General features: G+C 33.1%; 2 protein-coding genes across 6 annotated transcripts; one reads left to right on the top strand and one right to left on the bottom strand.

Moving 5' to 3' along the window:
* Positions 1-13623: 13623 nt before the first annotated feature.
* On the top strand, positions 13624-48860 carry LOC124353057 (myb-like protein X). Of its 2 annotated transcripts, XM_046802867.1 has the most exons (6): positions 13624-13786; positions 29288-33486; positions 39012-39069; positions 39570-39652; positions 42514-42562; positions 48691-48860. In XM_046802867.1, exons 2-6 carry the CDS (start codon positions 29332-29334, stop codon positions 48843-48845), a joined length of 4500 nt encoding a protein of 1499 aa, XP_046658823.1. In that variant the 5' UTR covers positions 13624-13786; positions 29288-29331; the 3' UTR covers positions 48846-48860. The 2 variants fall into 2 exon arrangements, with proteins under 2 accessions (XP_046658823.1, XP_046658824.1); XM_046802868.1 differs by lacking the exons at positions 39570-39652; positions 42514-42562; positions 48691-48860 and adding an exon at positions 39394-39467.
* An 18685-nt stretch (positions 48861-67545) lies between these two features.
* On the bottom strand, positions 67546-236730 carry LOC124353056 (tachykinins). Of its 4 annotated transcripts, none has more exons than XM_046802863.1 (3): positions 236635-236728; positions 79778-80471; positions 67546-68657 (listed from the first exon to the last, which is right to left on the bottom strand). In XM_046802863.1, exons 2-3 carry the CDS (start codon positions 80469-80471, stop codon positions 68602-68604), a joined length of 750 nt encoding a protein of 249 aa, XP_046658819.1. In that variant the 5' UTR covers positions 236635-236728; the 3' UTR covers positions 67546-68601. The 4 variants fall into 4 exon arrangements, with proteins under 4 accessions (XP_046658819.1, XP_046658820.1, XP_046658822.1 ...); XM_046802864.1 differs by lacking the exon at positions 67546-68657 and adding an exon at positions 68748-68923 and having other exon boundaries at positions 236635-236730; XM_046802866.1 differs by lacking the exon at positions 67546-68657 and adding an exon at positions 69660-69727 and having other exon boundaries at positions 236635-236729.
* Between the last annotated feature and the right edge of the window lie 45886 nt (positions 236731-282616).

Below are 282616 nucleotides of genomic sequence, written 5' to 3'. Positions count from 1 at the left end.
CTCTGCCTTCAAAAGTTGAAATGAATTAGAAGATAAACTAACAGTGACAATTGAATTCATATCGCAAACATGTCTAGGTACTTCTATGAACCCAAAGTTAGCTGTTGCGTATACTCCAATATAAAATTAATATAAATATAAACCACAATACTTACCTGTTTATGAAACAAGCTGATTTGTTCTGTATCATGAAATTTCCTTAACTCCATGTTCAAAAGTTTGAAATGCTCTTTGGGGTGACCATAAACTTCTTAAGGAAAACTTTCATCAGGAAAAAGTAAAAATTCTGAGTACCATCTTGAATTAGAAGATAAACTAACAGTGACAAAGAACTGCTCAAGGACATTGCAGCTGAAAACAGTTCTAACTTGAAACTGATCATCTGGTAATTTACACAGGACAGTAATCACGTGGTCAAAAATACAATAATGGAGCAAATTGAATCTGAAAAACTAATTTTTTGAAGCAAATAAATGATCTCCCATCTTGTACCTCAAATAAAATAAAATTCTTTATTAACATGAATACTGAGTTCAGTAATGGTATCATTAAAGTCTTCTAAAAATTCTTTTAGTGTATAAAAAGACTGATGTAGCAGCCAGGTCTGAAGTAATGTCTTGGACATCTTATCTTCTCTGCATATCTTCAGGTCTTCTGGGAGTTGATTGTATAGTTTATTTCTCATGTAGGTAGGTTTCTAGAGGTGGTGTATAGGCAAGGCATAGTTATAAGTGTTTCTAGTGTAATAGCTGTAATTGCCACCTAAGCGGTCAGGTTTCTGAGGTATTGTGAAGCAGGTGGCCTCGCAGATGTAAAGTGAAACAAATCACAAGATTCCAAGTTCTCCAAAGGCTTAACGGCATGAGACTAAGGGAGTCAGCCCTGGTAGTATACTAACTGTCTTTTTTTAGGACTAGAATATGTTTCTTGCTGAAGAGTTGGCCCATACTAATAATCTATACCTCAGATGAGTTTAAAAAAGAGAGAAATGTGCTGTTCTAAGTGTCAAACTAATAACCTTGATTTTATAATGAGACAATATTATATGTTAACAAGAATTATGAAAACCCTTGAAGATATGAAAGTAAAAAAAAATAATGAAACGTGATAAACAAAATGTCACTGAGCTGTAAACCACACGATAGAACCTAGAGACTTTCTTAAAGGCACCCAAGCCAATCCTAACTACTGTCAGTTCATATAAAAAGAAAAATTATTTTCAAATAAAACTAAACCATTAGTCCAACTCATCCCTAAGTCGACTGCGAGAGCCAGCCAAACTCCCACTAAAACCTGTACCATGAGCCAACCAGGAAAGCCAGCCAAACCTATCATCTACACCCGTACCATCTACAATTGAACCTGGACAGTACATCTTGATACAGACAGAAAAATACCAGTCTAATTATTTTCTTATACAACACCAAAATAATAAACAGCCAAATAAAAACTACATCACAACCACAATCATTGCCTGTCAGGATGTTAACTGGTTATTAAATAATTTTGAAAAAATGGCACATTATTTAAATAATGAAAACTCTGATTTATTTATAGCTGAAGAACCAGGCCTCTGCGAGGAAAATCTAAAAGAACATTAGGATAGTAAATTGTTCCTTAGTTGGGGGTTTTTGTAGACAGCAACACCTAAAGAGAGATGTAGCCACGTTTTCTAAAAAAAGTATGAAAAATTACACCCGGTTGGTAAAAATCAGCAGTTCAGACGCTGAACTTGTATGTGAGTCCGCATTATATGAAATAAAAGAAAAAAAAAGAATCATTCCTTGTACTATGAGTCTACTGACCAACCAATCCAAACCTTGATGCTGCACTATCTCTGAAATATGTTCAGTGATGGGCTATGTATGGAGAAACTGATAGTGATAATGGGAGAAATATAGAAATCCTACAAGAAAATAATGACGATAAAAAAAAATTATAAGTTATTAACATACAAGACTTATACATATATTACAAGATTCTGGTTTTCAGCAACAATAATGACTTAAACTGACAAATTAATAGATTGGATATATTCTAATCTGCAGCAAAATAAAATTACCACAAATGTAGTCCAGATAGGCCTTTCAGTTAATATGTCACAAAGTGTCATAATAGCGTTAAATACCTAAACATTAACAATCTAAAACTGAAAGTAAAAAAGGAATTTTTAATAAGCGCAATACAACAGCTTAAACAACTTCTTAGGAATAAAGACTGTTTAGGAATTCAGACAATTTAAGTTGTTGACTCAACATATAATACATTCCACAATATTTTTAAAACACTTTTTAACACACACACACACACACACACACACACACACACACACGCACGCACACGCACACACACACACACACACACACACACACACACACATATATATATATATATATTCCCTGTCCCTACACCATTTGAAACAAAAAATGTAAAGAATTGTAGTACTATACTTCTGGGATGACGAAAGCGAGCTACTCAGTATAACATCCGTATAAGCTAATTAGATGTATTTGTGCACTGGGTTGATGGAAGACAAAGTAGAAGCAGCAAATAAGAGAAAGATATGACCTAAAACTTAAAAAACTTCGTACAGCAAAAATTCTGAGGTTGACAATAAATCAAAAGCATTGTGACAGGTCATAGATCAAGCAAGTAAGGAAACAAGTGTAAAAGAAATTGAAATGATTCAAGTGAATGGAAAACGATATAGCAATTAGCTTCAACAGCTATTTTGCCAGTTCTGTGAAAAGAGCATTGACTAATAATAACCAACCAAATAACACTGGCCAAAGTATTTATATCCAAGAATAAAAGGAATTGCATGAACTCTCTCTGTATACTGCTACTATTGAAGAAATCCTAAAAGCCATAGTTTCCCTTAGACCTTAGACATGAAATTTCAGACAAAGCAAAGAGCTTCAAAGGAGATTACAGTTATAACATTAAGGAGATTAACATCCATAATTTATAACTCATTTCAACAAGGTATTTTTTCATCAAAACTAAAACTGCAAAAGCCTGCCCAAAGTTTAAAAATGGATCTACTACAGAAACAAGCAGCTACCACCCAATTTCTCTCCTACCTACATTTTCAAAAATTATAGAAGAGATGGTCTTAAATAGATACACCTAGAAAAACAAGCTGCAAAATAACAACATGGCTTTTGAAAGGCAGGTCAACAGCTACAGCCATTATACAACTAATTAAAAATATAATAGACAAACTTAAAGAAGGCTGGATGGTAACAAGCCTGCATTTTAGTAAAGCTTTTGATTGCTTAGATAATAACTCCCTACACAAAACTTAAATGCTCTAAGAATCACTGGAACTGCATTAGTCTCGTTCGACAACTATTTAAATAATAGACAGCAGTTAGTGGAAGTTGGATGATTGTCTCATAAAACTCTGAGGAAAGCACAATCAACTCTAACGCCAGTACAGAGAGGTGTACCCTAAGGATCAGTGTTGGGTCCTGTTCTATTCTTGTTCCTAAGGAATTACCTACCAGTTCAACTTATAGATATCTGTACTACTGTCATACTTGCAGATGAGACTTTCATAACAGTATTACAAAAATAAAATGAGCGGATTGACAACAAAGCCTATATTTCTTTAATATGGCTAAATAAAATGACTTTAAGTTCAATGAGGTGGAAACTCTGTAGATGGTTTAAGGACCCAGGAAAAGGAAATTGACACTCGACTACCTGATCTGGAGAGAGAAGAAAACACCAAGTACCTTTGAGTTACGATAGATGAGAACCTTATATGGCGACATCATATTGACCGGCTGTGTAAAAAGCTCATGAATTCATGTCAAAAGACTAACAAAAGAAACAAGTGGGATTACAACAGTAAAAATTTACGTATTTTTTTAATCCAATCTGAGATATGGGTTGGCAATATAGGGTGGAGCAAAGCTGGAGAGAGTTTTTATCCAACAGAAAAGAGCGATTAGGTGCCTTGCAAGACTGAACTACTTGCACAGTCTTGTAAAGAACATTTAAAAACTAAAAATGTAATAGGACTAAATAAGGCAGGCACAGGGATTTATACCAACCTAACACCAGGTATGCAACCAATTTTTTACTGCCATCTCATTATTTAAGTTCTTATGAAAAAAACCCAGCTGTAAAAGAGCTATGTTTTATTATTATGTTTCCCAACTACACCCATAAAGAAAATGGACAGCTCTTAAGTAGAAAACTGGCATCATAGCCTGAAGACAGACTTTTCTACAGAGCTAAAGAATTTTTGAAGGAGCTCTTGACTAAAGGAAACATGAAGAATAATTTACAAATACTGATTATTACACTTTTACTGTAACATAAACACATAATGCAGCTATGGTGGAAAGGGTTGATTCAATGTGAATGTTTAGTTCCGCTCCAGTTCAGCTCCAGATCACCTTCCTCTTACATGTAGAATCTGAAATCTCAGACGACTAGTCTGAGTGTCTCTGATGTGAAACAATGTATGGTGTTTCCTTTTGAGCTTCTTTGGTCTTCGTCATCGACTGTTTTTGGATTCCTTCAGAAGAACACGAGCAGATTTCAAGAGTCAAGTCTGCAATATTATCAGATTTCAGATGCTGCATGTAAGAGGAAGGTGAAGTGGAGCTGAACTCAATACATGCGTAAACACATATTTTGATTTTTGTTATATCTCATGAATATTTACAATAATGAATCTGAATCGGAATCAGAATGTTAAGTAGTTTACCATACTTTTTACTTTTTTACTATTTGCCATACTTTTAATTGCTGTGATTCCAAAAATGATAGTTAACCCCTTCAGTGTATCACAAGTAACTGGTTACTTGTGCCAATATGCGTTGTAAAATATGAGTAATCCATATTCATCCATTCATCCATCGTATGTGCATTTTCATCCTTCTTTGATGTATGGTTTGATTAAAATGAGTATTGTATTTCTAGAAATCCAATTTTTTAAAATCTTATTTTATCACAAATAACAGGGTTATTTGCACCGCATTGCTTTAATAACTGTGGTAATAGGGTACTCATTCAACATTTCCCCACCAGGAGCAATTAACCACTGCTACTTGCACTTGTATGTATTGTAGTTCCATTGTATGTGAATGCATTTGTTATTCTATCAAAATACATTGTTAGATGTATGTTGAGTGATGAATCACACTATATTTATGTGTGTAATGAGTAACCAGTTACTTGTTTTATGCTGCGATTCTCATACACTTCTTTTGACTTACTGTATTGGTCAAACCCAAAGACCCTCAGAGTGCTATACGATTTTCAGCTACTAAGATATTTTGCACAGACATATATTGTGTAACAAATTAAAGATTATTTGAACCGCTCAGATATGATGATACAAAACAGACACTGGTTACTCGTTGGGCACCCAAATATTATTCATAGAATTCCAATAATGCAGTGAGCGAGATAAATTAAAGTGTGTGTGTGAGATAAGTGAAAGTGTGTGAGCGAGATAAGTGAAAGTGTGTGTGTGGACAATGCATTGGAGTCAAAAAGCCTGGCCGGTAAGGATCACATTTGTTTGGCCACTGCGTCTCTTCAACCATTTCTGTAATTTTTAAATTATTTGTATATTAAATAGAAATATGTAATTAGAAATATATAGTTTTAACAACTCATCCACTATGCAATTAGAAAAGAATAATATGTCATGGATGTACATAAGGGAGCCCCCAGCCCGCCTTGATTTTTGAAAGACCAACATTAAAATTGTATCCAGTAGTTTGTTTTAAGCTAGGACACATATTTATGAGATATTAAAACAAAAAAATTTCCCTAGGGAAGATTCCTGTGCCCCTACTTTCAGAGGACATTTTATATCTCCTGATTTAGGAATCACCCCTCTGAAATAATTTTCTATGTATGTCACACTGATTAGGGGCGCACCAAGGGGGGGGACGAATGGGAGCTGTCCCTGTCCCCTAAGAACATTTCATTTCTAAATAATCTATCGCCTAATCGTCTATTTTCAACTAAAAATAATATTTATGCTAGAACTTTGATATCAACCATCATCAAATGTATTAATTTGAACTTTATAACTTCTTTAATTTACAAAATATGCATGTCCATTTTATTGCATATACTACTTCCCAGGCATTGTATATATTATCAAGTTTCCATGAAAACAGATAGAGTAGTGTCTCCTGCCAAAGAACTACCTAGACTGGTCCCTATGGTACTCTGGTGCTAATTCAATGAAGCAAGAAAATAAAGTTGTTCAAGATCTTGAAGAGTGTCGTAACGATCAGGAAATTATGCTTAGTTTTCAGTTGTGTTTGTTTCATTTCCTAGGAGAGCCCATTAACTTTGCAATAAGGAAATCCCAAACGAATTCTGACCGGATGAAAAAATCTGCTCTAGGCTTCTGTAGCTTTAATTCTAATTTTGGAATAAGGAGATCATACAAAACACAAGATCTCTTAGGAGTTGTTTCAAAAAGGACCTGAAGAATAACTTAAATTCTGCAGGCTGTTAATTCCTGTTGACACAATGAAGCTATACTTGTTGATCATGGAATGCATATAATTATTACAAGACAGATTTACGAAAATTATTCTCAAGCCACGGGCTTCAATAAATTTGCAAGATGTATGTTGGTTATTAAATATGTAAAATGGGAATGGGGTTCCTCAAATTTGAAGGACATCACTTTTTATTTATAATTATGTCATTCAGTTCACACCATTAACAAACTTCAGCTAATGCTTCCAGAAGACATAAACAGTCCTGATCGTCATTAATATTATCTTAAAAAGTTTTCATAACCTCCACTAAACGAAGTAAGTTGGCTCTATTTGAAGGGAAAAATTATTTTTGTAAATGTTAAAAATATAAGGCCCTAAGTGCAGTCCTTGTGATACGCCAGACAAAGATATAAACTCAGATCACAACCATTTAAAATTGGACACTCATATTCCTGTTATACGCGTAACTTTGGGACCTCAAACTGGAATCCATTAAATCCGTAACTTTTCAGCTTAGGTAACAAGATTTGATGAATTAGTCTATTGAAGCCTTTGGAAAAATCAGAGTTTACAACATCCAGTTGAAGACACCTTTCTAAAGTCCTAAGGATGAACTCTTGAAACCACAAAGTTCATTGATATAGACCTTCCATATATAAATCAGTGCTGTTTAATGATTATTATACTTTTCTAAAGATATAGAGAGTATAGCCAACTCCCTATATTTTGTAGTTTTGTAGTTTCATTGCCGTTAGTAGTTAGTTCCTGTTGGAACTAAGGACTAACTACTAAGTAACAACTAATTTTTATACTGTTCTCCATTTTCTAAAAAAGCACACTGCAGGGGTGCACCGGGTGAAAAACAGGACTTTTCCCCAAAGAGCATTTTATTTCAAAATAATCTAACGCCTTACAGTCATTAAAACTATAAATTCAAACTTTATAACTATTGTAATTTACGAAATACACCGGACTACACATATAATAATTTAATTTCGTTCAAAACTCTTAAGTGTTTTAACTTTAAAATTACACAACGACAAAAGTGAGGTTAGTTCTTGCTATTTCTGGTGGTTTCTATCTGTAACCGGTACTTTCAGCAACCGATGCAAAATGTATTCGTACTGATTAAGAATCATGCGTTATAGAGTATTACTCCTAAAATGGTACAGGTACATGTTCCAGTTTCTGTTACAGTTAAACGAGTCTGAGTACTTGTACAGGAAACGGCGGTAACCGCGCCGTGTCAAGTATCTATATCGTAAAACTACATGTAACAGTAACGTGTACCAGGTACTTTCGGTTTGCGGTAATTTGTACTCTCGGTACAACTTTCTGTACTCAATCTTCCTGAAGGTTATTACACGAAACGGCACACTCCATTGTCAGTGAATGGCGCTCCCCATACGTCTCCCTCTACAGCTAAGTGGTTGATCCTTGTCATGAATGATAGAGTCTGAAACGTGTGTTACCATCATAACTTTTAGGACTATTTCCGGTTCAGTAGTATATCTAACTTGAACGCCAACTAGCGACCACAAAAATTAGGACGAAACAACTTTAAATTGCATACATTTAAAACATGTTACCAGCCTGCATTTACTAATTCATTTCTTAAGGAAAGTAACAAAACAAATATATCTACAAATGTAAAGTTCTTTAAATGAATTTACACGCTAAACTTGAATAAGTCTTTTTACTTCGGAGCTGGAATGGCAAAGATAATCAATAACGGTTTCTAGATCCATGGAGTTCAAAATACCAGCTTCTAGGTGCATTAACTGTACGGTAAAGCTCTTTCGTTCGTTAAAGAAGACCTTCTCAGTCTGATTTTGATACGTTTCAATTTATAAAATGCTCGTTCGCAAGAGATTTGGCTTAATGGAGTGGTTAGAAGAAATGTATGTACTTTTGAACATTCTTGTAAACCGTACATGTTATATTATAATATAATTGTATATACACACTTGATACAACTGTTGCATGATGCCAACGCTTTGCACTGGATCTAGTGATTTTCATCACCATAATATCTTTTTGATCAACGTTATCATCATTATGGTCATCGATTTTCTCGTCAGAAACATCCTTATAGTCAGTTGGTGTTTATACTTGCATTTTAAATCTGCGGTCTTATATTGATGAACGATATAAGTTCCATTTCTTCTTTCAGATTTTCTTCATCAACGTTCAAAAGTAATTTTTCTACTTTCTTCAACGCTTTAGGAGGAAGGGATTTTATTAGCGCAGTATGTACTGCACAAAATGGCTTCCCATAGTTTGAACAGCTCTATTCACAATTACGAAGAAAATCTTTATTTTTATTCTTCGAGAGAATTCCTAACACTGTAATCTTCTGTCAGTTCTCCTGCTATTTTATATACTTCCTTCTTTTTTCTCTGATATGTCATTAGTTTCATTGATCTTTGCGTTTACTTTAAGACACACCAAAATAAAGCGGTGAAATCCAGAATTGTTTTGAAATTCAGGTACTTTGTTACGTATTGGGAGTTTGCTATCCATTTGTGCAGTCACACCATTATACTGGCCGCTCGTGTTAGATGCGCCATCAAAAGGATTTGTGACGCAATCACTCAAAGGTATTTCAAGATTTTCTAGAGAGAGTGTAAAATAATGCCTCCCTTCTAGTAGAAACCACAAATTTAATGAAATAGTAGTCTCTCGCTATTATTATTATTATCGCTATATATAAATATTACTTTATGTCCTGTAATATTTGGCAATTTTAACCATACGCTCCGTCGTAGAATGATCCAGATTTAATTACATTAATTAAAATTATTGTTTTGTTTACTCAAGACGGTATTAATTATGTTATATGATAGTACACTGACTGTAAAGTTTGTCGGTTTCGGAATAGGAGAGCACCACAAATTTCCAGGCTGGAGGGAGCACAGGGATGTGTCCCGGCGGTCCAGTACGGACCTGGCATGGACGCTAAAGGAGATGATAGATATAACCATGGTGACGGAAGGGAAGGTTATTCGGATACATGGTGGACATGTGCCTGACGAGTCTTCCCTCTCTGATTGTGTTCACATCTGCCTTAAAATCAAAGACCTAGAACTTGTAAAAGTTCAGCATAGGAATCCGAGGAAACAGACTGGGTGTCGTACAAGGAACCCTAAGGGTACAACTGGAGTCCGATGGTACTAACCGGTAACAAATTTTCAATATAGTACAGCTGGGCCAATCTGCTGACAGTCTGACTTCTAAGATTGTGGGTTCATTTGATATCGTTCTATAATTAACAGGAGGAGATCCAAAGTAACCTGGTGAAAGGCCCATGCTGGGCTGTCGAGACACCGGGCCATACCCCGGTGCGCCCTCCAGCCTGGAAATTTGTGGCGCCCTCCTGTTTCGAAACTGACAAATTTCACAGACCGAATAACAACATTGAGCAGTTAACGTGACTTCAATTATGCGTCATTAACAGCATAATTAACACCGCCTTAAATGAACAAAACTATAATCTAAATTATTATAATTCAATCTGGACCATTCTAAGACAATGTTTATCGTCGATATTGTCGCGCAGCGAGTGTTACGACTTTAGGCTACTACTGAATGGAGGCCAACTATGAGTATGAAGAGGTCTCAGACGAGAAAATCGTTGACCACAGTCATGATAATGATCGTGGAGAAGATGGTAATAAAGATCGCGAGATCCAGTGCAAAAGCGTCGTCATCATGCAAAAGTTATATCAAGTGTGCGTATAAAAGTGCATTAAAAGGTAACATTTACTGTTTACAACACCAAGACCTTGCAAAAGTATAATTTCTTGTAAGAATCTCATTGAGTGAATCCTCTTGCGAGCGAGCATTTTGTAAATTGAAACTTACCAAAACCAAGAAAGTAAGTGAAAAGATATAAGGGGTGGAGGTTAACGGTCACGTCTGCTTGTTAACAATATATATTTTAAAATTCATTAAAGTACGATTAAATTTAAAATTTCTTTTGCCTGTAGTCTGAGTCAATTATCCATATGAAAACAATTCTAATTGTGTAGTAAAAATGGAAAAGGTTGTAAGTGCCAGAAACTAAAATTTTCAGTATTCAATAAAATATGTCTAAAACATTGAATATTTACTAATAAAATATTTTTTATATTTATAAAAATATAAAATCAATAGGAATAACATATAATACAATTTCTGCTATAAATATATAAGCGGAAACCAAAAAAATATGGAAAAAGATATAAGAGCAATCGGTTTTTTTGTGGAAAAGGATGTATGTGCCTTTCTTTATTTAATAAATGATGTAAGTGAAGGGTTAGTTTAAAAAAAAGGATGTAAGTCCAGTATTGTTTAGAAGCGTTTAATGTACACCATAACATCAAAATATGTTACAAGGATACATGATAATACGTACAAAAGATAAAACACTTTTAGTCATAGTCTTGACTTTCTGAAAAAAGTTACATAATATACGTAATATTATTAATATTATTAACTCTAGGACTTTGTACATTAAAATACCTTACTTTTAATACAACTAGTAGTCCTTGTCTTCAATGTCTGCATCCACCTCCATGACACCATCAGGAACGGTGTCTGCTGCCAGAAGATCTCTATAAAACTGCTTGTCTTCTGCCTTTTCTATGTAGTCTATCATTCCTATCAGATCGTTCTTCTTTTCTTGTGAGATTTTTGATTTAAACTGGATTTTTGGCAAGTCCTTTAAGTCGGGAAGATTGCCAAGGTCGGCCTTTTTCTTTAAGACGTCAACTTTGTTCCATGTTACCATACCATCATCTTGAAGTGCTAAAACTGACGCTACCTTCACTGTGCTTGGATTCTTATGAGAAACTCGGAAGTGGGAAATTTTGCTGATAGCTAGATCTTTTGTGTTAATGAACTGATTTGCAAGACCTTTAAAATCTGTAAAGTCTTCTGTCTTCATAGAAACAACTGTGAAGGGGGATTTAAATTTTGCACTTGCAACTACATCTTCCAGGTCTTTAGGAACCATTGCTTTTGCATTTTTGCGGCGTTTTTCAATAATGCCAAAGTCTCTGTCACAGTTCATATAACTGTGCCCACTTACAAGATACTTCAAGTTAATAGAGCGATAAAACCCTTTGTGAACTAGGTAAATAATTGCCATTAAGAGCATCCTGTTTTTATTTTGAGCACCACAGTTGTCGCACCATATTACAAGTCTTCTCCGAGAAAAATGGCCTTGAACAGTAGCAACTTTAAACAGACAAGAAGCTATTTCATTGGCTCCCCGACCTCCGATGCCCTCATGCCACATACACATAAACGCTGAGTCATTATCCCCCACATGTATTCCTAGATTATAGCAAGAAAGTTGTCTGCAGTAAAACATGGTGCTATGGGTAAGCATGGGCACGAACATCACCTGTTGCAAGTCCATACATAATGTTGTAGCGGTACCAGTTGGAAGTTGGGACAAAGTAATATCCTCTTTCATGCAGACATGGGCCTTTTCAGCTTTTCGATGGTGAATTTCTTGTTTAGTTTTAACTTCCCGTTTTGCCCTTTCATTGGTCGTTGATGAAATCTGCACTTTAAAAAGATCACATTTTTTGCAAGTATCAGCTGCAAGAGCCTTGAACTTGAGTTTTGGGAAATTTTTTTTTAATACTTCTGTATAAAAACTATAGTTGACTGGACTTGTAGGGTATTGGGTTTTAAATGCCATAAACATTCTGTGTTTGTTCAGGTCTGGGGACAAAAACTCATTGCTTGATACTTTTCGGCAATAATGGCTTTCGTATCTTGGGAAAGAATTTATATGACACCTAACCAGATTACGGTCATTTTCTGTATACTTCACCTTGTGTTCATTTGATCCAGGGGTTTTCCCTCTTTTGTCTTCGAAAATCAAGCATCCTGTTTTTTTTTTTTAGTTTGTAAACCAATCAACTTCCTTTCAGAAATAGCAAAAATTTCTTTAAAGTTTTTTTTGCAAATTTGTATGTTTTTGCCAGAACCATCAGGAATGTTGTATGCAAACGAGCAGGTGCGTCTACTCTCACTGGGATCATCGTAATTCCCGTGTCTTCTACGGGCAATAGGTAGCATCTGCATGTGGTTGAGTAAATATGTTCCCTGGCTTTTTTCGTCAACTTTGTAGAATTCCATAAACAATATCAGTTTTTGTTCGTTACTCAAGTTTTTGCATTGGTACTTACATGAACAGCTTCGTTCAGGAGGTGGGGGATTTTTTGCGGGGATAGTCTTTCCTTTACAAGTAACATAACTGTCTCCTTTTTCCCGAGCCCTTCGTCTTCTCTCCACTAGAACTTTCTTACGAACAGGAGGTGCTTCCATTTTTAGTAAGATAGAACACTGCACTAATAAATACTTCAACGCCTGTTACACGCAACACACTTAAATAAAATAATCACTACGTAAAACAACACAAAACGTAAAAGCGGCGAGCATGCGTAGCGTCACTGCCCGCCCGGCAACAGCAAATAACTACGGAATAGACAAGGAACATACATCATGGCGGGTGGACTTACATCGTTCTCCACTTCAACCCCGCACGGCTCTTACACGGTGCTGACATCTTCCGACTGCTCTACAAACTAGGGGCAATTTTTCTGGCACTTACTACCTTGTCTATCTTATTACGCTTGGCTTTTACTTCGCTTTTCACCGAAAAAGTCATTTTTTTTATTTTTGGCACTTACAACCTTTTCCATTTTTACTACACAATTAACTTAGAAAGATTTTTTTCCCATTTATTCCATTTTGAATATTGAAATGAAGGAAGCTATTAAAACATTGAAGTGTAAGATATTATCGAGGAAATAGTTATAATAATAAATAATATTCCACTTAATATATGTTTAGCTGCTTTCTTTGGTGGATGAATAATTGTAGTAACTTAAGACGCTGACACATAGATTCATGCACATCTAATACACACATGGAGTCCGCTATTTTTTCTCCCAGTGAACTCGAAATTAGTACCCCTAAAAACGCCCTTGCTATGTTTTTCGTTCCTCTCTCCAATCACGACGTTCTTCCGCCATCACGTTACATGTTATAAAAATTCATATAAGCCAATACGGATTACTGCCTTCTAGATTAGTTGCAACTTAGAAGCTTTCCGGCATATTCTTCTTTATCTTTTCTCCACTGCTCCACTCTCATCATCATACTTTACCTAATCCGCGTGTTTGCGTCAAACCCGTCATAGCTACAGATTTAGGGAATTAGTGTGCTTAGTTTTTAAAATAATTTTGTCAATATACAAATAAGACTACACAAGATTGATACATATCCCAAAAACCAAGGTAATTAGATACGAGAACATATATTATCCATAAAGTCAGGTTACTTAAGTAAGATCAAAAATACTTCTGAGTAATGATACCGGATAAAACTGGGAGATAAAAAGACAGTATGTAAATTTTAAGTACTAGATTATATTGATCGTTTAATATGATGAACGTTGAAATGAGGTATGAATTATTAGTTGAGGCTCTATATGAAAACTTAATGAGCTGTTAAACTGCAGATTTCTATGTATCTTGAGATGTCTGTGTACCCTAGGTTAAATTACAGATTAACTGATACATTTTTTAAGCTTAATATATTTAGTGCATGTATGCATTGTTTATGAAAAGTTTTAACTAATAGGACAACTACAGTCTGAAATATCTTGTTTAGGCCTTTTTGGTAGGCTTAGGTGGAATGTTGGGGTTGACTATGGACTCATGGAATGACCACATTGAAGAACTTCAGTTATGGTTTGTTACTTCAAGGGTAATTCATATATACCCTAGGCCGATATAAAGAATCCTACTTTTGTTTCAGAAGAAATCCATTAGGCTTAGCTTTTTCCTTTTCTTCTTGGAATCAGCAATGTATTGGTAAGTGTGCTATTAGGAAGTGCATTCTTATGCCCTAATATATATTTTATTGTGTAGTCTATACTAAACAAAATTTACCGCTCATTAGCCTATAGTTACCAAGTGTCAATTTTTCCCAATTATCACTCGCTTTTAAGGAAACTCTCACTTTTCCCTAAGAGTTAGACTAGATGTTGGTAATTCAGTCTCAATAGGATGTGTTATAAGGTCATTTTCAAAATTAATCTCATTATCTGCCTAGGTTAGATTGAATGAGTTAAAAATAAGCCCCTTAAATTTGAAGAACAGTTTCACTTAAACCTAGAACTGGCAGCCATTTCATCTTGTAGTGTCGGGCTGTTTTAGAGCTTCGCGCAAGGTTTTTAAAAAAGAATTATTTAAAATAAAAGCAATATAGCCTATATAAAAGTATATATTTTTGTGTTAAGGATGAAAAATAAAATTACACTATATTGTAAAATTGACCATCTAGACCTACAACAATTTTTACTAAAAACTTTTTTAAACCTGAAACTGGCAAACGCCCGATATTGGGCGTATTAGTTGCATCCTAGATGGCAGCGTGGGCGTTTTAATATGTCTTATTTCTCAATATTGCGTACTTAAAACACGATCAAAGAGTATCGGTATTGATACCAATCGAAAGAGGAAGGTTCAATTTATATAAATAATACACTAATAAATAATTTTATTGTTTCGTTACACGTCCATACGTTTTATAATCTCTGAATTGTTTGTTTGCATACTCCTGCGCAGCGATGAGTCAACTGGTTCATTCGGCTATTGTTATTTCGTCAGCTGCATAGTGTTCTGTCTGGTTTATTGTTTGTTTGAGTTCGTTGTAATGATAGTTTTGTATATGACACAATAATAGTAAGTTTTTTGTGCGTGTTTACGTAATGGATCGTAATTTCCGTGATCGTTCAAGTGACATTCGAAAACTAGTTGAACATAAAATAAGCAACGATGAGGATTCCGATTTAGACAAGGATATTTTTTTTTGTTTTAATTATATTACGTGAAAAATGTTCCTTGAACAATGCTGAATAAAAAAATATATAATATGATATAGGTAGGCTACTTTATAGTAAACATGTAATAATAAAATAAATATAGGCTAAGGCTGGTGGGCCTCATGGTGTTTCCGGGGTGCGCAAAAAGCCCTTGAGGCTTAAGTGCATGGCAGTAGGCCGCCCCAAGGGGAAAAAAAAAATGTACAAAGTACTAAAAACACTCCGCCATTGAGAGAAATATGACCGCCAGTTGGAACCCTGGAGGGTTAAATCAAATATAAAATTTACGAAACATATTTCTTAAATTTAGGGGGGACCATACCTAGCAAATGAAGTTATAGTGAGAAATATTTAAAAGTGAGATAGTCTTTCTGTGTCAAATTTTATCTGGTTTCAGAAAAACATAATCAGTATATACACATTTATGAAAGCTTCATAAAGCTATACAACAAAATGCAGTGATGCGCATAAATTCTGAAAATCGGGTGTATATGTAAGACTGGTAAAACAAGTTTTGCTAATACAATTATTGTCCATGAATACATGTTATATTGCATATTTTCTTACTCAGAATGAAATAAACTACAGCACCAATTAAATAATTTCCATAAATTATTTTTTTGTAAAGTAAAAAAGTTACATTTTACCATTATTCAAAACTTTTGCAAAAAATTTTCGGTACTTTGGGATTATACCGACCACACCAGTATGAAGAACACAAAAATAGAAATTTATAGAAACAAACATGATAGAACGAAAAAAACAACTCTTCAATTACAAAATTACAAACTTACAAGCATTTCCAGGTATTGTGATCGGTATTGTTGTCGCTGTTATCTTATCTTTCTCGAGAATCCTGATTACGGCAGGCCGCGCGGCATCACGTGATTTGCACGGTACATAATTACCTTTCCATTACAATTCAATTTATATTTCTGATTAGCCCCTCTAGAATTTGATATTTTACTGATAGGTACTATCTCGAGGGATGTTTTTCTTTCGTCGACATCAGCGCGGGGCAGCACCGAAGGTGCTGCCGAAGCCCGCGCTGATGGCCGGAGGCACTCGCATTTTGGGTGGCGGAATGTGATCAAGAATAAAAACAAGTTTTGAGTGTTTTTTAAATAAAGAGTTTAGTTTGGTAAATGTTTGTTTTTGTTGAATTTTTGTGTTTGGAGAAATGTAGAGGTAAAACACGGAAGTACAACAAAGCGATGCACCAGCTGAACGGGCGGCGAGACTCTGCAATCACGTTATCTACTAGACGCTCGACTTTGACCTCTGTCTGAGGATGGGGAGGGGTTTGCGATAAGACAATTCCTGTTTTATATTGACGAAATATTGTTCTACGCTAATCTAGTAATCAGTAGAAACGAAATGTGAAATAACGATTCATGTCTGGGTGTGGTCGGTATAATCCCAAAGTACCAAATTTTCATTCAGCAAAATATATAATGGGTTTGAAAGCTTGCACTATATCAAAATTTATAAATTTATGGTTTACAAGTAATGGGAAATATGATGTAGTTTTAGAAAAACATAAATATAACTAAATATATGAAAAATACCAAGTTTATAAAATAAAGTGTAATAAAGCGCACCATTCAGGAAAAATGCACATCTACAATAAAATACACAGTGTTACTAAATTAGCTTATCTTTCTTTTAATACCATAAAACTTATCTGTTCCTCTTAAAACTTAGCATTTTTCTTCCCGAATCTAGTGGTGCATGAATTAAATCGGTACGTTGCCGGAGTATATTGTAAAAAGTAATTATACGAGGGAATGTTTGACCAACAGAATTTTGTGGCTTAACACTACAGAAGCGGCAATGACCGACAACATTTTGTGGATTAACAGTTGGAGGGTTAAGACTATCGATAATGTCCGCTTTTCTTCAGATAATGTTCTCCTTGTAGAGAATATTATCAATAGTTTGGTAAAAATGGTATATATTTTTAAATAGCATTACGGTTACTAATTCTGTCTTTATAAGGAAATATTAGAAGGCTGCTACCACAACAGTCAAATCGATAAATCAAATTATCGATTAGAAATACCAACTAGGCTATTGAAAAATAACCATTTTTATTATAGGGCTGCAGTTCATTGAGCGCCCAACACTTGAATGAGCGATAATATTGAATCATTGATATTCAGTAGTAAAGGATTCTCAATATAAGTACTTAAACCAAATTAAGCACTTCTGGTCAGAGGTGGATTTGAAGATATGTCGTCTTGGGGTATCCACAATTTACCTCCTCTGGGTTATCCATAATTTGCTGCCCTCCCCCCCCCCACCAACCATGTAGGCTTACCTTGGTACCGCGGTGGGTTGGCGCGACGTCAGTGGCAGCGAGGAGGCCACGCTAAGCTTGTAATAAAACTCAAGTAGAATAGGTTGAATTGTCAACATTGAATTTACGCTTCTTATAGTTGCAGTTATTGTTTTTACCATAAAAATGAGATGTCAATATTTATCAACTGGCAAATTACTACATGCATGGTACATAGTGGTTGGTACTGCGGATCAGATAGTGGTGGAGGGGGGCAGCAACCTGGCCTGATAGCGCCGACGGGCTCGTCAACTTCAAACGATACCTTAAGTTCCAGACGCCCAGAGCTATTGGCTGACTACTTGCGGGCGTATACTGTCGCATTCCGGAACATACCATATTTCATTAAAGTTAGGACTACGAAATAAATGGAATATATTAAGTGGTACTTTCGGATTATACTGACTACACCCAGACATGAATCGTTCTTGGACATTTTGCTTTTACTGATTACTAGATTAGCGTAGAACAATATTTCATCTTCATGTTTACTCATGGAAGAGTAAACAAAATCTTGATTTGTGCTGACAGTCATGGAAGAGACTTGTCATGGCATGTGAATGCAAAAATAAATAATCATAACAAGAAGGAAATGGTTAACAATGAGAAATTTATGTCAGTAGGTTTTGTAAATCCAGGTGGTCGAACTTCAGATGTTTTGAAAGAAAGGAATGTTAAAGAAGAATTTACTAACAAGGAAGATTTACTAGTGATTGTGTCCGGGACAAATGACATTGCTGGAAATGAAGGAGGAGACGCACTGGCAAAAATTAAAGAGACACTTGACAAGTTTAGTGACAACGCATAATTTTAGTAGACTTACCTACTAGGTATGATTTGGTTGACTGGTCGTGTGTGAATTTAGCGACCAAAAAAATAAACGAAGAGCTCAAAGGACTAAGTGAGGCATACAATAATGTAACCATGGTGGAAGCAAGTAAGGCAGAGAGACATTTACATACATCTCATGGTATGCATCTGAATCCAAAAGGAAAGACATGGTTGGCAGAGAAGATTTGTGAGGCAGCTGGGATTGGCTCCATTCAACTCGAGCACTTGCCTTCTTCTAACCTCAGAACACCAGTAGACTCCACTATCAATTTGGGAAACGACAAGTCGACACAAGAGGACCCCCCACCATTGGTGCTGCAGCCTTCAATAACAAAGTCTTAAGTATATTTCACCTTAATTTACAATCAATTAGGAATAAATTATTTTCTTTAGACTTAGTGTTAGATAAGTTAAGCTGTAATGTTTTATGTATTAATGAGCATTGGCTATGCCAAGATGAAAGCCTGCTCTACATTCCGGCTGGGTTCACTTTAGCTGCTTATTGTTACTTATTGTAGAAAACCACCACTCACCAAAGGTGGCTGTTGTATCTTTGTGAAAAATGGATTAGATTATAGGATTATTAATGTACAGAACTTTTGTGTAGAAAAAGAGTTTGAAGTATCAGCTATCTACTTGCAGAGTGTTCAAACTGTTATTGTAAGCATTTACCGAACTCCAGACTCAGATGTTGCTATGTTCATTTACCTTTTTGATATTTTTCTTAAATTTTTAGTACATAAATATGTTGGGACAATAATCATAGCAGGGGATTTTAACATAAACATAAAAAAGAATACAACTAAAAGTGAAACTTTTCTAAACCTTCTACGATCATATAATCTGTATTGCCTAAATAAAGAAAACACAAGAAAAAATGCCTGCTTAGATAACATCATAACTAATGAGTTGCCAAATAGAACTAATTGTGAAGTCTTTCAAGCTCATCTATCAGACCATTCTAGTGTTATTGCTACATTTAATAATAAAACCTTGTTAACCAAAGAAAAAGAAGTTATGTATCGTAGTATTAGGAATGTAAAACCATGTGCAATTGCTGTATTTAAAAATCATCTTGAATTATTGGATTGGTTAGAGCTAAGTTCTTTTAGTAATGTAGATGAAGCGTTTAGTTATTTTATAAAAATAGTATCAGATACTTATAATTATTGTTGTAATGTTAGAGAAATTAAGTCTACATCCTTAAAAAGAGAACAAAAAGTCAAATGGTTTACTCCTGAACTTAAAAAATCAAGAGAGATGTTGTTGTTGTATGATAGGTTTCAGAAATGCAATAGTGATTTAGAGAAAAATAGGTTTAAGAATGACTAATGGTGGCAAAAAGATCATATAGATTTAAAATAAAGCAGGCAAAAATAGCAGCAAACAATAACTACATTGAAAAGTCTAATAACAAGTGTAAAGCAGCATGGAACATTATTAAAGCTGAAACTTGTCAAAATGGTAAAGGAGGTGAAACAAATAATATTGAATCAAAACAACTTAATGAGTATTTTACCAATGCTGCTTATCTTTTGAATAATAATGTCATAAATGATGAGACCAGAGCTTTAAATTTTTTAAATCAGTACCTTATATCTAGTCATAATAACATATCTTGTAATTTTAGATGGTGCAACATTACAGAATATGATGTCTTAAAATGTGTAAAAGAGTTGAGTTCTTCTTCTTGTACATATATGGATTTTCCAATAAGATCTTAAAGGAAGTAATTCTATTTATATTGAAACCCTTAGTATACTTATACAATATTATGCTTCAGCAAGGTATTTTTCCAAGAGTTTTGAAAGTTGTTAGTCACCCCGATCTATAAGAAGGGTGACAAGTCTAATCCTGCTAGTTATCGTCCTATATCATTGGTTCCAATTTTTAGCAAGGTATTTGAGTACTGCATTAAGAATCAATTATATTTTTATATGTTAAACAAGGGGTACATTTGTAAAGAACAGTTTGGTTTTATACCTAGCCGTAATACAATTCAAGCTGTGGAGTCAGTGGTTTTGAATGTTTTAGATGGCTTTGAAAATAAAATGATTTGTTCAGCTACTTTGATAGATTTATCTAAAGCTTTTGATTGTATTCCACATAAATTACTCTTAAAAAACTAGAAGGTTACGGTGTAAAAGGTGAGGAATTGAAGCTCTTTTCATCATATCTCAATGGTAGAAAACAAATGGTAGTATAAGGTAGAGACAAATCAGATCTTAAAAATGTTACAATAGGGGTACCACAAGGTTCAGTGTTAGGGCCTTTTCTGTTTGTAGTGGCTGTGAATGACTTTGCACACAATATACCATGTTTTCCTGTACTATATGCTGATGACACCACCCTAGTGAGTAGCAATGAAAAAATAGACCAGTTATTGATAAATCGTAGGAGGCTGCTAGATGATGCAAATGAATGGTTCAGATCTAATTCTCTAGTTGTAAACCGTGATAAAACAGAGAATATATGTTTCTCTCTTGATAATAATAATTATGATGATTTAAATTTTAACCCTGTAAAACTTTTAGGAATATATTTGGATAGTAAGCTAAGCTGGGATGTACATGTGCAAATGATGTGTAAAAAATTGGCAAGAGTCATCTACTTACTTAGAAAATTAAGATTCTGTGTTAGCATGGATATGCTCATGACAGCCTATTATGCCTTCTTTAATTCACTTTTAATGTATGGAATTTTGTTATGGGGAAATAGTAGCGCTGCTCAAAAAGCTTTTATATGGCAAAAAAAGGCGCTAAGAGTTATTAAAGGTTTACCTGACAGAACTTCTTGCAAGCCCCTTTTCAAAGAATTGCAAATTATGACTCTGCCAAGTATGTATATATATTCATGTTTATTAAAATGTAAAGAAAATTTAGAAACATATCAGCTCAGACAAAATATCAGCTCTTGGTCATTGTCGGTCACGTTACTCGAGTCTAATTGATATCAAGCCGAATATGAGGCCTAACCTTTTCTCCACACCTTCCTAAACGCTGTGTCCACCACAAAAGGAAGAAAACATGGTTACGTATTTAATGATTCATGTTTTGCAATGTGCAGGAAAATGTCACTTTTTCAAAAAGGCATGTCGAGATACCACATGTGCCGAACTACAGGATACCGGATTATTGGAATTTTTTTGTACCTGTAAAGTAATTCGGTTCATAATTTTGATTTGTTATTGTTCGCTATTTTAGATAATTAGAAATATTGATGATTTGTCTGTCATGGTGGCTGCTTATCATACTGCAGCCAAGAATGCTATTGGATATATATAGCCTATCTGTATTAGTATATTTCAGATATTTCCATTAACCTTATACATTTGTTTTATTGTCGTCTAAATAGTTGATTATTATTATTATTTATGGATTAGTGAGTTTTCAGTTTTTAACACCATCTATTACACATCTAAATTAAATTGCGTACTATATAATGTTATTTTGAAAAGTCGCTAGCAAAGTTCTGATGTTCTTCTTGTGATATTTTGCAGATTGGTTTGTGAATGTAAATATTGTTTATTTTTCTGGTAGATTTCACTGGTAATAATTTGGAATTTTTTGTTTAATGTTGCCTATTTCAGTTTGGCTTATACAGTTATCTATCATTTTATTGGTGAATTCTTTAGTTTATTAGAAGCTACTAGAAAGTAATCTATTGTTTTTAGTTTAAACAATGGTTTTGTATTGAGGATATGAGGATCGTGTTCCAGTGAATAATCCTTACATTTTTAACTCATTCAAGAATAAAAACATTATTAACTCTCCTTCAATTCACATCCCGCAAAGTCCTGAACACGGACCACTTTCCCTACAAAGAAAAACGGAAGTAGAGATACCAAGTAGGCGAGTTTTTGCTGCAAGCTAAGAACGTTAGGCCTATCGTTGTTTGACTAGTATTGTTAGGTGGAAAAATTGAGGTTAGTTAGCGATATTAAGGAAATATCGTGATTTTATATGAAATAGCCTATTTGTCTTCAAATTTGTATATTCTGTGTTTGTGTATTGTAACACTTCCATGGAGAGGAAAGCCTTTTGGCATTTACTGTATTCAAATTAGGAATTGCTAAAACATGTGTTTGTTGTGTTTTATGTTTGAGAAACCATAACCTGTTAAAAAAATATGTTTTTAGATAATGATATTTGCTTTTAGTTGACATTTTCTATATGCATCTCTGAAATTCAGTTGTCTCTATTTGCTGACGACACTTAGTCAATGTTTCGCAAATCCCAAATTGCTGAAAATTGTTTTTATTATACATTGATTGTGTATGAATAGACATAGATCTTCTTCATTGTGTAGATAACGTTAATTCTCTATACTAACTGTATAGACTTCAATTTCTTTAATATAGAAATATATTACAAAGTGCATGTTTTTTTTATTTTTTAATTTTATTATTTGAGATGAAAGGAGGTGCCAGAAAGATAAATAACCAAAAAGTAAGAAAATAATATTATCCATCAGTCCTTAACCTGTCTACTATTTGTGATCTACCAACCTAAATTCCTTTTATTATGGAAATGTTAACGTTTTTGATGAAATTTGATGATAACAAATATTTGAACCCAAAAAAACTATTACAAATTTTGAATTGAAGCTAAAAGTAATCTTCTGTCCTTCAATGTACTATTTGCTATTACGTGATATTGGTTCTCCTACTGACCAGTAACTGAGTTTGGGATCCTTTACGTTCACTTACTGTAATAGCCAGCAACACCAGCTTATAAGGTAGGCCTAGTTAGGATCAGCCGCAGAATTTCGAGAAGGCTCTAAAATATACCTATATTTCTAAGTATCATACTGAAGGAAATTTTCATTTTGTATTATATACAATAAAAAGCTTAGATTAAATGCTACTACACTATTAAACAATTTTCAAGAATAAGAAATAAGATATTAATAAATAAGTTCTAGATTTTGGTTAAACCAGTGTTAGATAATTGCAAGAACTGGAGAGCAGTGTTGGTTATTTAAACTTCAATTATTAAGAATTCTACTATAAACATTGCTGAGACATCATATTGACTCCTTCAACAACCTACGATAAAGCTGTTGCAAATACTTGTGACAGTATCGTGGGTAAAATTGCTTATCTTTGTTCACATTATGTGACAGAAGTTGTACAAATTCTCTTGTAATTTTACTTGCTAGTGTAAACTCACCTTAATATTGTTGCAAATCTGCAGACGCTCAGCCGGTTGAATCCCCCTTCCCCCACACCACGCACATCAGTTTTCGTCGTCAGCGGCATTAACTTTATAACAGCTGGTGGAAATTCCATCAGTTCCCCGATAAAACTTTTTCTGAATGATTAACCTGCATGTGATTGGTCGGACAATTCCAACTGTTCAAACCTATGGTCCAATGTGTATGTGGAGCCTGACGTCATGTTTCGTAGTCCATGACCACAATCTAATAAACACACTATGACTTAAACCAGAGCCTTTTGTGTGTTTATTTACTTTGTAGATTTGTTGCCATGATGGAGTGATTCTATTCTTGCATTATCTTAAGGCATATAAGGTAAATTATGTAGCAGATAACTTTTTGATAAAAATAAGTATTTCTGGAAAAATAAAAAATATTTGGATTATAGCCTACGAGACATTATAATGTCACTGGAATTTTTACTAGGGATGAATCGATTCTGATACCAACAGAAGCGCTTAAAATATTCTTCACAAATTATCAACAAAACAATGCCGCTCACCTGACTTCAAAAGATGGTTCTAGTCATAAGAAATATCTGTTCAAAATGTAAAAAGAAATGTTGTAATAAAATTCAATCACCTACGTGTATGTGAGAATACTTGGTTCACCCAGGTACCTCTTAAAAAAAAAAAAATAGGACAAGTATTATGTGGAGGCATTTTGTCTATATTTACTAATGTTATTAGGCTGTCTAGGTAGATACATACATACCTACGTATTATGAAAATAAAGAGTCAGTGTTAACATTTACAAGCGCACATATGATCTGAGCTTGAATTTAGGTACTATCTTTAGGTATGTTTTTATTTTTATGCCAGAAGTGTGGGTTGGTGCCGCCACCTAAGCAGCACAGTGTAGTTGCGGGATTTCCGATCGTTACTTTCCCAACTTCAGATCACATCCCAGATCGTCCAACTTTTCTGATGTCATCACGATGGACAGTCTGGCACAGAAAGAAGCTGCTGAGAAGAAATGTGATTTAGCATACTTCCTCAGAAGGACAAATGGTAATAATACAAGAATTCCTGGATGGTGCGTTAAAGTTATCACTGAATTTGGAAGAACTACGAGGCCCTAAAATAAAACCGCGAGATACGTGGACCTTTTCCGAAAGGCAAGGACTCTATGCAACACTGCCGGAACCTTTAGGGAATGGGGCAGCCAGCTTTGAAGAACGAAGAACGATTCGAATCTGTCCATAGAATATCTTCAGGACGTCCCAACTGTGAGCTGGTTCAAAGAGAATGGCCATTTGCAAAATCAGGAAACAATTTCTAAGAGCTTATCTTTGAAATATACCCTAGAAAAATGTTAAAATTGTTTTGTTAGTATAGTTTCACCATTGCCAGTTCTAAAGTTTAAAATATAAACAAAGAAAAATAAAATTTAAAAAATATATTTTTGGAATTTTTTCTGAAGTTTCTTGTAAAATATGGAAGATAAAAAGGAGGACAATTTGGATATCATGGTTATGGATAACGATATGTGAATGATTCAATTCACTCCACAAAATAAACAACAATCATGTGAATGTTACAACTCAACTCTGCCGAAGCTGTTAAACAACACATCTACTGGCATGTCATGACAACCTTATTGTGGGACAGGAAAGGTCAACCGTATGTTGGTTGACTATGCCTCCTGGAACACTAAATTTTGATACTTATTGAAACACAGTGTCTAAACTCAAGTGGGGGATGATATATAGGATCGAAGATTGATTGTAGATGTTACTTCGTTGTGATTACATATGGCCCCTACATCTCATGTCAAACTCAGAAACTGCTGACAGAATTTGGCTGGACTGACACCTCACTCTGCGTAAAGTCTAGATATAGCCCTGTGATTTCTTATTTATACTTAAATTGACGGAACACTTGGTTGTCGTACATGACTGACAATGGTAAAAGAAGAGATTAGTTGATTCCTGAAAGTATTTTGTACATGGAAATAAAGAAATTTGGGCACCGTCTGCAAAAATGCTTGGATAGAAATGGCGATAAAGTAGAAAAGTAGTGTTAAGTTTTATGCTATCAAAACAAGGTATTGTGTTCAGGAAATGAATAGAAATGCTTATTTTTTAAATACTTGAAAACTTTATTTTATGATTCCCTTTCGTAGGTACAAAAAGCTTAGGTTTTAAATTACAGCAGCTGCCATATAGGGTTTTCTTTTTTACACAGTAAAATTCTGTAATTGATTGCACTTAAAAGTAATTATTTATATTGGTGTTGCTAAAAACCAACGATAAAGATTAAAGAATAACCAGTATTTTAAGTATTAATATTCAAATTCCAATATTACTAATTAAAACATTTCATTTAATATATTTAAACTACAGCACAATATTTACATTTGAACATGTTAATATAAGTTATATTATAAATTAAATAATTTCGAACACAGTAAATTTAATATAATTCGGCACTTTTGGGACTTGTAATAAGCATGCCGAATTACAAAATGTTCTCTATTACAGGAAGGATGTTGAAAAAATGTTATTCTTTTAAAAGCTTACAAAGTACATATAATTTACATTTTGTACTTATGTTTAAATACGATATACTGAACATACATATATAGTATATAGATATCTTTAAAAAAATGTAAAGTGGAACGAGAGGATTGGCCCAAGCCTTTGTGTTTTTTGTTAGTAGAGTGTATCTTAAACTTGCAAATATCAGTTTGATTTTTGGTCTCTCTCTCTCTCTCTCTCTTCGTTTTATTATTATTATTAATAATTTCTTATTATTTGTAATTTCATATTTTCTACATTCAAATAAATTGCTGCGTTAAAAAACCATGGGGTTATCCAGAGGCAAATCGCATTAAACTTATTCTAGTTTGTCACCAGGTTTACTTTTTCTCACTTTGTGCATTATCGTAAGTTTTAACTTATGCCATGGGTTTCTGCTTTAATTCCTCCAGGCCAAAGCGATAGTAAAGAGTGTAACTTTAATAGAAAACTATCCATGGAAGTTATTCACTTAGATATCTGATGCCAATAAATTCTGTACCAAGTAGCATTGTACATTGTGATTTTAAGTTCTCTATCACCACTTATCCATGGATTTAAGAATAGATGTCACATTTGGATACCAGAGAATAATTTACTCCTGAAGAACAACTCATGATCTATTCACTTATTGTTAGGCTAATATAGGTAACATGTAAAGATTTCGTATATTTCAGGACACTCGGATTTTTTGACTTCTCTATCAAAGGTTCTTATGTTTTGTCCCTCAGATTTTCTTGAATCCTATTTTTTTGATCTCCACAAACAAGAATAGATATGGTAGACACTACAAAAAAAAAAAAAAAAAAAAAAATTATCCGCAATATATATTTAACAAGCAGTTAGATTATTTCGTGCAGAGATTCTTAAAACCACTTAATTACTCAACATATATTCACCCTCAATGTTAAAATCTTGTTTTGTTTTTTTCAATAATCATAGGGCCAGTGACAGGTTTACCCTCAGATTGAATAATTGAAAAATAACAGTACAAAATTGAGTCTATTTGATCTAAATATGGTTATTTTTAAAGTTAATATTTCATGTTAAGATTTTGCATAGTGTTTTATTTATTCTATATCTGCCTCAACTTTTCTTTGATTTTTGTATCTTTTATACTTTTGGTGAACCTATATGATATTCTTTCATAATTATTTGTCTGCTTAGACCTTTTTCTGGCAGAGTATATGCTGGGATGTAGGTAGAGCAGGGCAGAAATTTGTGAAACCTTTGTTGCAAACCTTCTATTGTTTGTAATTGAGACTCATATTTTCACTATTTGTGCCACTCAGTCAGTCTTTTGAAAGATAATATAACAGTGTGTTCGGATAGATAGATCTCAAAATACCACCATAGGAGAGACTAATAGACCTTGTTCAGGAGGAAAATATTCCATTAGGCTTAACTCTTTAACACATCACATGTGGCGCGATCACCATTGTAATAGTGTTTGGCAGTTGCGAGTGACCGGAATGCGATGTGTTAAGTTCTGAGTTTTTAATGGTGTTATATGCTGTTGCCAGGATTATTTTGGTGCATACAGAGCTGTTCCACAGTCAGCGCAAATTTAGAACGTTTCTCGCCCACCATGATCAACTTCAGCAACATCTCAGGAGAATTTCCTGATCTGTCATGTCACGTCAGGTTGTGTTAATAAATTGAGTCCACATCCCGATCACCAACATTTTCAGAATAGTTACACTGCTGAATGCCTTACAACAATACATCCGGACAAGTTAAAATTGTTTAAAAATACTTATCATTTTTACAATTAAATCCTGCCATATTGACTAAACCACAGTCAAAATATAAAATTAAAAAAATTAAACTGAAAAAACTAGAAAACGATAAAATTTTATTTTCTAAAGGCTAGATAACATTTCACCATGGGCTTTCATGATAGTTCCTTAGTTGATCTAGTCAGAGTGTAGTAGCAATTAAACAGCACTACTCTGTAGTTTTAGTAGTAAAAATAATCACTACTAGAGTCCAATATGTATCATCTTAAAGCTGTCAGGTGTCGTGTAGTGAAGGAGCTGTTTGGAACGTGATAACACAGCATCAGCATTGTTAGAGTTGATCTCAAAGTTGGATTGCCCGGGCATGGCAGTCAAGCGGTTAAACCACCCCAACTACAGTTGAAGACATTGAAGAATTCACTTAGACTAGGATTGTAAATCTTTTGTCATTGAAATTGCCTGTCAGAATATACTCTCTGTGAGTTGTTCCTTCAGATATTTAATTTTCCATACACTTATAACACTACACCTTGATATGTAGTACAACATTATAAGATCTTCCACATTAGAATTAGAACACTTAGTCCCAGTTTTACTGCCACAATTTCCTTCCCTACCTACTGTGTGCTGCTTCATTTGCGTCCCAGCACACGCCCTGCCTGGCCTGTATTGTTTATGATTTTAAGCTTTTGTGCCAGAGTCATAGTTTTCTTTTGAAGATTAACATTTACATTAGGCTCCATGTCTCTGATAATCTACTAAACAACTTGCTGCAACTCACTAAGACAACAATAAACAACAATTCTTAAACAACTAGTAAACCATTTAAAATTTAAAACTCTCAAAATCACAGTCAATGTAGATGGCTAAAGTAAGCAGACTAATCAAGATGTGTAAGAGAGTAGGACGCGAGCAGTGACTAGACAAACAAAGAAGTAGGCGGAGTCAGTGAATGACGAGTCTGTAGAATGCCGCCCAATTACAACAAAAATGATAGAAGTGTGAAACCAAGCACATAACGATCTCAACAAATCTCTTTGTGTACCAACCTTTTTTATTAAGTCATGCCATTTTATCAAGTGGACTGGGCCATAGATTGCCAGACTAGAGGAAGTTTACTGTACTGTTGATTTCTACACTTTTTCAAAGTTGTAAATGTTATAATTGCCTACAAGGTTACAAGAAAAGAATTTCAGGTAGGAAATTCAGTACTAAATTGTTTTTGGCACATATAAATAAATTTTAATTAACATTTCTTTGTTACAGTTGATGACTTTCGATATTTCCAATTGATGACTTTCAATAAATAAATGGAAAAAGCAAGTACACCTAGAAACCGTTTGACCAGGTCAGCGGCCAAACAGGTAAATACACCTAAGATTGTAGACCAGGATGAAGATCAAAACTTAAATGAAGACGTGAAACAAAATGTGCGAAGAACCAGACGTAAAACTGACACTAAGCGGAAAACCAATGGAGATGCTTCAGTTAGTTCACCCACTCCTGTGGAAAATAAAATGTTAAAAAGTAATGATGAAATTAGTGATGGCAATTCTCTAGATGGTTATGATTCAGAAAATTCAAGTGTTGGTGCAAAACAAAGAAACTCACCTAAATCAACCAACCACAATACACAATCACCAACAATTTCGAGAAAGTCATTAAGGGTTAGACGAAGTATTACTCCAGGACCAGAACTGGAATCTAGTGCTTCTAAAAAAATGAAACGATCAACTAGTGAAGGAAAGTTAGAGACATTATCGACTCCTACAAACAGACGAGGCATTAGAGCTAGAAGTGAAAGTAAAGATTTTAAACTGAAAAGTAGTGAAAGTGATAACCTAAATTCTTTATCTGGGTCGTGTACTAGATATGTTCATAGAAATTCTACATTGAGAGTAATAGATAAAATTGTAGAAGCAAATGAAGGTGAAGATAGCAGTCACGATGATGAACCCCTAAAAAATCTAATTGAAGGTGCAAAATCTCAGAAAATGAGTACTGTTAAAGATAATTCGTTTGAGGAAGTTTCAGAAATAATACAAAATTTTGAATTGAAAGATAGTATTTCCTCTAAAGAAGTTATAAATGAAACACTCAGTGAGAATACAGTCAATAAGACTAAATTTCAGGATAGTATTTCTGAAGAGAAAGAAATAGTTGCGAAAGAGGAAAATAAAGAACAAAATGTGTATCACAAAACTACTTCAAATTCAGTTGACATTATCCCAGATGAACAACTAATTCAAAAACCTACAGTTTTAGACACATCTCAGATCAAAGTTAATGATGGTATTGAAGAAGAGAAGAATTCAGTAGAAGAAAAGTCAAATGTTAATGCTAGTTTTTCAGAAGACACTGTTGAACCCACTGCTCAAAATACTGAAAAATGTTTAGATAAAGCAGTTAGTAGTGTTCAAAAGGAACAAATAGTGCAAGACCATACAGTTTTAGAGACATCTAACATTAAAGTAAAAGGGGACAATAAGGATGAGGAGAACTCAATGGAAGAGACTTTAAGTATTAGTGCCAGTTTTTCTGAAGATTCTGTTGAACCTGAAAAGGCTGAAAAATCATTTAAAACTGGAGATGTGCATCAAGATGTCTGTAAAGAAAAAATGGCCAGCGATATTCCTGATGAGAAATTTGATTCTGATAGTGTTGAAATTGATATTATTGCAATTGATAGTAACTCTCAAGAAGTACCTCCCAATGCTTCCATAGAAACAAAATGTTCTCCCAACAAATCTACAATTTCTGGATCTCTTGAATCTTCAGTGGTCCCTCAGGATGAAAATTGCACCTTATCTGAAAACAATAACATACCTCCAACTAATCAGTCAGAAACTAGCAGCTTGGACATTCAAAATGAAGAAGTGATGTCAGATTCTCAAAAGGTCAATACATCTTCGCGGTTACCTACACCAGTTAAAGATGTGCAGGTAAGAGATCAAAGTACTCCGATGAGCACTTGTCACAAAGATAATGATTATACTATTTGTCAGTTAGACAGTATTGTGCAAGATAAGAAAGAAATAGAAAAGGATGAAGATACAGAAAATGGTGGTGACGTTATTTGCAGTGGGAATTTGGACAAAGAAGAGTCAGTTGAAATTGCAGAAGTTTCTGAAGAATGTGAAAAGGAGCACAATAAAGGAGAAACATTTGAGACGCCTGCAGTTGAATTAGAGCAATATAGTGATTTAGCTGATGCAGTTATTATAGAAGAAAGTGAAGACAGTCCTATAGAAGAAAACCAGGAAGTTTTTGAAGTAGAGGAAATAGAACCAGAATCATGCAATATTGAGATTAAAAATCCTGATACAGTTGATGACATTGATAATAATGAAATTATTATGTCTGACAATCCGAAACAACAAACTCAAAATCTTATGGAAAGCAAGCAGTCCGAATTTGATGAAATAAATGAAGTAGCTGATGAAATTATGGAAGTATTTGAAAGTGAAGATGTAACTGAGGATAAAGAAAACGTAAATGCCTTAAAATTACAAGAACAATATGATTCATCTATTCATGAGAGTTCTATAAAATCAGCCAAAAAAAATGATTATCAACTTGACAGTGATAATGTAAGCAAAAACTGTGATGAAGATGAAGATTATGAAGGCAATGGTAGTCATTCTGAAGATAAACATAAAGAAGAGCAAAATTTTAATGATGATAAAAATCAAGAAGAAGATAAAAATTATGAGCCTTGTAAAGAAGATAATAACTTAGATGAAGATAATTATGATTATGCATCTGGGAGTGACATATTATATAAAGGTATGTCTGAATTTTCTGACGAAGATGGTTATCAGATGGCACATAAAGATGGAAGCCTGTTTAACCCGTTTAATGATAGTAATGAATCTTCTTCTGATCATAGGTCTGGAAGTGGGAAATATGTTTCTTCTATTGAAGAAGAAGAAGAAGAAGAAGAAGAAGTGGGAGAGGAAGAAGAAAATAATGAAAATGAACAAAACCAAGAGGATTTGAATCCTGATAAAAAAGCTGAAAATTGTGAACTGAAAGACGGTACATCACCAAATGTTAAAGATGGAGAAAAACTTTTTGATAATGATAATCCTATTACTTATGATAAAGCTTTAGCCATTCTCAATAAAAACAGAGTGAAAAAAATTGATGATGAGGAATTTTTTGATATGTTTACTCAAGAACTCAACAGAGTGTCTGAAGAATCTGCTTCTGATTCAGATATTGCCATCGTAGATGAGTACATAATGGAACCTGAAGAAACAAGTACCAAACCTAACAAAAAACAGGGAAATGCACAAGGAAATCCTAAACCCATCCAGAGACCCACCAACCCAATGGGAAATCAAAGTGGGCCTCCACCAGGACACTTTTATAATCAGCAGGTTCCACCTCGGCATCACCTTCCAACCATGCAAAGGATGAATGTTCCAAATCCAAACTACCAACATTACAATCAAAGTATGCCTATGCGAGGTCCTGCCATGTACAATCAGTTCCCACCACCTAATCAACCTATGCCAGAACCACGTATGTTCAATCCCCAAGTTGCTCCTGAAGTCAACTATTCCTCAGGGATGTTCAACCAGCATGTAAGCCTTAACACACAGCTGCGCTATCCAAATGCACCACCTCTAAAAGTAAGAAGTGTTAATGTGATGAATAATTTACAACCTTATGATGAAATGAATAGAAAATATATTGAGGAGGTTTCCCGTTTAGATATAAATACCCCCAGGGAATTTGTGGAAAACAACGAAAATGTTCGATGTGCAGCAACCATGACAGAGACTGAAGAGAATTTGGAAAAATCTCCCCCAAGTTCTATCCCTCAAAGCGTTGGTAAAAAAAGTGTCAGCACACCTATTTTGAATCTGTTGGGGCTGGATAAACAGAAGTTAAAGCAGTTGAAAGAAGTATTAGGAATTGATAGAAAATCAGTCTTTCAAAAATCACCAATGAAGCCCAATGTATCGATTAAATCTTCTCTGGAACAGAGAAAAGACAAGTGTGCCAAGAAAAAGAAAAGGAGGAGGAGGGATAAAAAACGTTTACTAATTCAGTCAGATAAAGCTTTAAAGAAATCTCTGGTGAAACAAATCATTGATAGTGATTCAGCCACATACACTGATACAAGATTAAAGAGACCTAGTAATGTACAATCAAGTGATGAAACATCAAGCACTGACCAAGATGTTTACGAATTTACCTCCAGACAAGTAAAAGACAGTTCCTCGAGTTCAAGTGAAAGTACAGTTAACAAAACAGAATCTATGGATAGAAAGATTAATGTACAAGATGGAAGTGTATCAGTAACATTCCCAAAGGCTAACAGAAAATTGAGGCGTAGACCAAAGAAGAGGAGGCGCAACGAAAACTCCAGTGAAACAAGTCCTATAATAATAGTCAAAAGAAATATTTATAAGCCTGTGGTTATTTCAGATACTAAAGTTGGAGCTGGGAGAAAGGTAATATATTTTTGAAATAGTATTTCAGTATGTAGTATAATTAATTATTGTAGTTGTATTGGCATTAGTATTGAATGAAATCATTGTTGGATCTAAAAACAAATACAAAATACCACATTATAAATGTACACAGCAATAAGCTGTGCATATAGATAAATAGTTTTAGTTCTGTAATTAATTTGTGGTAGTAAACATTGGTAAATGGATTGCAGAAACTGGGGAATTTAAAGTCACATTTTTATTACATTAAGGTGTGGTGTATTTGCAATTAAGATGCAATTTTCAAGTTGAATGAATGAATGGAGGTTTATCCCTAAAAAAATATAAAGTAACAATTGAAACATAAAAGCCTATCACGTAAGGTAATTTTTTGTTCAACAATTTCACATATTTTTGTTAAGAAATTGCTCATTACAATGTATTTTTAAGAATACTTTGGATCTTGAGTCATGAACAAAAAATTTTAAAAATGTATTGCATAACATTTTTTCCAAATTCCTTAAATCTCGTAGCCTACTTACTCTTGAATTATGGCTTGAAAAATACTAATTTCTAAAACCATTTGTGGTATTTTTACCTCCTTTTAAAAATGATAAAAAATTGCTTATCTTCACTGTTGGCTGCATATTGCCATAGTGATTACATTTACTAGCACCCCATGTACTAAAAAATTGTATTCCTGATATTAAACTAAAGATTACAAAACTTCACAGAAATTTTGTTTGTTATGTGAAAGTTTTTTATGTGTGTTTTTATGTATGGACATATTTTTTAAAATTAGGACATAATATAAATGTAAATGGAATTAGAAAATCTAACTAATGCATAAAATTAAGACACAAATAGAACTACTTTGTGAAAATTAAATTTAATGGCCCACACACAGCTTGTGTGTAATGCTTTCTACCAAAACAAACAGTTATCTGATTTTGTATAAAAAGTGCTTAACCAAAGTTGTTGGAACCAAGAGGAAAAATAAATTATAATCCTAAAAAATATAGAACATGATGTCATTAAATAGAAAAATTACTCTCGTGTTACAAAAAAACTATAAAAATTACGATACACAAAGCGTTTACCGCATAAGTTAAACACCTATTAACACTCGCAGCAGTAAAAATGTTTAAATGGCAAAGGCTCTTGAAAAATAATAATCTGTTACGTTTCGATGATTTTTGTAATGTTACGCACTTAGCAAATAAATATTACAAGAAATTTATTCTTTACAGATTATTTACAATCATTTACACCCTAAGTTCAACCACAGAATATCAACAACAACCAAACTTTTTCGTTAAGGAATTATTTAAACATTTTATATAGGCCTACTTATTTTTATTAAAATTTGCGAGTCTTGACGGATGAAAATAAACAAACCATACAAGTTGCCAGCTGTTGCTTTGTAAAACATTTTATGTAATGGAAGTTCGCATGTTCTAGTTGAGAACTGGGTATAAACAACACAATAGACATTAAATTATGTAATATGCGATTACAATGTAAAATTGGTGATTGCATAATACGCTAAAATTAAAAACATCGATTCTGCAGTATTACCTATGTGACTGCATTCTTTGTGAGTTTTGGTGTTTCGTTAAATTACAGGATCTGGACTTGTGAGTGTTATTAACCTTGAAATTTGAAAAGCTTGCTTTTCCTCTTTGCCATATACATTGTATCATTGTTGATTAATATTTACTTCTTAAAAAGTTATGTAATATGAAAGTATGTTAATACGCCACATATACGTACAACACTGGTACTTGACAACGGCCTAATGTGCTGCATATGTGGTGGCATGTCACTTCTAGAATTATATAAATAAGTTCCAACGGATATTAGCCTATTCATGTGAACTGTAAAAATTGAAGGGAACCATGTTGCAAAAATCACATGCATGCAAATTTAAACCAACTATCACCAATGTTGTGATATTGGCATGCCAATATTCGTGAAACTCATGGAATATGGAACTAACATTGTTATGGTTGAATTATCGAGGATCAGTTAATAGATATTCAAGTTTTTTGGGGATTTCAATATATGCAAGCTATCGTATCTGTGAATAAATATGGAATATGCTTCTAACAGTTTATGGCTTAACCTTGGAACTAAAAAGTTCTAAGGAGTACTAGCTGTACTAGGAGTACGAATTGTTCAATATGTGTGAGCTAGCACTGAGTTAAGGTCGGGACACATATCCGCACCGTGCCCGACACGTGACTCGGCCGAGTGTCTGTGTGGGCTCGGCTTGGTTACCGTGAGGCCATACATGTCCGTACGCTGTCCGAGCACAACAATCTTACTGTTTAGACAAGAGCATATTTCTTTTGATACTTAACAAATATTCAGAAGATTAAGTATGGGTGAGATGAATGTTAATTTTATTGTTGTAATTTTTATTAATCGCTGTGGTGAATGAAACATTTCAATGCTACAGTTTTTTCTTGCATTAAAATCTTATTGCAAATAAAATATTTTTATTTTAACTTTATTGCAGTGAAAACAATAAAAAATAAAAATGTCGTAGAAACATTCTAAATGTGATCCATACAAAATACCGGAATAAATTTATCAAGTAACTTCAATACATCCAAGATAATTCAAATTTTGCACAAATAAGTATATGCTTATTTTTTAATTAATAAAAACTTTTGATAGATTTACATAATTTGAATTTAGTTGTTTAAAATCACTACACCAATAGTACTACATAGTTTTTAAATTTGTTGTAATTTTAGTACAATAAAAAAATATGACTAGTTTACTCTAAATGTAAAAAATATTAATACTTTTATCAATAAATATGATTTTGTACGCAGAGTGTAAAGTTAGTAGGCTATACTAAATAATTCAATGAAATAGAACGTTTAGACTACTTAAATAGTTTAAAAAAGAAGAATGCAACAGTAACTAACATAAAATTATATTTCAAAACTCTATTCAAATTTATGCTTTTTAACTCCTTATTTTCCATAATCTTCTACACATTCTAATTATACTCTGCATTCCGATATTTTTCACTTGATTGGTCATAACTTTAAATAATAGGATAAATAATAGATAAATAACAGGAAACTTCTTTACTTCTTTGATACGTGTTCTATGTCCGAACTTGCAGGTTGAATACTGCGCTGCAATTCTTTCACTGTATGACGGCCAACACATGTCGGGCGCGGTGCGGGTATGTGTGTCCCGGCCTTTAGCCACACACTTAAATACTGTTCAGAATGAAAGAAAAGATAGAAAAACAATATTGGTCGGACCAAATCATTATGAACAAATGAAAATGTTCCAACTAGTAAACAATCTTTCTTTAAGCTTTCGATCTCTATATAATTATTATAATCGTTTATTATGGATGTGTTAGTCTGTTTTTTTGTATTTGAATACTTTTTCTCTTGATTCTTATATATTTTACGCATATTTTGTATGATATCTTATAGTGCTTTAAGACTATGTACAAATGATAATTAGTTAAATGCAAAATTTTATCAGCTTTTTCAGTGTAGAATCATTTGTTTTTATGAGACAACGAGACAAATAGTGAGCATTTATTTGCTACATCCAAATAAAAATTTGGCTATAATTATTTTAAATGATTTTAAATTTAGTTCATGGCATATATTGAGCTATGCTAGGAAAGACAGCCTTCACTTGCACCAGCATTTTGATAGTTTGATCTAGCAGGATTGTTCAGAAAATATCTTTTGAAATAAAAGAGTTTTCGGAACCCACTTATTACAACATCGTTGGTAACCAAGCTTTTCCACCACCACTTTACGCACCATACTTTATAAAGTTTGTGGAAAATTATCCGGAAATCCCGTAAATATAAACCAACTATTTTCACAAATTTTGTTGTTGAATCAAACTGGTAATTAATCAGGTACAATGTATTGCATTGCATTGCAGTCCCTATCATAAACAATAATATGAAAGTTTAAATAATTTATAATTTTTTCCTTTTTAAAAAACCGAAACACAAAATGCACCCACCTCAGTGTTAGAATTTTCTTTTGCTATGTTCATTATAATTTGTCACAAAAAGCAAAGTAAGCGGGGCATAGTTTGCACAGTTGGATGGTTACTAAGATTTACTGACTGTTGCAGAGAATGATGCAGAGTAAGATTTTTAAGGGCATTGATCGCTGCTTTCCTATTTTTTGAAAAAAGGAAAGGAGCATGTATCCTGTGAGGGTTTTAAACAAACGATTTCATGTTTAGATGTGTTTAATAATATTGCAGTGTACAAAAATGTTTTACAATTAATTGCTCTTAAATTTCATACAGATTAATAAATTTGTAAGCATTATTTAATTATGTTCTATCAAATGAAGTAATAGATTAAATGGTTTCAATGCTTTCATCTAAGTACCTTTAATATAAGAAAACAGGCACAAAAGTAGTGAGAGTAAATTTCCTCCCCTCTTTATATTTATGTATCTACTTTGTTGTGGAAGTTTCTGATTCTAAAAACAGATTAAATATCATATTACATTATTCACTTGTACTTGTAAACTTACAACTAAATTAAATTATGTGATGCATTGCTATTTGTTTACAATGTTATTTTATTAGATATGAAAAGTGTTGGTAGACAGATGCACCCAACCAAAAGCAAGTTTTCAGTAGCAACATTTAAGGATTCAAAAGTCGTATGAAAATGTATGATGAATTTTGTTTTATCTTATTTGCTGTATAAGACGTCTATTGTTGTAAAACACATAAGAATCATATAAGAATCTTGAATTGGAGCTGATTTTCTAGAAATAAAAATCTGGAAATAAGTAAACGGCTCCTGTCTTTTTTTTTAGTTTAATCTGGTTTCCTAGCTAATTTACTTGATTTAAAAAAAAATACTAATCATTAATACTAAATTTTCAATTTTTATTTTGAACCATAATTTAGTATTTAAAAATTCTAGGTATGTGTTAGGTTAGTTATCCACCTGAGGAAGAGATCAGATTGCACTTTTTGAAATGTAGTGTTACTGATGTTTGTATCACTAAACAATTGCAAATGTCTGAAAAATGTCTTGTTACCATCTTACTCCTGTTACATTTACTGTCCTGAGGTATGCATGATGATCTTACATCACATAAGTCTTCAGTATATATTTTTTACTGATAAGTAATTGTTTCAGAAAATAAATTGCCCTCTGAAAGTAAAGGAAAATCTTAAATTTTCTGGTTTACACAGTATCAAAACTTTGTAAATCTAGAAATATTTCAGCCTTGATGTGTTTCTGTTTAACATTGATTGATTGGAGTTAAACTAAGAGTCTCCATCCTAGGCCAAAATATCTCAAGACTTTAATGGTGCTAACAAATTTATTATACATTTTTTGAAACATAAAATTTTGATGTTAGTCATGACAAACTATGGGTGTCAGCTGAAAAGCTAAGTTCCTTGGTAAGTGATAGCCTGGAGTTTAATAAAGTAACACTTTTTTTGTACAGCTTGCACTTCTACTCTACTCTAATTTAAGTAGAGTACATTAATCCAATGCTATTGTTATACAGATGACCCAAAGGAAGAAGGAAACCAAGCAGAAGCCTTCTCTTGTCAAGTCTAACTGTGGTAAGTTTATAAATTTAGGCTTGCAAAGATAATATTGTGTATAATCCAACAAAATAATAAAAAAAATCAAAACATGCTTTTCGTTGGTAATAACATCACTTAAGAGAACTGGACTGATTCTATTATTTTTTTAAATTTAGGTAATAATCAAAATTAGGTGACAACCATACCTTCTCTATCACTTTATTATATGTGAAGCTAGGCATAGAAAATTAGGAATAAAAAAGTATTTCGGGTTAAAGGGACGTTTACTGTGGACGGTTACTCAGAGGATATGTGAAGCTAGGCATAGAGAATGAACAATAAAATTATTTCATGTTAAAGGGACGTTTACTGTGGATGGAGTTACTCAGAGGATATGTGAAGCTAGGCATAGAGAATGAACAATAAAATTATTTCATGTTAAAGGGACGTTTATTGTGGATGGAGTTACTCAGAGGATATGTGAAGCTAGGATAGAGAATTAAGAATAAAAGATTAATGCCCATGACTTGTTACAGGGACGTTTACTGTGGATGGAGTAACTGCCAGCAGTCAGAGCAGTGACTCAGAAGTGGTGTCACAGGAGGAGTCTCCGTCTGTGGTAAGTGTGCATATCAAGCATTAAGTAAATTAGTTTAATTGTATCTCATTTTGCTGGCATTCACAGATTCAGTACACATCCATATATCTAAGCTATATGAAATAATTGATATACAGTTGGACAATGTAACAAATAATGTATGTGGTAAATGCGTTTACATGGATTAAGTTTTTACCCATCTATGAGGTTTTGGGGAAAGATTCTCGAGTAAGTAAAACATTTTTTTCAACACTTTAAATGGAACAAAACAGCTGATGCCTCTCAACTGACAATACTGTTTGTTGCATTTGATTGCGAGAAATACCACTGGATTTGTATTAAAAATTAAAAATATTCTGTATCTTGCAACTTTATTATAAAAATGAAAAATGAAAATGAATTTTTCATGAAAATGAAAAATTTATTATAATTATACTGATTTTTATTTTTTACTGAAAAAAATTTCATCAGCTGCCATTTAGTTAACCCTTTTAGTGCCAGAGATAAAAACAAATCCATGTTGAATAGTGCTTAGTTATTTTTTGTGTGTGACTATGAGAAAAGTGCCAGAGGGTTTTGGATGAAAACACAAGGTTTAAAAACATTTATCTAAAATTTATTTTTTATCATAAATAGCTCCTTTTTATTTCTTTTCAAAATTTCAATACTTTAATGATAAAAACCGTTTAAAAACAATGCAAAATCATGTGTAACATTACTAAAACGAAACTCAAAACATAAACATATTCTTACTAAGGCAATTTTCAAACTCTACAACACCGTCTTCATGGACACTCGGATGTATAACCGCACAAACATCTTGTAAAAGTTTTCTTATGTAACACGTCACTTTAAAAAAATTGTATTATCTAAAATAACTTAGAAGTATTTTAAATTAATAAAAATGCTCAATTACAAAATATACAAAAACGCTCTACTATTCGTCACGATACCGTGATTGTGATCCAACTGGGAAAGTATTGTATTTTAGTTCATTGTTTACAACAGCAGTACAAAGTAGAAATAATAGTTGAAAATGTTATTGTAATTCATGTATTGGCTTTTGGTTTAAGATCAGGCAGATCATCTCGGAGCAAGACTCTCGGCACTCAAGCGTGTTTTTTTACATTGTCTTGTAGCGAGATCCCTTGCACTGAAAGGGTTAATGTAAAAGAAAATCTATTTTTGTTTTTTTTTCCTCGTATTAGTTATTACCTATGTGTAAAGTTTTGTATTTGTACCTTAACTAGTTCTAGAGCTAATAATTTTTTATAAAAAAATACATTATTGTGGGTAGTGGCCAAACAACACATTTCTCAACTATGTTCACAGAACATGTTTTGTTTGAAATCATAAGTACTATCAGGTACAGAAGTACATGAAGCCCATATATATCTTAAAATGAAAATTAAGAATATATATATATATATTTTATTTATTTATAATTTTATGGCCTACATTGGACCACTTTAGTCACTTTATATTTTCTAGTCTTTCTTCTTTTATCCACCCAATATTTCTTCATCCTTTCCGAGTGTAATTTCCTTTCCTCCTCCGGAACCACTCTTCCTATTCGTTGTTTGTTTCTTTTCAGCTGTAGTGTAGAGTGTTTGTCATTCAATATCTTCAATGTGTTTGTCTTGTGTTTTAAATCCTCTACTGTAATTTGTAACTCTCTCATATCTTCCTTTAATTCTGTGATCCATTTAATGTCACTTTTACTATACCACAGTTTTTCTACTATTTTCCTGCTAATTCTATTTTCAGGTGTTCTTAACAAATGCCCCAGGAATGATATTCGTTTCTTTTTAATTATACTTGTAATGGGTTCTATATTTTTGTAGACTGTTTCATTGGAAGCTAGTCTCCAAACTCCGTCTACTTGATAGTTTTTGTTTAAGCAAGTTCTGACTATTCTTCTCTCCATCTTAAGAACCTTATCTATTGCAATAGTATTTGTTGTTTTAAATATTGTTTCACTTGCGTATGTAATTTGTGGCAGAGCAACTGTTTTGTAGTGTCTTAATTTTGTATTTATTGAAAGACATTTTTTATTATACGTATTCTTAGTAGCATGTTTAATCTTAGTTAGTTTGTCTATTTTATTTTGCCAAGATGGTTTTTCATTCAGGTTATAAGTGATTACTTCTCCTAAGTATTTAAATTTCTGCACAATTTTTATATTGTGGTTGTCCAACCTTATTTTATTTGCAAGTGGAGGCTGTGTTAATAAAACTTCTGTTTTTTCAAACGATATCTTTAAACCAATTTTCTGAGCTATATCTTGTAAAGATTTAATTTGCTGTTTTGTTTCCTGAATGTCATTGGCCAAAAGAGCTAAGTCATCAGCAAACGCCAGACAGTTCAGATTAATGTTGTCCCTTTGATATCCAATCTTTATGTTTTTTTGGTTATTTCTTTCCCATTCCCTCATGACGTACTCTAATGCACAGTTAAAAAGAAGCGGTGATAAAAGAATATATATATTCTTAATTTTCATTTTCTGTGTTGATGTTTTATTTTTATAATGTTCTTATAGCCCTATTTATATTTTTGTAATTTCATGAAGACGGCTTAAGCCGAAATATAGAAACTGTTAATACATTTGAAGATTTCTTATTGAAGATTAATATATATATATATATATATTATATATATATATATATATATATATACATACACATATGTGTGTGTGTGTGTGTGTGTATGTAACTGCTGTTTAATGAAATCATGAAGTAACACAAATACTTTTTTTGTGTAAAATTATGACTTTTCAAGTCATTAAAGGAAAACAGTTTTTTTTCTTCTAAATCTAACTACCATTACTTTAAAAATTAAACTTGAAAACTCAATTCTAACGAATTGTTTTTGTTTGTTTTCAGAATTACTATCTTCAAGAATTGGACAGAATAAGGCAAGATGTGAAGTCAGGTACTGTATTATAATGTAAACACTCAAATTCTTTTTTGGTATTTATTCTTTAAGTTAATTGACGGGGAGCATATGGTGTTTTGAAACAAAATGTGTTAATGAATATATACTACAATTTTGTTTGAAGATAAATAAAAAAATCAATTATTTTATGATTGAAAAACTTATATTTGATTTACAAGCATGGAAAATCTATATCCAAATTAAATTTATTTTATTTTGAATTATATTGAAATATTATTTTAAGACACTATGTCAGCTGATAAAATGAGAGTTCACAAAATTCAATCAAATAGCAACCTCTTACATTAACCCTTATAACGTCAGTATATCTTTTCACGACTTCCAGCAAACGGCACAATATTAAAAAAAAAAATTTTAATGTGTAAAGTTCATTTTTATTTTTACTTTCTATAATTATGGTAAGTATAAAAAAGTAAAAATTTTAAAATTATCTTGTACGTACATATATTTATGGGACATTAAATTGTAGATATAAATAAAGTCAAAATAAAAGGCACACAAAATTTTATTAGCTAAACTATAAACATTACCAGACAATTATATAAATTACACTTGTGATAAATATAAAAAAGAAATGCATGATTGTAAATATACAATTAACCTTGGTGTTCTTTTATATAAACAGAAAACACGACGAAGGAAACCGACTCAGCGATGGTTAGACACGCACTACCTGAAGCCAAACTGCAAACAAAAGCGCGCACGCTGTACGGCGTCTGTGCCGTGTGGCGGGGAGAGTGTCTAGACACCGCGTCTATTGTTTCAAACAATGTAACGCGACAGCTATATTTTGATGCTTGACATAGGTCAATAACCCACACACATGGTTGACGCATACCGTTAGTGACATTGATCGGATTTAAAAGGAACTTAAATTTGCTATAGACGCAGTTTTGTGTCGATGCGCCATACCGCGTCTTTGCCGTTTGGAGATAGTTTGTCTATGCGCCATACGGCGTCTGTGACGTTATAAGGGTTAAGATGCAACAGATAAGTGATATCTGAACGTAAGCATAACTTTGAAAAATACTTCAAATGTAACAATTACTAAATCTTTTTGTAATGATGAAGAATATGTGCTAGTATTTTCACCTTAATGATCACAGGATATCTTCATCTGTTATTGTTAGGGATCTGGTATCTTCAGCAGAAAAATCCTACTATTATAACACAAAATAATAAGCCTCCCATCTAAATTACCCTTGGATCAAAATGTATAGATACCCCGAGTTACGAAGTTAAACCACAAACTGACTAAGTAGGGATAAAATAGTGGAAGTTAAATTAAAAATTTATCTTGTTTATTTCTCTGTTTGGACATACAAGGTATGGCTATTAAATAACGGGACTGACGCTGCAGTGGAACGAGTGCGCATGCGCCAACCAACAATGACCAACAGCTGTGTAGTTTGAGACTTCCTCTTCAGAATGCAGTTGGTATCGTTTCTGTAAACAACATCGTTGTGTCATAACCTTCGTTTATGTAAGTGTTGTTATTTTGTTTTGCCGGAAAAATGGTTAGCGCAATAATAGAGCAACGAATTGTTATTAAATTTCACGTTGAACTTGGAAAAAACCGCTACCGAAACCTATAATTTACTAAAAGAAGTGTATGTCAGTGAATGTTTATCGCGGACTCGTGTTTTTGAATGGTTTAAGCGTTTTCAAGGTGGTCGACAAGACATGGAAGATGATTCGCGGCCAGGTCGTCCTTCAACATCAAAAATGGAAGACAATGTCGAAAAAGTTGCTAATTTGATTCGGTCTAACCGACGATTAAGCATTCGTGCAGTTGCTGAATCTGTAGGCATTGATAAAGAATGTGTACGGCAAATTTTACATGACAATTTGAACATGCGAAAAGTGTGTGCAAAAATGGTACCAAAAATTCTTACGATTGATCAACAAGCAGCTCGTAAAAATGTTTGTACTGACACTTTGAATGCCATTGAAAATGACCTAAAATTTATTGGAAAGAATAATAACATGTGATGAATCGTGGTTTTTTACTTATGATCCGGAAACGAAGTGCCAATCCATGCATTGGAAGACCTCAACTTCACCGAGAGCCAAAAAAGCAAGAATGAGCAAGTCAAAATTTAAAGCAATGATGATTGTTTTTTTCGACATTCGTGGGATTGTGTACCTTCACTGGGTTCCTGAAGGTCAAACAATAATCAACATTACTATCTTGAGGTACTTAATAAACTACGTAAAAGAGTAAGAAAAAAACGACCCGAAATGTGGAAGGACAAATCATGGATTTTGCACCAAGACAATGCGCCAGCTCATTCCGCGTTATCTGTCAAGCGGTTCCTAACCAAGTACAGCATCCCAGTGTTAGAACATCCACCTTACTCGCCAGACCTAGCACCATGCGACTTTTATCTTTTCCCTAAGGTGAAATCTGCATTGAAAGGTACGAGATTTGAATCCGTAGAAGCTGTTCAAGAAAAAGCGGCAAGACTCCTTAACCCATTGCGGATCACTGATGAGCTGGGCTCGTCACGCAGCGGCTGGGCCTAACGGCACGATGACGAGCTCAGGTCGCAAAAGCGGTCTGCTTATAAGTTTCCCTCTCAATAGTTCTTTTGATGTCTAATAGATTGGGCGATGGTCTTCACTTGTCAACGAAGAGTGTTTAACAACGGTCTACGTTTAGAGTTTTCAAAAGTTTTATAAATATTCTACAGATCGCAGTTGTATATCGAAGTTGAAAAATCATTCATATGAGTTTACTCCCTGCTTGTAGCGCTTCTGATTGTTGTTCTCCTCAGCTGTTATTATAATAGTAACTATTATCGCATTTTATGGTGTAATTTCCGTGTCATAATATGTGCTGATCGAAATGGAAAACTTACGATCGTCTGAACTCGATCGATATTTATTAGAGAGTGTTAGTGAGAGTAGTGGCCTAGACAGTGACAATGAAGATGTAGTGCGTTTATGTCCACGCCGGTGTGCGAATGAAGCAAGTGACTTTGAGGTTAGTGACACAGAACTAAACGACGAAGATATTGGCGGGTTTAGTCTAGACAATGGCCCGGATGTTGTATTCGCTTCGCCCGAACCGCTTCATTTAGACTATGAATCAGACATCATTCCTGCCACCCCGGAACCTTGCTCACGTGTTGTCATTCCTACATCACGGATACGCCAGCAGGCCCATGTTCCATTTGAACGACTACCATCACAGCTGAATTTTCCATCTACATCACAGGTTACCCTAGATAATGGAAAACTAGCGAAATCTAGGAGCTTGAAAAATAATAAAAGTGTGACAGGTAAACGTAGGCCTATGAAAAGAAAATCAAATTTTTCTTGGAAAACTACACCTAATGAAGTAAAAAATATTCCATTTACAGGAGTTCCGGGTTTAGAAAAAAATATTGCTGAACATTTAGGGGATAACTTTACTGAGCGGGATATATTTAGTGTTGTATGGGGTGATGAGTTTTTGGACATGATTGTACAGGAAACCAACGATTATGCCGAAAAGCTTATAAATGATCCTAAAGTAAAAAACCTAAAATGTGATGAAAATTGGACACCTATTACGAGAGATGAGCTCAAAAGCTATTTGGCTTTATACATAATGATGTCGCAAGTAAAAAAACCAAATATTAGGATGTACTGGTCTAAAAGAAAAATATTAGAGACACCTATTTTTTCTGAGACTATGCCTGTTGCAAGATTTATGGCAATATCTAGATTCCTCCATTTTTATGATGAATCGGTGGAAGATTCCAATGACAAACTGAAAAAGATTAGGCCTGTAATAAGGTATTTTGAGACAAAATTCTTAAAAACTTATCAACCAGAACAAAAATTATCCCTCGATGAAAGTTTGATGAAAATGAGGTTAAGGTTATCGTACATTCAATTCAATCCAAAAAAACGAGCAAGATTTGGCATAAAAGTGTACAAAGTTTGTGAAGTTAGTTCTGGATATTGTTCCGTATTTAAAATTTATATTGGGGAGGATAAAGTATGTGAGGAATTTTTGGCTAGTGAATCAGTCGTCTTAGACCTAATGCAACCATTCATGGGCTTGGGATACACAGTTTATTTAGATAACTGGTATGTTTCACCTATGTTGTTTGTTGAACTACTCAAGAATGACACTCATGCTATCGGCACTGCGCTGAAAACTAGGTTCGATATACCTACAGACTTCAAAGAGGCTAATCTGGATAAAAACGAAGCCATATTCAGATCTGCAAATGGAATCTTAGCCGTTATGTGGAAAGACAATAAAGATGTTATTGTTCTTTCAACACTCCACTTTGATTTGAAGTTTGAAGAAACAAAAAAGAGAAAGAGAAAAAGGGGTGTTGAAGAAGAAGTAAAGAAACCACAGGTTATTACCGACTATAATAACGGTATGTTTGGAGTTGACCGAATGGATCAACGACTTTCTAGTTTTCCTATCATGAGAAGATCAATCAAGGCATACAAGAAAATATTTTTTTATTTGTTTGATCTTGCCATATACAATTCATTCGTTATATACAATAAATTGAAACCACCAAAACCTAAAGAAAAGAGACATTACACAGACTACAGAATAAACTTAGCGGAACAGTTGCTTGAAACCTCTAATCTCCCAGGAAGAACATCCCCTGGACGTATGCCGATAGGATACAACCCACTGCGTTTACAGGCAAAAAATTGGGCTCACTTTCCTATCCAATTGCCAGCAAAACCAAAAAAGCAATTCCCAACAAAAAGGTGTAAAGTTTGCTATGAACGCGGAATCAGATCTGAGACCAGATATCAATGTGACCGTTGTGAAGTGCCATTACATGTTGACAAAGAGTGCTTCAAAATCTTCCACACGAAAGTAAAATACTAAAGTAAAAAACTTCAAGTGTAAATATTTGTAAATAAATAAGACGTATTGCCATTCTTATTTTAGTGAATAGTTATTAGATACATTTGGAATAAACAATTAGTGTTTGGAATATACTTAGCCAGCAACGGTCGCAACGGCAAGCTGCAAAGTGTAAGTTGTTCTTAATTATTGTAAAAATATATTACAATAGTTCATAAACAATATATTGCATTTATTTATTTTGTTTTTAAGAATATAGATGGAGATAATTTTATAAACCGGAATCCAGTTCAACGTAGACATGAAGTGAGTATACAATAGCGCGCGATACGATGTGGCGCACAATTGCTGTTCGTTCGTTCGGCCGCTGACCGTAAATTAATTCGTGCCCGCTGGTGCCCGCGCGCCAAATCAATACGATCCGCAATGGGTTAAAGAGTTGACAGAAGATGACTTTCAGCATTGTTTCCAACAATGGAAAATTCGCATGGAGCGTTGCAGGGATAGAGAAGGGGTGTATATTGAAGGTGATAATAAGTAATTATGTTTAAAATGACAATACATTTTTTTACAATATCAGTCCCGTTATTTAATAGCCATACCTCGTATAGCATAATTGTGAAATTGTAACTAAGGATATAGTCAAATTGACCTTCACTAAACTTTAGTTTGGCATCTGATATCTCAGGCTCATATAATCTGTATTATAACTGACATTAAGTTTTCCTGCTGTTGCCCTGCAGACATAGTTCCTTCTTGGCCTCCCGTTAACTCTGCAAAGTACTTTGTTACACAAGAAGAGAACTAAGGATTGAGGCTGTGCAATTCTCGTGCCGTTGCATTTAGTTGTGTGAGCACCCCCTGTTGTTGCCCTGCAGTCATAGTTCCTTCTTGGCCTCCCGTTAACTCTGCAAAGTACTTTGTAACCAAGTTGTTTCTTTTCCCAAACTTTTGTAATTGCGGTTTTCCCAGGTGTAAACGAGCTAGAAGTAAACTCTACTGTGGATTTGATGTATTTCTTTGTATTAATCACTGGTAACTTGGAACAATTACAAATGTTTCATTTTACCTTGTCAAATCTTTGATTTCAGAAACAAAACTTGTAATAAATATCAAATTTTGGGATTTCCTTAAATTTCTTTGGTACTAATGTGTATGCATTGTATTTAGACCAACTTTACTTTTCAATTTTAATGAAGTAACTGGAATTAAATGAACAAAGTTGTATTTTAAATGTACAAAATAAAAATGTTCTAACACGTTGTTACAGGTAGGAACAAGTTGTCAAACATGTTCAGCCAGCACAGTTTGTCTAAGAATGTAAGGAACGCCAGAGGGAGTGGGCAGGAGAATGTTACCAAAAAACGCAAGGTAAGAAAGAAACTCAGCATTTGTAAGAGATTTGGAATTACGGCGTTAAAGTAAATTAAATGGTATTGTGTGTGTAATATTTCAGTGTAAATGTTATGTTGATAGGATTACCAGTTAAGTAGAAATTTGAACAGTATAAATGTTCTGGATTCAATTTTAGAACCTTGGAAGACAGATTATTATCAACCAGCTTTTACAGTTATTTATTAGATGAGTATGCTCATATATGACACAGTCTCATATACAGGTGATGCAGACCCTATCTGCGATGTATAGCGGCTGAAACGAGAAACCTATCTGCTTTGTTTTAATGAAAACCTTCATATTTTCACCCCAATGAATTCGGGAGACTAACTTTAGCCCAAAATAGCCCTTTTGATGTAGGGGAAATAGGGGTTATAAAAAAAATTCAAATGAAAAAGCAGGTCGAGGCGTACCTTATTTATAGGTCTCTGCCCCAACCATTTTGAAATAATTTTGTCTATTCACTTGTACAGGGTGGTCCAAAATGTCGTAAGTTCTAGGGTTACAGTTTTGTTACTGTTATTTCGTAAAAAATGTTAGCAAATCTAAATTCTTATCTTTGATTACGAAAGAAGTACTCTTTCTAAAAATGTGTTTCAGTAGTCACTTTCCAGCACATTTCCAATTTTTTTAACGTTTAAATTTAGGATATTTCAAATTCGTAAAACTTAAAAAAGTTAAATAGGAGTGTAAGACTTCCTTCCAGTACACATATCAATAGCTCTTTAATAAAATAAAATATCTTTCTTTTTTTAAAGTTAGGCTTTATCTTGGATGATTGAGAATATCTAGTTCTTTTTCAGTCCAGTAATTATGTTATTCAACTAACCTTATTTACAGATGTTGAAATCCGTTTTTTCCCTGAACTGAAGTCTATGCATGTTAAAACCGGAGATCTGGGTGGGTAGTTGACATGTCCACCTTTCCCAATCCATTTTTGATGGATTTATCCGTTGGGGGGGTGGGGGGGGGGGGGGGTGGGGGGGGGGGGGGGTGGGGGGGGGGGGGGGTGGGGGGGGGGGGGGGTGGGGGGGGGGGGGGGTGGGGGGGGGGGGTTGGGGAAAAACGCAGACCTTACTGACCGTGACACACTGTTTATTGACAGGGCACTTGTTAAAAATGATAGGTAGGGATTTACAACCCTCTGTCCGTAGTGGAAAATGAAGGATATCAAGGAGTATTCACATGCTCTTCAGCCACAGTAGTACATACTACCATCAAGAAAAACACTGACAAAAAAACTGATACCTGAAATATGTAACGAAATTTCTACAAAAATGAGATCAATGCTAGATCAAACTGACCATGTAGCAATAACAACGGACATATGGTCCTCTGACTCCAATCAATCCTTCATAACTATTACTTGCCATTTTATACATAGCTGCGAACAGAAATATTTTGTCCTCGACACAAATAAAATTCCAGGGAGTCACACAGGAACAGCAATAGCAGACTTTCTTTGTGAAACATTTTCCAATTGGAATATTTCTGATAAGATAACAGCCATTGTTACTGACAATGGATCCAACATTAAAAATGCTATTACCGAGCATATAAAAAAGACCCACATTCCATGTGTTGAACACACATTAAACTTTTTGTGTAAAACTGATGCAAGTGAACAAAATTGTATTTTTAAGTCAATTAAAAAAAATGTAAATCCATAGTTCACTTATTTCAAGACCAGTAATTTGGCTGCAGAAAAACTTAGAGATTTGCAATCGCAAATGAGTCTACCCCTTATTGAAAGTCAAGCAAGATGTTAGCATTAGATGGAATTCCAGTTTCATCATGATTGAACGTTTGTTGGAAATAAGAGAGCCATTATCAGCAGCAATGTCTTGTATGCCCAAAGCTCCCGAACCACTTGATGCTTCTGAGTGGCAGTCGTTAAATGACTTGTGCACAAGTTCTTCAAGCTCTACACACAACCATGACAGAGGAATTGTCAGGAGAAAATTATCCAACTCTGTGTATGGTTTATCCCATTGCTAAGAAGCATCCAGTATGTATTAAAATCAATTCAAACTGATACAGGTATAGGCTTGTTTTTGAGAACCTCACTAGTAGAAGTTATATCAAGAAGGTTTTCTGGATGGGAAACTACGACAGTTGCATCAAAAAGCAACATTCTTGGATTCCCAGATTTATGAAAACTTCATTTGGCCTCAAAGAAAATGCTGAAAAAGCAGAAAAATTTGTTACAGAGGAAATAGAATTTGGAACAAAAATCCCACAGATTGAATACAGAAATTCCAGTGATTGAAGATAACGATGAAATAAATCAATCTCTTCATGTTAAAAATCTTGATAAGAAAGGGTTTGGCGCGAAAGAAATTGTGGGAATGGGTTGATTGTAGGTCGGAAGAAAAGAAAATGTCTTCTACATCTTCAGTTGTAGCAAGCAGTGCTCTTATAGTTCGGCACTATTTGGAACTACCTTTAGCTGAGAGATCAAAAAGCCCTCTCCTTTTTTGTGAAAAATACAAATCTGTAATTCCAGAAATTTATTATTTATAAAAAAAAAATACTTATGTTTGCCAGCAACTTCTGTTCCTTCTTAGATACTTTTCTCTATTGCTAGACAAGTCACAAATGACAGAAGAGAAACAGACTTGTCCCAAAAAATGTTAATAACATATTGTTTTTACATACAAATATGAAGTAAAATGTAGTAATTAAAACTAGAGGAATAGCGAAAGTGGGTAGTGCACTGTAATTTTTTCTAACTTCAAAGTAATTTTGTAAAATTAACTTATATTACATCAAATACACGTTCCTTGGCATTTTGATAAAACTAGTCTCGTTTTAATTGTTACCTAAGTTACTCTATAACAACATATTATTAGCTGTATAATAGATTGCAAAATAGATTACTTGTTAATGAAACATAAACTAGTCGGTTAACATAGCAAACAGTGAGGTAAATTATGGTCTGCTATGACGGTTGTGATAAGTAAATTAAAATAATATTAACAATAATAATCAAGTTACTAGTTTGATATTTTGAATAAATAAAAGGACTAGTCGTCTACCAAACTAAATGTAATAGTCACCTTTGTAGTTTGTAAACTACAGAGTAAACTAGTAACTTTGCATTATACATCAAAAACCACCGTTACTACTAGTCGATGTATTACTTTACAAATCAACCGACTAGTCGACTACATTAGGCACTATTCGAATAAACAACTAGTCGACTAGTTCGATTACCCCATCACTATGAAAAAGTAAAGGCTCATACATTGTTCTGTAAGTAGTTTGTTTGTGCCAAAAGGTTTGAAGTTTTGAAGTCCAATCAGACTATATTTTTATTAGGCACCATTAGTATTGATGAAAATGATCGTTTCTATCAAAGATGTTTTTATAGTGAAAACAAGCAGTTCAGTATCAGCTCATATTGTTAAATTACGAAAAGAATAGGCTATCTGGTTTACAAAATTTATCTGGAGAAGATACGTGAAATACCTATATGTCATTAGAATTCAATGTAACTTTTCCAAGTCTATGATATATGTGAATCCTCTGAATTGACTATAATGAAAGGGGAAATATTGAAATGTAATAGTCAAATACTCTGGTCCCCAATATTATCCTTTCTCTATTCAATCTAGCATTTTGCTAAAATAATTTTTAGTATTATTAGTCCTCAAAATATACACAGCTGATGAATATCTCTTTAAGAGGACATTTCGTGTTTTGTTCACAGCCACAATGCAAGAGTTTGCGTTTAAAAATAATAATAATAATTTACATTTATTTGCTTCGTGTTATAGTTTTTAAACAGTTGATTCCTTGTTACTTTAAACTCAGAAAACGCGGAGGAATTGTTAGGCTAGGGACACACAGTCCCGGTTACCGGGATGCCGACCACCGGGTTGCCGGTAAACGGTTTGTTGTGTGCTGGCCACACAGTCCCGGCGATAAACACCAAATTGTCTCTCAGTTAACCTTTGAGTGTTGTTCGGAACGAATCATGCTATCCAAAGTGAAGTTAGTTTGTTGTTTAGAGGCTCTAAATGAATTACCAAAACAACGAAATAGGGTACATTGGGTTCATCCATTCAATGTAGATGCTAAAGCTGAAAAATGTTCCATAACGCTGGAATACCGTGGACACATTCTATAAATTTGTCTGTATCAAACATTATCGCAACTTTACACTACCCTCGACAGTAAAACACGATACACAAACCAGCAGCACACCATAACAGCTACACCACTGACACACAGACTTGACTGGAATCGGGACCCGGCGGCCGGCACTGTGTGAGCACGCACGACAGATATCAAGTGTTTTGTATTGCCAACCCGATTTTCACCGGCTGCAGGGCTCCCGGTCGCCGGTAGCATGCTTGCCGGTCTGGACCGGCACGCTTTGTGCCGCACAGCACCGGCATTGTGTGTGCGCTCTTCAACAAACTACATGTTCTCATCAATCCCGGCCGGGATGCCGATCACCGGCATCCCGGTAACCGGGACTGTGTGTCCCTAGCCTTACTAGGATACAGGACAGTAAAAGAATATACAGGTAATTATATTAGCATAACAACGGAATTAATGCTATACTCGTACAGTTTTTTGCTTGTGTATTTTTGTTTATATATATATATATATATATAAAATATTTTTGATCGGGAAACAAGGTAATATCAACTACGGAAAAATATACTAAGACCGGAGTAAATTACAATGGCCATAAATATACACTTCTTGACAGATTTCTTGGTCATGGCAACAAGGCAAACTCAACATTGGCGTCGGAAATATAGTTCACTCGCACCGGCAATGCTCATACACGTGCAAATCCTATAAAATTGCGGCGGTGCCGCGGGTAACTGCTAGTAAATTCAATAAAACCCAAACGTACTACATAAATACGTGATAAAGCCCCCAATACATTTACAGTTTCTTTACTTTTGCTAGTGAAATATCTATACAAAAAAATAAAAATTATGGAGATAAAAATATAAAATGTTAATAGAGTTGTTAGTGCAGGAACTACTTTTGTATAGTTTTGCTTGAGTAATTTTGTTTGTGTAAGCAGTACATATAATAACTTCGCGATCTCTCTTACAGCAGGTTACCAGGAAAACATCAAGCCTTTGGTAGCCAAAGCAGGCTAAACATTTTGTGCAAATATTTAAGGGCGTAATCAGACAATTAAAGAATCAATAATCTGAATAGTACGGAAATAATGTCAACGATTTCACAAAATTGTATGACAAATACACACACAAAAAATCATGTCCAGTCACTTTTCAGAGGAAAGTTCTGCGTGACTAAGGAAAATCCACATCTGACGCAATATATATAGAGAATTGATCAGAAAATTAAAATGATGTCGAAAATTAAAAAGGTTAGTGCCGAAGTGTTAGCGGTAAACAGAGATCAGAGTGAGGTACGTGACAAACGTGGGTGGCGACGTGTGAATTATTTACGCTGTCGTTCTGGATGCTGTTTGCTGTCACTTCTACACTCTCGAAATTTAGAATACACATTCTTGATACTTTTAGCACCTGCGTAGGTATAGCATATCAGTGCGATAAGTATCTTCATTCAAGGAAACATAAAACACATTAATGCCTTTCCTGCGCTCACACCTCTACTAACATTTTATATTGTTATCTGCATCATTTTTATTCTGTTGTCTGGATATTTCACCGATATAAGTAAAAAAAGGCGAGAGGGACAGGACGATGTTACAGGAAAGACTGTATGACAGCTGGCAGCGGGAATGGGAGGTTTCAGCTAAAGGCGCCTGGACAAGAAGGCTCATCCCAGACGTAAGAAGATGGGCAGAACGAAGGCACGGAGAGGTAAATTTCCATTTGACACAGATTCTATCCGGTTATGGATGCTTCCGGTACTATCTTGAAAAGATTGGAAAAAGCGAATCAAGCACCTGTCGTTACACCGCAGAACACACCTTCTTCCACTGTGAGAAGTGGGCAGAAGCACGAACAAACTGCTTTGGTACTACCGGACACCTGATACCTGAGACCCTAATCGTCTGTATGTTGGAGTCTCAAGGCAAGTGGGCTGCAATCAGCAGGATGGCCATTTCCATAATTCGTCAAAAAATGGAAGACGAAACAATGAGGCAGTAAGGTGGTAGCACAAGGCACTCACTTAGCTGAAGAAATGCTATGAAGCGGTTCCGGGCTAGGTGGGCAGGAAGGAAAAGGGTGGGGTTTTAGCGGGTCGGCGATCTTTATAACGTAGTCAACCCCGCATAACCTGGAGTGAAGGCAAGAAGATTAACCTCCAGGGTATCTGGCTGCAGATTCCCCATCCTTGGGCAAAAAAAAAGTAAACAATTGTAATGTATTGGGGGGTTTATTAAGTATTTATTTATTAAGTTTGATTTTATTATATTTACGTAACTCTATGCATTTTTGTGATCTAAAAATACTTCGGACATAGTTATATTTATTTCTTAAAGTAATATTTAGTTTTTTTGTAGGCCAGTAAAAAATCAATCTATATTTTCTCGTTAATACTATATTCATTCACTTGCTATAGTGTTATAAATTTTTGAATTTTATTAATTTTGAGTATATATTTATTCATATTTAAAAGTCATCTTGTTGCAGTCACCTTGCATGATCTGATGATTAATAAATCATTCAAAACATAAGTCGACATTAGACGTAAATCAAAAATTCTTTATTGTTGACGGAAGGTAAGTAATCTACTATCAGAGAATACAAATATTAAATGTTTTTAGTGATTATGGATTCGAATAGTTATATTTCGATTGATGACTTATAAAAAATGCTGCCGATTAAGAAATAAATAATTAGTTTTGGCTTTATTATTTTGAGATAATGGGATGTTGACAATTTCAATTAATAAAGTGAACTTTCAAAATAATGTTAAACGTTTTTTTATGGTGAAACTAATAGATTTTCAAATATAAGATTATAAAAATATGGTATCTTGCAGATGATCCATATTGGATATTGCATTACTTTATTATGGACAAAACTCATCACCCATAACTAAGAATATTACAAGCAATATTACAGGGAGGAGAGTTAGTTTCTGGAAGCATTTTTAGGGTTACGTTTGTTGTTCGTCTAATATTGTTTTATTGAAGAAGATCTTTACAGGTGATGTAAAACTTGGCAATGCGTATGTTATATTTTTTTACTGAACTGTTCTTGAAGACGTCATCAGAAATTAATGTTATAAAAGAAGCGTAACACTTTCGTTTCTTCATTGATATAATATATCTAGTATGTGTGTAAACCATTAAAACACTATACGTTATTTTAAATAACCCCTAATAGCTCTCAATAAATACTCAAACTAGTATATACTGTACATATCCTGGTTCTTTGATTAAAGTTTGTTTTTCGCGATGTAAGGATTGTGAAGGAAACAGGAATTTCCCGAACATTTACCATTGTTCAGTGATAAAATAGTCAGTAACACTACGTTTCGAAATCTGCAATCTGATCTCTTCCTCAGGTGAATGAATAACCGAAAACACTACAATCTAGGTTAAAGTAAACAAACATACGTGTGCTTTGTAAAACGCATTAGGTACGCCATGTTGTGTGTCTATTCCATACACACTAACTCTAAAACACGTTAGTCAGGATCAGAGGAAGAGATCAGATTGCAGATTTCGAAGCGTAGTGTTACTGATTGCGTTGTATCATTGAACGATAGCAAATGTCCAGAAAATGCTAGTTTTTTTCACATCTCCCGTTTATTAATTCCACTAATCTAGCTCTTATGGTCAAATGATATTTGGTTATTATGTACCTATAGTAGCCATTATTAAAATCATTTATCGATTGAGAAGTGAACACCATGATGTGTTCCTGGGGGAATAAATTTTGATTATGAGAAAAGTTTGTATTTTGTAGCGAGTAGTTTTAGCACATAAAAATATACCTTACGTCATTATTTTATTAGTTTAAAAATAATTATCACATTGAAAGTAATTGGGCTATAAAAGTCTTACCCAGGATAAAGACTGAAATGTTTTAGTCTCCTCGAACCTTGTAAGTTTACATAGAAATTGGACGAGATTTCCAGAAGATGTTAAACATGCTGCGCTTCCATTTTTAACGCATTCAAGATCAGGTACCGTAGGGTATGTGTAGGAGCTGAGATGCCATAATATCGTTGCCATAACGCGCAATTTGTTCTGCACTGACAGAAATGGCTTCCCGGGGAATAAAAACCTCTCACACTAAAACAAAATAATTGGCCCGCTCCGCCATAAAGTCTGGGAGAGGTGTTAGCGTCTATCTTTCCACGTGGAGCTTTAAACACCTTTCGTCCTTAACACCGGCCAGCGAGAAGTTGACTTACTTTCCCCTCTATTTTGTTTGAGTTCGAATCGCAATATAAGAAAAAAGTTTAAATAATTTCCTCATTCGTGCTTTTCAATATTGGAAAGAAATAAAATTAATCACCTCTCAGATTGAAATAAATGTCCTGAATTTAAAGTCCTTTAAGATCACTATAAAAATTTAAGCAGAATTTGTTTATAGTAAAAAAGTAAAACTAAGTTCTCTTTTGGTTTAAAGTCTGAGTATCCATTTGTAATATTTCTTAAATTTTAACTACAGTTTGTATCAATATCAAACCATCTGTTAGCTAGCGGTATATCAAACCACGAATAATTTATTATGAGTTGGCTGAGCGTCAGCGAAGCCCGATAGAGTGGCTGGTAAATTTTCATTTCTGTCTATCTGTCTGTCTGTCTGTCTGTCTGTCTGTCTGCACGATATCTCGGGTACAAACTGACCTATACAATTTAAAGTTTGCACGAGGGTTCATTTCTATACAGGGTGTCCCACGAGTAACACGACAAACTTCTCAGGTGGTTTCCTCTCATCAAAATAATGAAAACAGTTCATTTAAACATGCGTACGAAAACGTTTTGTTAGCGAGCTACGGTTAGCGAAAGATTTTGCCCGATTTTCTGGAAAAGGACGGAAATAAGCGAAACTGACGTTTTTATGGATTAAAGATAGTTGTTAAAATTTATTGAATTTTATGTAAAATGAACTGGAAAATTGAATAAAATACGTCGCTGACCTGTAAGACCACCCTTGACATCAGACAAAGTATGCGAAAATCGGTCTTGAAAATCTATTATTTTGATGAGAAGGAACCACCTGAGTAGTTTGTCGAGTTACCCACAGGGATTGTGGGACACCCTGTATACGATTTATCGAGTTCTATGATAGTGCATGTCACTCCATGGTATTTGGCCGAGCGTTATCGACCATTTTAACATTGGTGTTATTTATTTATTTATTTATTTCCAACGGACACACTCCATTTTTACATTCAAGATCCATAATTCAAGATCAATAACTACAACTTAACCTAAACAAAAAAGTTTCCTCAACTAAACATGTGAAAGACTGAAAGGAAATATTATACTCTATTGCAAGGCATGATATATGCTAGAATAAATACGTATATAAATGTTTTAAAACTATAACAATACCATAATGAAAGAACGCAACAATAAATAAACTATAATAATAGAGATAACATAATAACAGAAATAACTTAATAACAGTAATAACAGAAAAAACATAATAAACTATAAAATAATATAACAGGGATATTCAAACAGTGTTTCAAAACAGCAGACAGTAAAATAACAATAGAAAATAGACAAACTATGACATACAATTAACAGAGAAAATGAACAAACATAGACATTAAGTGGAGGCATTTACGTTGGCAGCACTGCACCTTTCACTTTCCGCTTCAATGATCTCACGCCATCATGGAACAGGTCGACAGTTATAGGCAGGTTGTTGCCGGCCCTCTGCAGGCGAGCCACCGTGCTGTTTGCTGCATAGTTTGTGCCATAGTGTTGCCTGATGAAGAGGTCATTGGAACGAGTGCTGGATGGCGTCTTGAAATTGAGGAGTTTGAAGGACGTCCGTCATTGTTATGCAGAGATAACAATGCTGGGAAAGCGAAATCACCAAACTACACTCAACACATAGAATATCATCGCCTAGAAAGATTTTACCTACAGAATATTTTGCATGTTACATGGAAATTAATGAGTTCTACGATAGTGATGGTCCATCCATGGGCAGGCTGAGTGTCAGTGAAGCCTATCACTCAGTAGGCTGACACAATTTCTCTTTGTATGACTGTTAGGGGGGGAGGGGTGCTCTGTAAAAATTTAGTTTTGGTACGATTGTCTGGCTGACCGCATGTTATCTCAAGAACGAAAATACTAAAAATTTTGCATGCTACGTCAGGGAAGACTATGAAGTTGATTAATCCTGCTTTGTATATTATAAGAATTGTCAATTTTAGATTTAAAAAGGGAATAATTGTTATAAACTCGAGCAATGAAACAACATTTAGGACATGTTTATAAATATAAGTAATCGCAAATTAAATTTCAACCTATATCACGGAAAAAAATAAATCTACTGATACTTTCTGGAATTTAATTGGATGTGTTGAAATACCACTATTTATTCACGATGTGGCGGTAATGCTAAAAACACGCTGAGGTATTGATATTTTGGGCAGACTAAAACCACAAGTAACAAGTTTATTGAAGAACATAATGAGTAGGGTTATACAATTTGCAGTAGGGAACTAGTGTTGGGCAGAATTCTATCTAATGTTGATGAAAAACACTGAAGGAAAACAACTCAATAAAGAGCTTTGTGAGGGAGCCCAAAGTGCTCTGAATAAAATAGAGTTTGTTATTTTAAGAAGATAAAAGAAGGCGCGGGACGAGAATAGAAAGAAAATGACACTGCAAATTATTCCATTACCTTAGTCGTTAGTTTAACGCCGCGTAATGTGCATATTAAATTTTGCGCACTTCTGGTGGTTTTTATATTTTGATGAATAAACGCTTACACAGTCATTTTATGATATATTTTGTTGTATTACAATGCCAAAGTATAACTCCTAATAATATTATAAATGCGAAAGTGCCATTTTTGTTTGTTTTCTTTTCATGGGTAAACTACTCACATCGATTGTAGACTACTGAAATTTTACATGGACATTTTTACGGTGCTAGGGATAAATATAGGCCTATTCTTATTTAAAAAATTCCACTGGTCTTTAAAGCAGCGAAAGTCCCATTTTGGTGTCTAAAGTTGTACAATATTAATTGAAGGAACCTGTCAAATGTAATAAATTGTTCTGTGTAAACATTGTTTATGATTTTCAATTTGTTTATATTTATAGTGCGTAGAGTGTCAAAAGAGTAACCATCATCTTCAAGCCGGTTTAGATTTCGGCGATTAAGTATTTACTAATCTACCTTAGAAAATATCCTAAAACATAAGAAGATCAAAATTTGAGTATGAGGACTCCCTTTGAACCAGTCCACAAGAACTATGCTAGATGAAATTTCACTGGTCTGTTCTTTTGAACTTATGCACTACTATCTCCAGCTCTAAATATTCTTAAATAAAAAAAAAAACTCGTATAAAATCCATCTTAGTTATATTATGACAGAAGTAGGCTTCTCTGATCTGTGATATATATTTTCTTGATCGGGAAATAAATCAAAATCAACTACGGAACAAAACATAATAAGAACGAAGTAAATTACAATTACCATAATTATAAACATTTGACGTATTTTCTTGATCGTGGGAAGAAGGCAAAGTTAACATTGGCAGCGGAAATATAATTCATTAATGCACCACGAACCAGAAGTGGTCATAAAGGTAGAGAACCTACGAATTGAGTGTGAAGATGCGGGTAACTGCTAGTTTATAACTATAACTTTAAGTTAACGGTTATAATATAACTTTATTATTAGTTTAGGTAAAATAACTTTATATATTTAGTATATAATGGATAAATGGTGTTTCTATTTCTAGATGTTAGGATTACGCATTATTTTTTAAATGTCATATTAAACCAAATATTTGCCTGCCATTATGAATGTAGGTGAATAGAAGAAGGCTCTTGAAATTCATATTAGTTCAAGATTTTTTTTTATGTACATAAGGTAGTTACAATAAAAGCCGCGCATGTAATAAACAATAAAGGGTAAACATCAATATCAATAATAATTTCCCTGTTTTAACATGATCTCGTGAATTGAACCCTTGAACTAAACAGCATTCCTGTACTGTAATAATTTATGAAGTGAACATTTCATATAGCCTAATTACAATATTTATGACAAAACATTAATAAGATGGCAATGACAATAACAACATCGTTGACTTAAAAAAAATCATTGAGCTAAAATATCTGCTCCAAACATGGGACAGGCTCAACACAATCACTTCAATAGCGTACCAGAGAGAATGTGATTTCCTCCCCTCTCCTAATCAGCTTCCGCTCCCAGGCGGTCCATTTTGGGCATTCACTATTTGTCCTAATATGGACCATCTACGCTTCAATCGCACAGTCGTGGCTTACAGGATCCCATTGAACAATTTAACGCCCAATCAAATCGGCCTGCACATCGTCCTTGGGCATTATTTAGCATTCTGATGTGCTATTTTGAATTTTTCTGCAGTCCGCAGAACCACAATCCCAGAATTTTCTGCACCTTTGCGGTTTAGGTTAGGTTTGCAACCGGTCCATTTTCGGCTCCGGCTCTCAGATTAAATTATGTGATCCGTGCCAAAAAACTTAACCAATGCTGTTTCTAGAGATGCAATAATATTATATTGCACAATATAAATGTATTACACTGTATGACAATATAGTATAGATTGTTACAAACAAAAAGCCACACAATAATAATATAATAATAATAATAACAACAACAACAACAACAATAATAACAATAATAATAATGAAAGAAATACAATGGTATTTTTATTCTGTAAAAATGACTCCATGATTAACGAACTATTTTTGGACCATGCAGATTGACATATATACTAATTAAACATACCTATAATTGACATATATAATAATTAGTACTATTTCACCCAATGTTTCAATTTCAATCTTTTTATTGTCGTAGACATGTATTACATGTATGACAAAAGTCAGTAGTACATTATTAATAAATAACATATAAAAAATACAATATTTGTATGAAAGTCAAGCTGAGTAGGAACTAATTTACATTAAATTAATAAAAGAATACAAATGATTATTAAAATAGAGTTTAGGCTAGGAACTCCCAACCGAATAAAAACAACCCTCTAATAGGTATTCTTTTTAGTTGTTTTTTAAAAAATTGTTTTTTTCAGTTATATTTTTTAAATGACTAGGGAGCTTCCAAAAAAAACCTAGCCCCTGAATTTTGAGGCAGTCCACCCGCCAGAGCCGAGCGATGTTGGGTTTGTCGCAGGTCTACTCGGGCTCGCGTGTTGTGGTCATGTATAGCAGCTCCATCTACTACATTTGCACAATGAAACCTGGCATAGATAATGGTCTCGTAAATATACAAAGATGGAAAGGTCAAAATGTTGTGCTCTTTAATGCATTTCTGCATGAACTTCTGCGAGATATGCCAGCCACAACACGCACAATTCGTTTCTGTAAAACGAAAACCCTTTTTAGTAAGTACTGAGATGCCGAGCCCCAAACAAGAAGTCCATACCGCAACCGTGACTCTACCAAAACCAAAGTATATTATTATTTTTAATAACTGAACATGGCGATATTTTGCAAACTGGGAGGGTCAGGAAGGACGATGAAGACAAAGAGGCACACACAAAGTTTATGTGGGATCGCCAAGTCAAGTCATCGTCCACCTGAAGTCCCAAATATTTTACTGATAATTGGTGTTCTATTTTTTCTTCGTTTATTTCAACACATGGAGGCTGAAGATGATTATTTTTTTTTTAAATTCTGTAAATTGTGTTTTTTTGAAATTAAGATGTAAATTCAGATTATTTAAAAATTGATAGGCCTGTGATAAGACTACGTTACTGTTAATTTCGAGTTCTTCTGTACTGTAATTAGAAAATATGAAGGCAATATCATCAGCGTACATAACGGTATTTTCGTGGTTTATAGTGAGCACTAAATTATTTTATGTAAAGGTTAAACAAAATTGGTCCAAGTACTGATCCTTGGGGGACTCCAAATTTAATCTCAATCAGTTCCGAGCAGTGGTTATTGAGTTTGACAAATTGTTTTCGATCCCTAAGATACGACTCTAGCCACCTCAGTATCTCATTTGCAAAACACTAGGCGTTGCAAACCCTCCATCAGTCTGTCATGACTGACACAGTCGAACGCCTTAGTCAGATCCACCATTACACCAAGTGTCCGCTGTCTTCTCTCCAGTCCCGTGACCACATGGGATATAAAAGTCGCCAATGCCTCACAGTAGAGCGGCCCCTTGACAAAACCGAACTGCTTGTCTGTTAGAATATTATTTGTGAGCAAGTACGGGTGATAATATATTTAAAAAAATAAGTTCAAATACTTTTACTTAGACTTGAAATTTGTGTAATTGGTCGGTAACAGTCAAGAGACGTACTGTCCCCTCCTTTGAATACAGGTATCACTAAACTAGTTTTTAGTAAAGATGGAAAAGTAGCTTGCTGGAAAGAAGAGCTTATTATAACAGACAGGGGTTTACATATTGCATATGAACAAGCCTTCAATAATCTATTGGATATGTTCATCAGCTCCACTTGAATCTTATTTTTTTAACATTTTGATGGCATTTACAAACCTCAGCAGGGCTCACAGGATGTAAGAAGAAGGGATATTCCAATCTCGCCAAGAAATGATCATTATTAAGTGGTGGTTCAGTTGATTTTTCATTTAAATTAGCTCCAATTGATACAAAATGGTTATTCAATATATTACATACTTCCTGTTTATCTGATTCTATTCTGTCGTTGATACGTACAGAAATGTTATTATTTAGCATTGCTACTATTGTACTTTTCCTTTATTAGCTTCCATGCATCCTTGCTTTTATTAGTTGATTGCGATAGTATGTTTTTTTAAATAGTTAGCTTTAGCCTGCTTAATTGTTTTAGAATATACGTTCTTATACATTTTATAATGAGCTTTATTCGCTTCACTGTTATCCAATTTTAAATTTTCATGTAATGTTTTCATTGTTTGACTTGACACTTTAATACCTGTTGTTACCCATCCTTTATCCTGGTTTCTTCGACCTTTGCGTATTTGTTTCTTAGGGCAAGCAAAATCAAGAGCATAATTAATAATACTTATGAAAGAATTAAACTGCTCATCTACTGGCTCGGTAACATCGATAGCGTCCCAAGTCTCCTGACTTAGTATGAAGTTCAGAGTAGTCAAGTTACTGGATGTTAGACAGCGCCTAATACACGGAACCGGTGCGGACTCAGCCTTCAGGAGGTTCATGGATATGGAGACTAGCTGAGCGAAATGGTCAGATAACCCAGTACCCAAGACATCAACACTTACATCTTCGTCGACTATGTCAGTCATGACCCAGTCCAGCAATGATTGGCGACCCAGCAATAGGATCCACTCGAGTTGGGGAGTTAACTAGCTGTCTTAAGTTAGAGGAGGCAAGAAGGTCCTGCATCTCATCTCATCTCATCTGTTGTTAGAGGTAAAGTCATGTATGAGACCAATCCCATTTTCTACGCAAAGAGAAATTGCAGACATCAATCCTTTGAGGTTTTGAGACTAAATCCCTGCTATACTGAGGGATACTCAATATACGAGTTGAATATACGAAGAATAGCAAATTGCAAATCTTCTAAAAAAAGTATTATAGTTGTCCGGTATGCTAAAATTTATAAATTAAAAATTAAATTATTTACAGCTATAAAGCATAAACAAGAAAATGAAGTACTGCTGATGTCTAAAATTATGTTCGATAAGATCCTCGCACAGGCCTATGGTCCATTAAGACAAAGACAATATGACTTAAAAGGGAATCGGCCTTCTATTCTAAAACAAAAAATACATAAAGGAATACCAATAGGGAATGCTGCAGATAGTTCTTTCATAAACATAGCTACAGTGAATATCGATTCTAGTTCATCCCGAGTATCGACTCTATACTCCGCATTTATAAGGGTTATAAATTCTATGAAAAACTATGAATGATAAATGTTTGATCTACTTTGCAAGGAAAATAGTTCAGTGAATGTATTGAATAAACAATCCATGTTATAAGTATATTATTTTATGTATACGAGTATTTTGTACACAAAATCAGCCTATGACAATTGTCCTCTTGGTAACACAAACCTAGATTTTTGAATAACTTCGGAGAATATAACCCTCAGAGCCCAAAGCCAACTTTGTTTAAAAGCGTGCGCGCGCGCGCGCGCGCGCACACACACACACACACACACACACACACACACACACACACACACACACACACACACACGTGTGTAAAAATAGTTTGTTACTAACATTATTTGTATATAAAGTGCTGTTTTTGAGATACTGAGTTCATGTAAATCTTATGAGAATAGATAAAAAGTTCACCTGTCACAAAATGTACCTGATTCTTCCGCATGAACCGAAGGGCTATATTATAATATTAACATCACTCCTGTACACTACTGTAAATTAAAAGTTTCCTCCTTATTACTTTACATTTTCCCTCTAGTTTTCGTTTATATATATATATATATATATATATATATATATATATATATATATATATATATATATATATATATATAAAAACGACTGCACTGACTCGGATTCTAAATGGAACTACCTTTATGCGAAGTGAAGATTTAGATGTTGCAGTCTGGTTTTGATTAATTCATTTTAGTAAATTTAGTATTTATTAAAAATACCCTTTATTTTATCTGGAAATACAGACAATCAAAGTCCTTGAAAACATCCCAGAAAACAGAACACTTAAAAAACCTTGTTGATCACTTAACGATGAACTATAGGAATATAAAGTGGGACTTTTTGGAAAGTTTCTAAGCCAAAAGAGGAGTTGTTTAAAATATAAATTTAAGTTTTGGAAATGATGTATTGAAATTATAACTGCAGGGAAAGGCAATTTTTGAATAATATATGATTTTAGGAATGCTATTGTTGTACGAAAATATAATTAAAGAAAATTTAACATTTTAAACTAAATTATCATTTAAGACAATTTGTTTCTTTTTATAAATTAAATCATGTCATTCCTTTCAGTTAACTTGAATATACATGGTATAGGTATTTCAAATCCTTAAGTCAAGTATTTATGTGGAGCACAAGATGTCTATAAATATCACTTCAAATTCCTACGGTTTTTCGTGGAGTGATAAAATGGTATCGGTATGGTAATTTTACTTCCTTCTGGAAAGGTATCGTCCAAAATAATAGTTTTAAAAATAATTCAAACCGAATACAACTTGCAGCACTTTAACCGATATACCTCCAAGAACTAGAGAGTTTTGTAAGCAATGCCTTCTTGAGAAAATTCATCTCAATCAACCATTGATTTTTGAGGGTCTAAAACAATTCTGTACTAGCTCATTTCTGTTAGTCATAATTTCCTTTCTCACATTCTAAAAAGGGGTCCACAATTTCCCTGTGTTGCTAAAGTTTGCAAAGACTACAGTAAATAAGAGAAGCGAGAAAGGTGCAAACAGATTCGTTCAAAGTTACAAAAAAGCAAGTTATCTCTGTAGAATTTACACAATTTAAAAGACGGGCTTGAGACAACAAAGCGGCTTGAGGAGAGACGCCGGGGCGAGACAGCTGGAGGTATTCAATATTTAACTGTCAACACGACGATGAATTATTGAATGTTCTCGACATCCAACATTTACAGACACTAATTGGGGAAACAATGGACAACACCGGTCTTTTCACCCAAGCGCTTGCCACCCTCCTTGTTGTTGCTCCGCGCTTTAGCTGTACGCTGCGAAGAGCTTGAAACGATTTGCACGTTTCAATTTCTATATTTTTAGGTCCTTGCTCTTTTACATGTCTTAGTTCATTATATTGCTTGTACATATATGCTCATAACTATAATGTGTGTAGATATTGGCTCTGCAATTGGTAATAATGAAATAATGAATTTAGTAGAAGCTACTGAAAATAACGGTTTCTAACAGATTGGTTGTGATAGAATTTTAACTTGAGTTATTGAATCTTAACTAAACTCACAAGTTTGAGCAAACTAACTCATAAATTGAGAAAATTAATAAAAAATAAACTGTATAGATGGATGATTTTTTGATTTACGATTTTTACATTTTTTAAATATTTAACAATGGTTTTATCCGAAGAGAGTTAAGTTGCTTGAGTGAACAGTTAGTAAAATTATATCTATAAAGTATATTAATGGATATCTACAAATTCTATATCTATGGAATCATATTAAAAAATTACTGAAATGAATTATAAGAGTAAATATATTTATGACTACTTCTGCTAATATTTTAAAAGGTATTTTTGTTTTCACTATTCAAAAAGTAAACCTTTTCACTAGTGTTACCAAATGACATAAAACCGCACTGTCTAAAGCATTACACCATTTGTCGTCTTTAAAAACTTCATTTGTGTTTAGTGACCTGTTTACAATAAACTAGTTCATTAAGTAATCATTTGCCTCTGTCATTACATTTTCCGCATTAACAAGAGTTTTTAGAAAAAATCTTAACAGCTTCTAACTAGTTTTATGTCTGGTATATCATGATGATACCAGTGAAATATATTATTGCAGATAAGTTTACATAATAATTTGAAAACAGTTTAATGACACATAGATTATTACGATATCTCTATCATATCATAGCAGAGTCTATGCCTAAAAGTGAAATACCAAAGAGGTTGAAATAAAACAAACTGCCCAGGGTATTGCCTTTTTATTGATATGTTTTAAAACCTTTAATTAATACAGAATAGACACTCTGCACTAGTTGGCCGTGACTTTGTTACAATACATACAGTGTACATACTTGGCTACATTATAACAGTAACAATGACATTTTTACAGCTTTAATCAGGTGAAACACCACAGAAACAAGTAAAAAATCTTTCAAATATATTCAGACACTAATCTTTTTACTTGAACAATAGTAATATATATATATATATATATATCTGTTAGTAAAATATAATATTCTTAATTCTATGGGATGCAAAATATTAAAAAATTGCTACATTTTGAAGTGAAGCCCTTGGTTGTGTTGTCTCTTCTATATATATGTTTCTTTAGAAAAACGAATTTATCCATCTAAAGTGGGAAGGTGTAAAATTGACAGAAAGTTGAAATAGTTAAACTGTGTTAATGCCCTAAATGCATAGCACATGCGTTCAAAATACTATACACAAAAGTCGTTATTTCTAATACTTAATACTACTTTCTTAAAAAAGTAAATGATTTCGTATATGAATAAAAATTAAATAATTTATTTTTATACTTTGAGCTCAATAATAGCCATAAGTATAACAGTAATTAGAAAAATGTACTAGACAGAGAAATACACAAGTGTTAAAAATAATGCATTGATTTAAAAAGGATTCAGAAATGTCTTAAGAGATATCTAAGTTAAAACAAACTCCCCCCTCCCCCTGGGTCGAGCTTGGCGATATAATATTTACAATAGTAGGCAAGTAATGGATAAATAATATACAGCTAGGCAATAAATAAAAACAAACATTTTAACTAAGTTGTTTTATTACATTATTTTCGTTCTAAAACACATTAATGTAGGAACTGCTATGAAATAAATATAACGATGACAACCAAGAAACTGTGTCCAGTGTTTATAGTAAAGATGTATTGACAGTGTGTAGGGTTGTTAAGATAAAACAATCGAATCAATTACAATCGAGTAATAGAAGAGGCAACCACCGCACCGAGGGCTTGTAGATGGTGGGTTGGCGGGAAAAGAGAGTTCTCTCATTGGCTGACAGATTCTGCTGTCTCTGTATCACCCGGGCTGGCAACCGAAATATCTGCAACATAAGGATAACGTCAGTCTACAGAGTACACTTTGTTGTCTTCAGCATGTTGGCGGGAAAAGAGATTTCTCTCATTGGCTGACAGATTCTGCTGTCTCTGTATCACCCGGGCTGGCAACCGAAATATCTGCAACATAAGGATAACGTCAGTCTACAGAGTACACTTTGTTGTCTTCAGCATGTTGGCGGGAAAAGAGATTTCTCTCATTGGCTGACAGATTCTGCTGTCTCTGTATCACCCGGGCTGGCAACCGAAATATCTGCAACATAAGGATAACGTCAGTCTACAGAGTACACTTTGTTGTCTTCAGCAGATTGGCGGGAAAAGAGAGTTCTCTCGTTGGCTGACAGATTCTGCTGTCTCTGTATCACCCGGGCTGGCAACCGAAATATCTGCAACATAAGGATAACGTCAGTCTACAGAGTACACTTTGTTGTCTTCAGCAGATTGGCGGGAAAAGAGAGTTCTCTCATTGGCTGACAGATTCTGCTCGTCTCTGTATCACCCGGGCTGGCAACCGAAATATCTGCAACATAAGGATAACGTCAGTCTACAGAGTACACTTTGTTGTCTTCAGCAGATTGGCGGGAAAAAGAGATTTCTCTCATTGGCTGACAGATTCTGCTGTCTCTGTATCACCCGGCTGGCAACCGAAATGTCTGCAACATAAGGATAACGTCAGTCTACAGAGTACACTTTGTTGTCTTCAGCAGATTGGCGGGAAAAGAGAGTTCTCTCATTGGCTGACAGAATTCTGCTGTCCTCTGTATCACCCGGGCTGGCAACCGAAATATCTGCAACATAAGGATAACGTCAGTCTACAGAGTACACTTTGTTGTCTTCAGCAGATTGGCGGGAAAAAAGAGTTCTCTCATTGGTTGACAAATTCTATCGTCTCTGTATCACCCGGAGTGGCAACCGAAATGTCTGCAACATAAGGATAACGTCAGTCTACAGAGTACACTTTGTTGTCGTTCAGCAGATTGGCGGGAAAAAAGAGTTCTCTCATTGGCTGAGAGATTCTATCTGTCTCTGTATCACCCAGGGCTGGCAACCGAAATATCTGCAACATAAGGATAACGTCAGTCTACAGAGTACACTTTGTTGTCTTCAGCAGATTGGCGGGAAAAGAGAGTTCTCTCATTGGCTGACAGATTCTGCTGTCTCTGTATCACCCGGGCTGGCAACCGAAATGTCTGCAACATAAGGATAACGTCAGTCTACAGAGTACACTTTGTTGTCTTCAGCAGATTGGCGGGAAAAAAGAGTGCTCTCATTTGACAAATTCTGCTGTCTCTGTATCACCGGGCTGGCAACCGAAATGTCTGCAACATAAGGATAACGTCAGTCTACAGAGTACACTTTGTTGTCTTCAGCAGATTGGCGGAAAAAAGAGTGCTCTCATTGGTTGAGAGATTCTATCGTCTCTGTATCATCCAAATCGGCAACCGAAATTTCTCCAACGAATAGCGTCAATCTATAGAGTACAATCTTCAGGATGTTGACCGAAAATGTTTGGTGATGCAATAATTCGGTTGAAATAATGTATTTTTAATATTGTAATGAACAATTTGGTTACATCTCTTTAAGATACAAGTTCTGAAGACAGGAAAAAATGGGAAAGGATTTTTACTATTCCTCAAGGAGTGGAAAGCATTTGAAGCAGAATTTTAGGATTTTGTGTGATTAGACCCGAAGGAGTGTGTAAATGAAAGATGATTGGAGGTAGTGACACGTTTTGTTTATTGAAAAAACAAAATAAAGTAACTAAAGAGGGATGCAATTTTCTTAAGTTAAGAAAGAATAACAAAACATGTTGGTACAGAAAGCTATAAATCATGAACATATTGTAAAATTTTACATTTTATTTGGGCCTTGATTACAACATTTCCTAAAATTTCTACTTTAAATGTATGTAATTTCTGGTGGAGTAATTTAAAAAAATTATTAAAGAAATCATCTTAAAGGTTTATGAGTCTAAAATAAAAATAGATTTCAAACAAATCCCTTACGATTATGTCCGCGTGGGTTTATCTATAATTGCTACATCTATTTTGATTACTGTTTCTCTTCATACGAAAAAGATGTCATAAATTGAAGCTCCAAAGAAAGGGTAATTTTAGGGCAAAGAGAACACTATAAATATTATATTAAAACTCCATGTTAATTTTACATAGTAAGAAGTAATTAGGTTGTTTCAATATATTATATCTTTAACATACTGCGCACCAACTTCCTTTTTAACTTATTCTCCGCTTGATGTATGTTTGCTGAAACAAAAGTTGTCATTATTTAAGTTAACAGGCTGAGGAGTTATAATCTAAATTTGAATAATACTGTAAACATATTGAACACAAATTTAAAAATAAGTATTTGATTCATTATTTTAGATTTTAGGAATTTAATTCTAGGTATGTGGAAGCATTAACAAATAATCGCTATACATGTGACAGTTTTACTTTTCGTTATATTTTATAAGAAAAATTACAGAAACAATACTTAAAATATTCACTCATAGAAACGTCACAGTAAGGTAATACCAGGATTGCAGCTTCTGTAATTCCTAAATTAAACTATTTTTTTTTGTAATTTTTAAGAGCTGGAGTCTATTGTGTTGTATGACCCAATGAAAAACTTGTATACATGAATATTTTATTATATACACTATTTTTAGTGTTTAACGTAAGATTACTTCCATAAATGTTAAATAAAGGTCATTTTTTTCTTAAACAGATTTTGTAGAACATTTATATTCTGAAAAGATTCATGTGTGAATTACTTAGGAAAAAAAATTAATAATAGGTATTGAAATTTGTAGCTTTATTTAAAAATAAAACAGACGCACAAAAATGCATATTCTTATACTGCATAAAATATTAACTAAAATGTTTAGGTTGTGATAACAGCTGATCATTTATTCTAGACCTGAAAATTAACATAAAATGTATTTACTTTATAAAACTGTAATAATCACCTATAATAGATGCTCAAAGTGTCCTCCGTTGTTAGCAATGCACGTTTTCGCACGACGAATCCACTCTTTTCTAGCGCGTTTCATAACGTTTGGAGCATCTTGATTAGTTTCTGCCGCCTACTGTAATGCGATTACGTAACTCCTCTATGGTGTTAATCCGTTTTGAATTAAACAATTGACTTATCATCCAACCCCATAAGAAAAAGTCTGCTGGCGTGGAGGTCAGGAGAAACGTGGTGGCCATTTTACTGGTCCCCATTTCGACCAATCCATTGTCTACCGTATGTATCATTTAAATAGTTTTTTCACATCATTAGAAAAATGTGGAGGTGCTCGTGCCGTCGTGCATAAACCATGCATTTATTCTGTTGTTGAACAGGAATATCTTTCCAAGAGGGTAGGCAGGTTTGTTCTTAAAAAATTTAAGTACGCTACTCCATTAAGTCGATTAGGGAGGAAAAATATGGACCAATCAAATTATCACCCCAGAACACCAAGCCATACATTGACTGAAAATGTATGTTGAAAATGCCTCGTCGCAAGTTTCATGTGGGTTGTCGTACGCCCAAGTATGGGTATTAACGAAAATTTACAATTCCATTTCTAGTAAAACAGGATTCATCAGTAACGAGAATACGCCGAAGAAAATACTGATGTCGTAAACAATTTCTTCTTAACCAGCGGCAGAACATCTTCCGTTTATTAAGATCTGCGGTAATAAAGTCTTGAACAAGTGTTATATGGAATGGGTAACAACTGTGCTTTATGAAGTGTCCGCCATACGCTTGACTGGCAAATATTTAACTGACGTGATAATCGTCTGGTGCTTGTGGTTGGTGATAATTCTACAGCATTTATTATTGCTTGTTCATTATTATAGTTTCCTTGCGCTACGTTGACGACCAGTATCTATTCGCTTCGGTTTAAAGCTACCAGTTTCTCTAAGTCGTCTCTCCACAGCTTCAAATGTTTTGCGATCAGGTGTTCTTCGATGTGGAAAAGTATCACGATATTCCTGAACTGCAGCTAAAACCATTCTTGTTAACTTTGGCCGTAAATCAGTATCATGTCCGTATACTCTTCAAACGAGAATACATACCATTTACACATTATCTGCCATTATTTACTAAGATAATTACATACACTTTTATAAAAATATTTAATAAAATATTTTAAAAATTAAATATTTTAATAAAATATTTTATGACACTTGTATAAAATATTCCAAATAATCACAGGATCTCACAAAATACAATCTTCACACGCCACAATACAAAAACCTCATAAAGGTTTTTCAAATATTACTTCATGAACTTAATTGTTGATCAGCTGATATTGCCAACCTTTGCAAAGAAAATATGACGATAAAAAGTGTTGAATAAAATGATCAGCTGTTACTCACAACCTCAACCTAAACATTAGTTAATATTTTATGCAGATAAGAATATGCATTTTTGTGCGTCTGTTTTATTTTTAAATAAAGCTAAATTTCAATACCTATTATTAATTTTTTTCCTAAGTAATGTCACATGGAATCTTTTCAAGAATTAAATGTTCTACAAATCTGTTTAAGAAAAAAATGACCTTTATTTAACATTTATGGAAGTAATCTTACGTTAAACACAAAAATGTGTTTATTTCTTTTCAACCAATTCTTGTGTTTTACGTAAGATATCTCTGAAAGTATTGCATTTACAGCTCTGGGACGAATTTTAAATAAATTTGTCAGATATAAAAACATAAAAAACAATCGTATTTTGTATCTTTGTAACTTACATTTACCATTTTTATACGGCCTGACTTCACCAAGGGTTCTGAAATCCGGGCGAAATCTTTCGCTAAGCGTAACTCGCTAACGATGCGTTACCGGGCATATGGTTATATGAACTTTTTTACTTGTTTTGTAGCTGTAGAATAAGCTCCCGAGAGATTGCCGTTTAGTTTTGAATCACCCTGTATACAATATGTTTAGTGGTTGAAACTTATAGAAAAAGAATATACGAGTTTTTCAAAACACCGTGTTTAAGTTTTTATTCCTTTTATATACATCAATCCATCGAGATAATGACCTTCAATTAGAGGTCATTGGTTCGGTTAGATATCGGCCCAATATTAATATATAAATCTAATAAAAAACTATTATAGGTTTTAATAGGATTTAAAATTGTTTTAAACACAATTTTCACATTAGAAAATGAAGGATAAAAGTACAATTACAAATTTTGGTTTATAAAAATAAAATCTCAACATTATGTACATGATCGACTTATGTTTGAAACACTTGTTGGTGTATTTGATAAAGGAAAAGTTTTCAAAACATGAACTGTTCCATGTAATGTTTATTTACGTTTGTATTTGTGCCTTAGCTATTAATGATGCTTACTGTATTTAGTTACCGTATTTAGTTTTACTGTACGGTGTATTATAAATAACTGTTTGAACATTAGAGTCAGTGATAAAGCTAATAACCAGAACGGCATAAACAGATGCTGTTTACTTTGTCTGTTTATCAGTGTTGGAGACTCGGAATTCCTGCAGCATCATCCTAGCTGATCCTTCCCTCCACTTCTCCCCCCCCCCCAACAATACTTGCCACATTGTACATACTGTCACGTTACTTTATTTAACTTTATTCAACATTTAGGTTTATTTAAGCTTTTTTTATATACTTGCTTTTTTTAACCCAATTCATTTTATTCTATTCAATATAATTTTTGGTACTTTATTTTGTGATCTCATAACTATTTCACTTGTATCTTATGACATAACAATATAGGCTACTTGAATACAATGAATGAGTACCATTTTACATCTAACAAAATAATTAGATAATTATTTTTTGTAACTACAGTAAATAACTTCTATTTCCTCGAATAACAAAACCATGACGGTAAGATGGTCATATTTGATTACTAAGGTAACAGGAGTTTTCACTATTGCTCCAAAAGTTGAGGTTATCGGTTAGGTCAGTTATCCACCTGAGGAAGGGGTCAGATTGCAGGCTTAGAAACGTAGTTGTACTGACGTGTTGTATTGCTGACAGTATGACAAAAATATACTTTTTGTATTTTATTCATATAATGAAAAAAAAATTATGGTTGCCTGTAAAGTCGGTTTTACGGGCGAAGATTTTACGTGACAACGTCTTTTTTCTCGGTAGAATATTTATTGATATGAATATTATTAAATTGCACAATAGGAACAAGGAATTGAATGAAAATAAGAATTGCACAAATTTTAACTATAGAAATATATTTTGTTTACTAAAACATTGTACATAATTTGAAATTAATTAAAATTTGTTATTGTAAATGGTAAAGTTGAATAAAACATTTACTAAAATTGGAATTTGAAATTCTTGCTAAACACAGTTAAATTCTAACTCCGCGCGTGGTGATTGGTCGGTTTAGTTCGTTTGTTTGGTCGCACTGTTATGACAGGTTAGAGGTTATAATTTGTTATTTTAAATGTTTGACTAGCAATACGCGCTGTTTCTTCTCAATCGACTGAATTACGATTGATTGCAGAGTGATTTAAACTAATAATTTATTTAACACTATCAACATTTGTCAATAGTATGACATAACCTATAAACTCAGTTTCTCAACTTTTGTGTCAATCTAACAATTAATCAATCAATCATAGTTTACGATAATGAAATATCAGTGTACAATTATTTACCTTTATTGTTGTAGTTGTTGTAAATGACGAATCTAAGCACTCCACATTTTCACGAATAAACATAGTTATCTGCTTTATCCCGTGCGGCGGACCCACAGTTATTTGCTTTATCCCGTGCGGATCCCGTGCGGCGGGCCCACTGGACGGGCATCGTAACGTTACCGGGCGTTACACTTTTTCATGAGTGACTCCGAGCCGCAACCTAATTTAAGACGTTGTCACGTCAACAAAGTTTTGTAATGGATGTCAAAATTACTAAATAATCTCGAATATGTACGTACTACTGTAGAAGAACAAAAATGACACATACGAGTAGAAAAGCATTTCTGATAGATAGATTATAGCACAGGAAGATTGTTAGAGAAGGGTTATTAATCATGTATTTAAAATTAGCAAATCCTTTGTATGGTATTATTTCTAATTGAATAGGTATGAGATGTGTATAAATGTATGCAATTACTATTTTGGTCCATGAATTCCTCAACACTGTAAAATGATCTTGGTACTAAAATACTTGTAGTCTTCAAGTGTTATGTACTCAGGTAAAGTGTTAAATAATCAAATAACAGTTTGAAGTGGAAGATGTTAAAATAAATGTGATCCACGTTGTTGGAATTTAATTTCGTCATGACGTATTATAATTAAAAATCCTGTCTTTTTACTAGATATGTACTTAAAACCGAAATAAATAACAGTTTTTTTTACTGGGTAGATCTTTAATGTACATGAAAGTATGCTATTACGACATGATTTTCTGAGTTATTTTTTGTCATTATTATATTTTCGTTGTTTTAAACCGAAATGCCAAGTGTCCGAAAAATGCCTGTTACATTCATAATACCGCCATAACCAAAACGAATTTTAAACAAAGAATATTCAATTAAACTAGTTAGTATACTCGTATCAATTGTGTCATAATGGTATGTTGACTACTTACACACACAGTGTAAGACCATTCCTTTCACTTCATTTCTATCTTTATTATCTGGTCTAGTACCGGTTAATTCGTAATTGTTTTTAAAAATAAATTATTTAATATTTGCATAGTGTTGCTCCAAATGTGTTTTGTACATTACATACAGTTGAAAATAAGAAATTAAAGTTTTTTTATTTCTTTTTCATTTTTCAATTTTGAATATAACTCTTTTCATATTATGTTCTTTTTGTCTGTTTTATAAAGAGAATTATTTGTATTTTTAGGCAATTAAGAAAATGTAATATTTTATCTTTCTATATTTACGAAGAAATTGTTACTTTTAGTTTTAATACTCATATATACATATAATTTCTATGTATGCTTTTATCAAAGCAGTTATAATACTTTTAAGTTAATTTTTTTTGTTTTATTTTAATTTATCTTTATTAACTTATTATGTTGTTTACTGTCTATAGATTTTTCCGTTACAAATAGTTTTGTATTTGTATTTATTCCACACAGGTTAAGTGTAAGAAACGACCTAATGGTCATAACTTCGCCTGTCACAATAAAGAGTTTAATCAATCAATCAATTTACCACAGTTGGACGATTTAGGATGGGTGTTTCAATTAAAGTACATTTCTTGTAAGTTTGAAGTCTTGTTCTGATAAATAAAAGGCTTCACTAAGTATTTTGTGCTTCACATTTGCTTGTTGGTTAGAACAAAAATAAACGTTAAGAATAATATTTTTAATTTTGTACACGATCAGATATTGTTAATAAAACAGTGTTAGTAAACAGTGTTCTTAGGTTAAAAACAAAATATATTCGTCTTTCTTTTATTCGAAGTATATTGAGAGAAAGGAGGTAAAAGACAACTGAGAAATACCAGCATTTCGCTTTCAATTGTTGAGACCGTCTTTTGTTTACAACCATCTCCTCATCGCATAACCTAGTTACGGGTCTGATTGCGTAATCTGCCCCCTCTATTGTACTCTTTCCATTGTTCAATTGATATTACAGAGTGCGGGTTTTGCAATCTATGGCCCAACTGTCATCGTAATCCAATATTGCAACTCATACTCTCATAGCTCTGTTTAAAACTAACATAATGACAACCTTGAAAATGTAAATGAATGACAAAGTATACGGTCAATTGTAAGACAGGGCCTTATGGCCCTAATTCGCCCTTTTGTATATATGATACAAATAAAATCATTTGAAAGTTTTTAATTGAGAATTACGTAAGGGTGTCACTGCGTCCTATCTTCCCGAATGTTAATGTATGTACGTACCTTTTTCTCAGAAATGGCTAAAGAGAACATAGTGAATTTTGTACTACTTAATTAAGGTCTCTAGAAGCAGCTGGAATAAAAAACTAGGTTCTTACAACATTATCAGTATTTATCGCGATTGTTTATTTAAAGAACTAAAAATTCTTTAGGCTAGCAATGGATTTTATTTTATTAAACAAATGTGTGTTCAGTTCTGAATAGTAAAAAATTCTTAAGATATCCTATTCCATTCCTGGAAAAGTACATAAGTGCTGAAAATATTAACTTTTGGAAAATACAAAAAAAAAATCAAATAAGAAATGATTGCCTGAGAAATTTTATATCACTAAAAAGAACTGTAGAAATATATATCTTAAAGAATTTCAAAGAGTACAATCTGTATATAATAAAAAGAACTTGTTTTTGTGAATGTTTTTGCGTAGTGATCCACCAACACTAAAATACGTTTTAAATATGTAAACAGTTCGTGAACATCAATAAATAGGTTGTATTTTTGTTTATTCACATACATTTACATGTTTTGCTCTCCTGATAATGAATGAAATTGATTCTGATCAATTTAGTTGTGTACACACTCTTAGATAGCAGGGTTAAAGAAAACCTCAATTATTTAAGTTGATTTGAGTTGAATTCCTGCAGTACGGAAATTGTCGTATTCAGTATTAGCAATAACGAACAAATTTTACATTTCGTATAAAAATGTATTATAATAAAACGAAATATTCATGTGTTTAAAAATAAAATGTGTCATTTGCTGTGGTGCAGCATAATAAAATAACTAAAAAAATAGTATGTTTGAAATCATACGCTGTAAATTAAAAATTAGTGACAGACTTCAGCGTGAGGTAGTGGGCGTGTGAGAGTTTTCAATAAAATTGTTAGCACTGAAATTTTTTTGAATTTTAATATTTGGATTTTTTATTTTAAATGAACAAAATAAACAATATTATGTGGTCACCAAACACCCCTATCGGTACTGGTGTTAAATTAACATTTTATACCAAAGAAGTTAGGATATTATAAGGAAAACACTGAATTTTAGTTTATACATTCTGTTCAGTTGGCTGTACTTGTACATGCTGGTCCGGAACATTCTAAAACTGTTGTATAAACATTGTTCTCTAGGTATAAACAGCCATATAAATATGAATGTAAGTACACGCCTATTATTTCGTCTGTCTATATCAATTTTAAATTAAAAACTGGTAACATTGTAAACGGTTCAGGCCGAATAAAACATAACAATTTTTGGACTAATATTTTTATTGGCACGTAAGTAATGCCTGATAGTAATGCTTACTGGAGTGGAGGTGATAGTAAATCAATTTGGAAGTCACTATAACTGCATTAAGAATTAATTCCAACTGTTACTGCTTTCTCATATAATCATAAAAAACTAACGCAAAAAATTTTAATCTGCCTTTTTGTTTACGTTTCTTTCCCCTAAAATTTATGTTTTAATAGAATTAACATAACATCTATTTAAAAGGTCACGTTTTTAGAAATAGTAGTTTTATTTTACGGTATATTTTGAGCAAGTATTCATTGTATTATTATAAAAAGGACACATATCTATGGGAAGTGACAAAGCTGAAACCTGAACTGTTTGTTGGTTAGTAGCAAGTAAATAAATAAATGTGGACAGCTCGTGCTAATGGTAGGGACTAAACACATGTTATCACATTGTGAAATATGATTGTCTTTAAACGAAGAACTAAGCTAAACAGCAATTAGAGTGACGCTCTTACAGGTGTAGTGGATTGTCTAACAATTACGTCAGGATTTAAAATACATTTTTGTACAGTGTCTACTTACTGTAATACTAGTTGAGGGCTTTAATATTGATTATCGTAAAATGCAAATAAAGAGGAATATGGTGCAAAGAGTGATCTGGGTACATTGGAAATATGTAGCAAAGTAGACTACTCCTCGGCCACCACCGCCTTACCGTGTAGTTTGTAGTTGTGTGCTTGGTCATGTAGTTTAATATATGACAATAAGAACATGGGATACTGTTGAAAAGCTTATAACATAAATATAAGTTGCTCGTTGTGTTGAAATATACAGTTTGATAAGATTTCAGATTTTTTATAAAGCTTAAAAGACTTGTATTGTTTGTTTAGTATTTTAATACAAAATTTAGTTTGTTTTGGCACTTTTTAGTTAGAGCTCAGAGATGACATTGATGTTTTTATATTCTCAATTGTTAAAGTAAACAGATTTTTAATGGACTTGTGTATACACACCTGATACTGTGCCCGTGTATTGTCTGGGCTCGTCCCGCTTGCTGCGTTCGCCTTGCCTCTCACTCAGGAGAGCCAGGAGGCTGTCGAGATCATCAGAGTCCTTCTTGCCACGGACTCCCATGAATCCCGAGGCAGGCGCCTTCTTCCCCCTCATCCCGACGAATCCCGAAGGTCCCTTCTTGCCCCTCATCCCGAAGAACCCAGCGTTTTGTGGCATCTTCTTCCCTCTTGATCCGTAGAATCCGGCAGCTGGTGCCCTCTTGTCGAACTCATCCATGGGCCACAGGTCATCATCCATGAAGTCATCATCGGTGTAGTCGAACTTCTTCCCTCGCATTCCCATGAATCCCGACGGTGCCTTCTTTCCTCTCATGGCCGAAAACCCCATACTCGGTGCCCTCTTGTCGTATCCAAAATCAAAGTCGTATTCGGGGTCGAACTCCTTCTTTCCCCTCATTCCCATAAAACCCATAGCTCTCTTGTAATCCGGGTAGAGGTCCAGGAGCTGGTCCTTCTTCCCCCTCATTGCGGAGAAGCCCATGCTCGGCGCTCTCTTGTCCTCGAATAGGTCCTTCTTGCCGCGCATGCCCATGAACCCCATAGCCGGGGCCCTCCTTTCCACCGTGTCGTCGGCCTTCAGCGCCAAGACACACAGCGCTACTGTCACCAAACCGAGTGTCCACTGCAGCCCCATCTGCAACAAAAATCATATCATGTTATCTTTGATTGCAGTGTATAATGCCCAACGTCTTCAAAGCGTCAAGATAATGGCGCTCTAAATATTTTGCAGTAGAATCACTATCATATGCAGATAGATATCTGGTAGAAGAAAGCTTTACAATGCACATCGTAGTACATTATATCTGTAGATTTTATTCCACTATACAGGGTGTTGATAAAGTCTCTTACGGGCTTGATAATTCCAGAAAGATCACAGGTAAAACCATACAACGTTGCACATCATTACTGCACTAGTGCACCTATAAATATACTTTTTGCACCTATAAATATACTTTTTTGAAGTAGCTAAAATTTTCTATCATATCAGGGGGATGGTTCGCAAGGAGCCAGAAGGAAATTTTTAATGAGAGCATAGGTCAACTAGTATACCAAATTAAAGGTATTTATTAGTAGAGTACAATGCCGCAAATCCGATCTCAAAAGGTTCACTCTCTAAAGAATTACGCTAGTTTAAAGTTTGAAACATTTACAATTTAAGTCCTGTTCTAGATGGTTTAATGTTCTTGTATTGGCTCAAGTTGTGGGAGTTAAACTTAGTAAATTAATACTGGACTTAAGGAATAGTTTTTATGTACGTCGTTCCAACTGTCAAATTACCGGTGGTGAACAACTCAAACGTTTACTCTAAAAATATTTCGTAAGTAAACACCAATTATTCAGTAAAATCTTTAGACATCTGGATCAAAATCTTTAAATGCTGTTTGCTGTATTCATCTCTGCTAAACAGCCCCTTTAAAATAATGTAATTCTTGAGCTATGCTTACGTTAAATTACTTTGCCGAACTCATGTAGACTATCCTTCATGGATGTGAAGAGACAGTAACTACATTAACAACGATTTCTTAAGTCCAATATTCATTTATAGGTTAAACTCTCGCAACTTGAATCAAGACAAGAATATTAAACCCTCTAGGACAGGACCTACATTGTAAATGTTTCAAACTTTAAACCAGCATAAATTTTTAATGAGTGAACATGTTGAGGTCGGATTTGCGCCATTGCACTCTACTAACATAGACCTTTAACGGAAAAAAATAATAATCTGTAGGGACAATGCCAATGTCTTGCGCATATCAACTCAATACATGCGTGATATCTTTCAGAAAGATTTTGAGGTGCCCAGTTTATCTATTTACGTAGCATATCATGTTTGTGGTGTGCATAGTTTTGGTAAGAGGTAGCATTATATTTTAAGGAATCATCTGGCCATAACTTTGGGTAGGAACATCGTAGAGATGTTTTATTCATGCTATTGGTTTTTTCTATTGAATATACCTATAAAACAACACGTCACAAGATGGGGTTGCAATTTGAAAATTGAAATTTGCCCCCTCTTCCCCTCTTTTAAAAGGGCGGAGAGTAATTTTTTGTATCCTAAAAACACAAAAAAAGTATTTTAATAAGTATGGTGAAGATTGTACATCGATTCCTCAATCAGTTTGGAATATATCCAAGCGTATCAGGACTTAATTTACACCCTGTATATTTATACACAATTTTAGCAGGCACCTCGAATAAAAAAAACTTTCACATTATACCTTACAGTATTCATTAAAATGTCCTGAAATTATAAGGATTGCGAATCATAATTTGAACTTGAGACAATGCAGAAGTCGTATCACTCGATCAACTTCATTAAACAGTTTCTCTTTAGCAATATTTAAGAAGAACATCGGGAAGGGAAATAATAATATAACGGAGGGAGTACTTCGCAGGTTGTGTAATTAAGACAATTTCTCTCAAAGCTTGTTTAAAGGAAGCAATGAGTCCTCCCCTCCCCCACTTCCCTCATTTACCCACCTTGCCACTTTCAGTAAGAGGGTTTTAATTTGGAGGTAAAACAGATTTTGCTCATTTACACAAGTCCGGAGGAAATAACGTTTAGTATGGGAAATACGGGTTATCCGACCAAAGGCTTATAAAAATGTATGAAGGCGTTAATGTGTACTACGTAATTTTATAAGTTATGCTTTTAAATTGGTGTCATCGGTTTTTAGTTTCAAAGTCACAGGCTTTTAAATTAATATCCCTGGTGATATAGAAAGAATAGAACGCAATTTTTTGATTTAGAAGTAGAAATTATTTTGCATTTAAAATATAATTTTTGGTTAATTTTGCTACCAAAGTAAAACAGCTGATTGTGAATCTTTTACAGTAAATATGAGTACTTATTTAATTCAGAAAATTATGTTTTTAAATGAGTTAACCTTTTATTAAAGTCGAAGGGAATGACGTTTTATAAAGTATAATTTAATAGAATGATTTATGTTTTTGTAAAATGTCACTTAAAGAACTTGAATTTTCAAGAATAAAACATATTCATATTTTATATACATGCTATTAAAAAAAAATAAAACTCCTTATGTTGCTTATATAACCAAGAGTGTGTTGTCAGATTGGAAAGAAAGGGTTTTTAACTTAAGAGTGGACACCGAATGTGAACTCTTTCCTCATTATATCAAATAAAACGTTCAGGGAAAAGCTAAATGTTATGATCCATCTACGCATTATTCCAGTTCATTATGTGGTTTTTATTCTAGTACGTGACTTGTATCGAACACAGGTTTAAACTAAACTAACTTTTAAAAAAAGGAATCATTTATATATTGCTAGCTGATTCCCGCGGCTTCGCACGCTTTTTATAAGCGTTACCTGGTATGTGCACTTCTGGCTCAAGTAAATTATATTTCCAACGCCGATGTAGAGTTTGCTTTGTTGCCACGATCAAGAAAATATATATATGTTTATAGCCATTGTACGCGTACATTTGTTTTATTATAAAGTGGAATAACACACAAGCTTTAAGTTCAACCAGAAATTTATCTTCAAGACAAATATACAACATAACTTAGCGCCTTCAAATAGTGTTTGGCTATTAAATATTCGTAAATGTCTCGTAATTGCAGTTTATAATGTGCAGGCGCTTTGAAAACTATTATCTTTGGCAACGCCACCTGGAGGCGAGTTACATCAATAATAGCATAGAACATAGCATAGAAACCTTCTTCGTGGAAAAATACATATACATACAAATTTTCGTAATGATCGGTCAAATAGTTTACGATTTCATAAATGGCAAACACACAAACATTCATTTATATATATATATATATATATATATATATATATATATATATATATATATAGATAGATTTTATCTCCAGAGATTATTCTGTGACCTGATGATAATATACTCTTTTGTTATACTTTAGATACCTACAACTTCTCATGGAATCGTGAAAAAAATATATATATATTTTGCCTGTCTTTATAAAATTTACTTTAATTACTGTAACTAAAAATGGAAAATAATTTTGAAAATTACCCTACCGAACACCAGATACAAAAATTTTAACTGTTAGAATATAATTTATTATTTATATGTAAAACCAATAAATAACTAACTACTCATAACCCAGTTGCAGATGTAGATTAATCCGTAAATAGATTGTCCCGTATTATTAACTGTGAGCTAACCATCCAAACATTCGTATTTTGTATTTATAATTACAATAAGTTGTAATGACATTACATTTTTTAATGTGATATATGAGAAATCCACCGACGCGACGGTTGGAATCACATCCATTACAACAAAGCCGAATGTCGTATATCCTAGTTCCAAGTACTCGTATATTTGACTTGATATACGAGTTCCGGTATATCGAGGATTGGCATTGAATGGTTTATATCAAAATATAGATAAGCAAACCAAATAACAAATAACCGATCATTAACCATAATAATAAATAATTATTATCTCCATATCTCCCAATCATGAGATCCTTGAAAATAAGATCTTCTTTATTCCAGCATATGATTAACACTTTCCTCATGTACTGGACGCAACATTTTAGTATTTGAATTTTTATACGATGATGATTTCAGATTTCATATTTTTTGTAATACGAATTCATAGGATTTATACTCTATCAAAATCATCTCCTCCCCAATAAAAATACCCAAAATTAATTTATTGCCACAATAAAAGTATACAAATGTACTATGCTATACGTTTTCTATTATTTTATAAAAGAAAACACATGATTATCGAATAATTTTTATATTTTAATACGAGGCCTTTCGACATCAAAGATGCCATCATCAGGTGTAAATCAAACATTCGAAATAGTATAAATATTTTACAATTTAAAACAATTATCAGCTGAGTAAAGCTTAATACAAGACTTGTATAGTTAAAAGTAAAATAAAGTAAATATTAAAATATGTATAAAAGTTTGGGTCAAAAAAAATCTAGTTATATTTTAAACGAATGGTAAATTTTGAATCGATTTATACACCTGTAAAATATTCATACTATTTCGAATTGTTGATTCACACCTGACGATTGCATCTTTGATACCGAAAGGCCTTGTGTGAAAATATTAAAATTATTGGATAATTGTGAGTTTCCTTTTATAAAATAGTAGAAAATAGTGTTTCCAATAAGAAGAGCTCATCCTTCTTATTGGATATGTTATACGTGTTTTTACGTAGGATTCTTCTTCTAGTTTCATAAAACAATTCCAGCACTCAAAAAAAATTAAAAAAATGAAAACCAATTTAAAAATTGTTTAACAGATTTTAAAATATGGTGCCGTTACACCGATTTACCAGAATTTTTATAAAGTGTTTGACTTACGTACAGTAAACAATAAATGAAAATCATATCTTGAGAGTTAGAGTCCCGAGGGTGGACAAGTTTGATTGTGAGGCGGGAATCAGTTACTGGAGTTAATTTTCAATTTGGCACCTTTCATTTCTGCAGACCGCGGGCACGACCTTCTACAGACTTGTTCGGACAGGAATTACACTCCGATGTCGAGTAGTTTCTGTAGTGTGGCAGTTTCTGTTAATACTTCGCGTCTGGACGATCTGTTGATCTGTTGCTTAAAAATAAAATCTGTTTTATTGGATGAATAATACATAATACAGGGTGTGCCAAAAGTCCCGCAACACTTGAATATTACTTTTGACAGGAACTTTTTTGACTTGATTTTTATTCTCATTTTTTAATGAGTTTTTTTAATACGAACCCTTAATTTTACCCACGTATTCATTATTTACATAAATATTTATACAATTTGTCTAACATGTTTTTCTAAACCTGAGCTATTGAAAACAATAGGAATGTGAAAGTATAAAATATCAATTTGTGACAAGTTTCAATTATAAATAATCAACGCAATATGGAAATATAACAAGATTTCGGACATTTGCCATCGTTATGGTTACAAAAGTTATAGCACATACCTCGAAACGTTGTGTTATACCTTTTGTAACCGTAACGATGGCAAATGTGTGAAATACTGTTATCCTGTCAAACTTTCCATCGTCAATAACGAACTTTAACAAAGAATATAAAAGTCTCAGATTATTTCGGTAGAATATGAATTAATGGACAAAATTTGCGTTTGTTTGGAAAAACAGATGTGACACCAACTCCATAAAGAAAATAAAATATTTTGCTACTAATACATTACCCTTTTCATAAACACTGAAATCGGTTTCAAATCTGAAAATTATGAGGTATAAAAACTAAAAAAATACATAATAAACTAAAAACAAAACTTAAGTATTAATTAGTAAACAATGTGAGTTCAATTGAATGTAAAAACTTTTCTTTCGTAGTTACGCAAAACTCTAAAACTCTTTTACACTCAATATGGAATTTCTTTAAAGGAAATCAGTGTTATAGGTACCAGTGCCATATTTCTGTTTATTTCGGTTTCACTCTGCAGTCATATTTCATGTTATTCATCATAAAATGTGCATAGACAGGCATTACTATAGCGTGTATATATCCGTAAAAACACGATTAGCTACTTATAAAAAAATCTTAAAGATTTTACTGGACGTACAATCTCAAATGGATATTCTACGCAAAAATTAAACAAAACAAATAGTAATATAAAGGAATTTCTAAGATTGCAGTACATGTTACCGAAAATATTACCGAAATTTTTCATAATTAAGACTTTTTACCATCAGTTTCGATTTATGTCTTAGGCACTTAGTTCAAATATCGAATTTCATCAACGGAAGACATTTAAATAACTAAGTGATGTACCATAAGAAGGGATAACAAATTCGGTTTTTGCGGTAAGACTCACAAGCACTGACTTAATCCCTCCGTCAAGCCGCTAAAGTAGGGGATAAAAAGACAGTCAGCTTGATGAATCTTGAAGGTCTTGTCTGGAAGTTATCTTCCCTTTAAACCCTAACTACACGTCGGTCGCGTCTGAACCCTTCAAAAGTATTTTGCTCCCCAATTTAACAAAACTGCGTAAATCTGTAAAATTCTGCAAACTAAGATTGATTTATCATTTTCCACACCAAGTTCTACTTTCCCATCTGTATAAATCTATCTTAGAATCAATTAGTCATGTACAGGGTGTCCCGTAACTCTGTGGACAAAGGATTATTTGGTTATTTCTCAGGTTATTTGGAGGTTCTCAACGAATTGGCCAACATACAAAACTGAATAAACGGCAGCTCTCAATGTGGGCCATGTATTGTCACAGCGAATCTGCTGTAAATAATTTCTTTATTATTTTATTAAAATAGTTTTTGTGTCATTAGATTTATGATCAAATCCTATAAAACTGCAATTCTTGTAAGTTTTGATAAAAAATTACTTGTTTTAAAGACATTCAAAGTTTCAATGGCAGCCGTTTTAAAAATACTAAAGATAATTTCATTAAATGTTTTTCAGTAACTGGTATTGCTATCGTAAGCATTTCAGCCAAATTTGGTATAGTTTAATTTATTATTTTTGAAGGTATTAATGTTTTTGTAAAAGACACATACAGACAGACATATGGGAAAGTAAGCATTGGAGAACCATGTTCATTGGGGGAAATATGTTTGTCTTGACCTGAACAATAACGAGGTATACCTTTGTTCTGAGAGTTACGGGCCACCCTGTATAAATGTCTCCGGTGCATCAGGTGAAGCTATAATGCAAATTTTGAACCCTTTAAAAAATCTCAATATTGCATTATATGACTGGAAATCTCGATATACGATTTCCATAGTTTATAGTTTTTTTTGTAATATAAAGTATCATATAACGCTTACCCTAAAAGAGGGTATGTTTGAACTATTTCGAAATATTTCGCTAATAAAGGTTTAAAACTTACATTGCAAGACGAATGCTATTGTATAGCAAATGCGTAAATGTTAAAATTATGTATAATCAATTTCGAAATAACACATGTTTAATTGGCCTGGCTTAGTTAGTTTTGTCACAAAAGTCATCGTATCTTTATGCATTTTTATTAGAAGTCTAAAGAGTTGTCATAATATGTAATAATATATTATTGATGATTTATGTTTTCAACTATAATTGAGCTATATTGTATTATTAGAGCCATTAAATTAAAATAATTTTTATCTGCAAACATAAAATTAAATTAGTATATGAGAGAACTCTTGTATAACCCTTTTAGAGTCTAAAGTGTTCGACTCATACAGTTATTACTCATAGTTATGTGTATGGTATGGGTATATATGTTTCAGACAAGCGTATATAAATGAATAAAACACTCGTCTATAAATTTCACAGAGATTCAAGGGAGCTGTTTGAAACTCGATGTTTATTTACAAATGAAGCTTCGTGCAAAATTTCAAGTCTTTCTGTCGGTTCGTTTTCGAGATATCGCGAGGATAGACAGACAGACGTGCGTGTGCGTGGTTTTACAGCTCTTCGAGTGGTAGGCTTCACTAGCGCTCAGACAATGAATACTTACGAATGGAAATGTGTATCTTTTTGAGTTTAAAACATTCAATACTTTGAACAGGAACCATACCGAAGTATCTCTTGAAACACGAGTTGGTACATAGCAGAACATGTGCAATTAGGAATGTGCATAAACAAAGTGGAAGATCTGCAGATACCTGGTGAGGTTGTTACACCTGAGAGATCTCTCTCATAAGTACTGTTATTTGGTCTGGTTTAGCCAACATTACCGCTGCACATTTAATATCGTTTGTAAAGAATAAAGAGTTCAGCTCCTACATTGCACAGTTCTCAGAAATAGATATTGTTGAGTGTAATAAAACAACAATGAGAATACGATGGCTCTATATATATATATATATATATATATATATATATATATATATATATATATATATATATATATATATGAGGGTATTAGAAAAATAAGGTTCCCTATGCCGCCAAGACAGAATGCGATATGTTGGAAGAAATCTGGCAACACTGTCTTACTCATCAGCTGTCCCTCTCTCTATCCATACCACTCACGCCTGGCTATGTCCAACAGTGCCGCCCTAGCTACCTTCGAAGATGGAGCTCCTTATCGTTGTTACCGCCAGATGCGAAATTCGTGCTGTGATACGTTTTTTAAATGTAAAACAGATTTCACTTATTGAAATTAATCGTCAGTTAATCGAAGTTTATGGGGAAAACTGTATATCTGTTTAACACGTTCGGAAATTGTGTAGAGAATTCAGTGAAGGCCGCATGGAAATTCACGATGAAAACCGAAGTGGACAGCCTGTCATGAAAACCGTCTTATGGGACAGTAAGGGCATGCTTTTGATCGAATTTTTGCCTCATGGAACAACAGTAAACTCTGACAGATATTGCGACACATTAAGAAAACTGAGACGCGCGATCCAGAACCGCCGGAGAGGAAGATTGTCCAGTGGTGTGAGGCTTCTCCATGACAACGCTCGACCTCATGTCTCACGTCAAACTCAAGAACTGCTGACAAATTTTTCCTGGACTATTGTGCCCCATCCCCCCTACAGCCCAGACCTAATCCCAAGTGATTATCACTTTTTCCCAAAATTAAAGGAACACTTGAGTGGCCAACGCTTCAGTACCGATGATGAAGTCAAGGAAGAGGTTACTCGATTCCTCAAAAGATTGGCGGCAGAATTCTACAACATGGGTATAGAAAAGTTGGAGCATCGTCTACAAAAGTGTTTGGACAGAACCGGTGATTATGTGGAAAAATAGCTTAACTTTTAAGTTTGAAATTGATATATATTTTATATATATATATATATATATATATATATATATATATATATATACATTCATTAAATTTGTATAACTGGCAATAGTCTAATTTAATTTCAATAAACATTGAATCGCAAAAAGTACTTGCTCCGCCGGGACTCGAACCCGGATCTCTCACTTGCCGGGTGAATGTGCTACCATTACACCACAGAGCCCTCACTTTTTACGATTCAATTATTTTGTATTTGGCCGTTTCTTTCACATATGTGTTTAAAATAACCAAACTAACATATGATCGGAAGACCAAACACCTGTCAAATGACTTCTATTTACATTCATTAAATTTGTATAACTGGCAATAGTCTAATTTAATTTCAATAAACATTGAATCGCAAAAAGTACTTGCTCCGCCGGGACTCGAACCCGGATTCTCTCACTTGCCGGGTGAATGTGCTACCATTACACCACAGAGCCCTCACTTTTTACGATTCAATTATTTTGTATTTGGCCGTTTCTTTCACATATGTGTTTAAATAACCAAACTAACATATGATCGGAAGACCAAACACCTGTCAAATGACTTCTATTTACATTCATTAAATTTGTATAACTGGCAATAGTCTAATTTAATTTCAATAAACATTGAATCGCAAAAAGTACTTGCTCCGCCGGGACTCGAACCCGGATCTCTCACTTGCCGGGTGAATGTGCTACCATTACACCACAGAGCCCTCACTTTTTACGATTCAATTATTTTGTATTTGGCCGTTTCTTTCACATATGTGTTTTAAATAACCAAACTAACATATGATCGGAAGACCAAACACCTGTCAAATGACTTCTATTTACATTCATTAAATTTGTATAACTGGCAATAGTCTAATTTAATTTCAATAAACATTGAATCGCAAAAAGTACTTGCTCCGCCGGGACTCGAACCCGGATCTCTCACTTGCCGGGTGAATGTGCTACCATTACACCACAGAGCCCTCACTTTTTACGATTCAATTATTTTGTATTTGGCCGTTTCTTTCACATATGTGTTTAAATAACCAAACTAACATATGATCGGAAGACCAAACACCTGTCAAATGACTTCTATTTACATTCATTAAATTTGTATAACTGGCAATAGTCTAATTTAATTTCAATAAACATTGAATCGCAAAAAGTACTTGCTCCGCCGGGGACTCGAACCCGGATCTCTCACTTGCCGGTGAATGTGCTACCATTACACCACAGAGCCCTCACTTTTTACGATTCAATTATTTTGTATTTGGGCCGTTTCTTTCACATATGTGTTTAAATAACCAAACTAACATATGATCGGAAGACCAAACACCTGTCAAATGACTTCTATTTACATTCATTAAATTTGTATAACTGGCAATAGTCTAATTTAATTTCAATAAACATTGAATCGCAAAAAGTACTTGCTCCGCCGGACTCGAACCCGGATCTCTCACTTGCCGGGTGAATGTGCTACCATTACACCACAGAGCCCTCACTTTTTACGATTCAATTATTTTGTATTTGGCCGTTTCTTTCACATATGTGTTTAAATAACCAAACTAACATATGATCGGAAGACCAAACACCTGTCAAATGACTTCTATTTACATTCATTAAATTTGTATAACTGGCAATAGTCTAATTTAATTTTCAATAAACATTGAATCGCAAAAAGTACTTGCTCCGCCGGGACTCGAACCCGGATCTCTCACTTGCCGGTGAATGTGCTACCATTACACCACAGAGCCTTACTTTTTACGATTCAATTATTTTGTATTTAGCCGTTTCTTTCACATATGTGTTTAAATAACCAAACTAACATATGATCGGAAGACCAAACACCTGTCAAATGACTTCTATTTACATTCATTAAATTTTGTATAACTGGCAATAGTCTAATTTAATTTCAATAAACATTGAATCGCAAAAAGTACTTGCTCCGCCGGGACTCGAACCCGGATCTCTCACTTGCCGGGTTGAATGTGCTACCATTACACCACAGAGCCCTCACTTTTTACGATTCAATTATTTTGTATTTGGGCCGTTTCTTTCACATATGTGTTTAAATAACCAAACTAACATATGATCGGAAGACCAAAACACCTGTCAAATGAATTCTATTTACATTCATTAAATTTGTATAACTGGCAATAGTCTAATTTAATTTCAATAAACATTGAATCGCAAAAAGTACTTGCTCCGCCGGGACTCGAACCCGGATCCTCTCACTTGCCGGGTGAATGTGCTACCATTACACCACAGAGCCCTCACTTTTTACGATTCAATTATTTTGTATTTGGCCGTTTCTTTCACATATGTGTTTAAATAACCAAACTAACATATGATCGGAAGACCAAACACCTGTCAAATGACTTCTATTTACATTCATTAAATTTGTATAACTGGCAATAGTCTAATTTAATTTCAATAAACATTGAATCGCAAAAAGTACTTGCTCCGCCGGGACTCGAACCCGGATCTCTCACTTGCCGGGTGAAGTGTGCTACCATTACACCACAGAGCCCTCACTTTTTACGATTCAATTATTTTGTATTTGGCCGTTTCTTTCACATATGTGTTTAAATAACCAAACTAACATATGATCGGAAGACCAAACACCTGTCAAATGACTTCTATTTACATTCATTAAATTTGTATAACTGGCAATAGTCTAATTTAATTTCAATAAACATTGAATCGCAAAAAGTACTTGCTCCGCCGGGACTCGAACCCGGATCTCTCACTTGCCGGGTGAATGTGCTAACCATTACACCACAGAGCCCTCACTTTTTACGATTCAATTATTTTGTATTTGGCCGTTTCTTTCACATATGTGTTTAAATAACCAAACTAACATATGATCGGAAGACCAAACACCTGTCAAATGACTTCTATTTACATTCATTAAATTTGTATAACTGGCAATAGTCTAATTTAATTTCAATAAACAATTGAATCGCAAAAAAGTACTTGCTCCGCCGGGACTCGAACCCGGATCTCTCACTTGAAATTATATATATATATATATATATATATATATATATATATATATATATATTAGCACATTCACCCGGCAAGTGAGAGATCCGGGTTCGAGTCCCGGCGGAGCAAGTACTTTTTGTAATTCAATGTTTATTGAAAAAATTAAATTAAGCTACTGCCATTTATACAAATTTAATTTATATATATATTTTTTTCAATAAGCTTAATTTGGAGTTTTTCATCCTGAACGGAAACAAAGATTTATTTTTGGAAGTTAAATGTGTGCTTTATAGGATTCAAGTGTATATGAATATAATCATGTCATAGTGCCAGTGTATCTTTGGTCATTGCAGTAAATTCATTGTTTGTACGTCACAAATGTAATTGAGCATCGGGTAGCTGCATCCTGAATGGTACTTCTTACACCAAGTAGCTAGCTGCAATTTGGTTATGTCTGGAAAGTATAAGATTGACACTAATAACATTACCTAAGGTTTCCGGTTCTCGGGTCGGATTTTAATTGTTAACACAATTTAAATCATGAGACATTTCCGCCTTGCTATGGATAGACATCACTAATCAACAGATCAAACTGGCAGAGCCAGCAATACAGATCCGCTTATAAAGGTGTGTTGGGGGGAGGGGGAGGGTTGGATCCGTGAAACCCAACTAATCACCCACTAGTTTTGAGGAATCAGTTATGTGGCCCTTTTCGTAACTGGGCGAAGCTCAACAAATCATATCCAACCTAAGCAATCAGTGATCAGAGTGGCTTCTTTATCGCAGATTGTCAGCTTTTCGATAATTTGATTCTATCTTCTTTGTTTAATCCCTTAGGATTGAAAATATTGTCTTCTAGTAGTCAATGGTTTCTAAGCGCTAAAGTGAATTTTTTTTTGTACAATTTTTAATAAGTTTGTGTCTTCACGACTCGGATGATTATATATTTTTACAAAGTTTCTTCAATACAGCTAAATTATTGTTTCTAGTCAGAACAAGATTTCCACAAGTACTGTAGGGTTTACGAAGTCGGGTAGTCCGTCCAGCCATTCCATGATAGGTGGGTGGCCCATTATGGGTTATAGAGTTCGTATTATGGATATCAACGCATTTTCTCATTCCTTTCTTTGCTCATGTTTCTGGTAGTAAGAGCATGTGCAATTGACCGGCATTCGTTCCCAAAAACTCTTGCTCTCCAAAATAATGAAGGAAAGAGGATTTCCGGAGATATTCCATCATTCAGTGATCCAAAAAAATCACTAACGTTTGTCCGGAACAATCCTGATTCCTTCACAACTCTTCCATCATCAAAAACAAACTTTAAACAGAGAATTTAAAATAATGTTTCTGAGTTTTGTGACCACCCTTGAACTCATTATTATTGCTCGGACCTCTAAATTAGTATACAAAAGGAAAGAAAAATAACCTACACACCACTATCATAAATACACTTGTTTAATAGGGTGTTCAAAACACACAGGGACCAATCCCATTTTAGCCTTATTCGACCATGGGCTACTGACCTTCTGTGAGGAAATTTGCTCATCACGAAGCTTCCTTACTTCGCAGAAACTCAATTAATTAATATTCAATTGTAACGTGTCGTCCACGTTTATTATGCAGCTTTAGAACAGCCAGCTACATCGGTTTGTTTTGAAGATGCGTTATCTTAGAGAGATAAGATAAGATTGTATCCTTTACCCATCGCAGATTTGTGATCGTACATACGAAGAACGAGATTGCACTGGGAGATGAAGTGTACTAAAACAAGTGCTTCACGCACTTAACAACAGTGGGGATATTCAACGAAAATGATTTTTAAGCACTACAGCCACGTCTTATGCATCTTAAGAAAACAAAAAGAACTGCCTGAATTCAGCTGAAAGTCTTAAAGTCGGAGAAGAGCGAACGAGACAGACTGTGATCGATCCTCGAGGGCGTCATTAAGCCAGAGATTTGTCGAGGCCGCTGCTCACTTTTCTTCTTAATTAGCGGTTCTCCCATCTTATACCCTATTTTAAACCGGGATTAATTGGTAATTCTTTTAATTCTAATTCGATTGGTAGTCACTTTGGTTGGAATTTTCTTTGTCAATAAAGAATACAAATAGAAATATTTTATTTTGTCTCACACAAACTTGGCTTGGAATTAACTTGTGATTACATCAAAAAATGGATTTATAATAATTGAAATGATCAAATAGTAAAGCAGTTGTACAAGAAAACAAAGACATATTTATTTGCAGTGACTGGAGTGTTTTGTAATTATGCAGAGTGTTCTATGGTTCGAGTGTTCGATGGATGGACGTTTTGTTTTAAAACTAGTGGCCTTTTAATAGTACATTGGATTATTTTACAATTAAAACCTGCGAATAACCTAATTAACACCGACATGATGTTCTACCGATTTAAACATTCTCAAAATACTTAGTAACAGATCGCTCAAAATATTTGTTAAGGGGTTTAAAATTCTTTTCTAGAAAAAGCAAAGGCCTGCAGTATAAAAAAACTCATCCAATAACATACCAGTAATTTTTTCTAACCCCTGCGTCTAGAAGTATGTGATGCCTGTATGTTAAACATGTCATTTTGAAATGATACAAATTATGAAATTTGGACTTTAATTTAATGGGAACTGAAGAAAGGGAGATATTAGTTCCAGCCTCGATTATGGATCCTTCTAAGAGCAGGATTCATAATCAAGGGTCCCAGTTAACTCACATATACTTGAATACCTTGCTTGAAGGTTTCCTTCTTTTTCGACCGCGGCTGCTACTTAGATGCTATACCGAAGGAAATGCCAGGCAAGTAGTCTCGTTTTTTTGTACCATCATAAAGTGGTATAAAAATCAATAACACTACGTTTTTAGATCTACAATCTGATCACTTCAGGTAAATGAGACAGGTCGTCTTCTTACCTGAAGAAGAGATCAGATTGCAGATCTCGAAACGTAGTTTTATCGATTTTGTATGTCACTGAACGATGACAAATGTCCAAAAAAATCCTGTTTCATTTATGTTTGTTAGCTTTCTTACATTTACACACTTTAAAAATTCATATTCCGATCTTCAATAGTTTTTCTGTTGGCCTCGAGGAGTGGTCAAATATTTTTATATTCTTCTTGTATTCATGTTAGGTAAATGTAATTATTTTTTTTAATTTCAGAATTGAACGAACCGGAAACCAATTAAAAAAAAAAATTATGGTTGTTTGTAATTTGATGTTGCTATATTATATCGGTGTATAGAGCAGAAGGTCACTAACTTACGTCTAAGTAAGACCGAATATACTCGGCAACGGGGAAATAGAAATTTAATTATCTTTAAAGAAAGATTTCTTGGCTAATTTCAACTAGTTGACGTGTTAACAGCGAGATGAAAACTTGATGTAGGGAAATCCTATTTAACAAACCGGGGGAAGGTATTAATTTTCTTGCATGCCGTTGCGTTATTTGTAATCGAATACGGCCACAAAATGGTTTTTTTATGCGGTTATATTTATTACCCGATTTATTAAAGGATTAAAACTATTACCCGAGTAATTCTTACGAATTAAGTTAATAAAAAAAAAACAAATCTCCATATTTTAGATACCTATGAAACTCAAAAGTTTAAATTGTCTATTACCCTCCCAGTAGTATGTTTGCAAAGATGAAAAATTATAAGGTGGTGAACACGGAAATTGAACAGATGTGTTCCCTGGGTATGCAAAAATAGCTTGACAGTAATAAATTCGAATTTTTCGAAGTTCCTGTTCCTATCCAGTTTGTGGCGGTGAACGAACAAAGGATAAACGAATTTACTTTAGTTTTGGTATTTTTATTATTATGGGTTTGCAACAAATTTGTCTTGTTTTCTTAAATATATCCAAATACCTTGTTTACAACCTCTTAGCCTATACGTTTGGTTTAGTGTACTCCAGACTCCAAGGGCGTTCATTCATATATGATTGGAATAATTATTTTAACTTAGACAGATAAGTGCAAATGTAACTAAATCGTAATCCCTCGTTGATTGCTGTATTTCGGACTGCTAAGTTGGCAACAATGGCAACTTAAGTCGGTCAGTGGTTGTGTGGAGTAACGAAGAAACTCGAGTCCCACACCGCGCTCCTCCCGCCCGCCTTGTCCGCTAGTCTACAAGACAATGACACTTTTGACGAGGGCCGAAATGACTTTCTTTGTCTCTGTGAGGCGAGCTGTCGCTGTACCCAACCTCCTCTGGCTGTTTTCATTCTTTACATTTTAAATCCACCAATCAGACGCCACAAAAGAGCAATTTGAAGACCGGCTCCCGCCATTTAATGTCAGAGATGTCGTTAAAGAAATATTGGTCGCAATAGATACAATCTTATTATTCGGAACGTAGTGGGTCGAGTAAAATTTAAATAATGAAAAACTTCCTTTTTCTACAGAGCCTGTTAATTAGTATTTGCCTTAAGGACCTTTTACTTTAGGGAGGAAATTGGATAATTCCAGTTCTTCATATTTATTAATTATCCTTAAATTCCTAATTTCTACTTTTGCTTGAAATGGTTGACCATGATCAACGCAAAAAATTACACCTTTCCAGGCGAGCTTCAAATATGATTCAAAAAATGCCCACCATAGGTTCACAGTAAAAAAATCCATTAAAAAATTGTTGTTATAATTTATTTTAATTACCAAGAGCAGATTTGTCTAATTTAACATTAGGTTTTCCTAATGTTTAGTCGATTTCAACTCAAAAAATCACCAGAAAGAGATCTTTCGATTTTGTTAAACAGAACTAAACGATAAACTTGGTCTTTTAATATACGTAATGAAAACTGCCACAACCTTAAAAAATAAAAGTCTGTGGATCTTTATTATGTCCTTTGATGTAATGGGTTTTAAATAAAAATTGGTCTTATTTTGTGAGCAAAACTTATTTCAAAAGAAATTAGGAAGATGAAGTAATGAAGGTAAACATGGTTTTATTGAGGGTGACGTTAGAACTACGGAGTTCTCTCTTCTATTTTATCTCGCGAAATTTTAATTTCAGCCCTAGGAAATGTCTCAATTTAAAGATATAATTAATACTGATCAAAATTTTTTTAAGTTTCTTTAGACATTTTTCTTTATTATTCATACAAAATCATAATTTTTGTACTTTATCACTTAAAACTTAAATTATATATACTTTACTTTAACTTTGAAAAGTTTAGATGCGTGTTAATAAGATTTAAAAATGAGACATCCCCCTAAAATTAAGATTAAGAATGAGAGCGTAAAAGTCAATGTGGTTTGAAATTTGTTATGGGGAAAAATTCAAGGTCATTTCACTATATCCGGCTCTTAAAAGTTTTATAGGTTAAGTTACACTGAAATTAAATAACGGCATAACATATTTAAAAGTTATATGCACTGTCAAAAATGTTATGACAGAATGACATTATTTTTTATTAAAACCAATTATTCATGACTTTCTTAAATATTTTTATATTTACTATTTCAGTTTTATTGAACAGTTAGATGGAATATTTATCATAGTCTGTTTTGAATATATTGTAAATGTTAGTTTAATAGGCTGATTATTTTATCTTATATCTTATAATTTTAAATATCTTTTCTATTTGTGTAGGATTTGCTGTTGTGTATGTTATAGGACTTTGTTTTTTATGTATGTGTGTATGCGTAATTATGTAGTAACGCAATAGTATTTGAAATTACGTCTTATTTATTTTCTCTCTGTTTAAGTAAATAGGGCACTTAATTTCGTGAAATATAAAAAAAATGTTTTTATTATAGGGTTTTTATGGTTTAGTTTGAATTATTATTGTGTATGTATTGTGTTTATATTTAATATTTTTTAATGTCACAGTTAGGAGCTAAACATAAAAATTCGTCAGATGTGTATTTTAAACTCTTAGTAATTTTTAAGTGGCACAGAAGTTTGTCGAAGTTTTTGTTTAGATTTGTTTGTAGATGTTGAAGGAAACCACAACACAGGTAATGCCTAAGGGGTCCCTACTTTATTTCGTTGTTGTAGTTTTTGCTTTGATATTATGTTATAATTTTGATATAATTTGTAAATATGTTGTATATTTTTGTAAAACTGTGTATATATCTTTCGCGAAATAAAGATTTGTTGGAATTAAAAAAAAAATGAATTGAAAATCTTTTGAGTACTGCGGCAGTGAGTGAGTTTGCGATTTAGTACTGAACCGAATATAATAGTCAATAACACTTTCTATAACAAAAACAATACCGTTATATATATGTTACAAGCTCGGTGTACGGATACAAGGTTGCTTTGCTACACTAAGCGGTTTTAGGGCGGTTTAAAGATTCTTTGCATCAATCTCTGGAGTTATCGATTAAAACTGGAGCCTTCACTACATCGTGTTGCTTTTTTTTAGAAACGGTTTGTGCCCTAAAAGAATGTCCTTACTATAAGAATGCATTATTGTAGATAATAATAAAAAAGCATTAACAAGTAAAAATCACTGTGAAAGAAAGCATAATTACAACATAATATCAATAATGAATTACTAACATTTTATTATGATGATTGCAGAATAAAATTTGTGAGTGAAACACGTTCAGACATCAAATAGTGATTTTATGGTAAAAAACATTTTTTAAAGAGGATTACTCACTATAGGGGTGACTTTATATGGCTTTAATCGTACATGCAATCGACACAAAATTGACTACTAAAACATTTTTTTTCATCTACACTGTTCTAGTTTTTGAAAGTGACCATGTAATCTCAGTTTAAATCGAAAATATAAAGTACTAGCGGGCCCGGCGCGCTTTGCTGCGCATTTCAATAATTTTTTGCAAAAGTTGCCCGCGGCTTCGCACGCAATTTCCCGTTGAAAACAGTACACTATATTCACTTATTCTTTTTCTATCACATTCTAAACATTGCTGAGATAATTGATAGTCGTTCCATCGTGAGCCTCTTGGGCGTATTATGAAGGTATGTACCATATTCCTGCCTCTATCTAGCTGTTACCCACGGCTTCGCACGCAAATCTTAAGAACCGAAGTCCTTATATTACTTAGTAAATTTTTTTTTTTTTACTATAATAAATTTTAGATTAAATTAGTTATATCTCCGATGCCACGATTGAGCTTGCTTTGTTGTCTCGATCGAGAGAATATGTACACACGGAGTTTTGAGAACCATACTTCTGTCAAAAAAAAACAACTAAGGTTGATTTTATAACATTCTTTATATTTGTAGCCAACGTAAGATAGTAATTATGATATCTGCATTACTCTTCTGATCAAGCATGAGCATGGTTTATATTAAATAAATATTGCAGTTAAAGGTGAATTTTTACGTCAAATTTGAATTGTATTATCTGGATAGTAAAGTCTATGTTTAACAGTGATTGCAAAAACAGTTTAAACAAAATTTGTCGTTTCTCTTAAGCTTACTCTATGCTTTAAAACTATAAGTGTAATATATGTTTACAAAGAACAGCTGATTAAAAATTTGAAAAGACGTTAACATATGTTTGCTGCAATGCATTTCTTATGGGTATTTCTGTAACCAGTGGGGCGGAATCCTGAATCGGGAAAGGGATGGGCATAGCTTATAAACCTTCTCCGTGGAAAAATACATATACGTACAAATTTTCATCATGATCGGTCCAATAGTTCACGATTCCATAAAGGACAAACATACAAACATTCATTTTTATATATATAGATAACAAGTAGTACATAATAATGTTTGCAACAATTTGCGATAATTTTAATTAATAGTTATTTTAGTGAAGCTATTGCTGAGGGGAAAAATAAAAATATCTGCATTTTTATTTGCAATGTTAAGAAATTTTAATATTATGGGATAGGGGCCAAACTATCAAAACTGTAACTTAAAGGGGTTTACAAATGGGATTTGTAGCAGACTAAATCTAGCAGTGTAATTAATATACTTTATATCCAGTTAGATAGTTACCTACTTAAAATAGTATTTTAAAACTAAAATGGGATTATGGCTTAATATGGATTCATTTTAATTTTTAACATTCCTGAAGCTCTTAGGAATATATGAAAGATATCTATATACATAGATAAATATATACAAGACTATCTATTAATATTAGATGATATATGAGAATAATATAAAAGGAATACAATACTGAAATCAAAATTGTAAATTGTGGAACATAAATACAGGAAATTATTTTTAATGTAGGGGAACACTAGTCGAATGGAAAATATCTATATTTGTTGCAAAGTAAATGATAAAAATGGACTACAATTTAATATTAATTTTATAACCTTATTATAGTTTACGTTTTTACCTATTGAGTTTAATAGGTGTAATTATTGTTTAATACAGTTATTTTCCGTTGATAACCAATATTTAAATTTGATTAGTTAAGAATAAGATTTTAAACATGTAATTGTTAAATTTGTAAATAACTTTTGGTCCTCTTCATCTTGTTGGTTTACGTGGATATGGCTAATTTTGTGTGCCTAATGGTTTGAGTTAAGAATGCCAAGCGGAAAAGCAACCGATAATAGAATAACTATTTGTTGTTATTAACCCTTTTGCACCTTCATATTTTGACCCGCACCAAACTTACCGTGGGTGGGTACTGATCAATTCTTGCCTCATAAGACAATTTTATCGATTTCCCAATAAACCTCACGTCCTGGATTAAATGAAATAAGCTCATTAGCTCAGTCTTTGCTTTAAATTTCGTTACACATCGATAACAATTCCCTATTGGTATTTCCTAAGAAACCGGTTTTTTAAACCAATTCGGTTCAATTTGCAATAAAGTTTCGCTAAAAAAAACTTAGGTCTTATGATTAGATTCTAAAGTTTTACGATTGTTACAAACCTAGAGGTGCGTAAAGAAAGTTAGTTGCGTTGGAATTGAGATTATTTTAACCCACTGTCTAAGTAAGATAATGTTGGTCACACAAAAATAACATTTTAGTTGAGATTCTTCTCAACTTAAGAGTGACTTAGTTTGCTAAGCTGAAGTTTGCAGGAGCCCCCGTTTATCACAAGTTCAGGTGTCGCTTAGCTGTAAATTGTCCTCTTGTGCATATTTTATGCTTAGTAATGGTCATTGCTACCTCCCATCCTGCCTTGCACGACAACGTCCGGGTGTTGATATAAGAGCTGCGGTCGAACAAGCACAAAGTTTAAATAATAACGGGACAAAGTTTTGGTAAAATGTTATTGTTTAAAAACGTCTTTAGTATACGGGCTATTTTAAAGAACGTTTAACTCTAAAGCCGATCAAGAAAATAACTAAATCAAAGTAATTCTCAATATGATTGAAGTTGCTGGTAATTGTTTTCTGAGAGTAGAAAACAAGGAACACTTGTTATAGCACTTATTTGTTAATCCTAGCTCCTTTAATCTTTGGGTAAAAATTAATAAATAAGTTACCAATAACTTTTATAAATTTCAGCAGTAAAATGTTGGAGAAAGCTGCTACCAAGTTCTGTACTAATGATAAGTTCTACAGTCTACAAGGCTTTTCAGATTCTGATTGGGGAGAAATATACCCCTTTTAAACATATAAAAGTAAGTTTTAAATCAATTTGTCATGCTTATGCAATCTTGATTATGTTTGAGCTGTAAGTAAAATCTTGAATGCTCTTATTGTAAACGTCTTGACGAGAAGTCTGCAAACAGACCGGGGCTTAAACTTTTCGAACTGTTCTCTTGTACACCGAGTATATAGTAGTACAATAATCTATTAAATCTAGTGAAATGTTGAGATAACGCAAGCCTATTTCCCAGATTGTTAACAGTAGTTTATAGTCGTAAATGCATCTGTGCGAATTTTAAGTAATATAGTGAAGCAATGCATTTTAATATTTTTATTTGGGACAATTATTTGTTTGATGTGAGGTTCTATGACTTAAAATAGTATTTCTAACAAATATAATGCTAGCTATTCCATTTGCTAAACCACTGAAAATGTGATCAAAATGACATCTAATTGCCTAAATGCAACAATATAGCGTTGCATTATACGCAGCAAATGGAACTAATTAATATAGAGAACCTATATAGGCGATAGTGGTTTAGTGGTTGCCCACGTGTTTTTTATCTCGTCAACAGTGAAACTCGATTACGCAGGCTGATAAGTCCAAATACCTTTTACCAAACACAATATGCATTTGCTTGGACATCGATTATTAATCGAGTTTGTGCTCCAACACATTACACAGCTGTTCTCATTGCTTAGTCGATTAAATCACATGAGGTTTCGTAATTTTATGGCGAAATGAGCTTTATAAATCGGACAGAGGAATAGAAGAGATATATTATATGATGCTTTGAGACAAAGGAATCAATTTTGGTTACGCAAATAAAATAAAGATATTCTGAAATAATCTACAAAACAACAAAGACACTTTTAATTTTATTCGAATTTTTAAACTAACTGGGAGGTGGAAAGGAAATAACATAATACAGATATATTTCACATAATTACTATATTTATGTTTTAGTAATTAATTCAACTAATTCAGTTTTTCTTAATTAATAATAAATGCTATGATTGAAAAAATAGATTAAAAGTATTTAAGGAAATATTAAGGAAATATTTGTCCTTACTAAGGACGCCACTGGAGACTACAACTATAATGTTATTGCTATTATAATGGGCATTGAAAATAACAGAACATTTTAACTCAGTTGGAATCTACCTTTAGATATGTAGTTTTCCGAGAGACAAACAAACGTGATTTGGAACGGGTACATACTTGATTTGTGTCTATGGATTCTAATCCTAAATTCATTCCTTTTATAACAAGAAGAAACACCTTATTGTCCCTATAAAGCTAACATGAAGAATATGAAATTACGTTTATTCTTGTTGTAAGATCAATCCAAACACAAATGAATGCCTGAACTAACACTACCCCGCTACATAAATCAACTGTATGCAGGACAATGGAACAAAGGAGGTATGTATCACCCAGTCCTTCCACTGTTTCATGCAGTCTACCACATCCTTACGTGGGTTTCCGGTACATGCAGGACAATGGAACAAAGGAGGTATGTATCACCCAGTCCTTCCACTGTTTCATGCAGTCTACCACATCCTTACGTGGGTTTCCGGTACATGCAGGACAATGGAACAAAGCAGGTATGTATCACTCAGTCCTTCCACTGTTTCATGCAATCTACCACATCCTTACGTGGTTTCTGGTACATGCAGGACAATGGAACAAAGCAGGTATGTATCACACAGTCCTTCCACTGTTTCATGCAGTCTATCACATCCTTACGTGGGTTTCCGGTACATGCAGTACAATGAAACAAAGCAGGTATGTATCACCCAGTCCTTCCACTGTTTCATGCAGTCTACCACATCCTTACATGGGTTTCCGGTGCATCTCGTAAAACAATGGAACATAAAAGGTATGTATCACTCAGTCCTTCCACTGTTTCATGCAATCTATCACATCCTTACGTGGTTTTCTGGTGCATGCAGGATAATGGAACAAAGGCGGTATGTATCACACAGTCCTTCCACTGTTTCATGCAGTCTACCACATCCTTACGTGGATTTCCGGTACATGCAGGACAATGGAATAAGGAGATATGTATCACACAGTCCTTCCACTGTTTCATGCAGTCTACCACATCCTTACATGGGTTTCCGGTGCATCTCGTAAAACAATGGAACATAAAAGGTATGTATAACCCAGTCCTTCCAATGTTTCATGCAGTCTACCACATCTTTGTATGAATTTCTGGTACATGCAGGACAACGGAATAAAGGAGGCATGTATCACAGTCCTTCTTATGTTTCATTCCAAACAAATGGCAATTTGTATTTAGATGCCACTGATCACTGTTTTGCCATTTCGGCCATTGATTAGCTACAGCCAATCACGGTACATGTCTGCTCCCTTCCTGAATAAGCGTATTATTATTATAAGCGTTGAATATAGAGGGGTGTCCACAACGAAAGTCAAATATTTCAAGGATATACTTACATTTACATGTTTCGAAGCGGTATGAAGGTTTACTAATTTTTTGACTCGGATTATATGTTTAGTAATTTGTTTAGGTTAAATTTAGGAAAGGACCATTTTGTCCTAATCTCACCTCTACACTCTTGTAAAAATAGAGAAATTATTCATTTAATATCATTTTCCCCTGTACTAAACAGAACAATATTATCTTATCCTCTTAATAATTTACATATACTACATATATACTTCCACATTAAGTAAACTTACAATTATGTTATTTGGCGTAGCTATGGTACGAAGGGTTGATTAAGTTGAATTTTGAGTTTAGCTCAAGTTTACCTTCATTTTTGAAGCGTCTGGTACCTTATACTGTCTCAGACTTGACTCCTGGAAACTTCGGACTCTTCGAATCTCTTCTGACGAACATGACTGAAGATTCCAGGAGTCAAGTCTGAGACAGTGTCAGATACCAGAAGGTGCAATAAAAGGAAGATAAACTGGAGCGAGCGAAAATCAAAATTCAACTATGTTATATAAGTTTTAAAGTCATCAGTTCTTATATACACTTTTCTATTGAAAAATTACTTTAAATTCCTTCATTTGTAAATTGTAGATTTGGAAAGATAATTAGCTTATCTAACCAACAAATTTTTAATTTAGATACGTTTTTGAATACTTACAATATGGAACCTTTACATAAAGAAGAAATTTACAATATTCTACTTCGAGTAGAAGACATTAAAATGAATTGGATGCAATTTTATTATACGGAGCTAAGACTTAAATTTTAGATAGTAACACCTCTACAAGGGTTATTACTAATATTTCTGTGATTTTAATTGTATTATTGTGTATTTATTAATTCAGTAGCAAGCCCACGCCTTTAAAATTTATTAAATATTGGAAGAACTTTAATATCTCTCTAGTAAACCCGTGTAAGTAGCGGTCGGAAAGATGTCTTGTCCTTAACGAGCTTCCGTCTCCTAGTAGTCGTTTATAATTCAGACAACAATCTCCCAACAACACCTGGTCGTCTTGTATTTTTATAATTCATATTTTACTATGAATTTTGATGAGGTTCAGTGGTAGAAATGGTGTCTCAAATAAACAAAGACATTTTTTATTTTAATTCAATTCTCTTAATGACAGTATATGATTATATTTGTAAATAAATACTAAAATAATTCATCTTAGGTTGCATTTTAGAACGCTTCTAATTGTAGAACTCATTTTATAGTATATGTTGTCTTATTTCAATTTAAAACTATGTATATTTAATGATTAAATCGTAATACCAGTTTTATATTTTGCAAAACAGAGTATGTAAGCCAAGTTAATGTATATGTTATCTTTGGTCTCACTTGATGCAGTTAAATCGTTTCGAGAAAATTTTACAGTACGAAAACCAAACACAGGATTTCACCTTTCATATGGACTTCCTATTTAAAACGAAGCATACATGCTATTACTGGTTTTACACATAAACTAAGTTAATTTATTAACATTAATTGTATGCAATTAGTTAATATCAATACCACCATAGTTGAGAGGCACATGAATGATATTTTCAATACACACCTACACACCACATACCGACACACCGATCCATTAAAATAAGTGCTTTAATTTGATTAAACCTAGAGCTTGTGTGAACTGACTGTTCCACAATTACCTACTGCACCGTATAGTATTCCAAACCGTTCTGAAGCTTTTAAACTAAATATATAAATTCTGCTTTTGATTCGGCATTATAAAATGCTTCTAAATTTTCACTAAAACCATAAATTTTACATATGCAAGTATAACAGCTATATACGGGTTTCATTAGTAAAATAACTCAACTCGGTTAATGACAAAACTATATACATGTTTTTAGAAAAATAAAATCGCCGTTATTACATAAATTGTTTTAAAATTACAGTAATTTTAAAAGCAATTATTTATGAAATACTAAAAATAAATGATTTTGAATAGTTACGTAGAGTCAATAGGAGTTCAAGAAACAAAAGAGCGTTTTTTGTCACAAAACGAATGTGTTGCAAACGTTTTAAATCTTATAGAAGGAAGGAATTTTCTTTACAGAGCATAACGTCTGCATGAAAATTCCTTGGACAAACATTTTGGCGTGTCAACTGTAAGAATAAGAGACACACGTTTTTGTGTGTGTGAATAAGAGAAGCAAATGTCTTTGACTTGGCAATAATTGTAACAGTTAATATTTGAGCCAGTTTTCATACAGCAAAACGAAAACGTAGTGTAGTTTTTTGGTGTTGAAAAATGTATGTTATCAGTAGAGGACCTTGAGTGAATAATCTAACAATATGTCATATATATTTTCAATAAGGCTTTCAACACAATTACGGCGAAATTACATAATTCTATTTGTATAACTTTAAAATTACTTTGAAGTTTGTTTTGTCGATGGAAGGACTGTGAAGGAAATATGGATTTTCCGCACATTTGCCATCATTCAGTGATACAACAAAATCAGTAACACTACGTTTCGAGATCTGCAATATGGTCTCTTCTTCAGGTAAATGACTAACCTAGCACATAATTACAAACTAGGTTAAAATCATACCAAAGCGTTGTGACACGCGTAAGTCATGAACCACTACCACCATGTTTAAAATTACGTTGGAGTTACAAAGTTAAAATTTACATTTTTAACTTATTTTATTTTTATACCAATATTATAATTTTTTCAAAATAAAAGAAATTAGAAGCCATTAAATGTCATAAGGAATTCATTTCAATAATCAATTGCACAAATAATAACTCACAAGTAAAATTTAATACAGCCAACACATGAAGAACAACTGAAGAACCAATTCTGAATCCTGATCTTCATCAAGAACATCATCGTACATAAACGTGTTAAAAGAAAACAGTACATACTGAAATCAATCCTTTTATAACTACCGCTTTAGAATTTAAAATAGAAAGTAATATTATATTATATAATTTAATGGTTAAAGATATCTAAAAAAAAAAATAGCCTGCCAAGAAAACCGTAAATAAATTTAAATGTGTAGTTTTGTGGCAGTCATTTTTGTAATACACTTTTAATAACAATTAATAAATAATTATACTGTAATTTAAAATTAATTTGTTAGTTAGAATGCGTTACATTACAGTTATATTAATCTATTTAATTTCCTTAGGACAGTATGTTTTCAACGAGTCCAGTTAAACAATTATAGACGGCAATTAGGAAAGCTCCATCACTCGAAAGAATCCAATTGACAGTTGGATAATTGCCGATTCATCAGTCGTGTTGTTGAAAGGCAGAACGTGCTTCTTGGCGCTTTAACTCTGCTCTGCCAACAGCCCTTCCCACCCCGGAGGTGTTCAAGTGAATATGACTGAGGCTGCTATCGATGGTCAAACATTAGAGGTCGTTATTGCTTTTCCTCATTTATATATATAGAGCTTATTATGTGCTTAAAATAAGACTGGACCTGAATATCATCATTTAAGATTTTGTATCTCGTGTTTGGCCTTCTTACAACATTGGTCTTGGTCGGTTCTTTGTAATAATGGAAGTCAAGAAATACCCGCATTTGATCGTCTATGCTGAGAATTGTCATAGGACAGTAGTATTAAAAAATCCTTCATTTCAAAGCTTGTAACACTTTTCCAGATAGCATTTAATATCGATGGCGCTAGAATAGTGCTTAAAATTAGGTGAAAATGCTGTTTCACCACATTATTGTAGAATTCAAAAACATTTTTAAATTTTTGAGGATTTTGTAATTTTTTTGTCAAAACGATTTTGTATATTCCTTTTTTAACCAATATACAACACAGGGTATAAAAAAATTAATATTTTTTGATCGGTAATATTATCTTGTTATTACAATTTTTTTCACTCCTTTTCTTTTTCATTGATCCTGAAATATTGTATCACTATTATTATATAATTGTTCCATAATTCTATATTATTACTATTGCGTTGTATTTTTAAACATCATATATCCAAGTATAAGTAATTTGTTCTAACACATATGATTTATTCTAGTTTAATATTAGTAGTAATTTTAGTGTGTTGAATACTGGGATACCGATGGCTGAGCGGTCCAAGACGTTGGTCTGAGTTAAAGATACCGCAGGTTCGAACCCTGTCTGTGACCCTTACACTTTTTATGAGTACCATCGACCTGACTTTATCAACTCTCCCCTTTTTTTGTTTCTGTCTGAGTCCTGAAAGGAACTTTCTGTTGCTTCCGGAGTGACAGAATATTCTGAATGGGTAAGATTGGAGGTAGGAGCCGCCTCCTCAGATTCACGAGGAAGCATTTTGGGCATTAATCTCATTGATGTCTTCTTAGAAGAAGGGGAAACCAGCTCTAGTGTGCCAGAGAGTGGCACATCATTATGTCTAGGCTAGTGACAGCCCTCAACCGTTCAGTAACTCCAACAGTCATCTCCTGTAGAGACTATACGTATCGACCTACACTTGTGGCGTCTGCCACTTTTATTTTGTTGACCAATGGTCGAGCTGGTAGTTATAGCAAACCCTGTTTTCTATTCTTGGCTACAGCTGTTCTTGTCGTCTGCTAATGGCAAGTGTCTCGCCTCGCTTTCTGAATCTTTCGAAAGTCTTCCCTTGTTCGTTGGTTCGGTTGGCGTTTATGTATCTAATCTCTCTTCTGGGATAGTTTTTATCGTTCTCTTCTATGGAGATTACGATAGTATGAGGACGTGCTGAAGTAATACAGCGAGGACAGAGAAAATATAATCCTTGAAAATTGCCTGTCTTGAATTGTAAGCGTCTCGGCGCGGAGCGGTAGTTTTCGGTATCGTTTCCTTGCCTTCCAAAGAGGTCCACGTACTTTTAAATTATCGTGTGAGGGCCTAGTTTTTCCAAAATCAGCGACAACCAACGTTAAAGTGTCACACACCAACCGAAGAGCCGTCAAGTAACATCTTAAACTTGTTCATAAGCAGCTCGAGCAGGTGGAGGCGTCGCGTTGACAAGGGAAATACTTAACATAGTTGGCGTTAATGTTGCCTTTGTCTATTGATTGCCGCAGGTATAAAGGCAGATCAGTGCCAGTGAATATTTGATGTCCAGTAATGGTGGTATACGTAGGCGGGGGGGGGGGGGAGTGAGGCTGTGTTCACGCGATAATTTCACATTATGTTCGAACTTGCATGATGACGTTCCATTAAGATAGCGCGAAACTGCCGTGACCAATATTTACGTACACATTAATTAGCCTTTACTCGCTAACAACTTATTATTTATTTAGGAGTCATTGAGAAACGTCTCTTTCGTTATAGTTGGAAGAAAGACAGAGTTCATGTGCAATTTCCATCTTGAAATCCAAAATGAGGAGACAATAATAGATCTGAATGTTCATTCAATGATGTGGCTATGGCGCATTTTAGATGGATAAGTATTGATATAATCTTTTAAACAATTTAAAGATCAGCTTGTTAAAACCTTTTATGCTATAACTCAGGGTGGCTTTTTTTCTTTATTTGGGATCTCCACAACAATCTTAAGTTCTTAAGTTTATGTGTCCCGTGTCTTACTTAATATCTAAGTTCACACCGCTTCGAAGCACACCTGACAAAATTCAATTCTTGAAATATTTCTGTCTCTCCTTTGAGAACCGTATTTAGTCTACAATATGTCAAACCGAAACTGCCTATAATACAGACCTAACTATACAGAAGAGAGGTGAGCAGTATCATGATTCGGTGAGACTTACCTGTACACAACCAACACAAACATATGACAAACAATGGCCAGTATGACCGACAGTGGTTAATATGACCGACAGTGGCCGATATGACCGAATTGGCCAACATGATCGACACTGGCTATATGGCTTCTTTATGACAGGTTATCACCTTTTTGACAATTTGATGCTGTCTTCTGTGTTTAAGTTATTTTCTTTCTAGTTTATTATTTTTTATTTTCATTGGCATTTTGCAAGTATTCTTGTGTTGCCGAATTCTATAAATTACGAAATATTTCAAGAATTGAGTTGTGTTGAGCAATGTTATTTTATTTAGGCTGTAGTACATGAGCAGATAACGGTATTTAAGAATATCGGTGAAAAACACCCAGCCGTCTTTAATTGGACAAATTTTCCGTGTATTGTTTTAGATATTTAAATTTGTATATAATAGTAATAATGGAATTGGTTCTGATATCTGGAAAATATCATCTAAGATAAGAAAATATTTTTTGGAAAACAAAGATTGTTGTAATATGCAAACATTAATTCCACTTAATACAATTTCCATTGTACATGTCTAGTACAGTTGATTTTGTTTTATGGAACGACTAAAAGCTCGAGGATTCTGGATCAAGGTTAGAACCTTTTAATTATTTACATTAAACAGCATCCTCAGCTACGACTTCTTTTTAGTGTCGGAAGAATAATTAGTCCTCCATATTTATATTTGGCATTGTTAAAATTATAGTGATGATTATTTTAGTTTTATATACTAGTTAAAGATGTTAACAAGGCTTCTTCATAGATGGAATACATACGCTCCGGACACATACAACCATTTTGTATGTTGTGTCTTAGCCATCGATATACATATATGGTCTAATGACGGATTAAAAGTGGTCCTACGCTGGCTTATGTATTGCGGTATACAGTTGTTTGGAAATAAAATGCTAAGCTGGGTTAAAGCAATGTGCGTGACGAGCCAATTATAAATCTTCTTTCCACGGAAATAATAACCTGTGAACCATAATAAGCAAAAACATGAAATACCACTAATTTCAACCAAGATGTTTTGATGAAACACAATCGTAGGACAAACCCGAACAGTTAATTTACAAACTAGGCGCTGCCCTATAATTCTTGGTAATTGGTTTATAAATAATACACGATGAGATAAAAAGATAAGATTTCAACAAAACAAGTTATTTACAATAATTAATTACAGTCTTTGCTTTTTTAAAGTTAGTTTTGTTAATAGAATTAAATGTTCGTAATTGCAATAAGGAACTGACAATGTACTCCTAATAACAAGAATCAAAGAATAAGCTGCTCGTTAACGAAATGACACAGAATAGCTGAAGGAGCGAAGGAAATAAGAGTGGAAGCATCCCTCTTAAATTCAGAAGTCGTCAATTGGAGTGGCTTGAGATATTTGACGCCATCGCCCATCTAAAGAATACCAGATTAAGGTTTAGTTGTACTTCCAATTCGGGTCACCAAAACCCTTTGTCAATATTTTGAAAGCATTTGACAGGGTAGATTATGCATTCAAAAACCACCTGACTGGTCTAAGCTTGCAGGTGAAGCTCCCAGCCAGCATCACAGATGTTTTCTCCCAGACTTCAGGCGTTCCAAAGGGCTCCATTCTGGACCCTCACATTTTACGATATTTTGGATAACTTGGGCGTAATGTCGTCATGTTTGCAGGCGGCAAACCCTTCTCAGAAATTTAAACTCTCGAAAACTCTGTACGACTCCAATGAAGCTTCGATAATCGATGGCATGTCTCTAACAACTTAGCTCTGATGCCTCTGTGTGTGTCATATTATGACTTTTCATAGGACTAGGACCTTCTCGACCTTTGGATACACAATTAATGGGCATCATTTCAAAAGTCACATTTTTTAAAGGCTTGGGCGTGGAATATTCCAGTGACCTTTCTTTTGATGAGCACATTGACAATCTGTGCAACAGCGAATAAGTTATAGGGGTTTATCCTGAGGTCAACACAAGGATACTTATCCCCATACGCTTAGACCATACTGCCGTAAGGCAATTTTAATTCCAACTGCCATGAAGTTTTTCCTTCGCTGACAGCATCTACCTATTCAGGAGGCGGCCACTGGTTTTCGTGCATTTATCATTTTTCAGAAACAGTATTGTCATGTATAAAACGAATGAAATACAATCTAGTATTTAAGAAAAGGTATTTAGTCTATTATGAAAAGATTTAATTTATTAAAAAGCTAATTTTTATTTTATTCTTTTATTTTTATGATATTTGTCTGTATTATTGATCTTGTTTTTTAAGAAGTGATGCGTGAAACTATCCTTATACACGTATAAAACTTGTTGTGTTCATATGAGGTAAATCTGTCTCCTGTCACTGTAATAGAGCATTGTTATGTTACACCATTGCAATACACTATATCAGCCAGTTCCTGACCTAAAAGCTTCTACATTTCATAGATCTAACTGGAATATAGTTTGAACACAAAAATAACGAATAGAAAAATCCGTTTTCAGATCCATTTCTGGATGGAAAATAATGCGCTAGTCTGATAAAAGATATCTCCACTTTCTTGTAGACACCTCAAACGACGTGTAATCAAAATGCCATTAAGGGCGTCATAAAAAGGTGGTTATTGTTTAACATTATTTCTGGCTCACTGAAGAAGTTTGGGAGCTGAGTTTTACCTCTCAGTTGTCTCGATACCCGCGCTCCACGAGGAACATTCGTCAATATTCACAAGTCGATCACATTATTGTTTTACACGTTTAATATTGGGATGAAAATATTATTATTGGCTGAGCGTTAGCAAAGTCTATCACTCGAGGGGCTTAAAAAATTTCGTTTCTGTCTTTCCACACGATATTGACTTGAAAATTTGCTTGAAGCTCAATATCTATATGCTTATTATATATATATATATAAATAAACGAGAAAACCTCAGAATAAATTAATTTGGAAACAAACTGAATAAGATACAATATGACATTTAATCATGCGTCATAGTAAGACAAAGTCAAATTACTTATAGCACTGAAATTTGTATGTAACCACATAGTTTGGTATACTCCTACCTTATCAGTAGCGCATGCGTAAAGGAAACATAAAGCGTGCTAAAATAATCTCAACAATGGATAGTCACAATTGAATTGCACATCATTTTGTGCGTATAGTGCATTGAATAAACCTAAACATATGTGACTTGAATTATTTGATTTTTAAATTTTCACGGGATTATTTTGATAATTCATTTAGTACCCGTATTATTAACGTACAATCTAAAAAGGAAAAAGCGTTCCGATCATAACCTCCAGAACAAATAATAGAAGTCTTGCAACACATTATATATAAATGGTACAATATAAAGACCCAATTAAAGTCGTTCTACAGACTGTATAAATACAGAGATAATAAATGTACGCGTGTTCGCGCGCATGCACACGCGCACCGTACAGAATTTGTTACGGATGTAATTGCGAGCGTATCTGTAACGATTTTCACGAGTAATCTTGTAATTTTAAGTTATAATCTTGCCATTCTGTTTCTGTTTAATGGGATATAAAAATGTTTGTAGAAATTGTTTAATTTACATACAGAAACCCAAATAAATGATAAAAAAAAGACAATTTCTATCTCTCGAGAGAGCACGCTACCCCTTGATAGTCAGATCCGCAACATATTGGCATATATTCTTACCCTCAGTACGTCAGTAAAATATAAATAACTTCGCCTGACATTAAAACATTATCGTTAGACCTACTTACAAAGCGTTCTTCGTCGATGAAAACCACCGACACGGCCTTCACATTGAAACGGAATAAAAACATTGTAAACCTTATGATTGTGTAGGTTTTGAAGACCATTCATGCAAAAATAAAAAAAAACAGAATAAAATGCTTGTTTTTGACTGCGTAACAATATAAATATACAGGAAACTGTATTTAAACAGATCATGCTCCCAACGGTTAATTTGTACTTGCACTGGAAAGAAAACTTTATTGTTTTTAATTTACGACGCTTATTATTTAGATAAAATTTTTATAGACCATTATTTACATTTATTATTTTTTTTAAATCTACTAATCCTATAATATTACAACACTTTTCATCTCTTCACATCAATTTCATTTTAGAGTTGGTCGATTTGTACATATAATAATTGTTTAAAATATTCGTGCTAAATGGAAAAATGGGAATTTTGATTTATGTTTTGCATCGGAACAAAAATATAACAATAAAATTACTTCGAAAATGTATGATTTAGTTGCGATTAACATGTATGAAACTAAAGTAATCAGTGAATGCACCAAATATGGCACACATGAATGATTCGACCCCACTGAAATCACCACCAGCTGCCCGTTTTCTAAAACATTCAACTTTTAATGAGTGTACTTTTTCACGCGAAATGTTAAGAAAACGATCGTCATTTCAATAATTTCTGAGCCACGCTTCATTTGCCATGTTGTTCCTCAGATTGAATGTTAAGTTGTGTGGAAGAATTGGAGTCGAATATTTAACGATTCGGTTTATACAAGTGAGCTTTAATTGCAATTGAGTATTTCTCACCTAAATGTATTTTAAATTTTTAATTAGTTTGTTAAATGACCTGAAATGTTTACCAGATTTTATTTACAGTATGATTTCACGCTGAGTTCAGATGATTTACTGTTATCGCAGTATAATGTCTTGTCCACCAATAAGTACCATATGAAGTTTTTCATAGTAAAAACTATAATTCGACAAACGTAATTCTTAGATTTTATCCTTGGCAGCCGCTCTATCTTGAAATGAAATTACTAATAACTGTCTCAACTATTTTATGATTTCGAGACTACTAATTAAATGTGCTTGTAGAATTGGTCTATTGTGAATGTTATACATATATATTTTAATGCGATTCACGTAAATTGTTTATATACAATGATTGACTATATTTTTGACTATTAACTAAACAATAATTGATGTAATTAATATTATGGTAGATGTATTTACGTAAAATAATATGCATGAAAAAACAAACGTTTTTGCAAAAAAAGTTTTTTTAATCAACATTTCTCCCTTGATTAGCAATGCTAGAGGGTTAGATATAGTTATACGTATATTGCAAGGTAATCAAAGATTTTCTGAAAATAAATGAATTTTGAATTTGGATAATCTCGCGTGGCTAAGACTGAATAACTTTACAGGAAGTGAAGTTATAATCTTATCACGAAAAAGAATGCTCATTTGCTAATTTACTTTACCATAACGATAATACATATAATTACCACCAAAGTGTCATTATTCTTTAACTCCTCTATGCACATTTCATCTGTATGTAAATATTGTAGACTACGAAAGTAGAACATAAAGATCTCAGTATACGAAATGGTGCGAAGCTAAAATTAGATATGTGAGGTGAAAGGTGTTAATTGTATAGTTTATAAATTCTTTAGCTTTAGAAAACATTTAAACTCATATTTAATTTAAGAATTAAAGTATTCAAAGCTTGTTGAATTTGTTCAGACCGATGTAATAAGGTCGAGAGTTGCATGACAGCGGTTAACTGCCAGCGACAGAAACTTCTACTTCACCAACCGCAACCGTCGAGGGACAGTAAATATTCACAACTGAAACATTTGTTTTTGTTCCAGTAGAAGGCAATATACGATTTGTTCCAAAATAAATTTACTTCGATTTGCGAATTGCTTGTTTATTACTGTAAGATACCATCCATATACACACTTCCGGTCTCTTTATCTACTTGTTGACGATGGTATAATTGTTATTTATGTTCCTAACGGGCAGTTTTATGTGTATCAAGCTTGAAAAATATGATCCGAGAAAAAAAATTCAAATGTTCAACACTTTTGATACCCTCCTATTTGACCCCTACTAAGAATTTTATAAACATTTCCTTTATAGATTTCAAGAGTTAAAATTGACTCTTGGCTCCCTAGAGTATCAATAAAATAAATCTGTCATCAAAACAATATGTTTTGCTTTAAAGCGTACTCTAAGATAATTCCTTTGTTAATTAATTGGTTCAGTTTACACTCAATTGACGAAAGTTAAAATCAAACGATTAAAGTTCTCTTGAATAATAAAGTGTGGTATAAAAGTATTATACAGTGGTTCAATGAATGAAAATCAAAACTCAGGGCACAGTTAAATATTATAGATCATCCATAAATAAAAATCATCAAATACTAGATCTTATTATTACATATGTTTTTTACATATTATTATTATTTTTTTTCTGGGGTTGAGTGGTAGAGAGGGCTAAATAGCCCTAACTCCGCCTCTTTAATAAAGGTATATTTCATTTCATTTCATTCCATTTTTCTGGATAAGGTTTTATAAGGTCTTAGGATTATTAAATTAATTTTCTTCGCTCATAAATATATAATGCCTAAGAATGCCAAAAACAATTCAATTTTTATTTACCATACACTTGAATTGGAACCTCACAGGGCGAATTATTTTACACTCTAGGCTTTCTAAACCTCTCTAACTTGTATAAAAGGGGTAAAAATTCTAACGTGTAAATAGAAAAAGTTTATACCATTTTAAGAAATATTTAATTGGTTTTATTTAGTAGCTTTGAAGACTCACTATCAAGAATATGGTAGTTATATCAGCTGCTATTCATATTAAATTTGAATTGAATTTGTATTTAATTGGAAATTAGAAATGCATAATATTATATATACAGAAGGGTATACACAAAACGGTTAAGTAATATTTCAGTCTACATTCATAATAGCTAATCAGCCTAAAACATTATTTATTTTATTGTGAGTAGTTACTTGAGAAACTTGAAACAATTGGGTTTTCTTTAAAGAGAAACACGCAATTTGTTGTAACATGATAGTTTAATAGTGAGTGTGTTAAATGTATTTCAAGAAAGTAATAAAAGAATTTCATCTTCGAATTGTGTTCGAAAAAGTTCTATAGACGTGATAATTACTGCGAAAACAACAAGGCTGTATTATTATCTGTAGGTTTATAATTAAATGGTCAAAGGAAAGAAGCACTCAAGTGTCTCCTAGTTGAAGATAGGGCAAAGAAATATTTAACTCCCAGCATCCCCACCACCCACAAAGCAATAAAATGTGAGGCAGCAGGAAAACGTACAAGTCGATACAATTGTGTCCAAGAGCTACAAAGTGAAGGAATCCTTACACCGACGAGATGACAGTGGTGGGAATCCTTGCTGAGTCCTTTCTTACTGGTTTACAAAAGAAACGTGCGACATTATGTTAGCCCAGAATAGTATAAAAATCACAGGTGTTTATTTACTTTTTTAGTTCTTGGAGGGACTACTACTTTAATAATCAAAGAGAAAACGCTTATTTATTTGAAAAACAAAAAATTAATATTACTTAACAGATTTTAATCTTGAATTTTAAGTGTTAATCGAGGAGATACTTCCCTGTGTTATGATATGGAGTTTCTCGTGCGGTTTAAAAGACCTTCACCATAGCACAGTGGTAAGGTTGCGTCTCTCTAACCGAGAGATCACGGGTTCGATTCTAGGGGAGGTCTGTAAATTTTTGTAAGTGGGTTTGGACAGTTTTCCCGTAAAACGTTTAGTATTATCAATTAAAATGTCATTGGTGTAGAAAAAAACCCCTCCTCCCCCATCAAAAAAAAAAAAATAAAAAAAATAATGAGTGTGTATTACATAACCGGTTTAGCATGTCGTTGAATATGGTTTAATCACTCTAAAATAAACTCGTGGTAGACGTTATACTATTCAAAGTTCAGTATTATGTTCGGGGCCTATACAAGATTTCTTTAAGTACCAATACAGGATTTTAAACTGTTATTAATTCAATTGAAAGTTGACAGGACAATGTTAAAAATGTCCTAAAATTTGCTTAAATTGCTTACGGCCCAAAACTTGATTCATTACATTATTGATTCCCAATTCTGTCTTGCCTCAAGAATAAATGCGTTTATCGGTGAGCAATCTGTTCAAGTTACTACCGTACATTGATACAGTGTGGGGAACAATATTAGAACAGCGACAATCCAAATTGCTTTCGCTTCAGAACCAAATCACCACTGCGAGTGACAGTGCCGACATGCTTTTCCGATGACATTTTCCGGTTAACTGTCCACATCAAGTACATAGACTTTAGTAAAACAATTCAAAAATTATCTGTCTATAATATACTTTAATACATATGTGTCACTACTATGATTAAGAGATATATCCACTCTTTCACAGTTCGTAAGTTTTGTTTATTTATAGGCCTAAATGTAAGCATGTATACGAATGAAAACTTTTTATTTTGAACCCAAATATAGCACATTACATAAAATAAAAACACTACACTAACAATGGGTTTGAACGCCATCTGTTAATCTGTTACTGGCAGAACTGAGATAGAAAAAATAATAAAGGAACAACAAACAGTCAATTGAAGTGCCAACAATAGTTTTAAGATATATAATAAATAAACTGGATCACAGTTTCCTAAAACTAAGTAAGTCTACCTTAAATTGATTTAACTTTAAAATTGAAATCAAAACATCATAAAAGATAACTTTTTAACCACGAAATAGAACCAAATATATCAATTCAAAATATATATTTTTTAAAATCTTTAAATCAATACAAATAATATTAATAATTTCTTATAACGTATAAAGCAAAAAATGATATTTTAATTGCACCCTGCCATTGGTAAATATGTACATTGATGTATACATATAAAAAAATAACCTAACCTAACCTCAATAGTTTGTAAGTAATATTCAGTTTTGCTTTTTAAATACGCCTAAATAGAAAGTTATATGTATGTCAAAAGAAATTTTTAATAATAATGTTTTTTGTATTTGTAGTATTTTCTTAAATCTATTCCAATATTGTGTACATAAATACAGATTTTGCGCAGTCCATGTATATTTACAGCTATAACCTATTTTCTACATTTAACAATGGTAGAATATTGTAAGAAATGGTGGAACTTGGTATTTTTCGTATGGAAGTACGAGAGAGTTAAATTCTCCTTTCAAGGCAATCAGCCCAACACAAGACAAGCAAACACAGCTCTCGTTTATTCTGCATTTTATAGTTGAGTCATCTGATTCGGATATGAACAAACCGGACATACTGTCAACACAGGGTTGGTATTCCAGTTGGGGTTGAATAAAATATGCTGAGGAGATCTCGGCAGGCTATAGACTTTGTCTGTGTGAACAATTGCTGAGGTACTACTTGTACGAGTATATTCACTTTCTGCCTGGGAAGTTTATTTATCCAGTTGTGCAGTGCTTCAATTTTTGTGATACTGAAGTGGTATTGTCGGTGGGGGGGGGGGGGGGTGGTGATTGATTGTGTTGTTGGGCAATGAAGAAGGGGGTTTTTAATGTTACAGTTCCCTTTAAGATAACTTCCCTGACTATGTCCGAACATTGAACATTTTTCGTAAGTCCACGAAGACCTATAGGCATATGAAGTAGGAATTTCGACAATATTTTTTTCAGGCCCGAGAAAAAACGGCTGTAAAAAAGAATGTGATTTTGTAAAATATGTATATGTATCATTGTGTCTGGCTGTAGTAATGGTTTTAATGATTTATGTCTTAAAGAACGACATTTTTTGAAAGCACATTTGTTTTAGAAATTAAAGATTTTAACAAAAAAAAACTTTTAGAAAATGTTATTCCTTTAGTCATATTTCTGTAAAAATGCCACATCCCAAGCCTTCCACCCTTTTTGTTTCCCCGATCAGGATACACTCGAAATATCACATTATATATCTCAACTTCCTCTAGGAATGGCCAAACATCTATTTCTATTTCCTTGGTTTCAGAAAAGTAAATTAAAATTTGTAGATAAATATGTTTTTCTAATAAATAAAATTAATTCAACTGAATATTGATTGTACCACCTAAAGCATGAAAGGAGTCCTGCCGTATAACGGACTCGGCGTCTGGAATTTTTGGTAGAGTAAAACCTGCCCGAAAAAATTTTCAAGAGGACTATCTATGAGAAATGTAGACTCAGGTAGTCCTTTGTTAGGAATTCGTGTACGGAATAGATAGGGTTGTTATTTTGTATCTCAAAATATGCAGTTTACAGATTGTAATATGGATTCAGAACCACGTAAAAGTCGGCCTCGTCATGGGAGTGCATGCGAGTGGGTAAAAGGCAAGGGTAAGGCGAGGTTCACATAATAAAAAGAAATTAACTTGTCCCTACAGCTATTCAAACAAGCTTTTAAAAGGCAAATCTACACAAATTAGGGTACTGTTAAGTAATGCTAACCAACTTTACTTAGTCCGCCATTTTTTTCTGCAAACAATAATCTTTTTGAGAAAGGTTTAGTGAAAACTGTCTGTCCACTAGAGGATATATTGGATTAAATTTTACAACAATGGAGTGAATCCCTTCCTACAGAAGGTTGAGTAATGTTCCATTTGAGATCTATTTCAGATACGGGAAACAATCTCTCCCAGCTGGACGTGCACTTGTCTGTATGCTCAGGCTGGCTGGGCTGTAGTACATGGGTGGCAAATGTATCATACAGTATGTCATGTTAACTTATGTGCAATGTCATATTAATGTCAGGAGTATGTCAATATGATTGTTGTGTCTGTGCAGTCAATTTGCGTGTATGGATGTATGTATTGATAAATGGGGACTAATTTAAAGTAATTTCCCGAACAAATCAAATCGGTTATTGTAATGCATGCAACTTACTAAGTTTTTGCTGACTGAGAAGTAATATTAAAAAAACAATTACTAAATTTTGTTTTTATGAGAGAATAGGCGAAAGCAAAAAAGAAGCAGGTTTTGGAGACTTTTATTCACAAATACTAATTAAACGAGAAGAAAATTATGCTAGTTTAAAATGTTCTAAGAGTTTTAATCTAGGTTAAATATTTCTCGAAAACGTTGAAATGGAATACTTGAAACTAATATATAATCAATTTGGATTACATGATAAGGTATTGTGTATCTTATGTACTAAATAAAAGATAAATAATTTATCAGGGTTTGAGAGAGTGTTTCTGTTCCTTTCTGAGATCATTTTGAAGCCAACAAACAAGTCTTACATTTAGTAATTCGCTCTCATCACGTCTACAAGATGAATTGCGTTATTATAAGATTTAAAAAATGACCGGCTCCATAACATAGGAGTAAAGGGGCGGTTATCTAACCGTGGGGTCATAGGTTCGATTCTTGGGAAAGTCTATACAAATTTGTGAGAAGATTTGGCCCTTTTTTTTGTTAAAAACGTTTAGTGTGATGTAATAAAAGTTCCATTTCCATAGAAGAATGCCTTTAAAAATTAAGAGTTGAAAAGAAAAGAAAAGAAGCCAACAGTGTATGGCAATAAAATGCACGGAATAGATAAATATATTGAACAAATATGTGGTATACACACACTATTATGTGGTTTCTACTGCTCAATAAGCACTGCCCAACACTTGAAGCCAACACAGTGAAAAACACAATTGTGTCTGAGCGCAATATGGTGATGGAATCCTTACAGAATTCTATGTGCACTTTAGCAAAATGTACAGTAGCTCTATTATAACTAAATATAATATGAGGAAATTTATAGACGTTACTAACTTATACATATCCAAACAACATAATGTATTTTATTAGATGTAATCGTGTTTTGTTCTAGCCTAGATTGCACCTCTAACAATTAGTCAAAGTGAGCTCAAGAATTTTGAATATGCCGAATCAAATTTGCTAATAACTTTTCGTGAAGGAAACAGAATTTTACAGGACATTTGCCATCGTTCAGTGAAACAAAAATCCAATAATCAGAGTAGCCAATAATCAATAGTGCCATATAGGATGCACAAATAATTAAAAAGGGCCCATTCATGTCTTCCTTTCCGACCTTTGGTCAGTCGTAGGTGGTTGGTCGGCGAATGCACACCTATTGTGACCTGTATTCTGTAGTTCAGTCTTAATAATTAGTGTTGTGTTTAGTTTTGTATTAAGTGCATGTTTAGAGTTAGTGAAGTTGACACGCATGGTGGTTGTGGTTCCTGACTTAGACGTGCCACAACGCTCTGGTATGATTTGTTTATTTTAGCTTAGTTAGTTTGTAATTATGTATTCGGTTAGTTAATCACCTGAAGAAGAGATCAGATTGCGGATTTCGAAACGTAGTGTTACTGATTTTTTCACTGAACGATGGCAAATGTCCGGAAAAATCCTGTTTCCTTCACAAAAGTAAAAAATAAACTTCGAACAAAGAACTATTTGTTGTTTCTTCTTTTCTTTTCTTAAGAACGCCCAAAAATACATGATATTTTCAGTGTTGTATTTTTAATTTTTGTATTATTTATACAGAGATTAATTATGTACTTAAAAAAGCAGGAAACTTATATACATATTTCTTAAAACAACGAACGTATAGATATGTATAAAAATAATACAAATTACAAATTTTGTGTAGAATAAGTGCTCTAGGTAGTTTTAATAATAATAAAATAGGTTATGGCAATGATAACTTTGTCTCATAGGAATAAAAATGTGTGTTTATTTCATGCATGTTTATATCTGTAGCACCACTAATGTGTTATGGATGATGTTTAGGGAACAAGTGGGATTTTCTGAAGAGTAGTTCTTCAGTGTAAATATTGGGGGATCAACAGGAACATATCCTCGTCAATATACCAACATCGTGTAAACACAGCAATGGCTGGCTCCGATTTATTCATTTTAGATGATTTCACATTCATTGAAATTGAGATAGTGTAAATGTTTTTTGTTTGTTTCAACAGCATGCAATTAATTGTATAAAAAGGATGTGGTATCTCTATCGGATAATCTAAAGCTAGAACATATATATTAATAAAATAACTTTTAATTTATTAATATAAAAAATAAAATTCTAGAGTATTTTCTGTTTGGCCAAGAATATTAACTCCGTAACTTTGTTACATGTTCTGAGCGAAATATAAGTCAAAGTTTACATGATTTTTTAGAAAGGTGTAAAAGCGTTACTAGTTGTATGAGAATTATGAAATCATAAAATCTGAGAAGCAAACTACATTAAAAAATAACATTTTATTTTGAATGAATGATTTGTGAAGTGAGATTTAGACGAAATTTTTTCATACTTGTGTATACAAAATACTTAAATGAGATTTCTGAGCATCTTAAATGATTTTGCAATAATCGTAATATTTGTTGTTTTTGCAAAATACCTCGCTGAGAAACCCCTTAAAGAGAGTAAGTCTAACTCTTAAGAGGGATAAAATCTGAGAAGCAAACTACATTCAGATATTACATTTTATTTTGAATTAGTGATCTCTGAAGTGAGATTAAGACGAAATTTCTTCATACTTGTGTATACAAAACACTTAAATGAGATTTCAGAGTACCTTAAATTATTTTGCAATAATCATAATATTTGTCGTTTTTGTCAAATATCTCTCTGAGAAACCGCTTATAGAGAGTAAGGCTAACTCTTAAAAGAGATAAAATCTGAGAAGCAAACTACATTCAGATATTACATTTTATTTTGAATTAGTGATCTCTGAAGTGAGATTTAGACAAAATTTCTTCATAATTTTGTATGCAAAACACTTAAATGAGATTTAAGAGTACCTTAAATGATTTTGCAATAATCGTAACATTCGTCGTTTTTGTCAAATATCTCTCTGAGAAACCGCTATAGAGAGTAAGGCTAACTCTTAAGAGAGATAAAACCTGAGAAGTAATCTTCAATCAGATATTACATTTTACTTCAAATTCGTGATTTGTGAAGTAAGATTTAGACAAAATTTCTTCATACTTGTGTATACAAAGCACTTAAATGAGAATTCTGAGCATCTTAAATGATTTTGCAATAATCGTAACATTCGTCGTTTTTGCCAAATATCTCGCTGAGAAACCTTTTAAAAAGAGTAAGGCTAACTCTTAAGAGAGATAAAATCTGAGAAGCAAACTACATTCAGATATTACATTTTATTTTGAATTAGTGATCTCTGAAGTGAGATTTAGACAAAATTTCTTCATAATTTTGTATGCAAAACACTTAAATGAGATTTAAGAGTACCTTAAATGATTTTGCAATAATCGTAACATTCGTCGTTTTTGTCAAATATCTCTCTGAGAAACCGCTATAGAGAGTAAGGCTAACTCTTAAGAGAGATAAAATCTGAGAAGTAAACTACATTCAGATATTACATTTTATTTCGAATTCGTGATTTGTGAAGTAAGATTTAGACGAAATTTCTTCATATTTGTGTATACAAAGCACTTAAATGAGAATTCTGAGCATCTTAAATGATTTTGCAATAATCGTAACATTCGTCGTTTTTGCCAAATATCTCGCTGAGAAACCTTTTAAAAATAGTAAGGCTAACTCTTAAGAGAGATAAAATCTGAGAAGCAAACTACATTCAGATATTACATTTTATTTTGAATTAGTGATCTCTGAAGTGAGATTTAGACGAAATTTCTTCATACTTTTGTATGCAAAACACTTAAATGAAATTTAATAGTACCTTAAATGATTTTGCAATAATCGTAACATTCGTCGTTTTTGTCAAATATCTCTCTGAGAAACCGCTATAGAGAGTAAGGCTAACTCTTAAGAGAGATAAAACCTGAGAAGTAGTCTTCAATCAGATATTACATTTTACTTCAAATTAGTGATTTGTGAAGTGAGATGTACATGCATTATGCAACAATCTCAATATTTGTCCCCGTGTGGTTTTTGCAACATAATATCTCGCTAAGCAACCTCTTCTTCAAGAGAGTAAGGCTAATTTTTTGAATAACAAACTGAATATTCAAGAGTATATAATATAACAACAAAACACTTTAAACATTTAGGAAAACTAATCGTTACAGATATGTGTTTAAGTATTATTTTATGCTTGTTTAGATCCAACAAACAGCCCTCTACAATATTCGACGAGAAACAACAAACGCTCTCTGTTTGAATTGAACCAGACGACAAGTGATGGACAAGGGAAGGCGACGGAACAGATGTGGATGCAGTTTCACACCATTCAGCGCATTATTTGTGCCCTCTCGAGACGTCAAATCGCCGGGAACTGTTTATTTCACGGTCACTGCATCCTCGTGCTCCACTTTACGGACGGTCTGCTGTCTGCTGTTGTCGCGCTTTGATATGATGTTTCCGTTTACTGTAAATATGATTAAATTAAACATATTAAGTTTTTAAATTGCCTAGGGGGCGGGTTCTCTTTAATTAAAAAACCAATAGTCACGTAATCATCTGTATTACAGCACTAGTACAGTAATGTGTCATTACATTACTAGTGTAATTATGATATTTCAGTAATCAGTGTTTAATGAGTTCATAAACGCACCAACCTGCTGATTTAAAAAGTTACTAATGTCGCAGTGGAAAACCTGGAAAACCTGAAAGTATACAATATTATAACCGTACATACAACATAGAAGGTTAATTTGAAAAAAATGATGTTGGCCTACAAAGTGAACTGCTAGTTGTTTACTTATACTCGAGTCCATGTCCATCCGTAAATCGATAATCCATAACCAATCCGATTATTAAAAATCAATTAGAGATTACTATAGTATTCACTTAATGTTGCCGTATTACTATGCGAGTTTTAAAATGTGACAGGCCACTGTGTTACAAACTTACGAGATAGAAACAGTTTGTAGGAACATTATTACTGTAGGTAACCCGAGAATTTTAAAACCCTAAAATCGATTTGAATACAAATTATCGAACTTGCTTTAATTCCATCTTTTAAACTTACTGAACTGAGCAAATAATTGATTATTTGCTGTTTTTTTGTATATAAAATGTAACTTAATGTGAACCTTTAAGGAAAAGTTTAAATTTTTGAAAAATTAATGTGATAGTTTTTAATTTTTTTCACTATTAACTAGGATATTTTGAAAATGAACAAAAAAATAACGTAACTTATTGGAAGTATTCTGTTAGTACAGATTTATTTTATTTTACACAAAAAAGTTATATTTGCATTTTTTCAAATATTCTATATTCAGTCTTCAATGTGATGTTGGTGATGTGGAATACATTAGTTATTGAATACATTAACAGTAATGACTATAAGATGATTTGACGCTTAATCGATCGTAATGTAATTAACTAAATATTGGAGCGTTTGAATAGTGACTTCACAGTAGTGGTAACATTATTAAGTTTCCGTAATTATTATATATAGCTTTGTAATTTCCTTCCAGCTCATGCCACGTAGTTGGAAAACAATTGTATAATCAATTGCTATATTCTCAGCGCTAATATTTATTGCAAAGTTTAGTTAATAACTACATGCTAATTTTTTAGTTAATAATGTCTCACTGGGTTTCATAACTAGCAGCGGTCAATAAAGTTCACTAGTGATGCGCGTTTCGACAACGATAGTTCCTAACTCTGCCGCAGGATCGCGCTGTAGACAGAAGTCCAGTGAGATTCCTGATCTACTTTTCTGTAATGACGTAGGTAACGAATTCCTAAACGTCATAATTTCTAGAGCACGCCTATTTATACAATGTAATAAACTATACAAATAAATGGCTCTAGAGTTAGTATAAAATTTCATACTGTCTCATAAGTGGTCACTAAGGTTCTGGCATATCTTCAAGATCGGTCTTTGAAATTGATGTGCTGTAGTTCCGAAGTGATTTGCTAGATGCTATACGGTGAATATATTTCAATGGCCATTGATCATCATTGGAATTCCTTTAATTCCATCTAAAAAGGAATTTGTTCGCTTTCAAGGCCTGTAAACTGAAGGGAACCACGGCTAGCCTCATAGTATAGAATTAATTTAATTCACGTGATCACCTCCAAGACGAATCATTCAACCAATGAGTTGCCTATATGCACATAAAATACCCTTCACAATATCTTGAAACCATAATAAAACAGTATTAAAATTAAATTAAATTTTGAAAATAAAAAACGATTGCTTCCGAATCACATAATGGTTTTTATATTTCAATACATGTTCGGGTGTAAGAAAAGCTACCGGATAAATAAATGATCGGAGTCGATATCAGAGTTTTGCCATGGGAAGATCCACAATGTTCACTAGTCGCTAAGGAACCGTCTGAAGTCGCCACAGTAAACAAATGACCGAGGATTGTCAAATAGCCTCGGGCACCTCAAACTTGACTCAAGACTAAAGTCACGAGGAACTGACTGAATTACTTTTCCCTAGTTATTATTGTTAAGTCCAGTCGTCTGATTTCTCATAGCGGGTTGCTTGACTAGTAGATGTTTCGTTTAGCAATATTATTCATCCTATAAACAATCAAGAAGGCAACTAGTAAATTAGTTGAACATAAAACTGCAAACATAAAAACATAAGTATTTAATAGATCAGCTGCTATTGCTAAAACTGAGAAGGAGGATGAACCAGCAGATTCTTTACTACACGGACTCTTAAGCACCACGAACTGTTAAGTCTATTCGTCTATTGGAGTTGCACTTAGAAAGTATATACTACCAAACAATCTATAATTTATGAAGATGCTTTTCGTCTGGTAAGGTTGGATTGAGCAAACTTATACTATCAAATAATATGTGTATATACAGAGCCTATTTATCTAGTGCGGTTGGATTGAATACACATTTACTACCAAGTACTGTGTGATTTTTTGAGCTTATATTAGTTATTCCAGTAAAGTTGGATTGTGTAAGATTTTATTACCTAAGAATCTGTGATATATAACGAGTCAATTTGTCTAGGACAGTTGGATTGAATAAACTGTTATTGCTAAGCAGTTGTACGTTTTTGAGCTGATATTTGTCTAAAATAAAGTACAAGTAAAGGAGCCCTCTTTAACACTTAACCTTGGGACCAACGGCTTAAAGGTGACTTCCGAATCACAACCAAGGCGGGCTGCTTGCAAGGACAGGATCGCTCAGCGGTCACCCATCCAAGCAGCAGCCACGCTCGACGTTGCTTGATTCGGTTATCTTGCGATAACCACCATACCCGTTACACAGTGAAGTTGATTTGTGTAAGTTTTTATCGAACAGTATTACCAGGTATAGAGCAGATTTAAGGTGGATATGTCTTTGAAATCTTTGACAACAAAAAGGCAGAGCCTTAACAGTTGTATCTCAAAAGACGTTTCCATTCGTAACAAACGATTACAACAAACTGAAACTGATAAGAATTTCACAAACTAGGGTGGAAGAGTAGGCCTACTGGGCCCTACGGTGTCTCCTCTTATATTGTGTTCTTTTAGCCAGAGACTCTAAGAACCACTCATTCATTAAAACAAAATTCACTGACTAGAATTTACAATGAGACACATTTTTCTTTGTAGATACAAATCACAAATTGTATCTTGTTAGCACTTTTCTTAAGACGTCAGGGCTGTAATTACAGTACTGAATATAAATCTTAACTAAGAAATGCCGAAAACGTTAATATACCTAGACCAACAATTACCATTTTTTAAATGTCTTATACTTATTTTTTTCAATAAAATTCCTTTGGAAATCAGATGTAAAAATGTTCATTTTATTACTATCTAAGGGCAGTGTAGAAGATTTCTTGAATGATTAGTGAGTCTTGCTATCGAAGACCACGCTATGGAATCTTTAACTCTTGCTAGCAATGTATTCTTACTTGTATTTTATTTTTTTAACTCTGATTGTATTCATTGTTTTATGACACTTCGTATGTAGGCATAGTGGCTCTTTGTTAGTGACAGAGGAAATAATGACTGATGTTATATAAATGTCAATAGACTTTTTTAAAGTTTGGGAGTTTTTTTCTTTTTTTCATAATAAAATTGTTTTACGAGTGTGTTACTGTATAAGTATATTTAAATTTTTTTTATTTAATTGTCCCTTCACACAGGCTTGGCCTTGGAGGTTTCAGCTATATTTTCTCTTCAAGCTTTTCTAAATCATTATGCTATTATTCGGCACCACTGTACTGGTCAGACTGTTTATACGGTTGTAATTGTTATTTAACTCTTGTAATGTTTGATTGATAAAATAAATACATTATTATTATTATTATTTCTGAGATACGAACTGAATTATAATATCTGAGTTCATCACTATCCAGAATTGAAGAATCACGCATCTAAATAACATCAGCAAGTTTCCTTTTTTCTGATCGGCTAGTGTGAATTAAATGTTTTAAATTGAAAATTTAACTCTTTTAAAACCATAAGTGATAATTATAAAAATGAGGGAAGGTGATTGATTAGTATCGTCTGGTTTTGAATAGTTGCAAAAATGTAAATTAGAACGGCTAAGTAAAAAATTGAGAGGTTGAAATTTGATGTATTTTACAAAGCGGTAACAATGAATACGATACCTCAGGGTCGGATTTTAATTTAACTTTTGTCAGTTTCATTCGAGCTAAAAGATAAGTAAACATTTGTTTGGATTCCCTGTAAACATAACTAATGCAGCTTAGAGGCTCTTATTTTACCTCCATTAAAAGCTCATAAACAATGCACGCCATTGAAGTATTTCACAACAGACTGGCCTCTTGTAATTACCGACACCTCTTAACACTCTCTGTTTTTAGTGTTCTCAAGCTTGTATGTGATATACGTGTACTACAGGTATAGTGCATCATTAAATTTAATGACAGCTTTACATTAATACTGTTATTTGGCAAGAGTTGATTTAGCAGTTATTCGTAACCAAATGAGTTATATCGGTCTGTATATGTAGTTCTGTATATCTGAGTCGAATAGAAGGAAATCAGATGAAATCAGATAAGTAGTTCGTTATAGTCAGTAGTTACAATAACTAGAATTGTTTTTTACATGGAGAGTGTGCGGTTTTTACACTTCAATTATTGCAAATGTTACAATAGTCAATAAAAAATCCAAGTGAATTGCGTAAAAATGCTTGATTTAATAAGGGAAATGTCTCTAAAATATCAAAATTTCATGAATAAAGAATGTTAAGTTGTCCTAATTTTGAACTAATAATACACTTGTATAGATCAGAAAAACTGTAAAATATTTTTACGCTTTCATTACGCAGAATATACGTCTGCCTTTTTGTGGCCATTGTTTCTAATTTTTGCTCAATTTCTAAAATTACGTGTGTCCTATTCCTCCAAAATATACTTTACAACGTTTTAGGCCTAAAGTTAGCGCCAGAAATTGCTACCGGACTACAGAAAGTAAGTGAGTCCCATATCACCTAATTCCACATAATTGTATCGGAGTACCACAGCATCGAATCAGTTCCATAACAACTAATACCCCAGCGCCAACAGGCTAAGAATGGGTAGACACTCCTGAGAGATAATGTTTACGATTATGGGATGAAGGCTCGAAATAATTTCACTATCAGAGATACGATCTTGAAATATCTATACACCCTTATGTTAAACTTATTATTGTTACCGTAATATGTTATAATAAAATAACAATAAAATGAACGTGCCTTTTACAATTATAAAATGATTTATTAGACATTATTTTACTAATAAAACACATAATTTAAAATCAATGTCTTTATGTATAGATTTACTAATGGAATTAGGAGGCTGAGCACTAAATGTGGCACACTAGAAGTGAAGGCAGTAGAGGCATGCTGACACAAACTTGGTATCGGATGTCGTGTCTTTGTGCATCGATTACCCTGCCACCGAGCTTATTCAGGTATGAATACTTGATGTGCGGTAATGGTTGGATGATGTTTGCGGGACTAACAAGTGACTTGCTACGCTAATCTGATCGCCGGATACTCGCCACTGGGACCATAATGGATCTTGGCCATATTCTCCATAGTCTGCCACCGAGCTTATTCAGGTATGAATACGTGATGTGCGGTAATGGCTGGATGATGTTTGCTGGACTAACAAGTGACTTGCTACGCTAATATGATCGCCGGGTACTCGCCACTGGGACCATAATGTATCTTAGCCATATTCTCTATACTCTATAGACTGCCACCGAGCTTATTCAGGTATGAATACGTGATGTGCGGTAATGGTCGGATGATGTTTGCTGGACTAACAAATGACTTGCTACGCTAATCTGATCGCCGGATACTCGCCACTGGGACCATAATGGATCTTGGCCATATTCTCCATAGTCTGCCACCGAGCTTATTCAGGTATGAATACTTGATGTGCGGTAATGGTTGGATGATGTTTGCGGGACTAACAAGTGACTTGCTACGCTAATATGATCGCCGGATACTCGCCACTGGGACCATAATGTATCTTAGCCATATTCTCTATAGTCTGCCACCGAGCTTATTCAGGTATGAATACGTGATGTGCGGTAATGGTTGGATGATGTTTGCGGGACTAACAAGTGACTTGCTACGCTAATATGATCGCCGGATACTCGCCACTGTGACCATAATGGATCTTAGCCATATTCTCTATAGACTGCCACCGAGCTTATTCAGGTATGAATACGTAATGTGCGGTAATGGCTGGATGATGTTTGCAGGACTAACAAGTGACTTGCTACGCTAATATGATCGCCGGGTACTCGCCACTGGGTCTATAATGTTTCTTAGCCATATTCTCTATAGACTGCCACCGAGCTTATTCAGGTATGAATACGTGATGTGCGGTAATGGCTGGATGATGTTTGCAGGACTAACAAGTGACTTGCTACGCTAATCTGATCGCCGGATACTCGCCACTGGGACCATAATGTATCTTAGCCATATTCTCTATAGACTGCCACCGAGCTTATTCAGGTATGAATACGTGATGTGCGGTAATGGTCGGATGATGTTTGCAGGACTAACAAGTGACTTGCTACGCTAATATGATCGCCGCGCCGGATACTCGCCAGTGGAACCATAATGTATCTTAGCCATATTCTTTATAGACTGCCACCGAGCATATTCAGGTATGAATACGTGATGTGCGGTAATGGCTGGATGATATAATGATGTGATATAATATATATGATATAATTTGCTTATGTAAAACTAATCTCTCCGAGGACATTTCTAATTCTGAACTTGAACTAGCTAACTACAATGTACACCGTCAAGACAGATCGATACACACTAGTTCCAAAAAATCTGGAGGCGGCTCTTTGATAGCTATTAACAGTGATTTTCCATCTTGGCGCCTGCATTCCTCATTCACCTCTCTCGAATGTGTCTTTGTCTGCATGAAGTGCTATTCTACCTCTTTGTTACTTTGCACTGTATATATTCCACCTGATGCCTCTTCCTCAGTCTATGAGGAGTTTAGCTTGGCTATGGAAGAAATTTTGTCATCAGGTAAATCTTTCGATAAAATAATCATTACTGGGGACTTCAATCAGCAAGCGACAGTTTGGGATAGTCTTCCAGTATCTTCTTTGAGTAGCTCTTCCGGGTTTCTGGTGGACTTGGCTTCGATTCTGGACCTTCATCAGCTAAATACCGTCAGGAATAAGAGGGGCGTTATCTTGGATTTGATCTTCTCCTCTGACTCTTCGAGTGGTATTGAACCAGCTCATGATGTTTTGATTCCTTTGGAGGACGATCATCCAGTTCTGACTATGAACATATGCACTGAGAGTGGCCGTTCAAATGGAAAATTGCAACTTACTCCTGATCTCAGACGCCGCGATCTCTCAGCTATATTCAAATATATAGCCAGTTTGTCTTACCCATTGGTTGATACTACTAATGCGGAAACGCTTTTCAGTCACTTCTGTGATGAACTCAGGAATGCTAATGTACTGTTCTTGTTTCTCAGTGTCGTCGTAAGCTTCTGGATCGCATCAATGATTCAGTGTCGAACAACCCTAAAAGTTTTTGGAGCTATGTCAGTCAACAGAGGAAAACATCGAACATACCCATGATGATTCGTCATGAGGAATCGGTTGCGGAAGATCCTGAAGAAATTTGTCGTGTTTTTGCCAGCTACTTCGCTACCATTTTTAGTAAAACTCACGATGATCCTCCTGTCTACCATTCTCGAGAGTTCAAAGTCTTAACAACCTGGAGCCTTTCAGTTGAGGCCATTGAGCGTAAGCTTAGCCAGCTAGATCCAAACAAAGGGGCAGGTCCTGATTCCATTCCTCCATCGGTGCTTAAATATTGCAGTGTGGTGATTTCTCCTCATTTATATATTTATTTCAACATATTCTTCTCTCAAGGTATTTTTCCAGACTGCTTAAAGACAGGATACATAGTTCCCATATTCAAATCTGGCAATAGTACCCTTGCATCGAATTACAGACCGATTGTTATTTTAAACACATTGTCCAAAGTTTTTGAGAGTCTGGTGTTAGATGGACTTGAATTTGAACTTAAAGACCTAGTAGTGCCGCAGCAGCATGGCTTTCGCTCCGGGAGATCCACAACCACTAACCTCATCATTTTTCAACACTACATTACCTCAGCATTTGCAAGAGGTCGGCAGGTGGACTGCATATATCTGGATTTCGCCAAAGCCTTCGACCGGGTTAGTCACAAACACCTATTGGCTAAATTGGACTCTCTAGGATTCTCCAGTTCTCTCCTGCAATTCTTCCAATCCTATCTTCGGGGTCGAACGATGAGTGTGAGGTGTGGTACTGCTATTTCTCACCCCATTAGTGCTGAGTCAGGAGTTCCTCAAGGGTCACATCTGGGACCTTTCCTTTTTAACCTCTTCATCTTTACATATTTTATTTGCTGATGATGTGAAGCTTTTTCTGGAATCATCCTCGGGCCATGATGTGGACCGTCTCAGATCGTCATTAAGGGCAGTGGAGCACTGGTGCTTTAAAAACTCTATGGACCTGAACGTATCTAAATGTTCAGTTATGACCTTTTCCAGATCTCGGAATCCACTTTTTTATGACTATTACCTTGGCAGCGAAATTCTCCATAGAGTCTGGAAGATGAAGGACCTTGGTGTCATAACTACTTCAGCTCTCCATCCCGATGAGCATGTGCGGTTCATTTGCGGGAGAGCCAACTCCACGCTTGGCTTCGTCTTTCGTTTCTCTTGGGGGCTGCATGTTGACTCTCTAGTAACATTGTATAAGACACTAGTGCGTCCGCTCCTGGAGTACAACTATTCTGTGTGGGCTCCGTATCAATCTACTCTCATATCGGATATTGAGAGAGTCCAGGTCCGATTCATCAGAGTTGTTGGCTGCCGAATGGGATACAACTACCTTGAAGTCCCTGTACCACTACTGAAGTCTCACTTCCGTCTTCATGACTTAGACATTCGCAGAAGGATTCAAAACTCAGTTCTCCTCATGAAGTAGATCAATGGTGTTGTGGGCTGCCCTGAGCTGTTACAGGAGCTTCCTTTTCACATTCCTGGTCGTACAAGATCCCAGGATTTGTTTGAGAGGCTTCAGTACTCTACGTTATACCAGCAACGCAGTACGCTCCCACGCCTTTTACAACTCGGCAATGAGATATGTGGATCTGTGGACTTTTTCTCTCCTGATGTGGCTCGATTTCGTAGCCAAGCCGTGCGCCTTCTTACTGCAAATGATGGAGTTAGTGATGAGTGATTGGTGACGCTAAAATTAATCCTTGAGAATTAAATATGCAAACCACTTAAGCAGTTTAGATAATATCCATACATCCGATGTGATTAAGATGTATAAAGATTGCTAAATTGCTTGCAGTAGGATACATTTATTACTAGTCATACTGCCAACATATACAATTTGCTCATATGTATATGTATTTCTTAGTGGTATAGTAAGTAACTCTATAATTTATACGCTACTTTAATTAATTTTTTTTTACGGATCCACCTGCATGTTGCACTTGCTTATAAACTATATTGCTGTTGTAATTTTTCTTTTTATTCACGATGTTGATGTTATTTGGCACTTGCTTTGCTTGTTTTTGCTTTTGTTTGCTTTAGCATGTATACATATAAACTATTTATGTAAGTTGATTTTATCAAGTCTCTTGTATTTTCATGATACCTATATCAATGTAAAATGGTGTATACCGTATGTAAATAAATAAATGATGTTTGCAGGACTAACAAATTGCTTGCTACGTTAATTTGATCGCTGGATACTCGCCAATGGGACCATAATGGAACTTTGCTATGTTCCCCATATTCTTCATTAGTGCAACTTTACTTGAATTCAACGTTATCCATAAAGTCTCTTCATACAAAACTATTTTTTTGTATACAAAATATTCTATTCCAACTTTTTAGAAGGGTTTTACAGGTGAGTTTCTTAAACAAGTCCTTAAACTTCCGACACAAGTGATAACCTCGTAAATTTGATAATAATCTATAACCATTTGCATCAAAGTCATTGAGGATGGATGTTGGTATGGAAAGGATAAAATAGTTTTTTATATTAGCCAGTGTTATATGTTAAGATATAAAACAATACGTTTCCAGAAGTCGTATATAACCTCTTTTTCATTCATCAAAATATCTAACATCCTTTTTTCTGTTCTAAAGTACGGTTTTGGCATGTTCTTCACCACATTTTTGTTTTGTCATTAATTTATCGTGATTAGAATTTCTTCAGATTTTGACTCCTGAAGAAGAGTACATACACCACCTCTCGAAACGTAGTGTTTCAGTTTGTGTACATTTTAATGATAGGAAATGCTTGAAAGCTTATTATCCTTTTACTTAACTTAATGTACAGCCCTTCAGGTATTGCAATGGTAGGGTTCAGGTCAGCTTGCAGACTATCAAGAGTTCATTCATTATTCACAATTCTGCTCTGTTACTCATCCGACGTCAACTACATTGGAAATCCCTCAGTACCACATGCTATTCAAAGTTTCCTGCTGCAATTGGGCATCAGGAATTATTCACACTGGTGGATATGCTGTGGAGAGGGTTTCATTGCAATGTTTACAGTATTAAAGAAGCGATAGTCCTAACGTAATAATTTCATTTTATCGATTATTTGGAGTAAAATATTTATTACGTTATAAAAAGCCTTGTACTACACGTCAATACGTACACACCCTGCAGATATTCGGATAAAATCAAAAGGTTAACTGAGGGAAAATAATATTAAAATAATATTTTAAACTTTGGCCTGACTCTGTATATATAAACACTGTTCCCAAATATCTTACTCTCCTACACCACGTCCTTCTATAGCATTGGATCAGATATCTAAAATTAAATCTCGTTCAGACTCTCTATATAGTTCGTGAAACCTCCTCCTTGAATCATAAACCATTTTCTTATCACAAAAACCATTGTTGTAGCTTTAATCTTATCCTTATCTTATTCTTAATGTCCCGCATAATCGAAATACGCAATAAAGCATTTTTACCAGAAGCAGCATCTTAAGTGGTTATATTTAAAATCATTAAAGTATTAAAATGTAACATTAAAGATTACGTGAGACGTTTTCATGTCCCATATTTTCGATTTCAAGAAATATAGATTGTTATTTTGAAAAATTGTTAATTTATTATTGATTCTGAATAGTTTTTCTGTGCTAAATAATTGAAATACCATGAAAATTTACTTAGTTGAAAATAGTAATTACATCGTTTAACCTTTTTCAGGTGTGGGTGGGCAAAAATAAGGACACAGAGAATTTCAACTATCTTATTATACCGGATAACTGGACGTTATATAATAAGCACAAAAGATGACACTTAAAAAATATATAATATTTAAATATTCAAGAAGAACGAACATTAAAAATCTTCGCGCAAGAGGTAGATAAAGATGAGGCAGTACCTTTTACTGTATACCATTATGTTATAATGCCATTAAAAGAAATGGGTTTTTTTTAATAAATATAATGCCCAAGGTTGTATTATATGAAAGAATTATATAACATGAAAGTTTTAAAAAAGGTACATAAAGTATTTAAAAGGCAGGGATCATAAAATGTTACATATTTGATTGCTATTCGGCTGAACTTGAGATAGTAAAAAAAGTAAGAGTAAATCATAAAATGCTTTGGCTCACACTAAATATTCTCAATAAAGCTCCATTTAACCACGCAGTATTTTAGTGAATGGAAGGAAATGGGAGATCTTTCAAATGGTAAACTGATAAGTCAGCATTAGAAAAGATCTCATTGAAGGCTTTGACAGGCTTTGCGAAACAAGACGGTGAAAATAATATTTCGAACCATTTTATCCTACCAATCGAATCCTACCGTACTTGTTTGAAAGGGCTATTGAATAGATATTATTATTTCTGTTTGAAAATAAAGCAAGACGTTTTGCATGCATAAGAGATTTTTACAAACGAATATTTTCCCAAATTTAGATTTTTTCAAAAAGATAAACGCAGTCACTGACAACTTAATAATGTTTGAATCGTTTAAAAATAATATTTATTTATATAATTGTACTTATATTTTCTACAATGAACAACTTTCAATATTGTATATAAGAACTTTTTGACAAACCTTTCAAGCGTTAAATATATGTTGCATTAATGCGAATACTTACAATGAAATTATACAATTTTCAGTTCCAAAATTGTAGCATTAAAAATATAAATTTTAAATAAATTTATTCTGACAGACACGGGTCAACCAATATTTAATATTTATCTTTTAATTGAAGGCCATTTAAAATGCACTTTAAATTTATTATGTTTCTTAATTTTTTTTAAATATATTATCTAAGAAAATATGATTTCAATCTAGACCCATTTCCTGAAATAAATAATAATATTTATTAAAAATCCTTTTCCTCCAGTTGTTTATTCTACAATACGTTTCCAGGAAACACCAAGTGAAGAGTATTTTCTGTGACGGCGAAAGTGTGAAGGAGGAAATTGCAGACCAACGTAGTAATTGAACGAAAACATCTCCTGTTAATCTAGCAAATATCAAAATATTTATTTGAACACAAGTAAATACAAAATACTAAAAGTTTCTTAGTTGTATCGTATTATAGTTTATTAGAGTTAAATAATGAATACTAAGGTAAGGTTACTAAGAAAATATATTAAATTTCAATATCACTAGCTTAGAGAACAAATAGACATTTAACCGTTTAGGTATTACCAGTCGTTTTGGAATGCGAATATACAAATACGCTCGGTTAAGTAATGGTGTTAATTTACAGTATTGAAAGTTTACCTAGAAATTGTTGAAATAATTGTAATGTAAATTGTGTAATATATTTAGAAAATAAATATTACTGTTTTCATATACACACTATTTCAAGAAAAACAATTCAGAAAGTAAAAGAATAGAAGACAAGGGAAAAAAGATTTCGGAAAATGTCATGAAATTTTAAAGGTACCCATTTTTTGGGAAGTATTTATTTAATTTAATACATATTAGAATTTAGTTTTTATGAGAAGTAACAACTTACTAATTTTTTTAAAGGAACAGTTTTTATTGTAAGCTTTAGTGAATTAAACAAACATTTTTAACATAAAAAAAATGTGTTAATGTATTTCCAGTGACTTCTGGCAGTGCATTAACCAATTTATTGTTCTTATTTCGATTATCATATAACATTGAACATCATTCTCAATGGACAACTGACGTGAACGTAATACACATGAGTCATGTTGTTCATTAGCCATTAAACATTATTGTTTTCCTACGGCTTACAAATGATCCCAGCTGGAAAGTTTGCCATAACAGAACCAATCATGTTACAACAGCCACTACGCTATTCAAACTAACGTCTGTCTATACTGTATTTTTTATTTAAAAATAAAATTAAAAAATAATATATAATTTTAACGAAGGTTTACAAACTCTTTGTTCACAAAATATTCGTATTAAAAAGTTTGGTATCAAATTAAACTGCTAAATGTAGGACATTTAAAGTTTGACCTTTTGAGTTTTTATTTTTTCGTAATTTAACCTAAGGAACAAAATCTTAAAATTTGTGTAGAGAGTTTTGTGACACCCTGTATATTAGTATTTATATTACGTTGTTTCACCTACTGATACAGGACTAAAATTTCATGGTTCAAAAGATCAATATGTTCCACATGATTTCTATTTTATTTGATAAATTATTAAATTTTACATAAAAAAACCCAATTTTTAGATTTATTTGATGATATTTAAATTGTTAAACATTTATCAATATGTTTAATTAAATATACAATCAATAATAATCGTCATATCATTGAAAATATTTCCTTTTTTTCATAGAAAAAATGTTTATCACCTGTTTTTGTATTATTTAATGGATTTATAAAATTAAAAAACTAAAATATACGAGATAAAAAATTTGTCTATATAAATTTATTTTACAACAAAATTGAATTCTTACATAAAACAGACTAAGTTAATTGATTTGGTAAAACATTGCTTCGCTGTTTTTATATTTAAGATATTAATAAAGTATGGTTACAAAAAAAGGTTTTGCAAACCTTAATAAATAATTATGGTTTTCTGAATGCACAAACCCACTAACGAAAACTACCACGTTGTCCTAAACCCACTTTTTCGATCAAAAAGTTAAAAAAATAGACGAATATCATAATTTTGGTGTGGTTATGCACATTTATCGGTTTTTTTTGGCATTTTACAGGATTTCCATTTTGATCAGTTCTGCATTTTATTATTCGAAAGTTTGAATAGTATTAGTTTGAACATGTATGTACCTGTATGTATTGACCAACAACGTGATTCAGTATTGAATGGTTAATTGTCATCTCTAACGGTTCATGTAGTATGAAAGATAGATCCACTATATTCCATCATTACGTGTCTAGCCTAGGGCTAATGGAAAATTGTTCCATTTAGTTTACCTTGTTTACTCTAGGGGTCAACTATGTCCATTTCACGCATTTCTGTTGTTTATATTTACATTTAATTGTATGAAAATCACAAAACGTGTTTTTAACTGTAAACATTGTAAAGGCGCAGTATTTACTTGCACGGATAAAACATATAATAACTAACCATACTATACGTTTTAACTCATTCTACAGCATTTAATCATACAAGTATTTATATCGGAGAGTTTGAAATTGAAATTATTTATTTAGTGTCAGTTAATTTAAGGGGAAACGGCTGGTTTTTGGTTTAGTTACTCTTTCCTTTAATAGTCATATCTCAATTTTATATACATATATAATAAGTATACATTCCTTCAATTTATTAAAATAAAAAGAAAATAAATATTTATTACTATACGAGTAATTATAATCACTCAAACCACCGCAGTATTCTATGCAATTTGATAACTTAGACCCTTTTTATAACATCTGGAGATAAGGCTATAAATAGTTTTATGTTTATACATTAAATGTGACTGCCTTTTTTATACATAAAAGTAATATTTCACATATAAAGATATATACAATAATAAACCTTTTTAACACTTTTTGATCTTTTATTATTTTCGTACAATGTAAATTTCACATTCTAGGAATTCATCTTCAGGTACGAAAATTATAAAATATCAAAAAGTGTTAAAAAGGTTTATTATTGTATATTATATATCTTTACATATTTATCAAACAACTTTCGAGGCTACATCTCTAATAGTAATATATCATTTTAAAATTACAGCCTTAAGTTGTAAATTGCCAAACAGTCTGTCATTCCTTTAACTGGATGAGCGTTAGCGAAGGCTATCACTCAGGTTTATGTGTATGTCCGTTTTCTCAAAAATAAATAGAATGAATTAAGCCATAGACTTGAAATTTTGCATGAAGCTTCATGTAGAGATTATAAAAGTCGTGTCGATTTCAATGATGGTACATGATTCTCAATGGAGTTTGGGTGAATGTGAGCGAAACCCAATTTCCCAAGATTACCTCGAGAGCTAATTGAGAAACTGTATGATCTCAAGCATTTGTTGCTACTAAAAGGACTGGCACCATCCTTGTTCTGTCTAGCTAGCTATGTGACAATAATTGAGCTATGCATTTGAAATTGTTTATCTAATTTATATATAAGTAGTATTGAGATAAATGGATGTGTATGACCTCTTTTGTATGTTGCTGTACGTTAACGTAGCATTATTTTCTGCAGAATATCACGAAACAAATTTGATCTATGAATTGTAAGTTTTATTAAGACACTTTTTAAATTTGTGTACAAAAAAGTTTAAGTATAATTCAAGTATGGAGCTGTGTTGGGTGTAGAGAAGAGAACCATCACTCATTCAGGGGGCTGGCTAAAAACTTCTCTTTTGTATTATTATCTGTCTGTACGCAGGACATTTTGCGAGTAACATTAGCTATAAACCTGAAATTTTTCATGAAAATTCAGCAGACATACCTATCTGGTTTATATTTCATATATAATTTTTAAAATATTGATATCTATATTAATTTCTTATAGTATATATATATATATATATATATATATATATATATATATATATATATATATATATATATATATATGAATTAATATGCTCGCCTTTCCTTAGCTAGGATAAAAATTATACAAACACTACTTGAATTGACTATAATTCCTTGTGGAGCGATAGTAATTTTCCATTTTTCTATCTTCGTGGTTCTGCAATGAATTGTATGGTTCGTACCAAATTTCCAATGCGTACACGGATACTAAATGTTTTGCCGTCTACAAAGCGGTAAACAGTAACAAGAAGCATGCCACATGCTCGTGATACTCGCATGTCATGGCAGGTAGCATAAGCCTGTCAACCTTCTGTCAACAACAATCAACCCCAAATTAGTTTCACACGGGCCACATATGTTGCCTTAATCCGCAGAGCACTACGTCATCAAGCGCCCAAAACGCTAATCAATTTACAAACAATCTAGAATAGTAATATTATTAACAATAAATATTCAAATTTCAACGTTCTTTTAAATGAATCTTTTACATTTTTAATAGGTCTAAATAACTGTATGGAATATTGTGAAGAATGAGTGTGTGTAAGCTGCGTAGTATTATTACATCTTATCATAGAATAAATATCTCAGTGAACAGAGAAGATGGAATTTACTGAATATAATGGCCAGCCTTCAGTTTTCAAGGTTGCTTATGCCCGTGTAAACTCGGGCACATGCTTATGCCCGCGTTAACTCGGGCATAAGGCTGGCTATTCTTGTAGTATCCAGAATGAGAGAACGTCTTGCAGACATCAAGCTAGAGAGCTCCTATGCTTTGGTCTTGGATCACAGGCGTTAATAAACGTGCATGTCAGCCGTGTTACATGCACTTAGATATAGTATTGCCTACTATATTCGTAATAGCAGAAATGTTGAAACATGTTTAGTTGCGATTGAGTTTAACTAGGATCCTTAAGAATTTCATTACATTCTAATGAATAAACATACTCTTCAAGTAAGAATTTCTACAGATGTGCTATTTCTAAAGTTGTATTGAACCATGCATCTGATTTGTTGGAAGTTGTGACATTTGGTATTACCCTTTTTCTTAAAAACGAATTATAGATGGAAATCGCATTTTAGTGGATTTGAACTTTTTTTAATTTGCCAAATAAGTAGTGTTCACTGCCATCATTGATAAATTACGAGAGCGTGCTGAATTTCTCGAAACTGATACCACTGAATTAATTTTTATTACGAGTTTAGTGTTGTTATCGCACATTAAACTTAAATCCTTCCTACTTTTAAACAAGAATGTTTTTTTTTTCATGAAAGTGCGGTTTATATATAGCATTTAATTGTAGTGTTTATAATTGTGAAAAAGTGTAGAATCAAATCCAGTTATAATAGTGATACAAACTAACTAACACTATGGAATACTGACAAAATAACACAACACCGGCTTCCTAAATTTGAGACATATTTTTTCAGTGATAAGCGAGTTAATTTTGTTTTATATATTTGCAATATTAATGGATAATAAAATTTAAAACAAAAACTAAACTAAATTATTATATACACAGTTTTTATTTATTTTTTGAAGTGCCTTTTAACCCGTTAACAAATAAAAAGAAAAAACGGAGGTTTCGCAGATATTCTATAATTTACTATTATACAATAAAAGAAACAATTCATAATAACCACCACAGTAATATTTATGTCGCAAAACTTTCTATATTAAAAATAACTTACTGTCTGAAATATTGTTGACTCTTTAAAGTAGAATAATATTTAAAGTAGCGAGAAGGTTACCTTAACTAGGAAAACAAACTAGTGGGTTACCTGCAACAGAAAAAACATGAGTTAAAAATAAATAGTTACAGCTGAGAGTCAATTATACTACAGAGAAACAAATAAAACAAATATAAACAAATTGCAGTATCATAATCCTATTGCAGTATTAGCCGAGGTTTAACAGTGGTACTGACTGATTAAATTACAATCAGAAATTGCTTTTCAGTTTGAATAATTTTTATCTTTAAACAGTTAAATTTCAGCCCTTCAAGATAAAATTTCTAGAGGTAGGAAAATAGAAAAAATATTTTACATATTCCACGAAAATTGGCAAAAGTTTCAAGTAGAATTTTCGAGACATTATATAATGAGGTAAAGATTTAAGATGAAGACCTTTTATAATATGTAGATAAAATAAAATAACTGGAGAATGTAATTATTTTTAAATATAAAATAATAATTTCTGTAAGAAAAAACATTATTCTATTATAGCTGACATAGAATTTAAAATATATAATTTAAAAATACTTACTATGTATTCAAGTAGTATAATATATATTCAAGTGTAATACTAATACACTACAAAAATACTTACCTAATGGCTTATTCAAGATTTGAATAATTTAAACTATAAAATCTAATAATTTAGTTTTCCACCTTACGCGACCGGTGTAATTAGTATCAACTACTGTAATTAAATTAATGTGGAAGCATTACAAAGATAATTAAAATACTAAGCGTTTTCAACCCTAATGTGGACAGCCATTTTCAGTCAACATATATCTCGTACCTGCCAGTAATGTGAATCCGCTTATAATGTTGGGTGGAGGGGGGAGTTTTATCATGATTGGTTGAATCTCAACAAATCAGCAATCAGTATGACCAACTGTCTATCAATATAACTTTTCCATCACAGGCAGTCAACATTTTGATCGTCTGACGCTGTCTTCTTTATTGAAGATATTCTTTTCCTCCAATGATTTTAAAATTTTATCTTATATTTTTGAATATTCGAAACAGAAAATTTAGCGCAATGTTTGTATCCAGCTGGCCTTAGCGAATCAGAGGTCTTGCTCCACTTGGGATATTAAAGTATTGCCTAGTTTTAATATAACAATAGTTACATACCAGAGTTTTAGAATATATTATGAGTGCTAATAGAAGTAGCGTATATCAAGGAATGAATTAAACATATTATATCTATTCAGGATTATTCTGTTACAAACCACGTATGTTTACAAACCACTTTAATATTCAATTAACCAAACAAATTTTGTTGACGTGGAAATATAATTGTATTAAATTACATTAATGAGGGCACAGTGTACACGATATGATAGTGTCCTGTGTCACGTTGGGCGCCTGTGTTTGACACAGGTATTGTTTTGACACGTGTAAATCATGCGCGCTTTATCTGTTTATCCCGGCAAGCTTCGCCACTCTGGGGAAATCTTAGGTTACGCTCGCCCGACTTCATGTGTGTTAATACTCTTAATACACATTAAGCGGCGTTAAGCGGCTGAGTCTCTGATGGAGTTTAAGCGGGGAGAATGCTTGCTTGAAAGAGAAACCTTCAAAGGAATGTATTGGCATGTTCTTGGAAAGCCTAACACCTGCTAGAGAAAAGGTCTCGATCCACACATTATCGTCCAACCCTAGGTTAACCCTTACTTTGAGTCAAAGCATCGCGACAAGTACATGTTGTTTTGTGAATGGGGTGGAATTTATACCAACAAAATTTAAACTAATGGAACTGTTAATAATGTACAATGTAGAGTTTTTTAAACATTGAACACATTCACGAAAAGAATGTTACTCATTAAGTTAATTGTTCTACAAAGTTTAATTCTTTGATTATTTTATTTATCAACAAATAAAATAAAATGCGTTTTTTAGTTTTTATTTTGTGGTAATTGTTTTTGGAAGAGAGCTAATCCCCTTTTTAAGTTTTATTCTGCCCGCCTTCATGAACTACTGGCCTGTGCGAGGATTTTATCAAACATAATAAGGAGGAGAGGGGATAAAGATCGATGGTACTGATAAAAATGATACGGTCACAGTCAGGATTTGAACCTGTATTATCTCTAAACTCAGGTACAATTTCCAACGTTGTTCAGTGCTGATGTTAATATTGGTAACATCGCAATAAAAATAAAGGCGGTAAACTCCTGAATGTCAATATTTGGCAAGAAAAGATGATGGAACAAACTATTTTCTGATGGCAACTTCATGATCTTCATAAGGGGATATTGAAAGAGAGTGGATATTAGTAAAAGAACCGTTTAGTGAATTGTAAAAGAACTTGAAGTTTTGTCACTGTTAAGAAATGATTTGAGTTCGCTGATCAATCAATGTATTTACTCCCAGGATTGAGAGTGAAATGTAAGTATGTGAATAATGTTTAAGCCATTAGGTTGGTACAAAGTTTTAATGTTTAATCTAACCTTATCGGTATCTTTGTATTGATACATTCATCCAGCCTTGAAAGAGAGGGGTATTAGTAAAAGCACCGTTTAGTGAATTGTACAAGAACTTGCTGAAGTCTTGTCACTGTTAAGACATGATTTGAGTTCGCTGATCAATCAATGTATTTACTCACATGTGTGAGTGTCAAATGTAAGTATGTGAAGAATGTTTAAGCCATTAGGTTGGTACCACTTTTTAAGGTTTAATGTAACCTTATCGGTATCTTTGTATTGATGCATTCGTCCAGCCTTGAAAGAGAGGGGTATTAGTAAAAACAGCGTTTAGTGAATTGTACAAGAACTTGCTGAAGTCTTGCCACTGTTAAGAAATGATTTGAGTTCGCTGATCAATCAATTTATTTACATTGGTCCAGCTTGCATGGCGACTTTTGAAAAACGTTCCATTTAGCAAAATGTGGCTGATAAAAAATACCATACAGGTGGTCAGTATTATTCTTTACGGGTAGCTCTTTTATCAAAATGTATAGAGGAATAAAAATTGATATTAAATGCACGTTGCATACCTCCTCAAGCAACATTCATGAAGAATGAAGAATTTATCTTGGTTAGGTGAACTGCCTCAACGTCATTATTTTGTGATCATTTGATTACTGTCTGAATTAACCCTTTCAATGTCACATCAGGAACACTGCGTTATACTGAAGCTTGCCACCGGAGTGAAATCAGTAGCAAAAGTGTTGATGTATATATACAAAAACTCAACTAATATCAAATAAGTGTTAAAATAGTTTCCGTAATTTATTCAGAGCTAAATTAGAAATCCGCTGTCAGAAGCGATAAAATTTACATCTGGTTTACAACTAAATCAACCAAAGCTGATTTAATCCGCACATAATCTCCCGCGGGAACCCCTGTGGCATGTTATCCTAATTAGAATGTTAATATTAATTGAATGCTAATTAGATTGTTTTTAAAACTGAAAATGACATGGACTTGTAATGGTAAACAACGAAGTGAATAAAACCAACAAAACGTTACAGACCATTTGTAACCTGTCATTCATTCTTTCTTTTTCCTCCGATTGTTATTTCATTCATCATTTTTATGTATACGATTTTGTAATATTTTAAACAGTTTTAATATACATTTAAGTTACATTTTAAATTTAAAAAATGATATTAAAACAAAACTGTATTTAAAAAATTCTAAATACTTACTTAATATTAGTACATTTGGTATTTAATTTTAATTAAAGATTATTACAATTAAAAATGAATAAAATTTAAAGCTAATTGCGATCAGTACTTACTCTTACATAATTGAAAATATATAAGTATATAAGTAAATACATATATAAACAACGAATCATCAATGACTGCTGATATAAAGATGAAATAAAGTAAAGTACTATAGTCTTATTTTACCAGATACAGTTAGGGCTAAGAAGCCTTCTCTAGCACTTAACCTGAGGACCAACGGCCTAAAGGTGACTTCCGAACCACCACCAACGGCCGGGCAGGCGGGCTGCTTGCAAGGACAGGATCGCTCAGTGGTCACCCATCCAAGCAGCAGCCACGCTCGACGTTGCTTGATCCGTCTATCTCTCGATACACTGCCCCATAGACTGCCCGTCTGTGCGATAACTCTCCATAGAAACGTCCTAGAGACTTAACACTTGGTACAGGACCCCTCTTGTCCGAAGAAGAACAAACTATTTTTTTGGGGGTAAAAGTTCTAAAGTAAAGATGAAAATAAAATTATGAAATTTCAACATTGGATCTATAGGTTACCTTGATAACAACGAGACTAAACATAAAATAAAGAAATGTATAAAAAAACTGAAACCGTACGACATTTTTCATCCACCAACACCTTGTGAAACCACCACCAACAGCCGGGCAGGCGGGCTGCTTGCAAGGACAAGATCGCCTGATCAAAGATCAGTAAAACATAAAGGTCAGTACGAAATAAACATGTAGTCAATCTGTGGTAAATAAAAGCAGATTAGGGCGTTCGTACTATTTGAAAATAAAATTAAGACATCAATGATTCCTCAATAAATATTAATACTGTTAAATATAGGGTATTCTATTTTAATGTAGTTTTCGTTGTAATCTTGCTGTTTATAATGCATATTACATACTGTCTTCTAAATTAAGAAAACAGTGAACTTAAACCAACCCGAAATAAAATCCTAAACTTTGCCGTTTTTTAACTTTTTAGCGCAAATTCAAATCTTATATGATTTAAATATTTATTTGATAGAGTAAAATATCTGGTTTCTCTGGAATATTATTAGCTTGTTTTTGTATTAAAATTTATTATATAGTTCAATTAATACAAAATTTTAATGAAGCTCACCATTACATGAAATAATAGAAAGAAATTCATTACAATTGAATTTCAAACATTTTCAAATCTGTTGAATATTTAAGTGAATCCGAATGTTTTGTTATTCACTTTCGTGGGAAATTTCTAGGCCCAAAACATGCGATTCTAAAAAAATCTTCATTCTATAATTTAATAGTACATTAACGGCAGTTTTCCCCTCGGATTTGTAATTTTAAAATGACCGTCTAGATCTACTGGTCGTAGTTCGGAACCAACCTTGACTCCAATTCCGGGTAATTATGCGCTTTTACTACGGTCAAAGGACTCACTACTCTCTGGACCCTATGGACCTTTCGTAGTCTTTAAGTTCCTCTCTACTAAGTCTGCTTCAAATTTCAAAGGCGGCGAGTTAGTGAAATCGTATTAAATTAAAAGTTGTCACGATATATTTTCAACATTTCAACATATATTAGACGTGGTGTATGTAAACATTGAGATGAGTACATGCATTTCAAATTATTATAAACCATTCAAAGTTTTTAAAATTAAGACCATTTCATTGTAGTTAAGAGTTCTGATAAAATGTTTATGAAAGGACAAAATATATTTTTTACATAATTATTTATATTTATACCTACTTAAAAATTCCATTTATACCTATGGACCTTTGGTAGTTTCTAAGTTGCTCTATACCAAGTCTGCTTCAAAATTCATAGGCGGCGAGTTAGTGAAATCGTATTAAATTACAAGTTGTCATGGTATATTTTCAACATATCTTTTATCCAAAGTGTTGCATCATAATTCGAAATAGTAAAATCCTAAACGTCAAACTAAATAGCTAATGAGCACAGAAATTTAGCAATGAAATAATATACTTTGTAGATACGACTGAAAATGAATCGTCAAACAGGAGTGATTTGTGCAAATACACGTCTTCCGGTTTTATTTACATGATATGAAAAACTAATCCGTGTTTACAAACCATCTTGTGTTGTTTTGGATAAACCAACGTCTCTGAGACATAGCAGCTAAACAAACGGAAGACTGTTTAATATGGATGTGAGTCTCCTTCGCTATTTTCCTTCCTCTATGCTGAGATCATGTGCTAGTACGTAGTTTCCTACTAAGAGTGAGCGTTTGACAAGGTCTTTCTTTGTTTTGAATCCTTTTGTAATCTTCCTGCTTTGGCAGTAATAATCGTAACAATGTAATTTACAGGGGTAGGGTACGATAAGCGGACCCGGTTTTTATATCGAAATTGGCAACCGATATTACTTAATCATAACCATCGGTATAATCAATCGATACTAATTAATTATTTTGAACAATTAACTTAAATAATGTATATCAACAGCTGTAAACACTTTCAAATAACACACGTAAGGTAATATTTCAATTTTACATAAGTAACATTTGATTATTAAAAATGGCAGTAAAGTAAAGTAAACTACAAGACATTGCTTTGAAAGATGATAAGACATGTTTTTCGTGGCTTCAACATGTAGGACTCGTACCGAAAAACCCATTATGTGGAATTTATGGGAAAGAAACAAATGTAACTGTGAGAGGGGCAAATACGGTCGTCTTCAGTTTTCCTAATTTCGGTTATAATAATTTTTTATATTAAATTCACATTTTAATTTAAAACATATGTTGGTTATTGCGGACTATAGATACTTTTGATCGATTGATAGTCTAGGATTTGAGATGCGAATATTAGGTATCGATGATTACATTCTTCGATATAAAAAACCGGGTTCGCTTATCGTACCCTACCCATTTACAGCACCAACCATCTTTCCTTACGGTGACGTCATAGTTAGAGGACTATACTGCAAAAAAAAAAATTGTGTTAAAATGTTTAGTTCTCTGGCAATATACTTTTTTTAATCAACTTTCTTAACATTCGCCATTCATGAACACTTAAATTCAGAATGATAGTAGTGATCTAGAAACCTATTCAGTGTTTGTGAGTTTAGAGAGTTATACTCAAAAGAAGACAACATCCATACCCATCTTTAGAGGTAGACCTCTTCTATACCCGAGAGACATTTTACAGTGCAGTTTAACTTTGGAAGATTATTTTGTTTACTTTAAAATGTTATATTATTTAAACATATGAGACGTGGTAAATTTAAATATTAGGATGAGTATACGTATTTCAAATTATTATAAACAGTATTTATAATTTTAAATTAAGACCATTTCATTTAAATTGAGAGCTGTTATAAAAATGCTTGTGGAATGACAAATTATATTTTTTACATAGTTATTGATATTTATAACTACTTAAAAATTATATTTCACAAACTAAAATATTATTAAATAAGAGTAAAGATTTTTTAAATTTTGAAGGAGAGATGAATTTACTAAAATATGATGTGAGTTCCGTGATTTTAAACCATAACTTAACACATAAATAAAAAAAGAAGTGCAAAGTTTTATACTATTAATCATAAATTACGCGTATATACTGTTAAATATACGTTTATGCCTTAGAATTGATCGCTGGATATTATTTTTAGTGGAATAGATAATTTATTGAAAGTGAACTCACGGTAGAATGAGTATGAACCTAGGACAAAACAGCTGACGAGAGTATTTTACAGTTCATTAAGTGAGTGTTAAGAACGAAGTGCCTCTGAAGAGGTGACATAGCTAAAGACAGTTAGACGTTTTCTTCAGCGGATTCGAATTCATCTTTCTTTTTTTTTTAATTTTCTTCCATTAGGAGTAGTAGTTGAGGTAGCTGAGGTATTTTAGAAAGTTAGATACTGACCTTCATAATTAGTTGAGCTTCATGAAAGCTGAATTCATTTGTTGATTGACTAAGTTAGGTGTTTGTTTGGTTAATGTCGTCAGCCGTCACGTTATAAATACTGTATAATATCCACACTTCAAACCTGCTTACTTTGGTCATTGATATTCTTATAAGTATGCTTCAGTATCTGTAATCTATAGACTTATTCTCCTTCTGCATACTTAACAAAGGTTGTGTAGTTGGGTAACTGAAACATGGAGCTCAATCAAACACTTAAAAGATATATTTAATGATCTGCAATGTGATTAAAGTAAATATGTCTTATTTCACCAGGCAAAGTTAGGGCTAAGAAGCCCTCTCTAACACTTAACTTAGGCCAACGGGTTAAAGGTGACTTCTGAACCACCACCAACGGCCAGGCAGGCGGGCTGCCTGAAAGGACAAGATCTCTCTGCGATCACCCATCCAAGCAGCAGGCACGCTCGACGTTGCTTGATCCGGTTATCTTGCGATAACCGTTGTATCCGCTACACCACGCCATTGGCAAATACTCTTAATAAATTACAGTTCTCTTGAAACAATTCAACAAATTCCTCTTTATAGTAATGAAGTACCTAAATGAGTTTTCCAAAGATTAACATGGGAGTGTTGGTGGATGAGGGGAGTGTTGGGTAGGTAGAACTGGCTAAGGAGGGATCATTACATAGGGATATAGGAATTATATAAGGTTCTCCTATAGTAGGAGTCACGAAAGAATGCAGTTGGCAGCGACCAATAAATTGGACAGGCTCTCGCGACGTTGCCACATAATACGCCAACTGCCGCCCGGTAAGGCTCGCTGCGGTTACAGCAGGGTACAAGTTTGGCAACGTCGCTCAGTCCTCTTTGGCTGTTCCAAGGTCACGTGTCAAATAGGCTCCTCCCTCAACTGCACTCTTTTGTGGTTCTTATTGTAGATGACTTAATGCAGTAAACTATTTCATGGGGCAATTCATGTCGATAACTCCTAAAACGCATAGAAGATACCCTCCCATAGAATACTGCAGCTACAAAAGGCTATTGTATTTCTGTTTGTTGATCTGTGCGATTTTTCGTTCGATATATCCAAAATATGGAACACTTCATCTTCCAATTGTTATAAAATCAATGTCATACACATTCAAACACAATTAGACATTAAGTCACAATGATACTCAATAATAATTATATGTAAAAGTACTCTTGAAGTGTAATATATATTTAAATTGCACATTATAATGAAAATCCATTATGCTTTTAAAGTTACCTAACGGATGGTGAAGGGTGTGAAAGACTTGTAGACATTTTGCACATTTCCTGAATATTAACATTATTAAAAGATTTTTTATTTGTCTAGAGTTCTGATAAGTTATCCGTAAGACCTTGCACTTTATAATAAATTACAAATCTGTAAAAAATCTTGAATTTAACAGCTTTATAAAGATTGTGTTCGATACATACGAGTATAAAAGAAATCAAAACTATCTAAAATACCCTATCGAAGTTTTTTTAAGTTGACAGTATTTTTAATTAATGAACTCATTCAAACACACTGGAAAGATTAGACAATACAAAGCATTGTGAAAAACTGCAGAGAAATACGAGTACATTAGTTGTAATACTAGGTTAAACCCTAGCTATGCTCTATCATTTCATTTGTTTAATGTCAAAATTAAAAAAATCTCTGTAATTATGTTATAAATTATTTTCCAGAACTGAATAACAAAAATATAAAAAAAACAATTTTTGACGTTCACTGAAGAAGTTGTAATACATAAAATGAATATGATGAATACAAACGACGTTTGATGTAAAAAGGCACAGATGGTTACTTTGAACCCTTATTATCATATTCTTGACAACAATATCAGTTATGAAAACTGGAAAAGGCGAAATAAAATAAAAAGAGAAGAGGAATTGAACAATTGAATATTATTGAATGTCAAGGGAAACAGCACAATTTGTGATGCACATATGAATCAACTATGTAAGTCAACTAGGGATTTCCAATCCTGTAAATTTTGGTATTTTCCATTCTACCATCTTCCATAGAGTTTTCAATGTATGTCCAATAACACAAAAACTACTCGGTAAAGAAGATTTGAATGTTAATAACCCCTTTTCGCTTTATATCAGTCTAATAAAATCGCAAAGAAATCAATCGTAAATAAAATATATATTTTATTTCTACAAATACTACAAAACTGAAAATATTGACAAATTCAAAGTCACAATGGATAGAAGATACGCACTATTAAATTAGGAAAGTGGTCCCCGTCAATAAGTTTGCTATCGCTCTTAAACTTTTCTGAATAAAACTTTGCGAGACCACGATTGATGAAAATCAAAGCGATTGTAGTAAATTGTCTTCTTGTTGTTTTAGACATAACTTTACTACAGTGATGATGTTGAAATAATTGTACGAGATTTATTATATTAAATTAAAATTCATCAAGTAATTTACTAGATTAAAACACAAATAAAAAGCGAAGAAAGAAAAAAATATTTATAATAACGAACATTTATTTGGTTCCAGTGAAATGATAACAAATCATTTTAAAAATTAACATACAAATATATGTAGTTAATACCAAAATTTAATATCAACCAAAAATACAATCTTAGGTAATAAAACCTAGCTCACCTTTAAATAGTTAGAGTCCAATTTTGTTACTTAACGCTTGACAAAACTATCTCATCACCATGAGCACTATTTTCATAAAATCGTAAGCTCATTATCATACTTTAATAATGACCAAGGATTAATCTATGAAAACAAAATTTCATAAACATTGTTACTTTTTGCTTTGCGGCGTATGCATGTACATATTGCACATGACAAATGTTTACCTCACAAATAAGAAAATAAAAATTAAAAAACGAAACAATGTTTCGGACAGAATTATTCGAACACAGTTGTGTACCTGATGAGACAATGATACTAACACTTCGCATATTTATAGGTGTCTATGACGTCAAAACGATGTAAATATTTCGTTTTGAGCTTCTTCGTCGTCGAATTTCTTTGAATATCTTCAGACAAACATGACTCCAGATTCCAGGAGTCAAGTCTGAGACAGCGTCAGATACCAGACGGTACAATAAAAGAAAGGTGTAATGGAGCTAAACTCAAAATTTAATTGAATCAACCCTTATATCACTTGTGTACCTGATGAAACAATGAGATTACCACTTCACCTATTTAAAGGCGTCTCTGATGTCGAAACGATGAAAATTTTTCGTTTTGAGCTTCTTCTTTATTGAATTTATTGGGATCTCTTCAGACGAACATGACTCCAGATTCCAGGCATGGGATAGCTTCAGATACCAGGCGCTGCAATAAAAGGAAGGTGAAATAACCCAAATTCAAAATTCAGTTGAATCAACCCTTCCTACCTTAGCTGCGTTATGTGTAGAATTACTCATCACAAATACTTGAAATGTGACATAAAAATTATGTGTCGAGTACTTATCATCCACCTATTATCTATGTTCATCTCTAAAAATTAGTTCATCCCCTCGATTTTAGACGGTTTCGCCATAAACGTTCTGATTATCTTGAACTCAGATTTTGCTTTGGTTAAAAGTGTTAACCATTTGAATTGTGGTTTCAATTGTCTGACTGAACTCAACGGAAAAAATAAATCCTAAGAAAAATGTATTGGCTTTAGTAATAATACGCTGATGGAATTTAGTGGTGTTTACAAGTCCTGTAAAGTATTATGGAATTTCGTTGTTGAATTAGTCGACCATTAGCTGATCATTACGCCTACCGTTGTACTAGGCTTTAGTTAGTTGAGTTACACTAAAGTAACGGTCTAAACTTAACCGCTGCTACTTAATGGGCTGACCAACATTGTTGCTAAGGGTGGTTCCGGCTCGTACACAAGTTAGGCAACTTTGGTGTTTCACTTTACTAAAGCACCTTGTGACAGAATTCCTGAGGATAGTAATGGCAATTAACTAACATGGTTAACTAACGCTGGTTAACTATGCCGATTGTTAGCTGAGCGTGAGCGAAGCCTGTTACTCATGGGGTGGGGAAATGTTAAATTCTGTCTGTCTGTCTGTCTATCTTTCGCACAAGTCAAAAACAAACTGACCATTAACTGAAATGAATTTTCATTTCGATACAAGTAATACTGAGTTCGATGAAGGCGCATGCAACTCCATAGAATTATGCTGAGCGTTAGCTAATATATTCGGTTACATACTATTGGTAACTATGATGACAATGAGAAAATAGCAGAATAAAGCTGCAAACAATCTAACTACACAACATTTTGAGATTTTACAATTTGAAAAATTGACGCTTGTTACTAAAAATAGGCCTAAATAGAATAATGGTTGAGTGGAAAGGTAATATTAAAAATCGGTGAAAAAATTTTACCCTCCTTTAGCTCCTCGGAACTTTTATGACACTAACTATGAAACCTAACTCAACGAACAAATTTGAATGTGTTACTTGGGATACCTCGAGACAGATTTAATTTGTAGACTTTAAACTGTTTTTGAAACATTATTTATGAACTAGACAAGAATGAGTTCTATGATTGTGCATGTTCAACTATTGAATTTGATTGAGCGCCATTGAAGCTAGAACTCCGTAGACTGACGCAATCACTCAGTTGGGAAATATAAAAATGCCTTTTCTATTTGACTGCCTAACTTTCCGCTGTAAATGAGCTGAAATTTTGCATATAACCTCATTAAAACCTGTTACACGATACATGACGTGGTGTACCTTGTAATTATTCCTACTCTTGATTTTCTTTAAAATTTCTGCACATGAAAACCCATAATCCGATTATTGACGATAAACGTTTGTTTGAGTTCCAAAATAAACATCAGTATAGGTGTAAAAGGTACTTGGAAGTGTGTTAAACGATAGTAATAAAGGAATCGTAAACATTTATGGAAGCTAGGACTTTTAGAGCTTCACGATCACTCCCAGCTTATGGCTAGATTACGGCGTTTTCATGGGAAATACGAGTACGACTTAGGCCTGAAGTGTGTTTCTTAAACTATCGTCCAGAGTTCCGGGAGAGTTAAAACTTGCGGAGTATTACGTGAACGAGTTAACACTTATCGTTCAGCGAAACATTTCAATACTTTGAAGGTTGTCTAGACACAACCAAATTTAAGTTAAATTTTTTGCTCAATTTGGCATAAGCATAACTCTTGTAAATATGAAATTTGGATTAGCTTTCCAACCCAATCGGAGTCCCAAGAAGTTGTATGATGTGTGTTTCTTATAAAAGGAATTCTGAATCAAACTTGGTGTCCAGATTTTATGGATTTATCACATGGGGAAGCCCCAATTTCAATAAAAGAGAACCCTGGGGTAGAAGCGGACCGTTGGGCGACTGCTCTGACCCTCTTTTTATTGGTCGGTTCTATCAAAAAACCTTTATTCCACGAATGTTTTTGAATTGTGTCTTAGTTCAGGATTGACACTGAAAATTATTGGAACAAAGGGGTCAGAGCTTCAGATTGAAAAATTTCAACACTGTTCTAAGAGCTTTAGTGATGGGTCCTTTGCAAAATCTTGATAGTGATTTTACAAATCTAAAGGTCAATACTTGATTTCTATAAAATACCACGGAAGGAGGATGAAGCTCTCAGATGGAAATACCGATTCATGGTATGCGAAATAGTTTACAGCATCATTATCTTCAATTTTTTAATTACAGTGGGGACGTATCTAATTTGCAGATGGTTTGTAACATATAAAAACAAGATTCCAATATTTTCAAAAATAATGTCTTGAATGAACAGCGAATCATGTTTTTGCCCTAAAATTACCATAATAAATAACACTTGTACATCTTATTATTTGTTCTAAGTAGAATCCGTCTTTTAACGAACAAAAAAGGGTGAGTGGGTTGTGAGTGTATAGTATTATAATTAAAACAAATATTGAGATAAAAATTTGAAATATATAACTTCAATTTTCAACTGCAAGAATAGATAAGACTATATAGAAATGTATCAAGTAAGATAAATAACTTATACAGAAAAGTCCAACCACAAAGAAGGATAACACAGCTGCTGTTTATTTCCGGTACACATATCAGAAGGACGCTGTATTCTCCAGAAAGCTCCAGGATCGTAGTGGAAGAATTCTGTGACAATCTCTCGGCCATGAAGTACAATGTTTGGTAAAGGATTCTTGCGAGCTCATAACGACTGTAGATTAGAATTTAGAAAACCGAGTTCAAAATAAAAATTAAGTTTGTTCAATTTTGTTATCCGTTAAAATAAATAAATAAACTCATCGCAAAATTCTTATTGGTTTGGTTAATTGGTTGGTTGGTTTCTCGTTGGTTTTGGTCATTGGTCTGGGAATTTATCAAGGCAGTACTCGGTTTTGCGTTTGAATAATTGTTTTAAATTCTTAAAGAAAATTGTAGGTGCGCCCCTTAAAGATAACATTCTCACAAAATTTCTCATTTGTGTTTTTCTTCTTTCTGTGAAAGACTAGAAATTGAGACCTAGTTAGCTTTAAGCTGTGTTAAGTGCATGTTCATTGTATTATATGTTGTATTTATTTAATTTCTACTGTTATTTATTAAATGTTATATATTATATTTTAATTTATTAGCACTATTTATTTATGTTCGCTCTTATCAATCTTATAATTTCGTTAGCTAGTTGATTGCTTGTTCCTGTTGCACAGAGAGTTTTTATAAATATTTTTTCCTTTACGTAATTATTTATTATTCTACGTTCGTTGATATCTACCTATACTTTAGTTGTATTTTATGTAAAGTACAATTTATTTGAATCATTTTTCTGAGTTGTTTCCATACTTGAGTAATTATTGTTGTTTGTTAATCTTTATTTTTATTTTTTGTTATGTTTTGGATATTTATAGCTTGTTATATCTTTGGATACTTATTATTTATTATCAAATTTTTTTATAGACCTACCTATTTTGTTACTTTATGTAGATTTTTCATCTGATTGTATTAATTTTTTTTTCCGCTGTATTCTACCATCTATGCTTGTCTTTGTAAATTGACTGCTGCCGTTGGAAATAAATAAATAAATAAACATGTTTAATGACGCGAAAAATAGAGAAATATTGTTATTATTCCACGAATATTAGTAAAAATCTAAATAAGAACGTTCGAGATATCTTATAATCAGATTCAAAGAAGAATGCTTCAAGATAAGGATATGAACAGTTTAAAGTATGTCTATGATGAATATTTGACAATAGTGTGATAATGTTTTATTTATCCTAATCCTAATAATATTATAAATATGCCTTTGTTTTGTTTTTTTTTGTTTACAGTATTCAACACGTAAAGTACTCAACCGATTGTACTGAAATTTTACATGGACATTCTTACAGTCCCTAGGATCAATTTAGACCTATTATTATTTCGAAAAAGCCTTCCGGGCTACGCCCAAGTGATCTTTAAAGTAGCGAAAAGTTATGAAATAATAATTAGTGAAAGAGCCTGTCAAATTTAATCAACTGTTGTGTGTAAACAACATTTTGTGACAGCACATGTTTAATTAATTTAAACAATATTTTTAATTTGTTTACATTTATAATGTTAAAAGGAATAACCTATAGTTTTCGTGCTATTTTTAGATTTCAGCGATTAGGTATGTACTCTATCTAACAAAATGTCATAAAATATAACATGGTCAGAATTTGCCTCTGAAGACTACTTTTGAAGCAAATATTAAACATTAAATATAAAAAACAAAGTTTGCTATATAACTTTAACTATAAAATTTAGAAACAAACAAAAAAAGAACGAAGTCAATTACAATTACCTTAAATATAGTACACTTTTTGACGTATTTTCTTGATTTTGTTAACAAGGCAAACTCAACATTCGGCACCGGAATGAACCGCGGGTAACTGCTAGTTATTAAAAGTATCTTCAGCAACTAAAATTATTAAAACATAGTTTTCTGAAATTACATAGTTTAGTTCAATATTGTTTTATTATTAAAATTAAAATAATTTTCTTAATAAATAATCTTCCATGAATGTTTAAAATATATGTTTTAAAAGTGAACAGAGACGTAATGAAATAATTTTAATATATAGCCTACTGTAAAAATTTAACTTCCTATGTTCAGCTTATTTACAAGTTTGGTTAACAATTTACTTTTACCTTAAATCGCTCTAATTTATAATGTAGTAATAAAAATAGTTTTCTATTTTTCGTCTTTTCTGGGAACTTATTGGAATCACTATGCATTTAAAATAATAAAAGAAATTCCTAACCAAAAGTCAATTGCACCACCTTAAAAGTTCACGATACAAGACGTAGAACTATATCGTATTAATGCATGAAATTAAGTAAAATAAATATTTAAGGACATGAATTTGCTGACATCCGGATTTCTGATATACATGTTTTCCCCCGCATAATGTAGGTATTGGGACTTTGAAGTTTGTCAAGTAGTAGTCCCATTACTGTATTTGCGACCGAAACTGTATTTTAGTTTAAGCTGAAAAGGTGATAAAACAAATCCAATCTCACTAATTTACAACCAAAACGCTACTCTAGCCTGGTTAGTAAAGCGTTCAGTTTGGACAAAATGTAATCACGTCACAGAACTGTCAGATGACGTCATTTATCATGTTCAGGTTCATTTCAGATTGATCTGTTTTCTCATTATAGTTTTGACAATGTAACCAATAAATACAAACGAACTGGTTATTTCTGTCAGTGCTGTTTGTTTAGAAAACAACATTGTCGAGTTTAAATAATGTAAACGAATTGGTGGTATTTCAAGTTCGAATTTAGAGGACAATTTGTTATTTTTATAGGTCTGGTACAGAATTGTAGGTTTAGAAAAATTGGGAGCCTTTTTAAATTTTAGGAGACATTTTAACGCTAGTATAGGGTCAAAATGATTGCAAAATATCTGGAGTTTTAACTCGTTTTCGAGAATACTGCATGCCACAAAAGTACTGTAATAGATAGCAACAATATCAAATTAATAGAAACCGGAATGTTGTATTGGTCGATAAAACTTTTTAACAAAAAAATAGATACGTTTATAAATAATATTGTAAAACGAAGAAAGATTTATCATGGAAGAATTTACAGTTGAGAAGTTGAATATTTGCTTAAAATGTCTTTTGTATTGGGCGATAAAAACTGTTTAACAAAAAAATAGATACTTTTATAAATAATATTGTAAAACGAAGAAAGATTTATCATGGAAGAATTTACAGTTGAGAAGTTGAATATTTGCTTAAAATGCCTTTTGTGTTGGGCGACAAAACTGTTTAACAAAAAAATAGATACGTTTATAAGTAATATTGTAAAACGAAGAAAGATTTATCATGGAAGAATTTACAGTTGAGAAGTTGAATATTTGCTTAAAATGTCTTTAAACGATATAGCGGCTTAAAAGGTTGAGCGGAGTACGCATCTTACTTGACGTCTCTCCACAGAGCATATAATTTGAGAACCTTACACATCCTTACACTTGGCGGGATACAAAACTGGTTGAGATTTCTTCCTCATATAAATGCTTGGCTTTTGGGAGGATCCATTTCCACTTAACCGAGAATGAATCTTACATTTCATGTTACATCAAACAATTTTATACTATCCAACGAACTGAATTACTCTGCTAGGAAGCGTCCGTACACTTGAAGGAAACTGTTATTACATTGTGTACAGATTTTTAAGTTGGCACAACTGAATGGTGCTGAAGATTCACACTAAATATAAGAGAAAACATAGTTTTATCGAAATATATATTTTTAAAGTCAGTTTAATAATACTGAGACAAAAATTAAGTAACGTAATGCAAAGTTAGGCAGGAAAAAATATTCATTTGCGTAATATGTTATAATTGAATAATAAATATTGGTATTCTATTAAGCCACGGCCTAAAGTCAATACTTTATTGTGATCAACACTAGTCAAATAAAGGTTTTTTAGTCGTATAAGAAATTCTTCCTTAGTTACCCCTTCAACACGAGATACTTAAGCGACTTACTCCTAAATCAACATAACCTCAGTCTATTTGAGAAGAAACCTTCATATCGAGTAGCGGTGTTCTTAAAAACTCTGCCAGAATCCCTAAAATGATTGCTAAAGAAGATCTCCAACACCCTTGAGAAACTGGCTGCTGGATCTTCCAACCCTCACTGCGAAGTCTGGTTACGCAGCAGTTATCCAACGTAATTTAGATAAAGAGTATTGTCTCATTAATTTGTGCAACTAATGAGACAATGAGATTGTAATTTCATCTGGATTATATTGACTAGCTGCTTGCTAAACTGGAATGGGTCAAGGCATTTCTGATGCAAACAGTTCATTTTGAACATTTATGTCACCGAAACGTTTATGGATCTCTTCAGATTGATGCGGACTCTAGGTTCCAAGAATCTGTACCAGGGTCAGATTTCAAAGCTACACTAAGCGGAGCGTAAAATGGACTGACTCAATATTTGCATTTAATTAACAACTTAGCTATGTTATGTACAACCTATTGAAGAGTTGGAGACACACACGTTTTGATAAACACTGGCTGACACTTACACTAATTTTAACATACACATCTAGGGCCATTAGAAGATATCTTAAAATCCATTTTTAATTATTTAGGAAGTAAACTATAAAATATGGAAGATTTCCATAAAAAATTTGTAAATTTTAGAGTAAACCAAACTGATCTGTTCAATATTGTTTTGTCATGTTTCGCCAACATTGAACTACTGTAGTTTTATAAAAATTCTTTCATATTAATATTAAAAATGTATTATTTACAACATTATATCTGTATGGACTTTTGAAATAGACCGTACGATTCTGGTAACCATGTAATTTTTATTAATCGCAGTTTTTTTAAATTGCTTTTCATATTTGTGATACAAAAGTATCCTTACTAATTAAAAAGGAAAAGATATATGTTGAATAATTACTAAAGTTTATATAAATCCGAATTTAAAATTGAACTAGTCTAAGCTGATGTAAGACCATGTGTAATACGTTCGTCAACAAAGTGGGTGATGATATGAGGTATTTTAAGTTTAAATATTCTAGTAACAATCTTTAAAAATTGATTTTCATATCGATATTTAAATAAAAACACCACTTATCATTTATGTTTAAAATCTGTTGAGTTAATGTTTGGATTTTGGATCCTGTGTTTAACCGAACAAATTTTTAAGTTGTGAAAGTATAAACGATTTAACATACTAATTTCAAAATAAGTTTCAAAACTACTTGCCACTTTTCTAGTTTTGTTAATTTATTTGAATCTTTTTTTAGAAAACTAAATAAAGTTCATTAGCAACGAATTTCCACACAAACTTTTCAGCTTTTATTAACACATTAAACCAAATTTTAAACCTGTATTACATATTCACTTTTGCACATATAAAATTAAGCATAAACTTTTTATAATATTTTTACAAGTATTCATTCAAAATTTCACACTGAAAATCTAAACATAGAAGTATTTGAAACAAGATATAAATAATTTGTTATGCAGTAATGTTTTAATCTGTACACGTAATTTACAAGAGGTAATCCCGGACTTGATGTATTGCTCAGATCCTCGGATGCGACGCTGTGCTGAGACCCTACTCAGGATCCCAGGACACCAGGATGTCTCAGCTGCAGGTCCTTATTACTCTATGGCTGCATCTGTTTAATCAGCTGTCTTGCTGTCCCTCATGTGACGACGTGTTTAATTCATCTGAGCAGTGAACAGTTAAACGTCTTTCTCGTGGGAAATCAGAACCGGTCAGCGCGGGCTGGTACGACATCGTCTTCCCTAATCAAAGTTCTACATGTTTCTTGGTATTAACACTCTCGCCTTAACTGCTTTCTTTATAAATTGTACAATAATGAAAAAATAATTAAATACATTTAAAGTATTAAATAACAGATCTCAGAACCTCTCAAAGATGTATTTTCTTGTTTAATTACATAAATTATGGTATATTTAAAACCAAAATAAAAATGGAATGAGATAATTATTCTACAATATATAATACGAATTTGTATAGATAAATGTGCGCACGGGTTCTATAGTAGGGATCACCAAAAAGTGCAGTTGAGGGAGGAGCTTATTTGGCGCGTGACCTTGAAGCAGCCAATGAGGACTGAGCGACTTCACCAAATTTGTCCCCCCATAACCGCAGCGCTTCGTGCCGGACGGCAGTTAACGTGTTGAAGGCAACGTCGCGTGGGTCTGTCAATTCTATTGTTCACCGCCAACTGCACTCTTTCGTGGCCCATATTGTAGAATTGTATTTTATGTAAAAAAAAATTCTTCTCGTCTGTCTGTTTCTTGATGTTTTCCTTCAAAACCCTAAAACGCCTTAAGTTATAGTATTGCATCTTGGCTTGAATATTTATCTCATTGCAACGAAACTTACTGCTGAAAATAAAAATATATTTAAAAAGACTTAAATTGGTGGTCGTTTAAAAAAGTATTCTGCCAAATTTAGATAAAATCAGTGTATGAAAGCACATGTTAAAGAGACTTAGCTTGTTAGAAAATTATTATTGGCATTAGACAAAACGAGAATTTGGTAAATCATGGTTATTACAAGAAGTAACAAATTAAACATTTATAAATTTATATTAAATGTTCGCTTTATTAAATGCAAGTATTTCATTTATAACCAATGAAAGAAATAAAAATATATTAAATACTTGATAGTATAGTGGTGAAAACACACACACACACACACACACACACACACACACACACACACACACACACACACACACACACACACACACACACACACACACACACACACACACACACACACACACACACACACACACACACACACACACACACACACACACACACACACACACACACACACACAATACACACCACTACATTCACATTTGGATAATTTGAAAATGTTTTCAACACTTTTTTCGGGTTTTGAAGTCTCAAATATGTATATCACTGGGGAAAGAGCAAGACCCGGAGAAAAGTTTCAACTTTCCAAACTTTCAAATTGAAACAAATTTCAAATCACCCAAATTAGAATTTAGTTTTTAAATAATTATAATTAAATTAAGAAATATAAATTATATGACGCTGGCCTAGTAGGTAGAACCATATCCCTTTATTTATTTTATTCTTAGAAACTTTCTTAAACTTGAATTTTACAAGGGGTTTAAAGTATCTTGTCTAGTAAACTGCAAGAAAAGGGTGTCGGCAAGGCTACTGATGTTTCTTGCATTGAGACTTGTTTTCTTATGTAAAACCAATCTGGAGGAAGCACGATCTCGCCCCTAAACAAACACTGCTTTTGAATATGCACAAGTTTGGATTGGGACCGTTAAATACAAGTCACTGCTACTTCCACGATCAGGGTGGTCATGTTATGTATCAGGAACTGTTAACAATATATTTCATTTTAAATCATGGAACGAAAGGTATCAATTAATGTTGTCAATACTAATATTCTTTGGAAACTGAGAAGAACGATATTAAACTGCGTTTAACTAACTCGGTGATTAGGAGCAATATTTTAGCCAAAGTATGTGATTTGAAATGTTGCATGTAAAACTCGCCTTTCAGGCATTTTTAAATCTCAAGTCATATCTCTTTATAAAAACTTCCCCAAGAACTGAAAATGTGAAAAATATTTTTGACTTCACAAGGAAAAAAAGAAGGAATTTTATTTAAAAAAATCAATTGTTAGAAATCCCAAATAATAATGGCGGAAGATGAGATTTTGAATTTTTTAATTACGTGCATGAGTTATAGGTTGAGAAACTAAATAATTAATTTAATGGGTTATAACTTAAGGAAATACACCTTTTAACTGAAATAATATTTTCGTTATACATTTTTTAAAGATAGAAAAAATATAATTCCTTCCATTTACCGTCCATATACTGTAAGCTACGTACTGTAAAAATAATTTATTTACTTATCTTTAACGGTTATTTGCGTTTCATAGTTAGATGCTTCTACATTCTGCTTATTATACTACAAGCTCTAGTAAAATAATAAAAAAATTCTATTTATCCTATCTTCAGAAAAAGCTGTGAAAAAATTTTGTTTAAAAAGTCATATACAAATATTCCAAAGGAAACAAATTGCAATGCCTTGATAACTGGGCACTTTTTTGCATTAAATTAACTGCCGTTCTGAAGGAAAATTGACCTCAGGTCGTTACAGGATATCCATTAATCATCCTTTAAAGTCAATAACAATTAGAACCAAAAATAATTGTTTTGTCTTAGAAATAACTTGCCTTCTACATACATGATTTTTATCCGTGAGATCTGCGATTGAAACCAATACTACGCCAGACGCTACCTATGTCTCGATGTTCTCCCTGGAGACTCGATCCGTCAATTTCGTTACGTTCCGCTTACAATGTTCCACAACCCTCCGAATTTTATTTGTAATAAAAATTATTCAAAGTAATTGAAAAGAAGTGTTATATTATGCGTAAACACATAAAATATATGTACATACATAACATAAAACACACAAACACATTTTTGGCACATCTTAACTAATTTTCTTCTAATTCGACACACGCCTTAATTTCTCTTGAATCTTAGGAAGGCGGTCAACTGTAACAATCCTATCAAATAGAGATGATTTTGGAAATATTCATTAAAAAGATTACATATTTATATTTTTCATTCGGGCGATACAATTAACCACTTTAAAAGTGAAAAAGGTTAGACATGTTTCAAAAATATACATACAGGTAAGCATACATACATACATACCTGTATGTTCCTAGTAAGCTGAGCGTTAGCCTATCACTCGAGGCTTAATTTCTGTCTGTCTGTCCGTTTATCAGTTAATCCTTCAGCTCGATTTGTCGGAAATGAAATGACTAGAAAGACTTGAAATTTGGAACGCAGCTTCATTTTTATACAAAAAAAATTGGATCGATGATGTCCATCGGATTAAGCTAAGCATTAGCAAACACGTTTTACATTGGGCTTATGCTATGAGGCAACATGAAAATGACATATACATAAATGTGTAAACAAATGAAGTACATTTATCTTAAATTATAACATGAGACATAATGCAATTTACATGTAGCCATTATGTGAGTACTTTTACACATGTAGCCTAATGAAATGAGTTATTGACTTTGGAAATTTTGTATACAACAACTTGGTGTGACGTACTCCTACCTTGTATAATGTGTTATCGCAACAAGTGAAAATTGATTTTTCAACTGACAAGAAAAAAAGAGTATAACTTAATTTTGGCTCTTGAGGGTATTGACAAAAAACCTTCACTTTAATTGATGATGGTGTTGAGATTCTCAACATAGTTTATAGTCCACATGTTTCAAAATTCACTCAATCGCGTCATTACTGCTAAGCTTTTTTAATGATAAATAAAAAAAATATAAATTTAAACCTTAGGGTAAATGTATAAAAAAAATGTATATTTGAAAATTTAGAGTAATAACTGAATTAATGTGAGAATTTTACAAATAAACAATTTTAATACACTAGAAAAGTCTTAAACGCTAATGTTGTTGAGAGCTATAGTGAAACAACCTTAAATTTTCTTTCACCCATAAGAACAATGTTGTACCCCTGCACTTTTAACCCTTTATTGTTGATCGCACCCTTATGAGAGGTGTCTCATTTTAAATATATAGTTAATACGCATACTATAGCAGTTTAGATTTTTTCTAAACTATAAACGTTACGCAGTTTTTGATATTTTAATTCATAGCTCTTTTTTGAATATTAAACGTAAAACTCGAAATGGTTTGAGACTATTTTCTAAATAACCATTCAAAATATCAAAATGATAAAACGGGATTCGATGCTTATAAGTTAAGTTTTGGAAACGAGAATCTCCTGTAATTATATGACAAAAGAAAGTTATAAAAGTTTTTGAGGTTTAACATTGTTGTGAAGGAAACGTGATTTTTCCGGATATTTGCCATCGTTCAGTGAAACAAAAAATCACTGAACGATGGCAAATGTCCGGAAAAATCACGTTTTCTTCACAATCCTTCCATCGTCAAAATAAACTTCAAACAAAGAATTTTAACATTGTTCTTATGGAAATAAAACCGAAGATAGCCAGCCACCTGTACAGCCGGTTTATATGGACGCAATAACAGTTTATATTTTAGAATTAAACATGACATAAAAATAACATAAAGGTAAACATGTAGCAAGTAGCTCAAATATCGGAAAGGAATGGTCGGGAACTCCAACAATATCGCAACAACGCGACTGCTCATCTCGATATCAATTGTCATCAGTCCCAGAGGACTTCCACTTCTCTCTCCGCCTCCTTCCTTATAGCTTTCCAGAACCTTCCATGTCTCTTATGCTCTACTGTGCTCTTCCGGGGAGGTATCGAATGATGGGAAATAGTGGAAAATAACACATTGATGGCTTTTGAATTTTCTCGTGAAGAAACAGTTGTACCCGATAAATAAACAGAATAATGTTATGACATATTCAAAACACAAAGTGCAACGGGTACAACTTAAAGATTTGACAAGTATATGGATTTGGAAGAAATTTGATCCATTTAGATATTTCATGTACTACAACATTAATACAGCTACAATGTTAAAATTTGAATATTAAAAATGTATTATGTTTAATGAAACTGCTGGCCTATACTGCAATAATTATACTGTATTGTTTAAAATTAAGTAGATGTTAGCTCTCCCTTATCATTATTTAAATATAGAATATTCTAACTAAATAAAAAACTTATAATTTATTTAAAATCTTTTTGTCATATTGAGATTTTACAAACAACAAATTGTAACAAATCTAACAATAAAAATTACTAATACTGATTTATATTTATCCTATCATAAGTGAAAATGATATAATTGTTAGTATATGAGTTATAAATGCAAAACTAGTTATTATAAATATGTTTTTGGCAAATTTACAAAATACATGGTATCTCAAAAAAGCAAGGAAACTTAGTTATTAGTTTTCAAAATACAAATAGGAGTACGCCACAAGACGTGTACCACGGCTTTGCTGAAGTTGCTTTCAAAATTTCAAGTCTATAACTCAATTCATTCACCCTCGGTTTTGCTAAAGCTCAGCCAAATCTCAAGGAGGGACATGTACCTCCATTAAAATTTGTCTTGTCTCTATGCAACGGTCTTAAAATTCAATCCACCAAAAATCATATGTTAAATGTTATATGATTTTATAAGATCTGGGTATTGTATGATTTTCTCGTCTCCATCATGGTTACCCACTATACTAATATAAAATGTTTCACAAGCATTTTACCGAATTCCATTGAGTGAAATACAATATCATCGAACATAGAAATGTCAAAATCTCAAATCTATAAGTCAGTTCGTTTTGAGATAGTGTGGATAGAGAGACAGACAGAAATGAGATTTTCTCAGGCTCTCAAACTCGTGGCTAACGCTCAGCCAATGACAGATATTTTAAAGGTTTTTGAATACCTTTTATTCGTGAACTTTGATTGTTTCCCATTCTTTCCATTGTCTGAATAATCTACTCAATTCGGTTATCTAACTTTCAGCTAACTCCCATTGAATCTTATAACTCATAATAATAACTCATAATTAATATTTCAAAGTTTTGTGTTGAAACTAATTAAGGCGGATATCCGGTCTTTGCCAGCAGTTAGTAGGTGAGCTGAGGGATTGCACACGTTCGTACTCAATGGCGGAAAGCCGACTACTAATGGCCTATTACACAAACTGCCCTGTAACAAGTGTGACTGCAGAACCATCAAGTTTATTACCTCGGAGATTTACATCTGCCATTTTAATCGTGCAATAAAACGAAAAATATATTTCAGGGATTATTTTTGAATGAATTGTGGAGATTATTTTTCAAACTGAATTGTAATTATTTTCCTAAAAGCATGTTCTAACATAACGCCTCTAACATAACCGAAAACAAGTCTTACCATTTTACTAATGGTTTGAATTTGGGATTAATGAATATCTTATGTACTTTTTAAACATTGAATAATAAAAAATAACTCCGTAAGAGTTGAATATATCGAATTTTACCCCAGGAGGGTTCCCTTCTGGCTGGTTTATACCTTCCAGTTGAATTTACACTGGGCACAGCAAAGACCAACGTGTCACTTAAATCTGGGCAACTTTATGGATGTACAGAAGCGGCATATCACTAACTGCAAATGTCGAGATTCTGGGGTTCAAAGGCAATTAGATAGGTCTAGTCTACTGCGGAAGACAACTGTTGGAGTTTGGTGCGGTTCCCTGAGTCAAAGATTCTTGCCAGCCTAGACATAAGGGCGTGTCCCCTACTGCCTGCTGTGACTGGAGAGGCTGGTTCAGAGCTGGCTTCTCCTCCTTTCCAGGGGACATGACTGATATTAATGCCCTAAATTTTTCCTCATGGATCTCGACAGGAGGCGGCCCCTACCCCCAACCTTATCCATCCAGAATATCCTGTCTCTCCGGAAACAGCGCATAGGTTCTTTTAGGGCTAGGTGAATCGTCTAAGATCTTTATCCTAAGGGAACAAAAAGAGGTATATTCAATAACCGAAAAAAATTAAGTGCTTGATTAATTTAATTTCCGTAATTATAAAACAAGGTAAGAAATCAATTTATAAGCAAACTAAAATTCATGACTGTATAAAAGAAGTACTCTAGAACTTTTAGGTTTTAATATAACTTGCTATTTACATTACAACTGCACAAGTAATCCTCGACCAATATGATGACGTTGCCATGCGGTATACAGTCACTTAAACATTAGCTTTATAATATGTTTTATGGCTAAAGTATTTCGGGATTCTTGCCATATTACTCCTTAACCTGGTGCATTAAATTTTTATTAATTATTTTTCTGCCTCAGAGTGATAAAACCTTTAATTAAATATTTTAATTATAGGAAAAATGTAAAATTAAGTTTACAGCCGAAGTCTTTTTCCTATTTACAATATTTAAATCTGATCGCAGAATATTAACAACAAAACCTTTTAAAGATCATAAATTCGTAGGGCTAACTAAATATGCATGATGCGTAAAGAGCAATGACATTATCTGTTATTCAACATTTCCCATGTAAATGAAGTGGTCGATGTACCTGCCAAGAGTAACGGAACGTAGGAACGTATCACATCATGTAATTGACTTTTTAATCATTCAGTGTATATTACGAGATAGCTTCCAGCATGGGAATTGCTACAGTATCGTTAGGGCAATTAATTAGTGTAAATGTGTCTAGGCGGACATTTTGTGTCGGGCATAGACGGGAATTTTGCCATAAAAATGAGTACTATACACAAAAAACATGAGTTGATGGATCTCAGCCAGGTAGATAATAATATCCTTTATTGCAAATACAAGCTTTTACAGAATTTCATTTTAAGCATCAAGCATGCTAAGACAGTATAAATAAAGACTTGAATGAATTTTTACAATAAAAATATGTCAAACATATAAGAAGCAAGTTACTCACATTAATATTTTTACATTTTCCTCATTCATTCACACTCAGCCATAACAGTCTTATTATATACCAAAACAGGAGTATTTCATTAAATTTAAAATTTAAGGTTCAATGTTTAATTTCTGCACCTCATCATAAACTATTTAAAACTAGTAGAATAACTCAGCAAGAAAGCAAACTCAACATCGGCGTCGGAAATATACACGTGCAAAAATTTCGCGCGAAGCCGTGAACTGCTTGTAACTTATATAAATTTAAATAGGCGTAAAAGTGATTGATGAGTAAAATTAAAGAATTCCTTTGCTCTTATGGAGCAATATTCAAGATAACCACCTGTACAACTGGATATTAAGAGCTTTCTTATAAAAAAAAACAAGACAAATTTCTTTCCTTAACATTCATTAATTCTAAGGTATCTCATAATGAGACACGGAATAAAATCCATTATCTTATTAAGTTCACCCAAAATCTCTTTGATAAGAGCTAATGTACGTGAATAAAAAGTAACTGATTCTCTTTGTACCGTAAATATAAAAAAACTGTGCTATTACGCAACTGAATACTTTACAACGGTGCGATATCTAGAAAGAGGTAAACAAACGATGGTGCAGCGTAGGTGTTGGCCTAAGTGGACAAGATAACACTAGTTATGAGAAAGGAATGTGAAATGTTGTAACCCCAGGTACTCGGTGATCTTCCACATTGTTTATAAACATTCCTAGACACACAATTTCTGCTGTGATCCTTGACCTCTCTGTGTGAATTACTGCAAGTGATTTTCGGTGCAGTTCATTTTGAAACTGTTAAAAATGAATCCCACTGAAATAAATTAGTTTCTACCCGGCAATATTTATTTTCAGAGCGCTACCACAAAGGCTGGTTTCCGTAATGAGAACAAATGTTTGTAATATTTGTGGAGTCTTGGAGTTTTCCTCTTGTTCTTTATAGTGATTTAAGATCCATTAATATAACAAACATGCGGTGTCTCGGACATTACGTAACGCTTAGCAATATTCTTTTCATCTGTTGTGCCATGTTTTATTGACATATAATTCAAATGTTCCATTAAACAGGATATAATTTTTTGTGTAGAAAGTGATAAAAAAATCATAACGAGTCCGAAGATGCAATTAATATTGCTTCAAATTTATATAGAGCAGTAATGAAATTTTACTATGCAAAAATGAGAAGTATACAAATGTTAATCAGCTCTAAGTTCTAAAATGAAATGTTATACTCTTCAACTTTAATTTCTAGAATCACCATCAATAAAATAATTGTGTTTTCGTGATGTAGTCCAGGAGGCAGGTTCAATTTTGTATTGCACAAGGTTTCCTTGAAATTGATCATCAGTGGTAATACTTAAAGTTGAGGTCGAAATGGAAAAGCATTGAAAGGGTTAAAAATATCAACGTATAATTTTTTTCTCCAATCTTGTATTCCTTTCCTTAACCCACTTAAAACCACTCGTCAGTCACGAAAAGTTAAATATTCGTGAGATAACCATAATCAATCCAACAATTTGAGCGAAAGAGGCGAGTTTCAGTTTCATTATTTAGTTGTCTGACGGAAATATTGTTACTATGACTTGTGTCTGACGTCTTGTTTTTAAGCTTAAAAATATGATGCGGGAATAGTAGTTTTGTAGTAGTTTTAGTTTAAGCAGTTTTGACACTTTTTATATCGTCAATTTGTAACCAAACCTGACGATCGATTTCTGCAATATGAGACATTTTTCAGTCGATAAAAATAAATTTGTGTATAATACTATGAAAATTGCCTCTCAGGTGTTAGACTAGTAATTTAAAAGAATCTCTAAATGACGATGGAGTGGGGTTAGATTCCATAAAAAGCAAAGTAATAAGATATTACACATTAAAAAGAAACTATATTCAAAACTAATATTCAAGTGCCAACACGTTAAAATTTTGCATATTAAAAAAACTATCACAGGTTTCAATAATTCCCAATCTTTAACGATCTGTACTAACATAGAACATCTCAGTGATTTTTTGCAGTGCTTATAAATCAAACCACACTTTTGGATCTTGTATGCATCTTCCGATCACATACCACATGAAATGTATCTAAAATGTTCATTTGAAAAAATCAAATGTTTATAAATGAACAGTTCCTTTCATGTAGCATACGTAGTTCTTAATATTTAAATACTTTATTAAAATTATGAACCAATATTTAATACAAGTACATTTTGAAATTCGTAAATATTTCATTTTAACCGTAAAAAACAAGTTTTATAGATAAAAAATTATTCCAATTTATAGACAGTTTGAACAAAACCAAAAACATACCCCCAATGCTATAGTCCATTTATGTTTTCTAATTCCATTGCAAAAACGCATCACAAAACACAAAGTGGTGGTTTCGGTGACCATCAGTGCATTGTTTGTGTTTATCATGAAAACATTTATCCGAAATTACAAATATTCAGAGTATGACGTCACATGTACTGATAAACGAGTCTGTTTTGACAGTTAATGAAGGATTTATTGGATGGGAGATAACAGTGGACACAAATCACCGACCCTGCTGGGTATGACGTCATCTGTGCGACCATAGAGGAGGTGACAACTGTTGTTACATCGCCAGTAAAATAAGTTTTCAAGTTAGGGTCTCTAGATCCCCGGAAACAAGTAGAGGTGGGAATGAGAAGGACTTATTGCGCAAGAGCTGGTAATCCTCAAAAGTAATTTATTTTTATTCTTATATTTTTTAATTTATACTTTAACAGCAAAAAAAAAAAAAAATAAAAAAAATATAAAAAAAATGCGTTGTGTAAGAAAACATTGCTGCGAAACACGTACATAAAGGTGGTTTTAGTATAAAAAATGGTTTTCACAAGAACGTGATTTTATCATACGCATGTAAAAGTCCACATCTACTACTACGAAAAAGTAAATGAATATCATTAGGCAGGCAGGTTTGTGTTTTTAAATCATATATTTTGTTATTATCACTAGTAAATGAATACAAATATTCCAATATTAATTTTATTCTTGCGAGACCTTTTAGAATCAATCCTTTTATCATCAGGCCACTTCGCAAATGAATAAATATTTACATTTTTCTAAATAATAGATATTAAAATAACATATGGTAAGGGATTTTGAATCGCGGTTTGCCAGTATAAAATATTTAAACAGAATTACATTTTAATTTTCTTATAAATTGAGATGAGAGTAGAATTGAATTTTCAATAGGTCCGTCTTCAAAATAAGAGTTTTCTAGCTAACCATATTTCCAAATCCTATAAACAAATTTATTTATCCTAGATACCTCAACATGCGGTCTTCATTTTGCACTACATAAATGTTCAAAGGAAATTAAACTTCTACCCACATTTTCTAATAGACACCAAATATCGAGTTTTTAGAACACTTTCCTAGACCGTTTTCTAAGACAAAATTTTAGAAGTGATTGTACGGTGCTTCTTTGCAACCATGCAATTAGGCTAAAATAAACTCATTTCGTCTATTTGTATTCCTGAAAGGAGTCAAAACAGTGGATGAAGCCCAGATGTTACTGATACATCTCACTTCGTTTACAAATAATTTTATGAGTAGCTAGTTTTCTTGTACTCATTTGGCAAGTCTGTTGGATAGTGTAATAACGAATACAAATTAATTCGTATTAGTTTAATTAATCAATCAAAGTTTTCTTTCTGGTTTTTGCTTTATATGGTTTCGGAATAAAAACTACCGATGGGGATCCAATTAAACATGCATGAATACTTGTATCTTCGATTATGCCGAGTAGAATAGTATCTTCAGTCAGATTAAATTTAAAATAGTAAATTAAGAGGGAAAATAGAATTGAAGAACAGACAAAAAGACTAAGCAAGGAAGGCGCTGCTGTACTGCAGCCTGCTTCAAGCACCCAAAGCACACAACCCACCAATATGGTCCAAGCTGGCTCTGAGCTTAGAGGACCGTTGTTATAGCGTCTTGGGAGCTTTCCTTTTGTGTATTCATAATATCATCCATCATCGAGCTACACAACGTCTGTTACTGCAATAACTTTGCTAGTCGTCAATCATGCTTTCCCAATACACGTCCAGCACTCAAGTTTGTCGTCAAACTCGCTTGTTTCCTTGAGAGCCAACTCGTGTTGTTGTCTTGCAACATTGTCAGGAGGAAGTAAGAGTCATATTTTATTGACACAGAGTGTTTTACATAAAGAACTGCTATTTTCAGAAAAGCTTTCTGTCTTACTTATCTATAGTGAGTGAAATTTAAATTATTTTCAATGCCTGTGTGGTTATGATGGTATCTTAAAATTTTATATGAGTCAGGCCGTAAATTTTGTTGCATTTGGTGAAAATCCATTGATATGGCTTGAATCCTTATTTTAATCTGTGTTTTACAGATTAAAGTAAAACATTTCACACATAAGGACGTGTCCATAAGATTACTCTTCTCCAATATAAAATGAGGGTTGATAGAGAGAGGCGAGAGGGAGAGAGAAAGAGACAGAGACAGAGAAAGAGAATGAGAATGAGAAAAAGAGAAAATAAAAAAGAAAGAAAAAGATAAACAGAAAGAGAAAGAGAAAGAAAGATAAAGAGATGGAGCCAGAGTGCATATATTATTTGCGATGAATAATCAATAATTCTCTTTAAGAATTCCAAAAGCGATAGCCTTTATGGCAAGTCCTGAATATATCTTTACTGAATGCAGACATCATAACCAAGAATTAAACTCCTTTAAAATAACTTAATTAAATAATTAAAATACAATGTGTTTTGTGTGAATTGGAAAAATATACACTTCGACACTTTTCCCAGTAATCTCAGTTCGTAACGTCTCACTACAATTTTGGAATTTTGGACATGATTTGGAGGAAAATACCTCCCGATGTAGACTTTCCAACGGAGTATGAAACTTGGATATCAGAAGGTTTATTAGATGACATTTAAGTGTTTTGGTATTTAATCAGTCTGATACTGTCAGAGAGTTTATTTACCTGGTCACGAATCATGTTAGGAAATGCTTGAAAAGCAATTTATTCTGAGGGTTTTTACGGAAGTTTTGCTTGACTGATTTCATTTTGAATATTACATTGAAATAAGCTAATAGAGTTAGGTAGGGTTAGAAACCGAAATTCGCCGAAGAAAATTTTAAAAGAATTTTCGCGTTTCAATTTGAAGACAAATGATTTCCTACGTTGAAGGGTACCTCAATAATTTGTCTACTAATCCTTATGGAGATTTTACGCACCCTACTCTATGAGTTGCCTTTACCCATGCCAATTTACTCTAACATAAACATACATTTTATCACATACATTGTCATTAAAGTTTTAAATAACAAATTCGGAAAAAAATTTCCCCCTAATGCTATTTATTACCACCGTTATGTATCTAAATTGGGTCTGCAACTTTCTTCACCAAGCAGCCTCATCATTTCAAATGTTTGTTGACTTTTATGTATTGTGACAAAAATATCGAATTTAATTTGTATTTAATTTACAATACAAGCATGCAAAAGTTTGAATAAAAAGAAGTAAGCCAAATGTATCCTTAGAATGGAGAATTAAGCAGGGAGGTAAAGACGCTATGTTACGGCTCATCTAAGGCCACTTTCTCCCCAGACCTGTGTTGAGCAAACCCGTAATATCTTGTTTCTACTGACGGCCATACATCTAAGTTTATACCTTGAATACCTTATTCCACTTACGTATATGGGTTAAGCGATCCCGTATTATAACAATGGTCTGCTATCAGTCTAGTATTATATCTAACAATTGAAAACTCATGTATTGTATATATTTTACTGATGAAGAACGATTCACGAAAACCATTTAATGATAAATGCATTTAATTTTCTCTCACTTTAATATTATTAAGGTTTGAAGAAAGTTATATTTTCTATATCTATGTTTTCACCTTTATTTGATAAATTAAAATTTTCGAGAGCAAATATTCAATAATTATAAAAGAAATAATGGGTCATATCTGCCTTGGTAATAAATAATAATAAAAGTTCGAACCACAACGGTAAATGGCTCAGCTTTAGAAATATTCTGAATAATTTATATTTTTGAAAATAAAGTTGTCGAATACGCATTTAACTTCTGGTAGATAGACAAGATTAGGTAATAATCATATCTGGAAGTTTCAATAACTGCAGTTTAAAAATCTGAGTGCATCCACAAATATGCTATATTTATCAATATTAAATTAGTTTTTTCGACAAAAATGGGATATGAAAATTATTTAAATATTGTATTCACTTAAGGTTTTCTAATGAGAAAGTTGTATTCACATTTACCGCCGAATGGAGTAAAAAAGTTACCTTTTTTTAAATACTCTTAATGATAGAGATTATTCGTTGAAATAAAAGTTTAAAAAGCTTTCACGTTGTAATTAGTGTTATGTAAGTAAGCTCTTTATAAAACAATGATTTGGCATTCTGGATTAGGTGTGGGTGCATCTTTTACGTTAGTGTGGTAATCCTGTTTTGTTAAATAATGAAGTTGTGTTCAGTAATCTATGATATTATGTAACTATCATAGAGAAATTAGAGTTAATAATGTAAGCAATGATTGGTTAAAAGTAACTTCAGTGATCAGTGAACCCTTACCAGTAGGTAGTAATTTAAGTTGGAGTTAATGGATTGTGTGATAATAACTTAAAAACTAACAAAGCAACTAAAAATTGAGGAAATATTTAACATTTTGTTCAAGAGAAATAACGATTTTATATCGGTGACTGAGACTCCAAGGAAAAGTTTGTGGTACAGGGAGAGTAAAGTAAGACGTAAATGTAAACTTATAAAAAATGAGGTATAGTAATAATGTATTTATAAATAGTTTTTTACACCACGTGAAACAAAATTTAAGTTTTATATATACACTGCTTTTAAAGACATGTTGAAAAATACTGAGTGAATAGTATTATGATTGACTATAGTATTTATGTACATGTTTTTGCTCTTGTTCTACTTTTCACTTAAAAAAAGTATTTAGAAACGTAACACAGAATTTTTTATAGTTAGCTTAGGTAGTACATAATCGTATAAAGTGTTAAATCTTTCTCAATTTTCGTTTTAATAATCCAAAATGTTTATATATATATATATATATATATATATATATATATTATTTTAGTATATAAAACATTGGCTTTATCTTACTTGCTTATCTTGTTTTCGAATTCTCCGACCTTATTTTTAACCTTTCGATTCTAGTAACTTAATCTGAACCATTTTATTAAATTAAATTTTGATGTTATTATGTTAGTTTTTTGTTGTTTTTATGTCGTTGTGTTATTTTTATGTTTTATGTATTGGCATAACTTTTAAAAAAATCCACGCCTATTATATATGTAATGTCTTTTACGTCACACTTAGTCATCAACACCTTTAAACCATTTTTTAATTTATTAATTAAGGTCAACTTCCCATAAAAGTCAGATTCAATCCTTTTACATGCGTCTCTATAATCTACTTCATTTCCCATTAAAATAAGAAAATAGTATCGAACAATTTCTAAATAATTTGTCTGTAAATTTGTTGCATAGCTTGAACTTGCCATGTGTAATACTTTAATTTACAGTGATAAATAGTTATAAATCTTATTTAAGATTAATGTTTAATTCAAATACACTGGTATTATATCAGTAATATTGCATATTATTAGGATAATGTATATGATGGATGTGAATTTGATACAAATGTAAACAACATACACTTTATTAAAACTGAAATGCTAACTCCTCACAATAAACCTCTCTTTAGGCAAAAAAACACAGAATTTAACGAATTCTATAAGTAAGACATTCGTTTCATTATAAGAGGCAACTGAGTAAAAGTTAAAACTTAATTTAGGCTTTGTTTGTGGTAAGAGGTTTAACCGAAAACTTTATAAAGTTTAAGAGGCTTCATCAGTTTTAATTATCAAGATAAACTTTATTCAGCTTAATCCGAATCAGGGATTCTGATTTTCCATGTCACTTTTTGCTTCGGCTTAAACAGTGGCATCAGTCGAACATGGCTGAGCGAGGTTTAGGAAGTCCTGATTTTTAAGGGAATTTCTTCTTTGCCAATTGAATCTTAATGATTTTTTAAAATCCCAATAAAGGTTGTTAACGGGAAAACGGTCTAGGCTGACTTACAATTATTTATTTACCTCCCCGTGACCTCTCGGTTAGAAAGCTGAAGCCTTACCTCTACGCTACGATGAAGATCATGTCTATTGTCAAACTAGCCTTGGGTATTGGGATAAAATAAACCAGTTTCTATCATTACATTGTGCGGAAAGGCAACAAACCACAAAGCTCTAAGCAGAATAAACACTAAAAGTTTTTCTAAATTAACATCCTTTTCTCCGTTAAATATTAATATATGTGTCTTATAGAAGTATTTGAATCGATAAATTTCCAAGTGCATATCCAGTGGTTATTTAAATTATATTATCTATACTTAATAACTAAATAATTATATTTAACCCGTGGTGGAACTGTATTAATGTACTCTACCGGATTTATTGGAAGTAAAATTGAACATTGAACGTTACTTATGACACATTAATTGCCATTGTTAATTCGTTACCCATTTCCAAAGACAAGCGTAACGTCAAATATTCGTCGTGGCCGGTAACGGGTAAATCAAATACTCCAACGATTTAGGTGCAACGTAAGCTTTGCAGTGATTATTCCTAAGCATTCCTAATAATTAGAAGCCAAAATTCCTTCTGGAAATTCATACACTATAGTGCAGTGCAACAATAATGTGAACGTTGCAACGAAAGTGTGAACGTTGCAACGATAGTGTGAACGTTGCAACGATAGTGGTCGTAGTGTTGCAAAGGATGCGGTTTTTAAACGAATTTGGCTATTAACACACTGCGTTTGTGAGATTGGATTTATCCTTTAAACCTTAAGTGTATTATTATGAGTCGATGACTTTCTTAAAGGTACTGGATTATCTAGGCAAGGAGGAAGTGCTCTTGCAGATGTATCACTGTTTCGATCTTACTGGATTTCTCAAGATAGACACTGACTCCAGATCTCAAGAGCCATGTCTGTGACAGTGTCAGTTATTACACGCTGAAAAAGCAGAGAGTGAATGTATTAGTGCCCCCCAAAAATGGAAGGAATTCCTACATGATTAGCATTGCTAGTATGATAGAAGCAAATCAGTGAGTAGTTATATCTCGACCTGTAGCCTCCATGTAGATTTTCCCCTGCAAGAAGTAAACTATTAAGTCAACTTACTTACGTTTCAGGCTGAGTAAGTTACTACTACTTAGAATTAGCTCCTGTTTATTCACTTAGAAATATGTTGTTAAATTTAGACACTATATTTTACTGAGGAGATTATAGTTTAAACTCGCCTGCGGCTCGCTGGGGGCTACGCCCCCAGGCCTCCTATATAGGTACTTAAAATTCGGGGATAAGAGTGATTTGGTTTATGGTTAAATTAGGACATGAGGTTTTTAAGTTACGTCTTCCCTACTGTGTCCTTTCTCGTGGGTTGTAATGCTTCGCAACGCTCAACCAAATGATGTGTGATAAATAAAAATAATCAATGTATTTCGTCGGAAAATGAAGTGACGTCATAGGAAATTTAGGAGAATAAGCATTGTGATAACTAAAGTCCGAGAATAGGTTTGCCAGGAAGTGGAAAGTACAGTGTTTAATTTTAACCAAACTTTTGGTTTTTAACCAAAAAATTGGTTTTGTGGCTTAACCGTTGGAGATACGAGAAAAAGTCACTGCACCTTTCATGTCGGAAATTTAATTTCGTCTCTCGATTGCGAAGAAATTCACTCTCTCTCTCTATATGGCGATACTGAAATGGTGCAGTTCAATTAATTAGGAGATATGTCTCGAACTTAAAAATGATCCATTTTGACGAATTTCATTGTAAATCAGTTTTTTATGATGATCCCGTTATTACAGTCTGAAATATTTGAGAAGTTGGACGGAAGAATGAGCTCTATTGGCATGATCAATGCAAGTTTAAAAATTGATTTTTGGTCTATCAAAAGACTGTCATAGAAGCAATGGTATTGATTTACATAGTATATTCACCTCCAACGCAAATATTGAAATATGATAATTCTGCGGCCATAAAACCTGTTTTGTCGTAACTCACAACATTTAATTACTTCGCGTGGCATGATAAATTAAGAGCAGTAAACCGCAGTTTTGACAGATAACACATGCAACGTTTAGTAACAGTGAACAGTTTATGGTAAAGCCAACCAATACAGTGCGACCTAGACTGAATATAATTTGTTGTAGAATTTGGTTTTAGTATTTTTTGTCCAAAGAGTACTTGGATGCATAGGTTTATCAAACGTAATAGGCTATATTCATGCTTTTAATTGTGCTTTGACTTTTTATTTAAGTTACGATTTATCGATTGAAAATATAAAGACCTTGTTGTACTGTAGTTGGACTTTGGCAAGGGGGACAATCTTTCATCTTTGGTAAAGAACGCCATAAATCTTTAATGTTTTAGTTATTAAACAGAAACCCTGAGTTAAATCATTATATGCCACAAAAATGAAAAAAATTAGTTGGTTGGTATAACCAGACATTGAGCCTGGCTGTATATCAAAATATACTCGTAGATCCGACTGGCTATATATATCAAAGTACAGTTGAGATTGGCGATATATAAAACTGCAGTTAAGGTGAGCTATATATCAAAGTACAGTGCAGGCTAAATACGATGTACCGTTTTGAAAGCAAAATAGCATAATCCAATTTTGTTAGCCATTATTTGAAGAGGAATCTTATACTGTCAGAGTGAACAGCTTCGTTAGCTTGTGCGTTAAATCACAGCTACTGACGGATTCACAATTGACGTTTACTGAGACAGCAAAAATTAATGTGAGCAAATTGAATAGGACCGATCCTACAGACTATTAGTTCACCAAAATCTCCTGGAAGAAGGTATTCTATGCAATTCCTAGATAGCAAGATATTCAGGATGGGGAGAGGTTATTAGCACTGCTCCTGACGAAGGATAGCAATGTTCAGCCATCACTCCGTAGGTCCAAGGGAATCCTTTGGCACGAAGGAAGTTCGAATTATTCTAACCTTAATTCTTTCTACCCAGTAGTCCTAGAAATGTATTGGGAGCCCTCTTATCAGTATTTTCATATTTGCTGTAAGTGAGATGCCTCTCATTTGGGTTTAGAGACATCCATTGGGCTTAGAGACATCCGTTGGATTTAGAGACATCCTTTGGGTTTAGAGAGACCCGTTGGGTTTAGTGGCATCCGTTGGATTTAAAGACATGCGTTGAGTTTATAGACAACCGTTGGATTTAGATACATCCTTTTGGTTTTTTAGGGTAAATTGAAAATATTAGCTTTTTTATTTCCAATTTATGTCCTACTGAGCAAATATAAACCTGCCTTCTGGTTAACCATTTTATAAATTCCGATTGTATTTACAATACGAAATACAGAGGACAGGAGAAAAGGTAGCTGTTAGTAAGAACCCAGAGGTATAATATCAAGAATTTTCTTTCACTCATGAAAATGTCTTAGCTTTTGACACATTAAGTTTCCTTTAATTACGTACGAGATATTGTTAAATAAGTTTTAAGAAACGCCATACTTGAATTAATGAATTTAAAAAATTGCAGGGCTAAATTTCAATAAAGTTTCTGATTTTCACCGTGTATTGCTGTTAGGCTGATTATATACTATTTAAATTTTAACAATAAATCTGTATTAGATTATCCTACAGAGGGTTTTGGTGATAGATATGCATAGAGATCGATCTGGAGAGCTAGGCGATTCGTGTTGAATTTATACTTGGACAAGTTTCTAGTTCAATTGCCAATATGATAATGAATATTTCAAAAGATTTGCTCATAAGGTGAAAAGCTTTTCACCTTATGAGCAAATCTCTTGAAAAAGCACGCGGTGTGAAAGTTTAACACAATAGGGTCTGCAGTACAAACCACTTAATTCATTGATCAATACTTCCAATAAATTAGATTCACAATGCTCCCCACTGCGATGTATTTCCTAACAACATCGAAACATGTGAGCCTCCATGGTGTAACATCCGTCAAGGAAATGTCAGTTTACTCGATCCCCCTCCCCCCGTCACCTCAACAAACACGTCTGTCACCCGCAAGACATTTGTAACACATTCAGTATCGTGCCTCTGTCATTGTAATTCCTTACGATAAATTACATCACAAACATTACTGCAGCTGATCCCGTTGAGGTAAATACACCTAGTCGTGACAGGTTCCATCAACTCAATATTGACTCATGACAGGTTTTCTCATGAATATTAATATCAGATGACACTGAAAACTTTTAGTACTGCGAACAGAGAATCATACAGAAAATAAAGTTCTCTTTTATTCTGCGGCATGTAAGAGAAAAATTTTATCAGCCTTCGGAGTATCACTCCTTCAATGAGCCTTTTCCAAATTCCATGGATGGATAAAAACGATCATAGAACTCATTGATGTCTCTGTAGAAATGAAGTTTCAAGTAATTTGAAGTCTACAGGTAAAATCTTTCTGAGTATATCTTACGGATAGTTTTCTACTATGCCACATGTAAAATGTTATAATTTTGTTCTCAGATTGTTAATTCTGCGATTTTTTCGTTTCCATCATGATTATCCTCAAGGTACACCTAACGATGATAGCACCAACGACTCAGAGTCGCTGATACTATGCAAAACTTCAACTATGCTGTTCATTTCATTAGACTAGATGTGTTATAATATCATATCATTTTACTCAGTTTCTTTACAAATGTATTTGTTCTGCGATTTTCTCGTTGCCATCATGGTTCTTATACCCATAAGACCGATGTAAAGATGATCACTAATCCTAGGCAAATCCCATTTGGTGAGGTGCACGATTATCGAACTCGATGTAGCATAGAAACTAAGTTTCATGAAGAATTTCAAATCTACAGTTCATTTTATTAGGCTACATCATTTAATTCTGTTTCTTTAGAAACTTATTTCTTCTACTGTTTTTTCTTTGCCATTACGGTTACCCATATGACCAATGTAAATATGATCACTAATCCTCTGACAAATCCCAGTTAGTGAGGTCCACGATTATCGAACTCGATGTAGCTTATATAGAAACTAAGTTTCATGAAGAATTTCAAATCTTCAGTTCATGTTATTAGGCTACATCATTTAATTCTGTTTCTTTAGAAACTTATTTCTTCTACGTTTTTTCTTTTCCATCACGGTTACCCATAAGACCAATGTAAAGATTATCGCTAATCCACAGATAAATCCCATTTAGTGACTTGCACGATTATCGAAATCGATATCCCTTATAAAGAAACAAAGTTTCATGCGAAAATTTCAAGTCTGTCAATTCGTCAATTCAATCAATCGGTCAATTCATTCTCGAGATATCGTGCGGACAGAGATGAAGACAGATAACATGAATCAAAAAGTTCCACCCCTAGAGTGAAACGCATCGCTTACGCTCAGTCAATCTTGACGATGGGCGATTTGAAATAAGAACAGGACTTTGGACAATTACCTGTAAGAAACAATAAATGCCAGGCAGTTCGCGGAATGTCTGACAGTTATTAGGCCCTATAGGGTGTACGAGGCGTTGTATTATCTGAATGAATGTGTTTAATCTTTTCACCCTTACTTATACTTATTTATCATTATTATACTTATTTATTTACTGCTGTAGATATTAACTATATGTGAATCAAATAAATGCCTCATATACTGCTGAAGATAACCAGACGCGGTGTGGGACAGTAATTAATAGATGCGGGTAACGTAACTCGGCAAACAAAACAGATGATGGTTCTAATTAGCGTAAAGTAAGAGACATTGAGACTTGCAGTTTGAATATTACGGATCAAAATATATAAAGTATTCTAATTTATATATTTAAGTCAACACTTAGGCCACGAAGAAACCTAATTAATTACAAAATTAAATCACTGTTTAGAGACCAAAGTAATAATTTTCATTAATCTTAATGTATATTTAAAATATTACATATTTTGTAAAGATTCAATTGCTCAGTGAAAATTAAATCTAAATACAATGCGCGTATAATAGTGAATAAAGTGGAAAAAATATACAGTATTATCATACAAATAATACACACGGAAATTCTAAATTACAAGTGTTGACAACACGAAAATTGCTAATTTAAGTAATAGAATAGATCCAGAATAAAAATATTGAAAACTTAGTTTGAGAGCTTTCTTACGGAAATGGACTGTGATACTTTTGTTCGTATATTCTTTAAAAATTTGTGATTCGTAAGATGTGCTCTAAAAATTTGGTAATCGTAAACAAAATTTAGACAGTGAGAAGGAATTCAGATTTTTCATAAAATAAATAACTAGTATTACGTGTAATTTTATCACGTGTAAGACCGATGAAACTGTAAAGTCAGGAGTAATGGTGTTTAAATTGACTGTAGTTTGTATTATTGTGAGGATGGCGATTCATTGTTAAATTATGCACCTTATATAAAGAAAATAACTGGACGAAGATTGAAACATAACTTTAGTAACAAGAGAGGAAACGAACACATGTATATTACTAGTGAACCAAGAGTAGTACAACACTTAAATATGAAAGGTTGCATTTATTAATGAATGACGTATTCTTTTATAGATGTGTCTGCAAAAAACCCTTGTTGTAATAGGCCAATTAGTCAATACTCTTGCTACATGTCTGGTACTAAAACTTACAAAAAGAGAACTGAGACAAATGATTACGTTTTGTACAAAATTGAATCTCGTAGAGCTCTTTAGGAGATCCAGTCTCTAAGTGAACTTTTTCAATGTCTGGAAGTACCACGAGTGGGAAGCTTGTTTCCTTTGGGAGACTTGAACCCTAGAAGGTATGGTCTCCTATAGCAGTGCCCGAACTATTGAAAATTCCGCCCTTTACGTTCTAAAACACATGGCCTGTTCTTGATCATGAATACTTCGGCTTTTGGGAGCTTTGGATATCGAGGGATTTTGGCCCATCAAAGCTCTCAGGAACTAAGAGGCAACCAAAGGAAGCTACTGATTTTTAGAAACCCCATATCTCTAAGATCATGCTCGTGAGGCTAAATCTAGAAGCAGATCATGAAGCTACTGGAATTTGAATTAATCTACGCACTAGAAACTAGTAGACAAAGCGAGTTTCCGGTCTCAGAATATACAAAATTCCGATAATTTAAATTCGCAGTATTTAAATTCTAAATAATCTGCATGATAAATGAAGTATTATTATTCTATAATCACCCAGCCTCTGGGAAATGTACACTTTTACTGGCAGTGTACATTTCTCAGTGTTTTTTTATGGATCTGCGATGAAACTTGTAGAGAAGGGACGATGTGAGACAATAAAGACCAACAACAAACAAGAGGAAGTGAGAGACAAGCAGTTATCTCCGTGGTCTGTCTCTAGGGGTTCACCTCCGACCTTACAGTATTGTGTTACGCAAGTACTGTGCGGTGTGTGGGTCTGTGATAGCCAGCGCAGTGAAGTGACGATGTGAGACAATAAAGACCAACAACAAACAAGAGGAAGTGAGAGACAAGCAGTTATCTCCGTGGTCTGTCTCTAGGGGTTCACCTCCGACCTTACAGTATTGTGTTATGCAAGTACTGTGCGGTATGTGCGTCTGTGATAGCCAGTGCAGTGAAGTGACGATGTGAGACAATAAAGACCAACAACAGACAAGAGGAAGTGAGAGACATGCAGTTATCTCCGTGGTCTGTCTCTAGGGGTTCACCTCCGACCTTACAGTATTGTGTACGCAAGTACTGTGCGGTGTGTGAGTCTGTGATAGCCAGCGCAGTGAAGTGACGATGTGAGACAATAAAGACCAACAACAGACAAGAGGAAGTGAGAGACAAGCAGTTATCTCCGTGGCCTGTCCCTAGGGGTTCACCTCCGACCTTACAGTATTGTGTTACGCAAGTACTGTGCGGTGTGTGGGTCTGTGATAGCCAGCGCAGTGAAGTGACGATGTGAGACAATAAAGACCAACAACAGACAAGAGGAAGTGAGAGACAAGCAGATATCTCTCTCTCGCTCTGTCTCCAGGGGCCCTACTCCTCACTGTCAACATTGTGGTGTCACTGTCCACGCAGAGCCAACATTCTTCATCTCTATTGTACATTCCCAATACGGTTTCGTAAGAAAACAGGTTTTATTGCGAATGTTTCTTTCGGTAACTAAAATTTAATCTTTGTTTTATCCTAGTTTTGAGAATACAATTTATTTGTCTCTCAGATTGGGTTTTTTTATCAGGTGATGATAGAAATAATAACTAATATATATATATATATATATATATATATATATATAATATATATATATATATATATATATATATACAATATTCTTGATAAAACTGCTGGTTTTAAATATATTTGAAGTTTAAAAGTTCTTATAGAAAAAAGTACTAAAAAAATACAAAAGTACTAAAAAATACTAAAGTTTATTTCATGACCTTTTTTGTTACTGGCCTTGTTATTATAAACATTTGAGACAAATTTGGTTTTATATTGTAATTAATTGGTTTTTGAGATTGTATTAATAAAAATTACATATATACAGACAGATGGAAAACTAAGCATCGGAGACCCACGTTCATATGCTGAAATATTTTTGTCTTGACTTGAAGTCACTTTTGTACCTTTTTGAAAACGACAATATAGTCGAAATATTAAAGGATTTTTGTGAAGTCTTTTTCTTCTATTGTTTAAAGAAGCCTCTGAGCATTTATTCTCTGTATATATATGCTGTTGTGTGTGTTTATATATATATATATATATATATATATATATATATATACATACACAGTGTATAAAATTGTAATAAATTAAAGTTACAAAAAAAGGAAATATGAAATTCATAGAGGTTTATAGGGTCGTTCCGTTTTATGTGGTTGTATTTACTTTCACATATGTTCTTGAATGCATGAATGATTTTTCATGTACCACGTGGACTTTAATGTTGGATTATGTTTGTTGTATGGATGTGTATGCATTAGTCAATATTTATTTACGATAGTTTTACAAAAACGTACATTGAATAAAATGTATAAGAAATGTTAGCACTTGAGTTGAAAGTTATTAAACTATTCTATCCAAAATGTGTTACTATATAATAACTGCCTTTATTTATATATTCAGAAATAATCTGTTTGTGATTCCAGAGAGTGAATACACTCGTAGAGAATATCAAGAGGAATATATTTTCTTAACGAGCGGCACGATAACGAGATAGCTTGTTTTTTAAACGTCGAATTCGTGATGTGCATTTCTGAGATTGGAAGAAAGACTTTGGGGAATATCGAGGCTGTTACTTAGGTAGAGTTTGGGTCTAAAAATTGTATCTGAACGGATACAAAGTATATTGCAGAGCACCGTTATATTAACATTGGGATGTATGTATGCATGGAAAATTTAACGCATTCAGTACCACTGACTTTGACTCATGTATTTCTGATGAATGAATTTAGGAAATAAATAACCCAATTAATTTAAGGAAATTCAGAGATTCAGAAGCCAATCAAACAAATGCCATGAAATCTCCCACAGTAAATTTCTAAACTCATTTGCACAGTAACAGAAGTTTGCTTTTCAGATTAAGGGTTTCCCCTCTTGTGTTTAAAGGTTAGTAGCAACCAGATATATTTAAAAAACTACCATAAAAATTCTATGGGATTACCAAACAAATCATTTAAACCAATTTTCTCACTAAACAAGATTTTTAATTATCGATAAAGTTTTTCCTGACTACCGAAACTACCGAAATCTGAAAACGGCCATCCAAATACCATGAAATTTTCTAACAATCCATTTAAACTCATTTGCTCATAGAAAAAGAGTTTGATCATTAACTTTAGATACGTGCCCAACACCCCTGTAAGGTTTCAAGAAGAACCTACAAAAAAGTAACAACTATTTTACCTTATCAAAATAAATAAGTGCAATGATTGTAAACATTCGTAGGGGATTATTGTTAAAGTTCGTTTTTAACGATGGATATTCCTTCCTAAAATTTATTTTTCAATCAAATATTTTGCCAAAGAATTCAACTATTGTTAGACAATCCAAGATTAGATTACCTTTAAAATATGCTTTATGGAAAAAAATGATGCATTGACAAATAATGAGTTTTACAGAATTATCTTTATGAATGAAATCTTTAGGGGGCAGCATATGAAAGAGTACAATATGGAATACAGTTGATAACATTTATTTCAATATAGTTATTAATAACTCAAATAAGTACTTCAATAATGCACACGTAATAAAGAAAAATTAGAAAGCTTTCGACTGTCATTGTAAAGGAGGATTTTATATAACTTTAATATTGTGTTTGATTCAAGTAACTTAACTTATAGCCGACCCTCGTATTAAAATATATTTTTGTGATGTAATAGATATTTTGTTATTTAAAAACATTAGTGCACGGTTTACAAATTTAGTCCTCATCTTGTAAGCTATCCACTCAATTCTGCTTATAACGAGTTGTTCTACGCTTTACGACTTGATGCATAAACATCGCCCTAACTTGTATTGCCGAGACTTTGTCCTATTACGTTGATGTTACAGAACTGGTGTTGGGAATTCTCAGCGTCGTCAGCACAGTTGGGAAATATAACTTTGGACTAGCGTTGGAGTGTGTGATAAACAAAATATTATTACAAACTCACTTAATTCAGTTATTCCACAATACTCTTCTTTCACTAACTTGTTCAGTGTAAAACTTAATTTTCATGTCTTGCCTGCGTACTTAAATAAACTAAAAATACAAATTTCAAATCTTTATTAATTTTAATAGATGAACTCCCAAGTGTTACTACTACGTCCCATGTTAAAATGACATATGATTGTTCTCGGTTTGTTTACAAATTTATTTAATGTGATTTTCTCGTTGCCATCGTAATCACCCATAAGAGAGTATTGTACAAATTTAGATATTTTTAATGGTTCAAACGATTTCTTCCATCACAAAAGTATTAACAATTTCATAGTACCAAGGTACAAGTTTTTAATTCACATTTATTCTTGGAGCAATTTGGATTAAAAAAGAAATAATGCTAAATGTTAATAAAAAAATTCCAAAATGTTGTTGTGACGATTCCTTTCGAAACCAAAGGTTTCTTCATCAGGTGATTTTAATGTACAATTAATTTAAAAATACCATATGGTGTATATGTGAAAAAACAAAAAAAATTGTAAGTATATCAGCCAATTTTGAAAAATTAGATTTGACTACAGTTTAATTTTTGAATAAATTTAGAAGATAGAAGATTGGAATTTTCAATAGGGCCCTCTTCATTGTTTAAGGTTTTTTCTTTATTTCTGTTTATGTGTAGTGATTTCAAAGCATTTAAGTTAATTGGTTTTGTTACTTCTTTTATTAATTTTAGATTAATATGAATTTATGTTCTGTGCCTTGATTAAATGCAGTACTTGGCTACAGCAGATTTTATAACTCTTCCATATTTTGTCGTACCCCTGTAATACGTGGAAATCCGAATGTAAATTTGAAAATTGTACTAGAAAATACAATTGTTTTGAAATAAAAAAAAGTATGAAACACATTCTTTATAATTGGAAGTATAAGTGTAATCCAACTAACATACGAAATGGACATTTATATACATACGTTTGGTTCTTCATCTATTCAAAAAGTTCACGAATACCAGACATGAACAATCAAAACAACTTCATTCCTATCTTATGAGTGGAATAAACAATTTATACTGAGGAAAATCAACTAAAGAAACAAATAAGTGACACAGATCAGTTGTATTGTTAGGTCTGATAATTCATGACCTTTAGATGAATTGCTGACAAAATGTCCAATTCAGGGAACAGTTTACTACAATGCCTCCTTGATTGGGCGTTGTTTTTTCGCTGCAGCAATCTAAGCTATTGTATATAAACGTTTTGAAAACGTTTTTCCATCCAGTTTCAACAATAACCACCCTTGAACTGTCCACAATATCTCTAGTCTATTTATATCGAGCTTACAAAATATAAACGTCACATAATAAATACTTGAAAGGACTCATAGATTATATTATTTTAATAAATCTGTTTGTGTTACCATTAATGAAACCGTTAAACTGTAGAAGAAGCTAAATTTAATGTGAGTTATTCTGCTTTTATTTTAACATAATCTTTAACGTTTGTTTGTGACGATGGAAGAATTGTGAAGGAAACAGGATTTCTGGATATTTGGCATCGATAAGAGATACAAAAAGGCATTAACATTACATTTCGAGATCTCCGATCTGATATCTTCCTCAGATGGATGACTAATTAAATTAACACATAGCAATGTAGGTTAAAATTAACATATCGTAACAGAGCGATGTGGCCACAATAAGTCAGGAATCACAATGAAAAACAATCAACTAAGTCTGTTAAGTTCTGTGCCAACTCCATGACCAGGTTCTATAAAACAAACACAACTAATTCCTGAAACCAAACTAAAAAATACAGGTCACAATAGCTCTGCACTAAACGACCAACCACTGAAAACTGACCAGAAGCCAATTGCAAATGGCTATCATCACGGCAGAAATAAGATGGTCGCAAACAAGCAAACGTTAGTGAGGTGATAATGCATATTTAAAAAAGTATTGTTTTTTTATTTATTGTTTCACTCAATATTTTTCTAAATTTCCTTAAAAAAATCCTATTTTTAAACGATATTTAAGAATTAAGATTATATCCATAAAACTGTACAATTTCATAGTTGAATTTGGTTTAGTTATGATGATATTCTGTACTAATGAACAGTTTATACTTGTAAGTTTTATCATTGTTACGTATCTTAATATATAATTATGGTTTATATGTTTTAAGTGTTATTCATAGAGAGAAGTTGTTATTTTATGCCATTAATAAATAACAAAATTCACTTTCTGTTACAATATACCTAATATATTCAAAATCTTCAAATCTTCCGTGCAGTAACATCGAAGAAGAGATAAGGCTCCCTGATGTTGTTTGCATGTTATATGACTAACTATGTCAATAACTTAAACATCTATACATAAACATGACGTAACTTGAGCTGGCGCTGAAGCTTAAAATAATCACACGAGAATACTGCATCCCCTTCAGAGCCTTAGGGAATGTGCAAAGTTTATTGAGTTATATTTGTTATAATTAGCTGAGAACGAGTTCTGGATTACTTCCTTTACAGCTTGAGAAATTTAGTTGATCTCAGTGTTTAGATGAACCCATACAAAGAATTCCTAGGGTATAATACAAGTAAAATAAAACTTTGAATCTAAATAAGCTCTAAAGTTGAGTGTTTAAATTTATTAATTGTTTATTGAAAGTAAAACTTCTATGTTTGGTCAAAATAGTGGTTCTGAAGTGTATGTAAGTGCAAAAATACATTTACCTATAAAAACCATTAAGACGTTTAAAGGAGTTTTGAGATAGGATGCTATGTAATTTGGAGTATTTTGTGTAGAAAAATGGTACTTTTGTGATTAATCGTGAAATACTGAATTGTGCTTTTAACCACAAAGAACTTTCTCGATCCATACAATAAATTTCGTTTGTTTCATTATGTCCTGGAAGTAAGATTTCCCAGGCCTACCTCCTGGTCTTGTTCCTTGTATACTACGTAGATAGAAAGATGGTATTAATAAAGGTAATGTGTCTGATGATGAACATCATTAGATTGGAAAAATAGGAATGAAATCATTAGCCGAATATAATGTCCAAGTAATTTCAAACCCAAACCGGAAGACAATTTGAGGTTGAGGAAAAAAAAATAATTGAGAGGATTGGTGGAGTAGTAGATTTTCCGATTGTACGCGTTGTGCATCTTTGTACATCAGATACCTTAATTGGAGAATATGAATATGGCGTGTGAAACATCAGGATGGAATGGAAAATCCAACCCGCAGTGCTTGACATTCCATCAATGAGCATCAGATATATTGTCCTTAGACCATGGTGGAATAAGAGGACAACAGGGCATGAATGGCAAAGGGTCGCAAAGCTTTCCAGAGGCCTGGGGTGGAATAAATGAATGGTCACTGACAGGAGGTGCACATTAACTCTGTGGATGAGAGGTTATCTCCAGGAAGGAAAATAAAGGAACTTTGGTCTTTTAGAAATGAGTATTCGCAATAATTTGAACAAGGTAACACTGTATTTAATAGGCTACTAATGTGATGACTAATATTGTTTATTTGAAATGTAGATGATTAAAATATTCTCTGTACTTAAGTAAAAATAGAAGAATTTTAAATATATAGTAAAGTCTATTTAAATCATAGTGTCTGAAAGGGCCAGTCACATAAAATACACATAAAAATACACAGTTCATACACATAAAATCAATTATGTTCCCGATCTGTTATGATTTCAATAAGTAAACGTGTTGATTTAAAAGCCAAATCAGAATCATTTTGTAGTTCCTAGTCATAAAACCAATTTGTTTCATTTTCATGTTCATTTTGTTTCAGATTGCTTCATTAATGATAATTAATTGCTTTTAATGACACTTTATTATCACCAACAACTGTTATTAACCAGTGCTTTGCAGATTACCAACAATTTAACTAGTTTAGCGGCCAATGTCACTCTTAATAATTGAAAAACAAATAATGTAATAAACCTATTAAATTCATGTTTATTATTTTTAATTGTGGTTCAATCGCTACGTTGAACAATCATAACAACCAATATTGGTAACAATTTTTTGAGACATTTCGATAGCAAGGCTATCTTCTACAGAGATGTCACAAAAGTAAAGTGTTATCTGTATTGGTTATTTCTATTTTGTATATGTAGTGCTTGTATTAAGAAAAGCCGATATAAGGTCCATCTACAACACGAATTGTGGTGTACAGATTTATCTGACGTAAAGTATTAATTGGAAATAAATAATTATATATATCACCTAATGAGAACGAATAGTAGCTATTCTATATAGAGTATTAATTCAACCCTTGAGGTGGGGAATAGCTGATAATTAATGCCAAATCAATAAGTCAAGAGTTTTCACAGGCTGCAAGTTTTCAATGCTTCATCGGAGTGGTCTCCTTACAAAGGTGTCACTAGCAGCGGTAAGGTTGTGGTTTCATTGCTTCAATTGATATTTAAATAAACTATCTGTTTCGCTGCAGCAAATATTATTGTAATGTATCAGTATGTAGAGTAGCCTGGCTACTTTCGGAATGAAATATTTGTCATTGAATCGTAAATTACCATTTCCTGAACACCCCAAGTTAGCCTATTTTAATTCTTAATTATTGTCATAAATACAGTGATAATGAATGTAATTATTAAGAAGATCAGTACATGTTAAAGCGACCACGTAGAAGGATCGTAAATAAACTGTATTAGTCTCTTGTGTTATGGGGGGGGGGAGGGTGGGAGACTTCTCCAGTTTAAAATAGAAGACAGATATTGTAATAAACTAAAAGAAAGCCTTTGTAACCTAGTTAAATATTCAGTTACATGTTTTGACTCATCAATGTGTTTTATCCTAAACAGATACAATGAAAAGCAAGTTTGGAGGTCGTTTACGTGAAGGCAGATAATTAAGAACGACTTTTTCGTTCCGCTCTAAAAAGTGGGAAGATCTAGATTTTTCTGGAAGAAATGTTTTTTTTACATTTCAATTATAGGTCAAAAACATATCTAAAACTAATATCTTTCGACAGTGTGAGAGGAGGGATGTAGTATGTTTAAAAAAATAAAGTGAGGCTGTATTTCCTAAGGTGGAAAACTTGTTTTGATCTTCCACATTTGAAGTGCATACATTGTTGAATTTAAAACCTCTAATATTTTTCAACATTAATAGTCACAAAATTGTGCAATTTTACTGGATATGAAAAGTGTATATAATTGACCTTATCTAATAATCTGTAGAGTTAAGTAATGAATCACAAAATGAAATTGGCCCACGTATGTTTTTTTTATTAAATCACTTCTTCCCACTCCAATAAGAGAGGGAAAGGCCTTTTGTAATATAATACAGCAACATCACTCAGGCAAAGACAATCATCAAGCAATGTTAGACAATTTCTTTCAGACCCGTGTCAACACATACAGTAAACAGAAGTGAACTTTTAACAGTGTTTCTCCTTTATTGGCCTGACGAAATTCCAATGTTATGAAAATAAATGATAAACTACGTGTATGCTTGTAATCCCAAGAGTAATCCTCCAAAAACCACAGCAAATTATGTATTATCAACAATTTTATTTATTTTTACATATCGAACATCAGAGATTTTTGTGAACGTCAATTGCATTACTAAACTATTAAAATGGCCAAATCCCATTTGTATGCCTGTAATCCAAAGAGTAATCCACAGCAAACTATGTATTATCAACAATTTTATTTATTTTTACATATCGAACATCAGAGATTTTTTGTGAACGTCAATTGCATTACTAAACTATTAAAATGGCCAAATCCCATTTGTATGCCTGTAATCCCAAGAGTAATCCTCCAGAAACCACAGCAAATTATGTATTATCAACAATTTTCTTTATTTTTACATATCGAACATCAGAGATTTTTGTGAACGTCAATTGCATTACTAAACTATTAAAATGGCCAAATCCCATTTGCATGCCTGTAATCCCAAGAGTAATCCTCCAGAAACCACAGCAAATTATGTATTATCAACAATTATATTTATTTTTACATCATCAGAGATTTTTGTGAACGTCAATTGCATTACTAAACCATTAAAATGGCCAAATCCCATTTGTATGCCTGTAATCCAAAGATTAATCCTCCAGAAACCACAGCAAACTATGTACTATCAACAATTTTATTTATTTTTACATATCGAACATCAGAGATTTTTGTGAACGTCAATTGCATTACTAAACTATTAAAATGGCCAAATCCCATTTGTATGCCTGTAATCCCAAGAGTAATCCTCCAGAAACCACAGCAAATTATGTATTATCAACAATTTTCTTTATTTTTACATATCGAACATCAGAGATTTTTGTGAACGTCAATTGCATTACTAAACTATTAAAATATGAATAAATAACAAAAGTTATTAGCAAATTAAGCAACTGAGTTCCAAACTAAACAGTTCTATTTGGTTGGCCGTTGAGTGCAGACCTATTGTGACCTATATTCTGAAGTTCACTTTTAATAAGCAGTGTTTAGTTTTTATTAAGTGCATGTTTTAGAGTTAGTGTGCATGGAATAGACACACAGCATGGCTGTTGTTGTTCCTGACGCGTTTCACAACGCTCGTGTATGTTTTGTTTACTTTAACCTAGTTTTTAGTTATGTATCAGTTCAGTCATTTACCTGAAGAAGAGATCATGCAGATCTCTACAAGTACAATACGAAACGTAGTGTTACTGATTGTATTTTATCACTGAACGACATAAAAGATGTCCGGGAAAAATACTTCCATCGTCAAAAACAAACTTACAAAAAGACTTATACATGTTGTTATTTCAAAATGCAAAGAGTTAGGACCAAAGTAGAGAATTAATTTTTGCTTTGAACTTTTAACTTAGATTTCTATATTGTTGACTGGTTTTATTTTAGTTTAGTAGTTACGGCCTGGACTTTTAAAAATTATGGTTATTAAAAGAAATGAACACACTAATAAATTAATAAATGGAGGGATCGATTGAGACTCCATCTGACCGCCATCTCTGTAACTCCACAGACAATCCGCAGGGTCCTGTGTTGCAATTAAAACATTTCATTAAATTTTGAAGGCCACAAATTTCCAGAAAGCTATGCCATCCATATATTAGCATTAACCCAAAAATCCCACCGTAAGCCACCCGGAAAGTATCCTCTGAGGAAAAGTCAGAGAGGCACAGGAGAACGCCTCACTTATTCAGCGCGATATGAAACATTAAACCCTTTAACGATTTATCTCAATAAAATTGTTATCATGAGTGGTGGTCGTTAATTGAACAACTTCATCCAGGTACATTAAAAAAGCAAGCGAAGGAAATGTCGATATTGCAAAAGAATTCCCAACTGGTATATTTCCGCAATTCACCAGAGAGAACAATGACCCTGATGACGAAACAACCCAATCACAGGGGTCAGCCTATCTCTAAAAGCCAGCAGGGGATGAATCAGTAGTGGCGATGATTGCTGTGTAAACCGTTAACAGACAATGAAACTGGGAGTCGGTCGACACAAACGTGACCCAAGTGCCAACCCAGTGATATCGCTTTTAGTCTGTTGCTGTTCATTTACTTTAATGGCCACAACAACCCTCTATTAGTGTGGTCGGCTGTTTTTCACATTAGCGCTCTTCCAGATTTTATCTGCGGTCTGTTAAATGTTAAAGGATCGCGTCAGTAATAATAAGGGAAATTGAAGAAAAAACTGTGGAAAATGATTTTTTAGAAAGGTTTATATTCACTATATTATTTTGCTCCACATAGATAGTTTTTTATTAATGAAGTCCATAATTGGGTTCTGATATCCAAGTTCGAAAATTTTGTTGTTTCCCATATCTTTTACCAATATGAGTTAAATTTCAAACTGATCTAATAGCTGAATCAGTTAGGATCTGCGGTGGGGTTAACAAGTTGCTCTGTTTCTTATCGGGGTTCTTCAGGGGTATCAGTAGTCCATCTGCCCTTCGTTCCCTTTATGTGCCCTAGTAAGGGGCACCTTGTGAAGCGTGCCAGTCAGGTGTGGTTCCCCTACACAGTTGGGAAAGCCCTGCAGCGTCACAATGTTCGCCTAGTCGGTGTCCGGCTGGGCTATCTAGAGGTTCCTGTGGGATGCGTATCCATAGAACTGAATCTTCCACCCATTGCCTTGCATTGTGACGCTGCTGACGCAATTTTCCTCCTGAAGATCATCAATAGCAAAGTACTATGCTCTGATCTGCTAGCAGAGATTGACTTTAGAATCCCGTAAATCACCAGAAATCGTGAACTTCCCTGTCGCTCTCACTACGCAACTTCGACTACAATAGTCCTCTGGCTACAACTTGTTAGATTGGTAATCGCGTTGCATCTGAGTGACTTCTATGACAGCCTTGCGCTGGTTTGGAGACGAACTTCCATTCTCCTATTCTTCCAAACGCAATAGCAGTAGTAGCTATTGTAATAATTTATATTTGCTTATCTATTGTGTTACGTATGTACTTTTCCTCTGCTTTAGTTGTATTCCTTATTTATTTTACTAATTAAATATTGTACAGTTTTTATCCGTGTTATGTATGTATGTATACCCAATGCTATCTATTGTGTATCCAACCAATGTATTATTCATCGATTCGTTAATTTTTATGCTATTATTATTTTTTATTAGCCTTAGAATCTTTATTTTCATGTTTATTTATATACGCCATCTTGGATGTATATTTTAGTTTGTAAATTGGCTGCTTGCCGTTGAAATAAAATAAATAAATCTGTATACAACAAATTGAGACAGTTAGTAGAGCCAAGGTAAAAAGACAAAGGTCAAGTTCTTGACCTATCAGTTACCTTTGGTAATGATTTAACCAGTGTAATTCGGAACTCATGCATTATTCCGGCCTTATAACTTATTTGACTGTCACGCATGTGATCCAACCTACCCTACTCGAGAGCCAACAGTTCTCTCTGAGAGCCAACCACCCTACTTGAGAGCTAACCTCCACCCGAGGGCCAAGTTCCTACTCGGTGACCAATAGTCCTATTTGAGACCCAACCACACTACTTGAGGGCAACCTCCAACCTCCACTCGAGGGCCAAGTTCCTACTCGATGACCAACCGCACTATCCGAGAGTCATCCACTTTATCCGAGGGCCAACCTCCACCCGAGGGCCAAGTTCCTACTCGATGACCAATCGTCCTATCCGAGACCCAACCACGCTACTCGAGGGCCAACATCCACCTGAGGGCCAAGTTTCTACTCGAGAGCCAATCGCCCTATCCGAGAACCAACCACATTACTTGAGGGCAATCTCCAACCTCCACTCGAGGGCCAAGTTCCTACTCGACGACCAACCGCACTATCCGAGAGTCATCCACTTTATCCGAGGGCCAACATCCAACCTCCACTTGAGGGCCAAGTTCCTACTCGATGACCAACTGTACTATCCGAGAGTCAACCACTTTATCCGAGGACAAACCTCCCCCCGAGGGCCAAGTTCCTACTCGATGACCAACCGCCCTATCCGAGAGTCAACCACTTTATCCGAGGACCAACCTTACCCGAGGGCCAAGTTCCTACTCGATGATCAACCGCCCTATCCGAGAGTCAACCTCTTTATCCGAGGACCAACCTTACCCCGAGGGCCAAGTTCCTAGTCGATGACCAACCGCACTATCCGAGAGTCAACCACTTTATCCGAGGGCTAACCGTCACCCGAGGGACAAGATCCTACTTGAGGGCCAATCGACCTATCCGAGATCCAATCCGTCCATAACCACAGGAAACGGTCGTGGCTACATTTGAGACAGACTGAGGTGCACAGGCACAAGGAACTTGTATTTTGATCTCCCCAGCTTTAGAACCAGATCCCAAACTAAATGTTATGTGTCTTAAAGGTTTTTTGAATTAATGACAGTAATTAAGAAGAGCACTTTATCTAATCGCTTGAATAGGAGGGTGTGAGAGGGGTAAGAGAAATTAATGATAATTGCTCAACAATTTAGATGATTATCTCATCATCAAAATATTGGCGTTTTCCACATTTCCATCCGGGATACTTGAATTTTCAAACTGAGAGACAACGAGTTAAAACGAAAGTTACGTTATCAACACAGCTTGCGTACAAATAAATAACAAGAAATAACACTGAATGTATTGCTTATAAATATAGATTTCTATACGAGACTATCACTAAAACCCGGAATATCTGCAAAACGCGAACTTAAATGGATATCAAATCGAGAAATACTGAAATGTGTTGTAGAGTGGATGGAAGTGAATAAAAAACTTGACAAAATTGATATTGTGATCCAAACCCACGCTGGGATACACGTACACATTTATCTGACGGCAGATTGTGTACAAACGTATGTATGTACACACGCTAGCAACGTACTGGCCTGCAGAAGTGACGTGTTCATTATTCAGTGGCCAATTCACTAAATTGCTGTTTCTGTTTTCTCTGGAGGTCCATCACACGTAGCTGTTCTTCGTAAATACTTAATAAATAACTTCATCGGGTTCATTCAGAGAGTACAAAAATAACAACTGAGACTCACTCCGTTCCAAATATTTTATACTTATAAATTACCCTATAAATATTAAAGATTAAATAGTTTTTATAAATAATTACTATTAAATGTGTACGCTACAATTTATATTTAAAAATATGTATAAGTACATTACTGCTTGATTTCAAATTTCACAAAATATTTTCGAATAATCTATGTTATGTATTTGTGCAAACTAGTAGGTAATTAATTAATTGAAATTTATTTAATGTGGAACTATAGCTTATTACACTGAAATCTCCAACTAATGTTCAGCTTGAAAAAAACCAAATATTTTTTAAAGAAATTATAGAATTGTGAGCCAAACATCTAATTAATAATACATTTAGAGACGTTTCGTAGATATATAATTTATGTATAACCTCGTTAGGTTTGTCTAAAAGAACATATTATTTAAACTACCGTAAAGAAGAAAAAAAGGCTAAATAATGCTCTCAGAAGTCTTCCTAGTTTTGGATAATTTAAATTACTGTTGAATAAGAGCCCTTAAAAAATCTTGTGGAAGTGGTCAAGAATCATGGAAACTATTTGTGGGAATTTAACCAATTCAATACGTGTAAATTTTCCAAACCAGGATCTGCAAGTTAAAAGAATATTCATAACTTTTCACTTTAATTTGTAGTCTAAAATTACACATAGTACAAAAGATTATAGTTCAGAATTTTGAAAATTGTATTGAAGTATGAATTTAAAAAAATGTCCAAGTTAATCAATAAACTCCACGAAAATAGTGATTGCGAATTTGCTCTGCCCAATTAATTACTCAAACCCAATTCACAAAACTGCTAGCAACGTTTTAAGATTAGTTTATTATACTACCTTCCTTATTGACATATTATCAAGAAACAATCAGCAAATGTTAAATAAACATATTTTCTAAATATTAAATTACAATAAAAATTTCTTTAGTCTCAAAATATAGTGATATAGAGATTTATAATTATTAGTCACGGAGATTTAGTTTCTACACAAAGTATAGAGATTTATTTATAAATACCATTATTTTTCCTTTTGAAAATTCAGATGCTAATGGGGCATAACCCTCAACTTCGAGAGTAAAACCTTTCGTAAGTACCTATAAGGTAGTATTCAAAATTCCATACCATTAATCCGTATAGTCAAAAGGAAACTACAAAGTTTAACATCGATTTCGATTTTCAATTAGAGTCTAAATGCAATATATGTCTTGTGAGCATGTGTGGCATATCTACATTTCTTCCAGTAAAGTGAAAGTGAACATAGTCAGTTCTTTCGTGCCCGAATGTACTACCTCCAAAGAAATATACCATGAGCAGTAAAATGACAGGCGACAGGTATATAAGACGGAAGCATGATAATGTATGCATGTGGTAGCAATAAGTATATGAAATGAATCAATATATTCAGAGAATTAAATATATTAAAACACTTTCTTACACATTCATTTCTATGGAAACAAGTGACATACTTCTTACAGTATTACGTTTAAGAGTACAGGGAATCTAAATGATGCTAGAAAGAAGGAATGTAACATGGGAAGCAGTCCGATCAACAGGTCTCCAACATATGATAAGGTTCGAGGAAGGCGATAAGATAAGGAGGAGATGATAAGAAAATCTGGATGCGAAGACAGCTATTATTCGGCTTATTCCCCAATCCACTTGTGGATGAATTTAAAAAGCATAAAACCTTTACAACACAGCGTTTTATAACACTCTTGCCGTAATGCCTCCCCTATTATATTTCCAACTCTTTAACTGCCTAACATGACGACGAAAACGCAAAAAGTATGAAACCATGACATAAATGTAATTAAAATACTACTACTAGATATTTTTTACTTTGTATGTACGAATTTAATGCTTTCCACTATACGTGTGGAATTGTAACCTGTTGCACTGAGGTGAAGTTCACGTGCACACAATTTGAGGTTAGAGGGAAATGCTCTTGTACTTTATGGCCAATTCACCAAATGGATTATACCTCCACACTGGTGCGTGACCGACATTTTCACAGCTCCCACTCCGCAATGTACAGATACATTGCAATATACGAAATTGGGTGTTGATAGAACGAACATGTCACTCGAATGAAATTGGTTAAGAAATGGCTGGGTGACTTCTGGAATTGGATATCACAGTTGATACGTCTTACTGTATCTGTGAAATATCATTCCTTTGCTAAAGATACTTAAAAGAAAATGGTACGTGTATTGTTGTGAATACATTTCTGTAATTGTATGGAGTGGTTATAAAAATAAATATATTTTACCATACAACAAAATTATTTATCGTCATGTATTGATATGGGTTGAATTTCCGTTCTAAATTTTATTGTTGGAGGTTCCTCTTCGGAAGGCCATTCAAAAAATTGGATCCAGTAAATGTACTCTTAATTGACTCAGAAACAAGAGAGAAGAACACAAATTCTTCCGTTAACGAAATTCACGTACTCGAATTTTAAACCTCAGAAAAAACTTACATAGAATACTCATATAATCATCTTTATAAATTAAAATTTACAAGTTGGTATAAACATATGTATAACTCAATAATAGCTCTGTAGGTATCTGCATAACAGCTTTAGTTGAGATCAAATTAAAAATTCTTTATTATAGTTAATATTGCTCTGAAGTTATTACCAAAAGAGATAGATGGGTATAGTATAAACGATTTAGTACTGTTAAAAACTACATAATAAGTTATAGTATGACTTTGACCATTACAAATTTTAGTTGGGTTATCTGGACATGAGTATTTTTAATCGTACAAAACTTTAAAACCTCCTCTTATCAAAACTACTCAAAGGTAATGTAGCTCACCAAGTAAACCTGAAATGACGCAAGCTAGGGGAATTGTAAAGTTAAGTGGCACTTTGATAAACTCACGGATCTAGCGATATACAACTTAGTGTTATGAATATGCAAGCAAGTTGCTAGTCGTCACTGCAGTTCCTTCAGTAGCTCTTCCTTAATCCGGTGTACTTCTTCCTTAAATTACTAATGGAATAATCCATTTGGTTGATGCAACTGTAAACAATGTTTTCAACAATTCTGAATGCTGTAAATTTTCTTAGGTCATCTGTGAAAAGGGATATATAAGCATTGAATTGAGGTTGGGTTTTATAGTTCCAAGACTAAAACAAGGGGAATACAAGTTAGCATCACAAGAGACTTGAACTTTTTCAAAGGAGAGTCCTAAATTTCACTAACCTCTATTTGCCGTCCATTTATTGAATGTTCAAGTAGTTTCAGAGTATTAACTGTTTTGAATTTGACAATTATGAATATCCACACAAAAGTTGCTACGGTGAGAAGAGTTAATTCAATGTGAATGTTGATCCTAGCTCCATTTCACCTTCCATTTCAATAAGGAGAAGGAGCTAAGCGTTTGCAACTAATATTAGGTAGTGTTTCAATCGGTGAGAACCACATTAGGATGAGGTGGATTTGTGGCACAGATCAAAGTGGGACAGTTGAAGAATTATATTTTATAACGAGTAAGGGATTTATTGAAACAAGAAGAAGTGAAGGATGGGTGTAAAATGTAAACACAAAGGCAAAAACAGGAGTATGTGCTAAAGCAGAGTTAAAATGTGTATTTTGAGACAAGGCCTTAAGTGGTTGAGAGGAAGATAACCTCTGAGTTGCTATTCACATTTTGGCATAAGAAGTCACACGAACAATACGAGATAACTACACAAGACACTAGAAGTGACGTGTCACTCAACAATGATACAAGTGTATTTAAGGTGTAAGAATACCAGTGCTGAGATAAGTATAAAAGAGAGATTGGAATGGAATGAGGAGAGAGCCAAATATAGATTTCACTGCCAATATCTTCCACCGTATACATTAAAGATGATATCATCACCATCATCAGTATCATCTCTCTCTTCTCTCTCTCTCTCTTTCTGTCTTATAATTTTTTGAGATCGTATAGACGTTGTTGGCCAATGGAGAGATATAATTCACGTGTTAGTAACCTGAAGGAGTACTTGTAGGTGTTAAATGAATAAGCCAGTGGCTTCTCTTGTAATATTGGAATAGATCTCCTGAAAATACTTAAGTCTTATCACCCGATGGATTGTCTAATTAATATTTTTGTTTCTAATCTTGTTCCACTTCGCAACTAAATTTATTATAACTTAGGTCAAAGTTAGACAGAGTTACAAAAACCTATCTCTAGCCTAAAACTCTGACAGGTGTAACATAATAATAGCAACTTTACCAGAGTTTTGTTTTGATTTATAACAGTTTTGCACATTATCTAAAAATGGCGAGAAAACTGATAACTACTTAAAAATTGATACAAAAACCCCCTTCTATCAAGTAAATGGTTACCCGATATATTTTGCGTTATAAAGCCCTTATGCAAAGAATACTCATTCAGTAAATATTATTATTAGAATACAAAGAATGAAAGGGTTTTATTTAAAAAAAAGTAAACTTCCTCCAGTAGTTATTCGATGCCGTGCACGAGAAAAATAACTGGAATGGAAGAAGATACAAATGATTAAAATTTACTCCTCATAGTCATCCAACAATTGCACATGTGAAATGGATTGTTTGACTCCTAGTAACTCCTGAAACTTTGGGTTTTCCAATAACATCAAGGTATTAAAAATTCAAGAGGGTTACCTTAAATACAAAAATGAACCTACAGGAAGGTAGGAATTTAGCCGAAGTCCTCCTAAATTCCCCAATACCAGCTGTAGAGAGGTTTTGATTTGATCATGGACTGTAAATTTCATCACAAAATAAACATAAAAATGTAAGATTATTTTTCTATTGTCGTAATCACAATCAAATTTTCTAATAATGTCTACGTTTCATGTTCGAGATGATCCTGAGATTGATACATAAAACAGCAGGCAAAGCTATTGCAGTGTAATAACTGTAGTATTACACGATGACAAGAGACTCAATAATCGGTTTGAAATTACTGGTGCAATATGTGCCTGTGATATAGTCGAGCGATTGTGATATAAAAGTCTCCAGGTCTGTTTATCCATTTTCCACCATATTGATCCATGTTGAATTACCGCTTAAGGCTCAGGGCCGGATTCACAATTTCTTGCGCCCTAGTAAAACTGAAACCTGCGCCTCCCCCTACTTCTGTAAACATGTAATCCAACCCCAGAACTTTTGTGAAGATTCGCAAAACTCTATTTGTTTATCAAGTCTTCCCATAAATAATGTAATTAAGCGCAAGTAATATAATTTAGTTGAGGAAAAATAATGTCCTCTTATATACAAAGTATCCATGGTGGGAAGGGTTGATTTAATATAAATTATGAGAATCTGCTGCTTTTACAGACTTTTGACTCCTGAAATCTGGAGCCATGTTAGTCTGAAGAGATCGAAAAAATCGAGGACGAAGAAGTTCAAAACGAACAGTTTACAGAGTTTCAACATCAGATACACCTAGATTACAAAATATAGAATACGGTGTAACTTGAGCTAAACTCAATACTCATATTGATCTTATAGTTTCGAATTCATGCATTATAAACTTACTTTTGGACAGAGTACAGAGATACTTACAGATTCAAATGTAGTTATGTACCTCAAAACTGAAATCCAATACATATTTATACGTAAACCTTTGTTACTTATTTGATAAAAATCGGTTAAAATACGACCTTTATTCCTAAAGCACAATCGCGCACATACAAGCATAAAACACACACACACACACACGCGCACACAATTATTCACGAAATGTAAGAAAAATGTATTAGTCGATTTTATTTATAGGAACTCGCAACACAATATTCTGATTTAACCAAATTTATAGCCACTACAGTTCTAGAAAGGGATACAGGGGTAATAGTTTTGTGAATAGTTTCTTACTTCAGTCTGAAGTTCCAGCACACCCCAGACACAACAGCTATTACAGCCAGTATAATGCTGTTTATCGGATTTTCACCACAACAGTGGAACACAAGTCAACGGCAGTTTGGGGAATACTTAGTCTACGACTGTCGTACACTTTATGTGTCAACAAGAAAACAGTATATATAAGTATATTATACTTATGTAGTACTTATTTATTTTTCGAAGCACTTTGCTAGTAAAATCGCCTGTATCAAATTCTTCACAAATGTAAGAAAAAAAGTTATTTATATTTTTAAAACCAGTTATACGTGTGCTATTATAATATTAATATGCCACATGGATTGATTTGTAAATTAAAGGTACGTATTTTAGAAATAAATAAAGCAAAGAATTTTAAAATGTTATGTTTGCAGTCCTGAAACTAATATAGAATTTGTATTTGATTGAATAAACATTCTGCATTTATTTGATTATGTTAATTTCTCTTGCAAATTCAAGTAGCAAATAGTAAATTAGTGTGCTTATTAAATGTTAGTTTTGAGAAAAAAATTAACAACTGTAGCTTTCTGCGTTGTTTTCTTCAAACACTTTGTCTAAACTTTTCATACAGTCTACAAAAATTCGCAACCTATGATCGTAGTCTTTTTTTAAAGTATATCATTTTGAATTAGAGATGCAAGTCCAGTATTGATGCAATGATCGTAGCTGCAGATTTGTACTCTCTATTAAACTACATATGGATAAAATTATACAATTTTATTGATAAATTTAATTTTTTTACGATTTCAGTGCGAAAATATTAACCCAGAAGACAAATGTAATCATTTAAAAATTTTATTTTTATCTTTAAGTATTTGACCCATAAACCAATAGGTTCTTCCTTGGACCTTAAGAAATCTGTGCACCACCAATTTTAAAGTCAACGACCTTTCTATCAAAAGTCATAGCACAGGCAGACTAAGAACGTCAAGATTTAAATAACGTAATTTCCGTTTCTAAATAAATTACCTGATTATGAAGCCATAGGCATTCTTATAAATGTATTTGCACCAGATTGTTAAGTAAAAGGTAAATATTCACAATGCGAGATTCTACTTTGGATTTTACAAGCCTTATTAATGTGGAACCAATCTCAGTCTCAGAGCTTGATGAGAATTTGAAAAGTTTGTAAAGTAGCTTGGCCTTGCTTTGGCCATTGCTAAGTGCTTAGCCTATTGTTGGAGCACTTAGCAATGATGTGTGCCAATACTTTAAAGACACATTAGATGTTCACTGTTTCTATATTTTGATAGTACAATAATACTTGATAGTTTTAAAATGTGTTGTGATTTATTTCAAACAAATGCTACTAGATGTTCTCGGCAGTGAACTTATTTATGCCCTAAACCTAATTGCAGACTATGATGGAGGAGTTATAAAAAGCAGGAGAGAGGAGCTTAAAATAGCTTGAGAATAACGTAAGCACAACAAAGGAATAATATGCATTGAAAGGAAACATGGAAATTCTGGAAGAGTTATGCATTTGCATACAAATTCATTTCTCCATTTGTTGTACTCTTATGCATATAAAAATCCGGAGAATAACACTTTAATAGCACATAAAAATAGCACTCCAAAATCTTTGTTTCACACAATCTTGAGTCTCTAGCCCTAAGTTCTTAAAACATTTAGTTTCTGAATGCTTGGTTATAAAATCCATAACGGTCTACACTATAAAAAGTAACAAAAAGTTGAATGGCGAAAATAAGTTGGGATATTATATATGATTTCACCAACAATAATTATATGCTTTACCTTATTTTATTTAAATACTTATATATCAATAATTACTATTCTATGGTCCAAGTAAATTTTCACCAACATTCTATGCCCACCTGATACTTGAAGTATTATGAATGAATAGTAAATAACAAAACATACAAACATACTTGTTAGATTTTAATAATGATGAGTGGTTTCTACTTAAAGATAAAAACATGAACAATAATTTAGCTCTTTCGGTGTTACATAATACACAATATGTAAAATTAGGCTATATGAAAAAAATATTGTATTGCAAAAGTGTTACATCAATGAATATTGAATGTAGTAATGTGAAATGTGACTAGGAGATAAATTCCAACCATTGAGATATAACACGCTAGTAAGAAGCTTGACTCTTTATCCATAAAATATTCAACAGAAATCCATCTAGCTCCACTCACCTAACTATCTCTTGTGGTGCCATGTACTGGACAAGTGTTACATCAGTGAATATTGAGGGTAGTAATGCAAAATGTGACTAGGAGATAAATTCCAACCATTGAGATATAACACGCTAGTAAGAAGCTTGACTCTTTATCCATAAAATATTCAACAGAAATCCATCTAGCTCCACTCACCTAAACTATCTCTTGTGGTGCCATGTACTGGACAAGTGTTACATCAGTGAATATTGAGGGTAGTAATGCAAAATGTGACTAGGAGATAAATTCCAACCATTGAGATATAACACGCTAGTAAGAAGCTTGACTCTTTATCCATAAAATATTCAACAGCAATCCATCTAGCTCCACTCACCTCACTATCTCTTGTGGTGCCATGTACTGGACAAGTGTTACATCAGTGAATATTGAGGGTAGTAATGTGAAATGTGACTAGGAGATAAATTCCAACCATTGAGATATAACACGCTAGTAAGAAGCTTGACTCTTTATCCATAAAATATTCAACAGCAATCCATCTAGCTCCAATCACCTCACTATCTCTTGTGGTGCCGTGTACTGGACAAGTGTTACATCAGTGAATATTGAAGGTAGTAATGATTTCTCAAATCAGCTAAATTGAACTACTCTAACTTATCATATGTTTGGAGAGAACTAGGTTTTTAAACAGAGCCATAATATTGCTAGAAATATGATTAGAGATCAGTTTTCAGACAACCCCTGTGGTTAATACTAATCGTCTCCTTTTAAATATCTACAAAAAGGTATATCCAACTAACCAATTCGATTCCTGATTGCTTTTTAGCAGTGTTCTACAAAACCTTGTTAAAAATAACTTTTTTGAAATATTAAAACATGAGTTTTCAAATTTGATTCCACTTCTGCACCGTCAGGACAACTTGAACTCGATTATGTACTTGAGAAGAAATTGTTTCCTTTTTAAACTGACATACTCAGTGTACTCATGTTGCATTGTTTGAAGCTCTCTTCTGACTGTAGTAGCAGTTGATCTTTGAATGCAATCCTAGAGGTTTGGAATGTATCACAACTATTTAACATATCTTTGTAGTCCTTGGACATCCCAAAATAGTAGTATAGGGTATATGACGCAAAGAGTGTCTTCTATTACCAGGTCAAGTTAGGGCAAAGAAGCCCTTTTTACACAACCTGGGGACCAACGGCTGACCAATGGGGACCAATGGTGACTTATGAACCAACACCAACAATTGGGTAGGCGGGCTGCTTGCAAGGACAGGATTGCTCAGTGGTCACCTATCCAAGTAGCAGCTACGCTCGACGTTGCTTGATTCAGTTAGACTGGGCTATTGGTAAAGTGGTGAGTGACCTTATTGGAGTGTAGTGAAGGTCATATATGGATATCTTATTAGGAGGTAAGGAGTAGGTATAGAGATTCCTAAATGGTAATTTCGAGCAATCATTTTAACCAAAGATGTATTATTATTACTTCAGGTTGGGAAATTGTTGTCAAGATAGCCGCAAAGTCATTCCTAAAATTCCTCACAGTCAGCCAGGTGAAAAATCAGTCTTTTAGTAAACCGAGTCGGTGGCGTGGGTGCTCTTTATAGTCTACTGAACTATTTCCATCTCATCTTTCTTATTCTTTCCCACATTCTCTTTGAACATGATACCAAACAATAAACCACAGATATGACAATCAAACTGGTTTTATTTTTATATTTTCTGTGCACAAATAATTACATAGACCCTCGCCGTGTAGATAGACCTTTCACTGATCATTACTTCTGAAAAGTATATCCAATTGAAACTCACGACAAGATCACGATAGAATATTTAAATCCTTCACCACCTTTTTCAGCATACCCTACCAAAATAAAAACCACTGCTGAAAGAACCAATCTCACTTTTCCACAACAGAACAATGTAAATACGATGATAAAGTATGTCATTTCATATTTCCATATTTATCACTTCAGTTTGCAGATCTCAGCACATCCCAGACACAACGTGTATTACAGCCAGAGTTGCGCGTGTATGGAATTTTGCCACACAAGAGAAATGCTGTCTTCATTCAATGGCCATCCTGGGAGAACTTAATCCACGACTATCCTACATTTCCCGGGCTGACTACAGTGTAAACATTTATGATATTTTTACGCATAATTTCATATTTAATTATTTTGAGACGAGAAAAATAAAATATTTTAAATTAAAAAATTAAAATATCAAAAATTAAATTAAAATATATTTTTGTTTTGTTACATTTTACATATATACATTTTTATTACATAATGTGTTTTATTTTATTTTTAGCTAGCTCGTTAATAGCTTTACTGTTGAACACTATTTTATGAAAAGTTAAAAATGTCTAGTCTTAGTCCGCCATAATTTGAATAAAATGTAATGTTTGAACAAATTTTTAATTATTTCTTAATTTCTGTATAAATGATTCTTTTAGCCTTATTTTATTACATGTCTGTAGGTAACCCGCGGCTTCGCACACAATTTTCAAAATATGGTATTCTCAGTAAAAGCACTTACGATGTAATATGATGAAACCCTATAATATTTTTCAATCGGAATCTAGTACATATTATTTCAATCTTCATGGTTAAGAGGATCAGAGGTTAAACGAAATTACGACTGATTTTTATATTAGGTTTTGTGTGTGCAGTAGCATTTCTGCTTCAAATGAATTCTACAAGTATTTCCGACAAGACAGTTTTGTTTGCCTTGTAGCCGCGATCATTAAAATATATACATATGTAGTTCTTGGAAAAACAACTTCGATGAAAAAGCGTATACTTCCGGTTCTTGCATCTACTTCCGGTATAAGATATTTCCGACGCCATTGTTCAGTTTGGTTTGTTGTCCCGACGAAGAAAATTACATATACGTATGTAGGAAACGCCTACTACGACGAAAAATATTCCATTCCGGCCATATAAATTCACTTCCGGTCTAAAGTATATACGGTGCAAAAAATGAGTCCAGCCGTTCTGTAGATTAACGCTCAAGGACACGTTTAGCAATTCATTTTTATTACATAGACCGAATATATCTTTTTTACAAAAAACGATTTTAAAGTTTAAAAAATGTCCTTGCTTAGAAAAACCGAACATGTGAATCTGGAAAGTTCTCGAAACTTTATTAAAACTTCCATGTAAAACTGTACCGAAATTTGAATCTGGTAGCTTATGGTAATTATCGCAAACTTAAACTGGAAATGACGAATCTCAATAGTTACCAATATCTGTACCAATGCTGTCTTAATTATTTTACTACAGCTAACCAAGAAATTGCAACCATTTACACTATTCAGTAAAATAGAAATATTACTAATCAAAATTAGTCGTGCAGACAGGTCTCAAAGAGCTTCACTAAATCACCTTGTAACTACTAGAAATTTTTGGACTGTTGTACGGTTGATGCAATATGCGTGCAATTGTAAAATCAAATAATGACGTCAGTCACAGCTCTGTCTGACACGTGCGGCTGGGGCCACAGGACGTTTGTCGTGACGTCATTGGACCCTGGGGACTTGTCCCTCCACCGTAGCCAAGGGGCCTTTTATCGGTTTCAATTTATTTTGATCTTTTCCAGATTGTAACACGTGGCTTTCGCTTTTTAAACTTCATATATATTTAAAAACTCACAATAAACATTCTACTCATGTAAAGTCATAGCTATTGGAATGACTCCCACTGTAACATATAAATATGAGATGGCGAATTTTGTTGCGATCCCAGTCCCAAATGTTTGAGTAATCTTTAATATGTATATAGTGTGTCTGATAGGTCCAGATAGGAGGATTCGATTGATAAATGATAAGCCCAAATAACTAATCATGACCCTGGCATAAGTCGTAAAACCTTTTTTAAATTCACAAAACATATACTCTAAATGATAATTTCTTCAAGATTTGTTATAAAAGTAGAAAGTTAATAAAGGTTCAACTTTATAAACTGACAATAATTTGAATTTAAAAGCATTTGATATATAACCAATACTCAAATCCAACAGTGATTACTTTACAACCGGTCCTGTGATTCTTTAAGACTTTGGTTAAAAAAAGTCGACCAATTGCGGTTTGTGGTGTATTAAGGTCGAATTATACGCAATATTTTACACAGAAAAAAGCATAACGCTGCATTTTAAAAAGTATTACAAAATTAGCTCCTCAAAATATCTATATAAGTAATCTCAAAAATGTTATAGATAATGCTTCAAATTATTACTGTTGCAGTGCGAGAATAAATGTAATAGTTCTCGGTAAATCTTTCAATGTGCAAAAAAGAAACCTATAAAACAGGTAACAAAAATAACAAGCAATAAATGATTCAATAAGGTAACAATACAAGTAGTTAAATACTTACAAAGTACAGTATTGTACACCATTGGAGATTTACAGAAACAAAACGAACCTGTAACAAAGATTCTATTAGTAAATAAGAACAACAATAACACTCCTAATATTAGTGACAGTTTTATAACAAAATTTGTTAATTTGAATATGAAAACCGCTTCTATAAACAGTGTAACAAATTATAAAATACAAAATATTCTAAACAAAATATGAAGTTAGATTATTATCTTGTCTTTAAGGAGATATGCTAAGCCAAAGTTATTGAGTTTATGACACAGTTTATGGTTAGAGTAAATACCGATCTCTGTGGTGCTAGAAGTTTTATTATACTTGTTGAAGGAACATTAACTGTTTACAAGATAGGTACACTAGTAGCATAGGAGACTTCATGTTTACCCAATATTAATTAATCTTTATCTTAAGACGCTACTTACTTAATCTTGAGGTATACCTTTCTTACATATTTATCTCAATTATTCTTTTGTAATTCCATCTCATCCACTGTGTTCCTTATTTTTCTCCAAGCAGCAGTTTTAAAGTATCAGCTATTAACTTCTATGCGCCTGATCAGTTAGACTTTATCATATGTCTAATTGTTATTTATTCTGCGATCAAAACCTGGTATAAAACAAACATTATAAACTAGCTGTACTATTTTAAATAAGATGAAATAAAACAATTATACGCGTAAATATTTACGTCTTAAGCATTCCCACTTGTTTATCAATGAACAGTTTTATCAATGTATAGTAACATAATCATGAAACTGCACCCACAGAATTGGCAAAGAGGTACAAACTTTAAAGTATTTTAGCTTGAACAGTTTGGATTTTGTTTTGTGGACATAGGAACATGTAAAAACAAATCCAATTTCCCTTTTTCGATTAATATTTACAGAGGCTAGTGTTGTGAACGGATGATGTCTGTATTTTTCTTTTCTGTACTTCAGTTTGTGTGCGTGTATACCGATAAATTCCGGAATTGAAAGCTTATTTCCAAAAAATGATATAAAAATCATTTGTTACATTCTTTTTTGCCATTATTTGCACTGTTACTATAAAAGAATATTTAACTCCATTCTTTGTTTAAATTTTGCTACTTACGATGGAAGGTTTGAAATTATAATAAGATCTGGGGCATCTGCCATCGTTATATGTTACAAAACAGTAGGACACTACGTTTCGAGGATTAAAATCTACCCTCTTTTTCAGGCGAAAAAGACCCAATGCATTAAAATACTAAAAATTGTGATAATTGAGTGCCACTCAAAGTTAAAATAATTAAGTGATTACTGAAGAACTGCATAATGTCCAGGATGCAGAGAAAGAACCCAAAAGATGTCACTGTATAGGAACCAAGAATACGCGTATTATAGGTTTGTGCTTTTATGCAGTCAGGACTTAATGCAGTTTGTCAGGTATCACTTAATAATTTTAACTGTTAATGGCAGTCGATTTTCACATTTTTTATTATTTTAATGCATTAGGGCTTTTTTTACCTGAAGAAGAAGGCAGATTTCAATACTCGAAACGTAGTTTTTTTTGTAACATTTAACGCTATAACTCCAGTTATAACCAGAGAGAAAGTCCATCTTTTAAAGAAATAATGTTATTATGATTTCATCATACGTTGACTGCTGCAATCGCTCTAATTTGTCCAAAAACAGATCAGAAGCTCTCGACAGACAGCCTAAAGTGATTGAGCAGCCGGTCAGCATTAGCTCATGTTGATGGACCCGATGCACTCAAAGGGACAATTATTGGGATCATTGTAGAGAGAGACAGAGAGATTGGCATTAGCGAATGTGCCGATTGAAAATTGATCAGGCATATAAATAACATGCAAAACTCATAACGGTGAAATATAGTTTATGTTTTTGTAAACAATCTGTAAATAACAGCGTCAAGGTTTTAAACGTTCTGGTGAACTATAGCTTACTATGCTCTTCACTTACTCAATGTGTTTCCCTAAAGCAAAGATTTACACCTTTCGCTTCTCAGATCAAATCTCCTTAAACTGAGGATAATTGGGTCTCTAGCTCAAATCCGTTGTCAATTTTGGAAGTAAATTCTTTAGATTTTATTGAAGAAGCTTTCTAATCTTGAAAGGTACTTGTACCGATTACGTTTGTAGTTTAATTTCTAACGTTTCACAGCTTTAAAGTGTGATATTAATATTTCAATACGATTTAAATGATTATGTATGTTGTTCAAAAAGATGTTTTTTTATACCAACTCCGACTTTAAAAAGCAAGTTATCTTCTGGCGTCAATTACTTTTGGGGTTCTTCCATTTCAAAACTCAGAAAAAGGACCAAATGTACCGGATGTCCCATGAAGAGGTTTAAAAGTTAGATTTTATGTTACTTGAATTATAAATTATTGAATTAGTAAAATTATTTATTGTAATATTCTAGAGAAATAAAACATTTAAATCAGAAAATTAGAACATAGCCTATTAAAAAACCTATATAATTACTGTCCACAATTATTCGAACTGTAATCTATCCACAGCAACATGAATCGTAAGCTCTTACAAACAAATTCTGCGGTATCCACAGAGGTTCCTCTTCCATTGATTGTTTTAATTCCTCATCATTATTGAAGCTACGAGTATAAACTTGTTCCTTTAAATAATCCCATAGAAAGAAATCACACACAGTTAAATGTGCGGATCGGGGTAGCCAATCAAAAAACATCACTTCCACGATCAATCCAACGGCCATGAAGGTTGTCATTTAGTAATCACTTGACAGGATTTGCGAAATGAGGAGGAGCACTATCTTATTGGAAGATTGAAGATGAATAAGAAGGCAAGAATTATTCATTTAAAACTTGTTTATAATTATTACCAGTCATTGTACTGTCTGAAATATCGTAAGATAGCACCCCATTACAACTGACAGCTGGTCAAACAGTAATTCCTTTTTATTTGAGTAGAGTCTGTTCAAGAATGTCTGGATTAACGGTGTTGTAATAATCACAATTAGGCCTATTCACAATACCATTGCGGTAGAAAGTGTACTCGTCTGAAAGAACAATTTTAATATGCCAATTAGGATCTAGCTCATGAAAATCAATGATACGCGAACAAAATTCCACTCTCCTGTCCGGATCATTTCAAGAAGATTATGGACTAGGTGACTAGGTTAGTAAAATGTAACGTTGCTTCTCTTAATTATTCTCTTTACTGAAGACTTTGGAACATGTGTCGAACGTTTCTGTCAAATTCAATTAATATCAGTTAAGAATTACGAACAGGGCTATAAATTTATAGAAATTACTGTACATAAAAACAATGGAAAATAAAGGATATGGAATGTATTCCTTTTAAAACTTGACTGAAAAGTATATTTTGGCTTCTCCTTACTTGGTTATAGTATGAGGATGCTTATGCCCTTAAACGATAAATCTGTAACGGGGTTGGTTCCTCGAGGAATATCGCTTATAGCAAATTTATAGTACCTGACCACAACCATATCCAGCTGTCGCAACGGTCAATACAATTTGTAACACCCGCCTCTCTCTATCTCTCTCTCTGCTCTCAAACCGTTTCATCAGATACAAATAAACTACAATTGTTTCTGTGTTGAGATATTTCCGCTCGTTTGAGACTGACAAAGAAGAAACAACCGTCAGAAGTGTTGTCTCAAGGAATTTACACTACAGTTTATTCAGGATTAGGAAGCGAATTCTGCTTTCCTAAAGTTCCATTTTGGAGTGTTAAAATATGGTGGGTGGTTTTATATTTTCATTCACGAAAATCTTGTGTTCACTTAGAGATTTTCTATCTTAGTCAATAATATTGACTATTTAGTAAACAGAAGAAAGTAATAAGTATTAAGGAATATATTTTTACGACTTTTTAATCGCATTTCAGGAAATTAATATTACAGTCTGTATTGTTCTCATTCAAAAACTATCTTTTTAAATGATTTAAAGAATAAATTTTTACTTTGTTTCTACTGGGAATATGTATAGGTGAGTATAGAGAGACTATAATACAGCGGACAGTTTGTTATGGCTTAAATGAACGAATTTGGTTTCAAGTTTAATCGGTTTTTGTTTTTTATCAACTCAAGTCATAAAAGTGGTTTTTTGACTAACTTATGTCAGTCCATACGTACAAATAAAGTGGGTAACTACAAAATATCTTGTTTTATTTTTACAGAATTAACTTGTTGCGTGAAAACGGAGAAATTACAATATTAATTTTCCCGTTCTTTTAATCCATTAATATGGATATAACTTTTGGTAGATAAGTCGAATTTATATACTTATAAATCTACGCAAAATATTAACTTATTTTACATTGAATTCAATTAAATTATTATACGTTCACTTGCAAATTTTATTTAACAACTTATTTGTGATATTTGGGACATGAAAACACATCAATGTCAATCCCTCTGACAAAAAAAAATATAATGCAAAATTAGATTGAAAAATAAAGTAAATTTTTAAAATTAAATAATAGTAAAACTTTTGTATATTTAAATTTCAATACTAATTATAAAAATTATCATAATTTGTGGACTGTAAAAGTGTATATATATTAACTCGAGAATTGAGTGCTTTTACAAATTGATTATTTGAAGAAGATAATTAAATTTAAGATTTAATATTTGGTCTTTCGTATAATCCTCAATGATTTTAATTTTTAATTATTATTTTCTTTATTCATTAGTTTCAGCAGGTATTTTCAAATAATTAGGTTTTTATATTTTTGTTAGCTCGACTATAATGAAACTAATTCAACCGGAAATAATCTATAATAATCACATTTACAAATTGAAAAGGGAAGTTAAGTACCTGTGGAGTCTCTAAACGTCAACTCAGCAATCTCCCTGTGTATAAAATATTGGCGACCTTGTATCATTTGCGTGTTGTAACGGCAGCTCTTTACAACCCCCTCCCCCCACCACAACCAACCACTCTTAAAAGCACTAAATAACACCGTCACGCGGGTCTCGGCCCGCTAAGCAGATTTAATTATACCTTTCATATAAGTTATATTTGATGTTAATTCAATTCAAATTAGTTCCACATTCGAGGGAGGCCTAAAATGCAGAGCTCTACCTTCAGAGAAAAAAATCAATACAATATTCATTCACATTTCACGTATTTTAATTTTAAAATCTTAAATGAAAACAAATTTGCTGATTTACGAGTGATAAAACCTTAAGACCCAGATTAAAATATGCTCAGTAGTAAAAATTGCTTCAGAAACGGTCGAAACGCATTGGGTCTTGATACTGTATCGGATAAGTTGTACTTCAAGCCAAAACAAGCTCAATTATTCGGTTAGGACCCCTTTTCTTCGTCATATCAACACGTTAATTCACACATAGAATAAATCTGCTAGAGTAAAACATTAATGTGAGCCGGCTTTACCGGCAGCCATCTTGAATTTTACCTCAATCGATCAATGTTAAACTTGAAACATTTATGTTTTATTTTAGAGGTTTATGTAAGAACATTTTCAACAAGCTAAAAATATTTAGAAATAATTAATAATTTACAATAAACCTTAATGATATAGATTTCAAACATGTCTTAATAAACCATAACATATCATATTATTCGACATGTCCGAAAAATCGCACTGCGAATTGAAAAGATAGTTCTTGTTTGTATTATTTGTTTTTAATATCTCCACAAATTTTTAGGATGGTCTTTATATTTTAAGAAGTACATATTAGTATGGGAGAAATAAAAGTGAAAGCTGTTTACTTATTTTTAACCGATTAATTAACTAATATTCTTTGCATTATTTACTTAATATTTACATATTTTAAGTGGTATTTTTAACTAAATCAACCGAGCAATGTGACTGCTCTTAATTGGCCTGCAGGAATTTCAAATCCATATTCATTACGTTAAAATTGTCAATATTATATACATGTGTGAACATGTATCTTTTTCAGCTGTTTCTCAGTTTGAATTATTCCATTTAATTATTCTAAAAGGGGACGATTAAAGTCATTGCAAAAGTTTTCTCAGCGAAAGGAATTTTTGGGTTTTTTTTAATAGCTGGAAGAGCAGTTTGAGGAGAACATATCATGACAATCTCTTGCACTTAGTGTTTTATTGGGGTGTTATTTAGATATACAGGAAGGCACGTTTATTTCCGTAATTTGAAAGCATTAGTTATTGGATTTAAACAGTAATTTGTAAACTGTTGGAATCTATGATAATCTAAATAAATATACACTTTTTAAATATATTACAAAAAATAAATTATTCTTAAACAAGACAATTCCAAAAAAGTTCGCAAAACCTAAATGCATTATAAAACTGAACGAAATAGCCACTGTAAGTTACGTCAACAATTACCCGTAAAGTTATGAAAATAGTTCATTAACTGCCTTTAATGATGTAACCTTAAAAGATTGTCGCTCTAGAATTAAAACAAAAAACAAATGATTGTACCATATTAACGTCTCATAATATCATCCCAGAGAACTGGATTCGAACTGCGATGTGGGCAAGAATATTTCTTCTCTAACGAACAATCATCAGAGGCTATCCAGAAGTAATTGTATTGGTCTAGTAATATGTAACGGTCCCTGTCTATAGATACAAACCGTGAAAGATCAATTATCTGTAGCTCCTGATGGAATGTATCTCACGAAAGATACACATGTGAGGGTAACGTGTGGCGAGTTACATGTTGGGTCGACTTTTAACTCAGTTTAATGCCTCGCAATAATATCCCTGTGGAAAATGTGATAAGCCCGTAACGGGTTTACATTGAGGATAAAATTACATTACTCATCTCTCCATATAAACAAACATTCAATGGCTGTTGTATAACATTGTATATCTGATTGTGTACGTTTATTCCGTTGTTTTATCTAATTAATACTGTGTTTTATTTTCATTCTCCTGTTTATCGTGAATTTTATACTCTTTAAAGTTTCTTAAGCGGTTAGGTGAAGTAATCTGATAGGAAATAAATCATACTGACTATGTAATGATTATTCACTGATAAGTTTTAGGTAATTGACTAAAATTTTAGAGTTCAAGTTGCGCAAATAATGTTATCGCATTTAAATACACAGTGGCAGATATAACGGAATGCTGAGTCATGAACGAAGAGTTATTGCATATACAAACGTACTGCCGTTTGACCTTTTGAGCCCAAAATCAATAACAACTTTAAAGACCAGTGGGGCGTGGTCCGTGGAGATTTTCGAAATAAGAATAGGCCTATATGTTATACCAGGAGGCTTAAGATTGTCCATATAAAATTTCAGTACAATCGGTTTAATAGTCTACGCGTGAATGCAAAAGAAACAAACCGACTTTACATATGTAATATTACTTATGATGTACTCGTTGGTCTTAGAAACCTACTTCCGGTTCTTGCAATTTTCTTTCTGTCTTAAATATTTCAAGTGCCATAGTTTACCATATTGTCTATATAAATAACTTACCCGATGAAAAATATATTCGTATGTAGCTCTATGAAATCTACTTTGGTCAAAAATCGTATATTTTGGGCTGTTGTAATCTGCGAGTACTTTCGGCCTAAGGTAGCTCCAGTGCCATAATTGGATTTGCCTTGTCTCAACGAACAAAATATACATGCATACATAGGACTGAGAACTCTATTACGGTCTAGGGGAAATCCTATCTACTTCCGGTGTAAGGGGGAAATCCTTATTGGGTTCATGCAATGATCCTCAATAAATCTTCTTTGAACCAAAAAGAACCTAAATTTCAAGTCTGTAGGATCTTTACATCAAGAGTTATTGCACAATGCCAGATTTTATGAAAGAACTGACGTGTTGTGTCCTTAATAAAGTAATTATTAAACTTTTCAATATTCTTGATTAAACATAAAATATTTATTTTGAATTAAAACAATTAATACATTTATTAAAGACAAAATTATTTAAAATAACTAAATTAATTAATAAACTCAATCAGCACGTTTCAATTAAATTAATGAAGCTCTAACAATAAAATATTAAAATTAAAACTTATGAAATGAATACTTACACAATTTGCGTAATAATTTAGCTCTCAAAGGCTCTCAAAATACCCATTCTATTAAATAAGTCGTAGTCAAATTAGTTCCTGTTCGGATTTATTTTTTATACTTCTGAAATTTCTAAACAGATTGCTATTCAGATATATGTTCAAAAATTTAATCAGTAAAGATTTATTTTCTTGGTAAACATCACCACGTTTAATAGGCTCGTTTTAAACGAAATATTTTAAAAGAAAATTGTTTTGGTTTCCTTTAAAAATGGAAATTTAAATTCTTTATACACACACACACACACACACACACACACACACACACACACACACACACACACACACACACACACACACACACACACACACACACACGCACACGGCGTAATATAATAACAATAAAAAAGTAGAAATTGTTAGGTTTTCGTATTTTTCCCAATCCAAAACCTAAGTAAGGGATGCATGGGAGAACAAGTGTGCTGTTCTTAAGTCATTAAATTACTCCTGAGCATTTTTTACAATCTGACTTGAGAATTTTCTAGCCAAATAACTGTTAATTAATTTTTATGAAACACAATAGCTTTTTAATAGTGTATGTGATGGAAAATCGCTTATAGTGAACTTTATAAGACAAATCTTTCAGATGAATGATTTATGAAAGATTTCAATTTGCACTAATCCCTCTCCAGAGGATTATCGGTGAGCGCGGGCGTGCATTTTTATCATGTATCCCAATAAGAAAAGATCATTAACAATTAGTATTAATAACGCTAGCAGTCCCTAATTGAGCTTTGATTGTTTCACGACAAGGCTTGCCAATAACTGCGCTCACTGGGTATTACAAACACTTCCCTAACTAATTACTTTCAACTTCATAAATAATTAAAATTAATTTTCAACCTTTTGCTCACTGACGTTTTCCCCACCACTTTATAGTTTTTTGGATTTCAACAGAGAACAAATTTGACTGTGCGCTCATTTAAAATTGTGGGTATTATCCAAAAATTCATTTTTTGAAAATTGTTTAAAATTGTTAATCTAATAATTTCTAGAACAAATGATGTGAAATAATTTGACAACTAAGACAACCTACAATTTACTACCGATAACAGGTCTAGATCATACATATTTTTACTCAATTTACAAAGATTGTTCAAGACGACTGTATATTTTATCTTAATATTAAAGATCAATTTCCATTTTAAAAATGTTAACTTCAATTTCACTGTGTAGCTTTATAAAAAAGCCATGTGGCGGTGAAAATTAAATTTTGGCTCCAGTGAATGTACATGTAGTGTAACTCTTAAGGTATAAAAAGAATACAGCAACTAAAAAAGTGAACGAGACGCTCTTTTACCAAACGCCCTATAAGACGTATGCCTGGCCTGAGAACTGAGTTGTGACTCTTCTTCTAATGAATGTAAAGATAGGCTTAAAGCGAAACTATACTGGAAGAAGGCCCTGGCTGGAAAGATCAGGTGGAGTCCGTTAGCACCGAATCCACCAGGGCCAGGGTCGAATAGTAAAATTGTCCGATAACACCGAAAATCACACGTTCGTACAGCTCCGAATGATTTGAGGTTCAGAGAGGATTGAAAATTCTCCATTATTAAGTGCTATCGGACTAAGGCATTAAAAATACGAGGCGATTCTACTTTTCGGAATCTAAGAGGATTTGGAGTTGGCGGATTGTCTCAATATTTGGTCCTGGCGGACTTAAATGTCCTTTAAATTATAAAACTAAAGATTCAAAAAGAGCTGAATAAATTTGGAGGTCACGGACAGATGCAGAAGCCTTTCAATGTTAATGGAAAAATAATAGAATTTAGCGGTATTATAGGAAAGTTTAAAGTAGAATCTTCAACTTTCCACGAAAGCCGAATTCATACCAGTCCGCTAGGCCCGAATCAGCTTCAGTCCGTCAACATCGAAGACAGCCCATTCTTTCCCAAATACGAACCGTAAGGGTGGGGAGTCATGGGGAGCCGATGGCTGCTCGGCATAATTATTCATTCGGGTTATGGGAATGTGTGTTATTGGTGCTATCGGACTTCATTTTAGGGGTTACCGGACTAAAACAGATTTTTTGACCTGACAGATTGGGTCCTGTCGGACCCACCCGAAAGATTACATCATATTAACTAAACAACTCGCATTTTGGTTTTTGAAGACTTCCAGGCGTTAAAAATTCAGAAGATTTATGACGATAGGAATTAGGAATTAGGAAATTTTAAAACTGTTTGTAAATATTTAATTGGAATATCAGTCAAATCACATAATATATATACTTTTACAAATTAAGCATTTTATGTAATACAATTTTTCCTGTAATAATTAAAAACTCTCTCTCAAAAGTTATAAGTGTTATAGTGAATGCGATATGAACATTTGTTCAAGACGATGGCTCCTCCGACGCTTGATTCAACTAGAACGATTTTTTTATCAAGCACTTCTCTCTAACCTTTTTGAATCTATATTGCTGCTGTATTTGTGGATGATGTTCTTTTAGAGCGAAATGGATCCACTAAATTCTTGGGGATGTACATTGATCGAGGTCTGACCTGGGACGATTACGTTGACAACATGTGCCAGAGTTACTTCCGAAGTGTAGCAAAATAATATTCCCCGAAGTCTTAAAGACGGCGCATTTTGGTCTCATATGCCCGTATTTTGCGTATGGATATGGGGGACTGTGCTAAACACAAGATGGAATGCGTTTCCAAGCTTAAAAAAAGGCGATTGGAATTATTGCAAAGTTGAATTACAGAGAGTTGTGTAGGGATTCTTTGAGGGAGTTTGGTTTGTTGACATTGCCCTCTATATATATATATATATATATATTTGATGTGGTCCTTTACTGACAATAGAAGTGCACTTTAATTCGAGACAGGGAATTTCATCAGTATGGAACTAGAGGCAGGGGAAACTTTAGACTCCATAGGCATAGATTGACGGTATCTCAGTAGTTTAATCAACAAGCTCCCAGAAAGTGTGTGAAAAATGCAAATAATCAAAACAAATTCTAAACTCGTCTCAAATGCCTATTGGCGTCATTTTATTCGCTAAAAAGTTTATGATGAGTCGTTGGGATATATATATATATATCTGAAAGTACCAAATTTAAAAGCTGGCTCCAAGGACAGTGAGATTTGGCGTGAATGAGTGAAATATACATCTGCCTATGCGTGAACGTGTGGAGTATTTGGTGTTTGAATATCCCTATATCAACGACGCTTTTATATGTTCATTAAATCTAATTTGGAAAGGATCGGCCGGTTTGTCCAATATAATGGTTTTTGACAATCATTGCAAAGATAGATTTAACAACATATAAAAGCATTGAAGATATCATCAAATTCAAAATATGATGACCATTTAAATTACACCGGCCATACATACACAAACATCGAAAACAATCTTTGAAATTTTGTACACATGCAAAAAACGTCACCTATGAAATGAAAAATGCCTTTAGGCCTTTAGAGGCGGAGTTAGGGCTATTAAGACCTCTCAACACTCAACTTCACATTGTATACAGAACGTTTATAGTAGTTTAATACAATTGTGGTAAATTATTAACTTATTCTTTACATAATTCAACCTATTGTGAAATTTATAACATTTTTAAATTTACAAAAGTGCCAAAATTAATCCTAGTGTATTATTAAATGACAAAGATTTTCTAGTAAAGAAAATTTAATAGACTTTTAAACTATATAAACTGATCACATATAAAGTTAAATACAAAAGTTTATAGCCACCAAGGTAGTTAAAAATATGAAAACTTGGTTTCAATTATTTATTTACTTCATCAACCCTAACTTTCAAGTAGCTGATGATAGATTCTTTGAATCCGAAATGTATATTGTACAAATTAAATCTACAAAAGGTTTATTATTGTTTTCTATTATTATTATGGATATTTTCCTAGTGTTATATGCTTTTTTATGTCTATAAAAAACAATATATTACGTGGATTTGTGTTTTCTTTTGACCCAGTGAGTGTTAATGAAGAGGATTGCCTAATGAGCACATGGCGTGTGCTGTGAAACCTCCAAGTAATGTCTTCAGTAATAAGGAAACAATGCAGTAATTGTTGCGTAATAATTCTGCTCGCATGAGAGTGAAATAACTGAGTTGTAAACTTGTTCTAATGATCTAAGTTATTGTTATGTTACATCTTGTACAACCCAAAAGTAATTTGCGTTGATTGAATTGGGTACTTAAATTGTTATTTTATTAATGTAAACTTAACGTGATGTATTATTATTGTGTATTTCGAGTAAGAAAAGTAAGATATATGATAGGTTATAATCAGTAAAATTGATTGATAACGTGAACTTTTCGAATCGAATTTTCCTTGGAAATACGCTGTTTTAGTTAGTCTGTTCACACGTTATTGACAAATACACTGAACTTTGAACAAAAAAGACAACTGTTGATTTCGGTGATTGTAGTTTCAAAGAAAAAAATAAGGTTCCATAAAAACTGATGGAACATTGTTATATCAGTTAAATTCATTCAATTATTTGTAACTGAATGTACAGGTACGTACAATTGTAATGTACCTATTAAATTATTACATTCTTCATTACATTTATATATCTTTAAAATTTTGCCGTTTGCTAAAGCATTAATTTACATTTACTGCATTCAAAATTAAAACAAGATCTACGTATTCATTATTAGGAAACATTCTACTAAATTAAAAGTTTATTTTAAAATCAAAAGCCACTTTTGTAATATGTTTAAAACATAAAATACACAGCATTAAGCTGATACATCACTAAAAATATAAATGTGCATGAGTATATTTTGAAAAATTAGAGCAAAAGTTGTATTGGTAAATTTAAAAGAAAAAGGCTCCTACGGAAATAATTTGTAATCACTAAAATATTTCAAATTCTTAAAAGATTAAATAATCTAGATTATGTATTGATATCTCATGTATTGCAGTTGCGGTAAAGAATTGTTTAGTCAACATTTTTTAAAGAAACGATGGAAAATCACTTAAATTAACAGTAATTATATTAAGGATGTCGCCCTTATAAATTATTGTGTATAGTAACTGACAGTTTGATTAACTAAAAATATTTTTTCAGATAGTTAGAATCAAATTCAAACTTCTAAATTAATGCCAACTTAAATTTGTCATCTATTGAAACCCAAAGAATTGTTAAATATAGCGAAAGAAAATTAATGAAAGCAATAAAGTTGAAAAATGTTATTCATTGTAAAAATGTTTGCTGCAACCACTGATCTCAATAATTGTTAAACCTTGTCGTTTAACAATTAAAGACCAATTAGGGACTTTAAGAAGTTGAAATGTTTCCCCCTGGCGTTTACTCTAAATTAATAATGTCCAATAATGCTTTTGGCTTTCTGTTATCAAGTGACCTAATTAGAGTGTTCACTCACCTTGTCGATAAAGTTCTAAGAAAAGTTTTTAGAAATATTATACCGATTGAACTGAAAAAATTGTCTTGTCGCGCCTTTTCCCATTTTTTTTTATATTTCGACAATTTAGAAAACAAAAAAAAGGAACATTAGGGAATTAATTTGCAGTTATTTATTTTGGAAACAGTCCGTAAACTAGATTCTCCAGGTTTTGGTGAGAAAAGTAATTAGTAAAAACTAATATAATCATATACTAAAATGATTATGAGTCTAATTACAACATCATTCTTCACTTCTACATCAATTATTCCACAGAAAAGTTTGAGAAAACTTTATTTCAAATTTTATTGTCACCTATATTACATTTAGCCCGTACGGAATATAACTTCGCATTTTATAAATGAATACCCCGTAGTGGTTTATTAATATTTTATTTGTTATTATCGTTTAGTGATACATAGAAAATCAGTAACACTACATTTCGAGATCTGCAATTTGATCTCTTCTTCAGGTCAGATTGAAGAAAAAGATCAGATTGCAGATCTCGAAAAGTAGTAGGCCTATTACTGAGTTTTCGTATCACTGAACGATGGCAAATGTCCGGAAAAAAATCCTGTTTCCTTCACAATCGTTCCATGGCCAAAAGCAAACTTCAAGCAAAGACTATTTTATTGCTATTGATATAAAGTGTTATTAAAGTGAATTTGAGTAATAGCAGCCACCCTAAACCATCCACCACAAATTGGACTTAGTTCATTTTTGTTCAAGCCTGTTAAACGAGATGCTGGAAACCAATATAATTACAGAATCAGTGGCTTAATATTTAAATTTATTTAAATATTTAATATATTCCTGATACAGAACTTTTAGGATTTTAAGATATAAGAAATCTGAACTGAAAGTAGAAATTTCTACCGTATAAGAAATGAATTTGTACTTTATTAAATTGTAAGAATGTTATTTTGTCTATAATGGCAGGAGCGTTTTAAGAGTTTATAGATGAGTTTCGCAAAATTAATTCAATAGAGTATATTTATAACTTTGAAGTTTGTTTTATACCATGAGAGGATTTTGAAGGATACAGAATTTTTCCATACATTTACCGTCTTTTAGTGATAAAAACATCAGTAACACTACGTTTCGAGAGCTGCAATCTGATCTCTACTTCTGGTAAATAACTAATCTAAAACATAATTAAAATCTAGATAAAAATAAACAAATCATACCAAAGCGTTGTGACACGCATAAGTCAAGAATCCAAGAAAGTCAACAACCATATTGTGTGTCAACACTACTAAATTTTTGACTCTTCATAGAACGTTACATATTTACGGATCCATTTTTGAATATCTTATTGAACAGTTACAAATATAAATTTAAAAATCGTTTCGAATCTAAATACGTATTCAAAGTAGGGATTGGAGGAGTTTAATACAAACTTAAAACCTAACTCATTACAACACCGTTGTTTGTACAGTACAATTAAACACAAATTAGGGAACCTTTGAGCTAACCAATCATTAACTGAATGAAACCAGACCTAAAATTGTAGTAAAATTAATTATATTACGTTTTAGAATTATACGTGATAAAATCTTACATTTAACTAATCAGGTGAAAACTAAGTAACGTAACCGTATAATGATTCCATGAATTAATAAAAGAATTAAGTAATCACATATCATGCATTAATTATGAGTAATAACGGGAAGGGTTAAATCGTTAAGAATATTAAGTTCAGCTCCAGTTCACATTCTACTTAGTGCAGCGTCTGAAGTTTAAAAAGCTGTGACAGACTTGACTCCTGGAATGTGGAATCAACATCCATTTGAAGAGATCCGAAAACAGTCGGTGATGAAAGAGCTCAAAACGAACTCTTTACATCGTTTCAACATCAGATACACCTAGACTACAATCAAATTTAATCCAGATGATCCAGACTATCCTATCCTGAAGTCTGGATAGGATTTAAACCTATCCAGACTTCAGGAGTCAAGTCTGTCATAGGTTTAAACTTCAAATGTTACACTAAGTGAAAGGTGAAATGGCGCAGAACTTAACTACGTACCTATTAATTATCTAATTTTTTTAGTAATTATCATTACATGATTAATGACTGTGAGAGGGGTTTGTGAAAATTAAACATGTTTTTCTTTTAATAAAACAAAAACTAATTTCTGTAGCTATATCAGGATTTAAATATACATTTAGTGTTTACAAATATTATTCTAACCCAACAAAATAGTGTTTTAGAACTTTGAGTTTTGAAATACGTAAAGCAATTTATTTACTAAGTGAAACATTTGGTTCAGGATTAGCAGACTGGTTAAGCCCTCGTCAAAGTAAACTGATTTGTCAAAGTAGATTAATCAGCACCAACTGAAAACATCTGCGAATAACTAAAAGTAACAACAAGTCCTAGTACTGTGAACCACATTTCTCACTCAGCCCTTAGACGATTATAGTAAATTATAACTATATCATTATTCTTACTGAATAGAGATTATGAACTATATAGATTAAAACTCATGAATTCACGGAACATTATATGACTGTCTCAAAAAATTAGAGGGTCCAACGGAAAAGATCATACATTTATTTTATTTACTTTGTTTATTCTCTGTAATATTTCTTTAATTTATATAAAAGACCTGGTATAAAGTATTCCTGCTAAAGAAACATTCGTTTTTAAATTTAGCCCAAAAGTTTCACTATAGTTTTTTTTATAGTAAAGCTCATTATAACAGATAACTTAAAAGGTTGGGAAACAATTATATTTACAAGGAGTACGCCACACCCACGTAAAATCTACATGTATTACTGCGTAAAATGTTGAAATATTTATGATTGTACTCAATCTAATTAGCAATTTATTTACCCTGCGATTTTCTCTTCGCAACCATGGCTACCCAGAAGAACAATGTAAAAATCAAGGAAACAGGATTTTCCGGGCATTTGCCATCGTTCAGTAATACAACAAAATCAGTAACGTTTCGAGATTTTCAATCTGATCTCTTCATCAGGAAAATAACTAACCTAAAACATAATTAAAATCTAGGTTAAACTATACAAATCATACTATAGCGTTGTGACACGTATTACGTCAGGAATCACAACTACCATACTGTGTGTAATTCCATGCACACTAACTCTAAAACATGCTCTTAATAAAAACTAAACACTAATTACTAAAACTAAACTACAAAACTCAGTCTATTTGGTTGGCCGGTAAGTGCATACCTATTGTGACCTGTATTCTGTAGTTTACACAAACTCTAGTGTGCTGGGAATGACACACAACATGGCTGTTGTGGTTCCTGATTTTTGCGTGTCACAACGCTCTGGTATGTTTGTTTACTTTATCATAGGTTGTAGTTATGCATAAGTTTAGTCATTTACCTGAAGAAGAGATGAGATTACAGATTTCTAAACGTACTTTTAATGATTTTATTGTATTACTGAACAATGGCAAATGTCCGAAAAAATCCTGTTTCCTTCATAATCCTTCCATTGTCAAAAACAAACTTAATAAAAGAATGTAAAAGTGTTTACTAACGCTCAATAAAATGCTACGGAGTTACATGTACTATACAGAGGATCCTCAATGTTGCCAATAGAAATTAAGTTTGCTGAAAACTTTAAATTTTATAGTTCATTTCGTTTTCGAGATTTTTATATATGTAGACAGACAGACTGGCAGAAATGAAATTTTTGAGCCCCTCGAGTGATAGAATTCGCTAATGCTCAGCCTAAAAATTGAGTTGTATAATACATTTATTGGTATCAAACACCAGAGAGTGATAGTGTACATGCCAGTATTGTAAGTACATTTTTGAAATCCTTCTAACTATTAAACCTCATTAATATTGTTTATGCAAATCAAATTTGCATTATAATTATGGTTTTCTTATTATTTTATAACGTGCAATATATCATAATTTAAAAAATGAAGATTTCACTTTATTTTTCCTAATTTAATGTTTAATTTATGTCAACAAGATATGAATGTATTAAAACTCCAACATAGTCTTTAGATATCAACATTTTATTAAAAAATATTAAAATAGCATTTACCCTATAAAAAAGGTGTTAGAGAGATAAATTAAATACTCATTCATCTTTATTATTTTCAAATCGGACTGAAAACGGACTGAAAACCTCATTTATCTGATCCATCGTCACGGGCATCTGTCCCCCCTGTCTCTCTCTCTTTCTCTTTTTTTTCAGTGGACAATCTATGAATTACAAGTTAGTAGCCTTCAAGATTGAATTTACCAGATTGATTTATCAGTGTAGCTTTCAAAATGTCCATAATTCAATTAAATTCAAATATCTTGTACTGCCGTAATAATTTTAGTATTTAGTATATATATATATATATATATATATATATATATATATATATATATGTATTAGTATTAAAAGCGAGGCGTTTAATATTAAACCACAATGTAATGCTCATACACACAAATTTTGCACTAATTAATTCCAGTTACTCACCAATTTTCACCATCTTCAAAGCCAAAGACAGTTTTCGAAATGAGTGGTCTTTAATTTTATGCTAAAAGCTCGTTGTCAATTAAAAATGCCATTGATGCAAAAAAAGCATTTAAGGCGGGATATTTAACGCCTTAATAATAATAGATCTTCACTCTAATCTTTCTGTGCATTTTCTCAGCTATTTTTTTAATTGACAACGTATCAAACATTATTGTATAATATAATATTATGCAGTATAAATGAGCATTATATTAACTTTAGATTTTTTAAATTTTGTTTTTTTTTGTGGTTTTTGACTTTCAACTATTATTTAACTAGCCGATGATGTATATATCAACTACGGGGCTAGCGGTGATTTTAGGTTTTGTGATCAAGTTCGGTGAAGTCATGTTACGTAAATGCTACCATGAGAACCGAACTGCAATAGACGGATTGTGTATATAAAGTCTACTTACAAATGTGTGTGTATGTTATTTGTTTGAGACAGTAATGTTTGAAGAGACTGAACGTTTATTACGACTGTTATTCAGAATTCTATTGGGAATGTAAACTAAGTATGGACATTGAATAGTTTGGGTGAGTAGTTAGTTTAAAAAACCTTGTCTAAAATACACAGCCATCAAATATTAAACACAATCTTTTTCGCAACAACTCACTCCGATAAAGATAAAACGCTTTAACGCACATGTATTGACACATTACGATGAGAACGAAGCCTGGTGTAAGTGACTTGGTACTAAACGTAAAACTGAACATTTGTGTGTATAAGTTTGTAAATCCAAAAACCGCTCGCCACCTTTAACAAATCATTTTTTACGTCTTGTATAATATTTACAACTATTTTTAATTTGTATAATATTTCATTTCATTGTTTATAATAATTTGATTTGTATTTGTGTTCCCTGTCTGATTCTTGATAAGCTGGGGCTGAGTTACACCATCGGCCAAGACGTAGAATCAGGTGATTGCTCCCCATTGGTCAAGACAATTTAATCCTGAGATCACTTGACATGGCCTGATCAGTCGGCATAGTGTCTCCTGTGCGCTGCCCGGCCCCAGTTGTCTAAAATGAGACCTGGTGTGCGGAGTGCCTCTCTGGTTTCTTTTGCCCGGATGTAAAGTTAAATATATTGAATAACATTGTGTGAATCGTTTTAAATCACAGTTTAGTGCACAGCCTTTTAAAGATGAAGGTACGGGGGTCATCTCAAGTCGCCCCCTTGAAAACACCATTAGATTTTATGGAGACCGTTAGGCCCTGGGCAGATGTGGATTCCCCTGTGACCACTTAACCCTACGATGCCAGTTCCTCTTGCTGTGAACCGTTTATGTATCCTCTGTGATTTCGCCTGCAAGTGTACATAGATATCTGTGCCGACCACGAGATGCCTTTTCGAGTATACGATGTGACGAAGCAGTATTGTGCGAGCGACGTTGGTGAGAAATATTGTTCCATAATAGCTTTTTTCAGTCTCCTGTTGACCTTCCCAACCACGACTGTTTGTTTTCTTTAAAGAAAAAAATAATATAATTAACTCTTTATTGTTGTTTCTATTGACTCGAACTGTCCTAAATGTCTTAAAACAAATTCCAAACAAAAAATCGATTACATCACCATAAGGAATTCGATATTGGATTGCATTTATGTTTATACAATATAACCCTGAAGTCCCTTGCTTTTGCCGTGTTATACAGGTAAGAATATTCAAGTCGTTAAACGTTATGAAGTAACAAAAGGAGAAAATTATGACTGGATTGAAATAGTTAAAAATTGCTTTGGTATGCTTTGCTACCATATGCTTGGTATGGTTTGCTATGCATGCTACCCATTATTGTTTGATGCTTATTCTGCTTATTAAACGTTTAATTCATAAAAATAAAATCTTAAACCATTATTTGTCTTATAGAACTAATGTTAAAAATAAATAGTTACTCCCTTGATGGAGGGATTTAAAAAGAATAATGACTCAAAACCTCATTTCAAAGCAAACAATATTCAATAAGTTAAGTAGGAAAGAAATTAAGTTTTGTATTCATCGCATAGAAAATGCATTTTTGGAATAAAATGCTATTTTTCGGCTATTTTTCAGTTATAGAACAATAATACAAATAGACAAGATCTAAACAAAATAAGGTCTTTTTGTCGTTTCACTCCTTTTCCATTTTTCTAAATGTTGTCTATGCAATGTCGAAGCTCTAAAAGTTAGAAAACTATATTAATTGAACTGCTATTTTTACTTTGTAGAAAAGAAAATCTATAGTACAGGTTAGCTGTTGTACATTATGTACTATCAAGTTGGTCAACCTGGTATCCTGTGGTCTAATCCAGATGCTTAGTTGAATCCCAGATGCAAAATGAATAGTTGAATCCCATAAATTGTCAACTACCCGAAATGGCCATCATGAAATTTAATCCTGCCATTGCCCACCAGTCTATATCGAACTCTTCGTGCGAAAGGCCTTGAAAGAAAACTCCTCTTCTCTACTCAAGAAGACCTATTGATTTTGTTGATATTGAGTTTAGCTAAGTTCATCTTCCGCTTAGCGCAGTGTTTCAAATCTGTCACAGACTTGAATCCTCGAATCTGGAGTCCACGTCCGTACGATTTCCGTCGCATATTATTTTTATTTCTTCATATGGATGTGGACTCTAAATTCCATGAGTTATGTCTGTTACCGTCAGATTTGAGACGCTGCACTGGGAAAAAGATTAAGTGAATCTAAATTCAAAACTCGCATTGAAGTTTATACTAACCTCCATATATGTGTTATGTGTATTGAATTTGTATATATATAAGGTCAGAATAAATGTAAAAATTAAAATTCTAAAACTTTAATTACTGTGATATAGGTAACCATGGCGGAACAAATAAATTTCAGAATAAAACTTTCAGTAACAAACTGAGTAAAAGCATATGAAATTATCATACGCTGTTGTATTGTTTGGTAAGACTTCCGTTACGTCGAATTCTGCAATCTACGTTGTGTGACACTTATAGAATTAATGGGGTTTCTTAGTATAGATCGTTTAACTAAGTGCTTGGCTAAAAAATGAAAAATAACGATGAATGAATGAATGAATGTTTATTGTCATATTACATCTTACAAGATCCAGCTATGCTGGTAAGACAGATGACATAGTCAGAAATTTCCCTTTTTTCGGTCTCCCATCGTTAGTACTAATAGATTTAACAAGATTCTAGATAAAATGATTTGCTAACAAATAAATAAGCTCTATTATAAATAACAGTATTAATATTTTCAGCTATGAATAAATTAACTATAAACTAATTAACAGTATTAAAACCTATGTCAAACATTTATTTTGTAAAGCATTCCTGAGTCAGATAACATTAAAATTGTAGTACACACCATAATGTAATAACAATCATTCATTAACCTAATTAACAAATAAAACAATAAAATTAGTTAAATAATTAACAAATAAAACAATACATTACTAAAACAATTAACAAATAAAACAATAAAATTAGTAAAACAATAAAATTAATAAAACCATGAATAAATCAAACAATAAAATTGGTAACAATATAACAATATTCAAATAACAAAATGGAGATCAATTATTGAATTTTGTATTATATTAAATTAAGTTTCTTAGGAGAAAACAATCTTCATAACTAAATTATTATGTTTTTGTCATTTAGAAATTCGGAAATCTTGTAGTAAGCCTTTTTGACAAACATACTTTTTATTCTATCTAAGAATTCAACTTGTGGCATTTGTTTGAAATTGTTAGGCAGTTTGTTGTAAAGTTTAATACCCATATAATACAAACTTTTTTCAAATATGGCTGTGGTGTGTACAGGATATATTAACAAATTGGTATTTCTAGTATTGTGTTGATGAATAGTTTTTTCTTTAGAAAACCAGTTCAAATTTTGATGAACTTGACTCAGTACATTTGATGATAATAATGATGTATTTTTTTCCCTTTCTACATAATTAATCCGTACAGGCCTGAAGAGCATTGTGTATGGGTATCTTGCGTATGTACAACCATGTATAAAAATACCCCTATTAATCGGAATATGTTTTATGTAAGGTAAATCCCAAACAAAAGGCAATAACTCTTTAATTAATTAAAGCACTAAAACGCTGTGAATTCAATTTCATGTGTATTATTGTGTTTATCGAAACTAAAATGATATTTATTTAATACTTAAAACATATATATCTTTCAGCCGTATTTGGATAAATTATGATTAAAAATTTGAACTGTGTGAAAAATAAAACGCCATTAAAATTGATCGTAGTAAATACTAATGAAATCTGAGTTGTGGTAAAAATGTAGACGCTGTTTATCGTGCAAGTCCATTTCTGACGTGTACGCCTTGACGCATTGTCTACACGATAAAACTTGTGATTTGAGCCCGATTGAAGTAGAGTGCGCGTGTTTGCACGCGACAGCCACACGCGCGCCAACATAGCTGTGACCACGTTTTGACACCAATCATTATTTTCTTTAATAACTGTACCATTCAGAGCTTACAGGGTGACATAAGACAAGATTTGGACATTCATTACAACCCAGAATCTTCTTATGAACATTGAGGTATTCCCTTGGATCCGTGATGGTATCTAGATCGAAATCTTTTATATATTATATGTTTGTATGTCCTTTATAAAATTGTGAACTATTTGACCGATCATTATGGAAATTTTTATGTACACGTATTTTACGTATCTATGGAAAAGGTTTATATGCTATGCGCCTATTAATGTAACTCACCACCTGGTGGCACCGCAAAAGATAAAAGTTTTCAAAGCACCTTATAAACTGCAATTACGAGACAGTTATGTATATTAAATAGCATAACACTATTTGAAGGCGCTACGTTATGATGTATATTTGTCTTTAAGATAAGTTTATGGTTGAACTTAAAGCTTGAGTGTTAAACCACTTTATAATAAAGCACATGTACATGTACATTGGCTATACATATACACCAATTTTCTTGATCGTGGCAACAAGACAAACTCTACATTGCCGTTAGAAATATGATTCACTTAAACCAGAAGTGGTCATACACAGGTAAAACTTACGAAAAGCGTGCGAAGCCGCATACAGTTAGTATTATATAAAAATGGAATGAAGAGTGTTAGTATCACTAAAACTCGAGAACGACTGGATGGATTTGGATAATTTAGGTTTTGAAATATTTATAGAAGTACTAGAAAGGATTTAAAAGGTGAGAAAAATTGGAAAAGTGTCAGAGTATTTAATAACATAATGTTTACGAGACCATATCCAAAGTTGACTGGCCATAAACAGCTGTTGACACTGTCAGCTGAAGTTCACCAAAGTGATTTGAATTTAAATTTTGGAAAATATCCAAAAATCGTATAGTGCTTTGATCGGTTGTGTTATACAGAGTGCAAAGACAAAGTTAATATCAATTTTTGTTTTAGATTGCACCAATCACGAATAAGCCATCTAATGCATTGAAAATAATATTTAAACGGTGTTTAAAAACCCACCTTGATGAAGAAGGTTGTGAATGTTTTACACATAAGGTTATCGAAACTGGTTGTCTCCCTTATAAATTGTACTGCAGTTAAAGGAAAAGCAATGGGATGGCGCACTCTTCCCCTTATATCAAAAGCAGAATACAAGCGACAGAAATAGATGCGTCTTCACTAAAGTAGTCTGTTTAAGCTTACGTAAGCACATATTTTCTTGAAGTGAATGAATTCAACCGTTTGTATCTGACTCTTTTGGACCGCAGTAACTTTTCAGTCGTACTTAAGTTATATATTTTCTTTGTCTGAATAAAAAGCAAACTATCACTATAGCACATGAAAAATCTAAGACACATTTTAATCGAAGTTGGTTTTTGTTAGAATATATTTTCTTGATCGGGACAAAATTAAACTCAAATATGGCGCTTAAAATACCGTAGCTAGAAAATTAATCCAAACGGTAGGAAGTTGACAATTTTTGACAAAATTTACTTTTTGATATTTATAGAAATATATTTATATGTGCAACAATACCTAAAAAAACACCATTAAAATTGTATTTTCGTTTTAAATCTCTCATACATGTATACTGAAATAATATATACTGAATTATCTACTTATTTTTTAACTTGAAGGGCTCCATCATATTACGTCATAAAAGCTTTCACCAAGAAAGCAGACCTTGGATTTTGAAAATTGCGTGTGTAACTGCTAGTTGATAATGCAAGTAATTGGAAACGTTTACTTCCAAAAAATATTTCAAAATTCAATATTTGACTGTTTTCAAACTGTGTATTAATGAAATAGTACATATTATAGCAAGCGTGCTTTGGTTTTGTTCTAATTAGTTTCGTTGCTTTGTTTTTGTTTTTATTTTATAAAAGATTCACTTTCGTAACATACTAAATCAATGTTTAAATCACAAAACTGTACATTGTATAATGCAAATTTTGATTAGAAAAACATAACCTTCAGAAATTTGTCTCTGTGACTTTATAAATTTTACCCTAAGTTCATTAAAATTAACATAACGCAAGGTTGACCTTCATACATAAAGCAAAACGAAAAAACAAAGAATACCAGGAGCCACCCTTTAACGCTTCACATATTTATCCACGCTCTCAGGCCTCGATTGATTTTTTGCTATTGTAAATTAAACAAACTAAAACATAACTGAACAACGTTTGCTTATTTAAATGTCTTGAAATAGTTCTTGTTGCTTTGGTACACGTTTTTTAAACCGTGCGTATGTATTTTTATTAATTTATGTGAGATCTTATTTAACGATGTTTTAGGGAAATTAAATGAAAAGTCTTTACCTTTTAGGCAAAGATAGGGATATGCTAGCCTTTCTTCTGTTCAACTCAGATTTGATATGTATAAAACTATTTAGTTAGGCGCCCGTATTTATAATCACCTGATCAATTATTATTAAAGATTCTACTAGGTATTTAAATTGATGAAAGCAGCATTAAAACGTGACGATCAAGTCCACCTTCCCAACAACTGGGAAAGGGTTGCAGCTGTATAACTAAGAGGTCACGGCTTCCAACCCTTGTAAAAATAGCTATAAATGTACACAATTAACTATTGTGTTTGGTTTGCAATTTAGATCTCTAACTGAAACATGCCGTCATAATTTGAGTAATCCCTTTGAAAAACTCCTAAAGCGTGATAATTTACATTATGCCAATAAATATGACGAAATGGTTGAGTGATTTACCTGATATAGTCTCTCAGCTAAGGAATGACTCAGCTACAACCACAGCTACACTCTCACACTCACAAGCTAGGAGATAAGTTAACCGCCCGGCCGTTATATTCAGGTGGGGCGGTACCGCCGATAATTGACAAATCGTGTCCCATATGGCACGCTTGTTCGACAACACCGCCTTTATCTGAGGAAACAAGCAGTTCGTAATTAATAGAGAAGAGCTTCATGGAACCGTGGCGACAGACTGCAGAGTCGGAGGGTGATTCAAGTCTTACATCAGAATTCGCAGGAGGGAACGAAACCGAGTCGAATTTCATAATCCACAAACACAGAAAGAATAAAATAAATATGTCCATAAGTAAAACTATAGTCATATATCCATTTCTTTAAAAAATCTGGGGAAAATTATTTGCATTTTCTTAAAACAAGATGAGAACAAAAAATAATTTAAATAAGGAAGAAAAAAAAACTTATACAATTATGATTTACAATAAAATCAACAATATTTTCTTGAAATATCAATAAAATACTATTTAAAGTTGAATTATGAAATAACCATGAAAAATGCAAACTAAGCATAAAAATACAAAAATATTTATTACATTAAATATTAACAATAAACTAGAACAAAATTAAACAAATGAATACTACATAAATACAAAGAAAAAGTTGAATATTCATAGATTTACAATACATGCAACAATATTTTACTTCAATGTATTTAACTTCAATTCTTCAATAGTATTTGAAGTTGAATGGTAACATAAACGTGACAAAAACAAGCAAAACAATATAAACCTGAACATATGCAAATAAATTAAAATCAACAACAAATATTTCTATTTGAAACTAACGAAATGTTTACCTTTGATTGGAGCATACCCACTGCAACATAAGACCCGAGCGTACTAAAATTACTTTAAATATTGCCCCATATTGTTTCTTACTTTGTAGGTATAATGACAAATTTAAAAACATTTCAAACCTTTACATATATTGCCCTACAGTTGTATGGCATGTCTAGTTTTAATGGAACTAGCTACACACAAACAAATATTTTTGATTTTTGAAAAATATCTATATCTTTATAATTAAACAAATAGTTATAAAAGAAAATCCTATATCATATAAGAATCAGAGACAATCGCAATGGATTTTTGGAATGGTTTCTAAATAAATTATGAGAAATCGTAGAAAGTGGTGTAAATTATCTTATGTAGTCAAAATGTGGATTCTAAATATTTTAGAATTTGTTCCAAGTTCGTTTTGAATTTTATTTATAATAAACTGTAATAATGTTTTAAGACGTACTCATACTACCAATATTTTTCAAAGAATATAGTTGTAAGGAAAGAGCGACAACTTTGTTTCTGTGAGGGGATAGTATTCCACTATTCGGAGACAAAGTATTTGGAGGATTTAAGGAAATGAGGTCCCGAGTGATGTGGACATAACTATAGTCTGATCGGAGGGCCGTGGCCCTAAAGGATTACAGGCCCTTACCACAATACACAAACACACACTACTAGGTTTGACGCCCATTACCTTCCTGAATGTGAAGAATAATAAAAAATTGTTTAATAGGCTATATTGATACAATTTCCTGAAACATTTCACTGAAGTAATAAAGCCAATACACGCATAAATGCTATTGTACAATAAACAATCATTTAAATGATAGCATTAATATTTTATAACTATATTGCAATTAATTGGAATCGTCTTCTTGATTTTAATATGACGATTACATAAGTAACACATAATATGAATGAAATAAATAACGATTAGTGAAACTGAGCAATACAAATCGGTGAAGCATTCGATAACAGTCGCGTAACTAAGAGGTGGGGATGTGGGAGAAAGATTTCTCCTAACCCCCCTCCCCCAAAAAACGCAGAACAGTAATAAATTCGTTTAAAATCGACAGAATTGAAATGTTTCAATTAAGTGTATCTAATTTATTCAATTTTATATATTTTAGAGATACTGTAAGTCCTCTGGTAAGGTGTGGCTTTCAGTAATTATCACCCCCCGCCCAAGGTCAAGTCCTAGTTACGCTACTGGTCGATGCTTCAGAGAGCATCCGAATAATTAGGGATTTGAGTGCGCATGCGCGAGTACTTGAGTTGCTCAGGGGCCCATAATACTTCAGGGACCACGGACCTTTAGAGTACAGATATCTGGTGTGTTTGTATTTGCTATAGAATGTTCAGGCAAGAGCTTGTAGCGAAGTACAGGAGGCGTTCACTAGTAAACCTATCTTAGCCTTCAAAGCTTATAATAATTGTTTATTATAAAATGATGGCACTTCCTGAGGTACGCCTTCCTATCGAGATCCATGAGGAAGAAATTAGGGCACTAATCTCAAATCATGTCACCTCGAAAGAAGGGGAGGCCAGCTCTGAATCCGCTTCTCCAGTCAAAGCAGGCAGAAGGGAGTGGCACTCTCTTATGTTGAGGCTAGCAAGAACCTCTGAGGTTAGGGAACGAACCACACCAACTGCAACAGTCTCGCAGTAGACCAGACCTACAGAATTACGCTTGCACCCCAGAATCTAGACATTTGCGGTTAGTGATGTGCCGCTCCTGAACATCCATAAGGTTGCCCAGATTTAAGGGACACATCGGCTTTTGCTGTGCCCAGTGGTAGGTTCAACTGGAAGGTATAAACTAGCCAGAAATGAACCCTGCTGGGTAACCTCAGCCACGCATACAAAAACGGTGTTAAAGTGCAAAACTGACACTGACTATCGAACCTTTAACATCTAATAAATGTATACATAACAAAATTAACACGTTTGTAAAATCAGTTTGCAATTGGTCGTATTATAAAAAATAACGATTATTTATTAACTAATTTCAGTGTTGTATTTTAATCACAGTAACAGCTGATGTAAATAACACCTTTTCAAATACAGTCAAATTATGGACCATTTAGTTTTTACATGTAATAAGACAAATTTCATAAAATAGTTCTTAACCAAGAATGTTTTCTTTCCTTAGAAAGAAAAGTAGTATTTAAAAAAAGTTTTTGTATATAGTAAAATTTAGATAAAAACAGTGGTTTATTAGATATTAACCCTCCAACAACAATCCGCTAAGGGTTATGTTTATCAAAATTTTGATAAACAAACATTCCCTTGCATAATCACTCATAACAGTATATTCCGGCAACGTATCGATTCGATTCATGCACCATTGGATTCGGGGAAAAAAAGCCTAAGGAATACTATAGTTTTATTCCTCTTTATATTGTAGTTGCAACGTACCAAGTTCGTAGTTTGGAACGTAAAAGATGTGACCGCCATGTTGTCGATGCCGTCTGAGTTGTTGATGTGACGAGTCGTGTTTATTAGTAAGTTTTAGTAGGTTTATTTGTGTTTTAGTGTTGTGTTTAGTGTGTGGTGAATTGTTAAATATTGCAGTAGTGCAAATAAATATATTTTAGAATAAATAAATTTCTCGAAAATTTTTCGCAAAATTTTTGAGGAATGACAAAATGAAACTTTTCACTCTTCAAAAAAAAAGTTATGGAATTTATTTTACTACTGCTGTATAGTTTACTTCATTCTGAGTAATAAAATATGCAATATAACATGTATAGAAGTAAAACCGTATTAGTAAAACTTTTATTAGCAAACTCTTACATATACACCCTATTTTCACAATTTATGCGCATCGCTGCTTTTTGTTATATAGTGTTATTATAGTTTCATAAATTTGTATAATGCTTATGTGTTTCTGAAACTAGAATAAATTTGACACACAATGGTACTCTCACTTTTATAGTTTTCTTACTATAACTTGGTTGGCTAGGTATGGTCCCCCCCAAATAAAAAAAAAAAAATGTAAATTTTGAATTTCATGGAAAAAAATTTTTAGTAAACACTTTTTTAAGGCCAAATTTAAATACTAATATTATTATATGTTTAATTCTGAACACAAAAATATATACTTCTATATATATTACTTTTAATTTATATTTTTAATAAATTTTTTTAAAAAACCCTTGCACGAGGCTCGAAAACATGCCGCCACTACAGGAAAAAATGACTGCCAGTTGGAGGGTTAAAAATAATAAAATCAAAATGGCCCCTTTTAAAAATATTAAAACGATTTAAAAAATATTTTTTTCCGATGTAAAAAAACCAAAACAATGTTTTTTTAATAATCGTAAAGACAAGAACAAAGATAAGGGTAGTTTAATAAAAACGCAAAATGCCGTATAGTTGCTAAACAAAGTAAAAAATTGCATAAATATTTTTTTTGTTTTTAGCTTAGAATAACACAGTATCTGAAAATGAATAGCCAGCCTAACCTATTTGTTACACCGGCAAAGAATGTTTGTATATTATATCCGGCACAAGCTAGTGTGAGAATCATGAGTTGTTATCAGTTGAATAACCTATATTATCAGACCAACACAACAGTGGTTCGTAACCAACGTTAAACTTACGGCCCCGATACTAATGAATCATTCTTCTTAAGGAACAGTCACCATTGTGCAGTAATATGACTACACATGGCGTCCTCTCTCATTCTATACATCACTCACTTCAGACGGATGGTTTCGCTGTTCAGTAAAAAAAGTTAAATTACATTAACATTAAAAAAATACGATTTAAAGAGCCTGAATTCTATAATTGTTGAACGGTATATTGGTAATTGGTTAGACGTTATACACGATTTGTTGAAAGTAGTAATTGCCTTATTTTTAGCAACTAATAATTTAGTGAACTAGGCTGAAGTTCATTATAACTCTAACTATTAAAGGCTTATAAATTTAGAGCACTGTTAATAAGCAATGAAAACACTTTCTAAGAATTTCAACCTCCAAGAAAGATTACCTGTTATTTCATTTCGATACGGTTTTAGAAACACACACAGATGATAAATTAATATGAGATAATTTTTTATGCCATGTTCGGATTTCAATGTATTATTGGATCGGTTAGCGGTTTTTTTAAGAGGAAAAGTTAAGTTCTTGTTTAATAGTACGGTATATGAAAAATTGAAAGCACAAATAGTTAAAAATGCTATTTGCCATACAATATTCACGTTATGGCCGAATAGGAAGGAATTGATGAAAGATATCAATTAATAATTTCGTAATTGCTTAGCTAATAAATCACGTCATAGTTATAAAACATTTGAGTTTAGCTCCAAAACCTTGACTTGACTCCTGAAATCTCCAAAAAATAGTCGGTGACGAAGAACGAAGACGCTCAAAACAAACCCCTCCCCCCCGCATCGATTACACATCACAGACACCCAAATTTCAGGAGTCAAGTCAGATTTCAGATGCTGAACGTAAGACAAAGATGAACTGGAGATTAATCATCCACATCGATCAGTCCTTCCCACCATAGCTGTTTTGTTTAGAACATTTAAATCGTTAAAACGAGTAATTATTTATCCTGACATTTAAAAGCGAAAATTGTCAGCTAAAGTCAGTATGTACTGTCCAAAATATAAAACAGTTTAAATAAATTATACAGTAAAAAAAACTCATAATTATTTTCACAACCGAATGCACGTTTTTAGTGGTAAAATTGTTGAATAAAATCGTGAAACTGAATTAAAATTTCGCGACGCGACGCTTTTCTATAAACAAACAAACGCTGCCACAAGCCGAGTTCTGTTGTGGAGTCTGGCGTAATCTCTGGATAATTCATAACAGGTAAATGTTTGCCAGGAAGCGACAAAAGCTGTTGGATTGTCACAGTTTGCCACCGTGTAGTGTTAATAATTGATACGATTCCGGTTGTAATTACAGGATTTTCCTTTGCGTGTTGTTTTTTTACAACAGGTAATATTTATTCTACGCGTTACAACTGTGAAAGTAAAGCGTATATTTTGTGATCAGTACTTCTTTTTAGGTAAGTATAAGTAGTTTTGTATCATAATTTATCCCAAATAAATAGGGGATACACATTATCAAATTACAGTCTACTTATCGAAATATGTACGGAATATGTGAGTCAGAACATGTTGGTACGACAGAAGATGTTTATCTTTGATTTAGTTCATAATTATATTACGTAGTGTGTATTAAGTGAAATTAAACTGTTATGTTTATTATAATACAATTTAAAATTAAGTGCTAGATAAGACTAGTAATTTCTAAACTTATCTCGTAAATATAGATATTTTACTTTAATAATTACTATAAATTAGGTCATATGAAATAATAAATAATTTCTCTTAAAAATCATTTTTGGGGTTCGTACCTCAAAAATTGTAAAAAGTAGGGTTTTCTACAATATTGATTTATAAGTTTTATGGTTCTTTCCGATTAAAATTATGTATAATATGTGCAAAAACAGTGAGTGGTTATAATTTATTTCTGAAAAATCCACTGCAGTTGAGAATAAATGTAATTGTCTTGCAAAATTCTCACTTATTGAAAGGTTCTTTTTTAATAGATAATATAACTTTTCCAGCCAGTTTTCAAAAATAGGCCTTGTAATTTTTTACTATTTCTATGATAAATAGGGGTAGTACCCTCACTTTGGTCACCCATTTAGTAAATAAGAAGTTATTTTTTATATTTAAAAGAATATAATTAAATCACAATAATTTGAATGGTAGAGAGGGCTTGATACTCCGTTTTTCATTTAATTTAATTTCTAAATATTTTTGTGTATGGTAGTTTTTAGGAAATATACATTAAAATACTCATTTTTATTCGGTGAAATAAGAAGGTACCCAACCCCATTAATAGATTCATCTTCAATAAAACTGTGTTTCGCAGTTCAAAACTTGGAAAAATTAATTAAGTCAATCTTTTTATTAACCTTACAATTAAATTCGATTTAAATACGGCTTTGCTACCTGCAATAAATATTAATAATATGGTTTTAATTTGAAACGCATTTAGTCGAAATATGAAGCGATACAAGATATTTAAATGAATTTTCATAAAACTATTATTCCGAAATATTTTTACTTTAATTGATAATAAATAAGTATGAAATTTACTAAAAGTAATACTAAAATACAACTTATTAACATTATAAAGTAGAAATAACAAAATAATTGAATAGTAACAATATTGGAGTACATACAGTGTATTACTCTAACATGTATTATTAATTGTATGTAAATATTGTACCAGACTCTAGCAATGTCCATGACTTTTGTCAACATTTTGATTAAAATAAACTAACTTTAATACTAGGCTACGTTAATTACCAGTATTTCAATTTTATTTATATTTTACAGAAGTTTTAGTACAACAGAGATAAATAGATGGTGTAGAAAAGCCATTTTACAATTAGATTGTACATAAAAATGAAAATAAAAATTCCATGATTTGAAATCTTTCAATGATTTATTTTTGGTTTTTACATGGTTTCATAATTACAAATTGGCATGAGTAAAGAACTGGATTAAAATTAACTTAAAACTATTAACTAAAAACTATAGGTAGTACTACGAATGTTTGTACCATTAAAGTGCACGGAAATAGAAGTGCCTCATATTCTTGAAGTGCACTCAGGGCGCTGCCCTTCACTTCTTTCTGAGAAGTGTCATTACAGAGCCCTCACATATTCGGGTTATCATGGCCCTGGCTTGGTCAGGTGGACACTCCACTATTTCTTTCTATTTCCGTACGTTTAGTTAGGAGTAGTAGTTGGCTGTTAAAAAGCAAGAACACTACGTTTCGAGGATTGGAATCTACCCTCTTCATCACGTGTCAAGGACCGACACTAGGTTAAGCATGCACAAAAAAATTAAAATGTTGTAAATGTGTAGCGAAGTACTCACCAATCATGGATAACAACTGGGAACGTTTAAAATTATTTTTCAGTTTTCCAATTATGACAAAATTTCTCTCCAGTCTGTCTGTCTGGATCGCACAATTTCTCAAGAACAAACTGACTTATAGACTTTGAGAAATTTGGCATAAAATATCATCTTTTTTACTTCCTTATGTAAAATTTTTCCATCTGAATGTTTCAGTATGTGCCTAATTGTACTAAATATTTAATCGCTCACCTTAGAGTAAGAAGTGTTGAAAACCGTCTTTTATTTAGTGTATGCATATCTTTTCAGATGTACACGCGAAATAAATACCATACCTTTAAATTTTATTACGCCATCTTAAATTAAATCCACAATTTTGTGTTTTTTAGGATATTTAGGATATTTTATTTCACAAATTATAGAGATGCACTCAATATTAGAACCCTGCAGGAAGCAATCTGTAATGGAAAAATTAATAAGGTTGTTGCAAATTACTGAATTCCAACGGTACGAATTGGAACGAGTTTATTAATTATTGTTCTCGCCATTGGCTTGCCATTATTGTTTCGTAATTATTAGTTTCGATTGAGTTTTCGGGTCCCACATGATAATATCGTCAATAATTATAAAATTTTATACAGTCTGTCACCCCAAAAGCTTACATAAAGCCTTTTCTTCTTAATTTTTATACACTCGATGCACCCTTTGACAGATCCTTAGGAGAGATCACTTCGGGCAGGTTATACCTACTAGTTGAACCTAAATTGGGTACAGCAAAACCTGATGCCACTTAAATCTGGACAACCTTTATAATGTCTTACATTTCTGTCTTCTTCAACATATCGTGCCTCGAGGTAGGCTGTCTTTATGGACGATGGAACTAAACAGAACAACTCCAACTCAAAAAATGCAGATAGAACTATCAGCAAAATTAACTGTAGAGAGTCGTGTAAGGAAGCTTTTGGGGAGTTGGGATTGCTGACTTTGCCTTGCATGCATATTCTTGAGGTAATCGCTTACTGCAAATTTATATGCGCTTTGATTCGCGAAGGTGATGTTCAAATCAATTTGAAACCAGAACCAGGGACAATTTTAGAACTCGCCAACATTGACTGACGTCATCTCAACACCTACCACAACCAGTTGGTGTCAGACTAATCAGTAAAACATCTGAAAGTATAAAATTTCTCACACTTAAAAGAAACTTAAAACTCGTCTCAAACGGCTTTTGATGTCCGGTGCGTTTTACTCTGTTGATAAATTTATTACGAGCCGATGGGATATTTGAAAGTACTGAATCTGAAGTCCGTGCGATTGTACTTGAGTGAATGTACGAGTATGTACAATTGTAAATCTGAATACAATACGTGAGAATGTCTAGGGGTCTAGCTCTTGAATTAAAGAAACTCATTGACGATCGCGATACTATTTATGATGTGTATGTTGTATGTTATGTCGTGCAACAATAGGGTTGTTACTATTGCCCGGAGCATACACGACCAATGCCAAAAATGGACCTGCTGGAAGCAGAGACCACTAAATTCCTCCTAAAATGGGACAAAGGAGGGGCCCAATATAGACCCCACATTAGACTCAGACCTATCCACCCATCCTCTCAGTCTATTCGTATTTAGATCGTTAGTTATCTCAGATTATGTTACAATGTGACATAAATATCCATAAATAATAATGGGTCAGTTTCCCAACACGGAGTTGAGTTTGTATTCTGACTAGAGAACTTTATTAACGTGTAGATTGCTCACAACTCATGAATTCCACGTGGGTTGTATGTTTAGGTCTCCCCTTCTCCCCCACTTCAGTAATGAGACCGCAAACCAATATGTGGCCAAACCAAATAATAACTACCTAAACCTCCAGCCACTTTCCTTAAATAAAACAGCTATGCTTACTATGAAAATATCAGTAGTTGTTTTATTCTCATACATATTTATTGTAAATGGATTAAATGCTCTTTATATATGAATAATTGTACATTTACAGAAGAGGAATTTAAAAGTATTACCGTGTACCATTTTTAAAACAAGGAAAATAGTGATACAAAGAAAACACCTGTGATACCTATGGGAAGTACTCATATTATTATTTAATTTCTTGAACGTTAGTGCAAAGGAATATCAGAATTTAGTAAATCCTTAGATTGTATAATAATATCACTATAATATGAGTATGCGTTTTGTAATGAATGAATGTATAATCGAAATAGACTTCATCAGCCTGCGGTTTATTTCAGGATATGAAGAATGACAAATGCTGATGAAATTGGTGTATCAATTACCTTATGAGAGATAAGTTGTGTATGTATTAATCCATAGTGCACCTGCAATAGCACTCCATATTGTTCCATAGGTTAATCTTACTTGCAATAGGAGCTTTTGCAAAGCCAACATTATTAATAATGAGTTACTGTTAAAAGCATATAGTCTACTGCCATATCAGACAGAAATATGATGAAAAACAAAAGATAGATATATACTAGCAACAGAGCAATTATAACCAATCTTCCCAAGGAAACAATCACAGACCGTATTTTTTTTATATTTTTGCCATTGCACAATCCTTAGTCACTCCTGAGGATAATCTTCGATGACTTCAAAGACGTGCCAGAATGAAGTTTGCTACCTCGTACAACGCTTTTAGGCTCCTCTTCTTACTGGTCCATTTTTGGCATCGACAGTCCATGCTACAGGTGTGTCAATAGACCGGAGGAAAAATCTAAATAACCTTCAATTGTGATTTTTTTCTAATTAACCTGCTTTTATGTTGATCACGCATGACTCCTCAAGGTTTGGTTGACTCCAAAGTGTGCAAAAATAAATTTGTTTTGCTTTGCTTATCTCGTCCCTATTTAGTTTCCGCTTCCGGCTGGTCCATTTTTGGCACGGATCGTCTATGATCCGGATATGTTGCCAATAAACCGGGGCAAGAAAGAAATAATCTGAAATTATAAATTTTCCCAATTAAATTACTTTAAGAAGATTTTGGTTCAACTCAAAGTGTGCAAAAATCAGTTTGTTTGCTTATATCCTTATTTAGTCTCTGCTTCCGGCTGGTCCATTTTTGGCATGGATCGTCTATGATCCAGTGTTTTTTGTCTGTAGACCGGGAATAAAATAAGGAACCGGAAATGTATATAAATGTTCTCAAATACTTATTTGAACTGGTGCTAATTTGGAGAATTCACCCTAGTTCAAATAATCTTGGGTCACATAAAAAGTTTTCGCCAATTAAATTTTTATTTTCAGGAATTGAACTTGTTTTCTTTTTACTCTGTTCTATGGTTATGAATATTCATGAAAGGTTATTTTAAAATGCTGAGAGTAATATCGCAAAATGATAGATGAAGCGTGAAAAAGAGAAAACTGTGATTTATGTTTTGCAACATTTCACGTTATACCTTATTTATAAATATATTTATACTTTTATTTCGTTTCGTTTAACTAGAATAGACCCAGTAAACTATTTTTATAATTTTTTGTAACAAAGCAAAACTTTTAAGGATCTCTCAATTGTGATGTAATTGGAAAAGACATTTGGTTTATATACATAAAGAGTATCTGGATTATATTTCTGAGCATGTAAAACACGCATGTATGCACTGAATTACACTCAATAAGTGTTAAAAGAGCTGTATGTGGTACAAGTTCAGTGTATTTATAAGTAAGGGTTGGAGTAAAAGTAGAGGAGATCAAGGAGAGATCGTAACAAGCTATTTGTAAACCGACTGTCAGGGGAATATGGCGGTATAAATCCTGAGGTAACCTAACCGTGCGAGTCAGCAAAACTGTTTGATACCTCTGCTACCCTGGTACTACCAGGAGATTAAGTCTGTTATGTTCATCGTTGTTGTAGCATTACAATTACGTTTGATCCATACATGTCGACAAGGAGATTAGTAGGTTAGATAAGTAATGAAGGTGGGGATAGCATATTCATTTATATTTATGCCCACAAAATGGAATAAAAAATTGTTGAAGTAGGTCATGTTCTTCGTTTGAGAAATTCTAAGTAAACAATTTGAATCAAGATTTTAATCGAATAAAGTGGATGATAACATTACAAAATATTAAATATCAAATTAATATGGCTAATGTATGTTATTCATTATGTATGAAACTAAAGTTTCTGTCCAGAACAAACTGATGTTTTACATTCTCTTGTGTAAATCCGGTTTCCATTATGCTTGACTACTACATTATTCCAATCATAGTCACCTTACTTTGCCTTATTAGTTCCGTTTGCATTGATTCAGAGGTAGAGTGGTGAATTGTTCAGCACTACAGTGATGATGTACTGTGGTGGAATCACATAATGAATCACTGTTAATGACATTACTACATCAAAGGGTTGCCTTTAATTATAGAACTTAAAAGATACAGCGTTTGCATGTACAAGTGTTACGCTTAGCAAGTTATGTGGTATAAGTATGCCTTCGGGTAGTACATTACGGAGAATGTACTCATAATTGTAAATGGTAAAAATATAGGGGAGCTGAAAACTATCGTGACGATGAGGTACTGTAATTTATAGGAAGATTTCTAATCTGCATAATTGTAGCATTGCGTGCAAGGTATAATTCAATCTCTATCTGTCATTAGGACTGCAACCATAATTCTCAACAGAACTTTACTGAAATTTATAATGGATTTTCTAAAGGCAATAGAAGATTACTAAATCTACAACTGAAGCTTATCGGACGCAATGATACCCAATGCCAAAACAATTTTCTACAGCTAATCTTGAAGCCTCAAAGGTTACATGGGCTTTTAGTAAAATCTACTTGGAAATTCTAAGAAGCAAATCTCAACTAAAGACAGTTCTTGAGCTACTTTTAAACCCAAAAGGCAGAGCCTCAGAGCCAAAAACAGTATTCTACTCAACTTATATGGATGTATTCGATATATATATGGATTTCAAGCAAATTTAGAATGGACATTCTGTGGGGAAAATGTCAAGTTGGAAAAGCTCTACAGCACTTTTCGAAAAAAATGGCGTTCACGAATTATAAAAGGTTTTTACGCAACTATTCTAGATGCACTTTACATTAATGTGTTTTGAACAAAAGTTAACAGTTAAAAGTCCAAGAGTATATTTATCAGAACAGTGAGAGAACTTTACTAAAATTTTGTAAAGGAAGGTAAATTTTCCTTCCTGTCATATTGAATCTTCAATTATAATAAATAGTTAAAGGGAATATCTTATACACATACACATGCAGCATACTTTAAAAGCAAAGGGATGATCCCTTAGAAGGTTCTATTGTGATTCAAGTATTTTGCTGCCGAGTTCTGGCCGCTTAAAGCTGTTTTAGGTTGGTTGCATTATTTTAAAAATTAATTTTTAGTTGCTGAAATTAAGGTGGTACCCCTGACGAAAGTAAAAACTGAAAAAAATCTAATGTTTCAACGAGGAGTTTAATGTAGCCGTACAAGTGATGTGAATGTTGAATTTCACCTTCCTCTTTGTGCAGCGTCTTTTAATCAGAGATATGGGACCCGCAGAAAAACGATTTAATGGTAGGGATATGAACTTTTATAGCAATATGAATCCTTGTAATATCTTGCTTATTTAAATGAAAAAGGTACGTTGCGTAATTTATGCTCAAATTTCAAAAAATATGTCTTAAGCACCAAAATCATTTACTTAAAAGCCTATCTTGTATTATGGTGACAGCAAAACTTTGCTTCTTCTATTTTTCTTGTGAGCAAAAACCGATTGGACTATAGTAACCAAAACCTGATAGAGCCAACACTCAGTCTTCACGAAAAGAATGAAAGAACCCTTATGATTCTGGTCTTACAAAATAACCAAGGCTAAATTTGATGGAAACTCTAGTACAAAGTACTGGCGGCCGTCATTTGCTGTACAGAGTGGAGGTAACAATAAATCGTAACCATGATAAATAAAGGGACAGTTGTTCAAACCGCCAGGCTCTGTTGTTACACTCTGAAAGCACCTACAGCTATCCATTAATTAATTGGGAGCTGAAAATCTGTCCAATAGTTCCATCAAAGTGATTATACACCAACATACTTAGTGCTAATTATCAGGTTCGTTGTAGAATCCAAACCACTCATGTGAATGCTAATGTAAAGTAACTAGTGTTGTACTTTCTTATATGGTATTTAGTTGTGTGTTTGAAAAATATCGTCATTCTTAGTATCACGCAGTGATCAGTTCCTAACCATTCGGCTCTCAAAATCCGCTGTTGCAACATTATTTAACTCATATATAACGATAACTGACTAGCTAAAGTACTCAACTTCAACATACTGTACTCAGCAGCACGTGAGTATGGCGAGGCACTGGGTAATTATACTCGCTGCAGATTAATATAGCTGTTGTGGCTGTAAGTGTATCCAGACACTGAAAATGGTTTACAAGACACAAGATCCCTAATTAAGAATCGTATCTTACAAGTTTTTCCAAAACTTGATTTTTTGGGTCAACGTTACATAAAAAGTTTGTACCCAAGGCCCGTTTCACTTCTAGGAAATCTATCAGTGTAATTGGTGGATTATTTAGATATTAATACTTTGCTTATAGTTTATCGGATCCTTCGATACCCCGTTGTATAGGTATATGTGTATATTGACAAAATAGAGTTCAACCATTGTGTGCGTTCCTCTATGGGATTTGGCAGAACGTTAGCAAAGCCTACTCAGAGTAATACTTATAAACTTGTAATTTTATATATTTTGCAAAGCTATCACCAAATGGTCTGTGTACCTGGCTGTCTGCGTTTTTTCCTTTGGTTATCTCAAGAACAAATTTGTATTGTAACGTCATTCTAATATTAGGCAAAATGGTCATGATTGATGTACGCATGTGGTTGAGCCTTTACGTATCCTAACTATCCGCAGGGTGTTTCATTTGTAGCCTTAGACGGCTAGTAGTTTTTCTTTTCTATCTTGGGGCTATAAAAATCCTTTTCGGTCTGATTGTCTATTTTATCTATCTGTCTGCAAGACATATCAAAAATGAAATGGACCTTGTATTTTTATGTGTTATATGTTAATTTACTTTTTAAACTCTATGTAGTTAAATTGGTGTGCCATTTATTACTATGTGCACAAACACGTTTAAATTTGTCCTAAAGATAATTGTGTTGTATTTATATTGTATAAAATGTTAAGATGACTCAACATGCAGACTATAACTGTATATCTTCCTAAAGTCATCTATTTATTTTAAATTTATCTAAAATTAAGTATAATTTGTACCATTTATTTATTTATTTATTTATTTATCAACGGTCAGTGCCATTTACACAAATGTACAAACAAGCAACTAGTACATACAAAAGTACAAATTACAACATAAGTTAACAACAATATTTACTAGATAGCTTCAAGATGTATATAAATAATTTCCAACAAATAATTATTTTAAATACACAAATAGTAACAACAAAGAGTATAAACTAAGCAACAATCAATAAATACTCTCTAACAACAATTGACTTCAACCAACCCAAGAACAATACTGATATGTAGGTATATAAATGCTATTAACTACAATGGGACCAACTAGCATTTGATCTAAATACATTTTAAATGCTATTACCATTACATACAAATAACACACTTAGATGGTAGATATTATAAGAGTTCATTCTAAGTTTATGCTAAAATTAGAACGCATATCAACTAATATTTTAAGATCATATACAACATTTTCTCCTTGAGACGTCGGATATTTCATTAGTGGGTACCCTTATAATTTTTACATCCACCCTTATGATTTTAAACTTTTTGAACTGCGGAAAATCTTTTGAAGTGAGAAGTTAGAATACAAACGTAAACTTTAAACTTTACCTTAATTGGTATGAAAAGTGTTGGACTTTACCGTCTTTTGAGAAATGTTTTCAAACAGAACTGCTCTGTCGGAACTTTGTATTTCTGTATTTACAAACTTTCTCACAACACCTTTGAACTGAATTTAAAAATCGAAGATCTGTGTCTTATCTTTGGTCAATATTTATTTTTGGCTATTATTAATAAGTCAGTATAGACTGAGCATTTAAAATAGAGATGATATTCAGCATAAATTTTATGAATCACAGTGCTGAAATGAAAACTAGAGAAAAGGCTACATGTTTCTATTATAAGCATTTGTTTAGAAGTATGGTCAATATTTTAAAAGGTATGATGTTGTATTATTTACTAATTTCCACCTTCAATTTGCTTAATTATTAGTCTTATGTGGAATTTATTTATATTCAAAGTTTTATTTAAATTGAAAAAATATCAAATGAGGGAAATAAAGAAGTTATGTTGTGGTTATAACTTATTATAATAATTATATTAATAATTTATTTTATTTTGAAATACTATTTTGGTGGCGAAATTTGATAAATAAATATTTCGTAATAGAAAATAGGTTTGATAAAATTCCAATGGAAATTTTTTATTTGTGCGGTACAGTTCGAGTTTTGATTATATTCAACCTTAGTTGGATTTATTTTCACTAAACAACAATAAAAAAATTGCAATGTATTAATTTAACTGTGGATGACCATAAAATGGTAAATATTGAATTGAATATTAAAAACCGGTGTTAATGAGGTAACTGTATATTTTATATTTACTTTTGTAAGTCACATTTTAAAAGAAATTTAATTGAAAGTTGAGCTGAATTAATTGCCTCCTATGAAGTTCTGGCCACACAAAAATTAAATAACAAAACACTCCCTTCATGGCAGAAATAAGGATAGGCTTTGTGAAATGAATGAATGGGATGAATTAAAGAATGAATGAAAATGCCTTTATTAAAGAGGCTGAGTGGGGGCTATAAAGTCCTCTCTACCACTCAACCTCAAAAATCGTTTATAACAGTGATTGTTTTACGATTTCATTTATACGGCAGGCCATGGTTATCATACACTCTGTTTTACATAAAAAATTGCTGTTATAAATGCTTCAAATTTAAACATGATATAACAATTAAATGAAAAGGTGTGTTTATTATTTGAGAGACTTTTAAATTGTAAAAAAATTCATTACACATCAAGAAATATACACAATTTAGTCGCAAATGTTCTAATATATGTTAATTTATTTGGATTATCTGCTTTTATTTTATTTATATTTAACTTAACCTGTACTGCCCCTCACTATGGAATCACTCAATCTGAAAACTACATAGTATATTTTAAATACAATTAAAATATTAAATGCGGTTTTTTAATAGAAAATAAGCTTTTTTAGATATTTGGCTTGGATATTTTGAAAATTCACTTTATATGATACCAGCAGTTATCGGCGGATTCACAATTTCGTAGGTTTTGCACCTTTACGGCTACTTCTGATTCGAGTGAATTATATTTCCGACGCCAATATTGAGTTTACCTTCTTCTCATAACCAAGAAAATATGAACAAAATTGTATATTTATTGTCTATTTCTAAATGAATTTAATCCGGTCTTCGTATATATATAAGATCTCTGAGAAGTTTGCTTTTGTCAAAAGTCAACTTACATATGTTTCATAACAATCTTTAAATGTATAGTAAAACTTAAACTACATTGTCTCTTATATCTGTACTTCTAGCAGTTATCCGCTGCTTTGTACGCAATTTAGTAGGCATTGCACGGTTATGACCACTGATGCTTCCCATGAATTGTACTTCCGACGCTAACGTTGAGTTTACCATGTCGCCACGCTCAAGAAAATACTAAAGTTTATAATTATGGCCATTGTAATTGACTTTGTTCTTAAATATGTTTTATTCCATAGCTGATTTTGTTTTGGTTCCCGATCAAGAAAATATATCACAGATCATAGAAGCCTACTCATGGCAAAAGAGAACTAAGATGAGATTTATATCAGTCTTTCAAATTATAGTAACAGTTTTTATTTTATTTTAAATATTTTAGAACATTTAGATTTATGGAATTGATACATTAGTTCAAAAGAAAAGTTCATCGAAAATTCATCTAGCATAGTTCTTGTCAACTGCTTCAAATGGGATCTTCAGAGTCAAATTCTGAGCATCTTATGTTTTAGGACATTTTATAAGGTAAATTAGTAATTATCTTACCACTGAAATCTAGAATGGCTTGGTAAGTTTTGGTTACCTTTAAGACAATTTACTCACTATAAATGTAAACTAATTGAAAATAATAAACTAAGTTTTCAATAACAGTTGCTTACATTTGAAAGGCTCATTAAATTAATACAACACAACTTTAAAGACTGATATGGGATTTTTCCCTACTTTAAAGACTATGGAGCGTAGCCTTAAGGAATTTTAGAAATAAAAATAGGCCTACAATCGGTTGAGTAGTTTACGCGTGAAAGCAAAACAAACAAACAAAAGGACTTTCGAATTAATAATATTATTAGGATTGGGATTTACTGAATGCTGTGAGTTGGGACGAGACAATATTTACTGGTTCACAGTTTCAACTTATTCGATTTTCCAGTTCTCCTCATTGATCCTGAACCGAAACTAGGTTTATTGAAATGTTTCCTTAGACTAATAAAGAGAAGTTATTTAGCTAAGTGAAACTCCGATATTTCCTCAACGTCTGATTGTAGGAGTACACCCCAGTGAACATTGGGAGCCTCTCATGGGAGCAACCAATCAGTCGAACTCTACCGCAACGCACACACAGTTAGAGTTTCAACTGTCTCTGATCTGTTACAAAGTTTTGCCAAATAGCTCCTTATAAAGTACATATAATTATATTTAAAACATTGATACAAATTTAACCTAACGAATATTGTTCACCTGGATATTTTATTATTTTGGATTATACTGTTGTCTCTTACGTATAAATCTGAAAGGAATAATTTAAATTGGGTTATTAATAGCTTATGATTTTTTTGTAAAACTTAAACAGTATTATTTTATAACAGTTTTTAACAAGACAATATCAAAAGTAATAGGTTTTTTTTAACAAATTTGGAGTTCTTTAAAATGTAAATATTTTTATTCTTAGAATATTTCCTTTAGGTGATTTAATGTCATCTAGAAGAACTGTTAGTGATGGTGTGCTATGTTGGTATGCAAACCTTTTTCTTAGACCACGTAGGTTTTTCGGTTATACAACTTTGAAAATCTTGAAATATTTCAGTCTCACTATGAATATTTATCTTTAGTCAACATATCTAAACCTAAACTGTTAGAGCTAATAATGCACATCCGTATACAAAGGTGAGTTGAGAGGAGGTGGAGTTACATTTCTATTGGTTAAACCACAACCAGGCTGCCGGAAAAAAAATCCGAAAATCAACAATAATAAAACTTACAGAAAATCGGTAGAATTTCCAAAACGAATGAGCATTCGAAATTCCATACTAATTTTCGATAATTATAAAAGATACATTAGAAACAATCAGCATCAGATTATCGAAAAATTGGCAGCATGTGATATAAAGCCAATTTTTCACTAAATGGTCAAATCTATTGGCAATTAATGAGCATTCCCATACATTTCGTAAATTCTTTATCTAATAAAAAGTATTAATTATTAACTGTAGCATTTCATTGGAGGTGTTAAATAAATAAATAAATAAATAAATATATATATATATATATATATATATATATTAATATGTCAACATTGTATGACTCATCCTAATAACTACAATACATATTGTACCATACACATTGAATCCTTGATGAACCAGCTGATCTCAAATCTTGTTAAAAGGCTTTTCACTATTAATACCCTATACTTCCTGAAACCCGCCAGCCGATACCACGATCACAGAGAGGGAGTGCTTGTCAGAGAGTCGGCAAGTTTGAAGCGGAAAGTAGCGCAGACAGGTTTGGTACAGTTCGGCTGCAGGAAATTACATGTTGACGGGACTTGCCTGTTGGAAGGGTGGTGAGGGGGAGGGTAGCAGAAAGCACGTGTGAGTCTATGGGCCTATAGATAATTTACCATAACAGCATAATATTCTATTAGTTTAGCACTGCATATGAACTAATACAGAGTGATTCAAATGATGATAAGAAATTTGGTGAATTATCAAAACATAAACTTAGTTTGTGGTTATTAATAAGAATTTTGACCTATTCAATTAATTAATTCTTGAATTAAAAAATTGGATTTTTCCATTATCCACAGTCAAATTTCATTAAATTATATGCCGTCAAGTTTAGAATAACAAACTGAGTTTATAAATGTGTTTTGTAAGCCCTAATATTGTAAAGAGTGTACCGATCATAGTCTCGAGATCACGTTTTAAATAGTGTTGAAACTTTTTTAAACAAAGAAAGAAGTATATATATATATATATATATATATATATATATATATATATATATGTATGTTTATATACATATACTATATATATATTATATGTATATATATATATATATATATATATATATTTCACCATGCAAAACATCTCTGAATGCTTTAAAATTTAATATTCATATAAATAAAACTAACATTTGCAACATTCCAAGTACAAAACTATAAATTTTTAATGACTTCTATATAAACTTCTATAGAAGTTTATTAAATATATACAAATTTAAATTTTTTGTATAGAATGTCGTTTAAAACTACGTTTCTATTATTGGCAGTTAAATGAGTTTAGTAATCTTCATGGCCTTAAGATCTATTTTTGTGTTAAAAGTTTAAAAACTCAAAATTATTTTTAAATAGGCAAGTAGATTGTGGGCTCTGATGTGATGCTTGTAACTATTGATCAATATAATAATTCACTTTCTTAAATTTTGGGCAATGTTTTGAACTTAACACAGTGTATAGGTGTAAAGCTTTGAAAACGAATGATGAAAATGTCTTTTTTTGTTTGTTTTGCTGCTCTCTTAGAACTGGACGGCAATGAGTTTTGCAGCGTGGTCAAAAATGCGGGGAAGCGTTAATATATAGGGGGTTATGATGAGACCTCAAAGTATGGGTCAAAAACAGTTTGAAGTAACTTTTAAAAACAAAGTAATGATGTAATTGGTCTTACGTGTGCACATCTCGATCAAAATTGGTAGAAATATTGGAAATAAAATAAAGTAAAACTCCTTTATTAAACTAGGGATAACTTATAACAGTTTATGGAAAGAAGTATTGTAGCGGTGATATTGTTTTACACGGTCGAATTTGCACTTTCTTAAAGTGTCCCATAGAAATTAAGCTCTTTAGTATTTGCATTACTAAGGATGGTGTTTTATTAAGAAGTGTCTGAACTTGGAGGCTACCAATAATTGAAATTGAATAATGAATACTCCCTAAACCCCAGCACTCAACTCCTTGACAGCTTAAAGAAGTCATTTTTGCCGTTTACGAGGGATGCTCAGGTAGTCCATTTCATACTATTACAATTATTAACACAGGAACTATATTTTTGAAATCTTAAACACACTTAATAAATTTTGAGTGTACTTTATAAGGATCGTCAAAGTTCTTGTTTTTACGAGCTGTTGTTGTTTCGACGTCATTAAGATATAATGCATACTGCAGCGGTAAATTGAGTTCATAGTCAAATAGTCTGTTATCTCGTATACTACTCATGTGGATGAGTAAACAGTTTCTAGTTTGATAGGAGTTGGATGGATATAGGTACACAAGCTTTATCCATAGGAATTACTACTAGTATATTACCTTTCAACTACTGCACCGGAATAGCCAATTTCAGTGATAATAAAATAAACGTTAAAACCAGCTGTGGATTTAAACTATGAAGTAAAAACAATTTGATAGTGATAAAATAATATAACAATATATATTTTGAAAGGAGTTTTATAACCATTTTAGCCAATTATTTCAAACAAATATAACAAAACAAAGCTAAAAGACGTTGTTTCACGATTTTATCGCAAGAATAAACAGTAACAAATTAACTGATAATTAAAAACCAAGCAAAATGGAGGCAAATAAATGTTGGAAACGAGACCTTTACCAGCGTCAGAGGTTTATTACTCAAAGAACTCGTCCACTGCAAGTAATCAAGTAATGTTTAACATTTAACTTTTCCACTTGTTTACTACTATTTTAATTTAATAATATCCAAATAATATAATATTTATGTTGAGTTTTGATTCCATTAAAAGTTGTATGTTTGATTGATTTTACACGCTGGAGACTCCCCGTAAAATAATAATTCATTAAATAGTTACACTTCATGACACTAATAAATATAAACTTTAAACCGTTTAATTTTTCTTAAATATCCCATTTCAAGAAATAAGCAATTTAATTTTCTCCAAATGGTTCAGTTTTATGTTTATTTATTTGCTAACATTGTAAGTAAAACATTCTAAGCAAAGGAGAATTTTATCTGCTTAAATAACACTCGATGTTGCTTATATAGAAATGTAGTTTCATGCAAAACTACAAGTCTTTAAGTCAGATCTTTCTATAGATACCGTTTGGATATGGAGACAGAAATGAATTTATCAGACCCTCTAGCGATAGCCTTTGCTAATAAATATTATTAATTTACTTAATCTGATCATTTATAACAGAGAAGCTTCAATTTGTATGTGTAATAGAAAACCTGAATGCAGTTGATAGCTTGAACCTTCTTACTGTGATAGTTATGAAACTTAAAAATAATTATTTCGTATCAGCCTTAAAGTTTAGCTAAAACATACCTAACGTAGGTGGTCTAAAACAGGGAGTCAGAGTTGACTTAAAAAGCGTGCCGGCTTGCTATCTAGTGCATTTTACATATTTTACACACCTATACCGGTACATATATTTTTTATGGTACTAAAATGGTATAACCATTAATTTGTACGGGTAATGGATACTCGTACACTAAGCAGTTGGGGGTGTATAAAGTAATCACAACCACATATTGTACGAGTACAGCTGTACTGGAGTGTACGTCAGTGTACGCACGACTTATGCCATTGTGGTTGGTAGCGGCTGCAGAGAGAGATATGATTGTCAAGTGTCGGAACATCAGTAGAACTGAGTAATTATCTTCTCCTACGTGGATCATATTATGATTGCAGTCCTATCTCGTCCCACAAATATAAGAGACGTACTACAATGTACAGTTTGCAGTGTATGAAGTAATCACAATCACATACTGTACGAGTACGGCTGTGCTGGAGTGTACGTCAGTGTACGCACGACTTATGCCATTGTGGTCGGTAGCGGCTGCAGAGAGAGCTATGATTGTCGAGTATCGGTGCATCAGTACAACTGAGTAATTATCTTCTGCTACGTGGATTATATTATGATTGCAGTCCTATCTCGTCCCACAAGTATATGAGACGTACTACAATGTACAGTTGGCAGTGTATGAAGTAATCACAATCACATACTGTACGAGTACAGCTGTACTGGAGTGTACGTCAGTGTACGCACGACTTATGCCATTGTGGTCGGTAGCGGCTGCAGAGAGAGATATGATTGTCGAGTATCGGTGCATCAGTACAACTGAGTAATTATCTTCTGCTACGTGGATTATATTATGATTGCAGTCCTATCTCGTCCCACAAGTATATGAGACGTACTACAATGTACAGTTGGCAGTGTATGAAGTAATCACAATCACATACTGTACGAGTACAGCTGTACTGGAGTGTACGTCAGTGTACGCACGACTTATGCCATTGTGGTCGGTAGCGGCTGCAGAGAGAGATATGATTGTCGAGTGTCGGTGCATCAGTACAACTGAGTAATTATCTTCTGCTACGTGGATTATATTATGATTGCAGTCCTATCTCGTCCCACAAGTATATGAGACGTACTACAATGTACAGTTGGCAGTGTATGAAGTAATCACAACCACATACTGTACGATTACAGCTGTACTGGAGTGTACGTCAGTGTACGCACGACTTATGCCATTGTGGTTGGTAGCGGCTGCAGAGAGAGATATGATTGTCGAGTATCGGTGCATCAGTACAACTGAGTAATTATCTTCTGCTACGTGGATTATATTATGATTGCAGTCCTATCTCGTCCCACAAGTATATGAGACGTACTACAATGTACAGTTGGCAGTGTATGAAGTAATCACAACCACATACTGTACGATTACAGCTGTACTGGAGTGTACGTCAGTGTACGCACGACTTATGCCATTGTGGTTGGTAGCGGCTGCAGAGAGAGATATGATTGTCGAGTATCGGTGCATCAGTACAACTGAGTAATTATCTTCTGCTACGTGGATTATATTATGATTGCAGTCCTATCTCGTCCCACAAGTATATGAGACGTACTACAATGTACAGTTGGCAGTGTATGAAGTAATCACAATCACATACTGTACGAGTACAGCTGTACTGGAGTGTACGTCAGTGTACGCACGACTTATGCCATTGTGGTCGGTAGCGGCTGCAGAGAGAGATATGATTGTCGAGTGTCGGTGCATCAGTACAACTGAGTAATTATCTTCTGCTACGTGGATTATATTATGATTGCAGTCCTATCTCATCCCACAAGTATATGAGACGTACTACAATGTACAGTTGGCAGTGTATGAAGTAATCACAACCACATACTGTACGAGTACAGCTGTACTGGAGTGTACGTCAGTGTACGCACGACTTATGCCATTGTGGTTGGTAGCGGCTGCAGAGAGAGATATGATTGTCGAGTGTCGGTGCATCAGTACAACTGAGTAATTATCTTCTCCTATGTGGATCATATTATGATTGCAGTCCTATCTCGTCCCACAAGTATATGAGACGTACTACAATGTACAGTTGGCAGTGTATGAAGTAATCACAATCACATACTGTACGAGTACAGCTGTACTGGAGTGTACGTCAGTGTACGCACGACTTATGCCATTGTGGTTGGTAGCGGCTGCAGAGAGAGATATGATTGTCGAGTGTCGGTGCATCAGTACAACTGAGTGAATTCTTCTTCCCACATTGAACGTAGTATGAACATAGTATGTTCGCAGATTCACCCAGTCCTGCAAATATGTAAGTAATTGCTTGTTTTTTGTTATTGAGAATGTTAAAATTTTTTAAGCATGAAAAGTAATGCAACAATAGACATTAAATTATTTCAATTTATCCTAGTTTAAGAAAAACACAGTTATAGTTTGTTACGTTATTCCAATAATATATTTTTAATCAAGAGATTCTTGCCTTTATTGTCGTTTCTAGTTTTATTTAGAACATGTGAGGCCGATCCCCGTTTTACCTTTACTGTGCTCTCGTCATTGGCCACTGGCCTTTTTTGAGGTTCTTATTAATGACAACAAGGGGGGAGTCGCTCGCTATAGTAGGCCAACAGAACTGATAAAAAATGCAGGGATCACAGAAAGGATTTTGAACCTGCGCTATCTAAACTTGGACACCTGAAACCACTCTCCATCGGCTCTGCCAACATGTGCGAAGTATCAGGTGCACTATTCAGTTACAATGAAAAATTTGGCTATAAGAGATACATTTAAAATAATCTCTGCCAAAATACTGCCCCAAAAATGAACTGAAGTAATTTTCAATTAAAAACGTGTTTATATATTTTAACGATTGCTGTTTTGGTTAGTTAGAATTTTTGCCTATTTAATATACTAATTTTTAACTAATATTTTAAATAAATTAAGTCTCACAATGTAAAAAGTAAACGTATGCTAAGTCCTTAAAACATATTATTCGCATATATTTTTCTAGTAAAATTAATTTTGACAAAATTACACATAAAAGAGACCATTGAATATTTTGACAAGACTTAACAACAACAAATGTTTTTTGTACTGGTAAATATTTAAATAATTTAAGAAAGCTTTCAGATAAAAAGAAATATAATAGTCTTATTAGATTTACTGTAGTCTTTAGCTTAGCTTAGTTGTTAGTAACAAACTAAGAGTTTGGGAATGGTATGATGGAATTCTTTTTTATAACACACTTTGTGTAATTAATTAACAAAGCGATTATAACACTAAACATACTAGCCTAGGTTTAACTAAGATTATTGATGATTCTATAAAGTATCTTATATTACTAGGTAGTTCGATAAAATTCCTATGACACCTAGTTATATTGGCAAGTGCTACACAATTATATAAAACATTGAAGATTAACAAAAATTTAAATATTCAAGATGATTCTACAGTTGCCTGTGGCACGAATACAGGATAAATCGAAATAATGAACAATAAACTGGAATTTACATTTTTTAAATATTAAAAGAACGAGAAGAGGAAGGTCTCCAATTTGTTGTAAAACACGTAGTTGTTGGGTTCTTAAATCGCAGTCATGGACCGTGACTTGTTAGGTTTTAATTAACCTCAATTATGCAATACGTTGTTCCACGTGAGCTCGATGTGACACGCCCTCGCTTTGGTTACTTGGACTGAGCAATCAATCTTCTACTAACTTATAGTATCCTATTACTTGACCGCGTGAAAACCGGTAATGTTACAGTTTATGATATAGTGTTGATTATACGAATTTTTAGTGATATTAGTGTAAAAAATAAGTTACTAATATCACTTTGACTACTGCAATATAAAGAATACGTTCCCTTCGCTCTAGTTACTTGGACTGAGCAATCAACCTTCTACTGAGTTATATTATTCTATTACTTGACCGCGGGAAAACCGGTAATTTTACAGTTTATGCTATAGTGTTGATTACACGAATATTGTGTAAACAATGAGTTACTAATATCACTTTGACTACTGCAATATAAAGAATACGTTCCCTTCGCTCTAGTTACTTGGACTGAGCAATCAACCTTCTACTGAGTTATATTATTCTATTACTTGACCGCGGGAAAACCGGTAATTTTACAGTTTATGCTATAGTGTTGATTACACGAATATTGTGTAAACAATGAGTTACTAATATCACTTTCACTACTGCAATATAAAGAATACGTTCCCTTCGTTCTAGTTACTTGGACTGAGCAATCAACCTTCTACTGAGTTATATTACCCTATTACTTGACCGCGGGAAAACCGGTAATTTTACAGTTTATGCTATAGTGTTGATTACACGAATATTGTGTAAACAATGAGTTACTAATATCACTTTGACTACTGCAATATAAAGAATACGTTCGCTTCGCTCTAGGGATGTTGCAGTTTATGCCACAGTGTTGATTACACGGATATTGTTTAAATAATACTAGTAACATTATTTTTAATACGAGTACTACAATAAGTTGTTCCACGTGAACTTGATGGAACACGCCCTCGCTTTGGTTACTTGGACTGAGCAATCAATCTTCTACTAACTTATAGTATCCTATTACTTGACCGCGTGAAAACCGGTAATGTTACAGTTTATACCATAGTGTTGATTACACGAATATTGTGTAAACAATGAGTTACAATCACTTTGACTACTGCAATATAAAGAATACGTTCGCTTCGCTCTAGGGATGTTACAGTTTATGCCACAGTGTTGATTACACGGATATTGTTTAAATAATACTAGTAACATTATTTTTAATACTACAATAAGTTGTTCCACGTGGACTTGATGGAACACGCCCTCGCTTTGGTTACTTGGACTGAGCAATCAATCTTCTACTAACTTATAGTATCATATTACTTGACCACGTGAAAACTGTTTATGCCATAGTACTTATTACACTGATGTTATATTAATAATAAGCTACTACTAATATTGTTTTCAATACGACAGTAATAAGTTTATCCAAGTCAACTTGATGTTGCACGCCCTCGCTTTGATTACTTGGACTGAGCAATCAATCTTCTGCTAAGTTATAGTATCCTATTACTTGACCATGTGACATCAGCAATGTTACGGTTTATGACAATTGATTACAAAGTTATAGTTTAAACAGTAAGCTACAATTATCATTTTGAACAATGCAATATGCGCAATACGCTTGGTACGCCTTCTCTCCGGTTACTTAAGACTGGCAATCAATCTTCTGCTAAGTTATAGAATCCTATTACTTGACGGTGTGACATCAGCAATGTTACGGTTTATGATAATTGATTACAAAGTTATAGTTTAAACAGTAAGCTACAATTATTATTTTGAACAATGCAATACACGCAATACGCTTGGCACGCCTTCTCTCCGGTTACTTAAGACTGGCAATCAATCTTCTGCTAAGTTATAGTATCCTATTACTTAGCCTTGTGAAACCGGCAACGCAACCATTTATGTCACGGTATTGATTACAAGGTCATTGTTTAAATAATACTAATGTAACTTTGAATACTGCAACACACGCAACAGTTGTAATACTAATACTGTATTTTTTCCAGACTTTTAATGGAATTTAGTTATTCATGATACATTACAAAAATTACAATGGTATTGATAGTTCAATATTTCACGCTTATTAACAGAATAATGCAATAACTAAGTATATTATTGTACTACAGTGTAAATCCCTGTAACTTATCCCTTAATTTTTAATGAATTTGTCCGTTTTGCATAAAATTCGTAATATTATATATATTTCCAAAAATGGTTTAGTTGTTATGTTATTAAATAAGTAAATCAATGATTTTGAGTGTTCAAATACAATTAATTGTGTCTTTTTGTTTTGTTTATCTACTTGTACTGATTATTAAAAATTGTTCAAACTTTAAATTGAAATTTAACAGCTGTGTGGTAAGTTTTGTCTTTTTTAACACTGAAAAAACATATATGGAGCAGAAATTTTTAAGAATGTACTAAAGATATTTTAAAAAAACGTAAGAAAATAAAAACAAACTTTAGACTAATCATAAAAAAAATGGAAATCACAGCAGTTTCTCATAGTAAGTGTCAAAATTCTGAAATATTTTAATTTTATGTCTATGAACCTCTTTATCATAGGAAAATTTCGAGCAATTGCCAGGCTTTTCACATTTCAGGCGATTGACCGGTGCATGAAAGAGAACTAATCCTAAATTAAGGTGCATATTGTATAAAAAATAAGTCTTCAGAAAAAAGACCAAGCCAGTACACACACGGTCTTGGATTACAAACAAGTAATATAAAATTCAATCAATGTTTCGGGAATAAACTAATTTAAGCACAAGCAAAGTCGAAGCAATAAATTGTCTATTTCGTCAAGACGTAAGCTTAGGCTAAGATTGTATAGGTTTTAAAGATAAAGGAATATTAAAGACGAGACAAATAAAATTGAGATAATTTGGCTGAATTTACTCACCATCTTTCAAAGTTTCGGCTATAAAAATAGAATGGTATACAAAAGTCTATATTCCATACCGTGGATTTACTTTTTCATATGTATTCTTGAAGGCTAGTTAAACACAAAATTGTAAAACATTAAAAAAAACTACTGCTAACAATATTATTGTTTTCTAATCACAAATAATGCCTATGACAAAGTATTAAGGGCCATAAAGGCTACCAACCGTTACGCATACGCCACCTCCACTAGTGTCACGTGTGTCAGAATGTAATTTCCTGCAGGTAAACTCGACTGAACTTTCAGTTTGGAAGTTCCCAACTTGAATTTGGAAATCCCATCAGTCAGCTAGAGCGCGTGGCGTCAAATGGTGGTTTGGAGGAACTAAATTAAAAGCAAACAATCCCCTAACTAGCAATAACGTCGGGTTAATTTCCCCGTGTTTGGGTCGGATTTATGAGTGAATCGCTTCCAAATCAAACGGCTGACTTCTTTTTTTACAGCATGTTGTGAATTCTATAAGTTACAATTTACGTTAGTGTATATTCGTTTCTACTAAGTTAAACAGTGAATATGTGTATGGGAAATGGATTACTAATTAAGGGGCTTAATGAATATTATTTAATTATTAGCCCTTATCCGCGGCTTCGCAAGCAAGGCTTTTCACGTGTACATGGGCTTCGGGTTCGAATAAATTATATTTCGGACGCCAATTTTGAATTTTTCTTGTTGCTCGATGGAGAAGATCTGTCAAAAGTGTGTATTTATGGCAATTGTAATTTATTCCGGTCTTTGTATTTTTAGTGCCGTAGTTAGTTTTGTCTTGTTTCCCAATCAATAAAATACAAACAGATCTGAGAAGCCTGCTTCTATCAAAAGATAACTGGGTTTTATAACAGTGTTTAAATTTAGATTAGAACTTATATAGTAACGTTTTTTTTTTAATATAATATTTAATATTTGGTATAAAACTTATAGGTTGAAAGTGTATGTTTAATAAAACTTTAAAATTCCTGATATGGATATTTTCTTATTCTATGCTCAACAGCGGTTCCAGAAAAAGCTGGCATAATGATTGTTGTTGCTGTTATGCTTACTCTATGCTTTCACACTATAAATTTAAACAAATTGAAAATAGTGGTTGAATTAAATAAAACGTATAGTTGTGATGTCATAAAACAAAGTTTACAGTGGACAGTTGATTACATTTAACAGGCTCTTTCAATTAATACTTCGCAACTTTAGAGATAACATAGAGATTTCCCTACTTTATGCTTTATGGACCAATAGGGCGTAGCACGAAGTGATTTTCGAAATCTGAATATTCGTACCAAGGACGATAGGAATTTCCATGGAAATTTTCAGTACAAACGGTTGAATGGTTTACGCGCGAAAGCAAAACAAACAAACAATAGCACTTTCGCATTTATAATATTATTAGGATAATGATTATATTTTATCCATTGATAAGGGACGCTGTAAAATAGCATTTGGTTTGTAAAGGAGGTGAAAAAACTTATACTATGTATATTGCGGTGGCAAATGAAGCGCCTTTGTTGAGTAATTTACATGATGAGGAGGCCAAAGTTACTGAGGTACTCTTCTTGAGGTATTGAGGTGAAAAGCTGTATTCTACCGTGCATAAGCAGTGGGGAGGATAAAGAACCTAATCGTCACGGATAGTGAAACTCTTGATACATTTGGATGGTTAGAGTAAAGCCAATCCTCCGAAGGAACCGCACTGATTGATGAAAAATGATGAAGGCCAGATGCATTGGGTCAATAAGCTGAAATTGAATAGAACTAAAGGCTACGGTTACTTTTGAATTAGTGTATCAGTGTCTACCTGGAAGCGATGTCTTCGCCTAAGTCCTAGAGTCATCGTGGTAGAGGAATTGGACGTTTTGTCACTATTGACATAATCCTAGAATGATTTTATATTCTGTAGACAAGACTTTTGGTATCCCACCCCTGGCAAATGTGAAAAATAGATATCGTTCCAACAACTAATCAACGATGACCCTTGAGGATTAGGATACAGGTTGGTATTGCAATAGTATCAATTCCTATCTATTCTAAACATGAGTTCATCCCAGTGAATGGTAATTTAACTCTGTTTTCCAGCCATTAAGTCTGAAATGTTTGAAGATATTCTGGTAGACCTGAAGAAATTTCAGTGTTTTATGAAGAGAAACTTCAATGTTTCGATGGTTTTTCCTGTGGAGTTGTTAGAAGAAGTAGTTTGGCCTTTCACCTAAAGATTAGAATGTATAAAAGGTGCCTACAGAATAACATTTAAAAGGTTCAAGAGTCAAAAGATATTCCAAAACTCAATCGGCCTTAAAATCCCTCTCTATGTTAGACACTACAGGAACGTTCATTGAAAGTGTCTTCAAGCCAAGGCTCACATTGGAAATTTATTAAGAAAATTCATAGACTTTCAAGCCAGCAGTATGCATTCTTCAATAGGTCGGTAATTCCAATATTGGTAAGTGATAAAGAGATTATTACATTTAAGGGGTTCCAACGAGAGAGACACAGTTCGCATCGGCTGGTTACGCCGGTCACGTTGGCCGTTCAGCCAAATGAACTGACATTTTGGACACCTAAAAACACCTTAACCACATTCCGGCCTACCAAACAAAGGTACCCTGCCGTACATAAGGAGGATGAAAATCACAATATTTCTTTTTATCTCTTTTCTTCTATAGATACTATTTAGATTGACTGACTTAAGTTTTTTATCCTAAAAACATGATCTTTGGAATGACTTTGCTTTCTACCCTTTCAATGCTCTCACGTTTAACCCCTAACTACCGTAACTGGCAAAAGATTTAGCAAAAATTCGTCTATCGATGTCAAAAAAATTGTGTTTTACTCTTCCACAATACAAATTGACACTAGAGTCCCGGACCATTATTTACAATAGCTTAATCCAATAGATAAAAGAGGTTATCTCTTGTTCTCCTTTGTTTAATGTTTGTGATGGTGGCAGGATTTTTCGGACAATTGCGTTTAGTGAACAAAGACAGTTAAAAGGGTCAAGTGAAAAAACATTATCGTCTTAAATTTTACTTAACAATGGAAAATCCCCAAAAAATTCCGTTGTGTTTTATTGGCATTGTAATGCTACATGGTGATTAAACCAACGGAAGGGGCCATCTTGTCGTTGAAAACTTGAGCTCAACCATTTCCAAAGTCAAGATGAGTAATGAATGTAAATGTGCACGGTCACGAAACTTCTTGGATTTTAATTAGTGCGGGGAGGTTGCTCTAGTATCCAGTTGAAAGCTTAGAAAAGGTCGTTCATTTCTGTATGTATTCGTACGAACCCCGAGATGATACTTGTACGAGTCTTAGAATAACCTCAGGATTTCATTCTGAGATTAATTCTGCCTATATTCATGACAGTATTACTATTAGTTTAAACATTCTTATGAGAAGAATAACAGTGTCTTTTTTGTTTCGTTTTATTTAACATTTTATTGTTAGACTAATAACAGTTAAATATTTCATAAAGTACGAGACCCTTTAAAGTCTGAGCAAATTTGAGTCAATTGAAGCAAATTTAATAGCTTGTGAGACAAAGAATAAAATAAAACAACCTATTTCTCGGATTTATGTTCTACAATATTTATGTAGGCTATATGCTAACACATACTTTTTGCTGGCGCAGTGCACGTTTTATCCTTTTTTTTAAAGAAATGAGGTATTTCTTCAAGAATGTGCTTAAACACTCACGTCAACAAAATTAACCTCAAGACTGACTTAAGGCCATTTATTAGGCATTGTTCTGATTATACTTTGCTGTAAAATAAAGTAAAGGCGTCATATTTTACCAGGCAAAATTAGGACTAAGAAGCCCTCTCTATCACTTAACCTGAGGGACCAACGGCTTAAAGGTGACTTCCGAACCACCATCATTGGTCAGACAGGCGGGCTGCTTGCAAGGACAGGATCGCTCAGCGGTCACCCATCCAAGCAGCAGCCACGCTCTACGTTGCTTGATCCGGTTATCTTGCGCTAACCATTGTACCCGCTACACTGCGCCCTTGGCTATTGCTGTAAATGTCTGCCTAAACAAAACAAATATTTTGCAAAAAATTTTAATGTTTAAAAGTAATCATAATTTAATTTAAAATAAAACTATATCAAACAGGATGGAAATTTTATAGATATTGAAGTATCTTTATGTTTATTACAAATAAATGTACTTGTAGCTCAAAAATGGTTCGCCCCTATAAAAAATACCGCCACTAAGAAAGTCAACATCTGATGACCGTACATTCCTACGTCAGATTAAATAGATAGGCGTCAATAATTGTGTATGCATATCATATAGTTTCACATGGATAGTGACTCATTATTCTTATCTTATGAATGCGTGTATGTGATGAACATCGAAATAAAAGATAACGATCACGATTCCATCGATATCTATAATAATAACATCAAAGGGCTTAATTAATTAGAGGAATGGGTGCAATTTTCAACCAACGATCGCAGATAATCAGCTCACTACGGCAAGTCAATCAATCGAGTGATCGAGATTAGTCAGCCTCTATATCCGGTTATTCCACTATGGACGTGTCTATATCACTATTGGTGATTGCTTCCAGTACAGTGAACTGCAATCGATGCTCCATTGTGAGTCTGGACCTTTCCATATTAGTCAAATACGATTGCCACGCCAAACGATTTTGTTGGTACCGACCGCATACAATATGCCGTCGCACTGTTTTATTTATTTACATATCCAACTGCAGAAGTGTTCAGTTCTTTTAAAAGCTCAATTATACGTATTAAAAGGTTACTCATAATGCGTGTTAAATAAATAAATGCTAACATTAATTAAACATTAATATACTACAATTGGGAGACAAAGTTTTAGCTATAAACAAGAATTATTAAAACTAAAAAGTAACAGTAATGAATATAGAACATTAATAAAAGATATTTGGTATATTATTATTGTAAATTATTGAAATATAACTGAAAGTGCAGTACTTATATTGAAGATTAAATTGGTAATATTCAAATTTTTAGAGTGCCACTAACTTAAAAATCCTTTGAGATGTCATAATAGAAAATGAAATATCTGTATCACAAGAAATAGTATAAGAACAAACATTGTTCAAAATGAAAAAATTAACTGAAAAATCAAATATATTTTTTTGAATTTATTTTACAACGTCTTTATAACAAATATGACGCAATAACCATATATTTTTTTAATATGAATGACCGCTATCTTGAAATTTTATAAGGAGTAAAAATTGTTTTTTAAACTGTAAAAATGAAATAGTAGAGAAGGAATGTTTGCACTGATTCCAAAATCCGCCTATCTACATAGTTATTCATCCCACGTGGTCTAGAGACCGAAGGCCAAGTTCCACTGTATGAGCACACAATCTGTTTTTCTTAAAATCAATAGAAAATTTATTTCTAAGATGGAAATCGACCCTCAGCTGCGACATTTTTGATGAGGGTGGAAATAATGAGGTATCTAAAGGGTCTTCCTAGCTTGGTACACTCAAATACAATGGCCAGACATATCAATAATAGTTATACCACCGTCAGACAAATAGGCCGAAAGTTGCCACTTCAAGGGTGTTTACAGGGTTACCTGTCACTGGTTTAAAATTTATTTATATGTACTAGGAAAGCATTAAATTTTTACCGTCGTTTCCTAATTATTAAATGGTTTTTTTTATTTAAAAAAATATGAGACACTAAATTCTTTTTACATAAAAAGCTTTCTATTTTCTATTAGTTTTATACTAATTTTTTTAATATTTTTGACGTTTCATATATAACAATGATCACTGACTTATATAAATATATTTAAACTAATAAATATTTATACATTTCACTTATTATCGTTTATATTAGTTTCTAAAATTTGGTCAGTGTCATTTTCACTGCAATCTTGTATAACTTTCTCAAAATAACTACTTCATTTTCATTTCATTTAAAAATAAATAAGAAATAAAATTCCGGAATAAAATCTTTCTAAATATTTTATAAACACAGCATCTATTGTTGTTCCATATCTCGTAGTTCTCATGTTTTTATCGTTTGACATTGTTAAATTTTATTTATCTTTTAAAGGGTGAGTTAATGGTTTTGACGTTTCTTTAGTAGATTTTGTATTAAAATCTGTTTTTACGTATTATTTAAAATTAATGGAATGTAAGGGCCAAGGTAGAGGTATAAGTCTAATCCAGAGAAAGAATACTTTTCTTCCAGGATTAAAATACACTACGGCTTTGTTAGTTAGAAAAGATCCAATCAATTTATTTTAAATCCTTTAAACATACATCCATAGCCCGCCTTCAAAAAGAAATAGCCACTTCAACAAGGAGAGAGAGAGTAACCTCCAACTAGCACGGTTGATAGCCACTGAACGGAATTGAGAAACGCACTAACATCAAAATGGCCGCTATAGTCCTGCCCCTAGCGGCTACAGAGCGAGCATGCGTGATGCGTTAACACGAAACGAACGTTTCCCCCCGAGCCAAACATACATCCATAGCCCGTCAAAAGAAGTAGTGAGAATTATTTGAGGAAGTTATCGTGTTTCAAACCAAAATAACTCCGAATTTATTTGAAAGTAAATGTAGAAATAAACATGTTTTGTTTTCACAAATGCATTTAATACGCAAATGCGATGATAAATTTTATCATCACGTTTTTGACCACCATTGTAGGATAAAAGAAATAATTAAGTTTCAATAGATTGGCTTACAAATACCTTTCAACACGAAATGTAACATTACATTTTATATGTTTAGACTCGAAAAAAAATCGGAAAATTTAATCCCGGACTTTGGTACTCACTGTGCTTGAAAGCTCATGAAAATATTTTTAATCTGATGCCAAGGGTTGATTTTGTTAGGAAAACGTTAAGTTTCACTATTCTAGGATAATACTTTCTCTCACACTCGATGTAAGACATTTTATATGAAACTACTTGTACAAGTAAGCCCGTGTGAGGATACCTTAAGTGCAGAGGCAATTTAGACAAATTGACAGCAAGCCTTACTTTCTAAATAATTGAATTTGAATGTTATCAGACAATATATATATAAAAACTTCAAATTGTTCAACCAACATCCTGTAAAGCCTTCGACTTAATTGAGATTGTAACAAGAAGATGTACGCTAAAAAAAAATTGGGGGGGGGGGGGGGTGGGGGGGGGGGGGGGTGGGGGGGGGGGGGGGTGGGGGGGGGGGGGGGTGGGGGGGGGGGGGGGTGGGGGGGGGGGGGGGTGGAAAGATGTCATAATCAACAGCAACCGCGTCTTGTGATGAGGTGGACACTCATTACACGCAAACCGTCACTTCTGCAGATAAATTTGTTATGTTTTAGCAACCTAGACATATTACAGTTATATCACAGTACTTTTTTAATTAAAAATATTACACCATAATAATACAATTTACGTCACCAATATAATTTCTATGTTAATGCGTGTTACCAATTCTTTATATCTCAGAAGTGGTATATTGTTATTCTAAACTGTTGCTCCTCTTACCTCAAAATGTTGTGCTATAAACGCATTTGTTTGTTAAAAAGTAATAGTTATGTTATTCCTTGATTTATTTACTATAACTGACTAAATAATATGTAATGATGCTGTTGTAGGCTGCTAGTTAACTTGATTAACACATTGTTGGGGTAGTTAAAAAGTGGGATAAAATATGAGAATGGAAAATGATACATAATTCGTAGATAAATCTTGTGTGAAACAAGGGCTGGATAAATTTCATTTCTGTCTTACTTTCTCGTATAAACAGAAGACAGCGTGAGAATAGAGAACAGTCTGACAGTGTGCAAATGGAAAATGATAAATAATTCTAAGCTAAGTTTATAATTCCCACAATAACAAAAAGACTTTGATCTACTTAATGACATTAATCTAAGTCCTCAATAAATATAAACATACATTGAGGCATTAACATCACGGTCGTTGATACTTGGCAATCTCTATTTCGTAATTGGCTGAGCGTTAGCAAAGCTTTTTACTCAGGGGGCTAGACAAACGTAATTCCTGTCTAACAGTCTGTCTGTCCACGCGATATCTTGAGAATGAACTAAACTATAGACTTGAATGTTTGTATATAGCTTCATACATAAAATTGAGTTCGATGACGGCTCATGTCACTTTATTGGATTTGGCTGAGCGTTAGCGAAAATTTTTACATCAATATTGTTGATAACCATGATGGCAACAAGAAATACACAGAATATAAATTTGTAAATAAACTGTGTATAATCAAATGACAAATGTGACATAGTTAAATATGTAGCCTAACTCTCTGCAAGATATTTCGGAAAAGAGTTTAGCTGTAAACTTTGAATCTCACACGGAACTTCGTTTCTACATAGACGGGAATTAGTTCTATAATGGTGCATGACCATCCATGGGATTGGTTGAGTGCCATTAAAGCCTACCACTAGGTAGGCTAATTCAGTTTCCTTTTTGTATGCTGGGAAGAGTAAAAAAAAATATTTTACTCCTACTTAGTCAATCAAAAAATATTATTTAAAAATTCAAAGTCTAAAGGTATATTTTTGAAATGCCCTATTCCCATAGTTTAGTTACAAATTAGTTTAGTTTACATTGAAACTATATCCTAAATAATGGAACATACCGGACTAGATACCCATAGAAAGTAACAAGACTACATGGGCACTACACTCATGTTACTCATCATTCAAGTTGTACTCAGCGATAATTTTACATCTGAAGAAATAAATAATCGACGTGCCTCGTATAAAATGTTGATTTAATTTTAAATTTGAGACCTATCAGTACTTATGAAAAGTTTATAGCATCAATAAAAAGATGTTTCTCGAAAAGAATTGGGATATTCCTCAGTTGCAGTTAATGTATTAACTGTCTTGGTATGTATAAATTCGTCCACGTATAAACATTTCGAGTAAAGCTAGATTACTGTACCTTCACGTAATACGTTTTTGATAATATATTTACCTATATAATACAAGACAATATTACACACATACAAAAACCAATTTTTATTTTAAATTATTAAATATTTTTTATTTCAAAGATGTTATTCTCAGTGTATCTGATCTGTTGAAAAGCGAGTTTCGTATAAAGTATAAGTATAAGAAGCGTGCAAAGTTCAGTGACAATACGGTATCATTAAAGGTTCAGCTTAGAAAGCTTTTAAAACGGTCTTGAATGTAGATACAGTGGTCTGGTTGGTGCGGTGGGGGGGGGATACTTATGGCTTTTGTGTGAACTCCGCACTTTTTCTTAAAAATATGAAACAACTTTACTGCAATTGTCTGCACCTTGCAAATAATTGCTGCCTATTCGTAGTTTTTTTAGTGTTTTCATAAAGCATCGGTATTGAAACTTACAACTTGCATCGTAAACGATAAGAGTAACAATTAGAGTATTAACGATTGCCTGAACAAAAATATCTGTTATACATTTTGATATTGGTTGCATGTAAACGGTGACTTTTCCGAAAGTAGATCAAAAACGCAATTGGTGTCTATCCACATGGCCACAGAAACTGCAAAACAATTTAACAAGAACTTTACAGAAGAAGAAAGCATCCGATTATTGTTTGAAAGAAGGGTGGAATGTTGCACGAAATATGCCCTACCATTTTTATTAGTAAATTGAGTATTAAAAGTGTCAATATTTTCTAGCCTATCAATCAAAATATAATTGACTAGTATAATGCGTTCCTTTGATTGTATCGTTACACAAGAGATAAACCATCCCTTAAAATAAATTAAGAAACGTCTAAAGTAAGCGCCTGGACTGCCCTCTGTGGAATGAAATTGAAAAGGTCAGGTTGGTGAACGGTAACAATCAAAATGTTATGTGAGCATCGGACCTCAGAACTAACTGAAATAATCCCCAGACCACAGCACAACCCTGTCCGTATGAATGATTTATTTCCGGTGTAACTAATGCAATGAAAGCTACTAAATTTTATTCTATCTTTTCACGATTGATAGTATACAGTGTCATTCAAACTGACGATTTATATGAAACATCTTAGTCGAAATTTGCTACTCAAAGTTTTGAAAATGTAATAGTTGACACAGAACTGCAATGGATTTAAAATCGTTGTCCTTTGTTGCTGAATGGTTGGCACTTTAGCTTATCGCCCAAGAGTCTCGGGTTCGATCCCGGTTTGAGTCCATTACTTTAATACGCTATTCAGTAATCAACTACGCATATCCTGAATCAAATTAATATACGGTTTTGGGCTGGAGAATTACATTAAACATACACGAAAGGGTAAAAATAGTTGCGTATAAAGTAGCAATTAAAAACCACCTACATTTGTTGGACGAGCATTGTTTTGTTTTTACGATTGCTAATACCAACCGTAAAAATAATTTAATTTGAAAAAGATCAAGTATTTAAGTATATTATTTAGTAAAATTTTTAATTTGCTGCACAAGAAGTATTTACTAGAAGGAATTCAACATTAATGCAAACATTAACAAAAATTGGTGATACATAATTTTTTAGAAATGAATATCTGAAACGGTTGTAATACGTTTTTTTGTGGAATTCAACTTTGCACTATATAACACAACAAGGGAGAAAAGATGTGTTTGCTTTAATGCCAAAGGCAAAATCATTTATAAAACCAACGAAGTCTGCAATTTCTGTAATGCCGATGTTCAGAGGTAGCGTACATGGTGAACTGCCGAGAGCGTGTTGTATATTGTATATGAGATGTTACAAGCAGAAGGGGCTTCATACATGCTAACCTGTATTTAACTTCGGTTTTACGTAAATCTAAATTGATTCCATCTAATTTAATTGTATTCGCCTTTGTTCATGCCCACTCCAATCTGTAAATTATATAAATGACTTTGGGTGCAGTCAACATGTATCTCATTGTTAGTACATTACAGAAGAAGCAGGCTCGGACTTTTCTTATGTACAGAGCTCTTCAAAGGCTTCTCGAAGGGTATGATGGTTTCAAAAATAAAATACTCTTTTAATGTACCTAAAAAATGACAACAATTTATGATTTTAAAAGCTATTTGGTGAAGCAAGTGTGCACGAAATTGGACAAATTGAGGGTAAATTAAGAACAATTAAATACTGGCTCTGATTAAATTAAAAAAGGGAGACGGATAAACTAAGGATATAGAAGATTTTTAATATTGATTCCGACTCACCAACGTGGTTTTCTCACTCATACAGGTCATGGCACTCATACTGACGTCACATCCTCGGTCGGAGTTCTCATCGGGTCAACTCGATATCCATGGATAGATAGGCAGTTGGCGGCACCTTAAACACTTAAACAGTCACTGGTATCCGAGAGAGACATGTGGTAGAAAGAAATACATCGGTAAAGCTAACTTTCACAAATCTAAAGGGGATTAAAAAAGGGACAAATCGAGACAACGTCCGCACTTTGTTGAGAGATACCGCTCACGACCTTACACTCTCGAAGTCTCCGACCCATTGCCAGGCCGGCCAGTGTAACGGGGACGCTGTACTCATCAGGCCTATGTCACGTGATCTCAGCCAACTTGATCACGTGATGATAATTGACCAATGGAATAACCACCTGATTTAATGTCTAGGTCCATAGTTCAATTCAACCCCGCTTATCGATTATAAAAGTAAATTAAAGATGTCTTATTTTACCAAGCGAAGTTAGGGCTAAAAAGCCCTCTCTAAAACAACCTGGGGACCAACGGCTTAAAGGTGACTTCCGAATCACCACCAATGGGCCGGGCAGGCAGACTGCTTGCAAGAACAGAATCGCTCAGCGATCAACTATCCAAGCGGCAGCCACGGTTGACGTTGCTTGATTTTGTTGTCTTGCGATACCCGTTGTACCCACTACACTGCGCCATTGGCTGCGCCATTATTCTATACAAAGAAGACATATACAAACCAAATTGTTTTTAAAATAATAACATTGAGTCTCGTAAAATATACTTATAAGTATTATACAACTGAATTTAATAAAAATCACAATTTTACGACGGGTAATGTGAGACACAGTTGATCAGTCTTTAACAAACCATCTGATCCGGGATAATCGATACTAATATTTCTATCAGTCGTTTATCAGTTTTATCTAAGCTGATCAGTTTGAACATAAGAGTTCATCAAAGGTAATCAGAATTTAATCACAGTTTATCATATGTGAGTGTAGGTTGAATATATTCACCCTTCTCAAACCTTCGTCAATGTCGATAGGCCGATATCGGAGTTGACCAGATCTGAAGAGGCTTTCATAGAGTTTCATAACATCGATCTTTGGGCTTGGGCGTGAATAACGTACAATGTTCATATAAAATGTATGTATGATTCGTTAAAAGTTCTGTGTGAAAAATACGAGTACATTAGTAATGTAAACGTACTGTGTAACATGTGTGATGGTAAAATAGGTTTTATTTCATGGAATAGTTTGAAAAAATATTTGGTCAGTCTGAGTTGATCGCCATCTTGTGGACAAGATGAAGCTCTATTCTGTTACTGTTTATCAGATGACTTCAGGTTAGGATCAGATTATTATTTTTTAGCCATAATTCGGATAATGCCGATTCCAAACCGAGATTCGAACCCAGGTCCCTGAGTTGGAAAGGTGATACGGCAGTCGTTAAGCTACCATGAACACCGCCTCCAACAGATTATAATAGAAGAGATAGTCCTTGACCCTGGTAGCTGAGTAATCAGTGCCTGAAACCATTACTCTTGAGATGCAAATCTGGGATAAGGGCTAATCTAATAATAGCACGACGTAATGGAATAAACAGGATAGTCTTCAAAAACCATCGAATGAAATGGAAATTGCATGATTTGTTTACTAACAGTGAGTAGTTTACATTCATCGTTTATATTTTCTAAAATAATTAATTAGACCTTGACTCATCTAAAAACACCTAAAATTAAGCTTCTAGAAACGCCAGAAATGTTAACATAGTTTAGAACTTAATATGATTTTAACTATCTAACAATTTATAAAAGAAATGGATTATTAGGTTGATATAATCTTGAATGGAATGTGTTTATTAAAGTTGGAGGCCAAAATTTGGCTATTGCGTTACCTTTAATACCTTTTAGAAAACTAAAATGTGTACTTGTAACTTAGAGCGAATTTTAACTTCATCAATAAATATTAACTTTAACAAAACGTTCTGATGTTTTATACTGACGGATCACGTCTGAAATCAACGGCAAGGTTTTTGTATATGGGCCTGGAGTCCTTAGCAAAACAATCCACAACATATTAAGCAGAAGTCATGGCAATTGAAACTTGCGCCAGAAGGCTCAATCGGAGTGGGCGTAAATAAGCCATATCAGAATACACAGCAATCATACAATCAGACAGTCAATCTGCCTGAATGACGCCAGATGTCTACTCCTTTGACTGAACTGTAGTATGGGAATATAGAAATTATCTGATGGAACTGCCAAAGTGGACCAAAGTTGTCATTGGTAGGATGCCGTGTCATGAAAACAAGCCTAGGAATGAAACCACAGACGTCCTGACTGAGATAGGTGGTAGGGCCAGAGCCAGGCCATTGAGCAAGTATATCCTTCTGAACAGCTCTTGTAAATTTCTGGAAGAAGAAGATCAGACCTAAAACATAGATAAGGTCTCAGGATTCAGGCAATGAAAAATGTTAATCTCTCCTTATTCTCAAGGATCTGCTATATTCCTAAATCTAAGCAAGGAGGATGTAAGACTACTGTACTACTTGGAATGCTACCAGGATATATCATTCTTTTGGAAAAGTCTGATGAAAGAGGGTTTTTAGCCATACTTATGAATGCAGACTCTGTGGACAAGCGGAAGAATCAGCCAAGAGAAAATGGCTGAATTGTCCAGGAAAATTTTCATAGAGACTTATCTCTAAGGGTCAGAGGTATTAAAGAACAGAATCACATAAGTATAATTGGTTTCTGCAGAGCTTTTAGATTTGAGTGATAGATTTAAGCGATGAAGGCACAAAGGTTATTTTACGAAGAAAGGGTTTCTTTTTTTAAGTTCAGAGTCGTAGATTCTTCTCTCAGAAAATAATCGTTATGCGTCATGCTATATAAAATGTGAAAATAATACAATAGAGCTAAAGCAAATAATTTTATTAAAATAAATAGTCTTATTTGCAACATATGTAGTACAAAGAAGTATTGTAAAACAAAACGAGTATTTATGATTTATAAATCATATTACTTTATTTATAACATTCAATACTTTGATATTAATTGCTCATTATTTCAAATATCGCAAAACGAATTACCCAACAATCGCCTATATCTGAACAAGAAATAAACCCCTACTATGTGAGAATTAAAGGGATCTGAAGCTGATTTAATGTCATCGCTGTATACATAGAAAGTCGATTTTCAGTGTAATTAATACAAGTTTAAATATCTTCTTACATACATACAAAAAAAAGAAAAAATACATTTAAAACCTTCCTTCAAGCGATGAAATAAGAGCAGCGGAAATCCTTTCAACACGGAGAAGCTTTCAACTCAAATATAAAATATTCCTTTAAAAGTTCACTTTTCATACTTGACTTTTGAAATTGTTGACAAAATACATGATTTAAAAGAGCAAAGTTGTTTTGTAACCTCACAATAAAAGCTAGAGTTCTAAAGAAAATTTGCGAAATTGCAGAAGTCTCCATGAAGTTTTAGCTGTGTTAGATGTTAAATCCAGAATTAAAATAGTAAATTTTTCTTGCCGCCGCATCTATTGAAATTAATTTGATTAAATACTATTAAATATTACTTTTATAACTCATTATTAGTATTAAAAGTGGATTTTACCACTTATCATTTAATTATTACAATTTAAAATTAAAATCAATATCTAATTAAACTTCATCTCTTATTATTTTATCTGGAAGAAAAGATTTTTTAAACTGTTTTACAGTTTTGTCGGAGATTTTAAGTCTCGCTTTGGACAGAGACAAACCGAGTCAAAGTATACACTTCAGATCCAACGAAAATCTCGATTTCAGGTCTAAGAGCACAGATTAAGTAAACAACATTAAAACCTAAAATACACTGATCCCAAAAGAAGGCTTTACGCCCCCGTTAAATAAATAAGCTAGGAATTGCCTTATATAGCCTACGATTGGCACTTAAGACATGGTTATGTAATTGATGAACAACATATTTGAAACCATACACTCCTACAGCTGTGGTATTAATTAATGTGGTAGGTAATAAAAACAACAGATGTTGCAGTGAAATGTTTTCCAGCATATTTAACAACCCAATTTTTCAACGTATTTCTTGAATGGAAACATCAATAATACTGACGTCAATGATGGTAGAAATTGATGACATGGTTGGTAGAAACATATTGGAAACTCCAGGGTGGCAATTATGAACATCGTCATTTTGTGATTTTGGTTTTTGATACTAATTGAAATATTAATTGAGGTTGTCTCTCCAAACGCATAACCCAGTCTTTAATTCAAAACATGTCATAATTGTAGAAGACCAATAATATTTGAATATGATTTACAGCTTGTTATACTGATAAATATTTGCGACATTATATCTTGTAATAATAATATGAATATGTAAAACTCCAACAATGCACAATGTTATTATTGCTAATTTGAGTATATATTACACTGGTAAAAAACTTGCTGTTGCGCATTGGTTAATATAATACTGTTTATATCACGTAACCAAAACTTGTTTAGTGCTGAATTATATCTTGCTATAAATGAAAAATATCTGCAACAAATATTGTGTCTCGTCAAATCTCTTATTGAATTTTTAAGAAGCAGTAAATAATCAGGCCCGTACTCAGATCGGTATTTTGGGGGGATTTTACTAGGGCCCGGGCTCCAGTAATTTGATTGCTTACAGTTAAATTTTCATAATTTAAAACGGTTGTCAGGAGTAATCTCTGTAACTTCAAAACTAACAAGAACTTCATAGAATGTAATAAAACAAAGTTTTATATTGCATTGTAATACTTTAAACCTACGACAGTTGAATAAACCTGATCATTACATAAAAAGATAATTTTCATGAATCAAAGTTACGAAATAATACAAAAACAAAAATCCTTAAACAATACATTGATTTTCACGTTTCTAAAGCATACTAAATTTAGATAAACTGTGCAACACATTCGCTTGTTACATTCTAAAAATATTTATTAACATAAATAAATAAATATGAGGGGGGAGATATGAGGGGACTGTGACCTTGTCAGGTTAAAAAGTTTGAATAAACGAAGGGAACAATTCCCTCGAGGGTAGCAATGAATGTTTTTGTGTTATACCGAATTTAATCGCATGTATTGAAGCTGCACTGCTCTACATACTTTAAATATGTACAAGACAAAGCTTCCCTATTCACATTTCTATGCACGTCATTATAAACTATAGAACCATAAAAAGAGTGTCCTTTTTTATTTTAGCACAAATGGGGACTTCACCTATACTTTAAAATGACCATTAAAATGTATTATAACTTTAGCATTTTTTTATTTGTATAATTTTTTCATCGTGGCTGCTAACTTTAAAAGTCTTTTATGTAAGATTTGCACTTTATTGCAGTTTTCAATACAAAATTATATTTAAAAACTTTTCTATTCTTGACATTTATTACTTTAGCAACTATAGATTACAAAACCTTAGAAAATACTGTTTTATGTTTTATCAAATGTAAGCACCATTATGAAAGTGTCTTCGAACGTACTAATAGCGTTACTCTTAAGTTGCCTATTAGTATTCTAATAGCGTTACTCTTAAGTTGCCTATTAGTATTCTAATAGCGTTACTCTTAAGTTGCCTATTAGTATTCTAATAGCGTTACTCTTAAGTTACCTATTAGTATTCTAATAGCGTTACTCTTAAGTTAACTGTTAGTATTGTATCAAATATCATTAATAAAACCTTAGTGTAATCGATATACCCCGAAACAAGCATAAACATCGAGTAGTGGGGATTTCTAAGGATGCAATGATCACCATAGACAAAAAAACGTTACGATTTATTCCATTTTAAATTGATCTTTTACGATAGCAGTGATGGCACATTTAAGACAGATACACTGTATAGCGTTTTTATTATTATTAGAACTCGTTACCTAATCGTATTATTAGTAAAATAATACAATGCTTTATGTTTCAGGTGAGAGCAAAACTTTCCACCAAGTTAAGTTAGAGGTTCGTAGTTTTTCAATACTAGCATTTAACA

This window comes from Homalodisca vitripennis, chromosome 1, assembly GCF_021130785.1.
Source record: "Homalodisca vitripennis isolate AUS2020 chromosome 1, UT_GWSS_2.1, whole genome shotgun sequence".
NCBI classification, from domain to species: domain Eukaryota; kingdom Metazoa; phylum Arthropoda; class Insecta; order Hemiptera; family Cicadellidae; genus Homalodisca; species Homalodisca vitripennis.
Note: the sequence above shows the minus strand (reverse complement) of the source record. Positions and strands in the feature narration are given on the sequence as shown.

Excerpts from the sequence above, each read along its gene's own strand:
- LOC124353057 (XM_046802867.1), top strand. The coding sequence starts at position 29,332 with ATGGAAAAAGCAAGTACACCTAGAAACCGTTTGACCAGGTCAGCGGCC. Across the intron at positions 33,487-39,011 it reads AAGTTGGAGCTGGGAGAAAG|ATGACCCAAAGGAAGAAGGA; the intron begins GTAATATATTTT and ends ATTGTTATACAG. Across the intron at positions 39,070-39,569 it reads TCTTGTCAAGTCTAACTGTG|GGACGTTTACTGTGGATGGA; the intron begins GTAAGTTTATAA and ends GACTTGTTACAG.
- LOC124353056 (XM_046802864.1), bottom strand. The coding sequence starts at position 80,471 with ATGGGGCTGCAGTGGACACTCGGTTTGGTGACAGTAGCGCTGTGTGTC. Across the intron at positions 68,924-79,777 it reads ATACACGGGCACAGTATCAG|ATATTTCGGTTGCCAGCCCG; the intron begins GTGTGTATACAC and ends CTTATGTTGCAG.